Here is a 278,060-nt window from a genome sequence, read left to right as displayed (position 1 = left end):
CAGACTCTTTCCCGATGTTGATGTAAAATGTCTATGCTGAAAAAGATGTTGCTGTATTGACAGAGCTTTTTCAATGTTCTTGTTTAAGGTGACTTACTACACAGGATGTCTGATGGATTTTAAAAACATATCTGAATAGTCTTAGCATATTTACAAATGACTCTTGGTAAACCTTCCCCCTCACCTTTTTGCATTGCATGCACGAAACTGAGTAACAAGAACCTGAACCTTGTTTGTAGTTAATAGTGGAAGAAAACCCCTCAGGCAAAGCCTAATGAACCAAGAGCAATTCTGAGCTTTCCTCTGTAATATCTGGAGAGACTGTGCCTTTCTGAGGGCTGCCTGGACACATCGTGTGACCTTGCTGCTTTACATCATGAAAATTTCCCATTACTGGTATAGTGTTTGCATGGAGGTGCTATTGTGCAAATATTATGCTAGAGTCTCTCCCTTACGTGTGCAGAGTTTGCAGCTAATAGGAAATGTCTGTGCTTGAACGGTTTCCAGAGTGGGAAGGTGTGCAGCGGGAGGATTTAGCTCCGACTTTTATTTTGACAAAGCTATTATGATTTGCAGAGTGAGGTTAAGGTTTTCCTCCTATCTTCTCCTTTTATCTATGTGATATTTTCTCATCTCGCCTCTAAACCTCCTGTCAGCGATGACTGGTGAGGTTCTGGGGAGCAGCCTGTGCCGCAGAGCCTCACCACCATCTGAAGCTCTTTGGAGCCAGCCCACAGACTGCTGGCTGGGCAGCGCTCGGCCGCAGAGAGCCCGGCCCCGGGGCGCAGGGCAGGGGCAGCACTGCCAGTCCTCAGCCTGCGGGGCTGCCGCTGCTGGAAGCTGCTGCTGCTGCTTCCTTGGGAATCAGCGCCAGCACGCTCCAGCTGTACCTGCACGCTCCAGGTGCGGCGAGGCACACCTGCCGCAGCCAATGCACTGGCCCTCTCATCCCAGGCACTCTGCTTGGCCCAAGTGTTTGACAGAGCATTTTCTAACCCCGGTAAGACTGGTGTCTTGTCTTTGCTGCATTGTGCTGCCCTGAAGCTTTCTTCTTGTGGTCTGCTTTCACAGTCTGCAGGTCCCATCTGTTTTCTTTAGCTTGAGTCACATTATCTCAGCAGTGAGTCATGCTCAAGACAAGTAATTTCTCTTGGGTACAGGAGTAGGGGTTCGAAGGAGTGTTTAGTAAGTGGTAGCATGTGCTTGGGATACCCTGACCACTCAGAAGAGTTGTTTTCATGAGGGCTTCTGTTGAATTGCAGAATCAGGTGGCTCAGCTGAGTGTCTGGGATGTGGTGGGCGATTTTTGGGAGACAGCTCATAAAGTCTGGCCAGGAGGCTTGAGCTGAGTTTTATTTTCTTGCAAAAGCCACAGCCATAGAGGTGAGTGAAATGGGGCTCCGCACCATGTCTGCAACATGTTCATAAAACAGGTTTCTCTTGTAGTGTTTATAAATGCTGTGTATTTCTTTATCAGGATGCCATGGGGTCCTCAATATTGACAGGTATGCTTCAATTGTCCCTAGAGCAAACCACGAATGCATTGGCACCTACTTCAAAAGCCACAGCCTTCACCCTTGTTTTTTTCTGCATGTTTGTGGTCTCCAGTGAATCAGCCCGACTTTACAGGCGTTCCCATGAACTGCAAGGAAGATGTAGCCATGTGTATCAAATCTTCCATTTTCCTCATATTTGCATCTCAAATGTTTCCTTGGAGAAGAGCTGGGGAATTTGTTTCCTCGGGAAATCTCAAGATAGATTGATAAGAATTTTCCTGAAGGTTTTCCAGTGAAGTTCCTGCTTGTTATTCAGTTTCTCAGCACAAGGTTACAGAATGACTTGCCTGCAGTCACATAGTTGGTCAGTGGAGCAGACAAGAGTTCACAGCTGCTTCAGTGGAGATACCGTTGTGTGCGTCAGAAGTGTCTTACGGCATCAGTAAAGGTATGAAAAACAGCTGGTATATGGAGGCCTTTTTCGTTGACATTCTTCACCTAGCCACTTAGCAACTGAGTTGATTTTTGTGTCAATGATCTTCCAGCAGAAATCATTCTGGCTTGGAGCTTGGCAGTAACATTACTGTAGCCACCAGGACCTTGGCATGAGCAGTTATATTTTTAAGGTCTTTGCTGATGGTGAAGGGGAAATGAGCCAGCATTCCAGTGTAAAATATAAAGATTTCATAACCCCAAATTTCCTGAGTTCTGTGCCCCAGGTAGACTGACTGATGTGTGATGACCACCTCAAAAAAGTTATGCATTCCTTTCTGATTTGCATCAGTTTGCTGCTGACTGCTTTTTCCAAACTTTTATGTAAAAGATGAAAAAAACCCTAGGTTTTGCTGGAGGAGAAAAAAAAAGGCCAAGAATTTTTCTCTGTTCAAACCCTAAAGCTTCTGCTCTGATTTGGGAGCCTACTGCTGGACACGTTCCCCAGTCTTCCTGAGCGACAAACATCTCCTGTCCCCATCAAGCTGCAAAAGCCTGCAGAAGAAGAACTACAAAATGAGACATCTAAATTTCTGCAAATCTGTGAATGAGATGTCTTCTGTAATCATGGCATCCAGGCTTGAAACAGCCTGTGTAATCCTTCTGAAATACAGTAGGAAATGCTAGAAGCCAATGAGCTGGATGTTGTACTGGAACTTGCTCTCCAGGTGAGAAGCCCAGATCTTTGTCCCTGTGCTGTAGTTTCCAGTGCTGAACACTAGCTTTGTGCTTGCAGTAACAGTTAAGGTTGCCTGCATTCCCTGAGCTTGCAGAAAAGGTAGACAAAGATATTGCAAATAATACCTGTGATCTTACTGTCTCATAGCATCCTGCTTAGGGAGAGCTGCAGTTGTGTGTCTCATCCTGTAGCTGCTCTTTGCAGTCTGAAAGCTCTCATGGAAGAAGAATCCTCAGCAATCCTGAATAAACTGTCCTGAGCATTTTAAAATGGCATCTTTAATTAGAGGGGACATTTCTGAGTTTGTGATGCTGTCACACTAGTGACATCATCTGCACGTCTGCTGTAGCACAAACCAGGCTTACTCTGGCTCACACACTCACTGAGCTGTCAGAAGAGACACTCTTTGCTCTGCACTTAGGCATTTGATTTAGCTCAGACACACAAGTTGTTGCAAAAGTCAAGGTTAGGGGAGTATCAACTGTTTGCCTTCCCGTAAGAAGAGAGTTCCTGCCCTCTTTCGCTGTGACTTAGCTGTTCGGAGCATGCGACATTTCGGCAATTGCCTCAGCTGTACCTACGTAGAAAGCAAGTTCTTCCTGCATGGCTACAGGGCGACAGAAAAGCAGGGCTACAAGGAGCACGTGAGGAGCTACCTATCCATCCTTATACCCTCAAGTGTGGTATTCCTGACAGGTGTGGTGTATAATCTAGTCTTGAAGGCTTCTGAGGATAGAGACCTCACAGACTTGCAGCCCAAGACAATGAATTCCAGTTCAAACTATCCTTTCCTCTAAAAAGCTTTTCTTAATCTCTCACCTAATGTAATTTAAGACCATTACTATTTGTGCTTTCTCTCACTGGCATGGGGAAAGGATTATATTCTTGCTGTTTGCAGGAGTCGTGTTTTTATTTGTTTGAAGAGATGATTCTTTCAGTTGTTCTTTCTTCAAGCTAAATCATTTGAACTCCTTCACTCCTCCCTTAGAGGTCATGTTTCCAGATCTTGGTTCGTTCACACTGTTCACCTCTGGGATTTATCCAGCTGCTCCACTAATCCTTTGAAGTGCAGTTCCCCAAATTGGACACCGTGCTTCAGCTGAGGATCAAGCGTGTGGATGACTTCACATGTCTTGCAGGCATGCATCCTGTTCATGCATCCAATATAACATTTTCCATTTTCACAACAGTGCAATATCATTGGCTTGCATTCGTATGGATCCACAGTAGTACTTAGCCCCATCTCGATAAGCTCCTACCTAGCTACTACTCTGTATATGCGGCAGTGATTCCTGCCCATGTAGACCTTGCACTCATCTCTACTGAATTTCACTTTATTCTTCCAGCTCATTTCTCCAGTTTATGAGGTTTTAAATCCCATCTTCCAATAATCTTGCAGTTCCACCTAGATCTGTCATTTGCAAGTGTAACTAACATTCTCTATTCCATCACCTACACCATTAATAATCCCCAGCTCAAAAAAAGAGCAAGCCCTTCAAAAGCTTTAGGTACATCCTTCCATTTTGACAATGAATCATTGATAACTACTCATGTGATGGGGCTCCTCAACAAGTTTTGTACCTAAGTTACCTTTGTACCTTATCTAATAGTAGTTTTATCTAGATCATGTTTCTTTAGCTTGCTTAAAAGAAGACTATGTGAGACAGCATCAGAAACTTTTATAAGGTCAAGATATATGACATCTATTGTATCTCTTCTATCTACAACCTTTTACCATTTTGTGGAAGGAACTTAGATAGATTAGAGAAGATTTGTTCTTGACAAATCCATGTTGGTTGTTACCCCTCTCCTTGTTATCTTTCAGGCGCTTACAAATTGTTTAATTACTGGTTTTCCAGAAATTGGAGCTAAACTGACCTATCTATAATTCTCTGACTTCTTTTTCCTCTACCCCCTTTTTATAGACAGGCACTATGTTTGCCGTTTGTCAGTCTTCCAGTAGTTCATGAGGTCTTAAGTGCTCTTAAACTGCTTCAGTCAATTCTTTACATACCCGACACTGGGATTCCATAGACCCAGATATGTTGAAAAGATCTAACATAACTGCACGCCATACCTGTTTGAGTCTGAAATCCTGCCTCTTTGTCCTTGGTATTAACTGTGATAGCCATCTTTTTGCTGTTGACCTTTTAGACAAGACTGGAATAAGATGCTATGAAAGACTGGTCTTCTTAGCATCATATGTCAATAATTGTACCGTTCTGTGGAGGAGCAAGCCAACTCTTTTCTTAGTCTTTCCAGTAAATGCGTACTTGCCACTTTTGATTTCCCTTGTTGGTTGCACCTCATGTTGTGTCTTCCTATTTTTTCCCTCTACTTCTGCTTTCATACTTGTCCCTAGAAATCTGATTGTTTCCTGTTTGTGTTTGTATTCACTGTGGAGCTCATGGTTTAGCTGAGTTCATTTCACACTACACTCGAAGCACTTCCTTTGCACAGTGCCTTGAACTGGTGCAGTTAACAGCATTCTTCTGTCCCCTGGTATGTTACTATTTCAGTCACATGAGGCATTATACCAAGTCTTCGTTAATCCCATTCAATTGTATTATTTAGCATGAATTAAGAATTAGAATCAGAAAATCACAGAATACTAGAGGTTGGAAAGGACTTCAGGAGGTCTGCAGTCCAACCTCCTGCTCAAAGCAGGACTAACCTCAAAGTTAGATAAGGTTTCTCAGGGTCTTGTTCAGTTGAGTTTTCATCATGAAACCTCCTTAAAGGACTCGCAGATAGTGAGTCAAGTGCAGGAGGAGTGCTTGCTGGAGACCACAGCACAGTCCCAGGAGCAGTACCTCCATGTCAGACAGTTACTGTCCTGACTTGCTGTGTTCCTCTTTGTACACAGCCTGTCTTTCATCTTCTTTTTCTGGGCTTCCCCTCACTTACATGAGAGTGCACGCGCACGTCAATGAAGAGTGTAGTTATTTTACAGCTTCTGCTTCCCCTTCCTCAGCATCCAGGGTTTTGTAAACCCAACTGATGCATATGGGAGCTGCAGAGATCCATCACTTCTGAAAACCAGACCCTGTGCCTGTCACTTCAGCGTGTGCCCAATAACCTGTATTTCATGTGTCATCACCTGATATGCTGGTTGGAGATGAGGGATGCTGCAGTAAGAGGAGATGAGTGGTGGGAGGAACATGTCTGCACCCTTCATAGAGTGAGTCAGGATGCAGGAACGTTGGGCAGGGAAGATTTATATATTCTGAGCTGCCTACTTGTAGATTTCTTGTTTCATCACAAAACCTTGAATTTTCCAGAGGAGGGAATTCAGAGATGTGCCAGAGGGATTGCGTCTTGGTGGTATTCAGCCGTTGCCTTATGATCCTTTTTCCGCTCCTTTTCACACACGCAGCGTCTCCCCAGCGGTTCCCTTTCTAGCACTTCACACCAAGCAGGGCTGTCTGATTATTCCTCGTGACGGGTGTAAAAATGCCGGGATCCATGGCAGCCCTACTGCAGAAAATCTCTTGTGAAGAGTGAGCTCTTGTTTCAGATAACAAGCCAGATTTCTGTGGAAATCTGTACCGGACCGACTTGTCAGCAGGCCGACATGCCGAGGGGCGAGCCATGGGCCAGTCGGCACACGGACGCTGGTGCCTGTGCTGCTCTTGCAGCTGTACCTGGGGATGGGAGTTTATCCCCTGTCTTTCCCTATCTCTCAATTCAATCTACTGCAGACACTTTTGAAAATCTAATTGCACAACATTTAATACTATGAATTGCTAATTTGTGGGAGAGAGGTCTACAAAGAGCTTGGTAAGTAACAGCAGAATGAAGTGCACTGTTTCTTCCTGCTCGTAATTCCTGTGCTCTGCTTCCTCCCGCGTTTTCATGTACATCTCAGAGTCGCTTTGCTGAAGCTGGTTCCTGCTGGTACTGCCCTCCACAACCCTCTCCTCTCATCACTGTGCAATGCCTCCTGCACAAGGGAGAGACTTTTGCTGTTCCAGGCAGTGCTAATGCTTTTGTTGGGTCTTTCCTTCTGAAGCTCTGTCGAAGCTGTCAACTCTCCCAAGCCAGTCCAGGAGAAGAGTGTTACAGGAGCAGGATTACTAGGTGGAGGTAACAAGGGGTAGAATGACAGGTTTTGTGACAGGACAACGCAGTCACGGATCCCTCTGGGACAGGAGCCAGCCATTGTATGAGGCTATGCCGAGTCCCAATGTGGCTTTGCATGAGTCACTGAAACCTTTCTGGGCCTCAGTTTCCCCATTTGAGAGAACAGTGGTAGTACATGTGTGCCCCACTGGGCTGGCAGGACTGCACAGGGCTCAGGCACTGCTCCTCACTGAGACCAGGCGACAGCAGCGTCGGGACCAGCCAGATGATCCAGCCCCATCTGGGAGTGAAGATATGGCAGCAACCGGCTCTGTTACAGATCCTAGATAGGCCGCGGATTCCACAGCAGGACTCTCTTCTTATGACAGATACCCAAAGGCAGATTTTCTTTTAATTAAATATGAAAATCTATAATGCAGTCAGCATGATGCCTCTTGGTATGTTTATTTTTATACCCCATTTATTTGCTTTTGTTCTCAACATATGCTTTCGTTATGAGGGAGATTTTTATACTGACCATCTGTGCATTACGAATGAATTTCGGATAGGACTGAAGGACTTGGTAAGCAGGATAGAGGTCAGTTGAGTTTTTTAATATCTGAGTGGAAATGGGTGCCGTTTACAGTTGTGGAATAAACACACTAGCTAGTCTTTTTCTTAAAATAATATTGAAATTGCGAAGTTGACATTTTTAAGCTGTTGTCTTTAGGTTTCAGGATTACCAGGCTTTTGAGATTAGTGAAGTATTTCATACCTCATACAGTTAACATTTCACTTTCTGTCTCTACACTCAGAAAAAAATATTTATTGTTTCAATAATATTCTGCCTACATTTTAATATTTTTCTCTGCAGCCAAAGGGCAAAAAGCATTTAATTTCCCCAGCACCTAAGGTGATGGCATTTATCTGTGTGTTTGTGTGATTGTAACTGTAGTTCTGTACCCAGTCCAGTTTCAAGTCTTGGGGAATGGGTTAGACATCCCCAGGCAGAGCCCTGTGGATGTCATGAAAACAAGAAGGGAGCATGCCAAACCCTGGCTGGCATAGTATCTAGATCTGTCCTTGTCTGCAAAGAAAAGGACTGCTGCTCTCTCCAGTATTCTCTCTGCTCTACCTGGCCTCTTGGCATCGTTTAAAATGATGAAACATCCTGCATGTGCATCTCCCTGCTGAGCACTCGCTGCTGGTGTGAGCCCCACAGCCTCCGTTTGTAGCACACGATCATGGAAGACCTCAGTGCCTCTGTATCCTTGCACAGAAACGGAAAGCACGGCTATCCAGCTCTCCCCCCTCTCTGCCAAGGAGCAGATTTAGGGGCATCGTGGAAACCCAGTCCTCTCGCGCGGTGGAGCAGCACCAGCAGCATGAGCAGGCACAGTGGGGAGCCACAGGTCTTGCCGTGAGTCCAAGCTCTGCAGAGGGAGCCGTTTGGCAGGACTGCTGGAGGAGTCTCTTCCCATGTGTAGTGACTCCTTCAAGCTTTTAATTCCTCTGTGTCTCTCGGCTTTTACCCCTTCTTCCTCTTTGCTTTGTTATTTTTCCTTTTGACCACTCTTCTATGCCCTCAGGTCAAGGGTTTGCCCTATGGAAAGAAAAAGCTTAGCTGAAAATTAGGAGGTTTAATCAAAGCTTCTCCAGACAGCATGAACAATCACCAAACATTGAACTGGACAAAATGAAAGGCCATTCAAATGGAAACAGAGGGTTACGTAGATCTCCCTTAGCAAAGAATTTGTTGCCATTTCCACCACTCCACATGCCGCACTCATTACTGCAGAGACTGTGGGTGAAGCCTGGGGGGGCCGAGCAGCAGTGTGGCAAGGGCACCATCATGTAGCATTTCTTCCCTCCAAACCCTACAGCTGATGCCAGCACTGTCAGCAACGTGTCCAGAGGCTGCAGGAGTTTGCAGGGAAAGCTCTCCTCTGTCCTGTACCCCACGCTCAGGACATGCTCACATGCTTCAGGCTGTGGGCATGCCCTGAGTGTGTCATTCTTACCCCCTCACCAAAGCACGAGTGTGATGAAAGCAGCAGCAGGAGTGGGGGGAGCTTTCCCGATCCCACAGGCTCGCTGGCGTAGCTCTGCCTTGAGGCACTGGAGAAGAAACATCCATTCCTGGTGGATATGAAACCCCATGTCCCCCCACGCTGCAGGTGCATTCCCAAAGCCTGAAGCGCCAAGTTGAGCTGAAGGACAGAGCCATCTCGAGCACTGCTCTGCTGGACAGTTGTCCTTGGAGCTCAGCGGTGGGGTGCAGACTGGGGCAGATGTGCTCTGCTTACTGCAGAGATGTGCAGTCCTTTCACAAGAACTGCACTAGATTCCTCTCTAACAAAGAGTGTGTGCCTTTCCTATCCTTTCCTATGCCATTTGCCAGCGTGGCATCATGTGCCCCATACTAAACATGTGAATGCTTGGGCACATAGGCACTACCAATAGCGAGAGAGTTCTCCCCCGTTTCCCACCCAAAGAAGCAGCAGGTTTCCCATCTCATGAGGCCAATGCCAGAGTGATTACCTGCTCAGACTGGATGACCTCCTCTCCCTTCAGCTGCTGGCTCAGCACCCACAGCTCTCACGGCAGTCCCTTTGCTGTGATTGCAGAGGTATGATCAGAATTTGCCCCTCCAAGCTCTGCATGGTGCCTTGTAAGGAAATGTGTGCTGTGAGAGGCTGTTCTGCCTGCTGCCCCTCCAGACAGGTGGGCCTGGTTTTAGTTTGGATGTCTGAACGCAGCACTGAGACTGGCTGCAGCAGCTTGTGCTTAGCTCAGGGCATCAGTTGTTTGCATGCGGGAGACCCAGGAGAGCGTAGCGAGTGCCTGTGCTCTGCAAAATGTGTATTGTGATTGTCTGCAGTGCCCCGCATAGGTGGCCATGAACAGAATGTAATGTACCCAGGCAGGGACCTGTTGGACTTGGGCCACTTTTGGGCAGCAATTGGCTTCTGCCTCTTCAGTCACAGCACCCTTTCTCCCGGGGCAGGCGCCGCACTCCTGCCTACACGCTGGTGCAGGAGAGGGTTGTGCGAGCTTTGTGCTCCCACTGTTGGGTTCCTGTCCTGGTGCTGGTATTTTGCAGCTGAAGCCGAGTGAGGCAGAGACAATGTGCTTGAGCATTCTGTCTGAGGGGAGTTTGGGGAGGGGGAGAGGGAAAAAGGCTGTTAGATCTATCGCTGGCAATTTAGATTCAGAGACATTTCATCTGCAGTTCCCTCAAGTGTTGAATTGAATAAAACCAGCAGCAGCAGCGGAAAAGGAGGTGGGGGAAGGGCTCTGAGCACTCTCAGCTAAACAAAAAGAGACAGGCAGCTCATAAAAAAGAATTGCATCCTTGGGCTGAAAATACAGATTCACAAGGAAGGGAGGAGAACGCGTGGCAGAGCCCACCTGGCGGGCAGGGAGGGCCCTGGGCAGGCGCTGCTGAAGGCTCCCAGTGTTCCTGCAGCCTGAGCAGATCACAGGATTTACTTCTGGGTTTCATGACTTTCTGTGGGTTTTTTGAAGCTCCAGTTGTAGAAACAAGCAGGAAGAACAGAGTCCCAGGCTTTCTTTGCGGTTTAGAAAAAAATTACTTCATTTTCCAGTGCTTCAGGAGAAAAGTGCAAATGTTAAACCCTCAAGGGTCAAAAATTCAGAAGAAAAAATAACTTAGCACTTACAATTTTGTAAACACTTGCTGTTTGGGGCCTGACTCGTGGTTCTCAAATGCAGTCATGGGATGGCAGAACTGTCCTCATCATTAGGTGTTTCCATTCATCTGCCTTTGAGAGGGAATTGCTGCTGTTTTTTTGTTCTGGCCGTGCATTGCAGCATTTGTTTTTCTCCAGGTCTGTCTTTCATTCCCCAGGCATCAGGTGAGGACAGCTTTCACAGAGAGCCACTCAGCCCAGCCGAGTCTGAAAGGAGAGTGGCAGCCATTTGAGAGAATTTGATTACAGCAGAAAATAAATTCTTGGGGTCTCTTGTTGCCTTGTGTGGGTGTGGTGCCACCACTTCCACAGCAGTGCTTTCAGTGGCTTTTTAAGTCACAGAGAAGCATCGGGTGTCTCGAGGCTGACTGTGCCCTTCCCTCGGGATACCCGTTGTGACACCGTGATGCTGTCTGCTTTGCGGGCAGCACAGGTCACTGCTGGCGGCACCTCTCTGCTGCAGGTTTCCTGGGCATTTTCCACCTGCGGGGACCAGGCCTCGCACTCGGGCTCCTTTGGGGTGGCACCCTGCAGGTCCCACTCCGAGATGCAGCCCTTGCACCCGCTGCAGGCCTCCGGCTGCCCAGCACCCTGCCGTGACGGCGGCGCCTGCCCCCTGCCCAGCCCACAGGAGGGAAGGGCCTTGGGAGAGGGGCTGCTCTGCAGCAGGAGAGGGCAGGCCTTCCTCCTCCAGACTGCCCAGTCTCCATCTCAGCTTGCGCTCCTCCGCAGCCAGGTCTCTTCCCCTCCTACAGAAAAGACAGTTGCTTTTCATCCTACTCAAGCAGTTTGTTCCCTCCAAGCAGCCTGACAGGCTCCCCAAAGCCCCTGGCTCTCCTGTTGTCCTCCAGCAAGCATCATGGTGGCTGAGTGGGGAGCAGGACTTCTCTTAAGGCGCTTACTGTTTCACCAGGTGCTGCCGCGATTTAATCCAATATAGCTGCACAGAAAACCTCCTTATGGCCAGGCCAGCACAGCACTTCTACAAACGCTTTACACAGCAGCAGCACAGCTGTCGGCACCTATTCAGGCACAAGGCAGAGTTCTAACATGTGTTTACTAACATGTGCTTACTGACATGTCCTAATCCTCTCCTGTTCCCTAGAGTGGACACAGCATGTGGGCACGATTTGTATGTGATCACAGTCCAGAACGCCCTCGCGTGTGCATGATCTGGGCTGCCAGAAGGGCTACGTGACCCAAACCTCTGCTAGCCTTATCTCGCACATCTCAGGCATAAGGCAGTTGGTGGGGTGCATGGCTTCTTACCTGGGGAATATCTAGGCCTGCCTTGAGTCCCACTAGGTAACAGTACAATGTCAGGAACTGGTCTGCACCAGCATTTCTAGCAATAGTGGGGGATAAACAAGAAGCCTGCTGGTGCATAATCCCAGAGCAGGTACCGGGTGCTCGGGCAGGACCTGTTTACACTGCTCAGGTCCCACACCTCTTGGCTTAGATACAGGGTGAAGGGGCTGGCTGACGCTACTTGGGAGTTATTTCTTCCAAAAATATGTTCCTGCCTCAGGTGGAAAGGTAGGTCTTTTGTTTGTTCCCCCATCTTCTTTATTGACCCCCTTGCCCCCTTATAACACCTTAGTGACAGATCTTACGTCTTACATTTTGCACAGCCCTGCTTCAGACCACGGGCAGACGTGCATGCAGAGAGCACGTGCACATGGCCAGCACACCGCGTCAGCCAGAGCGCGCTCCCAGCACAGCATGCCCACACGGGGAGACTGTGCCAGCGTAGCACCAACGTGCAAACAAATGCTGGTATGCAGCCTTGGGGAGAAACGGGTGTAGGAAGGCAGGTAGGATGGCATACGTGGAGGCACCTGGCTTGACCCAGCTCTTCATGCTTCACCGAGAGAAGCCATTTGAATGAACAGCATGTGAAGTCGGTTCCCCACAGCTGAAGTGTGGCCAGCACCGAGTTACCCAGTGCCACCAGCAGTGGGGCTGGACAGCTTAGGCTGGTTTCTGAAACCGTGCCAATTGTGACTTGGCCGAGTGCTGTGCTTACATTAAAATGTCCCCTGCCTTTGCTGGTACTCATGCGGAAGTGCATGCGAAATACAAAGGCAAGAACAGGGTGAGGAGTCAGGACTTCTCAGGGCAGGCACCAATACCTTTCTTTCAAGTCATTTCAGCTGTAAAACAGGGGTCACGATTCTGATCTACGTCACAAGGATTTGGTAGCCTGATTAGCTACAGCTTGTAAAAGACTGAAGAAGTCTTACTGTGAATCTAGGACCAAAGAGTAGAGAATGAGAGAGGCTGTCTTATGGGCATGTATTATGCTGCCCTGATTTTCTCCCTGCGTTATTGATCCAGCGGCTTGCTAAGATACAGCCCTGCCTGCTGTAGTGGTTTAATTCATTTTTAAGCATCATTATTTTTCATGTTGTGGTCTTCCCCTGCTTGGGGTGCTTCTCACTGCCCATCCCCAAAAATGTCCATTCCTGTCTGTGTTTCATGGCGTGCACTGCTCCCACATGTGTGTGCGTGTGCACACCAGGGAGATGGAGAGGCAGCTTCTGCTACACTGAGCAATTAAACTCCGGTAGCTCAGGGATGAGCAGGAGGCCGTGATTTTCTTTTCCTTTGCAGTAATTGCCTCTGCAATCAGCTTTGATCACCCGAGAGCAGAGGAGATGAGTGCTGCAAGTTGACATCAGTGGTTTTAATATATCCATTTACATATACAGGAGCAGTGCAGCATACAGCTTTCCATAGCGCCTCTGACCTGAAACCATCGCCGCTCCATAGACACCTCATTTAATTTAATACTTCACCGCCACTGCGGAAGCCACAGGATGGGGATGGGAGGGGGGATAATCAAGCCCTCACTCTCTTGCTCTCTGTGAATGTCTGTAGAAATGACATGAAAGTAATTGCTTTTGAAAAGCAAAGCAGAAATGGCACAATTGATTCCACTTAAATGAGAAGAGAAGGGGTGGGGGTGGGGGATGTTCACCCTAAACATGCCACCTTCTTTCCTGCTGCAAGCAAATAGCTTCATGGGTCTGTGTGGGGACGAAGGAAAGGTAGGCTTGTCTCTGAACGGCACGCAAGGGAAGGAGGCAAGCTCAGACAGGCAGTGCTGCTTTGAGCAAGGTACATCCTCTCAGCTAACTCGGACCCAAAGACAGACGCTGCTTCATGAAGCCGTATGACATCCCCTATTGTCACAGGCATTCTGTTGCTGGGGAGCTGATAGGGAGCCTCATTGCACTGATCATAGAATTATTCTGCCTCCAAAACGCACTCATCTGCCTTGCAGCTGGGGAAGGGGGGGGTTTATCCTGCATGCTGAGGAGACATCAGTTCTTCTCTGTCTCTCATCCATCTCAGATTAGCCCTGTGGATAAAGCTTTGGGAGCCCAAGGCTTTGGAAGCTATCCAGCCTGGTGCCTGCTGGTGGATGCCCATCCTTCTGCCAAGGGTCCCGTGCCTTTTCTGTGAGCTGCCCGGCGCACACCTCTGTCTCCCCAGTTAGTGGGAGCTGGGACCCGGCCATGCTGAGGTGCAGCCCTCCCGGCTGCTGTGCCTGCTCTGCGCACCCCTCGCAGCCCCTGAGGTGTGGGCGCTGCAGTTGGTGGTGATGGGAGGCTCTGCTGCCCCTCTGCAGCCCTGTGCTGCTGGGCGGGCGCTGGGGTCGTGGTGCTGCTGGGAGGGAAGGGTGTTCTGCGCCTGTCAGCCCTCTCTGCTGTGGACCTGTGCTGCTTGTGCGGTTTGCCTGGTCAAGCGGCCGGCTATCTCGGGTTTGCTGTGTCCTTGACAGAGTGCTGTCAGGCGGCAGGGGCTTCCTGGGGCCAGCTGTGCAGAGAGAAGTCTTTGCATGGATTTTAAATATGTTGCTGCTCCTTGGGAGAACAAGCACCCCCCTAGATGCTTCACTACTTTGTTATCTCTTTGTTCTTCATCTTTGCATGGCAGCCAGTTGGTCTGTGCCCCAGGCTTCAGCCACAGCCAACGTCTGGCTTTGCCCTTTTCCCAGCTGCCAGGAATTACCCTGGCTGTTCATCCAGCCTCTACGAGTGGGCAGAGGCGGTTGAGGACTGCTGTGGAAATGTTGAGCCTGGGGTTGTGAGAGGGACGTGGCACCTCAGTCCAAGAGCTATGGCTCGAGGCTCGCAGGCAGCGGTGCAGTTTGTCAGACCCACAGCGCAGCAGCCTTACACAGCAGAGAGGGAGGGGAAAGAAAGTGTTTTGTCTGTGCCAGGCTGAATGAGGTGGCGCGTGAAAAGTCCTCCATGCCCTAGTGCTTGTTCTGTTCTCTGGCAAATACAGGAAGAAACCACCACACGAGAGCCTTGAGGAATCTTCCTAGATTGGGAAGACTCAGATATGTTTGTACCAAGGCAAAGCCAAGAATTTGCAGAACATCTCTAGTACTCGGTTTGGCCTGTGGTCACGTTGCGATGGAAGCTGGCTGTCATTGCTGGCAGAGTCAGAGTGACCCTAGAGTCTGGCAGTCCTCTGCCCAACACCGGAGCATGTCATTTGCTCTTCAGAGCACGCGGTGTTCAATGCTGGTTCCTGTATTCAGCACAAAGATGGTGTCTACTATTGCAATGTACAGGCATGCAAGCACATGTGCACACACTCAGAGCCACTCAGAATTTAAATGTTTTTTTTCTTTTGGTGGGCATTTTGCTGGACAGCTGTAACCTTTTTCACTGTGCATTTGAATGGGTTACGTGCATACAGAATACGGCTTGGAGGAATGCAGGCTACTGTGCTAATAACAATGTCTCCAATACATCTTTAATGTAGACATTAACGTCATTTTATGTTAATTACATGCAAATTGATTATTAATGTATTTATTGAATGTTGACAGCTGGGTGACAGTCTTCAGTAAATATGTTTTACTAATCAGTTAGCATTTAATTAATATCGAAATTCTCTCTAGGTTTAGTAAGACAGTCAGTGAACATTAATTAGGCCCCTCACTTGCTGTGTATGTTGCAGGACGTCCATAGTGCTGCCGACAGGGCTCAGCCATGCTCAGCAGCTCTGTGGGGCGCAGGCAGGCAGGTTGGCCCAGAAGGGGCTGGGGGCAGCAGCACTGCCAGCAGGACAGGTGGACATGTGCCTGGAAGTCTCTGGGAGGTGTTGCTCTTGGGAGAGCCCCACACGCAGCATAGCGCTGCCTGAGGGCAGGCAGGCAGCCGGTGGGAGCGGAGCTGGTGGTGGCCAGGCAGGTCCCACGTTTGTGCACGACACTGCAGTTGTGGGAGGGCTGAGGCCACACCTGCTCGGTGCAGTATCATGGGCCCTGCAGCGCTGGCCAGGCCGGCCACAAGAGCTTGGGACGCTCCTCCCCTCCCAGCATTTGGCCCATTGTGTCCTTCAAGACCAGTGAGCCGTGGCTGTGCCCCGCAGCAGGGCTGCTTGCGCTTGCAGGGGCGAGTCGCAGGACGGAGCAGGGCAACAGGTCTGGGCAAGAAGTGCGGGCACAAGAGACCTGGGCAGTTCAGTGCCTGTGGGCTCTCGGGACCGCTGCTTTTCCTGTTTCTAGGAAGAGACGCATAACCTATATGGGACCTATTGATAGGGGAGAAGAATACACTAGATCTCTGCTAGAAATCTGTTCTTTGCATCTTCTGCCTTGTCCCTGCACCTCTGCGGAGCAGCACAGGCACTGCTCTCATCCAGTCTCGGTGAGATGTCTGCGGTGTCTGTCCCCTGTGCATTACCTCGTCAGTGTTATCAGGAAGCTCTGGAGAGCCCCTTTCCCCATGAAACAAGGCTGCTTCCAGTCCCTCCTGAGCAGTTAAAGCAGCATGCTGTTCTCATCTGCAGCAATCACTTTGCTGCACGTAGGACCCTTGGTTATGGCAAGGCATGGCACAGCCCCTGGCCAGCAGCAGAGAGGATTTCTTAATGCTGAATTTAAAACAACAAGCAGGTCAATTCTTGGGCTGTATGGCCAGCGTTTTCTCTTGCCTCCCTGTCATGAGCGGGGGCAGGAGCCATGCAGAGCCTTTGCCCCAGCCCCACGCGTTTGCACCCACTGGCCGTGGCTCCTCTCGCCCGTTGGAAGAAGGCGAGCAGCATCCCTGAGATGCCCATTGCAAAGGCATTGGGGTCAGTGGCTGGGGAGCCGCTCCACTGCAGGGCTGCTGCAGCACTGTTAGCTCTAACAGATCAATACTTTAGTCCTGTCATGCTAATTGCTCCTTGGTTGACATTCATGATCCTTTCCTGCTCCCTCCCTGTGTAAACTCTTTACAGCTGGGATGCCAAGAAGTGAAAATGCCGAGCCCTCAAAGCCCACTCCTGCTCAGGCAGGACAAGAGGGGTGGATGACCGAGCTGCGGGGTACCAGAGCTCCCCTTCTCCTTCACTCCATGGACGGCGGGCGCGGGGGAAATCCCTGAAGGGGTCCTTAGTGCAGGGTAGTGAAGCACAGAGCCCCAACACGCAGCCGGATCAGGCTGGTTATTTCGTTATTAGTAAGAATAACTTTGTTTTTTCTCAGTTGGTCTTTGCTTCCCTCACCCAGACTGTCTGACACCCCCTCCGTGAGCAGAGGAGGCAGGTACCCTGGTGCAGCAGAGTCTCTGCCTTCCCCGAGTTGGACATATCACTGCTGCCGTGGGCGTGCGTGTCAGATCACACCTACCATATTGGCTTCCTGTCCCCAGAACATCAGGTTTTTGCAGCTAATGTGTGCGGGGGGTGTCTCCTCCCGACAATCCCCACCCCCCAGCAGCATCAGGCCTGTGCTGTTCGGGGTTTTGTTAAGCCGTTTAGTATTAATTGATTTTTTTTTTCCATTTTTTCTTTCTTTCCCTGGGCGGGTCAATAGCTGGATGCTCAAGAGCAGAGGATCTATCAACTGCAGACCAAGCAGAGGGAGAGGCAGGCAGAACTGGAGCAGAAATGCAGCCGGATCCAGCAGCTCAGCCAGGACCTGGAGGCCAGCCACCAGCTGCAGGAGGAAGCTCAGAAGCAGGTAGGAGAAGATGCCAGTCCACTCTAGCTTGGCAGCCCAGGCTGGGAAGGGAACTTTTTTTAATGCATTCACAGCAATAGTGATAATCTACTGTTCTCCTTTACATAGCAGCATAAGGAAGAGCTAAAGATGTGAAAGTAGAGTCTGTCCACTCCCAGTGAGGAGGGGAAAGTCCAGGGAACCGGGGACACAGCTACAGCTCTGCTGACTGTAAATAGGTGCTGGGATTGCACTTGATTTGAGGGTGTGACTGCTGTAATGCACAGATGACCTGGATGTTGCTCCTGCTGCTGACTTCCTCAGAGAGAAGGGAACAGGGTGGCCGGCAGAGACGATGCCTCCCAGGACAGCACTGTCCTAGCTGGTGCTAACAGTGACATGTAGTGAGCCAGGAGACAAGGCTTGTTCAGATCTGTTCAGCTATGTTGCTGTGAATGAAATCCTCTATTTGCTCCAGGACATGCAGACAATTAGGGTGGGAGTACCCTCCTCACCCTGCGGACCTGACAGGAGGCCTGCTGGGCAGTGCTTGTGCCAGTCCTCTCTGTTTGCCCCTGCCCTGCTACAGCTACTCTCCTCCTGTATTTCAGAAGCTGCCAGGAGTCAGACCGTTTGCTCAGACAGTGTATTCCTTCTGCATGTGAATCTGGCTTGGGAGACCGTGCCGCTCCCCCGTCTCCTCAGCCATAAGGTTGTCTGCCTGATGTCCACTTGGGCACCTGTAGTCGTGAGCGGATTTTGACCACAAGCTGTCATTCAGATCCATACGGCAAACAGAGGTGAACAGAGCTGATCCTGAAAATCTGTGCAGCTACTGCTGCTGCACGCTGCAGGATTACTTGCTTAACCTGCATCTGTCCTCCATGGTACCCACTTCTAATCTCTTTCAGTACCCCATAAGCCAAAAAAAAAACCCACCTGTTTTTAACAACTTGATAATTAAATATTCTCAGTGTTCTGGAAGACTAAACCAGGTACTCTTGATAGTGGAGTATCGGGTACCAGCATGCTGGATAGCAGGAATGAGCTCAGCACAGCTGGTTTGTCTGAGCAGCAGCTCAGAGGGCAGGATTTTAAAATCGGGGGGTGTCCCCTCATTACTCAAAATGGAAACATTCTGTTTCACTTAATTTGGTGATGATTAATATGTTCATATGAATATGAATATATATGAACAATACATACATTGTATCATATATGAATATAATGCAATGATTATGTTCATTGCATTTGAAGGAAAATAACGAGATATTGTTCCATTTACTGCCAAGTCATCCATTGTTCTCTCTGTGTGTGTGTGTGTGTGTGTGTGTGTGTGTGAAGAGACAGCACAGTATGTAGGCTGAACTGCATGTTGTAAGCCTGTTTTCCGATTGCACACTAGCGAAGGCTGGGTGCGGGAAGTTTGTGTGCCTTTGTCTGTGTGCATGAATGGTGGAGGACAAATGAATCTGTGAGTGTGTCAGTGCGTGCCTGCGTTTTGTTCTGCATATGTATACGGGTGACCGTGTATTGATTTGTGCAAGGGCAGCATGGCAGGGCAGGAATCACACTTCTGTTTCTTCTTATAGTTACTCTGTCTTACTCCCTTCTCATCCCATCCCTCCATCCATTGATACTGAGTTCAGCTGAGCCTAGCTGCTTGGTTTTGGTGTGAAAGTGGCAGATAAAACAGCCCAGCTCTAAACTTTCTCTTACAAAACTCCCAATTAAAGTGCTGAACATCAAGCCCTGTTACATAAAAATATAACACTATTCTGTGTCAGCACAGTGTTCCACCTAGCTCTGTGTCTGGCAGCAGCTTATGCCCATGCCTGGGAAAGAGCTCTTTTCTCCTGGGAAAAGCAGAGGACGCTTGTGATATTGCCCCAAGATGCTCACCCACCTTCTGTGGTGAAGGGGCTTCCTGAGCCCAAGCGGGAGTCTTTGTGTTTAACAGCCCTTGAGGAATTTTTATCCATCACTTGTCAAACTACTTTTGTAACTCAGATATTATCTGGCTTCTGCAATGCCTTGTAGCAGCAAGTTCCACTGCTTAACCACGCGTGGGATGCAGAGCCACCTCCTCTTGTTTATTTTGAACCTGTCCCCTGACAATTTCTGTTGTTTTATTGGAAGAGACCATGAACAGTCATTCCTTAGTCACCTTTCCTGTGACACTTCTGATTTTATAGACCTCTGTCGTGTTTCCTTTCCATCATCCTTCTTCCAGACAGAAGGGCCCCAATCTTTTTTTGTTTTTTTGAGCCAGACACGGTTGCTGATGAATCTCCTGGTTTGGGGGCTTCAGGATCCCATGGCTGGCAGTCCCAGGATGTCTGTAGAAGGCTGCACATATCAGAAGCCCTCTGCAAGGAGTGTCAGGTGTAATTTAGCACTGGGAGCATGAGTTATGGTCCTGCCCTTTAAGGAAAGGCTAGCAGTACAGCCCTGCCTGTCAGCTGAGTCCCCCACCTGATCATGAGCTCTCCTGGTGAATGAATCAGGATTTGGCATATCATTGTTTAATACAGCCCCCATGCTAATGTCTTTTTGAAATGAAACTGAAAAAGCTGTTAACCTCAGTTAGCCAGCTGTCCTCACCGTGACCTGGATAAATCATAATAGCAGGAGCTCCGAAGAACACCACTCTCACTGCTTTGGAAAATGGAGCTGGAAGGGAAGGACTGTGCTTCCAGCTCATGCCAGGAAGGCTTCTCTGCACCAGGGCTGTGCAGCAAAAGGACTGGTGTGTTCTCATGCCAGGGACCCTGCTGGTGCTCCAGGCTGGGTGTCAGGTCCTGGAGACTTGCAAAGGCTGGAGGGTCCACTGGCATGTTCCCTCCTCTGACAGCCGCCAGAGGAGTCATGGCATTACACTGCAGGTGGGAGAAAGGCAATGTGTTGTATCTGGGAGAGGAGAGGGTGGATTTCCACAGTGACCCCAGGGATCGGCTGCTTCTGCCACTAAGCCACCGGGCATGTCTCACCATCCAGCCCCTGCTCATGACCACATGGTCTTCCATGTTGGTTCCCTTCAGCTGGAAACTGGACTTTCTCCAGGGACGTCTCCTTCATCACACCTGAAGGCAGCTAGCCTTGAGCTGCCTGCCTCTGTGGTGGGAAAGGATATAAAGAGGACAATTTGGTGGCTACCACAAGGAGATCTAGATCTACTGAAGCAGGGCATTTCTCTCCACAAAGCTGTTTTGACTCTGGGAGCTGTTGTCTTTATAAAGGCCTCATTACTTTGTTCTCACAGGGCACTCATAGCTGCTCTCTCTTTGTGTGGCAGTGAGTTCCACCAGACAGGTTTTCTTTTGTTGTTTCTGATCTGGCTGTTTTGTTGGGTTTTTTTTTCTCCTGCATGACTGAGGAAAATCACAACACCAGCTGCATGTAAGAAACTCCTGGAAAGAGGAACAAAGCCATCTGTTCTCCATGTCCATGAAGGCACAAGCAAGAACTAATGGGCACAGCCTGCATCAAGAAAGATTCAGGTTAGGAACAGTTTTCTAATGGGGAGGAGAACAAAGCACATGAACAGACTGCCAGGGGCATGAGGATTCTGCATCACAGGAGATCTTTAAGGACAGATAAACAAAAGACAGGGCACTTGAAGGTTCCCCTGTCTTAGAACTGGAAGATGTGCTATCAGTCTCTTGAGGTTCATGCCAGCCTTGCTCATTTACTAAATCTATCCTTGCTCATACCTTGAAACCCAGCTCTGCTTTCTTCAGAGCCCCACCATCGTCTCCTTCAATGTTCATGTGATATCAACATATCATTTCCCAGGCTGATTCCCCTTTCTGGCCAGTGCACTTGAGTCTTGGATGTGTGCTCACATCCTACTGTGGTTCACCTGGTCTCCACAAGACTTAGTCCCAGCTTTGTGCTTCAGGTGATGTCACGTCTCCAGCAGTGCTGGCCACATTCCCATGCTGGGTAGCAGTGTTGGTTTGTGGGAGCATTCTTCCACCTCACTGTTATGCTCCTGCAGGCTTGTTCACAGGAGGGACTTGCTGGGGAGTACACACTAGCATTTTCCCATGTAAATTCATCCTTATGTGTCTTCCTCATTAGTGATGTTCCTTCAGTTCTCTTCTCAGGGAACAGGGTTCTCTGTTCTGAGTGCTGTGGGCTGGAGGTCTCCGTATGCACAGCGACTCTCCCCTTCCAGCCCTCTGGAAGGACAAGTAAGTGGACCTGCCTAATCTCTCATACTGGAGCCTTAGCGCTCACCTGAACATACTGGGCTGATGACTTGGAGCTCCTTCACATGTTCCAGAGGAGCCTGCTGCCTGGGATGCTCCTGGATAAAGATGTCCTCCATAGGGTGAGCAGAGGCTTTGGTGCAGCTGGCTGAGAACTGGTGCCAGTGCCCTGACTGAAGCAGACAAGGATCAGGCAACAGTGCTGCAGCGAGGGATAGAGCTGTATAGCTGACAGCCTCTGAGCTGCTCCCTTTAGTGATACATCCAGCAATCTGCACTGCTTCAGCTGGAACTGGTAGGTGCCTTGTTTGCTGAGCTGCACCCAGAAACTGGCATGTGAAAAGAAAGCTGGATTTTGCCCTGTTTACTACCTACTTATCTGGTCACAGGTTACCCAGTAGCCAGAACGTGTGCTTTAACATATGCTGAGAAGAGCAAGCAGAGCCTGGAAGATGTCCGTGGATGATGAAGGTTCTGATACCACCATCTGTATGACATGTGCTGCTGTGCCTCAGGCTTTGGCCTGAGCACTGCAGTTCCACCCTTGGTGGTAAACATAAGAGTAGATGAGGCAGAGATGGGAGCGTAGATTTGCTATCAGAACTTTTGGATTCAATTTCCATTCTCAGTAGAATAGCGATGTGCAGTTTCTTACATGTGCTGCTTTGCAAATGAATTGTGCAGGACACGGCTATCAGTCAGAGACCACCTGAAGAGTAAGGTCGGCTTGATGCCACGTAGTCTTGCTGTGCAGTGGCTGGCCCAGGGTCTGCCTGATGGAAAGGTCTCGCCTCTGCTCCTTGATGGCTGTAGGAATCTACTGCCCTTTGCCTACTTCCTACTGTTTGAGCGCAGTCATGGAACTGCATCTGGAGAGGCAGAATTGCCTGGATATCAGTGGTTGTTCTATCTGCTTTCTTCTCAGTAACCAACGGGGGTGCAGAAGATGTGTGTTGTCTATAGCCATAGAGCCTCACGGCCATCTGCCAAGTAGCAGCCATGTTAGTACTAAGCAGCACCCACTTGGATTATGGGTCCTCAGTGGGAGGGTGGAATGTGCACAGGCATATACCATATACCAGGACACAGAGCAGCTCACACAGACATCCCAGCACCGTCAGTAGATAGGGCAAGAAACACATACAGCCACAACAGCCAGTGGGAGTGAAGGTGAACTCTGTTATTTGTGTAGACTGGTGAGGAACCCCACAGGGTACCTGGGTCTGAGAGCCAGTTCTACAACACAGACGTTAAAGAGGGAATAAAGAAAATAACAGAGCATTGACTAAAATGGTCTGCAAGGCTGATTTCTCTCCATGCAGCCTCTGAAGGAGCAGTCTTTGGGGCTGTGGAGAAATAGGCAGCCTCCAGGCTGTGAGGCTCATGCAGAGCCACGGCTGTTTGTATAGCTGCAGCGCCTTTAAGAGAGACTTGGGAAAACTAGCTTGGATTCCAATGAATATTTACAATTACACTGCTCCAAAGCTGAATCCAATCTGCAGTATGCAGGCTTTGTGCATCAAAAGAAAATGAGAGGAAAGCAGGAAAGATGGAGTTGCCTTTGGAGAGACTTATAAACACAGATCTCTCTGCTTGTGGCAGAACTAAAATGCTTTATTTCTGATAGGAGCAATTTATTCTTCAGGCATTTTGCTTGATATTAGAAAGTGCCTGGCTGTTTTTTGAAGTGAGAGTCTTCAGTAGATGGTCTTTAATTCAGAATGAAAGAAAGGAATGGAAAGTGTTGCAGTCCATAATTTTGATATTGTATTAACAAACTCCAGAAATAGGGGAGCATTTCCAAACTAGAGCTGGGGCCCCTTTCACTCACTGCGTTCTTGGTTACCATGTGGAAGCAGGCTGGGCGGAGCTACCCTTGTTAAAACCATGCTTCTAATATGATATTTGGCTGATTACCGTGCTCTGCCACTAAACAGGATGATCTAACAGAGAAAGGAAAGGGAAATGCTGGCTGAACATTCATTGCAGCTCAGTATTGGCCTCTTCTTTTTCGCGGTGGAAGTTACACAAAAATAATGGTGTAGGAGAATCACTGCATGATAAAAAGATGGAGGATTTGTGACTCCTAGATCGCTGCAGAGAGCTACATGCAGCAGAATAGGAAGTGTGTGACAAAGCAGAGGCACTTCTTGAAATGACAACAGGAACAGCACCAAGCAGCTCACCTCCAGGAGCTGCTCTGGTGGCCTGCCCATATTGCCCACTGAGCAACTCTTCTACACGGTGCCAAGGGAAATCATCTTGGATTCTCTGATTTGTATTCCTTGTGTTGGTAGTTGGGAGAGCTGTAGGAAGGGGCTTGGCTAAAGGGGCACCCATCTGGGTGCTTTAAGAAGACCTACAATGTGTCCCATCAGTTCCGTATATTGGGAGCTTTTATGGAACTGACACACTGGCGCAGTTGTGGCAGAAGGTAGGTGTGAGAAGGGACAACAGCACAGGGCAGGCTGGGAACAATATGGATCACATAACCAGCAATTATGCTTCTTAGTCTGACACTGCATGCACAGGACATCAGTCACCAGTGCTGCCAAAGCATGGCTGCAGCACTGAATGCTACCTGCTGCTCTAACATACAGGGGCTGTGAATAATCTGTGGCCTTGGTATGGTCCTACAGCACCAAAACACCACAGCTCTTAATTAATTACAAATATTTAAGGTATATCCTTGCATTCCACCATGCAGACATTCCCTAGCACCATGGCAGCAGGAAAGCAGATGCTCTGAGAGAAGTCAGGTTAGGATTTACACTGCAAGAATGTGCAATTACTTTGACACGGTGCGCACTTACAAGCACACCTGACCTGGGAAAGCGACATGAAGGCTAGCCTCCTCCATCCCCAAGGCCCCAGCAGGCAGCACATCTCCACCTCTGAACAGAGGGCAGCATGTTGCTGTTTTCAGGCTGTGCTAATCCCTTTGTGTGTTTTGAAGATGATGCTGTTTCCTGGTGCATTTCACCTTGTGGCTGCACAGATCCCTTCTGCTGGATGGCAATCTTAAAGGATGCTGATGGGAAATCCCAGGAAGCTGGTCTCTGATCTGAGTCACACTGCTGGTGCAAGGAAACACTCTGTCACATGCAGGCATGGCACAGGGTGTTCCCTGCAGCTTGGCACATACTGAAGTCGATAGCCCTCAGCAGGAACTTGCATTCAGTATTATGCTGTCTAAGAGGCTTAAAATCAACTGTGAAGTTTCAGTATAGCTACCAAAAAACCTGTTGTCAGTTTCTCCACTGGTAGCTTGCTCCAGAAGGAGACAGTGCAATTTGGTGATTGATTCTTGGAATCTGGCTAGTGCATCTGCACTGGAATATTTGGAATCATGTTGTGTAATATGAAAAACAGTCATTCATTTCATTCATTTGAAGTTGTCTTGCGGGCATGGCAGCTGCCCAGACAAATTCCACATGAAGATGAGAAATGTGACAGAGAGCCCAGTACTGTGCGCAGCAGAAATAACTGCAGTTTTGCACCCACCAGGAAGCCACTGTGATCCATCTTGCTCTCCGCAGCTTATTGTAGGTTCTTATACCAGCTCCTGACAGACACCGGTTGCTGTGGCCAAAACCAGCACTCCAGTTGACCAAAAGAGGAGTAGCATGCTTGCACAAATCCGGTAAACCCACAGCCTGCTGGAAAACTACCAAACGGTTGCTAGTGTTAGAAGCAGATTAAACCTCAAAGCAGCAAATGCTGTTGGAGCAGGGCTTGGCATAAGAGTCTACAGGAGCCACTGGCCCAGGAGCTGGAGTGGCTGCAAGGGTCTCCTTTTGTCCACACTGTGTATCTCTTCTTCAAGTTGGCTGGAATGTAAATGAAAGCTTCCTGAGCTCAGTGGGGCTAGAGGGCAGACTCAGAGCAACAAGCATGACAATAAAGACAACTGGACTCATGGCTGAGCCAACCCTCACCCTGCTGATGGCAGGTAAAGCTCCGCAGTTATCTCGAAACTCCCAACTGAGCAATCCAGGTGTGTGCAGGGGGCCTACATCAGTGTGTGACTATACAGCTCTGCCCATGTCTTCCAGCACTCCATCTCCTCACTACTAGCCTCACATGCTGTGTGTGATATGGCCGAGTACTCTTCAGGACAGGTCCCATGTTTCCTCTTTCTAAGCCCTACACTGGGCTCCCGTATTTCCATAGTGGGAACAGTGTAGTAAGACTCGCACTGGCTGGGACAGTTGAGCAGGCCCTGCCCTACTCCTTCATCTGACCACGTAGCCCTGACAAGGTAAGAGCCATAGCTAGTGTGGAGAGGTATAGGAGAATGGGGAAAGGGCTGACAGTGACCCCTGCTACCTGTAGAGCCCAGAAGGGAGGAGCGACAGCAGTGCTCCTCCAGATGGAGGAAGAGCTGCTCCGACTGTCAGAGCAATCTCTGCAGGGCTGGGGGATCCTGGGCTGTGATTAGTGCAGTGTCAGAAGGCAGTGCTTGGATGGGTGCCTCTCCCACACATACCATGACAAGCACTTGTAATTCTGTGACAGCAAAAGTTGGATACAATTAGAGATGGCTGTAAACTGGTTTATGTACTCTGAAAAAAAAAAAGAAAAAACGTCTCGCCAAACATTAATGGTCAAACACTTCCCAGAAAACTGCCCATATGCCACCCGCTCTAACTGACAACAGTGCATGTGTAAACAGAGCTGTTGCGGCAAACAGCCCTGGGAGCTACTGCAGTTTCTCTGCTGGTGTCTCTTTACACTCCATCCCTCCTCTCTGTTGCTTAAGCATCATGCCTTGCTCTCTGACCTGCTCCAGAGCACAGAACACAGAAGCGTGCTGGCTGAGACACCCCTCATTCAGTGCAGGTGAGTGCATACCTCACAGCTCCATTGCCTGTGTCAAACCAAGGTTCCTCTGGGACCCCCACATTCCCCATGGGGCGCAGCAGCAGGCCAGCATTGTCTCTCCTGCTTTATGTCCTCTGAAGGCATGCAGCACAATGTGAGGCTGCCTCGGACAGGACCCCATGTTCCAGACCCAACGGGCCAAGCAGACCAAGCAGATTCAACGGGCTGAGCAGGCTGAGCAGGAGCCTGTGTATCACAGATGTGGGCACAGCTGACTGCCCAGCTGGAGGCTGCAGTGCCTTGCTTCTCTGAGACGCCCCTGGCGTGGCTGAGTCCCCTTAGGAGGTCACTGGGCAGCCCCTAATGCCCCAGGGAGCCTTAGCACTCTGTAAGCTACACCCGGGCGCCGGTTCCCTGGGCATGCACCACCACTTGCGCTGAGGGCAGAGGTGCTCCCTGACTTGCAGGAGTACAAGTGCCATCGACCCAGCTCAAGGGCTCCTCATGAGAACTGACCGCAGGTTTTCGCACTGAAGTTGGCCAGCTGACACGACAGCAAAGTGTTCGCTAGACATCCTGGCAGCTCATCATAGAGAAGGACTGGGACATAGAGGCTTCTGCTGTTGTTACCGCCAGCTCTGCCACTGCTAAGAGCAAGTGTTGTTTAAAAGTGGACTGGTCTATGAAGGCTCATCTGTATCCTGACATGGCAGGGCAGAGGTAGGGTTACTAGCCCACCACTGCAAATTTTTAAGTTAGGCTTTTTGGATACAGCTCCTTAAAAAAGACGAACGGACTGATATTGAGACAGGGCAGGCAGGATGTATCAGGATCAGTCCTTGCAAAGGAGCCTGGAGCAGTGAAGGAAAGAGAACTAACTGCAATCAGCTGAAAGTCTGTCTAGCTCACTGTCTCATCTCTGCCACTCTCTCATCTCTGACAGTAGCTAAGAACTGCTCTCTTGATCAGTCTAAGAAGAGGGCATAGGTATCGTGGTACTGCCCAGAGTACTCTGCCAGCCTCCAGTGATCCACAGCTCAGAGGCTTCAGAAGCAAAAGTGGGGTCTTGCATTTAATCAATGTAAGTGCATTTTTTTCTCCCATTAAAATGTTTAATTTCTTTTTGAATGCATATAAACTTTGGGAGCCCACCATATCCTGTGCGAAGCAGTCGGACACAACATATGACATTAAGAAAAAGAACTGTTTTTTGTTTTGTAGTTGTTACCTGCTAATTTATGGGGTGCTGCCAGTTCTTATATTGAAGGGACAATGAGAAATCATACTGCAGACAACCTCTATATGCCAAACTTGATTTTATAATCCTCTTCAGTCATTTCTTTTCCAGGCTAAAGAGACTGTCTACTTTTTCCTCATATGGAAAATATTCTTTGTATTTGATCACCCTTGTTGCTCTTCTCTGAAACCCTTCCAGCTGTATTTTTCTTGAGAGGCAGACCAGAACTGCATATGGTAATCACAATGCAGTCTCCACTATAGATCTATTCAGTGGCATAACTGTGATCTGCTCTCCATTATTTTCCTAATAATTCTTAACAGTCAGTTTGCCTTTTGGGCTGCTCCTGGGCACTGAGCAAACGTTTCCATAGAACCATCTCTCCATCTATATCTGGTTTTAGCTAGTACAGCCCCAAGCCCTCATTCCTGAGAAGGGAATGGAGCTACAGCAGCTGGGACTGCAAGTGAAATCTTTTAAGAAAGAAAGTGCAAATGCCTCAGAATTTTAGCAGGGTTAAGACCACCTGGCTGTGTCTCGTACCTTCAAGATCGGGGGTAGCTGCTAAACATCTGAAAAACAAGAAATGATGAGTTAAGATCAGCCTCACAACACTTTAGCCCTGTCCTCTTCCAGGCACGTCTACCCTCGAGTACCAGGCCCTCCTGAGAGGCTGCATAACACTGTGGAACGAGCTCAGGAGCCTGCTCTTCGCTGAAGCAAAACTCGGGGTCAGGTGAGGCAGAACCGCTAGGAACAGCCCACGTTTGCCCCACACTTGGACACAGAGCCTCCTTAAACAAAACACCCACGGCTGTTGAACGTGGTCACGCTTTCACCCCTGTTGCAAGGATTCCTTCTGAGATCCCACCTTCACTTACCTTACCAAGCACAAAGGCCATTGTTATACAGGCCATGGGACTGCTGACGGCCAGCGCGGCACAGGGACAGGCCCACACACTTCAGCTGACGCAGCCTGCACGGTTCAGTGCTGAAGAGCGGCTGGCTTCATCGCTCAAGAGTTCTGCCAGGTGGCTCCCACTAACTTTTCACCATTCAGCACAAGCACACCTAACCAGTGAATGCAGCTGGAGCCCCTGCAGACAAACGCTGATGTTAAGTCACTATCAAAGAACACAAATAATGGCATGTTCTCTTAGTCCTTCTTCGCGTTTTCTTTCTGTAGACTCACAGAGTGAGCAGGAAGGGATCATGCAGTCTGACCTTCTGTACCTGCAGTCAAGAAAATTTTGCCATGTTACTGCTGAATTCAATACCTTGTTCGACAAAGGCAGCTTCAGAAGGGCATTCAGCTGGACTTGAAGACATCAAGAGATGGCAAATGCAGTACTTCCTCCCTTGGCAGTGAATCCCTCTGCATCACTCCTACCGACTTCTTTTTCTCTGATTATTGCTGTGCCAATGGGGCTAATGAAGCTTTCTATGCAGCAGCAGTATGGTCTCAACTTCGTTTCTCCTGTTTTTTATGCTGTACTTTTTCTGCATCTTACAATACTCATTTCTTTTTTGGCCAGAGACTTAAGGTTTAACCATAAGGAAAGGAAGGGCATGAGGATCCTCTTTTTCTGCCTCTATTTCTGCATTCCCATGCCCTGTGGAGGTTCTCCCTGTGGTCCCCAGCACAAAAGTCTTTTTCCACTTACCCGGCTCCCTCTGGTTTCTGTCTCCCCTCAACCTCCGTGTTTTCCCCTTACCTTTTCCCACCTGCTGTTGCCATCGCTGCTGGTTCGGGAGGAGGCCCCCAGAGCGATACTGATGTAGCTGTCCAGGTGCGCCATCCACCTCCCAGCAGCTTAGTGGCTGTAACTGCAAGAACCACAGAGGCGTCGTGTTCTGTGACCAGACCTGAGCAGCGCTGCTTTTCCTTCGCTCGCTCCTCCCTTCTTCCAGCAGGATCTCTGCTTCCTGCTGATTTCTAGCTCATGGTTCCTTATAGAAGCATGTGGCAGCTCCTACAGCTTATGTACGTCTTTAACCCACAGACACAAGAAACCAAGACGCAGCTTGCAGTAGCAGCGATGGAAATGGTTGCCGTGATGGAGTAAACAGAAGACAGCACTGAGAGAGGCGCTGCCAGCACATGGGCACTGGGCAGGAGGCAGCCCTGGCGGGCTGGTGCACACTTTCAGGTTTGCAGAGTCGCTCCCACGCCTGCCTGTGCCTTCCTCTTATCCTGGGCTGGAGGTGTTTAAAACCTGACTACACACAGCCCTGGGCAGCCTGCTCCAGCTGACCCTTCCTGGGCAGGGGGGCTGGACTAGATGATCTCAAGAGGCCCCTGCTCTGTGCTTCTGTGACACTGGGCCTGCCCCCCCTGCCCTGCTGGAAAGGCACAGGAGGCAGCAGCCTTTGCACTCTCAGCAAAGCCCCCAGCATCTGCGGCATTGTGCCAGGGACGAGTCAAGATACCTGGTGCGTTCAAGCAATGGGAATGTCAAGGGTTGGCTTCCTTGTGACCAGGCTGGGTGGGTACCCCACATGCAACACCAATTGCCTCAACATCCCCCTTCCCGCCCTCCAAGATTTCAAGGGAACAAGTGGAGAGCTGGAGGGACAAAGGAGGCACAGAGCACTTCTGTCTGCTCCAGAATTTGGCTTGGGCTCTCCGCTTGTGCTGGAAATGCAGTAGGGCAGGTTCCTAGTTATTTTTGCCACTGTAGCTGTTTCTTCCTACTCTATTTTTACACATCCAGTTCTTTCTTTCTCCCTTCTCTGAAGGGGACCCTCTCCCAAGAGCTGCAATGTTTTTTTAATAAGTATTTTTCAAGTAGCTGGCTGAGATCCTGGAAAAGATAACGAGATCATTTTCATTGTAGAACGCAAAGCCATGCAAGACTTTCCTGTTTGTTATTTCTCCCCTGTAGACTCTGACGATGCTACTGATAATTTATGTTTGTTGATATTCCTCAGCAGCCAAACATGCAGTGTGCCCTAGACAGTACCCAAATGTGATTAGACCAGAGGTGCCGGTTTCCTATGAACACGGAGAATTGGAAATTATCACCAGAACTGCAGAGAAATAACCTTTAAGGCTCATTAAAATTCCGCGAACGCGAACTCTGTTCCCGTTTTCCCTTTCATGAATCCAGCCGGCTGCTGCTCTGCGAGCGGGCGGGCCGGGACCCACCTCCCCCTTTCATCTGCCCCTCGGGCTCGGGCACCGCTGCAGCGGGCGGCACCTGCGCACCCTGCCCCGGGCAGCCCTTCCCCGGGCAGCCCCGCCGGCCTCCGCGCCCAGCGCCGACTGTGACCGAAGGGCAAAACGGCACGTCCCCGGGGGGGGGGGGGGGGGGGGACGACGGACCCTGGGCAGGCGGTGGGACCGAGGCGGGGGGGGGGTAAGGCGCCCGCAGCCCCGGGCAGGCCGGGGCCGTCGCCCAGGTGCCCGCAGGCGGGCGCGGGGCCCCGGCGTGCTCGGCGGGCGGGGTGGTGTCTACGGCACCCGGGTCCTCGTCGCCCGCTCGAGCCGTCTGGCGGCGCCAGCTCGGGGCCGCCTTGGATCCGCGCCGCGCTCCCTCGGGGCGACGCGCCCGGCGCTGGGCAGCGCCCCAGCCCGAGGAACGGCAGGACGGGGCCGGAACCCGCCACCCGGGGCCGCCCCGGCCCGGCGAGGCGGCGGCGTGGGGGCTCCGGGAGAACAAAGGTGCCTGGAACCGCCCCGCGGCCCCGGCGGCCGCTGGGAGGAGCCGCCGCCGTCCCGAGCGCGGGGGGCGCCGCCGCCATCTCGGCGAGCATCGCAGCGCGGGCCGAGGGCGACCCCTGCCGGGCGGCGCCGGCAACGCGGGGAGGCGGGGCGGGGCGGGGCCGGGACGTGGCGGGATCCGCCCGCGCCTCCTGCGCTGAGCCTCCGCCCGCGCCGGCCCCAGCCTCCGCCGGCCTCCGCCGGCCCCGGCCTCCCGGCTCCCCGAGCCTCCCACCCTTGGCTGGGCCTTCCGCTCTCCTCGGCCTCTCTGGTCCCAGGCCTCCCACTTCCTCCCGCCCTTGGGCCTCCCGCCCCCCGCCGCCTCTCCCAGCGCACGCCTCCCCCGGCCCTCTTGGCCTACCGCTCCCCTTGGACCTCTCCCTCCTCTCCGACCTCCCACTCCCTTTCAGCTGCCCCCTGCCCTTCCGGCCTCCAGCTCACTTCCAGGAGTACCACATCCCTTCCAGCCTCCCCGCTCCCCTCCAGAGCTCTCCCTCCCTTTTCAGCCTCCCCGTGCTTTTTGGACGACTCCTCTCACTTTCTTCCCGGCTCCAGGTCCCCTTCTGTCTCCCTTGAGCTGCCTTTCCCCCCCCGACTGCTTTCCAGTCTCCCCCATCCCCTTTGGGCCTCCCCTGCCTTTTTAGCCTCCATATCCCCTCCAGCCACCCCTTCCCCGTTGCTATCCCCCTCACGCTCTTTTTCAGGCCTCGCTCATTTTTCAGTCTGCTATCTGGCCTCAAACTCTTTTTATGGACTGCTGCTTCCATTTGCCCCCCCTCTTTTACCCTCTGCCCCTTTTTAAGCCTCCCTCTGGCCTTGCCCCCCCCCCCCCCTTTTCTAGCCTCCTGCACACTGATGTCCACTCTTTTTAAGCCTCCCCTTGCCCCCTTTTTTTGGCCTCGCCATCCTTTCTCGGCCTCACTTACCTATTGTGGCCCACTCTGCCACACACCCCTTTGGATCTCCTTCTTTTTTGACTCCATACACTCTCTGGCCCCACCCTCTTCTCAACCTCCCACTGCCCTCTGGGCCCCCCCCCTGCTTTCTGGCCACCCTGTACCTACCAGCCCCCTTGCCTCTGGCCTCCCCCTTGCCTCTGGCCTCCTGCTTTTTTTCAGTCTCTGCTTTTTTTTTCCCCCTCCAATTCTTTTTCAGCCTCTGCCTGCCCTCCGTCCTCCCACTCACTTTTCAGCCACCCCTTTCCTCAACGTCCTCCTTTTTCCCCACCGGCTTCCCCTGCCCTCTGGCCTCCACTTTATTTTTCACCCTCCACTTTCTTTTCAGCCTCCAGCTGCCCCCTGTCCTCCCACACTCTTTCGGCCTCCACTCACTCTTTTTCAGCATCTGCCTTTCCTCCAGCCTTCCCCACCTTCAACATTTACCTGTCCTCCAGCCTCGGGTGGGAGGCCAAATAGGGGTAGGAGGACAAAAAAGAGTGGGATGCCAACAAGAAAGTAGAGGACGAAAAGAGGTGATAGACCAAAAAAGAGTAGGAGGATGAAGAGGGGTGAGATGACAAGAAGAAAGTAGAGGACAAAAAGGGGTGGGAGGCTAAACATGGGTAGGAGGATGGAAATGGATGGGAGGCTAAAATAGGGTGGGAGGCTGAAAAGAAAGTAGAGGCCAAAAAGGGGTAGGAGGCTGAAAGGAGGTGAGAGGCCGACATGAAAGTCGAGGCCGAAAATGGGTGGGAGCCCAAACAAGGGTGAGAGGCCAAAAAGGGGTGGGAGGCTGACAAGAACATAGAGGCCGAAAAGGGGTGGGAGGCCAAACGTGGGTAGGAGGTCGAAAAGGGGTAGGAGACCAAAAAAGGGCAGGAGACCAAGAAGAAAGTGGAGGCCAAGAAGAAAGCGGAGGCCAAAAAGCGGTGGGAGGCCTAAATGGGGTAGGAGGCCAAAAAGAGGTGGGAGGCCGAAAAGGGGTGGAAGGTTGACAAGAAAATAGGGTCCAAAAAGGGGTGAGAGGCTGAAGAGGGATGGGAGGCCGAGGATAAAGTAGAGGCTGGAAATGGGTGGGAGGCCAAACAAGTGTGGGAGGCCAAAAAGGGGTGGGAGGCCCATAACAAAGTAGTGTCGAAAAGGAGGGATAGGCTGAACAAGGGTGGGAGGCCGAAATGGGGTGGGAGATCAACCAGAAATTAGAGGCTAAAAAGGGGTGGGAGGCTGAGCAAGCGTGGGAGGCCAACAAGAAAAGTAGACGTTGAAAAGGGGTGGGAGGCCAAACATGGGTGAGAGACCAAAAAGGGATGGGAGACCAACAAGAAAGTGGAGGCCGAAAAGCGGTGGGAGGCCTAAATGGGGTAGGAGGCCAAAAAGGAGTGGGAGGCCGAACAAGAAAGTAAAGGCCGAAAAGGGGTGGAAGTCCAAAAAGTGGCAGGAGGCCGAAGTGGGGTGGAAGGCCAACAATAAAGTAGAGGCCAGAAAGGGGTAGGAGGCCACCAAGAAAGTAGAGGCCAAAAAGGGGTGGGAGGCTGAACAAAGGTGGGAGACCAAACATGGGTGGGAGGCCAACAACAACATAGAGGACAAAAACGGGCTGGGAGGCAAAAAACAGGTGCGAGGTCAACAAGAAAGTAGAGTCCAAAAAGGAGTGGGAGGCTGAACAAAGGTGGGGCACCAACAAGAAAGTAGAGGCCAAAAAGGCATGGGAGGCCAAACAAGGGTGGGAGCCTCTCAACCTCCCACTTCCTTTTTGTTCTCCCACTCTTTCTGCGCCTTTTCTTTCATTTTAACGTCTTGCCCCTTTTTGGGCCTCCCACCTTTTGTCATCCTCCACCTCTTTTTGGCCTTTAATTTCTTGTCAGCTTCCCAGCCTTTTTTCTGCCTCCCACCCCTTTTCGGCTTCTTCTTTCTTCTCATCCTCTGTCATCCCCGTTTTGGCAATTGCCTATCTGGCTCGCTCAAAATTCCCGCTTGGGCTATCAGGAATCGTTCAGCTGGGAGCTGGCACACTGCGGCATGATGCAACAGCGCTCCATGCAGCGAGCCCTGCAAGGCTGCTACGTGTCGCCTTTGTTAAATTTGTCACTAAAATCAATAAGCAATCCTCAAGTGGTGCAGCTCCCTGTGGCTCTTCAGGGAGCTCTGAACTAACACTTCCCCAAATAAATTCTGGGGCACTTGTTTTTTTGGACTTTGCGCAGACAGTCCCGCTGTCGGGGAGCCAGCGTCAATGGACGGCCATGGAGACGTTTGTACTTCGCCTGGCTGTGGTTTCTCGCATTGTTTCTGTCCCTTGAGGTGGAAGAGCTCCCTAGCTCTAGGTGCAAGTTGGTTGTCTCCTATTTTTGGATCAGACAATGAACGCATTCCCCATTAAGTCCTGCTGGAGAAATCCAGCTGTTCCCCAGTGGCCCCTTTTTCCTTCTCCCTTGCCTCCAGTCATGCTCGGTCTGAGTGCTGAAACCACAAATAACCCGGGAAACCTTCCCGCGTGAGTCATCTTCTCCACATGGACCACCGCCGGCACAGACCCGCAGCACGGCAGTCCCCGCTATGGCCCCTCTGCAGCGGTCCACCCACCCTGGTCCCAGCAGCTCAGGATGCATCTGCTGGGGCGGCCGAGGCGGGTGGGTGGGTGCTCTGGCTGCCCCCGCTGCGTGCTGAGACAAAGCTTGTGTTCTTCTGCGCCGCATGTCTAATGGGTGGGAGGGCACGTGCGTCCCAGGCAGAGGTATCTTTCCTACTGTCTCTGGTCTCAGTAAACAAGCATACACACAGAGTACAGCTAAAAAATTGCAGAACAATAAAAAAGCATAAAGCCTCTAAATTGTGGGATGTCAGGTGTTACTACTGCTGTAATTTTCTCCTTTATCAGGTCTTAGGCATGTGCTTGAGTTCTGTGGTGCATGTAAGGGCGGGGTGTCTGTTTATTTTAAGATTTCTTTTTCAGTTCTGTTGTACAAATGACGTCCACAGATCAATCCATGGTCAGGTTGAGGAAGACAGTGGGATTAGACTGGGGTTCCCTTAGTTTTTACTCTTTCCCCCCCCCCCCTTTCTCCCCCCCCCAATAGGCTTAGCATATACCATCTGAGCATGCTCAAAAGTATTTTTGTTGTATTTGCAAGCGTTTGTTTCTCGGGAAGGAGTTAGGCTACATGAGGGTGAAGTCTGGTTAAGCTAAAAAAATGTAGCTATTTTTCCTGTGGTTAGAATTATTTTTAACACTAGTAATTTTTTACATGCAAGTATTTTTCCACTCATTCCATAACTCAGAAATAGTTGAAAGGAGGTCAGTCAAACATTTGAATTAAATGCATCTTCACGCAAAGGCTCAGCATGGAAAATTTTAGCTGCAAAACAGAAGTGTTTCAGAAGGCATTCAGCCCGAGCATGACATGATCATGCCCATGGTTCCATCAGCCTGCAAACACTGATGTGCACGTAACCTCAGCTCACCAGCTAAACAGGAATAGCCCTTCTGAGCAGGACTAAAAACCTGAATAAAGCTTTCAGCCCAAGCTCTCTTTCAGTAGTTCTGCAATAGCTTACCGAAAGCCTGGATCACCCCTTCAAGCACAAGCGCAGCAATACGTCCCCAGACAAGCCCAGGGATGGGGGTGTCTGGCTCAGGGCACCAAAGGGGGCAGTGAAGAACCAGCACAGTGTCTCCCACCCCATCACAGGACCACCAGAATTAATGTCTGCTTTGGAATCAGTAACTGGGTGAACAGAGATGGAAACAAGCTGTCCAAATTTAAATGTCCCCTGATGGCACATCTCCTGCAGCATTCAGTTTACTCTGCCAAGAGTTAACTATTAAAGCATATGCTTTATTTCCAGTTTAAGTTTGGCTTGTTTCACCTTACAGTCATCAGACTGAGATGTACTTTCGCCTGCTAGATCTAAGAGCCTTCTGTTACTGACTCTGTTCTCCACAAAACCACTTGCATACAGATGTGTGAGCAAATTACCCCTTACTCTCCTCTCCACTAAACCCTGCACGCAGCATCACTTGGGTCTTTCAGGCTGAGGCAGTGCCTGTGGCTCCTCTTGGAGCCCTTCCCAGAGCTCCAACATCCCCCTGCACCGTGAGCACCAGCAGCACGTGAGCTCCTGCCATCACCAAGAGACCAACAGCTCCTTGTTTTGAGATGTGCCTGTTGCTAACTCAGCGACCGTGTTGACTTGTTAGCCCACAGCTTCCACTGAGCACCCACAAGCCGCTGATTAATCTCGCCACGCTTTCCACCAAGCCCATGCTCCCAGGACAGGTCTCTGCACTGCTGGAGCAGTGTCTGTGCTTTGCTCCTGAAAGCAGGGGTTTACATTTTGCAGTGACCTGATGTCATCTGTCTGCACCTGGCACACCACAGCATCCAGAGTCTCCGTAGTGGTGGGACGCCTCCTTTGCTGTCCCCCCATCCCTGTGTGCATGAATTTGTCGTTAATGATGTAATCAGTCATTTCTTTGTTTTCTTCAATTTGTTAGGTAAAAATACTACTATCTGCTCTCACATAGGCGCCTCACAGTTGCTGGAGGAGTTCACCATCCTCTGTGCTTCTTTGCATGCCTCAAGATCTTGCTCATATTAAAGTGATACCATCTGGGGTTTACTCTAAACTGATTTTTCCTTTCCATTTGCTCAACTGCAGTATGTTGGGCACTGGTACAGAGACCATGCAGTCCAGGAACCCACGTGGAGAGAGGGAGACAATGTTTGGGGTGGGGTGGGGGAAAGCATGTGCACAAATGTGCAGACTCACATTTGGTGGGAAGGCAGAAGTTCCTTATGTTAAAAGGTGCTTCCAGTAGAAATACTGCACTGGCAAAAAAACCCCAAACAAACCATTCCATCAGTGGGCTTGACCCACACTGGTGCCAGTAGATGTATCTGGTCAAAAGCAGACAGGATTCCGGGGGGGGGGGGGGTGTATATTACTAGTATACACATTAAATACTTAAATTTAACTGAACTGACATATAGTGGCTGCACAAAGGCAGCATTCCCTCAGTTCTGTGGAGGGGACAGTAAAGAAGGGGCTGTCAGAAAGGCAGGCTAAAATGCAGGAGGAGACTTCTAAGCTATTAAACAGTTTACATACTTGGAGAGTTCTCCTTTTAAAATACCACCCAAAACCATCGGGTGTATTATGGAGTTGGACCTCAGGACATGAGCATCGGACATGTCTAGACAACGTGAGATAAGAAAGCAAAGGAAATAAGGATTTAAAGTCTGTCCTGTCCAGGGGATTTTCCTGTTTCCCACGTGCAAAAGTATGATCATTGTTTTCTAAAAAAACGGCCATTTAGGATGGCTGCTAGGAAATAATATCCAGCCACGGAGCAGGCCAGCATCAGTTCACTCTGAGAAGCAGAACATCTGACAGCACCGCGCACAAGCCCCTCAGCCAGCAGAAAGCTGCCTGTCAGCTCCCGGAGCGTTGGGTCCATGAGAGAGGGAAGAGGTGGCATTTGCCGGGTCACTCACTGTTCCTGTTAGGCAGCTGATCACAGGCAGGACGCTTTGACCTGCATTTTTGTTAGCTGTCTGTGTGGATGTTTGCAAAGTGCCCCCTCACGTGCACCATAGCTGATTCTGCCGCAGTCATGGCTGGACATTTGGCTGCACAAATAGCCATTGGTGTGTCCAACACACTACTGGTATGTGCAAATACAAGGTCTGCTGCTGCACAAGCTATTTATGCATTCACATAGTTACAAGCAAGACCTTAACTTATCTCTGCTTCAGCTTCCCTGTGCAAAATGGGGATAATAACACTTGCTCATTTTGCAAAAGGGCTCTGCAGCTCAGTTCATTAATATAAAGTAGTTTGAGATCCTCTGATGGAAGGTGTTAGAGATGGACAAAGGGGTACTAATGGCACAGAGCTGACTTAAGTCCCAAGCACTGGTCTCACCAAGTTGTACTGTGTTTGCTAATCCAAGTGTGTAATCAGCGTATACATAGGCGACATGTTGGTTCAGGCTGTGTAATACACAGCAACTTCAAAGCACGCTCTCAATATGAGCTCATGCTTCCCGAAAGGGGCAGGAGGTATCTGTGCACACAGCCACAAAGGACTGGCGATGCGCAGATGAAAATGGAGAGCTGTCTGGTAGTGGGAGCGTGAGATTGGTGTGTATCTAAATACAGACATGGTGCCGCTCCTTGAAACAGAAAACATCTAAATCTCTCTCCTTCCCCACCTCTGCCTGTCAGCTCCTCCGAATGAAGTCCCAGCTTTGTTTTCCCGATTTCCATTTTGTATCCTAAAATATTCACTCCAAGTTCCGCTTGACAGACATCCCTAATCTAATCTCCATGTCTGCTTTCTAATTTTCACAGTCAGGATAAAACAAATTGGCTGGCGTTAATTGCCTGTGCAGCGGCCTGGAGCTTTGAGCCGTGATTTACGAGCTCAGAGCAGGCGCTCTGCAACACATTTTTCTTAATTTATTTTTAATGAGTCTCTCAATTAATTTTCTTGGAAACATCTTAATGATGTTGGAGGCGGGTGTTAATGAGGTTTGTACCAGCACCTCATTTTGCATATTTTAAAGTACTGAATGGCATCACAAGCAAGCTCCTAGTCCTAAAACAGAAGAAAGCTTAAGACTGGAGAGAGATACCTTCCTCAGCTAATACTGCTGTCTCAGCTTAGGCTTTCAGGCTGTATGGGACAGCGGTTGACTTTCAACGTGGGGCGGCTGAAGCTGGCTAAGCCGGCAGGGATGGGATGACCCTGGTGGCGCAGGAGGGCCGAGGGGCAGCGCTGGGGCACAGCTGGTGGCCGGACGCTTCTTAACAGATGGGATCAAAGCCTCGACTCAGCGCCTGGGCAGGCCACAGTTCTCCCTGACACCCCTGTGCCAGCATCCCCCGCAACATAGGTGCCCCGTCCCCCCCCACATCCCCCCGGACAGATCCTTTGGGTGGGAGCGCCCTGGGGCATGGGGGCCAGGCTGCCTGGGGCTGGCGGCTGTGGAGTACTCCAGGGTGTCTCCACCGGCTCGCCAGGTCCCCAGTAATTGCTGGTGCATGTGCCGGCGAGAGGCAGCAGCTTGATCGTCTTTGTTTTTTCTCAGCATGTCAGTCTTCATTAAACCGGAGGGGAATGAAAAAGGATTCACTTTTGTCCCAGCCAGAACGTGGCAGCTGTTTAATTTCAATTAACGTGGCACTGAAAAGAATAACATTACGGCAGTAATTAAAGTGAGACAACTCCCACCCCCAGCACTGCACAGTGCCGGCTCACTCAGCAGAGGGTCCGGTTTGGCCCTGCCCATCCTCCCAGCACCAGGTGAGCACGAGCAGGCAGCTGTGGGTCAGGGCTGTGGGGCCGCCCCACAGGCTCACAAGGAGCTGGAGCAGGGTTGAGCCCTGCCAAGGTAGGTGCTGCCCGCAGCCCCGCGGCAGCCAGCCCCGCAGCAGCAGGATCAGCAGCACATCAGCTGGAGGCGAGGTACCGCAGTGGGTCAGATGTGCCCAGGCACAGGCAGCCAACGGTCACCTCTGGAAACACCGGCCCAACACAGAGCCCCACCACAGCTCCCCTGCTCCAGGAGGACATGGCGGGGTCCATGCAGCACAGCACAGCTCAGTACAGTCTGGCATGCATGGCACAATGCAGCACAGCATTGCATATTGCACAATGCAACATGGCACGGCACGGCACAGCTCAGCACGCATGGCACGATGCAGTGCAGCATGGCATGGCACAGCTCAGCACAGTGCAGCACGTGTGGCACGGCAGCACAGACCATCACAGCACATGCAATAACCAGCTTGGCAGTGGGCGTAGCCTGGCGGCATAGCCAGGGCTGCTGCATGCAGTAATGAGGGCAAACGAGATGACAAAGGCCCACGTAAGCAGTGGCTGCAAGTGGGCCACGGCACTGCAGGCTGCAGATCTGGGTGTGTACTGCTGCGGGACAGCAGAGCAATGCCAAGCCGTGCCGAGCTGTGCCACGCAGAGTGGTGCAGGCTGCTCTGGGCTCAGTCCCAGCATGTGTGCTATGTGCAGGGTGCTGCAGGGGAGAGCAACCAGCTTTAATTAAAGCAGCAATAAGGCCGTGATGGAGCACCAGGCAGAGGGTGGCAGCCGTGGAGGCTCTGTGCCCTGGCTGCCACTGCCTGAACAAGACTGAAATCTGCAGGGAAATTTTGTTCACTTGCACTGGCAGAAATTAGGACTAAATTCAATTGCATTCTGCACAGTGGGGGTTAAGTGGTCCTGCTCACAGGACTGTTGGTGCTGGCCTGTGGCTTCGACCTGCTGGTGGAGCAGGTCGTCATGGCAACCGATGATTTCTATTATGGTACATCTGCGTTCACCTTCTGGGCCCAGCTTGGCCTTGGAAATTTCCAGTTAAAATACTTACCTGTGAAACTGCACTGAGCGTCTGCGAGGGGTGACAGCACAGGGAGCCCTGTGGCAGAGGCAGCCAGGGCCAGCGGCAGGTGTGTGCCCGGGGCATCGCTGTGCAGTCATGCTCAAGGCAGTGCTGGCACCCAGTGACCCGCTCTGCTACCCTGGGCACCCGGGCTGCTGCAGTGCGGCCCCAGGCAGGGAGCACAGACCAGCCACACACTGCCCAGAGCTGCTGAGCCATGATGGGGCAGCCCCATCCACCCCCCCCACTTCAGCAAGCACCCTGGCCTGGGGTGCAAGGCTCACCCAGTGCCCCCCCAACTCAGGCACCGCAGACCCCATTTCACCAGCCAGCAATCCCATCCGCACCAGCGTTTTGCCTCTAGGGACTGGTTTTCATACATCTGCACTGCTGCACGCTTATCTACACTGAACTAGCACTGCCTCTCTGTCTGGTCACCGTCTTACACAGTCCTTTGGCAGCTTGGCAAATTGCGCCCATGCCTCCAACCCACTACAGGGTGACCTGTGGCCCCACGGGATGGGGCAGGTCTCCTGTGCCCCAGGAACTGGCTGGAGGTCTCTCCCTGCCAAGACCTGACACTGATTCCTCCCGCCAGCCCCAGCCCATCCCCTGTGCACTGACTGACCATTTTCCTAAAAGCCCTGGCTGAAGGTTTCCTGCAGGGTTGCACAGCAGGATTTCCCTTTGCAAAAGCTGCTTGCCCTTTCCCCAGCAGACCAGTGTTGCACATGTGCCTGCTGATTTGGGTTTCTATCAACTCCCCCAGCAGCAGCCAGGCTGACAGCCAGGCTCATCTTCATCCTCAGAGCCTCTCCTTGCCCATGGACACTGCACTTGCCCCAAGAAGCTTCTGGGGCACACTCAGCCTCCCCTGGGGCCCGTGGCCTGCAGCCCTGCCAGGATGCGCCCCTGTGGTGGGTCCCGCCACCTGGGCCCCATGCGTGGTGTGCAGAGCAGAGGGGCCACACTGCACAGCCGCCCACCTCCCCAGCCACTGCCATCACATCACTTGGGCGGCTCCGGGCCCGATTTGTTCACATTTACTATAGCGTGCACACACAGACAGAGGGTTTGTTTTGCGTTCAGGTTTGGCTTTTTTTCTGCTATTGATCTGGTGCTTTAAGAGGGGAAAAAAAATCTCCTTGGCTGTCTAAACACTATTGATCTGTGCTGGGAAGCTGCATGGACAGGGAAGGACGTGGAGAAATTGAAATTTCATTTCCGACAACTTGTTCCTGTTATTTTTACCCTTTTGGACAGGGAGAAACACAGAGCAGCGGCCTCAGTCAATGTGGTCAATAGCTCCTCTGAGAGCTCGGCGCAGCTCTGGGGGGCATCTTGGGGAGCCGTAGGGCCAGCACAGTGGGAGGCAGCTGTGCTTGGGTGTCCCGGGGGCACGGCACCAAGTGTGGCACCGCTGCCGGCCCCACTGGCACCCGCCTCTGGCTGCCAGGCCTGCAGCATGTCCTGGGGCCAGCAACGGGACCAGAGCATGGCACAAGGACAGTGTAAGGGGGTTAGCACAGAGAGAGGGGGGGTGCAAGGACAGTGTGAGGCTGGTGAGCAAAGCTTACCGCATAAGCCACTGCTGGATATGCCAGCGGGGCGAGACAGGGCTTGCCAGATGCACCAGCACCAGGAGGAGTTCCCTGGTGCATGGGGTCACCAGGTTCTGGTTCCGGGTATTGTCCCCAGAACCAGCCCAGGGCACAGGCTGCAGGCAGGGCAGAGTGTCATGACGTGCCAGGGACAGAGTGCAGTCGAGGAGGAGAATGCCACATGAAGGCTGCGGTGAGGGCTGCAGGCAGCTGTGGGGGCCGTGCTCCACAGAGAGGGGGCAGGTGCTGCTGGAGGGGAGGGCCATGGGCCCCCACGCAGCTCTGCCATGCTTTTGCAGGAGCCCCAGGCTCGGCATCTCCCGCTGGCACCGGCTGCTCCTGCGATGGAGAGTTGCAATGCCAATGCCACGGGATGGCGAGGCTGCCCCAGGCAGGGCTGGGTGACATCCCTGGCTGCCCCCTCCCTGGGACCGAGGGTTGTCTGGGGCCAGCAGGAAAGGCCTGTTCCATGTTGTGGTCCCTCCAACAGCGAGAGAGTGGCCAAAATGTGGCACGTCCAGGGAGGTTCCTGCACCTCTGGGCCAGCCTGAGGGTCCCTCTGGAGGGCTGCCAGGAGCGGAGGAGGCAACATCAGAGCTGAGTCACTCCATCCAGCAGCTTCAGCAGGAGACAGAGACCTGGCAGCCCCAGGTGAGCAGTGCCAACCCAACTCCCACCCCAGGCGCTGGTCATGTAGCTGCAGGCTGGTGGCCAGGTGGTATAGGAGGCCCTGGCCAGCCCTCACCTGTGCCACCAGACAGCTCGTCCCCCAGGGCTGGGGAAAGCACAAGGGCTCAGGGGTGTCCAGTCCTGCTGCAGCTGCACTGGTCCCACTGCACCATTTCCCACAGCAGCCACAACTCATGCTGGCATCACTGCAGTGCCAAGTGCCAGCAGTGTCAGGGGCTTGGCTGTTCATGAGCCCAGGGGGACTGTCAGAACACATACACAGGGTGGTGCTGCCTGGGGTCGGGGGAGAGGTCTGCACCCACCAGTCAACACACTCCATTGCTGCTCTCTGACCAAAACCTGGACTGCCAGCATTGTCTTCCAGCCCCAGTGCCTGGCAGGAGCTGTAAGATGGGCTGGCCACAGCAGTGAGCCAGACAGATGCTGCTCATACTATGTCCTAGGGCCAAAGGCAAGCATTGGTGCTGGAGCCACGGCAAGGGGAGCCCCAAGCATGCCAGGACACACAGCAGCAGGAGCCAGCACAGGTGCTGGCCTCAATACAGGCACTGCAGCTGGACCTGGACTTCTGCAGGGGCACGAACCATGAGCGGCTGGTCCAGCTGCAGCAGCAGGAATGTGCAGTGGAGCAGAAGCACCAGGACTTGGTCTTTCTGATGCAGCAGTACCAGGCAGTGATGGGCAAGGTACTGCTGCCAGGCACAATGGCCACAGGCCAGGCTCCGTGAGTCCACCGCCCTTGTCTATGTGGCCCCCAAGCCATCTGATCACAGGCTAGGCACCATGCCTGCCCAACAGCCCCACCTGTGCAAACAGCTGGTGACCAGCCCCCTCAGGGGAGGGCAGGGGATGTCCTGCCAGCCACATGTGGGACAAGGATTGAGCACTGCACCCTGTATGGAGCAGCCCAGACAGCCCAGACACAGGGGAGGCATGGCTGGCATAGCCCAGTCCACCCAGCTGAGCAGAGCTGGAAGATTGCAGCCGCCAGTAGCCCCACTGACACCCTGGGCACCATCCCGGGGTTGGTGGCACTGCTGCAGCCCACAGCCTCACCAGTGAGCTGGGCTCACTGCTCTCCTCACGTGCTAGTGCCCTGTCACAGGTCAGGGACCATGTGGATGCCTTTGCAGGGCTGCTGGGTATCCAGCAGACACTGCCACAACGGGGAGGGCACTGTGGGGGCTGCACAGGGGTAAGAGGACCAGGAGCCAGCAGCTGTCCTGCCTCCCACCTGGTGCAGGCCACGTCCCTCTGCCACAGGCCCTCTCCAACAGCCCATTGTCCGCAGGTTGTCCCTAACTAGCTACTTCTCCAGCCTCAGCCTCTCCACAGCAGGGGCACAGGGTGATCCAGGGGGTCCAGCACCCTGCAGGGTACCCACAAACCAGCGATGCACCTCTCCACAGGACCAGAAGGATGAGGCGGTGCAGACAGAAGTCACCTTCTACGTGGCCACCTGCAGCCATTCTGACACCACCTACAATACCCTGAAGGAGCACACAGAGCTGCTGGAGCAGGTCAGTGCCGGCAGCCCAGCAGCCACAGCACTGGGACCAGGCAGGAGCCGGCAGACAGCACACGGCTGTGCTGCTCACACAGGTGGTGGTAGACGCAGAGATGATGCAGGGCAGCCAAAAATGGGCAGCTGAGGAACACCGGTACAGGGCACAGGACACGCAGCTGGGGAGGGCGGCTGAGCAAAGCAGTGCTGAGGGGGGTGGGGTGGGCGAAGAGGGGGGCATCTAGGGCCACAGGGCTGGGATGTTTGAGGGCTAGAGCCTGCAGCCAGCACCCTGGGGTTCCACGCTCTTGGTGGCTCCAGTGGGGAGCCCAGGACCAGCCAGAGCTGGAACCCATGGCTTGCCCTGATGGCAGAGAGCAGCAGCAAGGAGGCATCTGGCACCCATAATGTGCACACACAGCTGGAGGATGAGACAGGAAAACACGCCAGGAGGCAGCAGGCAGTGCCTCCCCATCAGTTACTGCACATCCACATGCTACAGCAGCACTCCATCCATCCTGGTGCAACAGTGGGGAAATGGCAAGACCCTCTGAGCACCGCAGGCTCCCTGTGCTTTTGGGGCATCACTAGTTGCAGTTACAGGGCAGATAGTGTTTCCGTGTGCAGTTCTGGGAGGGTGGAGACTCAGCTCCCTGAGCCTGGGGGGAAGCAGCCAGGGAGGCATAGGAGCCATGAGAGCAAGTGTCCCAAAAACACGCTGCAGGGCTGAGCTCTGCTCCACTTCCCACAGAAGCCCTGGGACAGGGTAGGGGGAGGCAATGCCAGCCTGCCCCCACTGTCTCAAGCAGCCCAGGCACCAGCACAGCAGCTGCCAGTCCCGAGCATCCTGCAGCGCACAGAGGAGCAGCCATGCCTGTGCTCGGGGAAGGGCGTGCAGCACGAGGCCAACGGCAAGGTGGGAGGTGGAGCTGCAAGCACTGCAGAAACAAGCAGCCAGCAGCAAGGCTGAGCAGGCACAGAGCAGGTAGGCAGGCCCTGAGGCTGGCTGTCCCTGGCACAGCCAGAGCCTGACCAGGGTGCTGCCTGCACACACTCTATCAAGGGAGGGCAGCCTGGGGCTACCACAGCTCAGACTGTGCCCTTGCCCCTAGGGAGCTGGCAGCACTGCTCCAGGCAGAGCTGAGCCAGTGGCAGTGGAAACAGCAGGTGACCCTCGAGCAGGCGCTGCAACACATGCACGCTGCAGCCCATGCTGAAGAGAAGCTGCAGAGAAGCCAGGAACAGCTCCAAGCCCTGAGGAAGCAGGTAGGTAGCGGGCAAGACCTGCTGTGGGGTCCCTCTGTCAGCCTGGCCCAAGTCTCCCCTGCCCCAAGGATGACCCAGGGCCTGCCCAGTGCCAGAAGCAGGCTGCCACACGATGGGAGCTGCAAGGGGAGCTGTGCTGTCAACAGGACAGGAAGGAAAAGCTCTAGCAAGAGCTGCAACAGGCAAAGGAGTGGATGAGCACCATCAAGAGATAATAAAGCCCTGCAGCAAAGCCTGTGCTGCAGGAGTGGGCAGTGAGCTGGGATCAGCAGCAGGAGAGAGGGCAGACCTCGCTCTGACAGGAAGCGGCACTAGCACAGCAATGCAGCACCCACTAATGCATTGCCTTCTCTGCAGCTGGGGGCACAGGAGGAGCAGAGCCAGGGCCTGTGGCACAGCCTGGCTCAGTTGCAGGAGGAGCTGGGAGCCACCCAGGCCCGGGAGCAGCAAAGTCTGCAGCAGCTTAGCGGAGCCAAGGAGACCATCCAAGACCTGCAGCAAGAAGTGGCCTCCAACAGAAAGCACCTGGCAGAGCTGCTGCAACAGGTGAGGGCAGGGACAGGACAGGCCCAAGATGCAACCAGCCACCATGCAGCCCTCAGTGCCAGAGCAGCAAAGTGCTGCAGAGAGCCCTTTCCTGCTTCTGGGCAGCACTAGCCCCTGGGGGGAGCCCCAGCCTGCCCACGGCTTGGCCCACCACCCTCCCTGCCCCACCATTTTGCATGCAGGTGCAGGACATGGCCACCCTGCAGGCAGAGCTGGCCCAAGCTCAGCAAGAGAAAGCCAGGCAGAAGGAGAAGATTGCAGTCTACGAGGAACAGAGGCAGCAGCTCCACTGGGAGCTGAGGAAGCTGCAGGTGTCCCAGGAGCAGAGCAAGCAGGAGGTAAGCATGTCCCAAGCCTTCCCACAGGGCACTGGGAGTCTGTGCTCAGCCTGTCTTTCTCTCACTGCCTCTCAGTGCCACCAGCAGGCCCACTCCTTCCAGGAGAGGCTGCAGGAGCTGAGCAGCCGAGCCCAACACTGGCAGCAGCTACAAGAAGACAGCGAGCGAGCTCTGGCTATGCGAGAAGAGGAGCTGGTTCTTTGCAAGGTGGAGCTGGCTTTCCTCAAGGAAGAGCTCAGCAAGGCCATGGAGCAGGTGCAGGATAGAAACAGGCAGCACCACAGCCCAAGGGCAGGAGCATAGGCTGGACCCCTAGCACTGGAGAATGACAGATCCTGGCCCACAGGCAGGGCAGAGGTGGAAGGGACAGGACAGGGGACAGCATACTGCAGATATGCCAGGCCACCAAGGGAGGAGGCTGTGGGTCTGGCAGCAGCAGCAGGGCTGAACATCTTGTTCTCCTTAAACTAGCCCTCTTTGCTCCACTGCTAGAAAGAAGTCCCTCAGCATGAAACTACCATGTTGTGACAGAAAGTTCACAGCCAGTAGTGCTGAGGTAACGGTTCTTCTCCGGAGCAGCTCTCCTGAGACACTAGCATCTCCAGACCCTCTGCTCAGCCCCAAAGGCTGCGGCCCCAGTACAGCCTGGTTTCTCCAACTGCCTTCAGCCCTGGGCACATAGCGGCTGGGAAGAGCAGTCACATGCTGGTTCACACACTGCACCGGGGGTCATTCTTTCCAGGTAGAAACCCTGCGCTCTTCACACGCCCTGGCATGCTCTGACAGCAGCAGGCCACACAAGGAGAGGGAGCTGGTGCTGGTCAACATCAGCCAGTGTGTGAAGGAGCAGATGTGAGTGAGAAGCCTTACTGGAGTAGAGAGGGGCAGGTGGCTGCCTTCTCCTCACACCAACTCACGCCTTGCTTTCAGGCAGTCAAGTGAGAAACTAGGGCACAAGATCCAGCGGCAAATCAAGCAGACCACAGAGCCGACAGGCGAAAAGGAGTAAGTGGTGAACATGAGTAGGGCTGTCTCTGCACACCACTGATGGCAGGGATGTATGGGACAGATGGACAACTGCTGGACTACCAAGCTCCTGCAAGGCCAGCAGATCAGGATTGTCTCTGCACCACTCCATCACCTCATGTCCCCTGCCTTTCCTCCAGGCATCTTCAAGACACAGTGGGCAAGATGCAGGAGGAAAACACGTACCTCACGGTCAGAACACATGAGCAGCACCACAAGTGTGAGCAGCTGAAGGTGAGCAGAATCCCTGGCACAGCCTGGCCTGAAACAGGGCTGGACCTATGGTCTTGTGTGTACAGGGACAGCTGGGCACTGGCTGCCTGCCCAGGGCATGGGTTGTGGGAGAACTGCCTTTGCAGTAGTATGGGCCAGGGCTGGGACAGGGACAGGTTGTCTTTGCCCTCTAGGTCAGTGTAATTCTATGCCTTGTCCCAGGCTCTACAGGGCAACAGCTTGACAGTACCAGCCCTGCACGATTCTGCAGGGCTGCCTCCACCCAGCACTCGCCTCCAGGACAAGAAGCAGCGCAAAACAAAGCAAGGATTAGACTGACAACCTTTGAACAAATAAAATTCTTTCTGTTCTGTAGCAAAATTAGTGCCAAGCACCAAAGCCTTCCTGGGCCACAAGCTGTAGAGAGCCTCACAGAGTACAGTGATCAGAAGAGCTGGGCACTCTCCTAAGACTCAGCTGCTCCTGGAAGTCTTTAAGCCTCAAAGCAACGGGCACTGCCGCCTTAGAGGCCAAAGCGGGCTGGGGTGCGTCGTGGCGTCAGGGGCTCCCCCTGCTCCTTCCGCCCAGGGGTGTAGATTTTAGTGGATCTGCCAGGAGAGGACAAGGGTGATTAGTGGAAGATGCAACCTTTCCCTGCACTTTCCACCCATGGGGCAGTTGGGATCCTCCACGCAGCTCACTACTCCTGCTCTTAAGCAGGCAACCCGTGGCCAGGTAGGGCCAGCACCTACCTTGCACTGCCCAGTGGGTTACGGCGCTCCTGTTCTTCCCGGCGGGCACGCAGCTGTTCCTCAGCCAAAGCCATCTCTTCCTCCATGGCAGACACTTCTTCCTTGGCACGGCGGCGGTTCTCCTGGAGCAAGGCAGCAGCAGGTCAGGGACAGGCAGAGGGCTGGCCAGCAGCAGTCTCTCTGCAGGCCCATAGGCCTGCTCCCTCCATGTCAAAACACACACACTGCACTAGAACAGGCATGCAGTGGGCCTGCTGTCTGCCAGCTTGTCTTGGACACGAGACTCACCTGGCGTGACTTGCCAGCATGTTTGATACTGTAGAACATGGGGCCCAGCTCTGCCAGCCACTCTCCATCCACAGCAGTGACACACTGCATGTATTCCTGCAGGGACAGAAGGAAAGACGAGGGAAGCAGGATGGCACTCTCAGGGCCTGGGCACCATTTCGAGAGCCATGGAAGCTCCCTCTCTCCCCCACTTGCTGATGGCACTTCTCAGGCTGGGACTGTACCCCTTCCAGACAATTCCTCCTGGTCTCAGAAGCTGCTATGGGCTGGACTTGGTGAGACCGCAAAGAGGTTCAAATATGTCTCACATAGGCCAGGAAAAAAACATTGGGAAAGGGACAAACAGGACACTGCAGATGACACAGACGTGCCTAGTTGGCATAGATGAGAAAGGCTGAGAACTGCCCTTCCGATAGATCCTAGTATCACAGCAAAGCCCTCCCATCTCCCTCAGAGCACTCCTCACCCTTCTTCCGAGCCCTCAGCTCAAGCTCACCTTGGTGGTCATGACCAACTCATGATACACAATGTAGTCTGGTGTGTAGCCCATGCCAAACAGAGAGCTCGTGGGGTGCAGGTGGCAGGGCATGCCTGTGCGGATGTTCACATACTCCCCAATGCCCTGCAAAGAGAAGTGTAGTTAGCCCACCTGTTCCCAGACAGGGCCTCTCAGCCCCCAGACTAGCACAGACAACTCTCACCTTCAGCTTTGCAGCTTGATGGAAATACGCAGCACAGATGCACTTCCTGACAACGTCCCAGTCAGTACCACAGGATGCTAGGCTCATTCGCTGCTGCACCATAATGTCCTTGAGCTGGGCACGCACCTCCCGCACCTGCAAAGGGGTGTGGCAGTCAGATCCCTCTACTGTGTAAGGCTCCCTCCCCCAACCTCGTTGCCCAACCCTAACCCTCACCTTCCGCATGGCCTTGGCATGGATGAAGTGCTGGTTGCACCACAGTGTAGAATAGCTATTGTTCTTCCACTGCAGGTAAACATTCAGGTAAGTCAAGTGATCACTCTCTGGAACAGCAAATTTCTCCCGCACTTGGTCACTCTCCTCCTCTCGGCCCTGAAGGGTGAGCAAAGAACACAGGTTAGTCAAAGGGCAGGGGAAGGCCCCAAACTGCTGAAAGAGCAAACAGGTACCTTAGGCCGATAAAAGATGGCAGGCACAGACAACATGGAGACAATGAGCAAGATCTCAGAGCTGCAACCCATGTCGCAGGAGACAATGAGCATTTTGGAGAGTGCAGGATCCAGTGGGAACTCCACCATGAGACGTCCTGTTGAGGTCAGACCACCTGTAGGAACAGCATAGGGATCAGCAGCTGGGCAGGTCCTAGTCCCATGGGCTGACAGTTTGCCCCAGCAGCCAATACCTGTATTATCCAGGGCACCCAGAATCCAGAGCTGGTACATGGAGTTCAGCATGTTGTCCTCAGGGGGCGGATCCATGAAGTGGAACTGCAGCAGGTCCTGCACACCCAGGGACTTGAGCAAAAGCACTACATTGGCAAGGTTGGTGCGCTGGATCTCGGGCACCGTGGTTGTCAGCAGCTCGTTCTTGTAGGCACTCTGGGTGTAGAGCCTGGGGAACAGATGCCAAGAGCATGCTCCTCCTGTTCAGGCCACTGTGTTCCTTACTGAGTCACCAGCTGTTGCCCAACCCAGCCAGGCATGGCACAGGGCAGCAGCTCTGCACTCAGCCAGGCTAGCCAGCAGGACCCCAGGGAGGAACCTCTACCCTGGCCAAAGTGTGGCCTCCCCAGCACATAAGGGTGCCTGGGCTGCAGTACAGTGTACACCCCTCTCAAGCACAGTCCTTCCCTGGGCACAGATCAGTCTCAAAGCAAAGCCTTGAGAAAGCTGCCTTTGGCTTGGCTGCTTTCCTGACAGCATCAAGGGTGGAACAGCCACAAGTGAAGATGGACAAGGGAAGAAACTGGAGCATATCCTTTCCTCTGCAGAGGCACTGGGTCCAAAAAAGAAGGCCTCAAGGCCTGCCTACTGCCTTCATCCCCCCAGAAGTTCAAGATAATGAACAGCTCCAGTGAGAAAAAAAAACATATATAACCTCATGCCAAGCTGCAGATAAGACAGGAACAGGGACATCAGTGACATGCCTACCTGAAGCAGTGGCCTGGGCCTGTTCGGCCAGCTCGGCCTGCCCTCTGATTGGCATTGGCTTGACTGATGGGGTAAATCTGCAGCGCATCCATGCCTATACGGGGGTTGAAAACCTGCAGGGCACAAGAACAGACTGAAGTAAGAGGAAGGCTGGGTCACTACCACAAGACTCCCTCAACCCAACCCCAGAGATCACAGACATAAACAGTACAGGAAATCTTGACTTACCTTCAACTTGCAGTAGCCAGAGTCAATCACAAACATGATGCCATCCACTGTCAGTGAGGTCTCTGCAATGTTAGTGGCAACAATGCACTTCCTGACCCCATCCGGAGCCTGCAAGCATACCGCACATCAGTCAAATCCCTGGGCAAGGGCCTCTGCACCACTGAGGAAGAGTGCAGAGCAGCAATACAGAACCCAGAAGGACAGGGGTGACTCTTGGAAGTTAAGGGGGGGCACATGCTTTCTCTCGCTCTCCACATCCAATACAAAAGGCATGTCTGCACCTCTCACTCATACTCAGTAGTCTTCTCTGCACTAGTTTCCCCTGTCCCCACTCCTATCACAGAGCACACATCAGCACCTTCTGGAAGATCTTGGCCTGCAAGTCCGACGGTAGCTGAGAATAGATAGGCAGTACAGCAAGAGCAGGCGCCTTCTCCAGCTCCTCAAGGTGCTCTACAATTTGCTCTGAGGTCACCTAGACACAAAGAGGGGTGTAAACATAAGATTAAAACAACAAGGTGGTAGGACAGCACCTGCCCTTCCAGCTCACCTCTATGTCCTCCTGGCCAGGCATGAAGACGAGGATGTCGCCAGGAGCACCAGACAAATGGACCTGCAGGGCTTGTTTCACTGCAGCCTCCACATAATCCTCTTGTGGGGTCTGAAAAGCACAGCCCAGGTTATAGATGCCAATAATCTCACCTGCCCCGTCCTGTGTGCAAGACTGCATCATAACATGGCTACTCCTCCTCTATCCTTTCTGTCCACCACAGAGTACAGTATACCCAAGTCATAACCCCCTCCTGTTACAACAGAACTTCCCTCTGCAATGTTGACCATACCTTGCTGAAAAGAATATCAACAGGGAAAGTGCGCCCAGGAATGTGGAAAATAGGAACGTTCCCAAAGAAGGAGGCAAACTTATCTGCATCCATGGTGGCCGAGGTGACAACAAGCTTCAGATCTGAGCGTCGGGCCACCACCTAGAAAGCAGATGAAAGGAACAGTAAGGAAGGGGCATTTGTGCATGGCTGCAGGCTGCTTCCATTATTACTGAGACAACAGCACAGGACAGAGCTTCTGCTGTACTCTAGAGGCACTGGCCACCAATGCCAGGGAACACAGATGCTGTATGATCTGTGCAGTTAAAAAGACCCGCCAACCTTGGTCCAGGAAGCCTTAAGCCAGCAAAGATCTCTGTACCTAGAGTTTCTGACAGTTAGCCAGCAAGCCTCTGGCAGCACTTAGGCACTAGGGAGATTTAACCCCCCAGAACCAGGGACCAGGGCGTTGAAGCAGCAAGTGCAGACAGAGATGTGGCAGCTCTGCTTCCTTCTCCCAGGCCTGATAGAGAAGGGCTGTCCCTGCCAATACTCTGCTTTAAGACCAGCTCATGTGCCCTATGCTGCCGTCCTCTAGTCCAGGCTCACACACACCTCCCGAAGCAGGCCAAAGAGCACGTCAGTATTGAGTGAGCGCTCATGTGCCTCATCCATGATGATAGCACTGTAGTTGTCCAGGTCAGCCTCTCGCAGTGACTCACGAAGAAGGATCCCATCTGTCATGTATTTGATCACTGTGTTCTCAGATGTGCAGTCCTCAAAGCGGATGGCATAGCCCACCTGGGAGGGCAGAGACACCAGCAAGTCTTCCAACAGCCCCATGCACTCACTGTCATCAGGCTGCACCCCTGCACCCACTGCCAGACTCACCTCCTCTCCCAGACGCACCCCCATCTCTTCACTGACCCGCTTGGCAACTGACATGGCTGCCACTCTGCGGGGCTGGGTGCAGCCAATCATGCCATAGTCTGTGTAGCCATCCTCATGGAGGTACTGTGTCAGCTGAGTCGTCTTCCCACTCCCCGTCTCCCCCACCACAATCACAATGCTGTTGTCTCTGAAGAAAGGGAAAAAGTATTTCTTCATATACCACAAAGAGGGGCTTTTGCATTCACAGCCCTGGCTGGCCACCCAAGCATCATCCTACTCGGGCAGCAGAGCTGCCACCAACCACACAAAGCAATGGGCTTTGTTTCCTGAGGGTACAGCTTGCAAACGGACCATGTATCTAGGAGAATTTCTCCCTTGGGTTCCTGAGATGTAGGCCAATGCCCTGGGGATGCTCTGTGACCAGCTCAGCCATACCTGAGGATGGAGAGCAGCTCCTGCTGCACAGCGAAGATGGGCAGATATTGTCTCTGCTCCAGGATTGACTTCTTCTTGGCAAACTCACTGCTGGCTTCACTTTTTTCTTTCATGTGTTCGGCAAACTTCTGCTCAGTCCTAAGGAAACACCAGAAATCCTGAAACTGCCTCTCCACACACTTTGCTATGCCTACAGCCCCCATCACCGGCTGAGCAGGAGTAATTCAAAGCAAGCTCCTACCTGTAATCCACTTTGCCATCTTCTGTCACCATCTCGTCCTTCTCCTCCTCTTTCTTGATCCCCATAATGTCTCCCAGTTTTGTGCCTGCCAGCTCCCAGTGCTTATGCTGAGCCTGGAAGGACAGAGAGCAGCATAACTTTGTCACAGCAAGCACTGACAAATCATTCTTCTCCAATCCTACTCATACAACTAGGAAAGCATATTAGCCCCACAATTCCCCAATGCTACAAGGCAGAACCCACACCCCATTCCTACATCAAGTCCCCCTCTTCCAAGTGAACTGGAGCAGAGCTTTTAGACACTGGTCTGGATACAGAGACTTCAGGCACAGGATGACCAACAACCTCCTAAGAAAGTGGTTCCAGCTGCTGACCCTTCCATTAAATTTGAACTTAAACCTACACAAATCTGAACTAGAGATAACCTTCCGGCTCTTGACAGGTGCTTACAGGCCTGTCTCCCACCTTCCTGTTTGTTCTCACCTCTGATATCAGTTTAGCTTCTACCTCCATTTCACTCGTAGTATACGTAGCTCAAATCCAGCTCAGTTTCAATTTACAAAGAACACATCTGTGCTTTCCCTACAGCTATCACATAAGCTTTAGAGAAAGTCCCTAGAAGACACCCCCAAAAACTAATATGCCACCTTACTGCATACTCCTTCTCGCAACTCTTCTGCTGAGACATGACAAGATATATCCTGCCGCCATACTGACTGCTGACTGTCCCTAAGCTACCTGGCATTCTTCCACCTGCTCTCTTCTCCCATGATCCAAATGTCCTTTGGATCAGACTCCTCTGCACAAGCGCACAGTGATTCATGTCCCAAGCAGTGCCCGAGGAAATCACATCACAGCAGCTGCTTATGAGACAATGCAATGAGCTGGGCTGCCAGGATATCCCAGGTCATAAAAATATGAACTCCTTATCATCATCGCCACCAAAGCCTGTATTCTGCAAAGTCCAAACAAAGGCTGTGAGGCACTACATAACGTGTACAGCAGGGTAGTAAGCCAAAAGGTCACAGCATACCCTCTTACGCTCCTTTTGCTCCCTGTGCTTGCGCACCAATTGGCTGCCTTTCCGGGCTATGATGGCCAAATCTGAGGTGGCATCCTTGACAGGGATGACTGGCTCTGGCTAGAGGAAAGAGGTATTGCTTTAGTACAGAGAGCTCACACTTGCGGGGCTCCCTGCCATCAGTGCCTTCAGCCACAATCTCTACCTGCTTGGTGAAAACAATCCTTCCATCTAGGAAAGGGGGCACTAGGTTGTGCACCAACAGATGCACTTTAGCAGAGTTATCCTCCTCAAAATCTTCATCCACTTCAATCCGATGAACCACACCACTGGTCAGCATGCGATTCGTCTCCCAGCGCTCATTATCCTGCAGGAAACAACATGTCAGAAAATACACAGAAGCCCCGCAGAAAGCACTGAGCTCAGGTCTGGGCCCCACACTGACAATAGGATGAAACTGATGGTTCCAGCCTAGGGAGCCTGAAAGTAAGCACTAGGGAAGCAACAGCAACTGGAAGCAGCAGGGTACAGGAAACACAGACTGGCCATATGAAGCACATGGTCAACAGGACCGTCTCCAAGGAAATGGAGGACAGACACTGTCCACAAGGCCCTGCCATACTCAGAATATGTCAGGAAGCCTGGACATAATCCCACTCATGTGCTAAGGGCAGCAGCCCCCAGGGTACACTGGGCCAACAATAGACAACCCTAGTAATGTAACTCGCATCCCAGAATAGCAGGAGCATAGCCCTCTGCATTCCTGCTGCTCTGGACACTGCGATCCATGGTAGTCACTCTGATTGCGAATTCTGCTCCACGCAGGAGATGCAGGGCTGCACTTTCCAGGGGAACTTAACAAGTTTCCCTGTGAGCCAGGACACAGACTGTCCTTCTCCACCCGAGAGCAAGGGCTCAGCCTTCGCTGCCAGCAAGCGGGTCTCTCCAGGGGCAGCAAAACAAGCAGTTGCCCACACGCTCAGAGCAGCCAACCCAGCATCTCGCCCCTACCTCATTGATCTGCCGCCGCTGTGCCGAGATGCGCTTCTGCCTCTGCTTGTGCAAGTGCTGCTCCCGCTTCTTCACGTACTCCTCAGAGGAGTAGGCCAAGGGGTTGTGAAATTCATCATAGCCTTCATCCATCATGTACCAGTCCCGGTCAGCTTGCTGGGAGGGGAGAGGTGCGGCCCTGAGCTCCGCCACCCCCCCCCCCCCCCCGCAGCACACGCCCGCGGAGACGCTCGTCGGGTCGGGTCGGGTCGGGCCGGGCCGGGCCGGGCCCTCCCGCCGCTCCCCGCCTGGCCGCCGGGGGGAGCCCGCCCGCCGCCCCCCGCCCCCCGTCTGGCCGCCGGGGGGAGCCCACCCGCCGCCCCACTGCTCCCGCTGGCCAGCGGCAGCCCCGCGGTCTGGCCAGCTCCCAGCCCGCTGTCCGCCCTGCTCCTCGCCCGCCTTCGGGCTCTCACCCGCTGGTCGTCCTCCCACTGCTGCCGCTCCTCCTCCGTCTCAAAGGCAATGCCCTCCTCCCCATCGGCACGCCGCCCTGGCAGGATTGAGCTGGTCAGTCCGGGCACCGGCCCTGCTGCCGCTCCAGAGGAAATACCACAGAGCCAGACCTTGGGCTGCGCAGGGGAAGGGGATTCCACTGCTGCCCAGCCTAGGCAGCTCAGCCCAGGCTCCTCACCTCTTCCTCTGGACAGCCGCGGCGTGGCCCCCAGGTGTCTCCGGTCGTCAGCCCACTCGTTGTATTTGTACGACGGGGTGGGCAATGGCGTCTTATCCGAGTACCTGCTCCTCACAGACCTGAAAAAACAGCACGATGGAGGAACCGGTGCCCACGGCCAGGCACTACTCTTACACACACTCTCCCCTTTCTGCAGCTCGACAGCTCATAGCCGCAGCCCCAGGCAGTGATACCTGTCCCGGTCTCTCCGGTCTGTGTCCCGCAGCGATGATGCCCGGTGGCTGCGCTCTGAGTCTCGACAGGAAGGCATGGGTGAGGGAGATTCCCACTGTGAGCGGTGAGCGTTGCTGTAGCCACTATCATCTTCCTCCCAGCTGGAGCGAGATGGCGTGGCTGCATCTAGCAGAGGAGATGGGGTTTGACACCTGATGTTCAAACAGTGACCCCAGACACTTGGAGCCACCTTACACCTTCTAGCAAGGAGCACGGAGAGAGGGTACCCATTTGTCCTCCCTCTAAGAGAAGGGGCTGACCCAGTGATTCCAAGGAAAACTGCCAAAGGACCACATTTCTATCACATAGACCCAGAACAGACCCCACTGCGCAGAGATCAGCCAGACTTTCACACACACAGCTGGCAGATTGCTCCCAGACCCAGGTCAAGCTAGGAGTTTTATGCTTGCCCTAACCACAAATGTTAGAACATACAGGCTTTTCTACACACGCTTGTCCTGACAAAAACAGCAGGAAACAAAAACAAACAAACAAACAAAAAAAGAACAAGCCCCTTCCTGTTAGGTCTCACACAAGAACTCTACTGAGTCCCAGTCCTACCTTTGGGCCGATGTCTGGGACTCTCCGGTTCACTCCTCCTGCTGCTCCGCTCTGATGAGCCATCCCTCTCTGATCTGCTGCTGTAACGACTTCTGTCCCGCTCCTCTGCAAAAAGAAAGTAAGATCAGGTGCCCAGTGCACAAACGGGCTTCCCAAGTCTGCTGCAGAAAACACCACAAACATTAGCTAAAGACTACAAACAGGCTGAGGGACAAGCCCAAACCCTAAGCAGGAAGAGTCACAAAGGTCTCTGAGCAGTTACCACGGTCCCGTTTACGATCATGGTCCCGATCCCTACTGCGTTCCTTCTTTCGTTCCTTCTCCTCCTTGGAGGAGGCAAAGACACCATGTTCCCGACGCTCCCTTTCCCGCTGCCGGCTGCGTTCCCAAAACTCCTCACTGACACCCCCTGTGTAGGAAGGTGTTTCCACATGGACAGAACGGTAATGCCTAGAAAGGCAGAGCAGAGAGAAGAAAAGCTCAACAGTGCTGAGGAATAGCTGGCCTTTGACTTGCCTCATACAACTCTAGTTCTAACCTCTGCTATAGCAGAAGCTTATGGTTAAAAGTGCCCTCTCCATCCTTTGCTAACAGCCCACCAAGTCTGCTGATGCTCTCAGACACGTGCACGTCTGAGCAGGCCACTGCCTCCAGGCATCTGGAAGCAGACAGTCTCACGACTAGGATGACTGGTGTTTGCAGGCCTGACAGCATCTGAAAGCACTCTGCCCATAAAGCCTCAGGGAGGGCACCAGTGAAAGAGCTTTTCCCAGACCTCCTCAGATCTGAGAGGTGCCCCACAGTCCTCCCCCGAGGAGATCTCCAGACCTCCCCACCACACAAGAGGTTACAGCCCCGCCTGTGTCAGGGCACAGCCCCCACAGACACTGACAGTGCTCACACCCCACGCTCACGGTCGTTCCCTCCGGCAGGGATCCAACGACTGTAAAGCGCCCGGTGCCACCGCTAGCACCAGGAAGCCCCACACAGACCCCACCTGTCCTTGCGAGCGCTCCGGCTGCTCCGGTTGGTCTCTTCCTCCTCCTCCTCGTCCTCCTCGGGGCTGCCCACCTCATCACGGCCCTCTTCCCAGTCCTTGTAGGAGGAGACCCGGGACCGCTTTCCACCGGCCGCCTCTTCCTCCCGCTCCCGCCGCTTCTGGGCCGCCAACACGTCCAGGCCCAGCAAGGAGGCCCGTGGTGCCGGCGCCTTGAAGACGTGCTGCTCGGCGGCGGCGCTCCGCCTCCGCAGGACCAGCCCGCCGGCTTCGGCGTCCGCGCTCGTCCCCGCCAGCCGGTGCAGCGATTCCTCGCTCGCCTCGGCCATCGCCGCCGACCGCTACCACGCCGCGCGGGGCCGGGCAGCCAGGCCGCGGCGGGCACCCATGGAGCCTGCGGGGCACAGGTCAGCGGGAGGGTCGGTGCCGGAGCGCTGCCGCTGCCCCGGCCCCGGGCCCGGCCCGGCCCCGCCGCCCACCGCCCCGCTCCCGCACCCCCCCCACCTGCTTGCAGTTGCCTCAGCGACCGTACAGCAGCTCTCTGAGCGCCGCCATAGCCGCCCCACAGTGCTCCACGAGAAGAGCCGCTCTAGCCCACTTGCACCATAGATGTAGCGGCCAGAGCCTATAGGAGTGGCAACCACCACAGAGTCCAATCACCGCTAGACAAGACGTGCTACCGGGCCTTGGCGGACTTCCGGCGTAGGGAAACGGTGTGGGGTCACGTGGCCGCGGGAGGACTTCCGGCCGTGGAGGGCGCGGCCAGAAGAGAGCGGCGGGGGAGGGGGGGCGGACAGGACACGCAGGGACACCCCCACTCACGGCGGGGGGGGGGGGGGAAGAACCCCACTGGCACCCACACACACGGGGGGGGGGAACCCCACAGACACCCACACACACGGGGGGGGGAAGAACCCCACTGGCACCCACACACACGGGGGGGGGGGAAGAACCCCACTGGCACCCACACACACGGGGGGGGGGGAACCCCACAGGCACCCACACACACGGGGGGGAAGAACCCCACAGGCACCCACACACACGGGGGAGGCGTGGGGGAAAGAGCCCCACAGACACCCCCACACAGGGGAGAGGGGAGAACTCCACAGAGCCCCAGGCACCCCCTGCGGACGAGGGCCCCCTAGCCACCCCCCCAGGGACTCCACACGGGCCCCCAGGCACCACCCCACCGAGGGGCAGGCGCGTGCGCACGCTCACCCCCCTGCACGGACACACACGTGCACGCCCCCGCAGTGCTGCACACAGACAGACGGACAAACGGAGCCTGCAGCCAGGTGTGAGGCAGTTTTATTCCCCCATGGCTCCACCTCAGCCAGCCGCCACCGTCTCCTTGACCCAGCCCAGGACATGCTGCACATCCACGTATACGCCATACTTAGAGGATGTGCAGGTCTTGTCGTAGCTGAGGATGCCGGCCACGTACCAGGTGTTGTCATCAGGGTCCTGCACAGCAAAGGCGCCGCCGGCATCCCCATAGCACGTATCCTCCCGCAGCTCGCTCATGCCCACACAGAAGGTGTCATTGCTGAGGATGGGCTGGACCCAGTAGGACGCATTCCGTGCCTCATAGTACTGCCTGCACTTCTCGCTCTCTGCCACCGGCAGCATCACGTACTTCAGCATGTTGGGAAAGGCAAATGTGGCGCCACGGCCCCAGCCCGAGACGTAACCCACCCGCCCCGGGTGCACATAGTCCTTCTGGGGCAGGCAGATGGGCATCACCTCTTCTCCGAGGAGCACCTTCTGCTTGAGCTTCAGCAGGGCCAGATCCACAGCCTCCGGGTAGCTGGGGTGCAGCACCACGCGCTCAATGCCCAAGGCAGGCTGCTCCCGGCTGCCCAGGAAGAGCTGCAGTGTAGGGGCAATCTCCTCTGGCTTGGTGTTCTCACTGTGGTTCAGGTAGACGTTCCTGCCCGTGGTCAGCAGCCACTGGTCACCAATGAGCGTGGCCCCCACGGTGAGGTTGTGGCGGGTCACCAGCCGGCCCTGCCAAGGGAAGCTGCCCTTCCCAGCCAGCAGGCCCCCAATGATGCGCTGCAACTGCCTGGGGGGGTTCTTTGGCTTCCCGCACACTGCATAGGGCAGAGCAGGGCCCTGGTGAGCCTTCTGAGGCCGGCAGGCACTGGATGCCTCCTGGCCCACAGCAGCCCCAGGGAGCAGCCCCTGCAGCCCTTCGGCTGCCCAGACGGACCATTCACAACCGCCCACCCACTCTGCCCCTCGCAGCCCCAGCCCCTGCTGCTCTGCTCTCACCTGGCTCGCAGACAGGCACCTCCTTGCCAGCTTCAGAGCTCACCCACACGTGATCCTCGTCACACTTGTATGTGCCTTTGGAGGGAAACCAGAGTCAGCACCCCTGCCCTGCAAGGCAGCGAGGTGCGGAGTTACTTGTGCCTCCCCAGGGCTCGCACCCCCCAGGAAGGGCGGGCAGGGGGAGGGGGCTGCATCATCCGGCATTGGGGCAGCCCCATGCATCCCCTGGAGCCGGGGACAAGCCCCGTCCCTGATTGCTGTGCCCATGCCATGTTCCTCACCATCACCAGAGCCACGCAGCTGGTAGTACGGGTTGCAGCGGTACTTGATCAGGTGCTCCACGTAGCCATGTTCAATCTCCGCAGGCTTTGCACAGCTCCACTCTGCAGGCAGAGGATGCTCAGCTGGCCCAGAGGACCCAGCCCAGGACATAACCCCCACCTCTGGCAGGTCCCTCCCCAATTCCATCTTCCCTGCCAAGCTGCCCCTGCCTTCATCCGAGCCCCAGTGCTCCCACCCTTGCCCTGGAAGGTACCCGTGGCAGTTGCAGTCTCCAGCACAGTCCAGGCCAGGCCAGCAATCAGCAGCACTGCAGGTCTGTAGGGAAGAGAGGGCACACTCAGCAGAGGGCTCCTACCCCCCTGCTCCCAGTCTGTGGACTCCACCAGGACCAATGCCCTGTCCCGAGGGCTCCCTCCCCAGGAGGGCAGAGGGCTGACCCCGCACCCCTGGGACTGCCCATCAGACACAGCCTGGAGAAGTCACGTGGGCCAGACCTGGACCCTGCTGCTGTAGAGGACGAGGCTGCAGTGTTGGGACTCAGAGCGCTTCCAGGCCCAACGTGGGTCCTGCCACAGCCCACAGCAGGGCCAGGTCCTCAGCCAGGCAAGCAGGACAGACACAGCACCAAGCATGCGCAGGGACACATCAACGTTGCTCACCCCATGCCCACAGCTCCCTCTCCTCACAGCAGCCTCCTTCTGCAGGTCAATGCTGTTCAGGGCTCCCTCCTCATGTCTTTTATTGCCACCTCCCTCGCCCTGGTGCAGCCCCATGTGGTCCAGACCTCCTGACCCCACTGCATGCAGCCAGCACCTTTCCCAGCAGGAGAAGCACAAAAAGCCCCACCCGGCTCACAGCTGGCCTGGCAGAGGCTCCCAGGAAGCCTGCCAAGTCCCCATGGGAAGCCAGTGTGCCAAGAGTTTCCGGGATTTTGCAGCTACAAATATGCAGGGAGGGACCTGGCTGCAGATACTGGTGCTCTGACGCTGTGACACCAGCTGAGGTTCACAGAAAGCAGAGCCAGCCCCTGCCCCCTGAAAAACTGCCCTGTGCCACCACCTAGAGCAGTCTTTGTGGGGGCACCCGGCAGCCCCACAGGGTGCAGGCAACCGCCCCAGTGCTGGCGGGTGAAGCCGGGGCACAGGAGCCGAGTGCCATCCCATCCTGTGCCTGGCTCTGCCTACAGCCAGGGTGCACCCTGCCAGCCACCCCGCAAAGCTGGGGTGCAGCGGGGCTCGGTGCCGCTAGTGCCCTGGGCAGCACCAGCCTGGCTGGTCGAGGGGTGCAGCACGTCCCATGCCTGCAGCGAGCAGGGACTGCGGCCAAGCCAACCTCTTCCCACAAGCACCCACCCCTTCCCGCCCAGTGTGCTCCAGCCCCACGTCCTGGCAGCCCCTGGCCCCTCGGGTGCAGGTTGTTTGTCAGCAGAGGCAAGGGCCTGGCCCAGCCTTACGGGAACTCGTAGCAGCAATCGCTGGCCAGTGCCCAGCTGGATGTGGTCAGCCAGCAGCAAAGGCACAGGGCAGAGCACATCAGCCTGCTCCAACGAGCAGAGTCTGCTTCCAGCAGGAGCACAACCAAGGGGCAGCACAGAGGGGAGGGGACAGGCACCCACCATCTTACCTATGCCAGGGTGCCACTGTTGCAGTGAGGCCACCCCAAAACCATCTGGAGCATGTGGGGCCAGCCCCAGCCCTGAGCTATTGAAGCCTCGCCTGCTGGGGGTCTCACCAGCGCCCCTCCTGCCCCTCGGACGCTCCAGTCCTTCAGGCTCACGAGGGACATCTGTGTCTGGTCCCAGACACTCCAGAAGAGGGCTTTCCCATCCTGTGCAAGCTTCTTCCCATCTCATGGGGCGCCTGTCCCCCTAAATAATGCAGGGCTTGAGATCTCTGGCCCAGCACCAGTCATACTCATGCAACCACACTTGAAACACAGAAGGCTAGAGTCCAGCACAGGACACATCAGGGCTTGACAGCTTGATCCATGAACATCGAACAGATGTGATCCATGAACAGATCCACGCTCACAAGTCTATGGGGCTGGATGGGATCCACCTGAGAGTGCTGAGGGAGCTGGCGGAGGTGCTCGCCAAGCCACTCTCCATCATTTATCAGCAGTCCTGGTTAACGGGGGAGGTCCCGGACGACTGGAGGCTTGCCAATGTGACGCCCATCTACAAGAAGGGCCGGAAGGAGGATCCGGGGAACTACAGGCCTGTCAGCCTGACCTTGGTGCCGGGGAAGATTATGGAGCGGTTCATCTTGAGGGCGCTCACAAGGTATGAGCGGGACAACCAGGGGATCAGGCCCAGCCAGCATGGATGCATGAGAGGCAGGTCCTGCTTGACCAACCTGATCTCCTTCTATGACCAGGTGACCTGCCCAGTGGATGAGGGAAAGGCTGTGGATGTGGTCTACCTGGACTTCAGTAAGGCCTTTGGCACTGTCTCCCACAGCATTCTCCTAGAGAAGCTGGCGGCTTACGGCTTAGACAGATGTACTCTGCGCTGGGTCAAAAACTGGCTGGACGGCCGGGCCCAGAGAGTTGTGGTGAATGGAGTTCAATCCAGTTGGCGGCCGGTCACGAGCGGTGTTCCCCAGGGCTCAGTTTTGGGGCCGGTCTTGTTCAGTATCTTTATCGATGATCTGGATGAGGGGATCGAGTGCACCCTCAGTCAGTTTGCAGACGACACCAAGTTGGGCGGGAGTGTTGATCTGCTCGAGGGTAGGAAGGCTCTGCAGAGGGACCTGGACAGGCTGGATCGATGGGCCGAGGCCAACTGGATGAGGCTCAACAAGGCCAAGTGCCGGGTCCTGCACTTCGGCCACAACAACCCCATGCAGCGCTACAGGCTTGGGGAGGAGTGGCTGGAAAGCTGCCTGTCGGAAAAGGACCTGGGGGTGTTGGTTGACAGCCAGCTGAACATGAGCCGGCAGTGTGCCCAGGCGGCCAAGAAGGCCAATGGCATCCTGGCCTGTATCAGAAATAGTGTGGCCAGCAGGACTAGGGAAATGATCGTCCCCCTGTACTCGGCACTGGTGAGGCCGCACCTCGAATACTGTGTTCAGTTTCGGGCCCCTCACTACAAGAAGGACGTCGAGGTGCTGGAGCGTGTCCAGAGAAGGGCAACGAAGCTGGTGAAGGGTCTGGAGAACAAGTCTGATGAGGAGCGGCTGAGGGAACTGGGGTTGTTTAGTCTGGAGAAAAGGAGGCTGAGGGGAGACCTCATCGCTCTCTACAACCACCTGAAAGGAGGCTGTAGCGAAGTGGGGGTCGGTCTCTTCTCCCAAGTAACAAGCGATAGGACGAGGGGAAATGGCCTCAAGTTGTGCCAGGGGAGGTTTTGACTGGACACGAGGAAAAATTTCTTTACTGAAAGAGTGGTTAAACATTGGAACAGGCTGCCCAGGGAAGTGGTTGAGTCCCCATCCCTGGAGGTATTTAAAAGACGTGTAGATGAGGCGCGTAGGGACATGGTTTAGTGGGCATGGTGGTGTTGGGTTGATGGTTGGACTCGATGATCTCAGAGGTCTTTTCCAACCTTAATGATTCTATGAACCACACCAGCACTTAGAAAGGTGCTGTGGCGTTTGATGATAGCAGGCTTAGATAGCACTGTCCCACTGCAGCAGGCTTGTCCCTCCGCAGGAGACTGCCATACCCTGGCAGGGGGAAAAAAGCAACACGCGACTGTGCCTTGGTGCCCACTCAGCAGCCTCAAGGTTAGCTCGGACAAAGGGACTGCCTGCAGGAAGGTGGGGGAAGCTGTCCCAGCCTGCCCGTGGAGCACAGACCACAGCCCATGCACCGGGCTACAGCAGCGCAGGGCCATGCTCGAGGCCAACGCCACCAGTGACTGCTGTGGCAGTGCAAGGCACTGAGTGTCTCCAAGCCACAGTCACAAACCAGCTGCAGAGCACAGACAAGAGTGCCATGGGACAAGGTGAAACTCAAGCTCACACTCCCACAGGTATGACAGCCACCTTCAGACTGGGAGAGCAAGCACCTCCCAGGTCCTCTCCAGACAAGGCACATCAAAACCTTGGCCAATGGACCGGGTCACATCCTTGTTAGAGCAGCAATAAGCACCACCTGTCCGAAGCAGAGAATCTAGGAAAAACAGAGGCTGGTGCAGAGGGCTGCGGAAGCAGGAGAGCAGGCGGGTGACAGCCCTGATGTGAGCCAAGGGCCACTGAGAGCGGGGTCAGCAGTCCCGCTCCTCCTATAAACACGTTTGATGAAGTGCTGTGATGCAATCCTGCTCTGCAGGGTGAACTGTGAGAGGTTGCAGAGGGAACACTGTGTCCAGGTCAAGCCGTATTGCTCAAGAAAGGCCTGAGACAACCGCAGGGAGTCTGGGGTAAAGCAGCAGTCAACGCCGGAGGCCCCAAAGACAAAACTGACAGCCTCCAGAAGCATGAATGAACAGGGCTTTTCCGTAACAAGTGACAGGGCATAACCGCAGCTGTCTCCAAACATCGACATAGCAGCAGCAGAAGGAAGAAATGGTGCCCAGCAGCTCCCAAGGGCCCAGCCTCAGGCAGAGGTCCCTGCGAGGGGAGCCCTGGTGAGCTTTGCGTGGATCCATCCCAGAGCCCAGCTACCCTGCAGTTTCTACCACAAGGAGAAGATGCACTGACCAGGAACAACACAAAGAGAGCTGATCCCACTCAGCTGAGGAGAGCCGGGCTGTATCCCTCTGACCCAAGGGGTGTCCCCAGAGCAGCACACAGGACCAGGTGAGCCAAACATTTATTGACAGTCAGGCAGGACCCAAGGCCTGCAGATTTGTTACAGGACCGCATGCCGAGGGGAGGAGGGCAGGGACTGCCTCCTGCAGAGGCTGCAGTCCAGGAGGACCAAGCACCAGCCTGAGCAGGTAGCACGGGCTGCGGGGTCCCTGGCAGAAGGGACACCCAATACACTGCTTGGCCTGTGGCTCTGGGCAGTAACACCAGGGAAGGTGTGCCCTCCACGGGGAAGCACTGCAGCAGGAGCCAGGGCACAGGACTGCCTACAGCCCGCAGGGCTATCCCCTCAGGGGCCTTCCTCACCACCCAGCAGAGCCCTACTCAGCGCTGGTTTCTGCTGGGGAGCCCAACCCACAGGAAAGCCAGTGTGGAGACCCCCTCCCCTGCTCCCCACCAGCGCAGCCCCAGCTTCACCCATCACTGACCCTTCTCAGGGGCTAGGACCAGGACCTCAGCTCAGTCCCAGCCTGCCCAGCACTGGAAGTGTCAGACCTGTCCCTGCTTGCCCACGGCTCATCCTGGCTAGGCCTTGGTTCTGCAGCGTGTCAGCACTGGTGATCTGCTCCAACTGCCTCCATGACGTTCTTGAACCCCTGCTCCCTAACCAGGGAGTGTGTGTGATGGCTAGGCCGGCCTGGCACTGAGGCTCGGCCCCACGGTACCACTGCTCACGCATCAGCACGCGGCTGCCCAGAGCCACCCTGGGCCCAGGGGCTCCCTGGGGAGGTGCCTGGCCTCTCACTCACCTCAGCAGCTCCTCCAGTTCCCGCTTCACTGCCCCCACCACTGGTGGCCCGTGGTACACGAGCGCCGTGTACATCTGCACAAGCGAGGCTCCAGCACGGATCTTCTCCAGGGCATCACGCCCACTGCTCACCCCACCCACCCCGATGATGGGCACCTGGCCTGTGGGCAGGTGCAGGGTCAGGACAGCACGGGCGACACCAGCACGCACCCCAAGGTCTGCTCTGTCCCTACCTCGGGTGAGGGAGTACATCTCCCTGATGGTCTGCGTGGAGAGCTCCCGCAGGGGCTTCCCACTGAGGCCCCCAGGCTCTGTGTGCTGCCCGCTCCGGAGGCTGCTGGGGCGGCTCACGGTGGTGTTGCTGACAATCAGCCCATCCACACCTAGCTGAGGAGGGGCAGCAGCATGAGGACACAGCTGCCATGAGCAGCCCCCCACTCTCATCCCCAGACTGCCAGGCCAGGACCCCCCCCCGACAAGTGCCCCAGCAATGCGCCTGGGGACAAAGCAGCTGCCCCTCACTGCCTGGACTGTCCCCACGGTCTGGGTGACACACACAGGCCCTCGCAGACTCAGAGCTACCGAGGACACTGCCCCTATGGCAGCAAGAGAGCTGCAGGTCCGCCTGTCCCTTCAGAGAGGTGACTTGCCAGGAGCACCACAGCCCTGTCCCCATGCTGTGCGAGGTGAGGCAGGAGGCACACCAGCCCAGCTCCTTGCCAGCCTCCTCTTCCCGCCTCCTCACCTCGCAGATGACGCTAGCGATGTCCTGCTTGTCCTGCATGGTGAGGTCAGGGGCAATCTTCACCAGCACAGCAGGCTTGCGCTCGCAGGGCAGCAAGTCCCTCTCCGCCAGCACCTGCAGGGGGACACGCGAGGGCACAGAGCAGTATGTGGTGGGGGAACACTTCCTGCCCTAGACCGGGGAGACGCGTGCACCCACCGCCACAGGCAGCACAGGGACAGGCCCTGCTCTCCCTACATGGTGCTGCCGATGGGACGGGCACCCAATGGCACAGGGCCTGGGGCACACAGCCCGCACAGGACCACAGCGACTCCTGATGCTGTGGCATGGGTGGCTCACTGCCCCTTTGCAGGAGCAAAGCGGAGGGCAATGCCTTACTGCTCACATGCCCTTTGCTGGAGTACAACACCCCGGTGAACCCTGCACCAGCAGCTGATCAGGGGACATCTCAGTGGCTCTGCACACCACTCTGGGGAGCCACCATGCTCCTCCCTGCGCTGGGGCAAACCCACTGGATGGAGCAGAGCAGGCACTGCCAGGGGACGGGATGCATCCAGTGCTGCAGCTGTGGTCTGGGCTGGCTGTGAGGGTCACCCACCTTGGTCAGCAGGTCCCGCAGCTCAGCCTTGCCCTGCAGGTCCCTCAGCCCTGGGGTGTTCGGGCTGGACACATTCACAACCAGGTAGTCAGCCAAAGGGCCCAGTGTCCGGACCCCAGCCACGTAGTCAGCTGCAGCATCAGTAGAGCTCTTGTTCTTGCCCAGGTTGATTCCAAGGGGCATCCCCGCTGGAACACATACACGGCTGAACCAGGGCAGCAGGACCAACCACCACCCAAGGGGCCAGAGTGCCCAACAATGGAGGCCCCAGGACCAGCTAAAATCAAGACGGGGATATGCAGCCCATGTGTTTCACTGGGATGGGCCTGGGATTGTCCTGCAGCCACAGCAGCATCACCACAGCTGCCCCGGTCAGCACCTCCCAGCACTGCAGCCTCCAGCCTGGCCACCCGGTGGAGGCTGCCCTCGGAAAATGCCCAGCTCGGGCCCTATCGGCTTTGGCTAGTCTCAGCAGACACGTCCTGCTCAAAGTAGCAAGCAGAGCCTCTATCGCAGGGAAAATGATGGGAAAAAGGCACCTGGTCACAGTCCCAAGGGGGAGAGGCTACAGCCCCAAGTGGGTTCCTGCTGTCTGAATGTACCTCGCTCTGGCTAGGGCCCTCCTGTGCCTGGACACTGGCATTACACACCTTTCCTGGTCTACAGCTTCCTGGAAGACCCCCAAACGCGCCCTGCAGACCCCAAGAACAAGGACTTATAAGCTTGTCTCACCACCAGTGAGCCTAAGCTGCGTCTCCTGGCGGGCCCGCAGCCTGCGCTCCACTGCAGCGTGGCCGTGGCTGTTGAATCCATACCTGCACCAGAACAGATAAGGTTCAGGGCTGGGCTGGTGTCCACAAGCCCTGAGCAGGACACAGGAGAAACACGAGGGAGACATACGGTCTCTGCAGCTCTGCTCAGCACATCCAACTGGAGAGCCACCAGAGTACAGACCGCAGAACCGGGACCACTCAAATAAATGCCCTCCCTCTGGGCGGGCAGTCTGTGGGATACCACAGAGCAGCCACCCTCAGATCCCACCTGTTAATGACCGCCTCGTCCTCCGCCAGCCGGAAGACCCTGGGTCTGGGGTTCCCCTCCTGGGGCTTAGGCGTTACAGTCCCTACTTCCACAAAGCCAAAACCCATCTTGTACAGCCCGTCCACAGCCTCGCCCTGCTTGTCGAAGCCAGCCGCCAGGCCCACCGGGTTGCGGAACCGCTGCCTGAGGACTCGCACCTCCTGTGGGGCAGGGGCTGGGTCACACACTGGCAGCCAGGAGCCAGGAAGGCCAGAGCCCACCGACACCAGAAGCCACAGCCAGGGCCTCACTCCAGCCCCTGCAGGAGCAGCCCCAGCCCCCTCCCTTCCTCTCCCTCTGCCCTGTAGGGTGTCTTCATCAGGTGCCCGTCCTGGAGGACTCACGGCTCCTGCCGGGGCCATCTCCTGGATCCCGAGCCGCCCCAGGAGCCCTGCTGGGCACCTCTGCTGGCTGGCAGAGCTCATCACCCCCCATGGACCGCAACAGGTCCGGGGTCACCCTGGGACCCGGCCGCCTGCCCACCCCCCCGGGCCCTGCGATCCCCCCGCTACCCCCCACGCCCTGGTTGCCCCCCGGCCATCACCCTCCACCCTGGCCCCTGAATCCCCCGTCGGCCACCCCACCCCCGGTCTCCCCCGCCACAGATCCGCACCAGCGCGGGGCCGTCGGGACGAGCAGGTGGCAGCAGCCCGAAGGCGGCGGCGCGCAGGGCCAGGCCGTGGGCGGCCTCGGGGGGGAGAGCGCGGAGCGCAGGCATCACCGCCGCCGCGTAGAACCGCTCGTCGCCCGCCGCCAGCGCCGAGCCCAGCAGCAGCCCGCAGCCTCCCAGCGCCGCCGCCAGCGCCCGCAGCCGCCCCTGCGCGAGGTGGTCAGCAGCTCGCCCGCACCCCGTACCGGCACCGGCACCCCGCCCCGCCCGCACCCCATACCGGCACCCCGCCCGCACCCCGTACCGGCACCGGCACCCCGCCCGCACCCCATACCGGCACCGGCACCCCGCCCGCACCCCATCCCCTTCCCCGTCCCGGCACTGCCTGCTCCAGCCCCAGCCGCCCCCAGCCATGCCCGACTCTTCTCGGTGCCCCGCGAGCACGCCCCGCCTGGCCGAGCCCCGGCTGCCCCCGGCACCCGCCGCCCACGGGGCCCCCCCCGCCGCCCACGGGGCCCGCCGGCCGCTCACGCCCAGCGGCGCCGCCATCTGCTCAGCCCGACGCGTGGACGGCCGCTTCCGGGAGCCCGCCCCGATAATTGGCGGAGGCCAGACCCCGCCAGCCAATAGAGGCGCAGCAGGACTCGGAGCGGGCGGGCGGATCGCGAGACGAACGGCGGGGGCGAGACCCGCGGGGGCAGGACCCCCCGACCCCGCCTACGAGCGGGGAGGGTCCCAAGCGGGACCCCGGCCCCGCTCCGGCTCACAGCGAGTCACCCCCCCAGGGCTCCGCGGCCTGGAGGAGCACGACCCGGGGGGAGGCAGGGCCCACCGAAAAGCAGAACCGCGGGGGCAGCGCTACCGCACTGCCCGCTCCCCACGTGGGGGACGGCCACAGCCACGCCCCTGCAGCAAAGAGGGTCCCGTCGCCGTGCGCCCCCGGATAAAAGCACCCCCCGGCCCCCTGGACACCGCTGCTCACAAGGCTAGGCTTTATTAGGAACCAACCTGTAAGATACAAACCAACCGAGAACGTCAAGGAAGAGTTGTGTGAAAGCATTACACACAGACACGCTACGCAGAAGGGAGCACACCGCGCTCAGCAGCCCACCCTGCACCCAGGCCGAGGGGAACAGCCACCCCAGCCCCAGAGATCTCCCACCCCCTTGCTCAGGGGCAAGCACAGTTACTGCCACGTCTCCCATCAGAGTCCCCTTGACCTCAGCTCTCCGTACACGTTCAATACCCAGTGAGAAAGGAGCTGGTGCAGGCTATGGCGCAGCCAGCACACACCACATCGCTCTGCTCGCCCGCAGCCTGGCCAGCTCGCCCTCCCGGCGGGACATGCTGCTGAACAGGAAAGCACACAGCGCTGCCCTCCTGCAAACAGATCCCCCACCGAGAACGCAGCGGCGGCCACAAAGGGCTCCCCGAGACTCCAGTGGGAGCAAAAGAGGACATCAGGCAAACCGCAACCAGATACAGCTGGAGCCAGGGAGATGGCAGAAGTGCCAGCGTGCTGCACAGCCTCAAGGGCAATGCTGCGTCCCCTCATGACCGTATTCCCTGCCTCCCCCCCTATTAGTTAGAAGCCTGACCAAAGGGACTTAATCACCCTTACCATACAGGCCATCGAGCAGAGAGGGGCAGCTTGTGGATGCTGCTGCTGCCCTTGAGACCACCAGGGGAAAGGAGAAAGCCCTGTCACGTTTCAGCCTTCACCTCCCTTCTCTGTGGGAGGGAGCACAGAGCAGAGCCGCTGTGGAGGCAGCCAGGAATGGCACCCAGAATGTCACACATGGCTTTCCTGTACAGCTACCCAGACTGACAGAGGCTGTTCCCTGCTCCAGTCTTACAAGATTCCCCACAGTTCACCTCCTGGAGTAACAAAGATTGGGAAAGCGGCAGCATTTGGTTTAAGTACAGCAGGAAGAGAGCTCAAAAAGAAGAGCGCGTTCATTTGAGGTTAATACAGGAAACCAATTTCAAGGGGAGTCTGTTTCAGAGAGAAGCAGCTGTCACAGCTCCTGCCCCTCACACTGGAGTTACAGCCCAGTCAATTTTATGTTTTCTTCTTTAGCTCCTCAAATCTCCGAGAAAGATCATCAAAGTCAATGTCTTCAGAGGCAGAAGAGTTGGCGCCGGCAGATGCTGTTGGCAGCGTATCTGGCACAGATGGTAATTCAGGCAGCACAAAGTTATCACAGGTATTAAGAGCTCCAGCTCCTGGTTTAGGAGGAGCTTCTGACTTGGGCCCGGGCCCTATTTAGAATAAGAGAAATATCATTTCACCTCACCATCATCACACTCTCACGAGGCAAAACAGAGCCACACAAAAGAAAGATCGTTCTACGGAAGAGGCAGTACCGATGTATTTTTCTGAACAGGACCAGTGGTCACGCACCTCCAACTGCGCTCAACGGGGAAAAGCACAAGGTTTCAGGTTTATATGGCTGCAAGAGGCTGCAGCCATGACAGATCTAGGTGGGTGACCCTATCCTATGGCTGCACCAGACAGTAGGAGATCCCCCTCCACTGCCCATAGCCAGCTGCATGTGGGCTGAAGCTCCCACACCCCTATACTGGCTGGACTGCATCATGGGGACTCAAAGTCCCAGTTCTCTCCATTCCAACACCTCCTCAAGACACATGCAGGTATCACATGCTGTCACTCAGCTGTCAAACTGAAGCACACAGCCAGATCCAGTGCACCCATAGGCCTATCTTCTTCAGCACGCATCATCAACACTGCCCAGAGGACTCTATTAGATCGTCAGAAATCCTTGCTGGAGCTGTCGAAGGTCTACTTACTCTAAAAACCCTCTCTGTCCTTATCAAGTGCTAGAGAGAACAAGTGCTTTCAAAACACACAGAGCAGAATCACACTGTACAAGGCAGGAGAATTTTGTTATGATCCAATCACGATGCATGAAGCACCTCGTAAGCCTTTAGGCAGATGGACAAAGGCATAACAGCTATTTCTACTAGTCCCGCTCTGCTGCAGGAATCTCAACACTGACATTAATACCAACCTATCTACCTTCTTAGTGCTTACTTCTCTCATTCTATTGCTGCAGAACAGTATTATTCACGCCGTGTAAAAATATATCATCACTTAGAGCTGTTCCTTTCTCGTTTTATCCTGCAACGCCCTATACTTGGTCTAATGAGACAGCTTAAGCTGGAGACCCAGTACTGACTCCGAAGTCAAACTCTAGTTCTTGAGTTTCCCAGCGGAAGTCTGGATCCTCCCTGTTTTGAGAGGATACCCTCCATTTCCGTCAGAATCCTCTCCAAACTCAAATCCTGCTCTTAAGATGAGTAGAGTTCTACACATTGTTCCCTATATGGAAAGCTTCCTCCCAGGAACACTGGGATCCCAAGCTAACCACAGCCCCTAACCACCCTAGGTTTCCCATACCTCTTGACATACTCACCAGCCACCGGCGCAGAAGCATCCTTGTCAGCATTAGGCTCATCAATCTGGAAAAGACTCTCAGTTACTACAGCTCTCTCTCCTACCAGGCACAGGATCACATAGGTGTGCAGGAACTGCTCACGGGCAACAGCAGCCACACCCACGCAGAGCAATGCATACCCCACCCCTCCCCAAAAAGGCAGACAGCCCTGGCTTCCAGCACACTCAGAAGAATCTGCCTCTCTTCCCACGAAAAGGAGGCAGTGCTTCGACTTTCCTCTCTGTCCTGGTTTCGGCAGGGATAGAGTTAATTTCCTTCTTAGTAGCTGGTACAGTGCTGTGTTTTGGATTTAGGAGAAGAACAAAACTGATAACACACTGATGTTTTAGTTGTTGCTAGGTAGTGCTTGCACTGGTCAAGGATTTTTCAGTTTCCCATGCTCTACCAACTGAGAAGGCTGCAGGTGCACAAGAAGCTGGGAGGGGGCACAGCCAAACTGGCCAAAAAAACATTCCATACCATGTGACATCATGCTCAGTACATAAACTGGGGAAAGCTGGCCGGGGGGACCGCTGCTCAGGGACTGGCTGGGCATCGGTCAGCAGTTGCACTGTGCATCACTTGCTTTGTGTATTATTATTACATTATTATTTTATTTCAATTATTAAACTGTTTTTATCTCAACCCACGAGTTTTTCTCACTTCTACTCTTCCAATTCTCTCCCCCATCCCACTGGGGGGGGGGGGGAGGAGTGAGTGGCTGGCTGTGTGGAACTCAGTTGCCAACTGAGGTTAAACCACAACACTCTGCCTCCCTGTCAATCAAAGCAGCTTCACTGGCCATATTCTGGAACTGGATAAACAGAGCATATCTCCACTAGCAGGTCTAAAAATATTTATCAAGGACCTCAGTGGGAGAAGACCGCCCTCTTCATCCACATTAATCACAGCTACTGCTTCCTTTCTTTCATAAACAGTAGATAGGTCCTTGTAACCAGTAGCAAGGTACAAAATGACCCCATATCAGGTCTTGGTCCGGTTGGGACAAAGGCCCACGGCATGGTCAGTTGTGCTGGTATAACTCCTCATTCCCTGTGGGCTGCAGTCAATGCCATCTATCTCTACCCAGCTAACAACTGCTGCATTTATGCCTGCATCTCCTGGACTCAAAGGGTGCTGTGCAGCTACTACAAGGTGTTAGCACACACAGGTACTTGGCTATGCTCATCCCTACTCAGGATACTGTAAAAACAAGAAGCATGTCACAGAAAGCAAAGTGAGAGGCATGATCATGAACTGCAGCAACAAAACATAGACAAGCGTAGAAAGAGAAGACTCCAGCCTCTCCTTTGTTGTCCCAAAGGACTGAGAAAAGTCTGGGAAAGGAAGAGTGTTTAAACAGACATCATCTCGGTCAGCCAAAATTTTCATCCGGGCTAACTATGAATTAGTTCAAAAGCCGTAATTTAATAGACCGAAGGTGATAAACCCTTCACGTTGAAAAAAAAAAAACAACCACGGAATTTGTGGACTCTACTTGTTAACTGCTTACTACCATTTTAACAAAGCCATAAAATATATCTTGGCTTTCCTTTGCAGCCAAAGCAGAGCTGAATGAGGAACTTCTCACAAGTCATTCTCCCATCACATGCACTCAGTGATTCACTGCACCCATAAGCAATGCCAAGCACCACCCCAAAAGCTCCAAAGGTTGACAGGAATGTGCTTAATGAACATTTTCCTTTTCCCTGGCTACCACTGCACTCTCTTTGAGGTTCCCGCTGCTGCCTACAATGGTGATTCAGCTCAGGCACTTACAGAGTCGTATGTTGGTGGGCTTGCCGGAATTGGTGGTGGATGGATGTTACTAAAAGGCTGGTAGGTCCCCACAGGTAGGCCGTTGAAGTTCTCCTGTACAGAAAGATTAGAGTCATGCACCAGACTACTCACCTGGGAGAATGACCATGGGACACAATACACCTACAGCTGCTATGGGAGTCAGAGAAAGTAGTAGTCTTAAGATAAATGCAGGCAAGTATCCAACCTGATATAGTTTATACTTACTAGGAAAAGATTCTTAAGTATTAAGTCAGATGTAGTCACATGGAGCAACCAGACCCACCTAACAGGACTGTGGGTTATTCTAAAGAAGCAGCACAACTAAACACTACATCTTTCAAGGCACTAGAAGTACCAGGACAAAAAGGGTAATACCCTACCTTAAGCACACTTGAGCCATTTCTCCCGAGTGCAGTATCACAAAACAGGAAGGAAGTCTCTGGCTCACTCGAGACTTTGAGGCACTGTTGTGTTACAAGTAAGGATAATACAAAGACCTAGACTTGGCACAAGTCCTCAGCACATTTATGCCTGGGCCTTCAGCCAGCTGATGATACTTGGCCCAGATTTTCCACAAAAAAACACTGCAGCATTGCTGGGACCATGTTAAGACTCCAAGCCATCCCACTGTTCTGCCACTCTCTGGTCTACACAGATATCCTGTAAATGACTGAATTCAGAGAACAGTGCTCTTTTCAGCTCCCACCTTCCACCCTCACAACAAACCATCTCCAAGAGCCATTGGCTTTGTCCCCTCCCCTTGCAGGTCTGAAGGCAGGGCACTTCCGCATTTTTCTGTGCTGTTCTCACCCCACAAAACTCACCTGATTTCCTTGACTGAATCTTGGCACACTACCAGCCTACCAACTTCAAAATGCAGCTCCAACCCCTGGTCAAAAGCCTGACAGTCAGAAGACTGCCTCAGGAGTTAAGTCTGGACTCCTCTGTTCCCTGAAGGCAAAGAGGGCTGGCTGGAGAACAGGGGTAGGAACCTCCACAGTCAAGAAGCAACATGAAGCTTCAGCTGCACTGCCAACAATTTCCATCCCATGCAGTCTCACAGCAACACAATGGCCTTCTGACACATCAAGCTATCAGGTACAGACAATTCCCAATCAGCAGGCACAGGGCTAAGCACCACAATCAGAGTCTTCCACAGAAAAAGGGAATTCTCAAAGCAAAGGCACTTACCGGTCCCTTTGGAGGTGGATAGGAGAAGGGTGGATTTGGTGTTGGCATGGGCATAGGCATCATCACTGGCATGGGTACTATTCCATCATGACCAACCAGCGGGGCTGTAAATCCACCACCTCCTCCCCCTCCATGGCCACCCTTCTTCACATCATCTGTGAATCCCACATCAATCAGATCTGCCTCTCCGCCTGCAGGGGCTTCAGCCTGGAGAGGGTGGAAGAATTCTGCTCGCCAACGCATCTCTATTCTGATCACAGCCCTCTGAACAGCATTAGATGCAGCATTTGTCACTGGACAAGATGGGACAACACAACAAGGACAGAACAGGCAGTAGCTACACAGTGATATTAATGGGAATCAGAAAGGGAACCAGACTATAGCATGACTAACTACAGCCACATGCCGTAGGGCTGTGGGAAGGAGCAGGGATTGTGCTATGCTAGGGCTGTCTAGAAGATACCAAAGCACAATTACCACCGAGTTTGCTGCAATGCCACAGCCCTGTCCTCTGAAAGCCCGCACAGCACTAACAGGACATTTCAGCCACTGGAACACAGAAGGGAGCTCCAGACTTGCAGGTGCCTCACTCACCATCACCACAGAGTCAGGCTCATAGGGCACATTGTAGTTCTTGGCAATCTCGATGAGGTATCTCTCCACCAGAATCTTGGGCGGCGCCTCCACGCTCAGCTTGTGCATCAGCTGGAACACAAGGGTGCAGAGACACTCAGCGGGACTGGGGCAGTGCAGCGCAGCAGAGCTCTATCCCAGCCAGGGCCACCTGCTGCAGGGAGCACAGTGCAGCCTTGGGGAGGCCTTTCCTCCCAGTGCAGCACTGCTGCAGAGGAGGCTGCGGGCAACCACAGGCCAGCGCTCCACGTGCTCTGCTCCTCTCCATCCACAGCCAGCACAGCAGGGCCCCACCTGCCAGGGACCTCAGCACTACGCTCCCACGCAGGCAGCACAACTGGCCCCCCCTACTATGCAGTGAGCCACAGGCATCAGCCACTGGCCACAGGAAAAAGGGGCAGAGAGCCACAGCAGGCATGTCTGTTCTGCGAGCTCCAGCTGGCTACAGCGGTTCCACCAGGTCATTACCCTGTCATTGACTGTTCCAATCTGGTTTGTCCGGCACAGCTTCCCATACTCCTTGCTGTACTTGGCACACAGCTGGTCAGCAACCTGCAGCAGGAGAGAAACTCTGGGAACATGTACACCCTTGCTTTCCCCCACCACACACTGCACATCTGCTGTGGCCCCTACAGCTGCCTGCCCCCTCCCGCCCCCCGATCGCCCTCATTTCTGCCACTGAGTGCCCCAGCTGAGCAGCCTTAGCCATCCCTGATGTTCCAGGGACGCCTATGCTGGGGTCTCCATCTGCAGAGCCCATAAAAACATGTCCTCTGCCTTGATGACACAGAGTCCCAGACAAAGGCTTCCACCAGCTTCTGGCAGCGTCACACCCACCCTCCATGTGTAACACCCCTCAAACAACCCTACTCACAATCTTCAACTCAGCCACTTCTGACTGGAGTCGTGGTGCAGCCCAAATCAGTGTAGATACTGCTTCTGCCAGGCCAGAGTCCAGCTCCCTAAGGACAACAGAAGACAATCCTATCTCCGCACCAAGCAGCTAGTCTTTGCTGCCCTCAATCTGCTTAGCCTGAAAGTCCCCATCCTCCATGCTGGGCTCCAGAGTCTTCCCTGCCTGGGGAAGAAAAGTTCTCTGGAGGCCCTAGGACACTGAGACAAACAAGCACCCTTCTGTATCCCAGGCCTGCCCCCAGCAGTACCCCTCCCTGAGCCCAGGGGGCCTGGACCCTCTCCCACAGCATACCCTCTAGGCCAGAGCTTACTTCATGGACTGAATCAAGCCAAAGCGGGCTAGCAGCAGATCGCAGTACAGCTCCAGGATCTCCATGGCCTCCACAAGGTAATCTTCACGGATGATGTGCTCCACACGAATCCTGGCACGCTCATCTTTTCCGGATGCCAGATAATCTGCAATCTCCTTCCTTGCCTTCTGGGCCAACTCAGCTACAGCACATATCCCCAAGGCCAGTCACTGTGCTGGCAGGGGCTGCTGCCTTTGCACCTGCCCGCAGTCCCCACCACACACAAAGCCATCATGAGCTTCTCTCTCTCCTTCATCGAATCTCTGCAGTGCAAGACACTGAGCCATGCTTTGGTGGAGCCCTTGTGTCTAGGTCCTAGCACACTAACTCATGGGAGAAAGGAGTGGGCTTTTAGCTGCTAGAAATGCTCCTACACCTTCAACTTCCCTGCAGAGTCAATCAGAACCATGGATCTTACCTGTGTCTGGGCAGGACAGCACAGGTGGGGGAGAGCCTCCCACAGCACCCAGGAAGTTCCCCACTATGCTGTGGGCACAGAAAGCCCAGGAAAAGCCCCCCAGGGCAAACTGGCATGTCCCTCCACACATGGCCCACAGTTACCACCCCATAAACTGCACTCTGACACCTGCCAGGAAGGTGGACAGAGGCCACGTTGTGGCCAGCCTGCTCCTCTGGGTGCTTGCATACCGGGGCAGACAGCAAGGCCTGGGTCCAGCAAGGAAAAGCAAAAGGCTACTCCATACTCAGCCCATGAAAGTACCCTGACTCCAGAAAAATCTTCTCCTCAAGTCTCCTGAGCCCCAAAAGCATCCTGGGTCACACCTGCCCCCTCAAATACTCACTCTTCTTTTTCTCCAGTAGTTTGAGGCGATTGATGACAAGGCGCAGGTTGACTCGCAAGCGCTCAGCCTTGAATCCAGAGCCCAACATGATAAACTCTTTCTGTGGGAGAAGAGGGGAAGGTCATTGGAACCAGGAACTGTTGGTCAGCCAGAAGGGCACCAGTCACTGTTTTACATGGGGGAAAAAAAAAAAACAAATTTCTCCAAACAAACAGGTACAGGCCTGCTATTCTTGAATCTGGTTATTTACAAATGACTGGACCTACAGCACTCATCATTCCCTTTCCCACTCTACAACCCTGCACCTAACCAAGGCCAACAGGGAATAGAAACTTCCTGGATATTCCCATTCTGACAGACTGAAACTCAACCCCAGAAACAGATGTAAGATGATCAAAAACCGGGACTACTCCGTAAATAGGAATAGGGTTAGAAAACATACCCTAAAACAAGAAGTTAAAGCCCTGGGTCTATTTAATTGAGACAAGTGACACTAGCCACCGATGTGAATACCAGAGTACAGTAAAGTTTTAAGAATGTTAGACAAACATCTACCAGCAGTTGTCTAGGAAAATATGATTGTGCCTCAGTTCAGTAAGCTCAGCTTACTGAGATGGTATTTTGAGGTTCCATTCAGCCCTAGATTTCTAAGAAGCCCAAGTGGAAAAAAACCTCAGATTTCACAATAAACAACATAGCTGCTAGAAGATATGCTTTCATTCCCTTACTTGGAAAGGTGAGGGAAATAAACCAATGCCTCAAGATGCCATCTGTGACAATTATCACAGTCAAATACTCTGTGTTACTTCATTGACAAAACCATATTTTTAAAGAAACATGAAAGTCAGCTGCAAGAACCAAGCCAACCTCTGTCCTATTAATACGCAAGTTGTAAACCAGCTGTATGATTAACCCAAGGACTGTACAAACTAAGGTTGTAACAGTCCTGTCATCAGAAGGAAAAAGTTGCCATTCCGTATTCCCCACACTCTTCCTGTGTACTGAACACGTGCTCTGGCACTTCTCCAGTCTCTCATGAGCCAGTTCAACTCATTAGTCCTACAAAAAACTAACTCAGAAGATGCTTTATTATGGCATTTTGTTATGCCAAGAACTGTTCATCAAAAAAAAAATCCTTCCTTAAGAGCTATCACATAGAAAGACCTTGGCTTGTACCTGAAGGACATATTGGAGCAGACTTTTGGATGGTGATAGCATTTTGTATATAACTAGTAGTTTACATAACATTTCTTACTATCTAGTGTATATCGAGTTTATTTAGCTGATCTATTCACACATCAATACAGTTATTTCAATGATGCACAGAACCAACCAAGCTCAAAAAACATTGCTACAGAAATACATATTCATTATATAAGTCTGATGCCATAAAAACCAAGTTTTGCCCTTCTGTAACTGGAACGTACTCCTACAACATTAGAATAACTTTATAGTGCTGCAAGCAGCAGTCTCAACACGAGTTGCAATGTCTCTGTAAAAGCACCTATCAAATAACTATTCTGATTAACAACAACCTGTTTTAACAGATTAGTTCAAAACACAGCCATTAAGTAGCAGCCAGCTCACCAGCCATTCTTTCGCAACCACCCTGCTGTCATTCTAAAAAGTTTTGTTGCCCCCACTCCCCCGCATGAGGCTCTCAGCCACGCTGCTGCAAAAAGGCTGATCCAATTCTTCCTTCTCTGTACCTTGCCTTCCCATCCCTTCCATTAAACGGGCTGCTACCCTGGCCAGACCGAAATTAACCTTTACTCGTACAGCAATTAGCCTGTTGCTAGGGCGGTTTCCAGGTGCATTAGTCAGCTGGCGAGACTCGCCGCGGAGCTGCCCAATGCCCAGAGCTAGTTCAGAGAAGCGCGCAAGCACGGCAGGAGACGCTGGATTAGCTTTACCGGCATAGCTGCACCCTGACAGGGCTGAGGGGGAGAGATCCCTCTGCCTCCCCGCTGCCGTCCCCAGCGAGGTGCCGCCGAGGGAACGTCCCACAGCGCGGGCGGGGCAGGCCCCGGGCCTGCCCTCAGCCCAGCCAGGGGGCACTTAGGGCAAGGCATCCCCCTCACTACCAGCATCTTCTCGGCCACCAAGCGCGCCCCATCGCCCCGAGCTCGGCCGCCACAGCCCCAGCCCCAGCCCCACTCACCGGCCGTCCCTCTGTGCAAGCTTCAGGCACCCAAAATGGCGGGCCCCCGGCCGCACCACCTCACCGCGTGCGGAGGGATCCACGGACCCGGCACTCCCTACTCCTTACCCGGGCACGACCGAGCTGGTGCGGCAGCTGCGGCGGCGAGGCCGCAAGAAGTGTCTGCCACACCGACGCGGTGCCGTCCCGGGAAAGAAGCGGCAGCGGCACAAGCGAGGAGAGCGGCGCTGAGGGACTAAATGACCCAGCGGAGGGATCCCTTTTGCGTGAGTGTCTAAGTGGTATCCCCGACAGGCGCCCGTCGGTACCCGCCCCCCGGCGCGGAGGTTCCGTAGGCACAGTGTTCCGCCTGCGGCTCCCCCTGCCCCTTGCCGTGAGCCCCGCCTCTACGGGGGACGGGAGCCGCTCGGCTGAAGACACCGCGCGGGTCGCGGGCGGGCGGAGGGGTCTCCGGTTCTCTGAGGGCCAGGCGGCGGTGGCGCCTCCGTGAGGGAGGGTCGGGCCACGGCTTAACCCGGTCCCGGTGCCGGGGTCCCGCCGCCGCGCTTCTTCGGGGCGGCGCAGCCCCGAGGGTAAGCTGGCCCGGCGCCAGTGCCAGGCGGTGCCCGCAGGCCCCTGCGGAGGCGGCTGCTCTGGGGCGGCCGGCGGGGGGAGGCAGCCCAGAGGCCCCCGCTCTGCGGTGTGGAGCAGTTAATTTCTAAACGGATGCATGAGTTCATTACGCACGTGGCGGCTTTTAAATTAATAGTAAAATCGTGATTTTTGACTTTGCAGGGTAAGCGAGATTCCGGTGAGCTCGGGTAGCAGAGGGGCAGCCGCTTCCCGACGCGGGCGTGGGGAGAGGGAGCTGCCAGCGGAGCGGGCCGGGGCTCGGCGCCGCTTCCCGGGCTGCCCGCCGGGGTAGGCGAGACCTGCAGCTGGCACGAATGAACTCCTTCGGGCGGCCGGGCGCTGCGGGCTGGGACGGATCCATGAAAAACAGGTGAGATGCTTCAGATAATGAAAAACTGGCCCCCGGGGTCTGCAGGCGAGGTCTCTGACAGCCAGCAGGGCACTGCCGCCGCCGGGCCGGGGGCTTCCCGTGGCGGGGCCGTGCCGTGCCGGGGGCTTCCCGGGGCCGTGCCTGTGCCTGTGCCCGCGCCTGTGCCCGCGCCGCGCGCTCTGGTGGCGCCGCCATCTTGCCCGTCTGTCTGTCCGGCGGCCCTTTGTCTGTCTGCGGCTCCCCGGCACCTGCAGCGGGACCGGGTAAGGCGGGCCGGGCCGCGGGCCGGGGCCGTCCGCCCGCGAGGGGCGGGCCGGATCCCGCCGTCCGCCTGAGGGGCGGCAGCGTCGGTCCCTCTGCCTGCGGGGGGCCGGGCTGGTCTGTCTGTCCGGGCTGTCGGGCTGGGTCCCTCGGTCGCCCGTCGGCATCCTCGGGGGCCCGGGCTGGGTTCCTCCGTCCGTCCCTCTGCCAGGGGAGCGGGGTCCGTTTGTGTGTCTGTCCGCTTGCGGGCTGGATCCCTCCTTCTGCCGCCTCCCGTGTGCTGGGACTGTCGGCTGGATCCCTCTGTCGGTGGGAGGCTGACGGGATCCCAGTGTCTGTCTGTCTGTCTGAAGAGGGTGATGGGATCCCCCTGTCCGTCTGTCGGTGGGAGGTTGAGGGGATCCCTGTGTCTGTCTGCCTGGGGGTAAATGGGTTTAGTTTCTCCTTTTGTCTGCGGGGACTGTTGGGATTGATTTCTTCCTCTGTCGGTTTGAGGATGAGGAGTCGATGTTTCCCCACCTTGTGAAGCTTGAGGGGGTTGCTATGTCCCCACTTGTGAGGGACAAGGGGGGTGCATCCCTCCCCATGTGAGGGCAGGCAGTGCATCCCCACCCACCTGGCCCTAGTCCTGCCTGCCCAAGGAGGTCCTGGCAGCAGGGAGGGCACAGCAGCCCCGCTGTTTCCCTCTCCCTGTGCCTGTCTGCGAGGGCGGTGAGGTCAGTCCCCTTGCGGGGTGTCTGTCTGGGCCGAGACCTGTCCCTGGGCTGGCCACACCGTCCCGTCAGCTGCTGCCACCGTGTCTGGAGTTGTGACTGTAGGGCGGCCGGTTCCCTTGCCTACCTGGGCTGGGTTATCCGGTGCCCGACGCCAGCCTTCTGGGCGTAGTGGGGCCTTGTGTCCCCTCAGTCTCTCTCTGGGCGGGGGGCCAGAGATAGGACAGGGTCTGCAGGTTTGATTAGGCTCTTGCCCTATCGGCTGTGGGAATGGACAGGAGGGACAAGGGAGTTTAGACTGAGATTGCGGTCACTCTTTAAGTGGGACACTCTTAGCTTTTTGTATGCTGGGGACAGGATTGCTTATAACTTTGCTTAAGAACTGGGTGGGACTGCCCATACATGGTGGTTTGTGAAATGCTTGTGGATCGTGTTGGATGTTGGCACTGAATATGGCTGTGGTGATGCAGAATGAGCCCTGTAGGCAGAAGGGTGGGGAATGACCCTGAGACAGTCAGCTGCGTTTGGCCAGAGGCTCAGGAGGTTCCAGTGGTGTGTGTGACAGGCTCTTCTCTTCTCAGGTGAGCCCTCTGCTGAGGGAACGAACACTCTGTGCTCCCAGGTCAGGGAAACATGTCCCGTCGGAAACAGACCACTCCTAACAAAGTTCACTGTGAGTATTATATTACATAGCATTGTGGGATCCTTGCCCCTAGCTGGACTGTTGTGGAGTGAGACGGGGAGGAGGGGAATGATGAAAAGGTACAGTTTGTGGGGGAATGGTGGTTACTCACGTTTCATCTTAGGGACTGTAAGAAGAGAAACTGAGCTCTGTGCATCAGGGGAGCTGGCTGTGTCCTGGCATGGCAGGACAGGGATAGGCTTGAACAAACAACTAATGCTGTAAAGGTAGGTGTGTATGTGCAGGGCCTGTAGCTGTGCTTTGCATTTACACTGTCACGGGTGCAAGTTAGTATGCTAAGAAATGTGACTTCGGGGCTCTGGCCCATCTTGGGTAGCGAAGGAAGTTCTAGGCAAGGTGGTTTGAGTGTGTGGCTGAAAGGCAGGAAGTCCTGCGTTCTGATCTTTGCCCTACCACAGACTCAACTGACTGGCCTTGGACATGTTACTTAAGCTCACTGTACCTCAATTTCCTACGAGATAATGTAAGTAAAGCCATTTGCTCTTTCCTTGTAGGGAATGGGCAGTGGCTAAGTAATTTACTGGACAGATAAATGCTGTCTGTCAGATCATTCTTGAGCTGAGCTGATAGGACAGATCTCTGTTTCTCCAGCATTGTCAAGACCCTGGCATTTGTTTGATAGTGAAAGGGCTGAAGATGCTGTACATCACCACTTCTTGTGGGCAGGCTACAGCGAGATGTTAGTGGAGCTGGGAGACACGTATGGATGTTTGGCTGCAAAAGGGAAACTGCACATATACAGCTTCCGTTTGATTGCAGTGGAGAGAAGTTGGCGGGACTGAAGCTGTACCCTTGTACATACCCAGCTTTGTGGCTGGAGACACGTTTAGAATTTGGGCTGGAATGAGAAAAACAAATTTCCACTTCTGTAGACATGTGAAAGCAAGGCTGATGAGAAGGCCCTAGGCATTGCTAAGCTGTAGTAGCTGTCAGGAGTATGGGACAGAGAGCTGAATGCTGCAGCCCTAACACTGCCTCACTTTGCTGATGCTGCTGGCTTGCATGTCCCTCTGTGTTTCTCTGTGCTGCCTTTTTGTGTGGGTACGGCAACAGGAATCTATGCATGCTGTTCTCTGTACTAGGGGAAAATACATTGTGATAGAGCCTAACACTTTGCACGCTCATTGAGTGTGCTGGGGAGAATTACCTCTTTCTGGGACTTGAAAGCCCCATCAGCTGCTAGAGCTAGGCATGGGAGAGCTGACAAAGCTTTCCTTGGTGGCCAGTGTAAGAGTCTTGGGCGTGCCTTTTGGCATCTGCACTGACTTACGCTCTCCAATTCCTGCTTCTGGGCCCTGGGTTCAACAGTGGGCAGAGTATAGCTTTGATTTGCCTGATAGTACATTAATGACTCTGGAATTGTCTTCCTTAGAGAAATTTGGTATGTCCTGTGTTTTGTCCTATGAAGCCAGTAACACATCTTGTGTCCGCACACTTTTGCTTCTGACAGTGCCCAGATATTACTGCTGCCGTTTAGATCAGACTTATGTAAGGCATGCACTTACGCTATCTCCCCTGTCATGGTCTTTCATGTATGGAAACCAAGGGGTACAACAGCTCTAATAGTGCAGATAGGGTTTCCATGGTGTTTAGGTGGGCTGTTTTCTGCACTCCACTGCGTAAGGGTTATGTTCTTCAGAAGCGTGTACTATTATATACAAAACTATACATATTATGGAGTTCAGTTTTGCACTATTTTCACAGTGAACATTGTTTTTTTATCTGCAATACAAGTGATTGTATCTCCAGTTTTGGTCTCAGGGGGAGCTATCTGACAAACATGCTACCAGCGGGCATGAGGTTGAGGTTATGGCATCTGGTGTGCCATAGAGAGGAATTCTGGGACCTGTTCACCTCCTTTACATGCGGTACGTTGCTACAGAGCAGCTATTCAACAGGAGCCATCAGGAGCAGCAAGTAGGACCACAAGAAAATAAAGGGACTGAAAGATACAAGAAACATGTCAATGGTGATGTCTCCACCTTGGGATGGAAAATCTTGTCTCTCTTATGATGAACACCACCAAATCGTTGGGACTTCTCTGTCTACCTAGCCTGCTGTGTATCTGGAGGGCCCAGAAATGCCATGCAGTGCACTGACGAGGATAATCGGAGAGAGCATCAGCTCCAAGAACTGGGTGAGCCAGCAGAATGAGGAGTCAGGCTGAGACATAGCAGACACGTTACTGAGACTTCTTCACAGGGACTGAAGTGGTTGGGAGGAGAGGAATAAAAGGGACAGCAGGTATGCAGCTTTTTACGCAGTTGTCTGCAGCTGGGGTCTGATTTGGCAGGCTGCGGGGCTGGGGAAGTGCTTTTTGGATTTGCATAAATACCACTGTGAGTATCTAACTGGACAAATTTGTGGGAGGACAGTGCCTACTTCTTCCTTGCATGGCCACTCCGTGTTATCTTCCTTCTTGGATTCACTAGGGCAAGCGACAGCTGCAGATCTCCTCTCCTGGCTTGCTTGGTGCCACCTCTTTCCAGGGTTACTTTCCAGGCTTGGTATGGCCCTCATTTAACCTTGCTCTCACAACAACATGGTTTGCTGTCCTCACTTAGCACAGAATCACTTTGCTTGGCATGCAGAGCGATCGGCTGGGAAGTTGTGTGGTTACAAGTCAAAACAGTTTTAAATGGAAGTTGATGTGTAAGGAAATTCAAAATAATACAGAGACAATGATAAAAATTACTATTATCACAAAAGTCTCATTGTGCATGATGGCCAGTCCTTCTACAATTTTAACTGTAGTCATTTCACCTTTAGCAGGGCTGCAGCACATAATTGGCTCTTAATAATTTAATTTTGTTTTGCCACATGGTGCATGAAAAACACATCTGACAAAGTGGTAACAAATAAAACTGTAATACTGGAATATACTTACTGCATTGCCCATTCCACATTGAATTGAAAAATACAATGCAGTTACGTTGTTCCTGTGGAGATACCTTACTTGGTTCAATTTCGTCTTTATTTTCTCCCAGACTCTAAAGTATAAAAGTATAAAATCTCTCTAAGCAATTCATCTGATCTTGCATTCAAGCCCATCCATTGCTGCACTGTCACTCCATCAGTTATGGGCTACTCACTGTTCTTGTGCTTGCCAAAAATTTGCTGCAGGTGTTAGCGTGCACTTTTATTTTCTCTCCCTGCTGTCCCATGAGCTGCTTTTCTTTCTGTTGCTTGTACCCTTTGCAAGTGATGCTTATTTTAGAACTCGAGAACAGCTTTTGATAGTCAAATTAATTCCCACTTCCTAGCTCTGTTTATCATGGCCTCAATATCCCATCAATCCTCTATTTCCTTCCCTCTCCCTCTGACACACACACATTCTGTGCTCTTCAGTGTTCCTTGAATTCTGCTGCCTATAATATTCCCAGTTTGAAGAGAAAGTATCTTGCAGGAAATAGCACCCAGCATTCAAAACCGAGCTGAACTGTTACTTGCATCGAAATCCTTGGTTCTTGAAGGGCTCTGTGGGCTGCCGTTGTTAACTCTTTCAATTGTGTTGTTTTTCATTTCAGTAACCACTACAGCAGTGTGGACAACCCAGAATAGCGATGGGGCAGGTGGACTAGATCCACAGTGGTGGAAACACTTGCAAATTTCAGGTCCAGGAAAGGAACACAGAGAAGACCTACATGAACAGGGACTTTAAATTGATGTACAAGGAGGGAATAAAGTGGCTCATGTCTGAGACACCTTTCTGTTTAGGAAGGAAGACAGGGGAATAATGCAGTTTCTTTTGATTTTGTTTTGTGGATTTTGGGGTGGGGGTTGTTTGTTTGTGTGTTTATTTTCCAGAACACCTGGGAGTTATCCTGCATTCATACAGTTCAAGAAGGGAAGGGCTCAGGAAAAAAATCCTTTCTGGCTACCAAGTTGATACACCACCAGATCCTAGCAGTCATAACTGCCCCTGTTGCACAGTACCGCAGGGCTGCCCCCTACCTCCACAGCTGCTCACCTGGCATCCCACTCATTTACAAGATTATGGAGAGAACTGGAATGCAAAGCAGAGGCATTTGATCTTTCACTGTCCTACGTCTCTAGCTGTTTGTAAAACAAATACAGTGACTTGTTTTTGTGTTGTGGTCAGCCTGCAGCCCTTTTTGTATTTAATAAAGAAACTTCTGGAGAAGAGTCTGTGAATTCAATATTGAGCATAACATCCTTTACTGATAGCAGTGATCCTAAAGCTATTGCCTGTCTTACTCCTTTCCAAATGAATGTAAGTGTATTCAGAGTGGGGTGGAGGTGGGGGTGTAAGTGTCTGTATGTGAGTATGTGTGTGCAGAAACAATAAAAGTATAAACCTGTACCTATCAAACATTAACGCTCTAAAGCTTCATCAAAGTAAGACTTAGACCATCAGTAGATGAACAGGACACTCTTCCCTAAGTTCTTTTGGAGACAATATTAGTTTAATACATAAGAAATTCTGTATAAGCTAAAAATAGCATTTTTAAAAGTTTGTCTTTCCCAGTCCCATGATGCCTTTTAGATACAGGCTAACGGAGAATGCACAAGATGTCGTCGGCTAACAGCACTGGTTTGGTTAACGGTTTGCATTTCTGGCTGTAAGCTGATAGTTCTCTGCACTGCGCTGAGTCGATGCTAACTCGGTTCTGGGTATGTTGTACAGAAAGGCCACTGGCAGACATGATTGCTGTCTTAGTTATTGTGATTGATGCTAGTGTTACTGATAGGAGGAGTTCCCTCCTCAGTCACCTCATATAGAGATCACAGCTTTTGAAATCCGGCAGACTGTCTGCATAGCCTGCAGACAGGCTATGCAGGAACCTACCTGCCGTTAGACTCCAGGCTGCTGCTCAGTGGAAATGTAAGCCATCTGGAAGGGGAAAGGGGGAAGAAAACAAACACGTAACTGCTTCCACTAGCAGTTTGGGAATCCTGTTTTGTAACTGTCACAGGTAGCACGTCTCCCACCATTGTTTTACATCTGTCCTGTGTTCTGCAGGTTTCCTCATTTCTCTTTGTCTTGCAATGCTTTTTTGGTCTCTGGGCTTTTATCCTGGTGGTTTGTGGATATCTGCTTCTTGGAGAGGCACTGTGATTCTGTAGTGTCTGCTGTTCATACAGTCTGTACCTCAGTCCCACCAATGTGAGGTTGTGGTCCAGACATAAAAGCAGTACTCCAGGTTATGAAAACCATTCAGTGCTGGAATGACTTCTAATGGGGGTACATGTGTCACAGCAATCACAATAGTACCTGCTGCTTTCAGCGACAGATTTAGAGTGCTCCTCAGCCCTCTCTTCAGCCCGCATGGATTGTGTTCTCAAGTCTTCTCTACAAAACCCTTTCTCACATTTCTGAAACAGAATGATAAATGCCTTCAAATGCTTTTGGAAACCTCCATGGGGATGTTGGGAACTAAAACTCTTCTCCCACACTCTCCGTGAAACTTCTGAAGGTCTTTGAAATCTTCCATAAATTACTGCTTTTTAAAGCACTGCCGGAAATGGAGAGGTAAGCACCAGAAAGGCAGTGTGAGTGTGAATATGGGGCAAAGCTGCCTGAAACAGTTTAGCATGTGGGAACGTACCTGTCCTTGTAACAGGACTGGTGCTCTCTCAGTGGGTCAAAAATTCAATTCCCTGGTTATACTGATGCCAGTTGTGGCCCTATGCTAAAAGGTACCGTTTTGTTCCGAAAGCTTTTGTTTTATGTGAAAAATGCACTGTGTCTTCCGTATCATTTTCACATTTATGCTTTGAGTGGTTCTTGAGAACTTATGAATCAGTTGATAAATTTAACCCAAAAGCTAGCCCGCTAGGAACTTCAGCACCTTGTCCCAAGCACTCCCAGCTCATCCACCAAGAGAGGCAAATCACAGCTACACCTGAAACAAAGTAATTTGTTTGATTTAATATGAAAATTAATGGTTGCCTTTTATCGTTATTCTTTGGAAGCAAAAGTTCTCCTTAGCAGGGATTGCTGTAAGAAGTTTTCTTTCCAAGAAGCACAAATAGTTGCCTTCTTTCAATGCGTTTGCCATCTCCTATTGAGTCAAGGTAGTAGTGATCAGTGTCTTTCAACAAAAGAGACTGTAAGCTATGCTAAACAAGCATCACAGCTTTCTGGGTTCATTCCCTTAGTTTTCTGTTTTGAGCATATGAAGTGTAACTGAGATTTATTTTAGCCAGGGCCACTCCTGGGCAAGGCCAGGTAGTGAAGCAAGTTATCTATCATGTAAGCAGGAGAACACCAGCTCCGAGCAGAAACACCTTCTTGATGGGCAGCTTGTCCTCAGTCCTCCTGGGACAGAAGGTAGTGACAGAGCATGCCAAGGACAACCTCTGGTTTTAGTATCACTGTGGAGAGAAGATGAGGTGCCAGGCACTCAGGGAGATACTGTTTTTGTGCAAGTTGCCTGTTACAGCAGGGAATAGGATTTAATGATTTAGAAGAGCCATATAGCACTATGCCTGATTTGGGATACTGTCATAGTCCCCGAGTGGCTTCCCCTCTGCCTAGAGCTGTGCTGTAGCTCTATCAGCAGATAGCTTGGTAGCAGAGAAAGCCCCCTGGCTACATATGGCAGATATATGGGATCTCACTTTTTTTTTGTGTGCGTGGCTGGAGCGGCATATAAAGAGTATGCAGAGAGCAGTCTGATGCTGGACATTTCCACTAATGAGACTGTTCTAGACACAGGGACTGGACTCACATCAGCAGGTACGAGAGGCTGGTGTTGCAGGGTAGGCAAGCAGAGAGGTTACTTAAATGCTTTCCGAGAGGTTCTTCAGAGGTTCTGCACCGTGCAGATGAGCAGCCCCACACCTGTTGTGTTTTTGGCAAGCCTGGTGGTGAAAGAAGCATGACCAGCAGGCTGAGGGAGGTGATTCTTCCCCCTCTACTCTGCTCTCATGAGACCCCATCTGGAGTACTGCATCCAGCTCTGGGGCCCCCAACATAAGAAGGGCATGGACCTGTTGGAGCGAGTCCAGAGGAGGGCCACAAAGATGATCAGAGGGCTGGAACACCTCTCCCATGAGGAAAGGCTGGGAGAGTTGGGGTTGTTCAGCCTGGAGAAGGGAAGGCTCTGGGGAGACCTTATAGCAGCCTTCCAGTACCTGAAGGGGGCCCACCAGAAAGCCGGAGAGGGACTTTTTACAAGGGGATGTAGCAATAGGACAAGGGGTAACGGCTTTAAACTGAAAGAGGGTAGACTTAGATTAGATATAAGGAAGAAATTCTTCACTGTGGGGGTGGTGAGGCACTGGAACAGGTTGCCCAGAAAAGCTGTGGATGCCCCATCCCTGGGAGTGTTCAAGGCCAGGTTGGATGGGGCTTTGAGCAACCTGGTCTAGCGGAAGGTGCCCCTGCCCATGGCAGGGGGGTAGGACTAGATGATCCTTAGAGGTCCCTTCCAACCCAAACCATTCTATGATTCTATGAAAGCAATGCAACAGCACCAGTCTGACTCTTTGTCCTTATGGCTGCCAGGGGAGCAAGTCTTTGCAGGGCTGGAGGAGCAAGCCCGCCAAGCCATGATGAAAAACAACTTTCCTGGAGCTCTTGGGGACCAAAGGCCAGCCATTCATCCACTGCAAGACCCCGACTCCAGCAGCAGTGAGTTCTACCCCTTCCAATAATGGCAAGGTAGTGGACTGGGGAGACTCTGACAAGGGGTGAGGTGCTGCACAGCTTATTGGGGTCCTCTGAGGACCATCTTGCCCATCTCCTCCTCTGGGTTAGCCCTTGGCTCCTGTGCAGGACATCACGTCAGCAAACAGCAAGAGCAGGGCTGCTCCCTAAGGGAAGGCAAGCCCAGAGCCAAGGACCACCACGACACATACTGGGCAATGACCTCACCACCAGGATGCAGTCCCAACTTACCAGAGCAGGGTGGTAACAGCAGAGGGTCCAGCTGATGGTCCAGTAATTGTCAAGCAAGGCAGGGTAACAGGCCACATCCAGGGACTCTACAGAGCACTTCAGGGACTGAAGCGCCCCAGCCTGAGTTTAAATGGAACCCCTGGGTGTGGGTAGAGGCCCTAGGTGATGCTGGTCAGGACAATTAAGGCCTATGGTGCCCTCAGGGTCCTGACACTTGGAATAACTGCTCTTCATGTTCCAGGTGGCAGTGATGATGAGGAAACCACCCAGGATGAAGTTTCTTCCCATACATCTGAGGAGGATGGCTCAATGGTGAAAGTGAAGAAAGAATTAGAGAATGCAGAACAACCTGTGGCTGGAACCCCACTGATGAGAGAAAATGAGGCAAGTGTGTACTGGCTCTGCACTCACCTTAGCCTCCCAGGGAGAGAAAAGGGTACTGTCTAAACACCTCGCTCCCCACTATGGTTTCTTATCTTTTTCTCCCTCCCACCTCCTCCAAACAACATCTCGTGGCTGGAGGACAGGGTATGAAGAGCTCTTGGGCTGCCAGGAACAGGAGGTAGCAGGCACAAACTGCTGTTCTCCTGGCTGGCCAAGATGATTGTGCAGGGTGTGCCCCCTTCCTTCAGTTCTGGTGCCTTTCTCTGACTGACTTCCCCTTCCCTTCTGCTACAGAGCAGGCCTTGCCTACCAGAGCTACTGCCCTGGCAAGAGCCTGGGTGTGAGTGGAGGCCACGAGGCCTCTGCCTGTTCCCCCCAAGACAGCGTGAGTTTTGCTCAGAGGCTACATAAAGCAAGTTTCAGACTGCAAGAACACAAACCAGCCCCGGTGGGACTGGGCACACAGCACTTGATCTGGTCAAGGCCTGCGTGCAGTGTTGACTAGATACTAAGGGAGGGTGGGGTGGCTGGGTGGGGGGGATCTGTGTGCCTTACACAAAGTGGCTTTTCCTCCCTGTAGGTGCCTGAGAGTTTGAATGCTGACCCTATGCTGGGACTGTCACAGTGCCCCCTCTGCCAGCTGGAGTGTGGAAGCAGAGAGCAGCTCATTGCTCACGTATACCAGGTAGGGGATGGTTCCAAACTGTGGGATATCTCTGGCCTTAAGCCCCTCAAGCCCCCTTAAGTCCCAAATCCAGAAACAACCCAAAGCACAGGGTGGCTTTGTTCTGGTCTTTGCAGTCACAGAACTGAGCTGCTAGCTAGGATGTGGTTGAAGTTTACAGCAGTAAACTGTGTTCAGAGGGTGTCCTGGGGAAAAAATCAGTGAGGCACCGGTCTGCGGATCTGGAAAACACAACTCTCTCCCAAGGCAGTCTCTGCAAGCAGTTGCAGGCTAAGACCAGGCAGTTCCTTCAGATTAAACGTGGAAGCAATTTTTACATTATTCAGCGAGATAAGAAACCCTCCTCCTAATCACTCAGTTCCTTATTTTGTACCTTTACACATGTTCCTATCCATGAAAACAGCTGTTCTTCCTCTGAAATGATTCCAGTATTGCAGGAAATCTGTGCTGGAATCTCACAGGTTTTGTTGTCAGTACTGTCTTCACAGCACATCAAAGTCTGTAAAAGAAGGAATGAAGCAGAACTGAACTGGCCACTTACCTGCACCAGCTGACTGTCTCCATCTAAGTGCTTGCTCACCAGCATCCTGCCTACTGTTAGTCCAGTCATGCTTTGTCCAGCAACAGCAGCTCCTCAGAGGCATTTCTGAAAACAAGGGTCAGGTCTTACAATCAAAGTGTTTTGGCCTTAATTGTTTCTCTTGCACTGGAGTGGAGTTGTAGAAAGGTTTCCTCCTTGCTGTTTGACCTGTGACACCCCAGATGTCTTGAGCCTGGTCTAGGAGCTGTCAGACAGAGGTTTAGCGGTGAAGTGTTCCCATTACAAGAGGCCGAACTGAATGGTTTGCTGTGTCTGTTGACCATGCCTCAGACTGGGCAGGGAGCTGGGCAATTTGTAACTAACAACCTAGTGGCTGTTTTGCAGCACACTGCAGCTGTGGTGAGCGCCAAGAGCTACATGTGTCCTGTATGTGGCAGAGCCCTCAGCTCACCAGGATCCCTTGGGCGACATCTCCTGATCCACTCAGAGGACCAGCTGTCAAACTGTGCGGTGTGTGGAGCACGCTTCACCAGCCACGCCACATTCAACAGGTCAGGGTCACCCCGGCTGGTGAGCGGGTCTAGGGTACCCACATTAAAGATTAGGTGGGTAGCCTTAAGTGACACAGAAGTCATGGCTCTGGACCCACTAAGGCCTGTAGGAGAGTTGTGAACACCCCCAGTGGGTGAGATTCCTCGATCCCTTCCTGCCTGCAGCTCTGCATCACCTGCTAAGACGTCCACGGGCTGTGCTGCTAAAAGGGTGTTCCTTAGCTTTGTGAAGAACTAGAACTGTGCGGAAAGCACTGGGGTCTCCAGTCACTGGAGAACAATCAACTGCTTCCCTTGCCCAGCAGTCCCTCAGAGTAGGTCTGTACTGCACAGATGGGTTCATCATTTCTAGAGCAGGACTACAGGTAGAAACCAAAATGTTCCTTGTTTGTGTCCTGCCTGATGGAAGATTATCCACTGACTAGTGGAATAGGGCTGAAAGGAGAAATCCAGAGATGATGGGGAGGAGCAGCTTGCTGGCTAATTCCTGCTCTTGTGCTCTTCCAACCCAGATACTGCTCTGCGCTAACCCACTTCCTACCCCTGGATATGATGTTGCTTCATTTTAGATATTCAGACATGTCTGTGGGCAGGAATGGTTTAGCAGAGGCCTCTGTCATGGGCTGTAGTAGGGGCACTGTTCATTGCAGCCCCCTGGGCAGTCTGAGATGGGGACTCTTCTGTCAGCACCAAGTCTCTGACTCTCTGCTCTTTCTGCTTTCCAGTGAGAAGCTGCCAGAGGTGCTCAGTGCAGATCGCCTGCCGGCACCACAGAGCGAGGGCCCCTCCAGTGTTGAGGGGAAAGACATTGCCTTTCACACCCCTGTGTATCCTGCAGGCATCCTCCTAGTGTGCAACAACTGTGCTGCTTATCGTAAGCTGCTGGAGGCACAGACACCTGGCATGCGAAAGTGGGCACTTCGTCGGCAGAACGAGCCCTTGGAAGTGCGGTTGCAGCGTCTGGAGCGGGAGCGCACAGCCAAGAAGAGCCGGCGGGACAACGAGACACCTGAAGAACGGGAAGTGAGGCGTATGCGGGATCGAGAAGCTAAGCGCCTGCAGCGCATGCAAGAGACAGATGAACAGCGGGCGCGGCGGCTGCAGAGAGACCGGGAAGCCATGCGACTGAAACGCGCAAATGAGACCCCAGAGAAACGACAGGCCCGGCTCATCCGGGAGCGTGAGGCCAAGAGGCTTAAGCGGCGCCTGGAGAAAATGGACATGATGCTCCGGGCACAGTTTGGCCAGGACCCCTCTGCCATGGCCGCTTTGGCAGCTGAAATGAACTTTTTCCAGCTGCCAGTGAGCAATGTGGAGCTGGAGAGCCAGCTGCTGGGCAAAATGACCTTTGAGGAGCAGAGCAACAGTGCGCTGCATTAAGCTACAGCCAAGGACCGTGCCACCTCTGCTGCACCTGCCACAGGTGCACTAGCAGGCTTCTGCATTCAGGAGGCTGCTGTGGGTCCCTGGCTGTCTCTTCCTGACAGATGGTTCTGGTTTTCTCCTGAACATAGGAGGAGAACAGAGCTGAGAGGTGTCTGCCAAAGTAGCCCTGGTGGGAGCAGATTCTGAGGATACAGTCTGCGTTGGGGGCCAAGTCACAGCCTGTGAACAGAGGGAAAATAAATTAATGTTCACATTTATTTAGTACCCTTCTTTACCTTTTGTGCTTCATCTTGTTCTTGGACCCTTGCCCCATAGATGGGTTTTGGCTGCTGCAGCTCTGCTGTAGGTGAAGGCCCACCTCACTAAAAAGGGATGTTCTTTACTGCAGCATGAATTATGGAGCTGAGGACTTTGATAGTCCACAACTCCTCCAGGAGTAAATCCCTTGCAGTTTGTGCCCATAAAAAGGAAGCAAAGGAGGATGTTGTCTCCCTGGAAATGGCTGTGCACACCCTTTCTCTTAACACTATCATTATGTGCTTATTTGCAGTAGCATCCATGGAAAAACTAAGAGGAAACTGAGTTCCTGTTCTAAGGTACCCCATATAAACGCTAACAGAAAGGCTGACTGAGGTAAGCAAACAGCAAAGAAGTTTGCTGGTTTACTCACAAGTTAATTTTCACTTAAACAGCATTTCAGGTTTGCAAATGAGAGAGTTGATTGAACAGTAAACAATAAGGGTAGGTCCGCTCTCTAGTACTGTATGGATTTGCTTTCCCCTTTATTCAGCACTGGTGAGGCCACATCTGGAGTGCTGTGTCCAGTTCTGGGCTCCCCAGTGCAAGGGAGGCACAGACATACTGGAGAGCATCTAGCAAAGGGCCACTAAGATAGCAAAGGGACTGGAGCATCTCTCCTATGAGGAAAGGCTGGGAGAGCTGAGACTGTTCAGCCTAGAGAAGAAAAGGCTTGAGGGGGGAGAGGTGGATCTTATCAATGTTTATAAATATCTGAAGGGAGAGTGTAAAGAAAATGGAGCCAGGCTGTTTTCAGTGGTGCCCAGTGACGGGACAAGAGGCAGTGGGCACAAACAGAAACACAGGGGGTTCCCTCTGAACATCAGGAAACATTTTTTCACTGTGAGGGTGACCGAGCACTGGCAGAGGTTGCCCAGGGAAGTTGTGGAGTCTCCCACCTTGGAGATATTCGAAAGACACCATCCTGGGCAGCTGGCTGTAGGTGGCCCTGCTTGAGCAGGGGAAGTTAGACCAGATGACCTCCGGAGGTCCCTTCCCACCTCAACTGTTCTGTGACTTCATGGTAAACTGAGCTTGTTCAACCATTTTAATAGAGCCAAATGCAACACTGCTCATCTAGGACCACGGATCACACTCAAGTTATTCATTCTCATAGTCAATTCCTCTGTGACCAACAGTGACTTTCAGTGGTCACTGCTGATAACACTGTGGGGCAAGGGGGGGACCATTAGTAAACAGAACCACACAGGTACAAAAGAAAGTTGCTTTTGCTTCCACACTTGGCAACAAAACCAATGAGAGGAAAAGGGGTGAGCTGGGGAGGAGCTGGGGAAAGCTACAATAACTGAGTCTGGAAAAACCTGCCAGAGGGTAGGGAATTTAAGCATTCTTTAGTTTATTCAAGAGGTAGCCAAGGCGAAATGTGATCATAGGCTGTACCTATATGAAAAGGTTCCCATTGCTAATAGAAATCATTATGAAACTATGCAACTGTGGAAATTAAATCTAGGCATGTTTAAACTGGAAAGGCAAAACGTTAGCACGGAAGGACTCATGGTGGGGGCAAAGGGGTGGTACACTCTCCATTATTTGGTTTCTTTAAGAATGAGCATGTAAAAATGCATGCTGTGGCTTTGTGGTTTCCAAACGTCAGCCCATCAAACACTGTTGTGCCACACACCTACGTTTTGTAGCCTGAGGACCCTTACTGCTTTCATAGCATTTCCAGTTAAGGTCTGCAGTACAGCTACATGGTGATCCAAATACACTGGGAGCTACTGTCTTCTCTCCGATTGCTGTTTCTCTGCATTAAGTCAGAAATAGTGACCACAAGACTCCTACTTGAGATCAGAAGAGTAAAGTTAAAACACGAAGCAAAACCTTTCAGCCAGACTACTTAGGAACCTGATTTTCCCCTCTTTTTTCAGTTTGAAAAACTTTTTATTGAAGTCCCTTGAAGCCCTAGTTAATGCTTACAATAGTTGCCTTCAAAGTGCATAATGTTGCATTTTTTTCATGATAATGAACTAACGTTACAGACAGTCTTGTGGACGCTTGCTACAAAAAGCATTTAATCTTTTCAGTACTACAATTTCCTCCACATTCCACTGTAACATCTTGTTTCCTCACCTTACAGAAGCTGTTTTAGCATATTGTTCATCACATAGAACTGACATCCAGGAGCCATCCTTCTCACTATGGGAAATGGCACCAGATCTGGAAAGGGTCTATTCAGTTCCATGTTACCTTGTTCGTATCCTCCTTTGTTCTCTGAACTGATCTCTCACTTTTATTCTTACCTCTGCCCATTTTCATACTCAAACCGACAAGTTTGCTTCTCACAGTATTTGCTATTGCTCTATCTTGTGTGTTTTGCTTGGCCAGCAGAGATGTAGCTTCACTCTGCAAACTGTAGCTGAAACTTTCCCTGCAGTGTCACTGGCACCTGATCATTATTCCAAGCGGTTCAAGAAGGAGACCACATAAAAGCAGAAGTATTTGAACACAGAATTATGGCCTATAATCCATCTGTCAGACAGCCTTTACCTTGCCCTTATCACAAGTCTCCAGGTCACTCTGTATAAGACCAGAGAAGCCACATCCTAATGATCGCTGATGCTGCAGACGAGCAAAAAGTCTCAAACACCAAAGTAAAAGCTATTGGTTTATATATAGATATATATATATAGATATATACTGTGTTTACAGAGTCAACAAGTTAAATGCAATATTCATAAGAGCATTAACAATAAAAATACAATCTGTGTGTAGCCAAGTACAGACTTAAAATGGTAAAACAGGAAAAAGGATCTCACCAAAAGTACAAATATACAGTACAAATTGATTTATTTAAAACAGTTACAAAAAAAGCACAACAAAATAGAGATTATCCTTAGAATTATTAATGCTTTGTTAAAGATCAGGTAGGAGGAAAGGGGCAGGAACAAGGTTGGAGGGGAGCACCTGACTAGTTCTAAGGCTTTAGATACAATGCGGTCGGTTACATGTTAATACAGCCATTACATAACTGGGATTATAGTTGAGGGATCAGCACTTATCTACAAAGACCTCCTTGCCTCAGGGTAGCCCAGCTGGTTCCCCCAGTGCCACATGTCTGTTTCTCTGCTTTGCATGGGCAGACCCTCCCCTGGCGCTAAGGTGCCATGAAAGCGGAAAACAACTAGAATGTGCACGGGTGCATTTGCAGGGTGGGGTGGCAGCAGCCTAGAAGGATGTTAGGGGCAAGTCCTGTCCTCCATGGACAAATGTGAAGACCGTGGAAGGGCCTTGATCATCAGCATTTTAAGCCATACATGGAACACACCCTGGGCCAAACTCTGTACAGAATGTGCATTCGTAGCCATCTTAGCAGCTTCTGCAAAGTTTCAGGCCCTAGGACAGCCTGAAAGACAAAGAGCAGTTGTGAGTGACGCTAGGGAAAGGCACATGTACTGCTGTGGGCAGGAACTAGCATTTGGGCTACTCAAGCTGCTGTAGTTTCTTTTACAATATTTTCTGAGTAACAAGGATTGTTAGTTCTCTATGGGGGAAAGTGACTTCAAGTGTGGGGTGGGGATGGCGGGGGGGTGGGGACACTTAATGTGAAAAGTGCATTATACTCGCGCACCTGCTGGAAAGGGGAGGCAGAGGGGCCTCTGCAGCTTTCCTTCTTTCCAGACAGAGCTTCCTCTGCATAGTCTGGTAGTGATGAGCGCTTGTCGCTTGGAACAAGTCTCATGTTCCTGGAGCAACAGTGTACGCATAGCCTAGAAACAGGCCTGGCCTCTGCTGGGCAGCTGACCCAAGGAATGTTTCATGAGATGGGACAGATGGCTACAGACACCCATCATTGCATCCTACAGACTCTTGCCACAGAGTGTGAGCTGGGTAAGACCAAGGCTAGGAGGCCTCCTCCTCCAGGGAGGACAGACCACAGCTCTCTTCCCCTTCACAATAGCAGCAGGAAAACAGTACATTTCTCTGAGAAGCCTGTCACATCTCTGCCAGCAGAAAAGCCTGGATAACTATCTCATTCCACAATGTCTTCCTGGCTTTATCTCCTCCTTTCCCTGTAAACCTAAGAAATAAAAGCCTCCTCCATGGGCTCATTCATAGCCTTTCTGCCTACAGCAGAGCCTGTCTCACACACTCCCTATCTCAGGAGAGCCTCAACGCCCAACACAACAACCACCACAGGTGCTGAGCGACACAGCCCAACCCAGTAAGGACAGATTCCAGTGATTACGAGTACTGCTAAGCTGGGCTAGAGGGCTGCCAGTGGCCCCCTCCTGCCCACCACCTTTGGGGCAAGCAGCCAGATGCCCAGATTCTTCATCTCAATGCCCCACCATGAGATGTGCCCCAAACCGTTGCTTCCATAGGAGAGCTGGCAGCTGAAACATGCACAACAGTGGGACTGACAGGGAGTCTGGGTAGAAGCACCAAGGTCAAATTCACCCTGACCTGTTCCACAGAGCTCAGAACCACACTCAACAGATGGGCAGCTAGCCAAAGTCCAGGCCAGCGGCCAGGTAAACACCAGGGTGAGCACCTTCACAGCCCTTCAGCTGCCTACAGTACAAAGCTATTTTAGCCACACAGCATCTTGCCTCATACATCAGTGTCTGCCCTTTCAGACCACTGTTCAGTGTGGCCGAGATCTAGGAGTAGTAGTTACAGTAAGACACATGAGATAAGGCAGGCTCTCCAAACCCTCTCTCTAAATGACAGAGACTTCTATGTTCAAAGATGCACATGAGGGGCTCTGCACCCTTCAGCTTCTCAGACATTCCCTCTATGCGTGCAACCAGCCCATCTACATTCACACGCCATACGTATGCAGGATGTCTTTCTTAGCTGCCTGCCACAGCTCTGAATTCTTCTGCATGCACCATGCAAAGAACAGGAAAGAGAACCTGGGCTCATCTGCCTTCTGCCTTTGGCCACAGACACCCTGGATATCCTGAGCGTTAAGTACTAACCAACATTAATCGAGGTCTTTGCGTAGGAGAGTCCAATGAATAGCAACTGTGAAACACACAAGGTGATGAGGCCAGGCACCTGGGCCCAGACAGTATGTTTTACTGACAAATGATGCCATGAAAACAGCATCTGTTCCCACAGCTGCTGCGTCCAAGGAGGCAGAATCTTCACATGACAGCATCACAATGACTTCATATATTTCAAATGCAGCTGATGAGATCGGAAGCAGTGTGTCATTTGGGGGAAGCTACATGTGATACAGGCAGCATCCTCACTCTGGAGAAACCTCTGTGAGGCACAAACACTGAAGGCATGAGTAGCGCATATGTCACCTAAGGCCTGAAGAGAAACTGTCCTCCTGGTGCAGGCGTTTCAAAGGCAACAGAAATGGCTAGCAACGTGCTAGGAAAACAGGACTGACAGCCTGGATGGAAGGGACATTTTGGAGACTCTCTAATTTGCCTAATACCCAGGCAGAGCACCCCTCCATCACACAGTCAACTGAAGCCAACCAATTACAGGACACATTCCTGGAGAGTGTGCAGAACAGCCCTGAGACACCACCACTGCAAGCTGACCGAGGGACGGCTACGCCGAGGAGAGATGTGGACACACAAGCCATTTGGGGAAAGAGAGAAGTAGTGCCCTAGCAGTCAGGCATGCCTGACAGAAAACTTCAAGAAGATGAGAGAAGGGAGACGGAAAATGGTACGCTGAACATCAGGAGCAGCATCAGGACTCTAGCGGGGACCTGCACACTGAAAAGAAACCCTCTCAAAAGCCTGGTCCTAGCACAGAGATGGGCACCTTAATACAAGGAATACTTAACCCAAGTTAAATCAGTGAAGACTCTTATCCTCAACATAATAGTGACTATTTTTTATTCTAGCTAAGCAGTTAGAGCTGGTGTCATAACACACCAACAGAGAGGGCAAATTAGTGTAACTACAGGAGCCTTCACTTGAATGGAGTGTTATTACCATAATGAGGTATTAATATACATTTGTATTAAATCTCACCGTGAAAAAGACTACTCTTGATCTTACCATGTTGTTCTACAGAGGAACTCCAAAGTGAAGCAGCAGAAAAACTAACACAAAAACACCCCAAAATGCCCTATGATGCTGTGATATTTTTAGAGTCCCTGCATTAATCATAGAACTGTACTTAGCAGAAACTTTGTACCTTGCCTGCACATGCATGAACACCCGTCTCTTGTCTAGAGCTTATTTAGGAAACTGCCTGCAGGGAAGAATTAGCCATCTGGAAAGTTTTCTTCTGATTTAATTACAAAATAGTCTCGGTCTTCTCACAGAAAAAGGATGTGTTTCCATCCTTCGCTAGACAATGCTGAATATATTTTACTCCAGCTTTAAAAAAAACAAACACCAAAAACCAAAATTCAACCAATCAAAAAACCCCAACCCCATTCATCCATAGGCTAAGCCTCTGCAAAAGCTATAAGCCCAAGAGATTTTTTTTTTAAAGTTATTAACATGGGAAGAAAGATTTGATTTGGTGGCAAATGTCTTTTATAGCAGGAAACTGACATCTCCCATCCCAACTCGTGTCCCATCCCAAGTGCTCAAGTTCCCTATTCACCTACACCCAAACCCATCCTTTTGGTCCTTCCTCTTGAATTTCTGTGATTCATTCAAATCTGTACATTCTTTGCAAGAAGAAAGAGCAGTTGGATTCAGTGGAAGAGACATTAAACAGAACCACCAGAGAAGCATCTCCATCCTGCCCTCAAGAGCTCCATTGGTGAACGGTCCTTTTAAAGTGCATGTGTGAAGAAAAGGGATACTGGGAGTAGAGCCCCCTAAACTCCAGTGGGGACCCATCTCTCCCCATCATGAGAAAGGAGGAATAAAATCTTCAGCAATTTTATCTGCTACCTTAAGCCGTGTCTGCCCTCCTCATCTCCCCACCTATCCTGAATGCTTAGACCCTGCCCTGCAGGGAATCAGTTATTCAGGGAGGTGTGAGAAAGCCCCAGCCTCCAACCTCTGGAATGGTCTCATCGCAAGCTCATGAGCACATCCCTGTTCTCTACCCCAGCTAGCCTGTTGCTGCTCCCTGAGGCACTGGAGCCCCCTTGATTCCCCAAGAGGAACTGGTCAGCCACTGAACTGGAATAAATCCAGTCCTGCAGGGCAGAAAGCAGCCTTGCTGGTGAACCTGTCACAAAGTCTGTGCAATTTCTCCACCTGATGGTGAGGCTCACCTACAGGGGATGCCCTAGCTCACAGCCTCAAAGGGATCATTTCCCTGCATTAGAACGCCCTTCGATAGACAGCTTGACCTCCTGGGGAATGAAAGAGGGACGGAGCAGAGAGGGCCGAGGCTCCTCTGCCTGCACACTGTATCTTTGGAAGCCTGGGGCTGTCCAGCTGTGCTGACTGCCAGTCTCAGGCTGAGAGGGTTCTGCATGAGAGCTCTGGGCTGCGCTGTCCCTATCTGTGTGGCTCTTCCTTTCAGCAGCTCTGTCAGATGGTTCTCTGGACCCCTGAGCTGTTCTTTCAGATCTCTCCCTAGTAGGTATCAGCTGATCTGTGAGAGGGTAGTTAGCCTGAGAAGCAGAGTTGCCATTCATGCTCTGTAAACTGATTGATATGCAGACATCACCCACTTGCAGCCTGTGACAGGGCAAAGCAAAGAGCTGAGCAGTCCGCCCAGGGCTACAGGAGGACCAACCCTGGCCATACACAAAGAAGGGGTGCTCTGGGGGCACGTCAATGCTCACTTTACTTTGTTGCTCCCCAACCACAAAATGCAGCGTGACAAGCCCAGGCCACTGGCTTTCCTGAATATCCACCACGGTGCTGGAGTCGATCTTCAGGCCCCCGCTCACCTCCGCACTGCGAACAAAGTCTTGAGTCTGCAGGTCCTCTACCCGCTTCAGCTCTCCTGTAGCCAGCTGGATGATGGCTCCTTTCATGAAGTGAGAGGGCAAGTGTGAGGAGCTGGGTGGCTGCAGCTGGGCCAGGTCCTTTTCAAGCACGCTTCCTCGAGCCTGTGCATCTGGGCTCCGCCTCACCAGGGTTTCCAAAGTGGAAGACCTGATGGGCTCAGATCCAACGGGAACCAGGACTGGCTTGCCGTTGGCTATCACCATTCCTTTGGTTAACTGTCTTTGTCTAACCGGCTCTTCAGGGGACATTACATACGGACTCCTGGACTGGCTTTTCTCAGCAGCAGCCCTTTCCACTGTGTTCCTTAGCACATCCTTTGACTCCCCCTGCTGATCAGGGATATTATGGCAAAGGTTTAAAGGGCTCGAGTCATCTTTCCTCTGGGCTGCCAGAATATGATAATCCTGAGATGCCAACACCCCCACCACCCTCTGAACCTCCAGATCAGTGTCTGGGGTGCTTCTGTGAGCTGGCACAGAGACCTCCGTTCCCAACGTCTGGTAACCTGAAAGGAACTGTCCATCGACCACACATCCTGCTGCAGCCCCTGGCAGACAGTCTTCAGCTTTACTGCTGGCAGAGTCTGCAGCCTCGCTGGTCCTCCTCACCACATTATGCTCCAGATGTCTCTGTCCACCATTGGCAGCAGCTACCTCTGAACTCAGCTGACTGTCTTGCTGAGGAGACTCTGGGCTTCCACCTGCTGTAGGTGTCTCATATGCTGAATACCCCGGTGGGAGGCGGGACATCTGATAATAAACAGGAATTCTACCTGGTGCGATATCTAACGGCTGGGTCCCAGCATGGTGCTGCATCTGGCCAGAAGGAGAGATTGCAGAAGCAGATTTGTTGAAGGTGTGGGTAGGAGAGGTAGTCTGGGGGGAAGGAGCGGCTTCTTCCGTGAAGAGAGAGGCATATGGCACAAAGTGGGGGACATGAGAGGCGGTGAGGTTGGTGGAAGGAGACAGGAGAGGACTAGGCAGGAAGCCAGGAGGGACAGCATAGGGCACCGTGTAATGCGAGCCGATGAACTGTAGGGATGTTGGAGGGATCTGCGCGTAGTGGATGGGAGGGTAGGGCACCCCTGGGTGCTGAATTATTGGCGAGGTCACATTGAAGGCAGGGGGCAGGGGGCTCACATTCACCACGGGGTGCAGACCCGTGGGGGAGAAGGTGGCGGGTGGCACTGCCACTTTGTAGAGCATCCCATACTGGTCCACCGTCAGCCCCGACACTGCTTCTGCGGCCTCGCCAGGGCCATAGCGCAGGGCCGCAGGACCCGGCCCAGCTGTCCGGGCCCACTCGGGGCCCTCGCCCGAGGCCTGGGCACCCCCCGCCCGTCCCGCCTCGGTGCCGGTGCTGGCGGCGGGAAGTTCCCGCTTCTTTGGCGGAAGGCACTCCTGGCTCCGCTCGTGGCCCGCTCTCATGGTGCCCCGTGGTGTCCCGGCAGCCCCGGCCGCGATGCTCGTTCATGGGGGCACCCGCAGGGGCTGCCACACGCTGGCTCCCAGATCCCCGCTGCCGGCCGCCGCCTCACCTGCGCCAGGAACAGAGGGAGCCGTAAGTCCCGGCCCTGCTACCGAGCCGCTGAGGGCCCCGGGAGCGGAGAGAGCGCCCAAGCCGCGGGGACAGAGAGAGTCCCGAGCCCCGGCCCTGAGAACAAGCGAGGCGACGACCCCTAGCCCTAGTCCGGGTCTCCGGCCCCGGAGACGGAGGGCGCCCGAGCCCGGTCACCGGCCCCGGCCCCACCCCCGGCCCCAGAGCCCCGGCCGCGCCGCGCCCCGCCCCGCCGAGCCCGAGGCGCCGCAGACACGCCCAGCCTCCGCGGGCCCGCCCGGTGCCCACCGCAACCCGCGGCTCACCCGCCATCGCCCGGCTCCTCCTCCGCGACCCCCATCAGCCCCGGCGCCGCCCGCGGCCGCCTCCGACCCGACCCCTCCCCGCGCCGCGGCGCGCGGCGATGACGCGCCGCTCCGCGCGGCGGAAGCGCCTCACCCGTCGGCAGGGGGCGTGGCGGCGCCGTGCCCGCGCTGACGTCACGGGGCGCCCGCAGCGCCGGTTGTCGTGGCAACCAGCCACGCCCGGCCGGGCCCGACGGCGCCGCGCCCGCCGCCCGCCCTGCGGGGCCGCCCCCAGGGCGCCGGGCGGAGCCTCCCGGGCTGGTCCCGGCCCGCGCTCTCGGCGGCGGCGCCGGGCGGCCTGCGGGGCCGGGGTTCGCGCAGGGGCCCTCCTGGCGGAGGGCCGGCCGGGGAGGCCGGGGCGCGGAGCGGCGGGACGTGCTCCCCGGGGGACAGGGCGTGCTGCCGGGCCGGCCGGCGGAGGAAGGCGCCGCCGGGAGGACGGACCTGCGCCGAGCCCTCGGCTCGGCCAGGCGGGTCGGCCGCAGGGGGCACGGCGCAGGAGGGGCGACGTCCTGCCGCTGGAGGCCGCGCCCGGTCCCCGGTCGCAAAGAGCGCGTCGTCCGAAAGCAGCGCGGTCCGCGTCGTGAGGCGTTTGTCGTCTCGCGCGCCTCAGACGGACTTTCCCGGGCGGCCAGCCGGGACACGGGGGTCACGGCACCCCGCCCGGTTTTAACTGCGGGGAGCCGGTGGTGCCGCTCCCGGAAGGATGCCTCCCCACGCTTCCTCCGCGCAACCCCTCGCCTTTAGTCTGAACGCGCCCCTTATCCTGTCTCGCACCTACGCTCCGGGCGGTCTCTTGCTTGTCTCGGTGCCGCCAGCGACTCCCCGCGAGCGTGCGATTTCTTGGCATTCCTCGATTTTTAAGGTGACAAAAGATCCTGGGAAGCGCAGGGAGAAAAGCTGCCCGGAGCGGGGGCCGGCTCTGGATCCCCTTCTGGAGATCCCTCTTTCGTTGTCGCACGCCAAGCCTCTCCCGCCCCGAAGTCCAGAGCCCAGCTCCGCGCAGCAGCGGCCGCACACCCGAGCGGCACCCGCTCCCCGCGCCCCTTCGGGGCGGTTTGGGTTCCCCTCCCTGCTGGGAACGCAAGCCGGAGTCGTTCCTTGGGTGCTGCCGCTAGTGCACGGCCTTGCCCGCCACGGGCCTGGTCTCAGAATAATTTCCCCGCACGTTGTCTACGTCAGATGCCCTGCTCTGTGCCCGCTGACCGCTGCCACGTTACAGGCGCAGAGCTGAGCCGCCGGTGTCAGGGAAGCGTGACGCTGTCCCCGGAGTCACCAGCGAACGCTTAAAAGGAGGAGCACAAGAAACCGGCAGGTTCGGAGCGCTCTCCCTGCGGCGAGCGCCGCCGGCCGCCACCCAGCAGCTGAGACTTCCTCCCGGGCGGCGGGGCGGGCAGCCCGAGCGCTCCCGCGGCCGCGGCGGGATCCGTGCGGCCCCGGCCGACCAGGCCCCGGTGCCGTCGCTCCGCGCCGCGGAACCCTGGTTGCGGGCGGCGCGACCCGCCCGGCCTCACCACGGGACAGCGCTCGCCGAGGGTACCGCCCTGCGCGTGACGTCATCAGTGACTGCCACGGCGCAAACGCGTCGCTCCTCGCAAGGCAGGCATCCGGGTGCTTCCGCCGAGAAAAGTAGTGCGAGCGGCCTTTTCCGCCTCGCCGCCGCTGGTGCTGCCCCGTCTCCCTGCTGTCCCCGCTGAGGCCGCCGCGGCCGCGCCCTCCGCCCGCGGCCGGTAGAGGCCGGGAGGCCGAGGGGAGCGTGCCGGCGCGCGGATCCCTCCGCCTGCGGTATCGGTGCTGCGGCCTCGCCGCCGCCATTTTGAATGCCTGGCTCCTGCCGCTGCCGCTTCCTCCGCTGCAGGGACCGGCCTGGTGAGTGGGGCCGTGGCGCCCGCCGCCCCAGCCCGCCTCCGCGCCGGGCGTTCGCCGCTCGCCCGCCCCTCTCCCTGTCCCGCCGGTCAGGCCGGGTCTCTGCTGCCGCGGCCCGCGAGGTCCCGACCGCCCCGGGCCCGCGCGTACCTTCGCCGCCTTTGCCCGCCGCCGAGCTACGCGGCCGGGCTGCGGCCCTGCGATAGCGCCGCGGGCTTTTCTGCCGGTGGAGGCCGCCCGGTGCACTCTCGCGGCCTCTGCCGGCGCGACTTCCCGCGGGCCGCCTGCCCGCGCCGGCCGCCTTCGGCCCTCGGCCGCAGCCTGGGCCCCCTGCCTCCGCCCGGCAGCCCGAGCCCGTCCCGGACTCTGCCCCACGCTTCTGGGTTGGCCTGCTGCCTCCCAAGGCACAGGGGAGGGCTTTTTACGTGCTTCGGCTTTTACCCGCTGGAAAGGCGTTGCTGGCAGGGTTCTCTCTGCTCCCCTCAGCCCCTGTTACTGGGACTCGGGTGATCTTGTATAGCGTTTTTTGAAGTGGAGAGTGTAGACCTGCAGAAGTTCTGTCAGTACGAGATGTCGTGTGACTCTGTCCGTGCTGGAGGCCCTGGGCGTCTAAGAAGTAGCTTGGATGTTTGCGTCCATCTGTCCTTTGGTATTTTATTGCTGGTGCCACACAGCTGCTCAGAGTGTTACAGTTAGCGTCTCTCTAATACTTACAGTGTCTGTGTGTTGTCTTACAGTTGCATGGATTTTAATGGAAGCAAAAACCGATGATTTCTGGCCAAAGGTATTTGCAATAAGCTGCAAGTATGGGTTTGTGTTAGTGGTAGACTACCATTTGAGAATCAATCTGTAAAGACAGTTTCAAGTCCCTTCTTCAAGGTTGGTTAAGTTCTATCTCTTCTCTCACAAGCTAGAAGACACATTACAAGGTTTTTTTATAATAAGCATTGGTTTTAAAGTTTGCAGATAGAGCAGTTGTGTGTTTTATTACATTGTAAATGAGGCTTAAAAGTGCTTAGTGATGTATTTTAGTTTCTGATGCTTGAAATGTTAATGGAACAGTATGGAATCCCAGTGAAACACCTTTGGAAGGGTAACATTGCACCTGCATGACCTGAAGGTGTATTTGGCCCATACTGGTTTAACCAAAGTAAAATGTATGTGTATTTTCCCCTGCGTAGTACCCCCAGCATCTTACACTTAAAATGGCAGAGATTTTTGTGTTGTTAAGTCTTCTTTTTCTCTTTTTCCTGTTCTGCTTCTATGTGATAGTGTACAGCTGCTTTTTTTTGGTATGCCTGTCCCCTCACCCCCTAAACTGCACTTGTTATTTCTTCCTTTGTTTATTTGCATGTCCCATTCTATTGCCAAATTCTTCCTTTTGCCTACTCATGCGCGCTCTGGTATTTGGCACAGGATTTGAAAACTTTACTTGGGTACCTGAGAGCTCAACGAAGGCAAGAGATTTTGTGTTTTTTCTGAGGGGTTCAGTGTGAACCCCTTGATTCTTCTGTGGTGGGAGAAGGAGGGAAGGTATTTAAATTCCTGTGAGTTGAGAAGGGGAAAGTAACTCTGGGGTAACTGTTTTGTGAAGGGATCCAGCTTTTCTGTCTCCAGTGTGTGAGAGAACTTTCAGATTTCCTCCTTTTTTGATTAAAAAAAGCAATCTCTTTTTTTTTTCTTGTTTTGTTCCTGTGACTGCTGATCTGATTTTTTGCCTTAAAGGTGGTATGATAGGAATGGAGGGGTCCGCAGTACCTTTGTTGCAGTGTCCTGGCGAGAGAGTAAGGGATACAAAAATGTTCTGATTCTTGATAGCTCCTTTGCATACAGAGTTTTGCATTGGCTTCATCGTAAACTAAAATGAGATCAGTAAGTTTGTCAGGCAATAGTGTAAAAGGGTTGTGAACAGCAGCAAAGGAACTGAAGTTGTCTGTTCTTAGGCATGCAGACAGACCGCACTGGTTAATGCAGTTCAGAATTGGAAAGTCGCCTTTCAAAGTGCAAGGGCTCATAAAAATCTTAACTGCTTTTAAAGTTGATGGCACTCACTCAGTAAAGCTTCTTGTGCCTCTTTAGTATGAATATTTGTTTTTATTTTTGAGTTGGCAATGTATATAACTTCAGGAGATGGGTTCTTTGATTTCTTTGTATTTTTTAATAACAGGGCAAGCTCTTCTGACTGAAAGTGCTAATTTGTTCTAGATGATACTCAGCTGTTCTCTGAGGAAAAGGGTCTGGTCTGCCTTGGCAGCAGGATTACTTCATTGAATGAGAGTTTTGGAGTTAATAAGTGAATATATGATGAAGCTGTAACTCAAAAAACAGAGTTACAGTAACGTGAGTAAAAGTGAATCTGCTAATATCACAAGTGGTAGTATTAGCCTTTATCTGCTGTTTGGCAGAGATGTTATAGGTAAAATCTAAGATTAGAACTTCCTAGGGCATAGCTGAAGTTACCTGGTATATTGTAAAGTTTATATTAATGAATGTCAAAATGCAGCGTCTCGTCTTTCATCTGGTATTAACCAAGGTAAAGAAAGGTGTGGGGTTTTGTTGTTTGGGGTTTTTTTGTTTTTTCTTTTTTTAACAAAGTAGTAGCTAAATTTAAAAAAAAAAATTAGCTCTGCAGGAAAGTGAACAGGCAGTAAAATAACCAAATTACCTTACAGATTGAAATAGTTAGGAAACTAGAAGCAGGTGTGAGATGCAAAGGTAATGTAGGTCAGTGGTGATTGAAATATAGAAACAGAAGCCAGGAAATCTGGAATTCTGATCTAATCTGTCACGCTGATCAGCTATGTAGATGTGCTAACTCTTCTTTGAACGCTTCATTTGTTAGCTTCTTAAAAAAAGGGAAATATTTTCTTCTTTGGCAGGTGTTGAGGTTAGTATTTGTAATGGTTGAAAGCTCAGTGCATCTTTTGAAACCAGTTCAGGAGTTGTTTGGTGTGTATGTATTGTTGTGCTGGAATGGGAACCTCATCGAAAGTGCTTACCTAGTCTCACTAAATTCTGTTGTTGGACTGTAGCCACAGGAAGCAAAGAAAAGAGAGGTGGGGCAGCCTTCAGTTTGGCTGGCTTGTAGGATCTGTTCAAACTGAAGGTCTTTAAGAACAGTGTAACATCTGCTGTCGCTCTCCTGTCTCTCATCTTCCTCTTAGCTTCTGAATGGCATGGTGGCTTGTCTCTTGAATACTCTTGTGCTACATTTCTTGTCTTTTGCATATAACTGGAAATGGGACCATCACTTCTTCTGAGACTTTGTTTTTGGGCGTTTTTTTCCTTATGTGACTTTTTTTTTTCCTTCCCCATGCTGTCTTTGTATGATGCAAAGTGTAACACTGATGCCTTTTATTATCATACTGTATTTTGAAGCCCCCTGCTGCCTTAATTTCTTTTTGATTTTCTGATGTTACTTACTTTCTAGTTCTCTGTTGTATTAAATAGCTTTTTCTCAAGAGAGATTATTTTTCCAGTTGGAATGTTGTATGGTTGGTTGCTTTTTCTCGCAACTCTTTTGTGTTGCCTTTGCCCTTGTTTGCCCTTCTTGATGAGGATGGTGCTCCTTGGTTAGGTGTTCACTGTTTTCTGTATAAATATTGATAATACTAGACTATACACCAATGTCTCTGCTTTTGTTCACAGCTTCATCTCACTGTTTCAACAGAAACAGTGTGTATTTCTGTTTTTACTGCCAATGTGTCCTTTTTTTTTTAAGTATCTGATAGAAGTGTGAAGCCCACTGATAGTAGTATGGAGTTGAGGCCATCAGTATTTTGTAATTAACCATTGCAGTTATTCCTTTCACGTAGTCTAGACGTATTTTCTGCCTTTGTGTACAGGAGGCTTGATTCAGTTTTACTGAAGTGAGCTGGGGAGTTCTGCTACCGATTTCAGTTGGGAGTTGGGTCAGGCTTTAATTATGTAACTTCCCAAAAGCTGTTTTTGCTTGAGGAATGTGATTACTTATGCATGCGTTGGGGTGGAGCAACTTAAGTTGTGTATTTTAGATGTGTTTGAAAATGTATGCTTCTTCAGTCTTGGGTTGCTTTCTAGGATGAGCCAAGTTCAGAAATACTGTTTACAGGAAAAGCTATAACTGGGTATGTATCTTACTTGAATTGAAAATTCAGAAAATTTCCCCAAACAGTAAAGCCCTTCTGTGAATAATTCCATGAGCTTTGATGGGTTTTGTGTCTTAATGTTTCCAGAATTCAAGGCTAAATAATAATGGAATTTTAAAACATGTCTGGTAATTTGATAATTTGTCCTAAACAAGCTGTTAAGCAACTTTTTTTTTATTTCATTAATATATTGAAGGAGTGGTTTTAATTTTTTTTTTTAAGACATAAGCTAACATTTCTGAATAGTTTCCAGAGGGAAGGATCTCAACTCAATTACACATTTAAAGATAGTAAGTCCTTTTGTCTTTACGCTGCAATTCCTGATAGGGGAATATAGCTTGGCTGAAGCACTTGAGCATTTTACATGTAGCTTTTGGTAATATTAGGTGCTTCTTGTAAATATAAAAGGTTATTTGGTGAACAGTCATATTTGAATATTGATTGTATTCTAAGAGAGACTTTTAGCAAGGTTCTATACTTAAATATTTTTGGCATAATGGCATGTTGAATAAAATCTTTAACTTTGAGACATGACAAACTTAACTAGTAAAAGACTGTAGAAGGGGAGAAAATAGCGATTTAGAAGCATAATTTAGATAAAAATGAAATGGTTTTAATACATTATGATTTTTTTCTTGATTAATTTTTTTCACTTTTAAGTAGTTTACTAGGAATGAGTTGCATAAAGAAAGAATGCCTTTTTTTATCAGTTCAGGGGAAGAATTCATGAATAGCAGAGGGAGGAGAATCACTGAGCTAACACCTTTCATGCAATCCAGAGACTAGGAAAAAAGCTGGAATTCTGTTTTTAAAGGAACTTAGACACCAGCCACCATTGGAACTAATCTGAGTTAGGTATTTAACTCTTTCAGAAGCTTTGATTTTGATAGTAGGTTACTCTAACGAGCGAGGCCTTCAAACTGAGAAGGGAGAAGCAGACTTGATGAGGTGGAAGAATTCTGTGTTCAATCCTACCAGATATGGTAAACATTAACTGGTAGGCTCTTTTCAGGTGTTTGGGGATCATCCCTGATTTCTAGAGCTTGTAGTTAGTAAAGAAATGGCAGAGGAAAACTGCTGCTGTAAACAGAATGAGAAAAGAGGTAACTACTTTTAAAAATTGCCTTGTCATTTATGTTAATGTGCAAAGAATAAAAACATGCCTGTACTGGTGAAAAATGTTAACTAATCCTGAAGAACAAGACCTGCTATTTTGAAGGAAGTTCTAAGCTGCATTTAGCCAGCTAAAGTTAAACTTCAGGTCTGCTATTACTAGATGATATGGTTGTCCTCTCCGTTAGTCATCTTGTGCAATAAAATGCATTTCTGTAATATAGAGAAGTCTGCAAAATTTAATTTTTCATGGCAGTTTGCTATGAACAGCTTTGTAGTTGTCACCTGAAGCTGACTTTTCTTAATCTTTAACATGGTTCATAGGGTGAATTTCAAGATTCTGTCTCATTTCAAGACAAACTATATAGTCAAAATTAGGTGATCGCTTAAGTGTTGTAATTCTCCTGAGCTCTAAATTGTTTAATCCTGTTTATATTTTGCTTTTGTAATTCTTTAGTTTTCTTTTTGTTTTACCTCTCATTATTAATCTGTTTATTGATGTATAGCCTTAATTCCCTCCTTCAGTGCAGTCTGTATGGTCATGTATCAAGTCCCAGTAAGACTTTGATACCATAACTGTTTGACTGCCTTGGCAGAGCCATGCTATGATTATGCTGTGTGTTGTCCATACTTTGTTTACATGATCAGGAAAATCATAAATACTTGTCAATAAATCATCTTTTAGGGCTTGCTGAAGCCCTTTTCCATTCTTTGTGCCTTTTACTATGCTGCAGCTTCCTAGAGTGCCAGCTCTGTCTCCATGGAGGGTGTGAGACCTTGTGCTTGTCTTACTATTACAGCTTGTCGTGGTCAGTGAGCCTAGTCTGCAGTCATGGATTGCTTGTGTATGTGGAAAAATTTGTTGCCTATTGTTCTGTGATGTATCAGAATCCTAGAAAATTGATGCACAAGTAATGCTGAGAGTTGATTTGACTAAGGGGAGGGAAGGGCATGGCACTTCTTATGTGTGTTTCTTCTAGAAAGGAACAAGAAAAGTGGAGCCTCTCAGTTAGTAGTGTGTTTTTTTTTTTTTCTTTAGCTATACATCTGCAAGTGCATACTGGTTTGAACTATACCATGTGAAGTGGTTGCTATCCTGTGTGAATTAATGTTTTCCATCCTGTACAAATATCCATGTAATCTCATTGCCTCCATTCTACCTCTTCTGCCTGTTTTTCCACCAAGTCTGCAAAATGCATGCTTCTGGCCTGCAATCATGCTACTTCAAGTCATAGCATCGTGGGCTTAATAGTTAAGTTACAGCCTGTCCCTGGACAGTAGTTATCCAGATGAACATGGGATTGGCCAGGAAGTGGTGTGGATGATTTGTTGGGTTGCCTTCTGAGTAGGAAAATATATGGACCTCAAAAAGCAAAAGGAATTTTCTTGGGGGCGTGGGAGTGAAACTGAGATTCTGAATGACTTTATCAAGTTTTTTGATACCTGCACAAAACCTGGTTTGTTTGCTCACATGGCTTGGATTTAGGATGATTAGCTTTCCTGACCCCTACAAACTATGGATCTTTGCTTGATGACCAAGGGGCATATGCCTGCTAATCTTAGAGCTCTGGGAGAAATTAGCAGGCAAGACATGAAAAATAAATGCTCAGGCATCCCCAGCTTCTTTGTTCAGATGTTTGAGCTGCACATGCAGCAGTATTTTTTTAGTTAAGTGGTAGTATCTGCCCCAGCAGTCCCTGCTGACTTGGCTTCTCCCAGTTTTGTAGTTATTTACTCAGTAGACCTTGTGTCAATACTATTTTGACATTTGTCACCTGATGTAGTGGGTGATCTAAGAGCTCCAGTCAAAGTTTTTGTGGGCAACACATGGCTCTTCAGGTGTATGTATCCTGCAGATGCCTCTAGTAGGAGTAGTAGGAAGCTGTTCTGTGGGTTGTAGCAAAACTGACCATATTTGTTTCACCTTGCTGTGCTTGGGATAATGCTGCAGTAACAGAGGCATTTAAGCTATTATGCCTGCAGAATCCCAGGGCAGTCAGTAATTATCTGTGCTGTATAAGTGGGAACTGAGACAATGAGGTGGTCTAGGAGAATTAATTTGCTGGTGGTTATGTAGAAGCCATGTCTGACTATGTCTTTCAAATGGGACAAAGTGAGAGATCCAGTAAAAAGGAAGAACTGCTTAATATTTGTTTGAAGTTTTTTTTTGTGTTATGTTCCTAAGCAAACTTGTTGATCTGTTTTCCTGTCCTTATTCTTCTTCTCAATTGGTGTTCAAAATTCATTTTCTCAGTACCTCAGCATGAATGAGATGCTTTTTTTCTAACATGTTCCATTGACACCTAAAGACCATGTGCTTGGATAGGACTCTGTTTTGTTGCCCAGTATAGGAATATGATATGTAGCAGAGACTTATGCTAGAAGCCAGACTGATAAGCAATGTGTAAAGAAAACAAATTCATAGAAAAAAAAAAAATCCATGTTATTTACATCAATGCTTTATATGGAAAAACTTACTGGGATTCTCATGTTGAAATCTGTGAGAAATACTCTCAAACTGAAATGTCATGAGAGGAGCTCTTGGAACAAATAGGTAAAATCAGTGATAAATTACCAATAGAAAGTAAAGTTCACCAGTATCTCTGAAGGAACTCAAAATTGTTCAACTTGTAAATCTGTTGCTATCTTAATCAACACTTTATTTACAACAAGAGTAGGTGGTAGTTTGTGTGATGCCAGTTTTTTAAAAGGGCTCCAGGAGAGGACCCAGGAACTGCATGGTTCTTGACAGGTTCTTAGTAAATGGGTAAAGGTCTTCTGGATTATAAAATTGTTGGATTTTTCTGAAATCTTGACACAGCTTCTAACCAAAGGTTTTTATTGCGTTATAGCACAGTTTTTCAAGGGAGATCTTATTGTGAATTAATAACTAGCTAAGGAAGAAACAAGTGACCAGACAATGATAGAAAATCTATCTGCTTTTGTAATAGGAAGAGGTTATTCAGAGGCGCTCTGCAAAACTGTGCCATTAAGCATGTTCATAAAGCTATCTGGAGAAGAGGAGTGAATAATGAGGTGATGGTTTCATCCTAAAGCTGTGGAACGATTTTGTGATACTAAGGAAGTGTGCAATAAGATGGTAAAATGAATTCATTGTCAATAAATGCAAAGCAATGCCTACACTGAAAAGAAATTACTATAAAGATAAATACACAGTGAAGGCTCTAAGTTGTCACTTAAGCCGGAGGTCTTAGAGCTATCTGTAGGATCTTTATTAAAAATGTCAGCTCAACAGTAGCCAAACAGGCAAAGTGAGTCAAAACATTTTTAACTTTCTAAGTGCAAAGAAAAAAAATCTTCTATGTAAACTCACGGTGCACCCATTGCTTGAATACTTTTTATAGGTCTACTCTTTGTTTAAAAAAAAAAGGTGGAATTCTGAGAGGTAGGGAGCGATATGAAGGAATTGTGCGATGGCTCCCCATACAGGAATAGGTTAGAGTAGGACTTTATTGCCTAGAAAGGGAGGTGGCTGAGGGGTAGATACAATTAAAGGCCATAAAATCATAGATGACATAAAATCAATTAATAGGTGATGAGTACTTACTTTCTCATGGTGTAAGAATTTCATTTAGTATCCCTTACTTGGCCAGACAGCAGGTTTAAAGCAGAAGATAATTCTTCATGGTATTTATAGTTAAACTGTGCAAATTATTACCATGGATATGAATGAGAAAAAGGTTGGATGCTTTCAAAAAGTGATTAGATAAATCCATAGATCTATAGAGAGGTGCTATGCAGAAAGATACTGTTTGTGGTTCAGGAAGTCCCCCTAAGTTGCAGCAAATCCTGGAAGCAGGAAGGTATCGAGGAGATGTACTTTCTCTGTTACTTCCTCTATACACCTGCTACTTCCCGTTCTGCGACAGGGTACTGGGTTAGATCAGTTTTATGTCTTACCTGGTATGGCTGCTGCTGTTCTCTGCAATTTCCCCTTTATGCCCTGTAGTGCATCAATACAGGGCAACAGATATTTGATCGTGCAGTATGTTAGAAAGCTCTCACCATACTATTTAAATTGTTTGGGTATATGCATATTGTGTCATGCGAACAGTCATGCTTAACAGAAAATCAGCAGGAATTACCCAAGGTATATCACAGTAAAGGTCTGTCGGCATTATAATAGGCTTTGGAATAGTTGATAGTAGGTAAGTGTTAATCTGTTCTGGAATGTTTCTGAATAAGTGTTCTCATGTCCAAAGCTTCTTCACACCTGCAGTATCTACCGCTTACACTTACTTGAAATGTCTGAAACTTAAAAATGAGATGAGACTTCCATGCAAAAGAATCTTAAAGTCGCTGAAGGCAGAAATCAAATACCTGATGTAAGAATTTCTTGGTAGTAAGAGAACATTTTCTTGTGGAGGGGAAGAAAAGCCAATCTGGTACGTTGCATGGGAATTACTATGCATTGAAATGTTAGATGAGTGTGTGCACAAGAAAGGAGCTCAAGCCCCAAGGAATAAGCATGTGAAGTGATTTTTGAGGGGGAGACACTATTTTATATGGAAGGGTGTGAAACTCTTCTTATGGGAAGAATTCAAAGGTATATATATTTTTTTTAAAAGCTGAATGATTTAATATTGATTTAAAAAAAAAAAAAAGACCAAGTATGGAGTTGTAGCACAAGGATGGAAGTTCTGAATGTTGGAAAATAAATCATAGCTTTGTCTTTTGCCCTTCGTGTTGTCCTCCATCAGATCAGTTCTGAATTGCTTCCTGCCTGATAAGGACAGAACGTGTGTGAGATACAGTTGCTCTTAGGAAGTAGTTCAGATTGGACTGTGTCTGTAGTGACTGCCTGTTAGTGTGTTACACAGAAGAAAACAGGAGGTAGCCTTGTAACTTGGCTATAATCTGGTTATGAGTCTTATTCTTTAGTTTTTTGCTTTCTGAAATGCTGGTTTCTGCTTGCTTTCCTGTGGTTGTGATGTGAGGAGGAAAAATAATTGCTGATTGCTGATTGTTTATTTATGCAAGGGCATTTGTAAATACAGACTATTCCTTTTGTTCAGTGGCTGGATGATGTTAGGGTGAAATCATATTAGATCTTCAGTGTTTGTTTTCATTTTACCTGCCTTCTCAGTGAGGTAGGAAGTCCTGCCTAAACACTGGTGAAGGATGCAACATAAATGTTCATAAAAAGCTGCATTTAGAATATATGTTAACTTCGCTCAGTGCTGTTTTCTCATTGACTAAAACTATTTAGGCAGTTTGTCCTTTTACTTTCTGTTGTCCAGGGCCAAACTTAACATGCTGAAGCCCTCTATGGGCATACCTACAGAATGTTTTGATCCCATGGCAAGGAAAGCAGCGTGATTGTGCAAGTCACAGGCTGAAGATATCAGTGTTCAGCAGTTTATAAACCCTTCAAATACAGAGTGGGAGCAAAAGGACAAAGCAAGCTGCTGCCAAACTTCAGTTTGTTTGCAGACTATGTATTAGTGTTTCAAAAAGTTTCCATAGAATTCTTTCTTTAAAATAAAAAAGTCAGTCGTGGTTTTAACTTGTAAGAGCCACTGCCTAGCTTCTCAGGAACATTAAAGTTTTAGATCAACTTAGGCTATGGTTCTGCATCCTAGTTAAGTGTGGTTTACTGCTGGAGGGAACACTTTACCTCTTTCCCACTCCATCTTGGATCTCCCAAAGTTGTATGTTCTCGCTGCTGCCTTTGTGTCTGCACAAGCCAAACTGATGTGTCTGAAGACTACTCCTCTTGGGAGGAAAGTAGCAAGCTGGTTTTCAGATGTACAGGTTGCCTCGTGTAGTGCACTGTCCCAGGAATGCCAGTGTCAGCACAATGGAAGGACTGGAACCACCTCTTTCAGCATGAGCCTGCGCATGGGTCATCTTAGTGATTATGAAATTATTGCCTATAGACTGCAGAGGAATATTCCTGCAGTAGTGATTTTATTTTTTTAACTTCTTCCCAATTTTCCAACAAGAGCATGGCTTATCAAAATCAGTTTAGAACCATGTGATATATGTAAGTGTAGGAGGTGAGTCCAGACTTAAAAATTAGGGACTTTAAGCAGACTGTTGCCATCCAGGAAAGAGTTTTTTGGGTTTATGATACTGTTATGTGAAAAACACAAGCTGAGCACTTTGTAGCAATCAGAACCCCAGACTGAGTGTTACTAATTATTAGGAAAATAATAGGGAGCAAAATGGAAGACATTTTATACAAATAAATCAATGGCACATCTACCTCTTAAATGCTGCGTGCAGCATTTTGCTTCTCCTCTCCCCCTTCAGAAAGGATGCAGGAGAATTGTAGAACGCGCAGGCAAGGCAACAAAGGTAATGTCATGGAAGGGCTTGGATGTGAGGCTGCATTTTTCAGACTGGGGAAGATGAAGGAGGGATAACAATGGAAGCATGTAGAATAATTGGGAGCACCTGTGGAAACAAGCAGTTGGAAATGCAGAACAAAAGAAGTAGCTGGGTCGCCATATGTCATGCAGTGAAGCTGTGGAACTGAAGTTGTGTCCTGCAGAATACTGTTGATTCTAGAAGTTTACCTGGATTCCAGATAAAAGCAGTGTGTTTTTTACTTCTGGCTTTGGAAGTTCTTGGGCCACAAATTGTTGAAGACTGCAAGAGAATTCTGAGGAAGTATTGCTACATGCTTCTCCTGTTCTTACACTCTTCCCTAGGCATCTGCCATTGTCAGAGGCAGGGTACTGAACAGGATGGAGCTTTGATCAGACCTGGTATGGCCATTTCTGATCTGCTTTCTGCCTTCTTTGACTGCCCATTTAGGACAGTGAAGGGTTGGCAGATCATGTTCTTCATGTAAATTAGTAGGTTAAGTTGAAGACTACTACAGAAATGAAGGGGTCAACTTGAATTAATTAAGAATAGCTTTTGTAGGAGATTGAGACCACTTCCAGTATGACAGATTCAGAATAGAAACATGAACTTAAGCAGATGTTGTTCATAAGTAATGTGAATCCTTATTCATAGAATTTGGGAGGGCGTTGTATCCTACCTTATTGCAGAATAATTTCATAGAATCATAGAATCATTAAGGTTGGGAAAAAACCTCTAAGATCATAGAGTCCAACCATCAACCCAACACCACCATGCCCACTAAACCATGTCCCTAAGCGCCTCATCTACACGTCTTTTAAATACTTCCAGGGATGGTGACTCCACCACTTCCCTGGGCAGCCTGTTCCAATGTTTCACCACTCTTTCAGTAAAGAAATTTTTCCTCACGTCCAATCTAAACCTCCCCTGGCACAACTTGAGGCCGTTTCCTCTCGTCCTACCTTCCTAGGTAGACAAGCCTTGTGCCTTAAGTTTTATTCAGTTTCAGCTCTGAAGGAAGGCTCTAAGGATAGGCTTATGCAAACAGGTTTTGGGGATATGTAGTAGTGTGTAATTAGCAACAAGTTAACAAGTCTCCAGTGACAGCACGCAGTTAATCTGTGTTTGTCCCTTTTCACTAAGAGTAAATTACCACAGAGTAAAGCAACACAACCAGACAACAGCTAGGAAACAACTAGTACATGCTATATTGGAACTATGGCTTGCAATAATTAACTCTTGCCCAGTTACTTTAATTTTACATGCCATTTAAATCCATGTTTTTAGTTGTTTTCCTTTTTTTTTTTAATAGTTCCAAGTTGCTCATTCTGAAATTTCCCAAGCAAGCTATTCATCAGAGGCTTTTTGCAGGATTTTAGAAAAGTATTTTGCTCTCTTAGGGTAGGAAAAGTATTTTATTATGTGTGGGTAGGGGGGATGCGGCAGGAAATGGATAGAATTAAGCTACCTTTTATTTGAAAAGCTTTGAAACTTTCATGCTTCTGGCTGACTTCCTGTATGAGTGCTGAGGAGTTGTCCTTTTAATTTGAGGATGTGTATTTTGTTGCACTGGTGAAAATAGTCTTCCAATTTGGCCAAAAAATATTTGCAAAAATGATTTGTACGTGCTCCTTTGCACTTCAGCATCTGAAATCTCCAGAGACTCTGTGCAATACGTGTGTCTCAATGTACTGCTCCTAATGCTCTGCAGGGTTTTCACGTTCTGTTTGTTGTGATCCTACAGTCTTAACTTGCTGCTGAAAGATCACAGTTCTACCACTATCACTTGTACTGTTAGCTGAAGAGCAGAGGTCTGTGTTAAGGGTTTAAAGACTCCATCTAACTAAAGGATTCCTATATGCATGTAGATAGGATGCTGCGTGAGGAAGATCCTTTCAGTGTAGGAACATTACAAGCTGTATTGAAAGGACATGACTGCCACATTCAAAGGCCTTATTTATTGCATGTTCAAATACTGTTCTGGAGACGGATTTCTTACTTCCCCTTGACCATTTCTGTGATGCTTGTTAGTGCAGCATCTGAATGCATAGTAAGCGTTAATTTATTCATATCACAGTAATGTAAGGAAGTGTTATAAATTCACATGGAGAGGCAAGGCAAGACTAAGGATTAACGTGTCCAATAATCTTGATCCTACATGTGTCAGCATTTTGGGGCAGAGTTTCCTTATGCAGAAAGAACATCTCTGCTCTTCCATTTTCAAAATTGAATGCTTTGTCTCTGTAAATTCAAAGTTTCTAGGTATGAAGATGGGGAACTGGAACTTGAGGGGTCTACATGGTTTGACTGAAGAGACTTAGTGTTATGTGTGAATTCTGTAGGAGACCAGATTTATAATCCAGACCTATAGAGCTGCATTCAGCTGTCTTACTGTGAGACCATCTTTACTCATTGTACGTGCATCTCTCTCTGCTTTTCTGCAGCAAACAAGTCCCCTGCTAACTCTGTATGCTTCCCAGCCTGTCTGTTCTGTGGTGTCGTGCAAGGCAGTTAGTGCAGCATCTGAATGCACATCTTCTGCTGATATGGCAGTGCTTAAAATGTATGCCACACCGTTTTGGGAGGATGGTGACCCAGACAAAATCTGTAATGGACTGCCACGGCAACTTTTTACAAGTTGGTGTGACATTAACTGTTATCAGAATAGTCATATTCGCAGTCTAGCGTGGATGAAAGAAGACTGTAGAGATGCTTGCATAGTCTTATCTCCCAGAAAGTCAAAAGTCTGCTTTGGTGAGCATGAACTAAAAAGTTCAACTGTTGAACATAATTCTAAAGTTTGGCTTTTGTTTGAGAGCCATTTTCCTCTTGAGGGATACTCAGAAGACTAAATTGCTTTCTAGGTCAGATGGCTGCATCAGTATTCCATCTGGTGAAGTGAAACTTCTTGGAGTTCATGTAGAATACACTTTTCTTGCACACTCTTTTCATACCAGTGCCACCAGACAGTAATGTGACAGGATCATAGAATCACAGAATGGTTTGGATTGGAAGGGACCTCAAAGATCATCTAGTTCCAACCCCCCTGCCATGGGCAGGGGCACCTTCCGCTAGACCAGGTTGCTCAAAGCCCCATCCAACCTGGCCTTGAACACTCCCAGGGATGGGGCATCCACAGCTTTTCTGGGCAACCTGTTCCAGTGCCTCACCACCCCCACAGTGAAGAATTTCTTCCTTATATCTAATCTAAGTCTACCCTCTTTCAGTTTAAAGCCGTTACCCCTTGTCCTATTGCTACATCCCCTTGTAAAAAGTCCCTCTCCGGCTTTCTGGTGGGCCCCCTTCAGGTACTGGAAGGCTGCTATAAGGTCTTCCCAGAGCCTTCCCTTCTCCAGGCTGAACAACCCCAACTCTCCCAGCCTTTCCTCATGGGAGAGGTGTTCCAGCCCTCTGATCATCTTTGTGGCCCTCCTCTGGACTCGCTCCAACAGGTCCATGCCCTTCTTATGTTGGGGGCCCCAGAGCTGGATGCAGTACTCCAGATGGGGTCTCGTGAGAGCAGAGTAGAGGGGGAGAATCACCTCCCTCAGCCTGCTGGTCATGCTTCTTTTGATGCAGCCCAGGATACAGTTGGCTTTCTGGGCTGCAAGCACACATTGCCAGGTCATGTTGAGTTTCTCATCAACCAGCACCCCCAAGTCCTTCTCCTCCGGGCTGCTCTCAATCCATTCTCCACCAGCCTTTATTTGTGCTTGGGATCACCCCGACCTATGTGCACTTGGCCTTGTTGAACTTCATGAGGTTCACATGGGCCCATTTCTCAATCCTGTCAAGGTCCCTCTGGGTGGCATCCCTCCCTCCAGCGTGATGACTGCACCACACAGCTTGGTGTCATCGGCAGACTTGCTGAGTGTGCACTCAATCCCACTGTCCATGTCACTGACAAAGATGTTAAACAGTACCAGTCCCACTACCGACCCCTGAGGAACACCGCTCGTCACTGGTCTCCAGTTGGACATCGAGCCGTTGACCGCGACTCTTCGAGAGCGACCATCCAGCCAATTCCTTATCCACTGAGTGGTCCATCCGTCAAATCCATGTCTCTCCAATTTAGAGACAAGGATGTCTTGTGGGACAGTGTCAAATGCTTTGCACAAGTCCAGGTAGTTGACATCTTCCCTTATCCATCAATGCTGTAACCCCATTGTAGAAGGCCACCAAATTTGTCAGGCACAATTTGCCCTTAGTGAAGCCATGTTGGCTGTCACCAATCACCTCCTTATTTTCCATGTGCCTTAGCATAGTTTCCAGGAGGATCTGCTCCACGATCTTGCCGGGCACAGAGGTGAGACTGACTGGCCTGTAGTTCCCTGGGTATTCCTTTTTTCCCTTTTTAAAAATGGGGGTTATGTTTCCCCTTTTCCAGTCAGTGGGAACTTCACCAGACTGCCACGACTTCTCAAATATGATGGATAGTGGTTTAGCAACTTCATCCGCCAGTTCCCTCAGGACCTGCGGATGCATCTTGTCAGGTCCCATGGACTTGTGCACCTTCAGGTGCCTTAGATGGTCTCAAACCTGATCTTCTACAGTGGGTGGTTCTTCATTCTCCCAGTCCCTGCCTTTGCCATCTGCGGCTTGGGCAGTGAGGCTCGAGCACTTGTCAGTGAAGATCGAGGCAAAAAAGTTGTTGAGTACCTCTGCCTTCTCCATATCCCGGGTAACCAGGTCTTCCGTTTCCAGCCCATATTTTCCCTAGTCTTCCTTTTATCACCGACATACCTATAGAAGCTTTTCTTGTTGCCCTTGACATCCCTGGCCAGATTTAATTCTGTCAGGGCTTTAGCTTTCCTAACCTGATCCCTGGCTGCTTGGACAGCTTCTTTGCATTCCTCCCAGGTTACCTGTCCTTGCTTCCACCTACTGTAGACTTCCTTTTAGTGTTTGAGTTTGTTCAGGAGCTCCTTGTTCATCCACGCAGGCCTCCTGGTGTTTTTGCCCGAGTTCCTCTTTGTTGGGATGCATCACTCCTGAGCTTGGAGGAGGTGATCCTTGAATATTACCCAGCTTTCTTGGGTCCCTCTTCCCTCCAGGGTCTTGTCCCATGGCACTCTGCCAAGCAGATCCCTGAAGAGGCCAAAGTCTGCTCTCCTGAAGCCCAGGGTAGTGAGCTTTCTGTGCACTCTCCTTGGTGCCCTAAGGATCTTGAACTCCACCGTTTTGTGGTCACTGCAGCCCAGGCTGCCCTTGAGCTTCACATTTCCCACCAGCCCCTCCTTGCTGGTGAGAACAAGGTCCACCATAGCACCTCTCCTCGTTGGCTTCTCTATCACTTGGAGAAGGCAGTTATCATCAACGCATTCCAGGAACCTCCCACATTGCTTATGCCCTGCCGTGTTGTCCCTCCAACAGGTATCAGGGTGGTTGAAGTCCTCCATGAGGACCAGGGCTTTTGAGCATGAGGCTGCTCCTATCTGTCTATAGAGGGCCTCATCCACTCGGTCTTCCTGGTTGGGTGGCCTGTAGCAGACCCCCACTATAATGTCACCCGTACCTGTACTGCCTTTAATCCTGACCCAAAAGCTCTTGGTCGGCTCCTCATCCATCCCCAGGCAGAGCTCCATGCATTCCAGCTGGTCATTGACATAGAGGGTGACACCCCCTCCTTGTCTCTCCTGCCTGTCCTTCCTCAATAGCCTGTATCCTTCCATTCCAACACTCCCGCCATGTCTCCTTGATGCCAGTAAGATCATAGCCCTGCAGGCATGCGCACCTCTCTAACTCCTCTTGTTTATTCCCCATGCTACGTGCATTTGCATAGAGGCATTTAAGTCAGGCCCCCAGATGAAGCTGACTTACTGGCTGGAGTGGCTGGAATTCTTTCGTGCTGCTCTTCAGGTGCTCTCCTGCTGACCTGTGATCCTTCTCCAGGTTCTGGGCATTTATTGCTGGCACTGGCATTAAACTGGTAGGAGTGGGATGGATTGAGGTTCCCCTCCCCCAGCAGCTTTAGTTTAGGGTTTTGTTTTGGAAAGGATTGTTCTGTTTGGTGTGTAATAAAGGGATGGTGTCAACTTGATTTATTTATTTTTAAAAGAAGATTCTCTGAAATATCCACACAACTAGGATTGCTCTTCCATCTGCTTTTTCTGCTGACTTCGAAGCCTCTTAGAAGGAAGTCTGGCACACGTTTGCAGGATTTTTGAAGCATGGCTATCTGAAACACTTGTATGAAATTTTGTGCAAATTATTAAACAGCACTGCTTTTTGTAGAGGATTTCTGTCCCAAGCTGTCATGATTTTGGGATCAACTCTCCTTGGAGCCTGACTTTTCTGGAGAGGCAGATGATGTGAATATGAGAGCATACCTTGCAGAGTGCCATTTCTGCCTGTTTCAGGTGGGGAGTCATGTTGTGTTCACCTGACAGCTAGCTCAAAGCATAGCGATTCCTGTTTCTAATGTTCTGGAAAAGCAAATGTGAGGTTCAGTGAATTCCTCTGGTTTTCAAGTTTACTTTTAACCATGCTACTGAAGCAGTCTGCATTTTCTTAATTCTTCTACCTATATAATTGTAGGGTGAGAAAGAAGAAAAAAAAAGTGAAAGTATGAGACCATTATGAAGCCTTTAGGTACAGTACAAGGTTTACAGATCTCTTTCTTCTCCCAGAGGATGCCAGCCCCCATCAGACTGCGGGAGTTGATCCGGACCATCCGGACAGCAAGAACCCAGGCAGAAGAGCGTGAGATGATCCAAAAGGAATGTGCTGCTATCCGGTCATCCTTCCGAGAGGAAGATAACACATACCGATGCAGAAATGTGGCAAAGCTGCTGTATATGCACATGCTGGGATACCCTGCACATTTTGGACAGGTACGTCAGAGTTCAGTGCTTGCTGTGCTATATGCATATGCCAGTCTGCTTTGTGTGTTTTGGGCACGTTGACTTGTTCAGAGCATTCCTAGCTGCACTTTTGCTGTCTGCTCTTTGGGATGTTTTGCGGTCCATCTTCACATATGTTCTGAACCTACATTAGTTAGTTTTGACTTTGTTAGTGACATCTGCTGTTAGGAGACTTACGTATTTTGTTATGAAACTTTGGGTTAGTCTGCTTCTGCCAGACTGTCTGCTCCTCGCCACCCATGTTTCTGCAGAGCAGTAGTTCTTAAACCATAGTCCAGTACATATGGATATTTCTAGATGGGTTCAAAACAGCACTTTAGAGTTCTGTGTCTGATGGAAAGTAACCAATGCTTCAAAGGAGGTTCTATACCCTTTTCCTTCTAAAGCAATCTATTCTGGGCAGATAAGAGCTGGTCTGTTCCCAGCAATAAGAAATTAGTGTTCCTTATCCCCATCTTAGTGAGGTGACTTGGAGAATGCTTGTATGAGTTTTCCATCTCTTGGCTTCTTTTTGACACGCTTTTTTTGACACAGGTAGATTGTGGAAAAGGGAGACGGGAAGATGGGAGTTCTTGATCTACAAGATGTCCTTCAAGTTGAACTTTGCTTAGTCTTTGGGGCATAGTCTGTTTTGCTTAGAAGTCAGTAAGTGTCCTGTTAGTAGTAATCTAATCTAGGCCTTCCATAAAGCTAAATAAAAAGTCAAATTGTTGTATCCCTTAAAGTAGCTTCATCTCTTGGTAAATCCAATCATGAATGGATAGACACCCAATCCTGACATGTTTCACTGAAACAGTAAACTCAAACCACTGAAATCAAATTCCAAATTGTCTTAGCGTTAGGGAGTGAGTCTGGGCTGTGCTATTGCATATGAAGTGTATCATCTTACTTCTACATCGTTGGATTCTTCTCACAGAATAACGAGTTGTTGCATAAGAGCAAGTGAATTTGTGTATTATCCTGTTCTTAACACTTCACATAGCCAGGCTCCCTGGTCCAAGAGAAACTTCCTGTCACAAAAATTAAGGCTAAGTATCGAAGAGCTGCAAGAAGAATGAAAAGTGTTACAGATAAGTGTCATCTAGAATTTCTACATTTGACCTATGTTAGGAACATGTTTAAATTTTATTGGGATTATTTTATTTTGTTACTCAAGTATTCCATATATGGAAGATTAGACCAGATATCTAATAATTTTTCAGTTTCTGCTTTGGTCAGTAATAGTAAATTACCTCTTCACTCTCAGTGGAAGAAGGATAAAACAGATTATTCAATATCTATTATTGCCAGGGTTGCTACATCTCAAACAGAAGCGTCTGTGCTGACTGTTTTGGGAACAGAGTACTTCATTTGATGGCGTTGGTTCTCATGTAGTTTATCAGCTACACTTTCAGGAAGGTATAGGGCCCAAGGCTGAGAAGGGATTTTAACAAGTATTCTCCAAGTGAGTAAGTTGCAGACCTTTGCATGTCCTCAATGCTTGTAACTGGAAGGAATCCTTCAAAGTGCTAATGTTGTGTAGGTGGAGTATAGTTTGTGTGAGTTGGGGACCTGTTGAAGACACATGCTGTTCCAGCAGTGGAGTCTTGTAGATAGACAGTCCAACATTGTAGACAGGAAGTTTCTGAGAGTGACAGGGCAGGAAATAGGTATTGGTGAAAAACAGAAGAGCGCCATAGGCTGTGTTAGACAGTCTCTCTTAAAGATGTAAGCAGACATCTGACTTCAGCTAACAGTGTGGATGGGGTAACCAGTAATAAAAGATAATTTAGAGAAGATGTTAGAAGTAGTGGATGGTTGATCTACTTCTTTTCAAGCCAGGGATCCTCAACTTTGACCCAGGATATCTTGTACAGAAATATGAGCATGAGTACCATATTTAGCCAGTGCATGCTGAGATGCACTGGATGGCAAGCTGTCTCTTGAGCATGTGCAAAGGCCATTTGTGCAGCCTGGGCAAATGGTCAAATAACATTATTATTATTATTATTATTATTATTATTATTATTATTATTATTATTATTGTCGTTATTATTGTCATTATTTCTACTTGCAAAAAAAAATCCAGTTGGAAGAGTGACTATGTCAGTAAAAACTTGGGTAAGTTGTAGTCTGGCTATATGCCTGTATCATATCCAGCTTTACTGATGTATCTGTTACAGTACTGATGTAGCAGATTTTATTTGTTCCTTTGAATGAAATGGATATAATGGTATAAAGATCTCTTCCACTAATTAGACCTAATAAGAGCTTCAGCTGATCATGTTTCTCAGTATTGCTGTGTATGAAGCTAGTTTGCATGTATTTGTATACAAGTGAAACAAGAACTCATCAGCTTTTCACGGGGTAAATTTCAATAATATCTTTCAAATTCAGAAGTACTAAAATATATCTTACAGTATCTGTTGCAGTCATTAGTTTTCTTCTGCTTTTTCTTAGTTGTTTGTCTTCTGCCTTTGTTGGCTCTTACAGTGTAGCTTAGATGTCATCAATTCTACATTGCATTTTTGCAGAGGGTTGTATAAGAAAGCATCTTGTAAACATGTGGAAAAAAGTTGGTTCAGAGGTGCCTTATTCTCTTACAGAAAGCACTGGGAAGATAAGAGGTCAATATCTAGTGTTCTGTACCTTATCCCTGGTTGATCTTGCCCATTTGTGCAAGTTCAGTTATCCTTGTGGATGACTGATCTCATTGTTCAGAGGTGTTTCTTTATTCTAGATTTTCAGCCCCTTTAAACCTAGCAAACTGGATTAGCTTTCTTTCAAGCTTTTTCTTATCAGTTTGTCACCCTGCACTAGCTGGGTGTTCATATGTGACAACTTCTTGCATAGCTGAGTTGTATGTTCTGATGCCATGCAGTTGTGAAAACTTGTCAGTGGCTAGGCCATAGCACTTATTTTCTCTGGCACATCAACTTTAATTTTCTTATCAGTATCCTGTACATCTTCACCCTCCTGATGTGTGTGTGCTTCTTGCATCTCACCTGTGTCTGTTGCCCTGTTCAAGCTTCCCTATAGCTAGGGACCATGAAAAACTTTTCATGATGCCCTGTATTTTTGCCTGTGCATGCCCCCTTTACTTCCTTTAAAATGGATCTGTTGAAAGCTTTGTCTGATCCCTCCTTAAACCCATTGTGTATGCTTACTTGCTGCCCTGGCTAATTTGTAAAGACTTACAGGATGTGTTTGTGAGGGATAGGTCTCTTGCCTGTTTTGAGAAGCCATTTCTGCTACTTCCTGTCTGGAAAATAGAGATTGATTATACTTGATTAATTATCTGTTAGAGAAAAATATTTTAGTGCGTAGTAATGTCAGAATATCTCTGTGGTTGATGTCTCTCTTCACAGTAAGAAAGTGTTAAGTTTAAAAATGGGTTAGCAATTAAATTCTTAATCAGCTGAGTGCCGGTGGCAGCGATGCATGTTACCTTCAGGATCTCCTTTATGCTATTGAACACAGTTGACCTTTCTACATGGTGAAAGGGAAGCTTGTAGTGGCTACAATGCATATGATTTTAGTCAAACTTCAGGTGTTCAAATAGAGATTACAGAGCAGCACAAAAACTTAACTGTCTCTGACTGTATCTAAGGTTTACCTAGCTAGCAAGTTAGTTACAGATCATAAAAAAATGGTTTTGACAACTTAACTTACAGAGCATTGATCCTCTCTCTGGTAGGTAGATGAACCCACTTAAGCCTGGTCCAGAAGTTTCCAGTGCATATCAAATATGACACGTGATCTAAATTTCCAGACCTTTACTGTTTTGTTTTTAATCATGGATCTCTTGTCTCTATAAATATGTTATCTTTTACTTTTGTGATCTGACATAAACACACGTCTGGTATATTTGAGGTCATGGAAGGCCAACAGTGTCTGGCTACTTCAAGATGCAGGAGCTGCTAATGACTTTTCTGCTGGCTTGCTGGGAGCTTTGGGCAGGTCACTTAACCTTTCTTTGTTTTCCACATCACCAAAATGGGAATAAAATATACTTTTAAAAATGCATTCTGAGAGACCTAAATGAGTAAACATCAAAATTCAAACTGTTTCTCTTCTAGCTAAGAAGTAGTTTAAGCTAATTGTCTTTTTTTTTCTTCTTTTTTCCTTTTTTTTTTTCCTCCAGTTGGAGTGCCTCAAGCTCATTGCCTCTCAGAAATTCACAGACAAGCGCATTGGGTATTTAGGTGCCATGTTGCTGCTGGATGAGAGACAGGATGTCCATCTTCTTATGACCAATTGCATCAAGAAGTAAGGGTACCACCTCTCTCTCCATCAACACATGCTTTGAGGTTTCAGGATCTGAAAGTACACTCCTAACAGTGATATTTTGAGTACTTTAGTTTTTTTCCCTTGTGTTAGAAAACTGGTATCTTCAATTTGTTGTATGCTGTCGACCGTACAAGACTGTTCTAGTATTGTACTGTATTGGATGATCCTGTCTAGCTTTCTTAGAGGGAAGAGAATATAAAATTATATTGGTCCTGAAGAGGTGTATGTGGCAAACAGCACTTCATGTAACTACCGTTACAGAATGGTAGTATGTGTTTCTGGAGGTCATGTTAAGATAAATAAAATCAGGAAGATGAAATGACCACAGTAAGCTGCTCAGCCAGTTCAGAAGACCTTTAATTGTTGTAAAGAACACTCTTTCATTTCTGTAAATTAGTTATCTTTCAGCTTGCAGTGGGAAGGAGCCAGGTGAGCAGTAATGCAGCATCAATAAAGGTCCATGCACCTTTTAAATATGATTGAATCAGGATGTTTTTATAATACTGTTAAAACTTTGTAGGCTTTACTGGCTGTCATATGTCACAAAGTCATATCTGTTGCTGCAGCCATGTTGTCCTATGTTTGTTTACTTCTGCTGACGAGCTCTGAAGAGTTGTCTGACTTCAAGGATCAAGGCTGTGTATCCTGCGTTCTTTTTAAGGTTGGCCTAATGGTCCTGATGAATGGTTTTCCTTGGAAGCAAGGCAGCAACTTGGGATGTGCTGTCTGCTTGGCATCTTGCTGAAATCAGACAAGAGGGGATGGAAAATAATCTTTTTATTTTTACTTTTTTTTTCCTCTCAGCAAAATGCTATTAAACTGGGACTGTTTTACATTATCGTTTAGTAGATGATTAGTGCATTTCCAATAACACTCCTTTTCAAGATGGATGGGAGCAGGAGTGGAACAACTGGGGTCTAGTTGATTTATCCAAATGCCTGCTTGGTTGTGTGTGGTGTGTCTGTTTTTATTATTATTTACTTTTGGAACATAAGCCTCCCAGATATTAGCAAGTAAAGTATTGATCTTCAGTTAGACTGTGGCCTCAAAGTACTTGGAAAGAAACTTGGCAAAACTGCAGGCCTGAGGATCTGCTAACTTTGGACCTAGTGTCCAGGAGAGAAGAGACATTTGGCTAAAGATTTTTCATTGAAATGTTATACCTGTGAGGCTCCTCCGTTAGAACCAGGCTGCTAGGTTAACACCTCTTTTGATTGTTTATGCTAAAATGAATTTGTGTGGTAAGGGTGTAGTGAGTTTGAACTGAAAATGGGTCAGACTGAAGCTGAACAAAACTGGTGGACGGCTTCCCATCACCTCAGTGGGTTGTTTATTGCTTTCTGCTTTGGCTTCTGTATCTACCACTTTGTCTTACTTTTATCTAGACATTAAGGTATTTGATTTATGGCATTGTCTTTCATTATTTTATAGCAAGACCTAGATCTTTGATACAAAAAAAGTGAGCACCCTTGTGAAGCACATACTTGCTATACACACAGCTTTATATAGCTGCCAAAAATTTGTTAAAGGAAGGAAACAAAAAAACAACCCATTTAGTGGCATGTGCTGTCTGTTCCTTCATCTGCATGTTGCCATAGCTGCTTGATGTTACAACCAGAACACTGTCTCTTGCTTTTCTGTATGTTGTGCACATTTGGTTACGTACCACTAGTTTCCCCTGCTCTCCCATCATGCAATCCCCAGCTCCCCTGGCTTCCCAAACCAGGAACCGTATTTTTTACTTTCTTCAGCATTGAATCCTGGATACTGTGGCGACATGAGTAACAAATAGTCTGATGGAAAAGTAGTGTGGAAATCCATTTTAAAGGCTGATGGGATTGCCACGTGAAAGCTATGTCATTGTCTTGTACTTAGTGTGACATTGGTAGCTGGCCTCATGAATAGCATCTACTGTTAGGTGGTTTAACTTCTTGACCGCTTTTTGCAACTTCCTGGGGCATATGAATAGTTAGGATTGCTAAACAAAATTCCTGTATGGATTATTTTCAAGGTGTGTGAGTGGTGGGGTTTGTGGTTTTCACTCAGGATAGAAGATATTTTTACATTGATTTTTATATACTGTTTGGTTTGTAAATGCAGAAGCTAAAGCCTATCCTAGAACATGTTTAAACTGGGACAACCTAGAGTCACTGCAGGACTGTACTTCATATTAGGTTCTTTTCTGCATGCAAGTTACAAAATACAATGTTTTGTGTTTACTTTAGAAGTTTAATGGAATTCTGTGTGGTCTTCCTTCTTCTCAGCTCAATCCCTGGATACCCACCTGATAGTTTTAACCAAGTGTTTTATCTTCATAATTGAGGATTCTAAGTAGAAGTAGTAGCAAACCCTGTGGTACATGCACTCAAAGCTGCTATTGCTCCTAAGTCGTGCTCCCAAATAGCTGAGAATCTGCAGAGTTCTTCTGGGCCACATGTGCAGCTGGTTAGATGACTGTAGATATAGATGCCTTTTCTTGTGTGTTCAGGTTCTCTGTGTGCATGCTGATTGGCTTTTTTTTGTTCTCCTTTACAGTGACCTTAATCACAGCACGCAATATGTGCAGGGGCTGGCACTCTGCACTCTTGGCTGCATGGGCTCCTCAGAAATGTGCAGAGACCTTGCAGGAGAGGTGGAAAAGCTCCTCAAAACTTCCAACTCCTATCTTAGGAAGAAGGTACTTCAGGGAACTTTTGAATACTTTGTTATGGATTAAAACTCAAGGTTGATCGGATACCTTGCTAATATCTGGAATACTAGATGGCTTGGATCACACTGGCTGAGTATTTTCCCAGTGTGCAAGACAGGTCAAAACTCTGTCTATCTATAGCAGGAATGTGTGTAAGCCTCTAAAAGACAAGCCTCCAACAGGTGAGGCAGTTGTTTCTATTTTGATACTCTCTACCTTAAGGTTATTGATGGTAATGTGAACACCTGCCTGTTCACAGACATTAACCCCAAACTTCTAGTCATCAGGTTTATTTCTATATCTTCTCAGATAAGTCCAGAGAAACTTTGATCATTAACAGTGCAGGCTGATATCTGAAGATTTGAATGTATTTGATCTCTTCTGTTGATGATGATGACAGTAGAATGTGAGATAGAAAAGTTAAGGGCTTGAAATGGGCAAACAATTATAAATTGTCTTGTTTACATAGCAGGTGTGTCGTAGCATCTGCAAAGTGTAATCACCCTTGTTCTTTTAAATTTATTTCATTGTTAAGTCTTGGGGAGGGTGGGAAGCAGTAAGATTTAGGAAGAGATGCATTGTTACTTCTTTGTCTAGCGTGGGATCTAGAGAGAGACTGGGGAGAAAGCAATGCTAAGAGGTATTGCTGTGTTCTGGGAAGAGGCCCTCAGTGTGCTTGATGCTCAAGCAGCTGCAAAGAATAGTGTCTCCTGTTGCTTCTGCAACCTAGAAGAAGTAGGCAATTTTTTTGCAGTATACTTCTGTTTTTCATAGGATCCATCAGCTGCAGGAGGAAGTTATTTTGTGGGGAAGGAGATGATATTCAAGGGAAAGAAAATGAGCCATAAATTTGACAAAAATTTCATTATTTGCTTCCAATGCATTATTCCCTCCCTTGCAACAGGAAGACAGACTGAAGTAGCCCTGTTAAAGGCAGAGCTGCTTTGCAGTTAATATCGTTTCTGAAGTGAATAATGTAAAAATGAACCATTGCTAGTGGAAGTATTACTTTGTAGCTCAGTGCCTTTTTTCCCCTCCTCACTCATAGTTTTATTAAACTCTTCTCTGTGATGCTGTCTAGTATCACTTGTAATAGAGAGATGGAAAAATGTGCTACAAACTTTCCAGGCCTTTGTATATAATGAAATTTGTGATAGTTCCCACTGTGCTAGATGTTCTCGAAGCATATATTGTTGTCATTACAGTATGTACTAACAGAGCTGTTTTTCCTATACAGGCAGCATTGTGTGCTGTTCATGTCATTAGAAAGGTGCCTGAACTCATGGAGATGTTCCTGCCAGCCACCAAAAACTTGCTGAATGAGAAGAACCATGGTAATATCCGAGACTCTAGTTAGCAAGGCTATGCCATCCTTTACAGGATGGTGCACTTGCTACCTAAGCCTTTTGTTTGGAAGGAACTCTAGAGGTGTATTTGTATGATTTGTTTCTTCCCATTTCTATGCAGTCAAAGCAGATGTCATTGAGAAGGAAGGGATGTGTATGACTGCTAGTCAGCAGGACTTTTACATGGCATAGGTGACAAAAGGAACACTTTCACTATTTTTTGATAGACTTCAGAGTGGGTAGAATGGGAAAGTGTGTGATTTTTATCCAATACACTGCCTAAAAGGGACTGTAGAGGGCATTTTTTTAGGGTTTTTTTGTCTTCTGTTAGCATAGCAGTATAGGATTCTCTGACATCATTTTAGCAGGCATTCCCAGGACTGGGATACCTACATCCCTGTCAGAAAAGAATCTTTCTTCAGTGCTGTTTTTCCATCAGAACTACATCATAAAACAGATTCTCACTTTAACAGTCTTTTGCGAGATTATTCTGTTTTAATGCTTTTTCTTGCACAACTGCTTCTAGAAAACTATTTAAAGAGAAATACTAATATTAACACCTTGACTAATTTGTATCAAGCCTAGTGCTCACTTCCCAAAGTCTTAGTCCTGTGGCACATCTGCAATGAGCATGTGCCTTAAGAAAATAGGTGGGTGTACTAGGATTTCTACAGTAGATGTTTGCAGTGCTGAAAACCCATTACAGGGAGAAGTTCTGTCTCAAGACAGGGTAGTTGTGAGTGCCAACAGTACTAACGGGCCATAGTAGCTTCCTGAGAAGCTATTGTTTCTTTTTTTTTTTTTGCTGCATGTGTTGTAAACCTTTGAGGTACAGGACAGATTGCATGTGGAATGTAGTTCGTGTGCATGCAGCTAGTTTACCTTGATTTAAAATGTGATGATCAGAACATTTAGACCAGGCATTGCTTCAAATAGGCAATGGTCTGTAAGACTCTTCGTCAGTAAGTGATGCCTACATGGTCCAGCTTGGTAGCGTGAGATACTCTGTCTTTATCTTATGCAACCCTGAAAAGATGAGAGCTGTTCTGTTCCCTCTTTAAAGGTGGGAACACTCCTCTTCAAGCCTTGGCCAAGCAGAGAATTGAGTCTAGGTTCACCTGAATTCAAGAACTGGATCATCCTTTCTGCTTTCCTCATCCTTAAAAATCATCATCTCCTTTCCCAGCAGTCTTAGCCATGGGCTTTGCGTTGAGCTCTCTCTGAAGCAGAATATATATGAAACCCTTTTAGCAGCCTCTTGGGAGGTCTCAGTGATAAGTAAGCAGTGTCAGTGTTAAGAAAGCTGTGACACAAGCTTTATAGATAGATATTTATGTACTTCAAAACAGATTTTTAGATAGAACCTGCAATAGGTCAGAAAGCTGCATAGCTTGTGGAATATAAATGTCATCTTCTCTGTAGAAAATGCCTATTAAGCAGGTTTCTAGTCTCTTTCTGAGTCAGGAGCTCTCCAGTGCAGACTTAACAGCTACAGAAAATGAACAGCTGAAAAAGTTAGCATCTGAGAAGGATTGCTCTGTTACAGCTGGATGCGGATGTAAAATAATGCTCATTGTTGAAGTTTCATGCTTAACCTGTTAGTGAGATATAACCTTGTAATCTAGCATTGACATCTAGTTAAATGGTTTGTAACTGACATGCCTTTTCTAACTATTTTCAGAGACGCTTTGACTGGGTTTTGTTAAGGCAGGACACGCAGCAGCTGGTTGCCAATGCGCAGACACTGGCTTGACCAAGCAGTCTACTATAATCTTTCACTAGACTGAGTTCTGAGACCGTCTGAGGAAGGCCCAATTCAGGTCACAGAAAGTTGGCTAGGGTACCCAAATCAGAAGAGAAAATCAGGAAGCATGAGGAGCCCAACACCTACAATGCAATTAATGCATACTGTCCTTCTACAGTCTTATGTTTGTATAGAATCACAGAATGGGTTGGGTTGGAAGGGACCTTAAAGATCATCTAGTCCAACTATGTCTGTTACCATCTGACTGTGTTTAGTATGCAAGGTTCTGCAGACAAAGTCTAATTTCTCTCCTCCTTTGGCCTTTAGTTGCAGCTTTAAGACATGAGCACATTGGTGTCTGCTTTCCCTTGGGCACAGCTACAAGTGCAAATATATTTTGGGGTAGATATGTTGAATTCAAGATGAATTTTTTTTTTTAATGATCTCCTGTTGTTTCCTTATGATCTTTGTCACATGTCTGGAGCCAATGAAATTATGTTAAATGTAGATACTTTTTTCTTTTTCCCCCCCTCACCTTTAGGTGTTCTTCACACATCAGTTGTCCTCCTCACAGAGATGTGTGAGAGAAGCCCAGACATGCTTGCACACTTTAGAAAGGTAAGTGTGAACTGATAATATTGCAGAGTTAATATTCATGGTTTTGTTTGTGATGGGTTGGGGTTTTTTTGTGGGTTTTTTTTTTTTTTTACCGATGTGTCCTCTTAGTCTCCCTAGTGAAAGCAGTGTGCATGTCTTTTAATAAAATCCTTACAACTATTTGGGTGAAGAATTTAATGATGTTTGTTATCAAAATTTTTTAAAAAAATCATTGTTTAGGAATTTTGTGTGTATCTAGCCCTAATCCCCTTCCATAAGTGGGTAACATCAGTCTTAAGACTGTACAGTATGAAACTCATCCTAAACTTAGATTTAAAGTGTCCTCTTCGATGTTCCCTTAGGGTTTTTTTTTCCACTCTTTGTAGCTAATTGCATAGTGACATCGGAATCACGAATGTATTAAACAAAGAGGCAAAGATGAAAAACTGAGGCTTATACCAACATGCCTCAACCACAGCCACACAATTTTATAAACTCAGGTCAAAAATACCCATTATATCATTTTCCATTTTAACTTAAGGGTTTGAGAGTCAATGTCACTCTTCCTCTTCTGGTTAGGAATGTTTGCTGCTTCTTTCCCCGTTCCCCACCCCCCCAAGCACAAACTTCCTTATGCTGTTTGCTGTGATTTGCTGTGTGGTATTATTGCCATATGAAAGACTACCAATAGAAGGGTAGCTGAAAATTGCATTGATTATGTCATTCTGACTTCTTGGTCAAAGAAGGAGAAATTGAACAAACCTGGTAGAACAGAACTGGCCATTTGCTCCCCTGAAAAATCTTAAAGGTGCTTATTTATCGGCATGCCCAGTTTACTGTTCTTCCTTGGCTTGTCCATATCATTAGGGATTTCAAGCAGTACATCCTCTGATGCATCTTAGTGTTTTGGCATGCATTTTCCTTTGCCCTGATTGTATATGTCAAAGCAGGAATGAAAGTGGGACTAGGGTCATCTTGAAGGAAGCCATCCCTGCTACTAATTGCTAAGTTAAGATGATAGTTGTGGGAAAAGATGATAGTTGTGGGAAAAGAGGGAAGAGCTAAGTCCACAAAATTTAGGTACTAGGTACATTCTTTTCTAGCTATCTCTTGTAGTTGTTTATGCTGTGAATGGTATAACATTGATCTGTCCTTAATGCCTGCTTCGTCTGTTTTGTCCCTTTTGTCTGTTTGGAATCCTGCTGTGTGTTAGAATGAAAAGGTAAGAGTTAATTCTCCTTTGAAATGCCTGCATTGAATCTGTAGATGTTTGTCTCTTGTGAGGCAGTGCCTCTTAATGCCACATTTGTGATTGATGCCACATGCTTAGATCAACTGTACTTGTCTAATGCTTTTTGTGTGTTGGTCTTGTCACTAAACTTCTATACCCATGGCAGCCCTGAATCTCAGTTGTGGCCTTCTCCAAACACGAGCCTGCTTCCCTCAAGCTCCCTCTCATTTGAGGAATGCTTTAGGGAACTTTTTTGTGCCTATGCATACTGTAGCCCTGGGCTTTCTTCTTACCACAAATTGGGCTTTGTGTTTTGCCTGAATCATGGGGCAACTTTGGGTGCTTCCCAAAAGGGACCAGGAGAGGCAGTTACCTAGCTGCCTGTAAGCGGGCTTACCGTGCTGCAAAGAGCTACTGAGTACAGCTGCATTGCTGATATTTTTCGTGGGTGTAATTTGACTACAGAAGATTGGGGGGGTGGCCCCCAACCAATCTCCATGGCTGCAATGTTTCCCTTTGTTTGTCCTGTCCTAAGTCCTGATAACTCTTGCATGTTAGAAGGCAAAGAAAATGTTAATCAGGGTTCCAGGAATGCTCCAGCAGGTCACTCCACTTGTCTGTTACTCTGTCTTGAGGGAAGATGTTGCAGCATTCTTCAGTTTCCTCTTTAAGGCAGATAATAGGAAATTCATGGTTCCTTTTGTTTGTGTATTTTATGAAATGCACGTTTTCAGAGGAGTACGTAATTCCTGAAGAGCGAAGGTAGGAATAAAAAGAGACGATGGGGAAACTCAGCTGATTTTCTTCTTGTACTGTACCACAAATGTACAGGACTTTAGTCCAGAAAACATTGCCCATTTAGTATGTCCACATGCAGATGTTGTGCTCTGTAAGTCACGCTGTGCTTTTGGCACCTTCTGCTACTATCTGTCCTGAATCTGAAGTACCATCTTGATTTGATGTTGTCAGAAGTGGCAGCTTTATTATAAGCAATCTCTGATCTGGTAAAAATTTAGTGTGAATGCAATCCCCGACTCATAGTAGGCATAAATGAATGCAGGAGCAGCCCATCTCAAGGACGGGAAAATTTAAGTCTTAAGGGTGAATCATTGGGAAGGGTTTTGTAGAGAACATTTTGATAAACTGTAATTGTCATGCATGGAGTTGAGAGAAAGAATGATGCTGTCCTGGTGCTAGCCATGCTTCAGGAGTGAAAAATCCACTTAGTGCAGCCACCGTAACACCTCTGTCTAGTTTGTCACCTCATCTCCAGCCAGTGTCTGAATTATTTTAATAATACCAGTACTGACAGGGATAGAAGAAACTTTCTATGGAAGGAATAAAGGTTGTAGAGATCTACATCTCTACATCATCCACCAGGAGTGTTTTTTCTCTTACAGTTCAATGAAAATTAGTCCAGTTTCTGTCTTTCAACCTTAAGATTTTTCATAGGATGTGTTGGAAATGAGCTTCCATTTCATCCCTGAAGACTATTTTGTTACTTATAGCTGCTATGAAGGTTTTTGGAGATAAATAGTAGGTTTGTTATAGCTTGTCTGCTTTAATGATTGGCTTATTTGCCATGTTCTGTCCTAAACTGATTACTTGCTCGGCATGTGTGAGATACTATGGAGAAATTCTATTACGGTTCCTCAGAGCTGCCCTGACAGATGAAGTGCATCGCTAGAGATGCCTAAGATGGAGGGAGTTGAACCAAACTTTTGCAAATAGGTAGCACTTCTTCAAAGCTGTGTACAAGTCTTGAAAGATAACTTATTCCTATGGGTAGATGTCTACTGGGAGACCAGTGCCACCAACATCTGAGGAATCTGAACTGCTTCTGAAAGTTTTTTAGCCCACACAGTTGGAAAGAAACTTTAAAATATGAAGTGTAAGTTGATATGATTTTGTGCTCCTGAATCTGGCATAGTAGCAGTGCTTCCATCAGTTTCTCTGCTATTATGCAGAACCCTTCTGACAGCAGTGAAGCAAAGAGTTTGGTCAGTTTAGTGTTGCTGCTCTTGCCGAGAAGTTTGGGATGAAGAGGAGGAGAATAGACCCTGGAGCAGGGAAGAAGTAGTCTAACCATAGAGCCCTGGGGGAAGGCTGGAGGGAAACTCATTCTCTGCCCTATTTGGAAAGTCTTGGAGGGGAAGCAGATCACAAAGCTTTTCTTTCTAGAAGCTAAGTTGGATGGAGTGTCAAACTTGAAGGAATTGTTAATAATTTACTCTGATCATAGCAGTATAGTACTTGAAAAGATGAAAATGCTTGGCTATGCCTGATGCTTCCGTGGAGATGTATGCTAAAAATGAGTCAGGAGCTAATGTAAAGCTCCCAAGCGAAGTCCTGGAATTAACCATTTTAATAGTCCCAGCACATCCCCTTTTCACGAAGAGAGGAATTTAAGTTGGCATTTCCTCTCAGGTCTCAACTGCCAAGCTCTGGTAGATTTAGTACTTTAAAGATACAATATGGTGCTCAGGTCCCAGCTTAACTGTTTCTAGTTGTGCCCTAGCTAAGCTGTAGGTATTCATATAACATTAGCTGTAGATGTGCCGGTTGAACTTTGTGGAAGAATCCATGGACTGACTTGCTTTCAAATACAAGATTTATTCTTGGAGCTGTACTTCAAAGCTGGGGGTGGAGGTGGGGGGGTGGGGGGGGCAAAGGAACAACACCCTAATGGGACAACTCTCTTCTTCACAGCTTGTTCCCCAATTAGTTCGTATTCTGAAGAACCTTATCATGTCTGGGTATTCACCAGAGCATGATGTGTCTGGGATCAGTGACCCCTTTTTGCAGGTAAGAACTGATGCAAACAATGATTGATAGCTTTAATTCTAGTACTGTGTTTTGAGAGTTAGGTATGATGAGGTGGTTACGTCAGGGCAGCTGTGTTGATTTTAAGATTTTGTGTCTTTGTTAGAGCTGAGTGTGAAAATGCTCTTTATCTACCTTAGTGAAAGACACCTGCTTTAGTTTAAACAGCAGTTGTAGTACTTTGTCATATTATGTGAAGTTGTGACAAAAGGGAGAAGCAGCAACATGTGTTGGTCTTGCAAGGCTGTGCCTAGTGGGTAATGGGGGTATTCTTAACAGTTCTGGCTAGTGGGAAGAAAATGAGCACAGCATAAGCCTGTTCTTGTTGGTAAAGGTCTTATTAAGGATAAGTATTTTGCTTAAGAATGGAAATCAGCAGCTTGTTTTGCTGCTTTGCCACTCCTAAGGAAATGTACTGGGCATTTCATGGCCTCCATGTGAAACACTGCCATCCAATGAGATTTTCTTTGCTTTATTTTGTCAAATAGGTACGAATCCTGCGGTTACTAAGAATTTTAGGGCGAAATGATGATGATTCTAGTGAAGCAATGAATGATATACTTGCACAGGTGAGGTCTGCAAGGTTGATGACAGCTTAAACTTTCTCTTTTGGTTTCTTAATAATTTGGATTCAGCAGCACTGGTGAGGATGCAGCTGGTTGCTATTCTGGGTTGAATTTTGCTGCAAGAGACACGTGTTCATAGGTGTGATGCTTGTTTGCTAGGGATTGGTTAGTTTCGCTGCCTGTTCTGCAGAGCAGCACAAAGGGGATCTGTTTTGGATGCATTGGAGTCGCTTATTTTGTTTCGTTTCTGCAGGTTGCCACTAATACAGAAACAAGTAAAAACGTGGGAAATGCCATTCTCTATGAAACTGTGCTGACTATTATGGACATAAAATCTGAGAGTGGACTGCGAGTAAGTTGCCTCTGCTATGGCCTTTTTTTTTCCCTAGGCCTGTATTAGAGTAATTTGTGTAGAGGACATGAAGAAAAGTTGTTTCACCCAAACATAGCTCTGCTGGCTCTGGGTAAGACTGTAGCATCTTCAGTAGCTGGTGTTTTAAAAAATAAAAAAGCAAAACTTCCTGTTGACTGTGTTCCCTTGAGTGCAGGAGAGAGCCTGTGCAGTGTTTCTCTTAGCTTTTCCTCTGCTTAGTCAGCTTCTAGAGTTCTTTATGTTATGCTTTTGGCCAAGAACCGGAATGGTAGCTTTGACATGTTGCCATTAAAATCATCTTGAAACAATGAAGATGACCAGCAGCCTTTTTTGATCACTGACCTTCCCTAACTTTTTCTGCAGGTGTTAGCCATTAACATCCTAGGCCGTTTCTTATTAAACAACGACAAAAATATTAGGTAAGTTATATGAAGTGTGTTTTGGCAACATCCAGTTTAAAATGTGTGAGAAGCAATTACACAAAGATTATGCTGAGGTAGAGCTTTCCAGGAGACCATATTGGGAAGTATTGTTATTGGAGTTAGTATGACTGTCTAGCTTTCTTCTTTCTTGGTGCATTCTTTTCTGTGTGAAAATCTTAACTGTGGCCCTGCCCTTCTTAGTTGATGAGTCTGGGTATATGATCTAATTTTTAACATGTGATTTCTTAATCTAGTCAAGTGTTTTTTCTGATAACCTGTGAATCTCCTGTCTTGTCCCAACTGGTCTGTGGACATTCAAATCAGAGTTGGCATTGGAGATCTGACAAATTAGGCAAAGATTGTGGTTTTTCAGTCTAAACTTCTTCCTCTGTTTCCTCTCATTACTTCAGTTATGTTCCTTTTACTCATGACAGTAACTGTGTGCTGTTGGCAACACGGAAGTTGTGCTTTGGTCACTATGAATCTGAACATGGAATTGCTGCAACTGCTAAAATTAAGTCCCATCTCTAGGTATTTTGATTGCAAATCATGATATAGGTAGAAGACTCCAGCCTTGGGAATTGCAACTCACACTAGTTTGAGTGTATGATCTCCGGAGGTCTAATCTTTAATTGTTTTGTCTTTTCAAAATCCTTGTGAAGACTGGACAACTGACATGAGCCCATGAATTGGGACGGGTGCTTGTTCGGGCAGCAGGATGTTGTTAGGCATGGTACAGTTTAATATGGTAACTCACCTTTGAAGATAGGCCAGGCAGTCCCCTGGAAGATTTCCATTTGTTACTGAGTACAAGGAACAGCAACTGTTCTGTTGCAAAATAAGTCTAAGGTGGTTTTTTTTTGGGGGGGGTGGGTGAGTGTCTGTGCATTAAATGCCTACTGTCAGCTATTTGTTACCATATGTCCTTATCCCAGATACGTAGCTTTGACGTCATTGTTGAAAACTGTGCAGACAGACCATAATGCAGTACAGCGGCATAGAAGCACGATTGTGGACTGCCTGAAGGATCTGGATGTCTCCATTAAAAGGTAATTGAAATATCAGTGAAATAGACTATCAAGGTTGACAGCCTATGGAAAGTGACAGGGCATAGGGGAGAATGACAATAATCTTGGGGAACTGTAAGTGAGAGTAGTATTAATGCATTGTATGGTTCATACTTCAAAGAAGGTAATGAATATGTGCAGCCACCTTCTTTGGGAAGCTGCTTTTACATTTTATGCATCTTGGGTTGGAAAAAAATATTTTTGTTTGCCTGAATTTTTCCAAAATGGAGTGAACGGAGATCAGATGGTGTGCTCACAACAAGATGGAAAGCCTCCATAAAGTATGATCCTAATCAAAGCTACTCTGACATGCTCTATTGCTTTTCTTTCCCAGATGAACAGGTAGTGCCATGTTGTCTTGAAGCAGTGTTAAGCCATTCAAATAATGTATTCTAGATTAAATTTGATTAGGCAGTGGTAGAATTCAGACTTACTTGATTGTTCAAATAATTTGCTTACAAACCAGGTCCTGTTATGCATTCTTTGGTGTTCATTTGTCATTTAAATAGCGGTATGTTGCTACTTCTCTGGGCAATGGGAGAGCTTGCAACCTTATTTCTCACTACAGGAAGACTTTTTTCTGATACTCAGTCTAAACTTCTTCCTCTGTTTCTTCTCATTACTTATGTTCCTTTTACTCATAGTAACTTTCTCCTGTTTCTGTCAGACACTCATAGATACTCTTGAATTGTTTGATCTCACTTTTGCCCAACCTATATGGAATACTGCTCTTCTAAATTGAGTCTTTCAGCCTGTCAATTGCTTGCTCTTTCTTTCAGAACTCTCTTCCTCATCGTTATTCTTTCTGTAACCGGTGGTTGGAGCTCAGTGCAGCATACAACATGTCAGTGATAGGCACAGTTGCATCCCTGTTGCTTCTTGTGGAATCCGTCTGCTGCAGGCAAAAATTTCACAGAGCTCTCGTCACATTATGAATATACTTTCAAAATTGCTCAACCTCTTTTTTCCATGTTGTCAAACTGATTAGGTACATCTTAGATACTCATTCTGATAGGCATTCTCCAAATTTATGCCCATCTTTGAATCAGATCTAGATTTTTAACAGCACTGCTCAATTTAATATGTACAGAATAGGAAAGAAATTGGATCTGTCTCACTTCTGAAACTTAGTTTTAACTGTTATATAATGGGTATCATGTAATCTATTTTTATAGTTGCAATCTATCCCAAGACATAAATTTGTATCTTATATGCTGAGCAAGTCAGGCTGCTGTTGCAGTTTGTTGCCAGAGCCAGCATGAGGCTAGGTTGTGGAATAGCAAAGCCCCATCTAGGTTTTGGATAGGAGGCAACAAAAGCATTTTATTGGTGCCTGCTAGGAAAACATAGGTATGGTACAAATGACAGAGCTTCATGTCTGAGTGCTGTTGGAGGATGAAGCCTTTGAGTGATCCATCAGCAGAGCATGATGTTGCCATGCTGACACTCGTGCTGCTGACAATGCACTGTCTTCATTGAAGCAATATATTGACTGGATGTCAGAGTCCCCAGGTAGCAGGTTTCAAGCACTGGGACTTGAGGGAAAGACATGATACCTCGTGTTGCTTATCTGAAACATGGCCTGTTCTCATCATCTTTTAACCATTGCAGCGCATCTTTGGTCCGTGTAGTATTATTCAGAATGGCTTTGCCATTTAATTCAAGTCTTTTTGTCTGTCTGCTTGACATAATTAAACTACATGATTAGGAACTTTGTGACAGAAATGAGCCAAGTAATATGATTGAAGGTAAGCAATATGTGTTGAGATAAATGCCTGGTATTAAGATTGCAGAGTACCTCTGTGTACCTGCAGTATTGATATATCTGCTATAATGTGACTGAAAAGTTAAACATAAACATGGAAAACTTGTAACCCAGTAGGGTTAGGTGTAAGGAGTTGGGAACTAATTGGAGGGATGAAAACAATCCTAATAATGGCATAGGTCTTCAACCAGCCACAGATCTAGATGATAAAAGGTAACAATTTATTATGTATTTCCACTCTAATTCTGAACACCTCTGTGTTTTCTAGGTCCCTGGGTATTAGTTGGGTAAAAAGCAAAATAGCACATTTACAGTTCACAATTCTGTAGAAATCCTTCTTATTACAATAATAACTAGGGAGATGTTGAGAAGCAGTGCTGCCTAGATGTTTTCAGGTTCTTGAGAACAAATAGCTTGTGCCCAATACCATTGGGTTGGGTAATGTGCCTGGTCTAAGTTGTTTCATGAATATTGGGAAAATACTAAGTGATCAGAAAAAATAACTGTGTCCATGTAGTGGTAGGTTAGCAGGCTTGACACTGGAGCAAGATATTATCAGTGGGACTGCTCATGGGTTTGTTGCCAGTAAATACATGAAAGGATGACAGCATAACTCATGCATCTCAATGTTATGATTTTAATGAAAATTGCTGGAGTTAAAGACACATTGAAGTCTGATCAATTTGAAGAAAGTATATATTATAAAATAGACTTTAGGCCTTCTGGCATAATTTTGGACATAATCTGTTGCACAGCAAGCAGTACAAAATCACTATACACTTGAAGTAGTTCAGCAACTATCCAGATTATTTCAAAAGATAACTGAAATGGAGGAGGAAGTTTGTTATGTGCTATGAGGATCTTTCTTGTCTTCTAGTAGGCTATCTCAGTGACAGGCAGAGAATAAAGTTCCTGATAGTATGAAGAGGACACAACTTGGAGGTTTGGGTTCTGGATTACACCAAATGCTCAATTTTAAAGAATAGTCAAGGTGGTTTAGTGAGGCTGTTTTAATGCATTGTTTTAATGCATTTTAACATTACTAATTGCCAACGTTGTACAGAAGTCAGTTGCATTTGAAGATAGTAGTCTTCATTCAAAAAATGTCAGAAGAATGGGAGAGCTGTGCTAGAATCAACTGCAGAAGCTTCAAGCAGAAGGGCTAAGGACTAGCCTCTGACCTGTCAATGTACTCTGTCTAGTTGTGGTGTCAACTTGTCGGGGGGGAGGAGTGGGTTCTGAAAACAGCACCAGGGTAATTTTGTGTTCTAGAAATCTTACGTAGTCTATCTGACAGGATACGATAAAGATTATCAGTTAATATTTTAAATCTCTGCTGTATTTGAATCTCTAATATATGGAGATTGAAGTAGGTCTCTTCTGGATCCCTGAAGCTGGAGAAAGCGTGTTGTAGCATGGATTACTTATTGCAGTTGTGTGTCAGAAATGACGAGCATGCGATTACAAATACTTGGACAGTCAGACCTTAATGCTGATGGACTCTGGTTGCTGAAAGATATTTCTAGCCTTTAGGACATCTGGATAAGTGTTTCTAGAACACCCTCACTCCCCCTTAGTTTTTTTGGTGGTGGGTATTTACTGTCTGCCCATTAACAGGAAAATACTGGTACATTTAATGTGGAACGCTGTTCTCGCAGGATTAATAAATATTGCTCTCTTCTTAACTAAAAGGTAAGTGCATTTGAGTAGCTGGACTTGGGTTTTGCTTTGGGGTTGGTGGTGTGGTGGTTTGTGGTTTTGTGGGTTTTTTTGTTGGGTTGGGTTTTTTTTTTTACTTTACTAGGAGAAGATACTTTATTGGTTTTCTGTCTCTTGCCCTAGGCGTGCAATGGAACTGAGTTTTGCTCTTGTTAATGGGAACAATGTCCGTGGAATGATGAAGGAGTTGCTGTATTTCTTAGATTCCTGTGAACCAGAGTTCAAGGCAGACTGTGCATCTGGAATATTTCTTGCAGCTGAAAAGTACGGGGTCAATTTACTTTTTTTTTTGTACATCCTCAGAATTACGAGCATTTTGCGTGTTGTTCCTCATCCCCCAAGAGAGAATATGTTGATCATCTCTTTTCCATTTGCTGGTCTGTGTGTGGTTTGTCAGTTTTAACCCACTCTGAGGAACAGGACACACTAGTGCCTTGGGACACACTAGTGTGTCCCATATGGATAGTCTTCATACCACTAAACCTATATATTGATTTCTGCTGCACTTTGGAACAGGTATTGTGCTGACATCCTGGCCCTGGACCCCCTCCACACACACAAATTCTCTCTGGTTAGTTGTACAAGTGAGATGATCTCATTACTGTTGAGCCATTATAATCAGCAGCCTGACTTTGAAGTATTGTATATGCAAGGTATGGCTGTGCTATATTATACAGACTTGTATATTCATTCAGCTTGCTGATATCAGCATTAATACAAAAAAGTCAAAGAATGCGAAGTGTGTGGTGTTTTGTTTTGTGGGTTTTTTTGTGTGTGTTTTGTTGGTGTCCTCCCCTCAGGAAACAGTGAGGCAAGAAGTAAGTGAATGGGGAGGTTCTGATGATGATGGATTTCTTGCTGGTGTCGAAGGCTAGCAGTTACTGCTCTAATTTGTTTTCTTAATTTTGTCAGATATGCTCCTTCCAAACGCTGGCACATAGACACAATTATGAGAGTCTTAACAACGGTAAGTGAGGTTGCCTCTCTTGTATGTGACTGCATAAAAATTTTTTAATTCTGTAGGAAGTTACTCATCATCAAGTTGGAGATGGCTATAAAGGCTGGCAGCTAACAAATGCTACAATACACAGAGGAAGTGTACTTACATGGTAGTGACCCAAGGCAGCCAATCAGAAATATGTAAACTCAGTAAATATGACTGAATGGATTTTAGAAGAAATTTATGGTTTCAGAAATGCACAAGAATACAGTGTGTAGCAGAGGTTTTTTTCTACTGCAGTAATCACATTAGCTTCTAAGTTAGGACAGCTCTTGTGCTGTCTGTGATTCCAATATATAGTGCTTTCACAGGAGGGTGAACACAGCCTTAAGTGACTTGCAAAGAGAAAGGGGGTGAAACAATTTCTTGGAATTATCCCAAGTTGGGTTTATCAAAGCTTTTTTAATGAAACTGTATCAACAGCTTTCTAGTTCTTCTTCTTTGGGTTTAATTATTACTCTTTTCCTACGTGAATTTATTTATAAACATCACAGCTGAAGTGGAACTGGAGTAGTGTTTTGGCAAACAAGAGGGAAGAGATCTTTAACTTGGGTAGGCAGTGTGTTCCCTGAGGCAAAGGAGCGGGAAGAGATTTATTTTATCAGTATGAGTGTTCAAACTTGAGAAGTTCATCAAGAAGCGAGTCTGGCTTGTGTACTATTTTGCCACCCTGGAACAGAGAAAAGTAGATTCCTCTGAACTGAGAATTGATTTCCATTAGAAGGTTGGCTGTGAGAATTGCTCTCAGATTACTTCCTTCAATAAAGTAACTTTCTTCTCTTGGCTGCTGGAGAAACCGTTTATAAAGCTGTATTCATGAGACTACCTACTGCAGACTCTTACAGATAAACATCCTTTTCAGTTTAGCAGACTTATGAGAATTAACACAGAAAGATGGCATCAGCCATCTTTTGGCTAGGTGGGTTCTCACTAGTTGACCTAATTGGGCTCCTTCTTTTTGCATGCTCTGCTGTCAGTGCCAGAGGAGTGCCTAAACAGAACAGGTTTTGAACAGTATACATCTTCCCCTCAGTGCCAAAGCTGTGTGATTGTGTGTTGCCCCCCATACTTTCCTGGCCATAAGGTGGGCTTTTCCCTCTGAGCTCTGTGTTCCTATCCTCTAACCAAAGAGTGATATGCAGGCAAGTTCCTGGGTCCTGTGCTTATTTGGCATAGCGTCTGGCTTTGAGCAAGTGATTGAATTAACTGTGTTCTGCCCCCAGGGTGTCTTTTGACTTAAAGCCTTCCATTTAACAGAGCAGTTTTCTGTGTTGCTGTTTGTTCCTTCTGTAGCACAGGCTTCTTATGTCCACACTCTATCCTCTTGACAATTTCAGGATATCTATAGTATGGATTTCTCTGGGTATAGTTGAGTTCATTGGGAAAATGTGCTGTCCTGAAATTCTACCCATCTGAGCCTGCTCAAAATCAACCATAAAGCGCTTGGGGATGAGGAGGTTGATTTTTATTTTCATGCACATCAGGTGGCTTTGTGAAGGATATCAGCAGATGCTGGGTGTTACTGAGAAGTCAGATAGTAAAACCTAACAGCTTTTATTTGTCTCTCGAATACACAATTGTTCTTGCAGGCAGGAAGTTACGTTCGTGATGATGCTGTTCCCAATCTGATTCAGCTAATAACTAATAGTGTGGAGATGCATGCCTACACTGTGCAGAGACTCTACAAAGCCATCCTTGGTGATTACTCCCAGGTAATACCAAATGTGACCAGCCACCTTCAGTTTCCTTGTTGTACTGCAATAAGCATGTTTACTAAGCGTCTCAAGGTAAACCAACATCACACTGCCTAGCTCCAAGGGACAGATCATGTCTTCTATAAGTTCATGTTCTTTTTATTTTCTCTAATTCTCTTATGGAATTCTTGATTGAATCAAATATTCCTGTTTCTTCTGCTGTGGAGAACTTCCTTGGCTGGAAGGAGGGCTAAACTTGCTCTGGGAAATGGTGATGGTTTAATTTGTCATACAGGCATCCATTTATCTCTGAGGCATCTGATTTTTCTTATTCTAACAGCAGCCCCTGGTGCAAGTGGCCTCTTGGTGCATAGGAGAGTACGGAGATCTTCTGGTGTCTGGTCAGTGTGAAGAGGAGGAACCAATACAGGTATAGCTTGGGAAAGAACAACAACTGTGTACCTGGCTGAGGCTGGAGCTGCTTGATGCTGGCTATGTGAGGGCAATGTTTGCAATGGTTACTTAGCACTGGTGTCCATGATGGTGATGGACCCTGGACAGGAATCTTCTCCCCATGCTACAGGCACGGGCACCATAAACACCCACTGTGAGGACTGCAGCTACAATTGGCAGAGCTGTGTGGTTTCAGTGCTAACCTAGCTTGCAGGGTATCTGCTAGGGCCTTAGCTGTGTATTTTGGTGATAAACCTGCTCTTCAATGTGTGGAACAGGAACTGTATTTTAAAACTAGTATCATAAGATCTTCACCTAGATGCATCTGTCTTATAGACTCTGAAGATATGCTACAGGCTCACAAAGTTGCGGAGGAAGTACAACATGGCCATTAAGCAAGAGACAGGTTTTTACAGTATGCCCTGGAAGGCTTGCTGCAAAGCTTCTCTCTGCCTCAGCCTAACCTTTCTGTACCTTTTCAGGTAACAGAGGATGAAGTTCTTGATATTTTAGAAAGCGTCCTGATATCTAATATGTCTGCATCTGTTACACGAGGCTATGCTCTCACTGCCATCATGAAGCTTTCCACAAGGTTCACCTGCACTGTCAAGTGAGTTCTCATTGATGTTGTACTGCACAGGGCTTTGTTGCAAATAAGCTGGCATCAGTTGTCTTCAGTAGAAGTATTCCTTGGACATGTTCTGCTTCCATGGTTTACAAGAGTTGCATTGTTATTTGTTGGCTTTTACAGTCCTCCTTTGCTTGCAGGGTGGAAGACTTCCACTAATTTGTACTGTTTTCCCTGTGGATGTCCTCTACTGTGTAGGGACTTAATCCATGGTGCTGTTGCTTGAAAACTCCTTTATGGGAAAGATAAGTCCTTACTTTCAGTGGGCTGTTCTTTCCAGTTCCTTTTTCGGATCATGGAGAGAAAAATAGTCTTGTTTTCTACTGATGGCTTTTTCGTGTGGGTAGTTGAGCTTTCATATGATATACCTCGTGGTGGTATATTAATCACCTGCTGATGCTGTTGTAAAGGGACAGTTCAAAAATGGATGTTGCATAGATACTCCAGGAAAACAGCAGTGATTACTGTTTTAAATGAATTACACAGGACACCTGTTGAGCAGAGGCCAGATAGTGTCTTCTGGATGACACATGCTAATCCCTTGCTTATTGCTGTTAATTCCATGGTGTGTGAGTTTGGTTGTTTTGTTTTTTGTTTCTCCCCTGCCCACACAGTCGCATTAAGAAGGTAGTTTCCATTTATGGCAGCAGCATTGATGTGGAGCTACAGCAGAGGGCAGTGGAATATAATGCACTTTTCAAGAAATATGATCATATGAGGTAAGTGCTGATGAGTTTTGGTGTTTGAAAAGTATCATTATAATCTATTCTGATCTCCTCTGTACCACACTTTGTGCTTTGAGAGCTTTGTCTGGTGATTTTGGTAGGATTACAGAGGAACTAGAATCCCTTCCTCATTTGTAGGGTTAGTGAGTGTTTTAAGAACTCATCGTATCCTGGGAGATTGTTCTGTGATCAGAGACTTTCTCTGCCAAAAAATTTGCCCTGCTTTGAGCTTGAACTTGACTAATTTTTACTTCTAGGTGTTGAATCTTAAATTTGCTAGCTGAGTAAGTGTCTGCAGGTAGCTTTTACCATGCTAGCATTACCACAGTCATTAGGTTCAAACTGATCTTAAAATGTCTTTGGAATAAACATGCAGAGATCTATTGACCTGTCCTCCTAAGCTGTGCTCTGAACTTGAGGTAATTCTTCCAACTGTTACACTTTTCAGTTTTTCAGAACATCTTTTTAATTTACTATATCTTCTCGTAGAATCTGTTTAAAATCTCAAATTCTGCATGCAAAGACATACTATTTCACTGCACCACTTGGCATCCCTGTTTTACAATTCATGAGCATGTTAACCTCCTTACATCTTATCATTGAGAGGTCCCCATTCATCATTGCTTTGCTCAAGTGATTGTTTCTTTATGAGAAAGTTAAAACCCTGCATTGTTGCAGTAAATAAAGCTGTAATTCTTTGCAGAGTAGTCATTAATCTGCTATGTACATTAGTTAATTGTTGATACATAGGAGCACCACAGATTCTGTTCAGTGAGGATCGTAGGATTTGGAGGAGATCTTCTGGGGATTAACTTCATCCACCCTTGAAAACTTTCCGTAAGATTCCATTGAATGGAGGAGCATCCATTTTAGAGTCTAGATGAGAGGACAGAGTCCAGGGTGCCACTGGACTAAATATGGCCTGTGTTTGTAGGGGCCTCTAAACCTTGTTTCAAAGGCTCTTACAATCAATTTTTTCCATAGGTACCATCCTATTAGCTATTTGTAGGACATAACATCTTTGTAATTTCCTCTTTTCTTTCCTCACGTGGGATCCATGCAGCAACTCAAAATTGGTCTTGGAAAAGTCGCTAGAGTATGTGAGCTGCCTAGGGTTTCACATGAAGCCTTACGAATGAGTTGAGAAAAATCTAGCATGAGAGGCTTTTGATCTGAGTTGACCACTGCAGACAGCAGTGTCTGGCGATTAGCTGGCTTTTGATCAGATGGCAGTGTATGCTATTCATAGTTTTGGGAAGCATTGCACTTCAGAAAAACATATGTGAACTTCATTCAGTTTTACAAGAGAGCATCTGTATTTTCTGTCCCTCCGTCCCCCCCGTCATGTCCCCCCGTATATTCTGGTGTTCATTACAGTGTAAAGGTCAACATTTTAATAGTTTCTGCTCATTAAGACTTTGTTCATGGTCAAAAATGTGGCCCGTTGTTGGGTTTATTGGCACTGGAACACTTTTTCAGCCCAAAAGATGTGTAGACAGTGTGGCTTGCCCCTATTACATGCAGCACTTTATGGCTTGATCTGCAAGGGTAATGGCCTTTCTTGTATTACAGACTAGTTCTCTCTATACAGGTTTTCCTAGTTTTTTGTTTTGATGTCACAGGATTCTGGATCCCATGCCTCTTCTTCAGTCTCTGTATCATTTCAGGAGGGTACTCTCAAGGGCTGAACTTAATCTCTTTGGAAACTTAATTAGGCTAAATGAGGGCATGGTGATTTGCTTTTCCAACTTTGTCACCTGTTCTAAGATGTTAACCCTTCTGCAAAGAGAAGTCAAATGAGCTGACTCTCTGGCTCAGCTGCATGTGGAACAGAGCAGTCAAGTGTCCCATGTCTGCAGTTAATCCACCATTGCTCAATTATTTAGTCTTTGTCTCAGGTTTGTTATCTTAGCCCTGCAGTGGAAACTGTCAAGTACTAGGGGAAAACAGGAGGCAGGAGGGCTTGTTTGGCCTTCAGCTGTCAACTAATGTATTTACACTGGCACAGAATGCCAGGGATTGCTTTTGACTACCTCAAGCTGTCATGCAGTATTACAGTTCCCCTGCATTGGAGCTAAAAGGAAAAGGCAGATTGCCCTGTGTATAGCACCTCCTGAATGTCTGAGTATTTGGATTGGGATCCAGGAAGATGGCACAGTGTAACTATGTCAGCTTCTTTCAGGCCAGCCCTGCTTGAGAGAATGCCAGTAATGGAGAAAATCACTACAAATGGCCCTACTGAGATTGTACAGACCAACGGAGAGACAGAGCCAGCGGTACTGGAAACCAAACCTCCACCCTCTGGATTGCAGCCTGCTAGCCAGGTAATGAAAACTGATCTAGGATAAGTTTCCACTGCCTGTCAGACCACACTACTAGCCACTGCCAACAGTAAGCTGAGACCATCTTCCTCCCCCTCTCTGCCTCTTTGCTAGTTCTGGCCTGGTGATGATTGCATCATCTCTCTACTCTGATGGCTCTAGTGTCAAGAACAGGTGTGTGGAAGAGGTCATTGTGGGGAGTGCAAGAGCAGGGTGGGGTAAAGCCATATATCCCCCAACCTGTCTCAGTGTGCACGAACTCCATCCTTCTCTATCTCTGTGCTCCCAAGAGCATGGAAACTAGATCTCTCATGGGGCGTGGGACCATAGCCAAACCAAGAACCTCTCTGACTGGCCAGCAGCTCTGTTGGTCTTCAATCTGAGAGCAAGTAGAATCTATTACATTTGCAAGGGAAAGTAGCAGGAAGTTGAATACTTAACTACTACATCCACTCTCTCATTAGGCAAATGATTTGTTGGACTTGTTGGGGGGAAGTGATATAACACCTGTAATCCCCACTGCACCTACAAGCAAGCCAGCCTCTGCTGGTGGGGAGCTCCTTGACCTCCTGGGAGACCTCAACCTAACAGGTGAGCAGGCTGCATCTCTTTAAAAGTCTACATTCTCAGTCCCTGGGGTGGGATGAGGGCTGGCTAGTTCTTCATTTTCTATCAAATCCTAGTCTTCACGCTTACTCTTACCAAGATCCATATTAGCACACAGATGGGAGTCAGGGAATGAAGTCACAGGTTGACTCTGCATGATTAGCTGGTGAGACTGGAGCATTTTCATGCTCCAGGCTGGGAATGCTGTGAGCCGTTCCAGAGAGGATTGGGAGATATGAGGAATTCATTCCATTTGAATGCCTGCCAGCTCAGGAGGAGCCAGTCCTTGTTAGTGAAAGCAGAGAAGGGGAGAATGACAACACAGATGATTTGTAGAGCTTCATGTAAAGAAATATGATACACAGCAGTTGATCTTTGAAGAAGGAGTAATTACTCTTCATGTCATCACAGCTAAGTAATAATCCTTCAACATTTCTTGTAGGTTCTCCAGTATCTGCCCCTGCGCCCCAGATAGCACAGCCTCCGTTCCTGCTTGATGGACTTTCATCACAGCCTCTCTTCAATGATATTGCTGCAGGTTAGGGACATGTAAATCCTTAGCCTAAGGTGCCACAGCACCCAACTAGAAGAGGAAACAAGGAGTAGTAAAAAAAGGGGGGATTTGGGAGTGAAGTGTGGCACAGACACTGGAGCAGGAGGGGGTGTGTTTAATCTTCAGAAGAGTTCATGTCTGGGGTAAGGTAAATGTGTTCTATGATGTTGAGAATGATCTCCAGATTCTGTAGGTCTGCTGCTTTTTGTTTTCTGCAGGAATCCCCTCAATTACTGCATACAACAAGAATGGGCTGAAGATTGACTTTACGTTTGAGAGGTCAAACACCAACCCTAGCGTCACTGTAATCACGATACAGGCCTCCAACAGCACAGAGCTGGATATGACAGATTTTGTTTTCCAAGCTGCAGTGCCAAAGGTAGAGCCACTTAGGGCAACTACAGCGATAGGTTGAGGGCCAGCTGCAAATACTTCCTGATTGGTGCTTTCATGTAGACAGAAACTTGCAGCATGGTAAACAAGGCTAAGAGCTGTTAATAGGTTCTCTTACTGCTCAGTTTGGTCATCTCTTTCTAGTCTGAAAGTAAATGTTATAAATACAATAGAACACCGGTTCCTATCAGATTGGACTACTGCTTGGATAAAATCTTGTTTTAAAATCACTGCTTTCTGGGAAGGTTGCTAAACCACACGCAGAAAAATGTTGGGTAAAAAAAAAGTGAAGACACTAATCTTTCCCTTTATTCTTAGTTTTGAAGAAATATATCATGCTCTTTGCAGCTATGAATACATGAAAAAAATCTTTTAAAGCTATTAGCTGCTTATAAAAGTTTAAATGAGTCCCCACGTGGTGATTAGTGACGGTCCTCCTTTAAGCAGTGAATTGTCTCCCCTTGCACTTAGCTGCAGCACAAAATATGGGAGACAGATATTGCCCAGTTTATAGTAGAGCAGATCATTTAAGCAGGATGTGATTGGAATGTTCTTCAAGTTTGGGAAAATACATTCACTTCTGGAAGTTTCACTTCTAGGGATTACTAATGCTCTAACTTTAATTCAGATAGGTTTCATACCTGCAGTAGGAAGGAATTAGGGGAAGAATGGGCCTCCTGAAGTTACAGGTGTGCTGAGCAGTCTTGACTGTTCCTCTGCGTGTGACACTTGAAACAATGCATCGCTGCTGATCTTGATACACTGCAGTAAGCCCTCACCCCCTAGTATTTGTGCTACCTGGATCTTACTTGTGTAGAAAGCAGGTGGGCCAGTGAATACTTTGTTCTTTACAGATAGGGAATTGAAGAACTGATTATTTGACTTTATTGTGGCTGTACATATACTGTCAGGGCCAGGAACTGAACTCTTAATTTTCCTTGCTTTCTCTCAGTGCAAACAAATCACTTTCTGTTCTTACTTGATTAAGCATCAAATTGTTTTCTCTTTGTGCTTTCTTCAGACATTCCAGCTGCAGCTCCTGTCTCCCAGCAGCAGTGTCATCCCTGCATTTAACTCGGGGACCATCACACAGGTCATTAAAGTCCTGAATCCACAAAAGGTGAGTAATTCCAAGAACAGGTTATTAAAGATACTGTCTTGGAATCGTGCATTTAGTGGCAGTCAGTTAGGGATGCATCTCTGATGAGAGATAGGGAGTGATGGTAGTGAATGATGTGTTTTTAATGACAGTCACTTTGATTAGGGTTAGGAAAAAGTTATGAAAAAGACAGGAGGTCTTGGGCACAGGTTTGGCCCTCTATTTGGTTATACTGCTAAAACAGATTCACAGCTTTGCTATCTTCTTGAATTCATTAATGTCTTTTGCATCAGAATGGTTGTTAAACAAGTTTTTAGATGGCCTTTCTAGAGGAGCTCAAGCTGGTGTTAGTATGTTTTGTAAAAGTGATGTCTGAAAGGCAAGCATCTTGTCATATATTTAACATTCATTCTTGCTATCTGCAGCGGTGTTACTTGAAATACTTGTTACACAAAAAATGGCTTGATCCATAATCTTAAAAAAAATCATCTGTTTTCTCAAGTGGTGTCACTTGTTTTTTAATGTGATGAGCGTAGTTTTAAACAGTTAATGGAAAGAATCTTTAGGTGTGATTTAATAATAATTCCTTTTTTTTTTACAACCTTCAGAGACAGGCTTCAAGACTGGGATACAACAGACTTGAGGGGAAGGAGGGGTGTGGCCCACATGTCCTCCTTAAGAGGCTTTGCAAGTATTCAGATGGCATCAGAAACTAAAATAAAATTGAGATCGTGTATTTCTTCCTTTGTGGGACACCCTTAAGATCTTAAACATCTTTAAGAACTTAAACCATCTTAAGGTTTTTCATAGGTTAACACTTATGTACTGCTCTAGATGTTAAGTGTTGCTGCCAGGCTCATCTGCAAATTAGAAAAATTCTCAAATCTCAGCCCAAGATCTCACTGAAATGGGTGTCTTCTAGTGCATAGTTTTTGTGGTTTCCATGCATCTCCCCTTATCTCCGTGTAGTGTGCTCCCCTCTGCCTGTATTAAGGCAGAAGACTAATTATTCTCTTTTTGTCTTGTATACATCTGATATTAATTTCTCTGTGGTGCTAGAGCACCTTTCAAAGATCACCTTGAAAGTTATTTTCTGAACTTGGGAGGGTTTAGGAGTTTTCCTGTAAGGTGCCAGAAGTTGTAATATATCCACCTCAGATGGGCCCCACAAAGTGAAATACACCTAGATAGTGGGATGCTTTCTTGTTGGACCAGAACTCCTATGAACACTTCAGAATACAGAGGTGCAAAATAGTATTTTACTACCCTCTTCTCTTGCCCACTGTTTTCTAACTCTTCCACCTCAGGCATTTGTGTATCTCTTACTGTCCTTTCAATTGCTACTGCCTGAAAGTACAGCTTTGCAAGAACCCTGTCCATGAGATAGTGTAGTTACCTGGAATGCTCTGAGGGAGGCAACTTTGGAACAGCCTTGCTATTTAGGAGGTAGCTGTTTGTCTTGTCAGTGTTGTAAAAAAAAAAAGTCTGTTCACCTGGACATGGACTGTCATTATGCTGGATTGAAACTGATGGCCAGTTTCCCAAAACAACACCAAATATAGCAAAAACTGATGCTGATTATATTGATCTACTAGTGATAAAGCATCACTTCTTTATCCTGAGGCTGGTTGGAGCAGTCATTGTCTTCCTTTTCTTCCTCTGCTATCCATTTTGCATATTTTGCTGTAGGTACGGGCAAAAGAGCCAGAAATAGTCAACTTTTTGCTTTTTCCTTTTAGGATTTTTGGGAAGCAAGTTTTTTTTGAGAGTGAGGAGAATAGGGAACCTGGCTGGAACATGCTGTGCTCTAGCTATTATTAAGGGCCACCTAGTATCTGGATGACAGCCAAATGACAGAGTATAAAACAACTGAACTATTCCATCATTTACTCATAGCAGGAGGAAATGTTCTTAGAGAATCTGTTTCCAGTCTTTCTTAAGCTATTTCCTTCATAGTGCTACTGAGCTATGCAATACTTGAAGTTTCCAGACCGCTGCTTTGAGTGCACAGCTAGATGGGAAATGACACCTCTCCCTGCGAGCCTAAGTGCAGAGCAGCAGAGTCCAGATCTGCCTCCTGCTTTCTTCCATTGTTAACTGGGATTTTAAGGCAGTTATTTTTGTATTTAAGGACTTCAGTGCTTGTGAGAGCAGGGCCAGTGCAGAGAGAGATGTGGGTAGAAGCTGTGCTATAGCTTTTCTGAGAGCTTGTACCTGGTCTGAGAACTACAGTGACCAATCAGTGTCCTACCAGATTAAGCATTTATCTGCAGTGTCATAGCTTACCCTGCACATCCTTCCAGCAAGCTCTTGTGGTGAGGAAAGGTCTGTGTTTTGTATTCATGGGGTAAGGGAGGGGAGCTGGACGTGGGGGGATTCGCTGACCTTTACTGAAGACCTGAATTTGTTTTGTGTTTGTTCCCCCCCACCTTTTCTCTTGTAGCAACAACTACGTATGCGGATCAAGTTGACATATAATCACAAGGGCTCAGCAATGCAGGATCTAGCAGAAGTCAACAACTTCCCCCCTCAGTCTTGGCAGTGAGGCTCTGGCACCATTCTTATTCTCACCCCACCCAATCAAAAGAACTCTGGGAAGAAGGTTGTGATCCTTGGCAATCCCCCAAACTGCACCATGGGCATGGGGAACAGATGAGACCTGCTGATGAGGAGGCATTTTCCTGAAGTGATTGCTGACTTTGAAGCATATCTGTTAAGACTAATCTCCTCTCCTCCGCTGATGAGGCTGGCAGCTTGTGCACTCCCTCACACATGTGTTCACAGCCGGAAGCAACATTCCCTTCTCCCCTCCCCTCCCCCTCCGCCCCCCCGCAAAGAAACACAGCCTGGTTGGAAGAGAAGTCTGGAATTTCTAGCAGGGAAACTTTCTTCTCTCTGCAGCAAGTGAACAGCTGCCCCTTCTTTCTGCTGTCTTTTTCCCCTGGTGTGGGCAAGGCGTGTTGTCATTCATTACAAGCTGGATTCCTTCAGGTACTTTCATATGGGGCTCAGACTGGGGACTTGGGGAATGTCAGGCTGCTCTGCCTCTTTCTTCTTGTATCCCCTATGTCTGAAGGGGCTGGAGGCTTCTTATGGCCTATTCAATGCATTATTGTATACACCCACCTCTTAGTTATGTGGTACATACCAAGAGCAAGTTAGGCCTTGGGAGTTCATCTGCAAACCTGGGACAGTGCAGGAAGAGAGGTGCTGGGTGAGAGTTGATAAAATTGCTTTGGTGCTGTACTTGGAAATGAAGACCTTACACTTGATTTTTCTTTCTTTCCGTCAATAGCTACAGCCATGCAGATTCACAGGCAGTCTTCTGTACCTTCCCCAGAAAGTGTGGTGATGTATGACAGATGTAGAGATCCAAGGAGCAGCTGGTTTTCTACCACAGACAGTTTCAAAGCCTTTTAACCCATTAGTTGCGGTTTATGGGTAGAAAAGACATATTCAATTTTGTAGATCAGTCTTTGAGGGCTCTGTTCCTGCTGGGAGACTCATCAGAGACTATGCTGCAAAGTTGCTCTTCCCAGTTATTCCAGACCTTCTCCCCAGTTTAATTTCCAGAGCCTGTTGTAGACCCCCTGGATTCCCTTTGAGTTACTTCTGACTGGGATATTTGTGTTGTATCTGTAATATTGGCACTGAAATAAAGACCATGCGGTTTAAAGAGACCTTTTCCCATTTTGTTACTTAATTGATCCTTGTAGTTTGCTCTTTGCTCCCCTTTCAGAGAAATGTGGTAGTTCAGGTTGTCTGAAAGTAACTAAACTGGTTTTTTTTGAATGGAAGCCAGTCATTTGAGTATTTGGATCCAAAGATGTGAGGTCCAGTACTCTTCAAAGCTTACAGAAAGCTGTGTTCAGTTATGCTTCCTAGTGTGAACTGTTGTCGAGGTAGTAGAGTTCCGTGAATTCTCATGGAGGCGATGTATAGGACATAAAGCACAGTGTGACAAAACTATTCAGATGTTCAGCACTCTTCAGGGAGGGAGAGGGGAGGATATCTCTTAGATCTTCATCCATGAATGTGCTGGTAAGGTGAAGGTACTCCAGCTTCCAACCCAGTGCTTTCTCAAAAGAAAGGGATGGCACATCTGCTTTATTTCTGTTATAGGGCTTTCCAGATAGCGATCATTCAGTGCTCTGATGGCAAGCTGAGACACAGCTTTTTTGCATCTGCAAAAGTACTAACACTAGGTCCAGTTCTTGCCAAAAACACTGCAAGAGTGGTGCAGTGTACTTGGGGAAAACTGAAGACCTATTCTGCCCTTGAGTCGGGAGCAGAAGGCCACTAAAGGTTGTTCAGTCTGCTTTGGTTTTAACTGTATTAAGTAATATAACGTAGGACTGACTGTCACTGACTTAAGTGCTGGTCTGTGTAGTGGAATAAATTAGCTTCTTTTGGAGGGCATTTTTGCTGCCTTATTGATTAAACAGGTTTGGGCCTTTGGATTAGCAAAGAGCTTTATTATTCTACTGGAACTGGCATCAGCATGGAGTTATAAAATCTAGAAGAATGATGTATGATTTCCTAAAAAGAAATTCTGGGTTCTGGCAGGGTCATGCCTTGGCTATCAGTGGTGAGATAGATACTGTGCTTCAGCTAGAAGCATCGTGAAGCAGGCAGTCTTGCAGAAAGTGGCTGAATCGAAGTCCATTTGTAGGTGCTGGGTATTTACCTTTGTTGCTTTCACTGCAGTTGTGACTATTCACCACCCCACTAGCTCAAGCTCCTTAGTGTTGAAGGCTGAGCATGTTAAATCTAGACTCCGGTAAGCTCTGAGGGCGTCCCAGATACAAAGCTAATGGAAAGTCTTTGCCTTAGTTCCTGAATGCCCCATAAGCTCTCCCATTCTCCTCACAGAATTGTACATGGTCACTTGTACTGAAAGCTGGCACACCTCAATCTCCATTTGTTTTTGCTGAGAAAGAGCACTGGTGCAGGAGATTAGATAGGGAGAAAGAAGTAAATGGTCTCTCACCTGGCCTGTTTGTTGCAGCGTAGTTGGGAACAGCTTATTTTGTCCCTCTTGTTGCACTTGTTTTCTGTCCCCTAGAGCAGCTGGGTTTTCTTGTTGGTCTCTGTCTGGTAAGCATGTAGGGTAAATTCCTACTATGTTCTTGGCTCCTTCAGCCACCCTTGCACAGAGTGTTTGTGGTTTGGAAAACAGGCGCTTTGTCATGTGTTTCCGAGTTGAGCTGAGGAGGTGGTGCATGTACCTGAAATGCATTTTGCTTGAAGTCATCCCTTGGCTATGAAGTACTCCTTTGTAGCAGCTGAAGTTGAGCTGTTGTCCTTGGAGCTCTTTCCCTTCCCCTTGCTAAGGGATGGGGTACTCGCATTATGCCGGAAGGGAGGCCAGGTTTCACATGTTCCCATATCTGCAATACTAGATAGCATTGCTTGCTCCTTGACCCCTAAGTACATCTCTTAAGCTCTGTGCTGCTGCTTTGTTTTCTCACTGGAGAGTACCCGCATGTCAACATCTGAGGCACTCTGAGGATAGGATGAGTCTTTTTTCCACCAGTTGAATGCAACAATTCTTACAGGTCTGGTCAACATTTTCCTGCTTCAGTGTAAGGGGAATATAAAAGGAGCAAGATACAGACTTCATGGCTTATCTTACTAATATCTGCATTGGAGACTTTGGAGCTGAGAGAGATCGAATGTCTTTTTTTTTTTTTTCAAGTGAATGTATTTTGAGTCAGAAAATGACAGAAGGAATAGTGGCCATAATGGGCCTGAAGGGGGAGAAGACATGGGAAGGTCCTAAGATTCGACTTTGTCCAGGTTTTGATGGGACAAAATATGGCCTTGAACAACCTTTTGAAGCAATAGCAGTGAGGGGACTGCCACCTATACAGTACCTTGGATATATAACTCGGAAGATGCTGAAACAGCTGGGAAAGGTGACTTAGTGCCTTCCCCAAGGCTGGTACTAGCTGCAAGATGGAGCAGCAAAGATGGCTTTTTTTAGATCTGCTGGTGCGCTTTCTATGTGTTCATTTTCTACTTGGGGGCTGTGAGGGAAGGAGCTACTGGACTGCTTCCCTCTGAACTTTCACTCTATTCCTGTATATTCCTTTTTCTTTCCTGATGTTGTAATTTACATTTTACATAGATCCCCATCCCACCTCTTTGACAGTATAGTAAAAAAAAAAAAAAAAAATCCCAAACCCAAAACAAAACCCCAACAAACCCAACCAAATTTAAAGTAAAACCATGCCATTTGAGCAGGGAGCCTGGTGGCATTCGAACTTCTGCAGACCTATTTTTGAGATGTGAAAAATTTAAATAAATGCTGAGTCTTAGGTGAGTGAGGAGCATAACGGATGTAAACATTTACATGGGATGCATTAGACTTCTGCTGTGTGTATTGTCTTTTGGTTGAAACAAATTATGAAGTGACTAATAAAATGAGTCAAATATTCAATGATTTAAAACTGTGCCTTGTTGCTTTTTGCAAGTACAGTGGGATAGGACTTACTGATTCTTAATGTTTAGCCATGACAAGGTCAGATGATGTGAAATAATCAATAAGGGCAGAATTTTGAAAAACCTTCCAGGAAATTTTGGAGAGCCAAAACAGAAGAGAGCAGACAATTACAAAAGGCTTAAACAGTTCATGTGAAATACCACCCTGAACTACCAGCGGCAATGCTTGTCCAGGTGCTAGAAAGGCATGATGAGATCTGAACACAAGGAATTTTTTTCCTTGGTGTCTGCAGCCCTGCCCTTGGAGCTGGTTGTGATTCCCTTGCTGATTAAAAAGCTCCCTTTCATACTCCATGCACCTCTGGGACAAGGATTGTTGTGATCTCATTGTCTGTTAAAGCAATACACGTGCCTGCTTAAGGTTCTTCCTTGCGTTTTCAAGTCACAGTAACACTTTATTAGATAACTTTTCATGTGTTTTCTGACACACAATTGCACTTCTCTCTGCAAAGTACAATCCCCTCAGTATTGCAATGTGTCCTTCCTTTATGGAAATTCTCTTGAGGCAAAGTAGTTACAGAACTACGAAGCTGTAGCTACAGATGCTGGGAAAACCCAATGAAAATTTGATTTATTTTTAAATAATCTGTTTGTGTGTATAGTCTGGAGGTGTTAAGAACTAGGTGGCCTTTCCTGTGGCTACCTTGGTTTAATGATGTGAATTAATACAAAGTGCCAGGGAGCACTTTTAACCATGTTGATAAGATGGGTTGTCTGTCAGCTCCTTGTTTTTAAATAGGAGAGCCCTCCAGATACCAGAGAATTCAGAAATGGCATCAGAAGCTGCCGGGTTGTGTGGCAGTGAACGGTCAGTCATCTTGGGCCTGGTTCTGGAGCGGGACAGACCACTGGGAATCTTTTCCTTGGAGTTTGTCCTGTGCGTGGGGCCTAAGCCCAGGGAGCGCTGTGTGGGCAAGTGCTGTGTACATCACGTGTGCCCAGGAGCAGATCCACAGTGCTGCGTAGCAAAATGCTCAGGTAGACCAGGAAGAAGGCAGGAAATGTTTAAAGGAAACACGTAATGGAATTGAAAGTCTTTGGTGCAGTAATAACACCAGCGGTGAGAATTTGGAAAGTGTGTCTGGACTTAACTCTGAAATAAGAGCGGGAATTAGTGTAGCAAGAGAGATGTGTGATGACAACAGGCTAAAGTGTGTTAAAGTTTGGAACTGTGGGTGATCATGGGGAAGGCGGGAGGCTTTTGTTGTTTTGTTTTTAATGTGCTTGATCCTGTTCAGGCATGAACAGTAGCTGTATTAAAGCGTTAATCAAATTCTGGTAAACTGCACAGTGATGATGATAATTATTAGCAGACAATAGTTAAGACTGCCTGAGCTAACATGATGGACCTGCACAGCACTGGGAGGACGGTGATACGCAGATGCTCTGCTGTGTAACTTCAGCCTTGGGAGGCCGATGGTAAGACGCTCTGGAGGTAAGTGAAGAAAATCATGTGGCAGGACAGTTTGAGAAGTATACAGGTAAGCTTTTCCGTCTTTCCTTGTCTGGCTAGCAAGTTGTTTATACCTTACACTTAAGAAGCAGCTGTATGACTTGCACTAATGACATTACATAAATACACTGCTTGGGGAGCTTCGTAGTCTGCTGATAGTGCTGTTGTCGTGTGCTGACTTCCTAAAACTCCCTAGAGCGTCTCCAGGGAGCAACTTGGCACTTGCTCTGAAATGCTCGCACGAGGTAAGGGGCAAGGTCTGAGGCAGGTGCAATAAGGCGGTTCAGCAGCTGCCGCGCACAGTCCGCGCTCACGGGAACATTCCCCTTTGGCCCTCCCCGTGGGGAGGCGAAAGAGCTGCTCCGCCGCTCCGGGCCGGAGAGGCCGGCGGGCCGGGAGCCGGGCGGCGGCACGGCCTCGGGCGGCGGAAGCCCGCGCGCTTCCGGGGCGGGGCCTGCGTGGAGTCGGGGCGGGGCTGCCGCTGCTGCCCGGGGTCTCGCCGTCCGGCCGGGGATGGGGGAGGCCGGGCCGGGGCCGGGGCCGCCGGGGCCCAGGGAGACGCCGGAGCCTGAGGAGGACGAGGCGGCCGCGCCGGGCGGCGCGCGGGGGGGCCGGGCCAGGCCCCGCGGCGGCATCCGGGTGCTGAAGGTGAGGAGGGGACCCGGGCCCGCGCCGCGTGGGCCCTTCGGGGGACCGACTCGGCCCGCCGGCCGCTGCCGGCAGCTCGGCAGGGTGGGGGCGAGTCGTCGCAGCGGGGCCGCCGTGGCAGCTCGGCGCTGCGCCTGGGGCGCTGCCCGCCTCGACCTTGGCGGGGTGGCCGGGCGGGGCCGGGGTCTTTTTGCGCCCGCGTCCGAGCGGGGTGGCCCGGCGCCCTGTCCGGCCCGGCGCCCGTGGGGCTCCCGCCGGCTCATTGTGAGCGGCCCCGAGGGGGCGCCAGCGGCGCGGGAGCCCCCCAGCCGAGCAGAGCGGCGGGGCTCTCTAGGCCCGGCCGCGCCAGCGGCCTGTGCAGAGGGGCTGCCTGCGGGCCCAGCGGCAGGGCCAGGTCGGACCGGTCAGCTGCGGCCTCGGAGGGAGGAGGGCAGCCAAACGCCGACTCGGAGGCAGCTGCTGACGCTCTGGTTTGGGCCGCCTTGCAGAGAAACGTGAAGCGCAACGGGAGCAGGAGCTGTTTGAACAGGAGTCGGTTTGGTTCCCGCGAGAGGGACTGGCTGAAAGAGGACATCGGACGAGGCTGCGTGTGTGTTTATGGAGGAGATTCTGCAGCTACTGCTTCTTCAGACTTGCGCTTGGTCCTCTGTACAGTGGACACCCTAGCGTCTGAGATATGCGATGGAGAAGGGAGGAAAAACCTCTTTTTGCAACTCCATGGAGACCTGGTCAGGTGAGGGCTGAGAAAGGATAAATCTGTTTGAGAAACATTTGCTTTAGTCTTGCAGGGCTCTGTTCATTGTGTGCCTACGTATGTTTATATTATATTGTCCTGGTTTTGGTAGGGATAGAGTTAATTTCCTTCCTAGTATCTGGTACAGTGCTGTGTTTTGGATTTAGGATGAGAATAATGTTGATAACACACAGGTGTTTTAGTTGTTGCTAGGTAGCGTTTACACTAGTCAAGGACTTTTCAGCTTCCCATGCTCTACCGACTGAGAAGGCTGGAGGTGCACAAGAAGCTGGGAGGGGGCACAGCCAGGACAGCTGACCCAAACTGGCCAAAGGGATATTCCATACCATGGGACGTCATGCTCAGCATATAAAGCTGGGGAAGAAGAAGGAAGGGGGGGACGTTCGGAGTGATGGTGTTTGTCTTCCCAAGTCACCGTTACGTGTGATGGAGCCCTGCTTTCCTGGAGATGGCTGAACACCTGCCTGCCCATGGGAAGTAGTGAATGAATTCCTTGTTTTGCTTTGCTTGCATGCGCGGCTTTTGCTTTACGTATTAAACTGTCTTTATCTCAACCCACAAGTTCTCTCACTTCTACTTTTCTGATTCTCTCCCCCATCCTACCAGGGGGGAGTGAGCGAGCAGCTGTGTGGTGCTTAGTTGCCAGCTGAGGTTAAACCACAACAGTATGTTAGTAGGGCTGATATGGAACAGACATACGTAGCAGTTAGACACAGCCCTGAGTAATGCAATTTATAAAAATGAAGTAGTGATGTGCCTTTTACACATCTCTTAGTTAAGTCATAGGTGTTTTAGCTGGGAGGGTTTGGCTGGTGCTCCAACAGGAGATATGTCCTCATTTTGTAGGTAGAGGCTACTGTTCATATACTCCTTTATTATGTTCTATGTTATGGATGTTTTAGCATCCAGAAAACTTAAGCTATTTAAGAGGCTGTAAACACTTATTCTGAATCAGTGAAACATGTAAGGTACTTTCACAGTTACGTAATATTTACGTGTCAGTAGTTTTTTTGCTAAGAGTTGCCAGGTAAATAGTTAAAAGTAGACGGAAAGATAGTGTAGTAAGGGTTATATAAAGAAGGCTTAAGCATCAGATTATACATTTTATGCCTGCAGTCGATTTAGGCTGAAAAAAGACAGCTCAGGGTTTAATGTGCATGAACTTTATGCTGTGGGTGTATTATGGACTCCTCTAGGTTTACAAGCTCCCATCAGGTTTGTTAGGATTTAGACTTTGTATTGATTCTTCTGGACTTAAGATTCAGTTATAAAGTTGCCACTCCTGTTCTCGGGGGGAAAAAATTGCTATGGTCTCCTTACTTGAAGGCTAAGCAGTAGAGACAACACACGCTGAACAGGAGTAGTAGCTGGTTTTTTGATTGTGAAACAAAAGTCATAAGTTGCGTGTGTCCAAATTTTAAAGACATAGCATGTGTTTGATCAGGTAGAGGGAGGGAGTGCTAGTGGCGAGAGATCCAGATAATAGGATGTAGTTAAAACTGACTGTTGAAAAAAGTTATTTAGACTTGTTTGCCTTGCCCAGCCTGGGTTATTGGAACGAGGGATAGGTTAGTTAGAAATACTGTATGAGGGTAGATGGACACTTGAATGTAGCCATCGAAGCGGCTGAAAATCTCCATTCATTGCTTGAAGAATTCATAATGAAATTGGCTTGTTTTGGACCCTAACAGCGTGCAGATTTTCTGGCATTTAGAAAGAAGAGTAGACCCTTTACTGCAGATCATGAAAAAGGCTAGGTAAAGCTTGTAGATGTGTTCAGAGAGGACTGTTTTGACTTTTTTTAGCTCTTGAAATGGCTTTTGTGTTTGAATTCTTTTAAATATCTGTCTCTCTTCTTGTGCTAGGTAGCCGTGCCTGTCTTTGATTTGTGGCAGGCTTTGCACTGGATTAGCAAATTGGTCCTGCTACCAGTGTTTTGGAAGCAAATACTGAGTTGTAAATGTTTACTTCCTACTCTTGTTGCCTCTTGGTGCGTCTAGCACTTTGTCAAGCTTTGTCTTAAGTTTCATGAAGAGTTCTTGATTACAGTGTGTCTGTTCCTTGTAATTCTCAGAATGTATTTGCCACAGAAGAGATCCCTGAATTACTTCCCACTGGGGGTGTTCTCAGTAGAGAAATGGGAGTTGCCAGTATTGCTTCAGTAACATCTGTGTTAGTAACAGGAAGCAGGCCTGAATGGTACCTGCTTGCATGTCCACAGGAAGATGACAGAATGCTCAAGATATCCCCATGCCCTGTTGAGATAATTCCTTCCTTGAACAAAGTTTGCTGATTACCTTAGTATATAATGTGTTTGCGAATACAAATTACTCTGGTAGGCATCTGATTGCGTCTTACCATAGATATGTTTGTCTCCCAAACAACTTCTGAATTCTTCACCCTTTTAATATCAGTAGGCGACTTTCATTCAGAAGCTCAGTATGGCAAAGATTGATTTGGCACCTGACTCAGAAGACTGAAACCTGGACAGTAAATGGAAGGATAACAGAAACCTTTTTTGTGTATTCACTTTAAATATTCAGTGGTGTCCTTGTGATCATTCTGTGTTTCCCTTTCAAGTCCATGTACAGGGGAGTAAGTTTCTGTCAGAACTTTCTTTTCTTCTCCACAGTGCACCTCAAGGATATTTAAAGTTCTCCTAGCTAGAATCTTTCCCTACGTTAGCATCCTTTCATATTCAGAAATTATATCTTCTTGCGGGGGGGGGATTAAACAAAAATAGCACAGATACCTTCTTTGGTCTGGACACCCCTCACAACAAAAACTTAAACTACAGAGATTTGAAAATTTGACTGGTGCTTATGAAGAAGAGCTACAGTTGCAGCAGGAGTTGTGGAACTGTCGCTACTTTTTGTTGGCTTTTCTGTTTCTTTACCCTTTGTGCCTTCCCTTAACAGAGCTGCTTCTCTGACTATTGCAAGTATCCAGTACCCGATATGTGATACTGACATGGATATAATGGGCTGTTTGTGTCAAATAGCAGCTGCTGTGACAGCCAGGGTGTTCACCATGTGTGCTGGCATTCAGTGTGTATTGCACTGGCTACAAGATGAATTTTTAAATTTCTAATGTGATTGTATGCCAGTTTGGGTTTCACACCACATTGTTTTCTCTCAAAGGGAAAGCATATTTTTCTACTTCAAGCTTTAACTATTGCCTCTGGAACCTGTCAGCCTTGATCATGTAGATCAAGGATGTAGATGATGTGCTGAGGATGTAGACGAAGGTCCATCCAGGGGGTTGCCTAGGGTGAGGCAGTCAGCCCCACGCATTATGACTGCCTCTGCTAAGAAAAAAAGGAGGGTAATTGTCATAGGCGATTCCCTTCTGAGGGGAACAGAGGGCCCAATATGCCGACCGGACCCATCCCACAGCGAAGTCTGCTGCCTCCCTGAGGCCCGGGTCAGAGATAGAAGTGGTTGAGTCCCCATCCCTGGAGGTATTTAAAAGATGAGTAGATGAGGCACTTAGGGACATGGTTTAGTGGGTGGTGGTGTTGGGTTGATGGTTGGACTCGATCTTAGAGGTCTTTTCCAACCTCAATGATTCTATGATTCTATTCTATGACGTTACTAGGAAACTCCCTGGTCTGGTATGGCCTTCTGATTACTACCCGCTATTGGTTATACGGGCTGGCAGCGATGAGGTTGCAGAGAGAAGTCCTGAAGCGATCAAAAGGGTCTTCAGGGCACTGGGGCGACTGGTTGAAGGATCAGGAGCACAGGTAGTGTTTTCCTCAATCCCTACAGTGGCAGGGAAGGATACTGAAAGGAGCAGGAAAACACACCTGATTAACATATGGCTCAGGGGCTGGTGCCATCGGAGGAATTTTGGCTTTTTTGATCATGGGGAGGTTTACATGGCACCGGGCCTGCTGGCGACAGATGGAGTTCAGCTGTCTCGCAGGAGGAAAAGGATTCTCGCTCATGAATTGGCGGGGCTCATCGAGAGGGCTTTAAACTAGGTTCAAAGGAATAAAACCAGGCTCACTAGAGATGAGCCTAGGGGTGGCGTGCCAATGCTGGGGGCGAAATCGATAGCCCAGCTCAAGTGCATCTACACCAATGCACACAGCATGGGCGGCAAACAGGAGGAGCTGGAAGCCATTATGCGGCGGGATAGATATGACTTAGTCGCCATCACAGAAACATGGTGGGGTGACTCTCACGATTGGAGTGCTGCAATGGATGGCTATAAACTCTTCAGAAGGGACAGGCGAGGAAGGAGAGGTGGTGGGGTGGCCCTGTATGTTAGGGAGTGTTTTGACTGTATAGAGCTCAATGATTATGATGATGGTACGGTTGAGTGTCTATGGGTAAGGATGAGGGGGAAGGCCAACGAGGCAGATATCCTGCTGGGAGTCTGTTATAGACCACCCAACCAGGATGAAGAGGCGGATGAAGCATTCTACAGGCAGCTGGCAGAAGTCTCACAATCGCTAGCTCTTGTTCTCATGGGGGACTTCAACTTCCCGGACGTCTGCTGGAAATACAACATGGCAGAGAGGAAGCAGTGTAGGAGGTTCCTGGAGTGTGTGGAAGACAACTTCCTGACGCAGCTGGTAAGTGAGCCTACCAGGGGAGGTGCCTTGCTTGACCTGCTGTTTACTAACAGAGAAGGACTGGTGGGAGATGTGGTGGTCGGAGGCCGTCTTGGACTTAGCGACCATGAAATGGTAGAATTCTCAATTCTCGGTGAAGTAAGGAGGGGGGCCAGCAAAACCACAACCATGGACTTCCGGAGGGCAGACTTTGGCCTGTTCAGGACACTGGTTGAGAGAGTGCCTTGGGAGACAGTCCTGAAGGGCAAAGGTGTCCAGGAAGGCTGGACGATCTTCAAGAAGGAAGTCTGAAAGGTGCAGGAGCAGGCTGTCCCCATATGCCGTAAGAAGAACGGGCGGGGAAGACGACCAGCCTGGCTGAACGGGGAGCTCTTGCTGGGACTCAAGAAAAAAAGGAGAGTCTACCACTTGTGGAAGAAGGGGCAGGCGACTCAAGAAGAGTACAGGGATCTCGTTAGGTCATGCAGAGAGGAAATTAGAAAGGCAAAAGCCCAGCTAGAACGCAACCTGGCTGCTGTCATTAGAGACAACAAAAAATGTTTTTACAAATATATTAATGACAAAAAGAGAGCCATGGAGAATCTCCATCCTTTATTGGATGCGGGGCAGGGGGAGGGAGAACATTGCCACCGAGGATGAGGAAAAGGCTGAGGTACTTATGCCTTCTTTGCCTCAGTCTTTAATAGTCAGACCAGTTATCCTCAGGATATTCAGCCCCCTGAGCTGGAAGACAGGCACGGCGAGCAGGATAAACCCCCCCATAATCCAAGAGGAAGCAGTTAACGACCTGCTACGCCACCTGGATGCTCACAAGTCTATGGGGCTGGATGGGATCCACCTGAGAGTGCTGAGGGAGCTGGCAGAGGAGCTTGCCAAGCCACTCTCCATCATTTATCAGCAGTTCTGGTTAATGGGGGAGGTCCCAGATGACTGGAGGCTTGCCAATGTGATGCTCATCTACAAGAAGGGCTGGAAGGAGGATCGGGGGAACTACAGGCCTGTCAGCCTGACCTCGGTGCCGGGGAAGATAATGGAGCGGTTCATCTTGAGGGCGCTCACAAGGCATGTGTGGGACAACCAGGGGATCAGGCCCAGCCAGCACGGGTTCATGAGAGGCAGGTCCTGCTTGACCAACCTGATCTCCTTCTATGACCAGGTGACCCGCCTAGTGGATGAGGGAAAGGCTGTGGATGTGGTCTACCTGGACTTCAGTAAGGCCTTTGACACCGTCTCCCACAGCACTCTCCTAGAGAAGCTGGCGGCTCACGGCTTAGACAGGTGTACTCTGCGCTGGGTCAAAAACTGGCTGGACGGCCGGGCCCAGAGAGTTGTGAATGGAGTTCAATCCAGTTGGCGGCCGGTCACGAGCGGTGTTCCCCAGGGCTCAGTACTGGGGCCGGTCTTGTTCAGTATCTTTATCGATGATCTGGATGAGGGGATCGAGTGCACCCTCAGTAAGTTTGCAGATGACACCAAGTTGGGCGGGAGTGTTGATCTGCTCGAGGGTAGGAAGGCTCTGCAGAGGGACCTGGACAGGCTGGATCGATGGGCCGAGGCCAATTGTATGAGGTTCAACAAGGCCAAGTGCCGGGTCCTGCACTTCGGCCACAACACTTCAGCCCATGCAGCACTACAGGCTTGGGGAGGAGTGGCTGGAAAGCTGCCTGTCGGAAAAGGACCTGGGGGTGCTGGTCGACAGCCAGCTGAACATGAGCCGGCAGTGTGCCCAGGTGGCCAAGAAGGCCAAAGGCATCCTGGCCTGTATCAGAAATAGTGTGGCCAGCAGGAGTAGGGAAGCGATCGTGCCCCTGTACTCGGCCCTGGTGAGGCTGCACCTCGAATACTGTGTTCAGTTTTGGGCCCCTCACTACAAGAAGGACGTCGAGGTGCTGGAGCGTGTCCAGAGAAGGGCAACGAAGCTGGTGAGGGGTCTGGAGAAGAAGTCTTATGAGGATCGGCTGAGGGAACTGGGGTTGTTTAGTCTGGAGAAGAGGAGGCTCAGGGGAGACCTGAGCCTCTACAACTCCCTGAAAGGAGGTTGTAGCGAGGGGGGTGTCAGTCTCTTCTCCCAAGTAACTAGCGATAGGACGAGGGGAAATGGCCTCAAGTTGTGCCAGGGGAGGTTTAAATTGGACACAAGGAAAAATTTCTTTACTGAAAGAGTGGTTAAACATTGGAACAGGCTGCCCAGGGAAGGGGTTGAGTCCCCATCCCTGGAGGTATTTAAAAGACGTGTAGATGAGGCGCGTAGGGACATGGTTTAGTGGGCATGGTGGTGTTGGGTTGATGGTTGGACTCGATGATCTCAGAGGTCTTTTCCAACCTTAATGATTCTATGTTAATAAAGAAATTCCGTATAGAAACTGCCATTCCAGATACTGGTTTTGGTTTTCCCTTTCCTGGCCTATCCTAGATTTTGTAAGTGAATCACATGGCTCTTGACAAGAACTTGGACCAGTGATCCATTCAGTCAGGTCTCCAGAATGTCTCTAAAGGCGTTCAATGAATTGCTCCTTTTCCTGGTTTGAATATGGTCCATAGGTAACGAGCTGGTTTGTTCATTGCTTTATTTACAAAGCCCTGTGCGGAACCTGTGAGTGTCATTAGCTAAACGCCTGGACTCTGGGCTGGTGTTTCCTGGGTCACAGACCCAGCTTACGGCTAGTGCCAGAAGAGTAGCTCGGCCACGGGCTGGGAGTCAAACACCCTTTCCACCAGGTCTTTGCATTTGAAATGTGTAACACCAAGCCATGCTTCATCTGCAGAGTGGTCAGTCATTGCTCCTGTGTACATGCAACTTTTTAGGTGTAGATTTTTCTGTAAACTCAAACTCTTTTGCCAGGTAGTGAACTTTGAACAACTTGTGGTGGTTTTTAGACAACTTGAAGAATTCAGAAGACTTAACTTTTTGGCAAGGCTTTTGTCTTCCAGCCAGTGGCAAGCAAACCTATATGGTGCAATAGTACAGGCTACTCTTGATTGGTTTTCAGATAGGAATGGTGCTATGGCAAGAGAGATACATTTGTTAGGGGATTAGGCTTGAATAGACATTACTGCCAATATTCCTTTTGTACATGGCTTTTTTAGAAAAGAAACAAACCCAAGGGCATTGCATTTGATATCTGCAAGAAGCATATCGGTTTGATTTATGTGGACAAGAAAGAAAATTAAGGGGTTTTCAAATTAGCATTTTGAAACCCTGCAGCAGTAATTCTTGCTGAAGTGAAAGATGAGAAGAATAAAAATAATGAAAAAATCAGATTTCATCTGCAGAAGGGGCAAGTGTGGTGGGATAGAGTATCCAGCTTTTTCAGGAGGGTAACCCACAGTACTGTACCTCAGAGTATTGAGCAACCTGTAGAACTGTGATTTAATTTGTGTCATGTGAAAAGCGCTTATCCCTTTACTGTATTAAGGTTCTTCCTGAATTCTGATGGGCAAGAAGTATATTGTTCAGTGCATAATTGCAAAAGCCTCAGTCCATTCAGCAACCAAATTGTAATGTTTGAGGGTTTTGGTTTTTTTTTTTTTCCCCTAGGAAATCTACATGCAGACTACTTGAAGTGTTCTTTTTGTGAGTGACATTCAAGCATTTATGGTTCCTGAGCCATGGGTCACATGCTGGAAAAGCTGTTTTCTGGCAAGCATAAGGCTTTAATAGCAGAAGAATTGGAATCTAGGGGTAGTCAAGGGAAACTTGGGCAAGGTATTTGGAGATCCAGTCAAATCTCATATTCTTCTTGGATTCTGCACCGAAGGGTATAGAATACATCAGGGTTTACTGTGTCGGAAGTCAGCATTGTTCGGTGTAATCTATTATTTATTCTGGTTTCTAGTAGCTTGCCTGTTATAGGAGATGGATACACAGGTTTGTCATTTCCAAGATTACCTCAGAAAGCTCTTTTGAAAGTTTGGTGTCGTGTTCACTGCTATCTGTAGCAAAAAAAATTAAGTGATAATATAAGCCTTAGTTACATATTTATAAAAGTGCTTGGCTCTAAGCTTCTAGATCTCAACAGAAGGTCCTCAAAAAGACTGAGAGCCTGCATTTGAACTGAAGAAGTCTCTGCAAAGAGAGAAGCATTGATGGCATTACACTCTTTTGAACCAATCTCTTGTCCCGTGTCCATCTCACAAAGCAGGGAAAGAAAAAGCAGTTCATAAATCAAAGATTGTGCAAAGAGCTCTATCTTAGCTGGACTAGGATCTTTTTCCAGGAGTTCCAAGAAGATGAGCAGAGTGTCAGAGTGACTGGTGACGGTGCAGGTGATAGCACTGTTTGAATTTCCGTTCTCAGCTGCTGTTTTCCTTTTTGGGGGGGATTGTTTGTTTTTTTGTTTTGGAAACTATTTCCCATTTTATTTTGGAAAGCATGGGATCTGGTCCTTGCTTATAGGCTTTCCAAATTATTTCAGAAGACTTCTCATCTCATTGAAGATATAAAGTGGATGGCATCATCAAGAGTGAAGTCATGCCAATTACAGAGGCAAGTTACACTTTTTGTGATACTGAGTCAAACTTGGATTCTGCTTCTAAGACACATGAAATGGTACCAGGTAACTTCCATGTGGTCTTGAGATTAAAATTTGATGCAATTAGAGCTAAACAACTAAACCTGGACAGGCAGAGAAGAACCTCATGAAGTTCAACAAAGTGAAAAGCCAAGTCTTGGGACTTGGGGAGGAACAACTGCAGGCATTAGTACACGCTGGGGGCTGGAAAGCAGCTTTGTGGAGAAGGACCTGGTCACCCTGGTGAGCAACAAGCTGACCATGAGCCAGCAATGTGCCCTTGTGGTAAAGAAGGCCAACAGCAACTTGCAGTAAAGGCCAGCAGCAACCTGGGCTGCATTAGGAGGAGTGTTGCCAGCAGGTCCAGGGAGGTGATCCTTCCCCTCTACTGGCACTGGTGAGACCACACCTGGAGTGCTGTGTCCAGTTCTGGGAATACAAGAGAGACAAGGACTCACTGGAATGAGTCTGGCAAAGAACCACTAAGATGATTAAGGGACTGGAGCATCTTTCATCTGAGAGAGCTGGGACTGTTTAGCCTGGAGAAGGCTCAGGAGAATCTTATCAATGTGTATAAATACCTGATGGAAAAAGATTAAGGTGATGGAGCCAGGCTGTTTTCAGTGGTGCCCAGTGACAGGACCAGAGGCAGTGGGCACAAACGGAAACACAGGAGGTTCCCTCTGAACATCAGGAAACACTTTTTCACTGTGAGGGTGATGGAGCACTGGCAGAGGTTGCCTAGGCAGGTTGTGGAGTCTCCTTCGAGATATTGAAAACCCAACTGGACGAGGTCCTGGACAACCGGCTGTAGGTGGCCCTACTTGAGCAGGGAGTTAGGCTAGATGATCACTCCAGAGGCTTGTTCCAACCACTTTGAGTTGGTGATAAAAAAGATTTAAAAAAAACCTCAGAAGTCTGATTTCCATTTTACTAGTGCTAATGGATGGACTGACTTTGGAAAAAGTGTGTATTTAAAGTCTTAAATATTTCCATTACTGTTTTGTATGATTTAATGCCGTACTTGCCATGGAGATTAAACTCACTTTCTAATCAGTGTAACAGGATAGAAATATCTGTACTGAGTTGTTGGCAAGTTGAACAGCAGTAATCATCTGAGCTCAGTGATTTGGCATTACGTACCTTAAACTCCTGTGGATTCTGAGCATTTGTTCAATTTGTTTTGGAAAGTTTAGGTGAATTTGGCTTTCACAAATTTTTTTTCTTCAAAAAAGGCATTACAAATCATTGGGAACATGGCAGAAACTGTGTCTTTGTCATACCTGTGTGTCATAGCATCTCATTTGGATACCAGAAGAGAATAGTTAGGCCTGGGGAGGGCAGGAAGGGGACGGATTGTGCTTTCTGCTGAAATTTATCTGAATTGGCATTAAGCTACACTGGCTAGCTCTTTATTTCCTTTTCTTTACTGGTTTAAAGAAAGGGCAGAAAGACAAGACAGTTTTCCAAATGTTTTTTCTATTTAAAAAAAGCACCACCGCAAAAAAACACAACAGACCAGCAGTAGCAGCAGCAATGGCATGTATTGCTGACAGTCACCTGATTACATCTTGAACTTTAAATTGATGCATGAATATTATTCTCGTGTATGAGTTTTGGAGTATGCTTACAGTACATATCAAATTGCTATCTCTGACATTGCTTTTAGTCACATTGGAAGCTTCACGAAATTAGGATAACTCCTGAAAATCAACTAAAAATTATGACGGCTGACAGATATTGGTATGAATAAACAGTGTTTTCTACTGGTTAAGGCAGCTGATACTTCATAAACTAAAATTTAAATCCTAGTCCAATCAAGGAAGGAATAAGAATAGATTTCCAAGTAAACCAGCTCTATCAGGGAGCAATCCTTTGGGTGGATTTGAAGATACATATCAAGGTTTTCTTCCTTTATCTGTTAAATACAGCCTATTTATGGGTTGAGATTTGCCAATAACTTTCTGATTATATTTAGGGCTGACTAGAGTCTGCAAGGCCTGACGTCAGTTTATTAGTCAGTAGAAGCTCCAAGAGACAATTTCTGAACTGAGAGGAAGGGGGTTATTTCATATACAGCCTTCTGGTTAGCAAGTTGATGTATTTCCTTGTAAAACAAAAGCGGGGGAAAGCAAAATTGCCCTAATCAGGCTTAGCAAACATGGAGCGGTAAGAACTGGTTTTCTGGGTCAGCTGTATATCAACTACATTGTCTTTTCAGGCTAGAAAGTTTGTTGTTTTGGACCATAACTTTGAGAGTAATCGTGTTTCTGATCCAGAGGTCCTATGTGTGAAGTGAAAGAGTTGCAATGTATGTGCTTGAAATACCTGAGGTCATTTTACTTCTTAAGGTGTGTGCTGTTGACTGCAAAGGAAGTCTGGATGACTAGATACTTGTAAATGGTGCATGTTTTATGAAATCAGTCCTGCCTTAATTATGAGATGGCATTTGTAAAGCTGTCAGTAATAGTGGAAATACTATAGTATAATCATTAAAAAGAATCAGAAATATTTTTGTTCTTCAGTTGAGAAGAAGCGGAAAAGTTTGGTACATACAGTAACAAAATATTTCACGTTAAGACATGCAGTATAAGTGATGTATGCAAGTCAACAAAGTTTAGTAGAAAACAGGTCTTACCGAACAAACTTGATCTTGATGCTTTGAAATTTCAAGCTTGGTTGCCAAAGGCATTAGTCATTTGTTGCAGTGTGTGATGTTGGATGGTGCTCTGAGCAACCTGATCTAGTTCATGTCCCTGCTCATTGCAGGAGAGTTGGACTAGATGGCCTTTAAAGGTCCCTTCCAACCCAAACCATTCTGTGATTCTATGTTCTGATGTCATTGGTAGAAAAGCAGTGCACAAACGAATAAAACTCGTTGGCTGCAAATTGGAAACTGTTATTCAGTGTAAGCATTTTTTTGGATGAGGGGTTAGTGTATGTCTGAATGAAGAAAGGTAAACTTGCACTGTTCAGTTGCTCTGTTAATAATCTGCGACTAAAAGAAAGGTAACAACTCAGGAAGGCATAGATGGAAGGAGTGATGAGTACTGAGAAGTCAGTGCAACAGGTTGATCTAGATGGTTTGGCATACAGTATTCTCTGGAAAACACTGCTTTTCAGTATCACTGGATGTATTTATGTAAAAGCCAAGTGTACTAAATACTAAAGAGGAGAGGAAGGAGGCTATAACTTGCAAAAAGTACAATTCAGGAGGACTCGTGGATTCAAGGGATATGAGTGAATGTGCCAAATAGTTGAGAGCAGGTTTGATCTAGGGATATAAATACTGTTGAGTAGAACCAAGAAGTCTCTGTATGGTTTTGCGTAGCCAGTGCATGCATACAGCGAACAGTCGTGGTGCTAGTGCTTACAGAATGTTGGTAAGCTAAAAAAAAATCCGTGGTAAAAATTATTTTGAGTCAAAGTAGACTGCAAGAAAATTCTAAAAGCACGTTGAGCCTCATCTTTGAAGTTTGAAATGGTTAGCCTTATGATTTATAAACACCTGTTTAAAGAATAGGTGACAAGTTGAAGTCCAGTGACCGTAATCTGAAGCTAGGCGCTTTTAGGTTAAAAATGAGGATTTTTAATGGTGGATAATCAGTGAACCACTGGAGCAATTTATTTTAACTCCTATCTTACATTTTCAGTGCTTAGTCTTTTACACGAAGATTTTTTTTCCCTGAAGTAAAACTTCTAAGTTAGCGAGAAACTCTGTTATTTTTATTGCAGAAAATAACAATTCAGCGTCTCTGGAAGAAGTGTGACAAGAGGATCAGAAAACATCTTTTCTGTTCTGAATATACTAAACCTGATATTTCAGGAGAACTTCCTCTTATTGCCATTTAGTCAAGTTAGCCACTGAATCCTTCCTATGATCTGTTGTAGTTCTAAAAACATTTTTTCTTTAAATGTATCGTTTGAGTTAATTTGCCAAAGCATGAGAATCTTGCACTGATGAGAGCTAAAGAGAATGGGAAATTTCTTTTTTCTTTCTTTTTAGAAGTCATTCTTCAGGAGGATGCTCATATGCTTTGCTCCCAGCTGCATTTGGAAGAGAAATTTAAGTAGAGTTCTTTTATATCTTTCAGTCATTATATGTAGGTTTTTTTAATTATTTGGTGTCTGCTTTTTGTGTAGTATTTCTGGTTTTGTTTGTTGTCATTGTTTCCTCCTGGTGCTCCTTAAATCATGGAATGGGAATTATCACCATGGATTGTATGGCTTATGCCTATTGCTTTTCCTCTCTGTTTCCCTTCTACAATGTAATTCTTCACGTGCTACAGTTCTTAAGTGCTAGTTGAGAAGCAGGAAGCACAAACCCTAAGGATGCGTGCTTGCCAGACCTTTTCAGAGGAGCAGAACAACCAGTATGTCAGTATTCCTTACACTTTAGCTGCAGTGAGACTTGTTTAATCTTTCTTGCGTTCTCAAACTACTTTCTTTTATGTTTTGACAGGAGGCTGGAGCCCACAGAAAAACCCCTTCAGATTGTGTATGACTACTTGGCTGGGTTGGGTTTTGATGATCCAGTCAGAATTCAGGAAGAGGCAGCAAACTCTGATCTCAGCTGTATGATTCGCTTTTACAGTGGTAAGAAATTGTGTGTGTGCACACTGTCGCTGTTCCTGTAGCTTTAACTATGAGGTGGAACTCAGCTGAAGCCCAAGTCAGTGACCTATTTGGTTTATAGATGGCTACATCAAACACTCAAAGTACCAGTAAGCATTTCTTAAAATAACGAGTTTTCAAGATTAATAGAAAAAAACACAGTTCTGTAGTTCTCTTGATCCTATCTATGGCTTGAGAAAAGACAGCTCCACAGGAAGACACAAGATTTCTCTGTTGTCTTTAGTTTCCAGCGTTACGACAAATGCCTTAGAGCTCCTAATGGGATCAGAAACATATGGCAGTTCAGTCTAGAGATGTCTGAAGATTGTCTTTCCAAAAGGTGTATGGATATGGGCAAGGAAGGTCCCGGTCAGATACCTTCACAGCCTGTAAATAGAGAGTGAAAGTGCCAGCTAGTTAATGATAATGCAGGCTGCCATTAGAAACCCAGTGCATTTCATTGCAGAAGCGAGACTTCTGAATGGCCTATTGTGTCAGTTTGAGCAGGATACCATGTGCATAAGGAGCAACAGAATTATAGTCATAAGCCCGTTGGCATATGGTGCTAGCAGTCAGAAAAGGAATTCACTGAAGTGGAGAGGAAATATAAAAGAAATAAGGGGGAGGAAAGCTGATAAGGAAATTATTTCATTACTTTTAAATACTTCACCTGTGTATTTTTTGCATTTCAGAAAAAAAATCTAAGTGCTTTTAATGAAAAATTGTTCTTGCATAGTGGAGCTGGGTAGCCTGACTAAGCTGCTACCCATCATTTGTTTATTCAGCGTCAAAAAATAGAATCATAAGAATTCAGCTTCTCCACCCCTTTACCTGAGACAAACCCCTTCTACACTGCTCTGCACACAGCTCCCAGACAGAAGTATAATGGAGATGGGAAGAAGTATGACATGCGTACAGTCTGGATTTATAGGGCAAGGACTAGGGAAGTTACTTCAGCAGAAGGGAAGTTACAAGAAGCAGAAGTTACTTCAGCTGGAAGGAGGAGAGGCGTCAAGCATAGGGCTGTAGAGAACTTTTGAGGAACAAATGAGCAATTCGGTTTGGGTAGGTCAAGCAGGAACTGCTGAAGATTCAGGAACAATGACTCAACTTCATGGAAGCAAGTAGGTAGAAAATGGAATTGCGTCATTTCAGTCAGCATGGGAGGGTAGTCCTGCTTAGAAAGAGGCTGTGAAGGAAGAAGTACGAGCACTGAAGAGTGTTGAGGAGACCTGTTTTAAGAAAGTAAAAGCAAATGCTGACAAAGTGGCTCTTAAAGGTAGGGGAGGAATTAGAGAGAATGCTATGGAGGATTATGTGATAATTTTGCAAAGCCTGCAGCTGAGAACATAAGGGATGAAGTAATGCATTTTAGCCAGAGAAACATTACTTAGAATCATAGAATCACAGAATGGTTTGGGTTGGAAGGGACCTCTAAGGATCATCTAGTCCTACCCCCCTGCCATGGACAGGGCCATCTTTCACTAGACCCGGTTGCTCAATGCCCCGCCCAACCTGGCCTTGAACACTTCCAGGGATGGGGCATCCACAGCTTCTCTGGGCAACCTGTTCCAGTGCCTCACCACCCTCATCGTAAAACATTTCTTCCTTATGTCCAATCTAAATCTACCCTCTTTCAGTTTAAAACCATTGCCCCTTGTCCTGTCGCTACAGGCCTTGGTAAAAAGTCTCTCTGCGCCTCTCTTAGAAGCCCCTTTATATATTGAAAGGCCGCAGGGAGGTCTTCCCGGAGCCTTCTCTTCTCCAGGCTGAACAACCCCAACTCTCTCAGCCTGTTTTCACAGGAGAAGTATTCCAGCCACCGGACCATTTCCGTGGCCCTCCTCTGGACCTGCTGGAGTGCTGAGAGCAGCCTTCATATTTCTTTCACTCCTTGGGGATGTCTCTTGGATTTCTCTGCTCTCTTCCCACATTTCTGTCTGCCTTTCTCATGTGATACATTGAAAGATACATAGCCCAGTAGAAGCCACTTATTTGATGGTTTCTGTGACTTTAGCTGACTCAACAAGAGTTTGAAATTGCTTTTCTATTGCATCTGAATAAAGGATGTTTGGCAAGTGTATAAGTCTGCTAAGGTCTGTAATTACCTGTAAATTAAAAACACGCTACGTGGCAACTGTTATAACGTTGTACTGAAAGGCACACAGTGGTTGCTTATCAGGCATTACTGCACTGACTGAGGAAGTTGCTTGTCCTCTGCTTGAGATTTTTTGTAAAGTACAACTTGTCTTGTCTTTACTTGTTCTTGACAATAACTAATTTTGCATGTTACAGCTGTGTTGCTGTTTGTACTCAGCTGAGAATGAAGAACAAATGGAAAGTAAATGCTAATGTCCCCTTTTTCTTCAGAAAAGCCATGTCAAGTGGAACAGTTAGATCGCATCCTGCTCTCTGGAGTCTATAATGTACGCAAAGGAAAGACCCAGTTGCACAAGTGGGCAGAGCGCCTGGTAATTCTCTGTGGTACGTGCCTCATTGTGTCCTCTGTGAAAGACAGCCACACAGGGAAGATGCACATCTTGCCTCTCGTTGGAGGGAAGGTAAGACTTTATTTGGTTAACTTCCTGTGGCTTAGAAAGGAAGAAGGGATTACAATGATGGGTATTATCCACAAGAGGTTAATCTAGGCTTTTGTAACAAATTACTGCATTAACATGTGCAGAGAGGTGTACAACCCCTTTCTACTTGCTCTGCTTAGGTAGTAGTCTTAAGGCTAATAAAACGAAGAGACACTAGTTCTGCTTTCACATTACTAGCCAATGTTGTGAACGGGCATTCTGGAAATTACTACTTCTTGGATCTACTTCAGCAGAAATATGTTAAGAAGGACTTGGCCTTTCAATACTTAAAGGGGGCTTATAAGAAAGATGGGGATGATTTTTTTTTAGTAGGGCCTGTTGCGATAGGACAAGGGGTAATGGTTTTAAACTAAAAGAGGGTAGATTTAGACTAGACAGAAGGAAGAAATTTTTTACGCTGAGGGTGGTGAAACACTGGCCCAGGTTGCCCAGAGAGGTGGTGGATGCCCCGTCCCTGGAAACATTCAAGGTCAGGTTGGACGGGGCTCTGAGCAACCTGACCTAGTTGAAGATGTCCCTGCTCATGGCAGGGGCGTTGGACTAGATGGCCTTTGAAAGTCCCTTCCAACCCAAACTATTCTATGATTCTATGATTTACTTCTGTGTTTCTCTCCAATAACTTTACAACTGTGTTTTCAGCAAAATGTAATGTTACTGGTAGTCGACAATACCTCACCCTAGACTTCAGATCCATTGTAATTGCTGGAGTTTAGGCAGACTTGTTTTGTTTTCAATTCTCCCTTTGCAGGTGGAAGAGATGAAACGTCGGCAGTACACACTTGCTTTCACATCTGCTGGAGCACAAGCTCAAACATACCATGTTTCCTTCGAAACGCTGGCAGAGTGCCAGCGGTGGCACCGACAGGCATCCACGGTGAGGCCCTGGAGACTGCGGTAGTTTGGGTGGTGGATACACAGGGGTAAGAAGGGTTTTCTGATGTAGGCTTGGTACGCAGGCAGGGATGAAGCTATGGTGCTGGAGAAAGTACCCAGGACACTTTCCAGCTTTCTTCATTTCTTACATGCTCAGGACTACAGAGACTTTCTTTTAGCCTTCTCTTCTCTCTCTGCCTGTGCAACAACGTAGAGTAGTAGGTTCTGCATTTTTCCACCCCTGCTGCACCTATTGGGAGTGGCTAATCACAAGTCACTAGAACAAACCCCAGGGACTGGCTGACTTTACAGCCGTAGAAACCTATAAATTGCACCTATTGCCATACTTTAATCTGCCTGAACTGTGGCCTGGGCTGGCATGGGGCTAGCCTGATTGGTTTGAGTTAACACAGAGATCATAGGTCAGCAAGGGAAGTGTAGTTTGTTCAGAGCTGCATCTTTATTCCACAGTAAAATACAATTAGATGGCAATAGCTTAATGCTGAGCCACGCTTTGACCTCATGTATATATATAATATTATGAAGTATGAAATGAGTTCAGGATAAAGCAGGTCATAAAATCTGGAAGGAAGCACCGAAGACCTTGAAACAAAGCATGCTTAATGAAAGGAGATCTGATATTTGCAAAGACTTTATGAAATGCTGCAAAACTGTAATTTATGAAGCCTTTTCATCATCACAGGTTATGTTTCCAATATTATACCCTGAACAAGCCAATAAAAGAAAGTGGGAAGAGGTAGCTAGTCCAAGCAGAGGTTCTGTAAACCTTAAAGGTCTGAACTGGAAAGTCAACTGCTTCCTGTTGCTGCTTGCATCTGTGGAAGGCACTCAGAGATCATGCTTTCTCAGCAGAGTTTCCTCAGCCAAAGATATGTTTTTCTCAATTAGGTTGGCTCTCTTACGGTCTAGCTTTTAGGCCGTGCCCATTGCACATATAGAGCAGGGCTTTCGGTGCATCCTAGTTGGTATCCAGATATGCATCCTTGTCAGGGGGCTTGCAGAAACAATAGTAGCAAATGGCATAAACTCATACTCCGTGGGCTGTTTCCTGTGTGGACTCTACCTGGTGGGTATAAGGGGGTTCTTTCATGTTCTTGCAGATTGTTTGCTACTTGCATTCTTTGGCCTTCCATTAGACTTTCAGAGAAAAATTGTTGCACAGCTGCAGCTCTTCCTCCTTCTTTTCAGGTTGTGTCTATGCGACTTAGCATGGTTGATCTTTCATGCTACAGCCTTGAGGAAGTACCTGAGCACCTCTTCTACAGTCAAGACATCATCTACCTCAACCTACGACACAATTTTATGAGATCAAGTGGAGCAGGGAGTCTTGACTCTCTTTGCAGGTCTGCAAAGAATTATTTTTCTTCTACATTTGGAGTTCTTGACATGTGCATCCAGGGATGAAGAGGAGGGGGAGTGTATTGCCCATTCTCGTGGGATGGTAAAAAGATTGATCTCCAGGAAGCTCTAACAAATGAGGGGGCTAGGAAGCAGAACTGAACAGTGCAGGCAGGCATAAGCTTCCAACCATTTACAGTATTCATTAACTCCCTTCCACAGATTCTTTGTGCTAAGTTTGATCAGAGATGAGCCTTGTGGAGCGATATGCCATTTGTATGGACAAGATGCAATAGTAATATAAGGCTGCTTGCTAAACAGAGAACATTCTGGGGTATAAAATAAAAGGTGAGGGAAAGCATAATGCTGCTGTTGTGGGTAAGTGTTTGTAGGAAGAAGTGCAGATCTGAAAAAGCCTGTTTTGGTAAGTTCTTAATGTACACTTGGAATTGGCAGAGGGCCTGTGAGACTCCAGCTTTGCTTTGGGAACTTGTAATGATCTGCTTTTAAGAGAGTAGCAGTTGTGTGATGGTATGGAAGCATGATGTAGTCATCTTAGGTAAGTGAAGGAGTCTTACAAAAATATTTTTAAATTAATTCCTGACAACCATAAAAATCTAGAGGAAGATTAGTCTGTTGATATCTACTCTAGCCATGCTAAAAAGAATTCAAGGAGTTGCTCTATGAATTTCGAAAGCCATTAGGAAGCCTGCAGTAATGTTGTCAAATGACTCTGTTTGGAACACGTTGTGCCTTAAGAAAAATGTATTTGGAGAAACTTTGCAAAACTGCAGGTTTTTGTTTTGTTTTGTTTTGTTTGTTGTGGTTTGGTTTTGTTTTGTTTATCTCTAGGGGCCTATTACCAGGTTATTTCATTTTTCTTCCTACAGAGTAATGAGATACCTAGGTATCCATGAGGGTATACAGGGAAAAAAAATTGCTCACCCATGGGAATTCTTTGCAGTTTCATCGAGAGCCAGAGTCTAGTCTGGTTTTGTTTTAATTCCAAACTTGTTTAAATGTTTTCTAACAGCTGAATTGTAATAGATTGTTATTGGAAAAGCTGCTTAAAATAATTCAAGATTTTGCTTTCTACTTCTCTCTTCAAATACATTGTGTGATGTTGAAAACCGTATCAGAACTTTATTTTCTAAAATGCGGTATCCTTGGTTCACAGGATCAGCAAAGGGGCTTGAAATTTCTTTTGACCTTGCATGTAGTCAACAAGAGATCTGACATGTCAGAAACTCGACTCTTTTCCTGGCAGTGACTATGTCTGATGAAGCTGAAATCCTCAAACAAACAAAAGCCATAAAAGAAGCCCTCACTTCACACAATCTTGAATAAACAGGTAGCATTAGGTAGCCCACATAAGGCTGCTCATTGCCTTTTGAAAAGATTTTCTTTCTGAGGTTTTTAGGATGTTTATCAGGTCGCAGCCCCAAATGAAGAAACTTGCTCACTTGCAGTAGGTGTTATCAGTGCCTAGAGATTGATAATTCTGAACAGCAGAATTTTTTGCAATGATCAGATCTCTTCCTCTGAGGAAATCTTTGAGGCTTTAGGAGTCTAATTAACTATAACTATAATAATGGAACAAAAATAATTAAAAGGGAAATGTTAAGCAAAGGAAATTAAATAACCCGACCTGTTTTGTTACGTCTCCTAGCTTATTTTTTATGTAACACAGACTTTCAAGTATCTCCCTTTTCTGGAAAACTTTATCAAGTCTGATCTTCATTGATAAGTGTGTGTGTGTGCGCACATGCATGTGTATACATATGCATGTCTATTATCACTATTCTAGCTAGTTGATACAGAGTTGTACTGGGATGCTTTGGCAGCAGAGCAGGATGTTGCGTTAAATTGGGAATATTTCAGGCCAGCACCAGTTTGGGCTGCTGAATGATCATCCCATTGAGGATTTGTTGCTGTGTTTCCACACCTCTTCACTGAAATCTCCATATGCCCTGTGATAGCACAGACCAAAACTTGAGGAGCCGTAACGATTTCAGGATCCTTATTCCCTATAATACATGGTTCATGTATACAACTTGAATGAGAGTTGGGTTTGCATTCCATTCCTACATCCCTACTGCTTGAGAATATTGGGGCAAAGGAGAAGGAACAGAAGGGGAACTCAAAAGGCTTTTTACTATTGTCCTCCCCATTGAATGTGACAGTCTGCTTGAGGAGTCTCAGACAAACCTGTATCATGTGCCAGTTTCCCTCCAGCTTTTGGAAACTTTTATGCCCCTTTTGTGTTTGCTTTGATGTTGTTGCAGAGGGATGAATTCTAAAAATTCGTTATGCTGTTGCGTTTAATGCCTTTCTTCTTGGGGCAGCTTCTCACCGCACTCTGCTAATGACAGAGAAAGAGCTGCTTGGTGTTAAGGACAGGTGCCATAGAAAAAGTCATTGTAGAACTCCAGAGAAAGCAGTTTCATTAAAGTGTTTTCTGATTCCAAAACCTGAGAAGTGTGATCTTTCCTAAATCTCTTGAGGTTGAACCAGTTAATGAGAAAGTTCAAATCTGTAGGTTTATCCTCATTGTTTCCTTCTTTTCCGTTATTGTTGTGAAATTCTGTGTGCAAGTTCTTGATTTTTGTATCATTGTTAGATCTTTGCATCATACAATACATTCCCTTTAGGAAGGCTATTACCAATAGAGCATCTTTCTCTTTGGCTTTCAGTTGCATTACAAGAGAGTCTGTTTGTGGCTGCAGCAAACATAAAATGCCTATGCCCTTATTTATATGACAGGGTGCTTTTTCAAAGCAAACAACCCATGTCCAAGTTTCAGATATGCTCCCTCTTTTTTAAAAAAAAAAAACAAACCTCCAAAGATTGTAAAGCAAAATGGAGAAATATAATGCATAGTTCCTACACAGATCATTCCAAGTATTCTGAATCTGAAAAAGGAGTCTCTATAAAGAAGAAAAAATTTCAAAACCTTTCAGTCTTATACTTCAAGACATCTCAAGCTAGCAGTAATATTCACCCTCAAGCTAATTAACCTTGGTTTTGTTACCTATATTAAAAAATTTGCTTCAAAGTAAGAGCTATTCACCATTGCCTAGCAAAAAGTATGGTAGGTGGAGCAGATGAATGAGCTATGTTTCCAGGCAGTACTTCTCTGGTACATTACATTAGATTTGCAATTGTCTGATAAAAGTATATTAATTTCCCCACTGAATTAATTTCTGATGGTTCCAGTTTGGGATGGGGAGTTATTACTTGGGGAAAAATACTTTTGTTTCCTGTAGAAAGAGGTAGGAACATTTTGAGAAGAACCTCTTGCATGTTACCCCAACCCATGCTCAATTTCTTCTCTCTGTTTGGACCTAGCACAGTGATAGAAGGAGCTGGAATAGGCAACCATCTGTTAAGCGCAGGTGGGACTGTAGTGACTGTGAGGGCTGTGTCAGTACTTGTGTGGCTGTACCTATGGTACAGTCTGCCAAGCAAGTGGCACTTTAGACGTGGAATCTCTTCCAAGGACCTATGGATGGAGGTCTTGGAGCTTCCCAGCATGAAGTCAGCGCTTTCCTGGTTTTCCCTTTTACAACTCTGCTAGGCCTTCTGTTGTGCCTAGCTTGAAAAGGGTGTTCCCCTCTTCTGTTTTATTCTCAGAATAGTTCCAGCTAATGTTTTCAGCTCCTGTTTTCCCAAGCTGCATAATTGTAGACTGTTACTCTAAATAATTCTTTGAAGGTAAATTTTTTGAACTGAGTATTTTTAGTCTCCTTAATCTTAGTAACAGTCACTAGGAGGAAGCCTGTCGGGAATCAGGGTAGAAGGTTGTTATCAGTTTCTGCAGTAAAACCATGGTATTTGATCACTTTCAGCATTACCACTGAGATACAAAATATCAGTGACAAAAATATTTGTGCAGAAACTCCCATAATGAGTTAGCTGACTGTATCTCCAGTGTACAAAGACTTAAAAATTCTTTGTCTGGTTTTGTATGTTTTTGCCTTGAGATCATGGAGGTTTGTGAATTAACTAGTGTTCTTGCCAATAGGTTTTCTCAGTTGAAGAGCCTGAATCTGTCTCATAATAGACTCGGAGAGTTTCCTGTATCACTGTGCGAGATCTCTACTCTGACAGAGCTTAATATTTCCTGTAATGGACTTCATTACTTGCCAAGCCAGATTGGCAAACTGTTGAAGTGAGTATATTCTTTTTATCTGTGGTTATAAACATCCTTGGTGCTTCAGTTGAGCACAGCTGACCTGAAGGTACTACTTATAAAAGTATGAGTGCTGGGACAGCCTGTTCTGCCTGCCCATGAAGACTAAATGATGGATTTGACTCCAGTAGAAGGTCGAGAACCAAGATGTCCAATAAGGTTTCTTTTTCCTTGAAAATGAAGATATCGCAGTATGTTTATACAGTTGCCATTTTAAGTCACTGGTATATAGCAAGTTATCATTCATCATTTGTGACTTCCTGCCTATTCTACTAGCTATGTAAAATATATTAGTGTAAATCAGTTTTCTAAGAGAGGAGATTAATGGATTTTGCCTATTTTGGAGTGGCCTAGGAAGACACTTAACAGTCAGTTATGATACCTTGAATCACAGGCGCCACCTTGCTGAACTAGAGTAAACGTGAAGGCTTCTAAGCCTATGAATATACTCTCACTTAAAGTTTAGAAAACTTGAAGCTTTTTATGTTCTCGGGGGTGGGGTGGGGGGTGTTTTGGGGGTTTGTTTTTACTTTGGGGTGACTTGTATGAGTTCTTGCGGGTTTATGTCCAATTTTTATGTAAATTTGAATGCATCTCGTTCTCTTTGCAACTGCTGCCATCTTGCATCCCTTGCCTGCTTTCTTGTAATTTCCTTCCTACGTTATCTTCTAAATTTTTTTTAAACTACTGTTATGGTGGTGCCTTGTCGGTTAAACATAAGTATTGTTATGTTTACGTAAAAACAGTTAAGAGTTTTTAAAGATCATGCTGTCAGGGACATTTCCAGAAGCTGTAGATTAGTACAGTGAAACATCTATGGAGATCAGCTAGGCTTTGTAGAACTAGGGGAAAATATATATGCCTCTCAAATTCTGAGGCCTAGCCTGTGGACCTTATTTATACAAGCAAGAGCATGCTGGTTATATTGCTGCAGTATTCATAAATGTCTTACACAAAAGGGACTGCAGATTTCTTAACTGTATGCAAGTTTTAAAGTATAAGGGTACCTTATAGAACCAAAGACAGTCTCAGGTGCAATTTCTTAATCGCTACTATTAAAACATTACAGCTGCTGATGTAGAAAAGATGAGGAAACATGATGCAGATGAAGCATTGTCTGAAGACAATTGTATTGTTTCTCAAATAAGTTAATGCGCATTTTTCTGCAGCTGCAGAGGTGTGTGACTTTCTGAATTTCTGTTTATTATTTGTATTTAATATTTTCAATACTGATGCAGTTTCTATTAAAGTTTTAATTTATTGTATAAAACTTTTCTGTGGTAACTTCTCACAGAGGTCTAGTGATTTTTGTCAGCATTAGTATGTTTTGATAGCTTTCTACTGAATTGGTTGCTTTTTGTGTTAGAAAGAGGATTTTAACATGGAAATACTTGGGCAATCTCCTCTGAAAATTTTGTCTTACAGTGTTTGCTGGAGTAAAAACCTTCTCCATTTTCCCCAGTGGCTACCCAGAATGCATAAAAGCTTAAGCTTAGGTAAATTTAATTGCAAGACTATTATTGCACGTTTAGATAAATGTTGGTATTGAGCTATTGGTTCATTGTGGCCTGCTCTTCCTCCAGCTTCTATCTTTAAAAAAGGAGTATCTGCAGCTACGCTGGATGTAAGCAAGTCATTTCCAGAGCGATCTTTTAGCCATATGCAAACTGTGAGGAAAAAGCTGTATGCAGGCTTACGGTTTTCAGAGGTTTACAACTTAATTATGGGTCCAGCCATCTTCATGACCCCCTTGAGCCCTTATTCATAAGAACTTTTTATGGCCCCAGATTGCATTTCTACCACCGCTAAACACTGTTCAGAAAGTTCTTTGTTGGAACATAATCATAATGAGGGAATTATATTTTGGGGATTTGAGTCTCAAAAGCCATGTAAACTTTAAAACAATTCATCTTGCAACAGAAAGCTACCCTATTCTTTTCTGAGTGTCTGAAAGGACAACTGGAATGTAAAAATCTGTTACCAGTGTGTTAGTGTGGTAGGAATTGTGATTAAACTGTGCCGTAAGTGCCACAGATGTGAATAAGTGCCATAATAGTGATATGAGATTCCAGCGATTGGATGATGAAGGTGCAGTTGATCTTTATTGTTTCTTATGAGACAGGTCTGTTACTGTTGTAATTTTTGGTTTTAGATTGTCATAGGTCTTTTAAAGATTGTCCAGCATGCTAAGTGAGGAGTTCTTAATTTGTAGAAAACCAAGTGATTAAGTAAATATCTTTCATTTACAACGTAAGTACTGATTTGTATTTTGCTCATGTTAACTTACAGTCTTTGGCACAACTGGAAGTTTACCTCCAAAATAATTTAGGAACTATTTGGTATTGCATACATGCAGTTCCAAGCCTATTACATGTGTAATAAAAGTACTCCAGTAATTTTATGTGTATAAGAATAAAATTAGCTGTTAGGTACCTTTAAAAAATAACCACACTGAGACCAGCTAGCTATACGAGGAAATTCACTGGAAATGTTAAATATGATGTTCACTACTCTTTGCTGAATTATTTTCTCTTTTTCACTGCTGCAGTCTCCAGACCTTCTGGCTTGATGGGAATTTCCTCACATCCTTACCAGAAGAACTGGGAAGTCTGCAACAGCTCAGCTGTCTTGGACTTTCCTTCAATAACTTCTGTGAACTGCCAGCAATTTGTGAGAAACTCATCATCTTAGACAAACTAGCCCTGGCAGGGAACTTGCTAGAGACCCTGGACCTTGCAGTGCTGAACCGAATGAGTCACATCAAAAGTGTGGACCTGAGGTAAGGGGGGGAAACTTGCATGTGTGTATAAAGCAGATTGCTACTTTACATTTACAGCAGAGGAGCTGTGTAACTTCTAGTACATTTTGCAGGGTTTTTTTCTCTTACTGATTCTTTAGCTTTTAGGGAGTTCTGTTTCTGAGGGTGTGCAGAATTCACTTAGAGAAACAAGGTTAACTGAGCAATGCCTTAAGCAACTGAATGTGACTCAGTCCTCTAGTTTCCTCTTTTGATATGCTGTTACTATGAGCTTCGGTAGCTCTTTGATCTCTCCTACGCTTTTTTGCGCACACACACCCCCTGCCCCCAAGATGTGATCCTGATTCTCCAGACTGCCAACTGCAGAGCTCTCAGAAAGGGACAAAGAACTTTTTGTCTGTGGCAAGGCAGTCTAGTATCTAGTCTCTGCATTAGCTTCCTGTGTCAGTGCAAAGTAGCTGTCCCGTGGCCTGGCTTCTAATTTCTAGACTGGTCTTCAGAATCTCTTAAACATTGGGGAATAAGTAAGATGATTTCACATAGCAGTGCAGAGGAAATGTTTTTCTTCATATTCACTGCCTGAAATCCACCATTGCTCCTCACACATTTCACTGTGCTCACCTTTGGCATTAGCCTTCACCAGAACTCTTCCTTTCCTTTTCTTTCTTTTCTTACTGATGTCCAGTGTTCGGTGTCCTATTTTCTGACTTTGTAACTTATCTCTGAGTGTTTAGGCTGAACAACCTGAAGAGAGCAGCAGCTGACACTCTGGAGGGGAACAAGTCTGTGACTTACATGGATTTACGAGACAATCAGATGACAGATCTGGATCTGAGCTCCTTGGGCAGCCTGGAGCAGCTGCACTGTGAGCGGAATAAGCTGAAAGAGTTGACACTGAGTGGCTTCTCCCTTCGGGCCCTTTATGCCAGCAGCAACTGTACGTCTCTTTGCCTTCTTCACCTGCCTTCTTCCTTCAAGCCCTGGGAACAAAGGAAAACAGCCCTTTGCCCTCACCCACACAAAAAAAATACTTACACTGATGTTACAGTAGTGAAACTGTATGTGATGGGTCTTCTGGGGTCAGCTCCTAGGGATCACATACGCATGTATGTGCACAGGCTGTGTAACAGGGGGAGGTTGTGGTGTTGAGTAACTGTCCAAGAAATTCATATTCCAGTGAGATCTGTTTGGGAGTCCACAAATAAAAGTACAGTTCTCCCTTGTTCTGGTGCACCACGTGGCAGATGGAGAGACAGGATAGTGAGAAGCTGTAGTGCCATATGGCAGATGTATGAAGTGTGAACTCTGTCTTGGGAAGGATGAGTAGAGACCTTGGGTATCCATAAAGTAAGACTATGAGTCTCGCTAGCTAGTCTGTCTGCTTCTCTGTGCTGTTTTCCCCCTGAAGCTCTGCAATCATAATTATTTGCTTTACTTAATCAGGTCTGACAGCTGTCAATGTTTATCCGGTTCCTGGTCAACTGACATATCTAGAACTCTCTCAGTAAGTGACTATACACCACAGAATATAAAGCAAGTATCTGGACACCTTTGCTGTTTTCTGCAGAAATTTTCTGGAGCTTTTAAGCTTTTGAAAGAGTTAAGAGCAATTGAGGAAAGGCACTCTATCTTCACTGGAAAGCCCAGCACTGAAGAATGATGAAAGTTTCCCAGACCAGAAGCCCCTCTGAACCAGTATGACCTGTCTAGGTGACTGGCTGTCCTTCAGCTGTAGGCTGTAATTGGCAAAAAAAGCCAAGCAGGGACCACTGAACTTGTGGCAGCTTACTGGGCTGAATGGTGGGAATCTGTGGAACAAACCTTTAGAGTAGCTGCCAGTGATCTCTGCTGTTGGCTTTGTTCCCTACGTCTGCCCTTGGAGCAGCGTTGAGAGACCTGTAAGATAGGTCCCAGAGGACCTGATTACCTTTTGCTTCAGTTCTGGGTTGAAGCATGATAGCAGGATAGCATAGGGTAGCCTGTTCTGCTGATGTCAGTGCTGTAAACAAAAAGCCTGTTCATCAGAGCCTTACATCAGTACTTTCTACCAATCGTGCACCAGCTCAGTTTGCATTACACAGCTAGCCGTGAGATAAATTCCACGTGACTAGCTCGGATACTGTTGTTCATTTTCTGCCTATTGTTTTTGGTTTGGCTGTCACTGATGTCATGCAGTATTCAAACAGGGTATGTTCCATATGGAGTGCTGGTGTCTAGCTTTTCCCCCCTTGCTTTTCTCAGCAATCAACTGCAGTGTGTCCCAGACTGGGCCTGTGAAGCAAAGAAACTGGAAGTTTTGGATGTGAGCTACAACCTCCTTGTGGAGCTTCCATCGAGGTCAGCAAACCTTCTTCTTATACAGAGCTGAGCTTTCTTCTATGGTGAGCTGACTGGGAACAGAGAAGCAGTGCTATTCCAGTTGCTTTATTTCTTGTTGTGCAGAGATATAATCCACTTACTTTCTCTGTGCAGCATCAAAAATACTCTGTATCCAAATGTTGGAAAGAATTGACTTCCAAATCAGCTTCTTGAATAACAGGGGCTAGGTAATTTCATCATAGAATCATAGAATCATTAAGGTTGGAAAAGACCTCCAAGATCGAGTCCAATCGTCAACCCAACACCACCACCCACTAAACCATGTCCCTACGCGCCTCATCTACACGTCTTTTAAATACCTCCAGGGATGGGGACTCAACCACTTCCCTGGGCAGCCTGTTCCAATGTTTAACCGCTCTTTCAGTAAAGAAATTTTTCCTCATGTCCAGTCAAAACCTCCCCTGGCACAACTTGAGGCCATTTCCTCTTGTCCTATCACTAGTTACTTGGGAGAAGAGACCGACCCCCACCTCGCTACAGCCTCCTTTCAGGGAGTTGTAGAGGCTCAGGTCTCCCCTGAGCCTCCTTTTCTCCAGGCTGAACAACCCCAGTTCCCTCAGCCGCTCCTCATAAGACTTGTTCTCCAGACCCTTCACCAGCTTCGTTGCCCTTCTCTGGACACGCTCCAGCACCTCAACGTCCTTCTTGTAGTGAGGGGCCCAAACTGAACACAGTATTCGAGGTGCAGCCTCACCAGTGCCGAGTACAGGGGCACGATCACTTCCCTACTCCTGCTGGCCACACTATTTCTGATACATCCTATGCTTCTGGCTTCTACTGCAGCTGGTTGCACCTGAAGTAGAACACACTGCTATGATTCATTTGTGTTACCACAGTGTCTGTGAACACGGGTTATAGGTGAGGCCCTAATATGCCTTGCATTGCCCTGCAGAGATTTCATCTGTTACCTTTCATAGGGAGATATCACAGAGATACGATATAGATGATCTCAAAGGTAGCTTTCACAACACATCATCAGCCAACTCCTTTCTCCCTGTTTCCCTTTCGGTTTGTGCAGAAATGTAGTAAAGGGGAGCCAAGAATTAATATAATTTTGCAGATATTTATAATGACTTCTCCAAGGTACACGGGATGTCATGGGAAGAAGCAAAGCACAAATGTTCTTAGCCTAACAAGTGTGTTTGGTGAGGGTGTGATTGTAATGAATGAGACACAGTGTCTAGGGTAAGCTATATTGAAATTGAACGCAAGGGTGGATTACAGTGATGCAGAAATGCAGAGAGCAGGTTGAACTATATCACATAAGGGGATATAGTTCATTGTGAAGTTGTCTTTTAGTTATCTGAAAACAGAATTGTGTCAGTGGTGCACAACAGTGTTGAGTGGAGAAACGCAAGCCAGCTATGGATGAGTCAGCTTAAATAAGGATATTGGTGTATCTACATTTGAATGGCTTTTTTTCCCAGTATAATTAGCTTTGAGAAGCCACAGCATACAGAAAGAAACTGAATTAATTGGCCCGCATGGAGCAGTGCACTAATGCAGCTTTAGCATTTCATGCTTCAAAGCTGTTCTGTACAGGTCTCTCAGAATATAGTCCCAAATTATCACCTCACCCAAATGGGCAGGGTGGTTCTAGGTTATCTGACCACATCTGGACATAGCCTTTCTCAAAATTCCTGCAAGCAATTCTCTGCAGGAATGGGGATAGAGGCCTTTTCCTTCAATAAGCACTCAATTCTGAAGAATGTGACAACAGCCTCAGAAGTAATACAGGAGTGCTAGGCAGCCTGTTAAAGCTCTGAATTTAAGTTGGCACAGATGAAGCACTTCTTTCTGCCTACAAGTGAAAACAGGCGTTTAAATCCATCCTTTGTGACTTCTCTTTTTTTGTCTGCCTGAGAGAATGCTAGGCATATGCACACAGACTCATATCACGAGTTACTGATCTGCAGTAGCATAGAGGGAAATGTAGATATGCTTCCAAGCATTCAGAGTGACTGAGGCACCTTACCATGTGTGTTTTTCTGCTTTGTCAGTGTTTACATTTTATGGATCAATGTATTTTGATTTTTCTCTGCTGTACAGTCAAATTATAATGGATTAAATGCTACCTTTTCTAACTCTATGGATTAAATGCTACCTTTTCTAACTCTGTGGATGTGAAGAGGAGTGAACCAAGCTGATATAGAAAACTCTGTGTCTTTCTAGGATCCTCAGAAGCTTGAGCCTTCGGAAGTTGATGGTGGGGCACAATCGTCTGCAGAGCCTTCCACCTCTTCCAGAACACATTCCACTGGAGGTGCTGGACCTTCAGCACAACCTGTTGACTAAACTCCCTGAGATGCTCTTTGTCAAGGCTCTGAAGTGAGTGGCAGTAGTGAGCATCTTTTGTCTGCATTAACCTTTGGAGCTGTAAAGGCTGATAGTGGCATCTGCGTGACTGTCCTTGCAAGGTGCCATTTGCATAAGAGATAATGAGGTGTGCACTTTATGAGGAGGTAATTCAGGTGCCATGAGGGAAGTCATCAAGCTGAGAGAATCAGTCCATGTTACTGTTTAATTACAGGAAAACAGAGGCTTGCCTAACCCAACAGCCAACCAAAGAATTAGCTTCAGTTGCAACTGTTTCTAAGATCATGTTACTGCCTGAAGAGCTTTGTCTTTAAAAGTAGTGCGTAAATTCAGGTGCAAAGGAAAGAAGCCATACAGATTTTCACATACTACAGCAGGAAGTACATCAGGTCATTGGAGAACAGCGAGAAGGACCCTTACAAATGAACAACCCTTCATAACTGTCTATTCAGACATGAGTCAACCCTTCCTTTAAAGACTCTGAGTAAGAGTTTATGTAGTCTGCTTCCACCAGTATTACCCACCCCCTCCACAGGCTCTTCAGTACCCACTGGTTACTGTAAAATGCTGTGTGCATCCACAGTGCTATATAGCTAATAAGTCATTAGTAGACTCAAATCTTAATGTGAGTAGGGATGTTACACTGTGTTGTCTGGCCTCTTGTCTAATGCTGTTGTTCTGTCTACCCTGGCATTTGTATACCTCCTTTTCCTGCTGTTAATGGAGTGGTTTAGATGATGTGAAGTCTGATTTTTGCACTTGCTATGGTTAGCCTCAGGTACCTGAATGCATCTGCAAACAGCCTGGAGTCCTTGCCCTCTGCGTGTACAAGGGAGGAGAGTCTGAGCATGCTGCAGCTGCTTTACTTGACCAATAATAACCTCACAGATCAATGCATCCCTGTCTTGGTGGAACACCCGAGCCTACGGATCCTGCATCTGGCAAACAACAACCTACAGACTTTCCCCGCAAGGTAAATAAGTAAGGCTGGTGGGCGAGATAGTGCTCACCAGGAGGATGTTGCCTGCCTTACTACTATTGTACATGAATCAGCGTCAAAGCAAGATGCTCTCCCTGTGGCTTGATGACAAAAGCCTGCCATTCCTACACACACACTGAGGAATGGCATGTTAAGGGAGATTGGCACAGGGTACTGTTGGCTGCAGTCGTTCCTGTCCTAGTTGTGGTGCATGTGGGGGGTGGGGGTGGGGGCAGTATTTATTCACAACTTCAATGCTACTGGCATGCAGCTTGCTGTGCTGCGTGTTTTCACTTTTCAGTCTTGCCAGAAGGCCCTCAGTCAGACTTGTCTGAACTCCTACCTAATGCAGGTCATATAATTTCATCCATTAATTCATGCACCAGGCTTACGATTTGGAGTTGAAATAGAGATAAATCTATGCTCAGTGTAGAAGCTCAAGAGGCTGGAGACTCCCATGTGTTCCTACTAAGTTATTCCAGTTGCTCTCAGTTATATAAGCCTGCATCTTATTTTTCAGTGAGAATTTTATTTATCTGCTTCTTTTTACCAGTATATCACGCTGTCTTTCTAGTATGAAAACTACATAGTATCAGGTATTTTTTTGTGGTGCAGTCAATCGGCTAGAGGGAAGGAATGTCCTCCAGAGGGACCTTGACAGGCTTGAGGAGTGGGTCCATGTGAACCTCATTAAGTTCAACAAGGCCAAGTGCAAGCTCCTGCACCTGGGTCAGGGCGATTCCCAATATCAGTACAGCCTGGGGAATGAATGGATTGAGAGCAGCCCTGCAGAGGACTTGGAGATACTGGTGCGTGAAAAATTGGATGTGAGCTGGCAATGTGCACTTGCAGCCCAGAAAGCCAGCTGTATCCTGGGCTGCATCAGAAGCGTGACCAGCAGGTGGAGGGAGGGGATTCCCCCCCTCTACTCCACTCTCATGAGACCCCACCTGGAGCACTGCATCTAGCTCTGGGGTCCCCAGTACAAGAAAGAGGTGGACCTGTTGGAGCGGGTCCAGAGGAGAGCCACAGAAATGGTCCAGTGTCTGGAACACCTCTCCTATGAAGACAGGCTGAGAGAGTTGGGGTTGTTCAGCCTGGAGAATGATCTCTGTGTTAACTCAAACCAATCAGGCTAGCCCCATGCCAGCCCAGGCCACAGTTCAGGCAGATTAAAGTATGGCAATAGGTGCAATTTATAGGTTTCTACGGCTGTAAAGTCAGCCAGTCCCTGGGGTTTGTTCTAGTGACTTGTGATTAGCCACTCCCAATAGGTGCAGCAGGGGTGGAAAAATGCAGAACCTACTACTCTACGTTGTTGCACAGGCAGAGAGAGAAGAGAAGGCTAAAAGAAAGTCTCTGTAGTCCTGAGCATGTAAGAAATGAAGAAAGCTGGAAAGTGTCCTGGGTACTTTCTCCAGCACCATAGCTTCATCCCTGCCTGCGTACCAAGCCTACATCAGAAAACCCTTCTTACCCCTGTGTATCCACCACCCAAACTACCGCAGTCTCCAGGGCCTCACCGTGGATGCCTGTCGGTGCCACCGCTGGCACTCTGCCAGCGTTTCGAAGGAAACATGGTATGTTTGAGCTTGTGCTCCAGCAGATGTGAAAGCAAGTGTGTACTGCCGACGTTTCATCTCTTCCACCTGCAAAGGGAGAATTGAAAACAAAACAAGTCTGCCTAAACTCCAGCAATTACAATGGATCTGAAGTCTAGGGTGAGGTATTGTCGACTACCAGTAACATTACATTTTGCTGAAAACACAGTTGTAAAGTTATTGGAGAGAAACACAGAAGTAAATCATAGAATCATAGAATAGTTTGGGTTGGAAGGGACTTTCAAAGGCCATCTAGTCCAACGCCCCTGCCATGAGCAGGGACATCTTCAACTAGGTCAGGTTGCTCAGAGCCCCGTCCAACCTGACCTTGAATGTTTCCAGGGACGGGGCATCCACCACCTCTCTGGGCAACCTGGGCCAGTGTTTCACCACCCTCAGCGTAAAAAATTTCTTCCTTCTGTCTAGTCTAAATCTACCCTCTTTTAGTTTAAAACCATTACCCCTTGTCCTATCGCAACAGGCCCTACTAAAAAAAATCATCCCCATCTTTCTTATTAGCCCCCTTTAAGTATTGAAAGGCCAAGTCCTTCTTAACATATTTCTGCTGAAGTAGATCCAAGAAGTAGTAATTTCCAGAATGCCCGTTCACAACATTGGCTAGTAACGTGAAAGCAGAACTAGTGTCTCTTCGTTTTATTAGCCTTAAGACTACTACCTAAGCAGAGCAAGTAGAAAGGGGTTGTACACCTCTCTGCACATGTTAATGCAGTAATTTGTTACAAAAGCCTAGATTAACCTCTTGTGGATAATACCCATCATTGTAATCCCTTCTTCCTTTCTAAGCCACAGGAAGTTAACCAAATAAAGTCTTACCTTCCCTCCAACGAGAGGCAAGATGTGCATCTTCCCTGTGTGGCTGTCTTTCACAGAGGACACAATGAGGCACGTACCACAGAGAATTACCAGGCGCTCTGCCCACTTGTGCAACTGGGTCTTTCCTTTGCGTACATTATAGACTCCAGAGAGCAGGATGCGATCTAACTGTTCCACTTGACATGGCTTTTCTGAAGAAAAAGGGGACATTAGCATTTACTTTCCATTTGTTCTTCATTCTCAGCTGAGTACAAACAGCAACACAGCTGTAACATGCAAAATTAGTTATTGTCAAGAACAAGTAAAGACAAGACAAGTTGTACTTTACAAAAAATCTCAAGCAGAGGACAAGCAACTTCCTCAGTCAGTGCAGTAATGCCTGATAAGCAACCACTGTGTGCCTTTCAGTACAACGTTATAACAGTTGCCACGTAGCGTGTTTTTAATTTACAGGTAATTACAGACCTTAGCAGACTTATACACTTGCCAAACATCCTTTATTCAGATGCAATAGAAAAGCAATTTCAAACTCTTGTTGAGTCAGCTAAAGTCACAGAAACCATCAAATAAGTGGCTTCTACTGGGCTATGTATCTTTCAATGTATCACATGAGAAAGGCAGACAGAAATGTGGGAAGAGAGCAGAGAAATCCAAGAGACATCCCCAAGGAGTGAAAGAAATATGAAGGCTGCTCTCAGCACTCCAGCAGGTCCAGAGGAGGGCCACGGAAATGGTCCGGTGGCTGGAATACTTCTCCTGTGAAGACAGGCTGAGAGAGTTGGGGTTGTTCAGCCTGGAGAAGAGAAGGCTCCGGGAAGACCTCCCTGCGGCCTTTCAATATATAAAGGGGCTTCTAAGAGAGGCGCAGAGAGACTTTTTACCAAGGCCTGTAGCGACAGGACAAGGGGCAATGGTTTTAAACTGAAAGAGGGTAGATTTAGATTGGACATAAGGAAGAAATGTTTTACGATGAGGGTGGTGAGGCACTGGAACAGGTTGCCCAGAGAAGCTGTGGATGCCCCATCCCTGGAAGTGTTCAAGGCCAGGTTGGGCGGGGCATTGAGCAACCGGGTCTAGTGAAAGATGGCCCTGTCCATGGCAGGGGGGTAGGACTAGATGATCCTTAGAGGTCCCTTCCAACCCAAACCATTCTGTGATTCTATGATTCTAAGTAATGTTTCTCTGGCTAAAATGCATTACTTCATCCCTTATGTTCTCAGCTGCAGGCTTTGCAAAATTATCACATAATCCTCCATAGCATTCTCTCTAATTCCTCCCCTACCTTTAAGAGCCACTTTGTCAGCATTTGCTTTTACTTTCTTAAAACAGGTCTCCTCAACACTCTTCAGTGCTCGTACTTCTTCCTTCACAGCCTCTTTCTAAGCAGGACTACCCTCCCATGCTGACTGAAATGACGCAATTCCATTTTCTACCTACTTGCTTCCATGAAGTTGAGTCATTGTTCCTGAATCTTCAGCAGTTCCTGCTTGACCTACCCAAACCGAATTGCTCATTTGTTCCTCAAAAGTTCTCTACAGCCCTATGCTTGACGCCTCTCCTCCTTCCAGCTGAAGTAACTTCTGCTTCTTGTAACTTCCCTTCTGCTGAAGTAACTTCCCTAGTCCTTGCCCTATAAATCCAGACTGTACGCATGTCATACTTCTTCCCATCTCCATTATACTTCTGTCTGGGAGCTGTGTGCAGAGCAGTGTAGAAGGGGTTTGTCTCAGGTAAAGGGGTGGAGAAGCTGAATTCTTATGATTCTATTTTTTGACGCTGAATAAACAAACGATGGCAAAATCATAAGCAGATAATGTTGGTTGTGAGCATCTACTTCAGTCCCCTTCTGGCGACGTCTTTATACACTGTTCTGTTCTGAGTACCTGTTCAGCTGACTCAAGCCTTTTTCAGAGTCACGTCTCTGAGGATTGTTTTCCTCTCTTGTACAAGTTCCTATGTGCATAACATTAGCTAATTTAAATCACGTGCTCTTAAGGTAAGTTCATGTTACCAAATAGTTCATATTACTATATGTTGAAACTGAGGTTCCACCATATTTTTTATCTGCGAATTTTACTAGGTATAATTTGGTGAGTGTGTATGTTTTTCTTATTTATCACTGATCTATTGACTGTCACTGAATCAAAAGTGCCTCCCCAAGAGCCCTACTAGAAGAACTTACACTGAATTCTTAATTCATTTACTTTTCAGTGTCTTCTGCAATCCAGTTTTGGGGTATCAAATATACTTTCTTTGGAATATAGTAGAGAGCTAGTGTTATACTGGTAGACTTCTATGTCAGCTTAATTTGTAGACTCACAAAACCCAGCAAATTCTGTTACATTAGCACAAAAATCTAAGGGGTTTTTTTTATTAATTATGTCAGCACAATTAATTCGGTATTGATTGCATCTGTGCAAGCTTTGCCATGATTCTTCCTGGTACTGGTCAGGCTAAACAACCACTTTCATGTAAATCTGTTTATTCTTACAAAGTACACTGACACAGCTTAGCTTTTTTTGCCAGTTTTAAAATGAAGACACTACAGTCTTCTGCTTTAGTGCTTTAGAAGTCAGGGGTGAAGGGATCTGTCTGTTGTATAAATCCAAGCCAAGCTTGGGGACCCTGAGCTCTTACTAGAGCATCTCTTAGGACTCTCGGTTGCCTATCAATAAATTAGAAATGTATCTCAAAGGGTAGTGTCTGTGGATACCTCATCTACAGATTCAGAAAGTCACAAGTTCTTGCCTATAAGATACAGTATTCTTTTGTTTCCCTTTCAGCAAACTCGGTAAGCTGGAGCACTTGGAAGAGCTGAATCTGAGTGGCAACAAACTGAAAACAATTCCCACAACAGTGGCAAACTGCAAGCTACTTCATACACTTATTGCACACTCTAATGAAATCAGCATCTTTCCAGAGATCCTGCATTTGCCCCGTATTCAGGTATTCTTATGGAGAAGGTAAAGAGCTATCAGGGGAAAGTTTGGGTTGGAGATTGAAGAGTAACTGCTAGGAGAGGAACTGGAGATCCCAGCATTTTGCTTGATCAACCCGAGAAGAGGGCACAGAATATGCATTCTAGATCTGTCACCTTTCAGAGTTGATCAAAGATGGCTCATCTCTCATTCCTCTTTACCATCTATCTCTGACTTGGTGTATTTCTGGTTTACCATTTGAGACAGTAGGGAGTGTTATATGGCTAGGTAGGTTTGTATATATAGGCCTTCTATTACCTTTAGCGTGACCTATTCCTTCAGTATTGGAGTCCTGGCTATTGCAGGTTTTAAGTATTTGCTGCTTATAAATTGTTCTTCTACTGATAGGTCAGACCCATTTTCATTACCTGTTTTTGGGATACAATCAGTAGTGGGGTCATATGATGTTTGGAAGGAGCACTGGAGGAACTGATCACATGAGAGAACAGCGAATATTTTCTTTGTCATTGTGCTTTTTTTGATACTGTAGTTTGTGGACTTGAGCTGCAATGAGTTAACTGAAATCCTAATCCCTGAGGCACTGCCAGGTGCCTTGCAGGAGTTGGACCTGAGTGGAAACACAAACCTGGTGCTAGAGCACAAGACACTGGACATCTTCAGGTGAGCCATGGAGATGCCAACCCAGTAGTGACCTGCACAGGGAAGGGTAACACTTCCCAGGAGGGGAAATGGGATAGTAAAATGTGTATCACAGCATTGCATAATGTTATAATGTTCTCTGCCTGAGGCAGCTGAAGCTTTCTGTCTTGTAGGAGGGGAAAAGTCTGGGTCCAAATCATCAGAACAAGCAGACAATTTTTCGGGTGGTATGACGTTCTCCCAGCTGTCTCTGGCATAAGCAGCCGGACATCTCCAGAAGGCCAAGACCTTAAACTCCTCTCCTTAGTGCAGTTCTTTCCACAGGCTACTGTCTAAAACTCTAGACTGAACGAGGTCCTTTGGCCACAAGCTGTTCAGCAGGGTCTAGGAGAGAATGACTTCTGTTCTTCTCTCTCTGTAGTCACATTACCACGCTGAAGATTGATGCTAAGCCCTCCCTCACGGCAGACTCAGCACTCACTTCTACCTTCTGGAGTCACGGAGTAGCTGAGATGGCAGGCCAAAGAAATAAGTGAGTATTGTGGTCTGCTGGACGCTGACACTTTGTCTTCTCAGGGTGCTAGGTGAAGTGCGCTGCTAAGCACCCAAGCAGACTTGTCTTGCTCAAGAGCTCATCCGTCCCTCTGTCTCTCCAGATCTCTTGCTAAGTCTTGGTAACTCAAGCCTCTGCATTGTCCCTTCCCTCAGTTTTCACACTTATCCTAGGACACTTGGACTTTGCTTCCCACCCTAGCAGAGATGCTTTTTCTTTCTCTTGCCGGCTGTGCCCATTGCCCTCTCTTGAGTGTGGTCAAGGAGGGTTCGGGAGTTCCAATAATAAACTGCAGCTGTACATCTCATGGGGCAGCAAATGTAGGGACAGTGGCTTTGCTGCCCTGTGAGAACAGCACTCACGGCAAGGTGCCTGAAGGCTGTGGTTTTGGGGACCATATAATCTTTTGAGACATACTAACTTTGCTTGTATGCTTTTCTAACAGGCTGTGTGTGTCATCCCTGGCACTGGGGAGCTTTGCAGAGGGGATGGAGGCTGTGTATGGCATGTTTGATGGTGACAAGAACGAGGAGCTGCCACGCTTGCTGCAGTGCACCATGGCCGATGTGCTCCTGGAGGAGGTACAGCAGTCAGACACCATGTTCATGTCCAACACCTTCTTGGTCTCCCACAGGTAGGACAGTGAGCAAGCTGGTCCTGGTGGGACCTGCATAGGTATATCACTTAATGTGTTAGGTGGGGTGAGGCAGCCCTCCAGAATGCCTGTCACCGGAGTCTGGAGCCTTCCTACACCTTCTCCTCCAACAGGAAGCTGGGCATGGCTGGGCAGAAGCTGGGTTCCTCTGCTGTCCTTTGCTATATTCGTCATGATGTGGCTGATCCAGCCAGCAACTTTTCTCTGATGGTGGCCAATGTGGGGACGTGCCAAGCCATTCTGTGCCGAAGTGGAAAACCACTGCCTCTCTGCAAAGTCTTTAGCCTTGAACAATGTTCAGAAGAAGCCAAGAGAGTCAAGGAGCAAAAAGCCATTATAACAGAGGTTGGTTTGGACCCTCTTCACTTCAGCTTCCACCCTCCCGTAAAAGCTAGGTACAAATACATGAGCTCTGCTGCCTGCACAATAGTACAGGGGAGAGGATGGCATGAAGGTGTTCAAGTGACTTATCTGTTGCTTCCTGCTCTGCTTCTCTTGCTGATTAGCTATTCAGAATGACATGTTCTTAAAACCATTATGGCCTGAGAACTACGGGTACAGGATACCATGGATAGCTTGGGGAGAGAGGAAGGAAAGAAAATAGGTGTGGAGCTAAAGGAGGGGAGGTCCATAATACTGTGCGTGACTTGAGTGAGTGTGGAGAGGAGCCACTGAAGAACAGAGCAGGGCCTGGGAAGTCATCTTGTCTCAAAACCCACAAAATATCTCTGGTGTTTCTTGAAAAGTATGACTCAAGTTACTTCTCTTTGGATTTCTTCCATGTTTTACTCAGTGAAGGTACAGGATTAGTGGCTCTTGAGACACGCAGAACATGGATATAAAGTATATTACGGGTAAAAATTTTAACACAAAAAAGACAGAAGTGTTCATTGGTTTTATGCGAAAGTGCTAAAATGATTTCTGGAGAACTCTCTAAAGGTTAACTTTCTAAAAACTTGGAAATAACAGGGAAGTTCCAAAGAACTGGAAAATATGTCGTCAGTGAAGATCTGAGAAATCAGTGCCAGTCATATTAGTTTTATGCTCAGTGGGTCTTTTATAAAGTATCAGGATGTTTGATAAAAGTGTTTGACAGGGATAATCTGTTAATATGTTATAGCTCTGCAAGGTGCTATATTCCATAGCACTCTGACTAAAAATAACTGTGGAATCAATGTAGCACAATAAATGGTTTAAAAACTGGCTGATGAATGGATTCTGAAAAATAAAAGTGAAATCATTGTCCAAGGAGACTTCCCTGCATGTGTCCTCTGCTGGTTTTTAATACTTAGCAGCAGCAGCAGCAATGTTTAACACCCAGAGGATACAGAAATTAAGAATACTGAAATTAAATTCAAAACACTGGGGAAGCTGTGTACTCTGTATGCACTGACTTGTGAAAGGGACTGAGGGCTGTGGGCAATTTTCTATCCAGGAGACTAGTGCCAGGCTGGCCAGGGGACTATCTGGTGGTTGAACCATGACACAGGAACAGGAAGGAGGTAATACCTCCAGGTTACAGCAGTAGTGCGAGATACCTACTTGTTCTTTTCTTCCTCAGGATGTAGTGTCCACACTTCAGAATGCAGTTATACATTAATAAAGAGGGAAATAGTTCAGAAAATACACAAATTATTTAATGTCTGGATAATCTGCCTTGCAATGTGAAAGTAAAAAGTCACTATCTCACTCATACTGAAAAAATAAGTTTCATGTAAGACTCATGAGTGAGATTCTCTGATCAATGTGCTGCAGGTAGTCTAGCTGCGCATTTCAGAATAGTTTGCCACAATTCTTCAAAATGTGACAAGAAGCTTTGTGGGATAAAAGTGTGTTATTGCCAGCATGGGTGATGGGTGATTACTGTACCTGATGATCAGGTACAGTGAATGGCTGTGCTGTGGTACCTGGACCTAGATCCCTTTCTCCTATACGGTAGCTGTGCACTGGCGTTTCTCAAGGTTCCAAACCAGTATATGGGCAGGGGAAAGACTGCTCTCTAAATGATCTAATAGCAGATCTAATGCTACTGCCTTGTTTCTCTTGTCTGCAGGACAATAAGGTCAATGGTGTGACTTGCTGTACTCGGATGCTGGGCTGCACATACTTGCATCCTTGGATCCTGCCCAAACCACATGTCAGTTCCATTCCACTGACTGTACAAGATGAGCTGCTACTTCTAGGCAACAAAGCTCTCTGGGAACATCTTTCTTATACAGAGGCTGTCTCAGCCGTGCGCCACCTACATGACCCACTAGCTGCTGCAAAGAAACTCTGCACTTTAGCCCAAAGCTATGGTTGCCAAGACAACGTAGGTGCAATGGTGGTATGTCTCAACATCAGCGAGGACAGCTGCACATGTGAGATGCATGGCCTCACTCTGCCAGGTCCTGGGGGATTTAGTTCCACCACCACCAAGCCAGCAACACCTTCATCTAGCAGTGGAATTGCTTCAGAGTTCAGCAGTGAACTGTCTGCTTCTGAGGTTAGCAGTGAGGTGGGCTCTACTGCTTCAGATGAACACAATGCTGTTGGTCTTGATGGCAGTTTGCTACCACGACAAGAGCGACGTTGCAGCTTACATCCTGTGCCCCCCTCAAGCATCTTTCAGCGCCAACCTTCCAGTGCCACCTTCTCTAGCAACCAGTCTGACAATGGTCTGGATAGCGATGATGAGCAGCCTGTGGAAGGTGTGATAACAAATGGCAGTAAAGTGGAGGTAGAGGTGGACATCCACTGCTGTAAAGGAAAGGGCCTGGAGTTTGAACTTCCTGCTGCAGAGTACAGCTCCTCTGCTCCAGGGCCAGAGGATGACTCTGGGCTTGTCCTCATCATTCGGAGACAGAACAGTGTAAACAGCAACACTGTGCAGAGAGGGGTCAAGGAAAAGTGTGAACTGCAAAAATCTCTTTCCACATGCTGTCTCTATGGAAAGAAGCTTTCCAATGGCTCCATAGTGCCCTTGGAGGAGAGCCTCAACCTCATCGAAGTAGCCACAGAGGCACCCAAGAAGAAGACAGGCTATTTTGCTGCTCCATCCCAGATGGAGCCAGAGGATCAATTTGTGGTGCCGCCTGATCTGGAGGAGGAAGTGAAGGAACAACTGAAGCAGCACCAGGAGGATGGAGCAGATCAGGACAAGAAAGAGGAACATGTAGCAGCTCTGCCAGAGGAGTTTGACACAGCTTTGTAACCCTACAAGTACTGCTCCCACATTGTCTGTCCCAGGAAGCTCTGTCCCATAAGGGCTGTCTTGCCCTCCAAGGGGAGCTGGGATCTGCAAGGAGTACAGGCATCTGCTGCTTCGTTAATGGAGTCGAGGAAGAATTGGGAGTGCTAAGGTCTGGGCTGTCCACTTTCCACTGTAGAGTTTCAGTTGTTCTATGAGCACTCAGACCAGCAGCTGAGCTCTTTGGTAGGGACTGTCTGGAAATTGTGCAAGCACTAGGAAGAAGGCAGGTGTTCCAACACCTGCCTGTAACTCCTTGAACCCTGAGGTTCTGCCAGCTCTGCAGGAAAGGGGCTGGCATATGTGTGCGTGGGGAGAGGAGGCTGCTGAGGGGGCAATGTTCAGTGTTTGGAGTCCTGTGAATATTTCTGATGCAGCCCCCCCCCCAGCACCTGACTTTGTTACTCCTTGAAAGAATACAGCCAGTTGCAATGAAGCTGACCCAAGAATGGTTTCCTACATTAATTGCAAGCACTTTTATTGATTGCACTTAAGCTGTTCTGCTCCCCTTCAGCCCAGCACTTTATTATTTAGGGTTAGGGGATAGAGCACTCCACAGCAGGTGTGGTGGGGGCTTTTCCCAATGGATATTGTTAGGGCAGTGGAAGTCTCAGGGTACCAGTGTTCTGATGAGCACTGGTGCAGGGTAGAGTGAGGGTTATGATTGGATCAGCCTATGCAGGATGAGAAAATACACAGCTGAGTGATAAGCAGGTGCCTACTGATGCATTTTAGATGGAGCATAGGAAAGATCAGCTCTGGACTTGTTGATTAAGGTAATGTGTAGAGCTAGTGCTTCTAGCTGCAGAGCACAGACCCAGCTCAGCAGCAACTTGGCCACCTCCATCATGGATGCTTTACAGTAGAGGCTTCCTGTGTCCAGGAGACATGAGATGAAACCCGGAGCTCACGCTTGTCTCAGTGAGGTACTCCATCTAAGAGGAAACCAAGTTGTAAGCAGTGGTATGCCGCTCTAAGGCTAGTGAGCAGTGGAGCTGCCCTTTGTATGCTGGGGAAGCGTTCAGTGCTCTGTTCCACCACCATAATAAACCTCTGCACTGTCAGCTACAGCATCTTTGCTTGCCTCTGAAAACAGGAGTCATATTCCAAATCCATAGCAACCTGCATTTCATGGTACATGCCCAATTTGGCCACAAACAAGGTGAAAGCATACTTGTTTCTGTTTAGCTTTCAATGCAAAAGGAAAAATAGAACTTTTCACCTTAGTAACATCTTTATCAGCACTGGAAAAGATGTTTAAAACACTCCCACTAGTTGTGAACTGGCCAGTCTGCACTCGGCAGATGCATTGTGTTTCCATTAGGATTTTTGGTGCAGGGTCTAAGTTGGCTGCCTATGTCGTCATCTTGTGTAAGGGTTGTGAAAAGACCACCGCCCCTGTAGCGTGCAGATCTGTCTTCCTTAGCTGACAGAGAGCTGGACAGCAGCTGCCCCGCTCAAGTCAGTGGTGCAATAATCCTGACTGTAATGTGGGCTAGTGCCTTTTCTTCTTTATTAATTATATTTATGAAGAAAACTTGAAAGTTTCTTCTCAAGAGCTCTGAGGGGCTTGAGCTGTATATTTTTGGATCAAATTCAGGCCTTGCTCAGAAAAAAATACTGTGCAGACTACTTGTGGGATTCTGTCAATATAGATCTTTTGATAAAATCTAGTGGAGTTTTACTGACATTTCAAAGCACCTTGAATTTCTTCTCACTAGGAAAAAAATCATAGAATCATAGAATAGTTTGGGTTGGAAGGGACCTCTAAAGGTCATCTAGTCCAACCCCCCTGCCGTGGGCAGGGACATCTTTCACTAGACCCGGTTGCTCAGAGCCCCGTCCAACCTGACCTTGAATGTTTCCAGGGATGGGGCATCCGCCACCTCTCCGGGCAACCTGTTCCAGTGTTTCACCACCCTCATCATAAAAAAATTATTCCATATATATAGTCTGAATCTCCCCTCTTTTAGTTTAAAGCCACTCCCCCTTGTCCTGTCGCAACAGGCCTTGCTAAAAAGTCTGCCGCCATCTTTTTTTATAAGCCCCCTTTAAGTACTGATAGGCTGCAATAAGGTCTCCCCGAAGCCTTCTCCTCTAGGCTGAACAACCCCAACTCTCCCAGCCTTTCTTCATAGGAGAGGTGTTCCATCCCCCTGATCATTTTCGTGGCCCTCTTCTGGACCCGCTCCAACAGGTCCGTGTCTGTCTTATGCTGAGGGCTCCAGAGCTGGACACAGTACTCCAGGTGGGGTCTTCCCAGAGCAGAGTAGAGGGGGAGAATCACCTCCCTCGACCTGCTGGCCACGCTTCTTTTGATGCAGCCAGGATACAGTTGGCTTTCTGGGCTGTGAGCGCACATTGCTGGCTCATGTCCAGCTTTTCATCCACCAGTACCCCCAAGTCCTTCTCGGCAGGGCTGCTCTCAATCCCTTCATCCCCCAGCCTGTATTGAGACCGTGGGTTGCCCCAACCCAGGTGCAGGACCTTGCACTTGGCCTTGTTGCACCTCATGAGGTTCACACAGGCCCACTTCTCGAGCTTGTCCAGGCCCCTCTGGATGGCATCTCGTCCCTCTGGCATGTCGACCGCACCACTCAGCCTGGTGTCAGCTGCAAACTTGCTGAGGGTGCACTCGATCCCACTGCCTGTGTCATTGATGAAGATATTAAGCAGTACTGGTCCTAATACGAACCCCTGCGGGACGCCACTCGTCACCAATCTCCACCCGGACATTGAGCCGTTGACCACTACCCTCTGGATGCGACCATCTAACCAATTCCTCACCCACCAGACAGTCCACCCATCAAATCCATACCTCTCCAGTTTGGAGAGAAGGGTGTTGTGGGGAACTGTGTCAAAGGCCTTACAGAGGTCCAGATAGACGACAGCTGTAGCCCTTCCCGTGTCCACTGATGTAGTCACTCTGTCATCAAAATATATTTTTATACATTAAATACATCAAAATGTATTTTTACCATGCATGAGAGCAACATTTTAGGATATACCTTGTGCTAGTTACAATGTAATCATGAAACAACCCAGCTTTTTCCAAAGTTTAAACTCTCATGAATTTTTGGCTGCTTAAATGCCTGTTTCATTTGGAAATGGAGAGAAAAGCCAATTCTTAGAATCACAGAAACAGCAGCATTTGAATCCCTTAGGCAGAGAAACAACAGCAGAAAAGATTCAAAAACTAAACCCCAAACCTCTTTCATGTTCTCTTCTTGGAAGTATGCAGAAAAGGCTCATCCCAATGTATTTGACTGTAACTTTTCATTCTTTCACTGGTGATAATTTTACCAAATATCTGTGCCCAGCCCAACACTTTCTAATACCTGACAGGGCTGCAAAGCAGCCTCTGTTCAGTATGGGACTGATGCAGAAATACGCTCTTCTTTCTGAATAAGACTGTGACAAACCCAAGCACTAGGAGAGTGGCAGATGTTAATGCAAATCAGGTCTCTGTTTCTTGCACTGATGTGGAAAATCCAGTGCGTCCTTGCCAGCCTGAACCAGCAGCATTGCATGGAGAGTTGGCATTGCCATAGGGAGTTAGTCATGAATGGCTCTACCTAGCTCAGTGGGGAAGGACTAAGTAAAATAAAGCTCTGCAATGGAGCATGCAGATTTCTGAGCTGCTCCTCTTCATGGTAGTGGCAGAATGGAACGCAAGGAATTTCTACTTAGCCTTTTTCTCCAGTGCTGTTTCTGGTTTTGAAGCAGAAAGGGAGTTTAATACAGCCAGCTCCTATTTTCTGTGTGTGTGAACTGTCATGGCAGAACATGGCTTCTTCTCTTACACTAGGTAGAGTCCACGGCTTTCTCTGCTTAGGCTGGTATTATGAGCTGTTTGTCTTACTCTGGGCAGCACAGCCTGAGTGCTTCCCTCCACCACCACCACTTTTTGTTCTGCCTCCCTAGAGGCAGCAAGCTTCTCCTTTGTCTTCCTCACCTTACTTATTAACACCACCTTAGATTTCAAGCTCCCTAGGAGCACTGCTGTAGGTGGAACAGGTATAAATGGGCAACTCTAGTGAAGGACTCAGCAGGGGATAGAAAGTGTTTTCCCAGTTCTCTTCCTGTTCTCCTCCAATCTCTTCCCTGATTTTTGTATGTGGTTCTTGCACAGATACATCATCTCCACAGAGCCATATCACTAACAATGTCCTATTCATTAACAGACTTGCTATTAGAGAGAGGTTCTCAGCTTGGGGTCATCAGGCTCTCTTGTCCCTGCTGAGCAATGCCAGACCTGCCATGCTCCATGCGGCCACAATCAAGTTAGGCTGGTGAGTCAGTTTGTCCATCTCTTCAGTAATTCTGGCTCTGCTGCTGAACATGCTCACCGAGAACAGGTACTCTAAAGGCACTGACCTGTCTGCCCTTTCCTGTCCTGAAAGGCTTCCCCAAAAGGAACCCATAAAGGTTATATTCAGTGATGAATAGTTGGGGCCCAAGTATTAAGGAAAAGGGCGAGCCTCCAAGTTGCTTCCAGCACCAGGAACAGGCCTGGTGGAGGCAGCACCACAGACTGCTGGGACCTGATCAGAATCCTCAACTAGATGGGAGGGTAAAATCCTGTTCCAAGAAGGAGCAAGTATTTCCCTTTCTCGGGAACAGGCCGCTGTGAAGCCTGAAATCCTTCTAGTACACAGGACATTCAGCCACACCTAAGGCCCTTGGACTTCAGGAGTTCAGGAGTTTCTGCGCTCCTGGATGGTGATGGCTTTCATGCCACTCGCCAAAGGCCGCCTTCAGGCAGTAGGTTCACCCCTTTGGTTTTGTGCAATCATTGTCTGCTGTTCCATTGCTGTCTGAAGACTCAAATGTATTTTTTCCTCTTTTTTCACATTTTAAAATGTTACCTTTTTTTTAACTTGACTCATATGACCCAGTGCATGTTAAAGAAATATTGCAGCGCATCAACTGTTTATTAAGTAATCTTTTTTCATGTTTTTTGTTTTAAAAAGAATATTTTCTGTATCCCACTCTAGCATGCACCTATAGCAATCCCCCTTTTTATCGTGTATGGGAGTAGGTTGTCCAGCGAATGCACTTTCAGCACTGTGGCCTATGTTTGTATTGCTTTGGAGAGGCAAATAACACAAGATTGCTGGAAAACACTATTCTGTTGATCCTTTATTCAGATGTATAGAGCAGTCCAGGAAGGAAGAATATTTTTGCATCAACTTTTCAGCTGACTTAGCAATAAAGATTTTTACTTTCATCTAACTACATATTCTGATTCTGTTACTGTGCTGGAGAGAATTTGTGCAATATCTCAGTCAAACATAGCTGTGGCTAGCAGTAGCTGTGCTGTAGGGTCTCCTTCACTGGGCTCTGTGTGCTACTTCACTCATCAGCCTTCCGTACAAAAGCTACTTGCAGAACACTGTGAGGGTAGAATTCATAGTACCAATTATTAGGCAGCTTTCTGTATCCTGCCAGAGGAATCCTGCCCTGTGAACTTGCTCTAAATAGTACTGTACAGCTCTCTAGAAGTAGCTGCAGCAAGCAGGAAATACAGAATCATTAAAAGAAATGGGACCACGGTGGACTGTCTACATAAATCCCTGCACTGAAACACTCAATGCATCTAGCTACTGAAAGGGAGCAGAAATCAAACAAACCCCAGAGCATCTGGTGTGTTCCTATTTAGTATTTGTTTTACTTTTGTATCTCTAGTTCCAACAATGTTCCATGGTTTTGGTAATTGTGAGGATTTAGTCACTGGTGCCAGTGAAACTGGAGATATATCCAAGACAAAGCATGTTTCTGGCATGTTTCGTTTGGTGTTCGGGTTTTGGTTTTTTTTTTTAATACGGGCAGAACTGGTCTGTGAGACCAGTGGTGGTTCCATCTTCAGATGGACAATGTACATAGTGGGCACTGCTCTGAAGTGACATTTCATTCTGAGGCACGATTTTGTGATTCTAGTGCTACTTTTCTTTTCCCTGTTACTTTTTTTTAGAACTTTTATAGGAAATTTAAATTTCACCTTTCTTTTAATAAATAATGCAAGAGCAGCAGCTCATTTCCCCAACTTGTACATTAAAAATATATTTTGAAAACAATATACTTCTATCTGAAACCACCTGTTTGAGCTCTTAAAGCTTTTGTCTGATTATCTCAACTCAGGGCATCTTTTTAAGCAAAACTGTTGTATACAAGTTATATAAAAGACCGTTCCATACAAAAATGTGCCCTCTCCAGGAGAGTTTGAAAAAGCATTGTGTCACAAATTAGGCTGAGTTGTATTCATCATTTTGCAAGTTTCTTTCAGGATTCTCTGATGGCTCTATAAATGCCACGTTCAAACTGCCCTGTTAGTTCCAGGAGACCTACAAGAAAGCAATAATCGGCTGCGACAACCACGGGCCTCGATCGCTCATTTTTAAGAGCTCTGTTCTCAGTGAACAGTCACGTGCCCTTTGTAAAGACAGTTTCAGCTACAGAAAGCTGTTCATCAGCAGAAGTATGTAGTAGCAGTACTTCTAGCAAGACTTCATTGGAGGAGAACAAGACACCCGACAGAAGGGATGGAAATGCTACCTGTGAAGCAGGCAGCTTGTCGTCAACTACACAAGGACAGTCATTCTCCAAGAGACAGCCACCACATGAAGACAATGCATCGGACTACCTTTGTGTCCACTAATAATTCAATAATGCAAATTCAGGTTAGGAATAGCTTGACTCTACCATATTTAGAGCTATACTCTCTCAGTGAGTGTTCTGCTGCAGCATTAAGGATGCACTGCCCAGAAGCAAGGAAAAGCATACTGTTTCGTCTCGGTAAGGAGGCTGGCAAAAATCATGACCACTACTGGAGCAGAGGAATCATTCTAAAGCTCATATAATTCTACTGGTTTCTGTTTCAGTTTGTGAACTGTTCTATACCCCCTGACAGATAGGCCTGCACTAAGCAGGTATGCCATGACAGCTATGCAGCCTGAGAGGCCAGCAGCAATCTCTGCCCCATGCAGGCTGCACCTAAAGCCCTGATAGCCTTTGCTTTGATAAAGCTGCTCTCTCTCCTTGCACACTGATGAATTATAAACCCCCAGCAGAAAATGGAAGAAATAGTACAGAGCAGGCACTATGCCAATTGCAATCACTATGTCCAGGATGCATTCAAGTAGCAGCCATGCTGGGAAATGCCATGGTAACCGTAGAACACCAACCAAAATAAGAACGCAAGGTAAGACCAGGAGACACCCTCCCACAGCCACTGCTGCCCTTGCAATTGGCAGCTTTAATAGGTAGAAACGATGGTCAAGCTGCTGCGCTTTTTCCCCATCTGCTCCACTCAAGCCACTGTAAGCCCCGCCGTACTGGTAGTAGTAGATGCCCCCCAGGCTGGGAAGGCCCGTGTAGCCTCCCGTCGACCCGTAGGACACGGAGCTGCAGATGAGGATCAGCACGGCGAGGAGCGCTTCCACCATCTGGCAGCAGGCTGGAAGGGGAAGGGCGAAGGCGGGTCTGCGGCCGAAGCGGAGGGCCGCCGAGCCCGAGCGCTCTGGCGGCCAGGAAGGAGCCTCTCCCCGGGACGGGCGAGGGGGCCCCGGAAGGGAAGCCGGGACGGGCAGTCTGCTCCAGCGGGACAAAGGAAGTGGCTCCCGCAGCCACCGCGGCGGTCCCGCGGGCCCCTCCCGCCCCGCTCACCCCTGCCCGTGCGCAGGTACCGGCAGCGACGGCATTCCAGCAGCCCCGGCGCAGCGGAGCAGCTTCCCGGCGGCCCCTCCGGTCCTGCTCCGGGCACGGCGCTGAGGAGAGACGGCGGCGGGGATAGCAGCGACCCGCCCGGGCCCCTCACGGCCGCCTGCCCGCCCCGCCAAGCCCCGTGCTGTCCCGTCCCCCGCCCAGGCCCCTCGCGGCCGCTTGCCCGCCCCAGCTCGTCCCCCGCCCAGGCCCCTCGCGGCCGCTTGCCCGCCCCAGCTCGTCCCCCCGCCCGGGCCTCTCACGGCCGCCTGCCCGCCCCAGCTCGTCCCCCCGCCCGGGCCTCTCACGGCCGCCTGCCCGCCCCAGCTCGTCCCCCCGCCCGGGCCTCTCACGGCCGCCTGCCCGCCCGCGCCCCTCACGGCCGCTTGCCCGCCCCAGCTCGTCCCCCCGCCCGGGCCTCTCACGGCCGCCTGCCCGCCCCAGCTCGTCCCCCCGCCCGGGCCTCTCACGGCCGCCTGCCCGCCCGCGCCCCTCACGGCCGCCTGCCCGCCCCAGCTCGTCCGCCGCCCGGGCCCCTCGCGGCCGCCTGCCCGCCGAGCCCCGTCCCGTCCGCCGCCCGGGCCCCTCACGGCCGCCTGCCTGCCCTCCCCCCCCCCCCTTACCGCCCGCCCGCCCCGGTGCGTCCCGTCCGCGGGGCGCGGGGGCTGCTCCGCTCCGCCATGGTTCGGCGTGGCCCCGCTCCGCCGGCGCTGGGGGCGGAGGGCCGGGCCGGGCCGCGGGGCGCCCGACTCGGGGCTAGTGCCGGTGCGGTGTGGGGTCGCGCCGCAGGCTGGCGTGACCTCCGTCCCCTCCGCCCGGGGCGCGCCTCAGCCCTGCCAGGGTCCTCCCAAGGGCGGTGAACAGCTCCGGCCGTGGCCGGGCCCTGCCCCGCCTGAGGGAGGTGTTAAGAGGGCACATCGGGGCCCGCTCCCTTCGGCACTTGTTTATGGACCTGTTGTCCACGAGTGTGCCCGCTCCCTTTCTGTTCACACGGACACTATCCCCACAACCCCTTGTGGCGACAAGGTCCTGAAGTACCCCACCTGCCATGTAACAAGTATTTGTACTTACTGAAAACTGAGCACCAACTAATTTTCATGAGTGCCACTTTTTCCTGTGCTGTGGGTTTTGGTGAAAGTGTTCTACATTCAGCTTGTCTGCCACCTCGTGCCTCTATAAACCGCAGTCCTGCCCCTCTGTTCCCTTCTCAAACCCAAGTCCCAGCCTTTTTAGTCTCTCCTCGCACAACAGTGGCACCATTCCCTTTGTTGTATCAGCTGCCCTTCTCTGGACCTTCCCTAACTCCCCTAAATCCATCTTGTGATGCAGTGCCTAGACCTCCATGCAGCACTCAAGACAGTGCACCAGGGTTTTGTATCACAGTAGAATGACTACCTCCGCTGTCCTGTGCTTCTCCTGGCAATGTACAGCATTTTGTTGCTTCTCCGGCTGCCCTGGCATGCAGAGCCCGTGCCTGCAGAGGACAGTCATCAACACCTTGGGATCCGTCCTGCAGTGCAACTGCCAGGTTCCAGTTCAGCACTCTGCAGGCCATGTTCAGGTAATTTTCTTTAGATGCATTACCTTATATTTATCCATACAGAACCAAATAGACCTCTTCTCTGTGTGTTTGCTGGAGGCCACTTCAGACAGCGTGATGTGACCTTTTTACTGGCTGCCCCATTTCCACGCACAATAATGTCCTGCTGCCCAGTGGGACTGGCTGCCATCCCGTCCTAGGAGGTTGCTGAGCACAGCCATCACCTTCCAGCAAAGGAGGCGATGAATTGCTCCTTTGTTTATTGGTGGCTGCTGGAGTGAAGGCAAGTGCCCAAGATGTCACCCATGCACAAATGTCAGCATTTCTCAGGGCTGGTAAGGGCAGAGCTGATTCAGGAAAGGCTGTGTGTCATGGGAAAAAAATAAACAGCGGGACAACTTGGAAACACAGAGGGAAGCATAGAAAACTCCACAGCCAGAGTGAATGCTTTTATCCAAGAGTTTGACCAAACGCTGCCTGGAAAACCTTTAGCATTGCAAAGAAATACTTTTGTTTAGGGAAACGGGATTACACCATGAGGTCTCAGACACAGTGTCTGAGTATGTGCCCCGAGAGGTCCAGATTTGTCACTAAGATGCAGAAATACATTTCCTCCTTCTGTAAGATTGGTGGCAACAGTGAGATCGCTTCACCCTTCTGTCCTTGCAGGAGCAACAGCAGCAACCCTATAGATCGATACCGTGAGAAGCCTATAAACTGCAGTACTTCTGCACCTCAGCACTAGGAAAACCCTCTCCTCAACATTTTGCCTGACTCCACAAAGGACAGGAGATCTGAAAACTTATCTTAAAATTTACTTAGTTTGGGGATAAGAGAGAAGCAAAACACAAGAACTCTTTGTTCAACCCCCAGGTCAGATAGAGGGAACAGGAGTTGTATGATGATGATAAGTTAGGAAATGGGGAGACCATAGGGAGCTTAGGACGAGGGCTCTGGAGGTAGTGCAGATGCTCAGCAGTGAGGCTGTTGCACACACCTTTTGGTGTGCATATGTTGTATCACTCATGTTCATGTGCTAGAATCCAGGCCTCCTTGCTGCCATGCATAGGATGAGCTTAAAAGCTTTAGCAACCCTTTGTATAATTTTAGGATCATGGGCAGTGCCATTTTGCTTAGTAGAGCCATGAGAGGGACATGAACAACTAAGCTGAATAATCATGACTCACAAGAAGGGATGAAATAAGTGTTTCTTATGCAGAGTGTTGCTGCTGGTCATCCAGCGACCTGAGCTGAAGCTTTCTTTGGAATTTGTGATGTGCTGGAATTACTTGTTCAAAGACAGAGCTGGGAAGCACTGCTCTGTTGATTTGGTGATGCATTCAGTGTTTTACTAGAGTGTTTGCTGCTAACAAGTGAGGTACAAACTTCAAGGTATTGTAGAATTCTTATTCCATTTCTGTTGCTATATTAAGAATTGTTAAAATAATGCTTTGCGTCACTTCACTCCTGCTCAAAGTACCACAGCTGAGCTTGGTCAGCATCGTCTTCTGGGTTCCTATTCTCACTGCAACAAGTAGCAGTCAACAGAAGAGAGCAACAGGAAGCTGAGGACACCAATATTAATCTTAACCTCTGCTTTGGGTTTTCTTTTTAATTTTTTTTAGTTTTGGCTCTTCTGTTTCTGGCTGCTCCTGATGTCATTGCTGCACTAAAGGGAGGGAAGGGCCTGGTCTGGCTTGCCATGGGCCAAGAGCTCTGACCTGGTTCAGTGCCCTCCCTGGGAACTTGGAGGGTGAAGCGGAAGGAGCAAGTCATGAACTGCCTCATATTTCTCCAGTGTGAGGCAGCTGGGAGCTGCAGCACAATCACTGCTGAACACCACAGCCAGATTTATTGACTGTCCCACATAAATAAATAATCACAGGAACAATGAGCGCAGCACGATGACGATGCAGCAGTGCTGCAGAAAAGAACTGGAGGTTATTGTGAATGACAAATTGAACTCAAGTCCACAATGTCATCCTGTTGCGAAAAAAACTAACATTGCTAGAGCATATAAACAGGAATGTCACATGTAGGACACATGAAGAAATTCTTCTGCCCCCCCTTTCAGCGCTGGTTAGGCCTCCAGTCTTGCATACTGTGTTTCCAGAAGCAAGTGGATCAGCTGGATCGGATCCAGAGGAAAGCAAAAGAAAGCTCTAGAAATACAACCGATGAGAAAAAGATTGATCCTAGCCCTCTCATTTGACAGAACAGGTGTCTGTTAACAACTTGCAAGCTTCTTAATAGGGACGTGTCTGAAGAAGTTGCAAACTTATAAAAAGCTGCTGTCAAGAGGAGGGGAATATTTTGTTCTCCCTCTCTGCTGTTGGCATGGTCAGGAAGCAGTGAGTTTAGCTTGAAGCAAAAGGGATGTGATTTAGGCACCCCCAAAAAAGACAATACTTCTCCCACACACACCAACTCCACCACTTCGTAAGGAGACGAGCAGTTGTTGCTGGAGCAGATTGGTTGGGCAGATGGTGGGTTTTCATTACTGGGGCTCAAATTCAGTTATAAGAGGGGCTGGCCTGCCTGTGCTCTGAGAGAAGGAGGTGCCTGGTGCTGCCCACCCCACTCACTGCAAGCTCATGGTGTCACCTTGCCACCATGTCATGCAAAGCCACCATGCCCCTTTCCCTCCCATCCCCATTGGCTGGTCAGTGTCCCTGTGGCTTCAAGGCCATCAAGGGGGCAGCTGCCACAACAAAGCATGCAACAGCTCAAGTGTCTGAAGTCGTAACTCAAACACAGGGTATGCACTTACGTAATGTTTACCTGGATGTAAGCAAAACACAAGGCTGGACAAGGTGTTTCTCTTCACTGTGCCTGTACCCAGGAGCCGCTAACGCTCACACTTTGTGGAGCATTCCTCTCAGCATCTGTAACAGGGCTTGCAAGGCTTTCACTGTGGCTGTTGGGCCTGTAGCTCACCAGTGCTTCCAACACTCCACGAACCTGGAGTGCACTCTGTGTCTCTCAGCATGCTTGCAAGGGACTTAGGGCCTAGGCTGAGCATGCAAGGACCCTCATAGCTGCTGGACTCCTTCCCTTCCCCAGTGCTGCAATGGTCCATGGCTGGGGAGAGCAATCTGGATTGCCCAGCACAGCCGGTATCAGGTTGCAGCACTGCATTTGCAGACACTGATATTGTGGGAGGCCCACAAGATGCCATGGTGATGAAAACATTTGGGTTTTACATTCCTTAGTTTTCTTGACAGAGGGAAATTGCAATTGTAGGAGATAGTGCTCATTAAGGCAAGTGTATAAATGCAGCAGCTTTCAGCCTGGCCCAGGGCCTGCAGAAGAGAGCTCTATCAGGAGCCTAGACAGTGTCACTGTCCCTATTGCAATGCCCTACGTTCGTGCGCGGTGTGAGCCACCTTGTTCCACTTTCAAAAGAAGTGCAGAGATCAGACAGGCCCCAGATGCCAGTGCTCCCCTTTCCAAAGCCCAGCTCACATAGGTGGCAAGAGCACCCTGCAAACCGCTTGCTGTACACAGGCTACTTTTCCAGAATGAGGCATCTCTAGCTAGACTGGACAATTTGCCTTTTAATGTCTTTCAGATTTTTATTTCTGAGATCAAATCAAAATTGATCCTAAGTACAGGCAGATAGATAAAATAGCTACTGTATATTTTTGAGTCGCTCGGTTACTGGCTTTGAGTCACTCTGTGTGTATTGTGCCATCTTTCTGGCTCTTAAACACAATGTTTGCACAGCTTTATAGAACCTAGCTGGGGTTTTTTGGAGCTGATTTTCTGCTCTGATTATGCAAAGAGATAACAGGTGCTATGCTCCATTTCAGGTGAATGCTGGGTAATTAAGATTGCTGGAGGCACAACGATCATCATGGTTTGATCAGAGACTCATGCATCTATATGTAGGTTTGGCACAGCAGTCCTGTCTGCACCGCAAGGCAGATTTAACTGTGAATATGTGCATTTTCAGAGTGCCCATGTGACCTGACCTGTAACAGACAAGGTTTGTCCCTTGCATTTCAGGAAACCTGCTGCAGTGTTATAAATACGCTGTGGGAATCGATAAACAGTCACAAAATTCATGAGAGCCAAGGAGGCTTCATGGCTGTTTGCTCATCTAAATGAGAGATTAACAATAAATTGATAGGAAAAAAAAGAAAAAGGAAAAAGCACATATTTGGTTATTAAAAGCTGATTCAACTGGAAATGCAGAGACCAGCCAGAGATTAGGCTACACGCATATTTGTGGATACCAGCCCTGAACTGGTTGGGGTTGTACCAGTGTCAGAAAGGAGCAGACAGAAATTGCTGAAAATAAAAGCAAAATGTGAGGAGGTAACTAGTAAAGTGATTTGTTATTGACCCTTGTGGATTTTTGTGCAGCATACCAGTTGAGTGTCTGTCCCTGGAGCAGTGCACCCTGAATGGGGATGCAGGGCTGTTGTGGTTTAACCTCAGCCAGCAACTAAGCACCACACAGCCGCTTGCTCACTCCCCCCCAGTGGGATGGGGGAGAGAATCGGAAGGGTAAAAGTGAGAAAACTCGTGGGTTGAGATAAAGACAGTTTAATACGTAAAGCAAAAGCTGCGCACGCAAGCAAAGCAAAACAAGGAATTCATTCACTACTTCCCATGGGCAGGCAGGTGTTCAGCCATCTCCAGGAAAGCAGGGCTCCATCACGTGTAATGGTTACTTGGGAAGACAAACACCATCACTCCGAACATCCCTCCCTCCCTTCTTCTTCCCCCAGCTTTATATGCTGATCATGTCATATGGTATGGAATATCCCTTTGGCCAGTTTGGGTCAGCTGTCCTGGCTGTGCCCCCTCCCAGCTTCTTGTGCACGCCCAGCCTTCTCAGTCGGTAGAGCACGGGAAGCTGAAAAGTCCTTGACTAGTGTAAGCACTACCTAGCAACAACTAAAACACCTGTGTGTTATCAACATTGTTCTCATCCTAAATCCAAAACACAGCACTGTACCAGCTACTAGGAAGGAAATTAACTCTATCCCTGCTGAAACCAGGACAAGGGCACATGGGCAAAACTCTGCTGGTGCATGTCCTACCTGCAGCCTGACAGAGACACAGGTTTGTCAGTGCAGTGATGCTTTAGCCTGTGCTCCACTCAAGCAGCCATTTGTCAGTCCTGCTTTGTAACTGTGGCTGGTCCTGGAAGAGGGAACTGCTTGGTCTTGCTGGCATGCCCTCTGCTCACAGAAACGGGACTCTGGGCAGTCCTGGTACCAGAGCAAGGCAGTACCAAAAAAAACATTGAAGCCATCACCAGTTTCTTCTTCCACTGGGAAGAGACAAATATCAACTGCTCAAGCTACACAAGGAAGAGGGAGCTAAGAGATATGCAGCAAGATACCTGTGGGAGAGAGCTGCTGAGACAGAGGAGCAAACTGCAGGGGGGGGAGGCTAGTCAGGGCTAGTGGGGTACAGAGGTCCTGACAGTCAAGACAGCCAGCTGCCTGGCTGGCAGAAATGCGTCCTGCAGGGTATGGCCACCTCTTTCACCGCACCATACAAGGGGTGGCTTGGCCATATTTGTAGAACATGAAGTGCTGAGCGGTGTGCTCATGCTTCAGCCCTGGGAGGCTCTGTGTACCACAAGGTGGTGGGGGGCTGCAGACTGCATGTGAGAGCATCCAGAGTAGGACTGGAGTCATGCAGAGAGAGGAGAAAGGCATGGTAATAGCAGGAGAAACCCACTGACCCTGTTGTACACCACTGTCCTCCCCCCACTTCTGGCCAGGTTCTCAGCCTTATGTAACTGGATCTACCTATGTCTCCAGAGCCACATTTTTTTTCCCCTCTTGGCAGCAGGCTTCCACCATGCCCTCCCCTGAACCCCGCTGCTGTGTGCAGTATTACAGGTAGAGCTCTGGTTGCGTCAGCTTCGGGGTTGTTGCTAGGCAGAACATGCAGCATCGTCCTTGAGGCTTCCCAATGCCACATTTAACCCTGGCAGGGCTGCAGCATGGCAAGAGATGGGGCCAGCTGGGGAAAGTGAGAAAATAACCCATAGGTGCTTCGAGAGGGCCTGCATGAACTTCTGAAGGTCGCTCATGTCAGGCTTCAGTAAAAAGAAGAGAGAAAATAGTCTGGAACTGTGCAGCTTTCAGCAGAAGAGAGTCCAAGCAACCTCAATACCAGATGTTTCTTTGTGAAGTGTTTTTGAAAGGTGCTAGTCCTTGTTCAAAGCACCCGGGGAGTGGCTGCTGTGGGAGGCCGGCTGGACACGTTGGCTGCACCCCACCACCTCCCAACCTGCCTCCAGCCCCTAGTCCCTGGCCCCCATTGTGGCCTCAGCAGTGCCCGTTGCAGCACTGTGGTCAACAGCAGGTCACAACTCCGCAGCAGCACCACCCCAGCCCAAACACTGAGGGAAGGGGCCGCTGCTTGACCTGGGGAGGTGCAGCCTTATTGCTGGTGGTGTAGTGAGCATGGGTTGAGCACAAGTGGTCCTTCGTCCCCCTATGCAGGAGCAGATGTAAACAGGCAAAAATCACCATGACCGCTGGCCTCTGCAATGAAGGCGTCAGCAGTCTGCAAGAAGATTAGCAGGACCCCTCTTGTCCCTGAGCAACTCTTTGATCTGCGCCCATTTGCTGCCAAGGCAGTAAGGGAAGACTTGGCGCAGCCCTTGGAAGACAGGGAGGGTGCAGATGCCTCTCTTATTTATCCCAGGCCTGTAGGAGTCAAGGGACAGGAAGGCATAGATTTCACATCACTTAGCATAAAAGGGCCTTCTGGGAATGGTGTCATCTGTCCTTTGTTTGCAGTACCATCAGAGAGGGAAGAATTGCATCATTTCTGTTAGCTGCCAAAATTATGAGTTTGCTTGGGTCTTGCAGCAACCAAAAAAAAAAAGAAAAAAGAAAAAAGAAAAAAACCCAAACCCATGGCAACCTGAGCTTCCTTTAACCCTTCGGGTCCTGGTGCCTCCAAGGCACCGGCTAGGAAAGTGCCTGCCTCCCTTCAGCCTATGGAGGAAGATGTCTCCTGATTATAATGATACCACAAACTGTCCTTTCTCAGCTGGTTCTTTGGGAGCCCAGAGCCTTTGAGGTCAAGACAGATTGATGCTTTCCGCAGGCTTTGGGGTCCATCAATCCACTCTTGGTGCATTACAAGGTACTAGGGCTGGAATACCTGGACTCTGTGCAGATTTTCCCCCCCACAGTCTTTGAGGACTGAGGGAAGTGTTGCAAAAGCATGGCAGTCCAGAGCCTCCAGGAATCCAAGCAGTGTCCCGGTGTAGTCTGCCCCCAGAAAGAGTTAATGTGCAGGCATGTTCCAGGTGTTTGAAATGAACACAGTTGCAATGGGGAGGAGAGGGCGTTTTTGGGTGGGGAGAGCAGCCCTCTCTGTGAGCCAATGGCTAAACGATTCAGTCCCAACGCCCAGTTTTGGGGCTTATTTCATGGGCAAGAATTTGCAGGAATTTCTTCTCAAGGGGATTTGTTCTGGATGAAAAGTAGGGACTGGACCCCCAAGCTTGTTGGTGTCTCCCTCTCTGTGCTGTAGAAGGTAAAGTACTATGCTCTGGTACCTTGCTTCTTTCAGGGGGAGAAGTGGGGAGATCTTCCCTGGATGCCTACATTGAAGGCAATCATTGTGCCTGTGTCTGCAGCTCCCCTTTGCATGAGAACCATGTTGCAGGGTGGTGTGAAGGCTCTGCTGGGATAGACTGTGCACTTGGGACTCAGCCCTGCTGTTGAACTGAGATATATGGCTCATTCCCTGCTCAGTTTTTATGCAGCCCTGCTGCTTGTTTCTTCAGCTGCCTTTCTTTTCATAGAAAGGAGACCCGGAAGGTATTAGCAGCAGAGAAGCTGAAGTCTTGCTTCATGACCCTGTTAGATCAGCCTGAGTTGCTATAAACAGGCTAATGAGGCACTGCTGACAGAGTAACTGCAGCAGCATGGGGCATCTCTAGGTGCAAACTTCACTAAAGCAGTGAGAAAGCTGTTCAGATGGTAAATCCTGCCTGAACCAGGCAATGTTACAACCCTTCCAGCTCAGTCTCTGCAGCAAGGAAGGGGTAACTGCGTTGTGAATATCTGTGAGCGCATGGGGCTGAATAACTACCATCAGGAAAGGGCCACTGTTCACTGAATTGCCTTTCAGTCGAGCCAAGAAATAGGGCAGTACAGAGAGTATAAGAAGTTTATGGCAGGATTATAAAATAGCGTGCCAGTATCGGCAAGAGTGGGCTTGGTGGTTCAAGAGGTCTCTGCGTGCCCCGTTCCTAACCTTTTGCAGGTGGAAAGCCCTGAGTCAGCAGCGGTTCATAAGTAAGGCTTTTGCTGGCTGGGTCTGGCTTGTGCTCTGGGTATACATGCTGGGGTGTGTAAGTCACTTTTGTGTGCATTTTGGGGCCTAGAAGGCAGCTGTTCCTCTGCTGTGCCTTGCTGGTTACCCAGCCTTGGGCAGGACTACAGGCCCTTTGCTTGGGGCAGTGCCACCTCCCTGATTTCCCTCTTGGCTGTACCGGTCTTGCTCCATTTTCTAAGCACTGGTCTAGGGGCTCTGGGCTGAGCTGTTGCTCCCTGTTGCTCTGCTGACAGAGGCAAGTGTCTGTAACCTATACCCCGCCACTGCCCAGTGCATCCTGATAACATTGGACCAGAACTACCTTTTTTTGGCATCTGAGACTTGATTCAAACAGTGCTGTGTTTCTGTCTGTAGACTGGAGGGACATTCTGGATGTGAACACACACAGTGGGCTGATCCTTGTGTTTGCAGCTTGAGGTGTCCAAGTTGATAGCTGGGGGGTGAAGGGGGGTGACCTGGCCCTTCTGTCAGTGGAACATTGAATCTGCAGTCAAGCAGTGACTACAACATGCTGCTAACTCTTGGCTGCTGGCTTTAGCAGGGCCTGCTCCTCCTTAGCACAGCAAGTCCATGCTAGGCAGTGGTGCAGCTAGCACAGTCAGGTGCCTTTATCTTTCCCACTGCATTGTGCTCTCACTTATGTGTGGGGTTTCACTCCATCCTGGCTCTGAATATAGCCCTACTTGTTGCTGCTGACTGAGTTGTCCATAGGCAGTAGGTAAGGTCTACAGCTTTCAGAAGTTTTACTTTTGGAGAGTCATGGGCTGTGTCCCCAAACGGGCAGATCCCTTGTTTGGCATGTGTTAACTAAGCCCAGGAAATCCACTTCACACCGACAGCTCTCAGGATGGACTCGTACCTGATCCAAGTGAACGGCCATGGAGATCATGCCCCTATGCTGGATGTTCATCTCAAGACCAATGGGAACAGCAAATCGTTGGGGAAGGTGAAGGACCGGAAGCCGAGATGGGCTGTCAGGGCTTCTGAAATGTCAAAGAAGACTTTCAATCCTGTCCGAGCCATCGTGGACAGCATGAAGGTGGAGCCCAACCCAAAGAAAGCTATGATCTCCTTGTCCTTAGGTGAGCATAGTGCTGCAGCTGAAGCCTCCGGGCAGTGGGGTTGACTGTGTGGCTGGCAGATTGCAGGGCTCTGAAGCACAAAGCTTGTGCGAACACCCAGGGATAGGCCAGACAACCACACAGCTCTATGCCTGTCACAGATCAGTGAGAACTTTACTATTTTTCAATCTTCGAAAAGGAGATCCGACGGTCTTTGGAAACCTTCCCACAAATGATGAGGTCACACGGGCTGTGAAGGAGGTTTTGGACTCAGGACGTTACAATGGTTATGCTCCATCTGTTGGTAAGTTGACAAAGCTCTTCCTGTGAGAATAGGATGAAGGCATGTGCCAGCTCCTACCCCACAGCAGGTATATGGAGCCCACAGAGATCTTTCCAGTAGCACCCTGCAGCTGCCCTCACCGATAGTCCCATGAGCACACAAGCATGTGTATCCCCCAGATACACCTGAGTGCCCTTCCCTGCATGATCTGTTTGAGGCCCAGAGCCCCCTGCAGAAGCTGTGTTTGCTCCCCCAGCCATTAGAGCAGGCAGGGTTTCAGGCACCCAGAAGGGCTCAGGACTGTGTCTCCCTGCTGTGGGTTGCAGCCAAGTTCCTTTCTCATCTGCCTTGACCAGGACTCCCCTTGGGCTCCCTGACTTCACAGGCAACGTGAGCCTTGTTTGCAGTTAGTGCAAAAAGCATGCACAGAGCATAGATCATGCCTGCCTCACAGGACGCTCCGTGTGGTGACAGGGAGGGCTGCCCCTGTGCCATCACTAAACAGTGAAAGCCATGTAATAGCACTTGACCTCCTGCTGGGTCAGAGCAGCTCCCTGGCTACCCTCCACCCTGCTCCTGTCAGTTCTGTGTCCAGGACATGCTGGGACCAGAGCCTGCCTCCCTGCCCAGGGTCTGTCCCTGCTCTTGGCCTGCCTGGCCCAGCCTCAGGGCTGCACGGTGCTTGGCCTGAGGCAGGACAGTCTCTGCCACCTTGGGACAGTGTCACTAACAAATGGGCTTCCCCCGGCTGGGCGGCAGCTGTGAGCCTTGTACTGGCAAGAAGAAGGAAACGGTCTGTAAAAACCTCCCTTCCATGTTTGGCTCCTCTTTCTCCAGGCTACCAGTCCTGCCGGGAAGCAGTGGCCACATACTACAACTGCCCAGAGGCACCACTGGAGGCCCAGGTACTGGTGCCCCGCTGAGGCACTCCCACGGTAGTGCAGGCAGGGTGCTGCTGCCCATGCCTAGACCACGCAGCATGGGGGTCCTGCCCCAGCTCTCTCCCTCCCCTGCCCAGCTGTGGGACTGAAGGCTAGCCCATGGCCTTGTCCCACAGCCGCCTCCTGCTGCTCTCATCCCCTGCCCTGAGCCCTTCTCCTCCACCCTCCTCAGGAGGAGGTGGAGCTCTCCAGCTGTTAGGGGTTTCCTGCTTTCAGTCAGGCTCTGGACTTGTCTTTCTGGCTGAGAAGCTCTCACCTAGCAGAGCCTGGGGATTATGCCACTCCCACATGGCTGGGGTACTTCAGAGTGGCTGTGCTTTCCACTGACTCCTGTGTGCTTTTTGCAGGACGTGATCTTAACAAGTGGCTGCAGCCAGGCCATAGAGCTTGCCTTGGCAGTGCTGGCCAACCCAGGCCAGAACATCCTGGTGCCACGGCCTGGCTTCTCCCTCTACAAGACTCTGGCATTGTCTATGGGGATTGAGGTCAAACTCTACAACCTCTTGGTAAGTGGTGGCAGGCCTGGAAGGGGCAGCCCTGACATTTCTGCCTCTCAGAAATACGCTGGCTCTGCCTGGGAAGTGCGTCAAGATGACCTGAGCAATGCTAGGCACCCTGTCACACCTCACCCTGTGTGGCAAGTCCAGTTCCTCAGCTGTTACTTCCCCTTCTCTTCACTTCACTAGCCAGAGAAGGCCTGGGAAATTGATTTGAAGCACTTGGAGTCTCTGGTGGATGAGAAGACAGCTTGCCTCATTGTGAACAATCCATCGAACCCCTGTGGCTCTGTGTTCAGCAAGAGCCACCTCCAGAAGATCCTGGCAGGTGAGCCTGCCTGTGTGTATCTGGGGCATGCTTGCAGTCTAGTGTCTGCCCACATTGCCCATGTCTCGATCACTGCAGCACCATGGCCCAGGGCTTTGCTTCTCTCCTGATGACTGACTCCAGCTCAGGAAGCAGGGCTTGGTCAGTGTGAAGGTGTTGCCTTATCTGGGCAAGAACATGCAAAGCATGTGTCTAACTCTTCCTCAAATGCTCTGTGTAGCTTGGACTGCTCATTTCTCCACTCTGGCTCCATAGAGTGAGAGTGTTCACAGGGAGCTCTACATTTCCTGAGCCCTGGCCTGTCAGTGGGAGGGCTGTGCTGCCTGCCCCCACAGGTGAGAGCAGAACTAGGCTCAGCCAGGGCAGGGATCTCCAATGCTTGGGCTCTCCGAATGAACAGTCTATAGGAGGAAGATAGGGCCCCTTTGTTCTGGGACAGAGCTTCCCTCAGAGCCCTGCCAGACCCTGCAGCAAAGGGCAAGTCTGCTCCCATGGAGGATGCAGGGTGGCTAGGCTGAATGCCCTCTCTCCCACAGTGGCATCAAGACAGTGCGTGCCCATCCTTGCTGATGAGATCTATGGAGACATGGTGAGTGTTAGTTGCAGTCCTTTGCACTCCCATGCTGCCTGTCCCTTCTGATGCACTTGCCCTTTGGCCATGGCAGCAAGGTCTCCAGAGGTGAGCGACAGCTCCACTCCCCTATACTGTGCCTGGGTCCATGTCTGGAGCTCCCAGTCCTCTGGCGTGCAGTCCTGGGGGTACCTCTCATGTCCAGCTCCTTTCTTCTTCCCAAATGGCTCACCTTCATGTGAGTGCACTCACTATGTTCATACCTTGAAGCTGGGAGCTTTCACCATCAATTTCCCATCACTTCCCTGCCTCCCTTCTTGTTGTGCCTCATGCACACCCCCATAGTTCTCACAGTAAGAGGCAGGGAGAGCTCTAACACAGCCTCCTGTCACAGGTGTTTGCTGACTGCAAATATGAACCCATTGCAACTCTCAGCACCAACGTGCCAATCTTGTCCTGTGGTGGCTTGGCAAAACGGTGGCTCGTCCCTGGCTGGCGGATGGGCTGGATCCTAATTCATGACAGGAGAGACATCTTTGGTAATGAGGTGAGAACTGCTGAGTGTTGCTGTCACGGCAACAGACCTGCAGTGTCTTCAGAGTGTGGATCACCAGGGCTTTAACTGATACTGAACAGAGCAACTGCTCTTTTGCTCTCACATGGGTGTCACCCAATTGCTTACATGCTTTTCTGCACCTCTAGGCTTTTTATGTCCCTTCCTTACTCCATCTGCTCCCATACATGGCTGCCTACCTGCATCTACGCTGTAACACGCTCCTTGTCTCTGCTGCTCCTTCATATATGCCTTGTCCTTTTTGTGTGCTTCTAATTCCTTCTTTGCTCAAATAGCTCCAGTGTGCACTGAAGGTATTGCATGGCTTACCCAGCATGTGGAGTCCATGTGTGGTCTCTATGTGCTCTTACATGGTTGCTCTTAAAAGTAAGTACAAAGCACCTTGCAGTGCTGCCAGTGCTTTATCTGGCTATTTGTTCAGCTGTGTTACAAGAACAACCATCTACTGCAGTGACCTTTCCACCTAGAGGGCTTTCTGCAGAGGAAGAGGGAGAAGAGAGGACCACCTGAGTGAGCAGAAGAGCTAATGTTGGTTGTCCCTACCTGGATTTGAAAGTGTGGATTGTGGGCCCAAACCTAAGGATGCGCAAAGTGGTATTTGGAACAGCTCTGGCTTTATTTGTGTTAGCTATATTCCATCCTGGTTTGAGTCAGATTGGGAAGCTCCAAAGGTTGTCCCTGTTGGCACTACAGTCTGCAACTGAGGAACAGATAATGACACTGTAAATAGTCTGCAAATACCTGGCATATAGTCAAGCAAATGTTCTTTAGTACTCTGTACAATCACTGAAGAGAAGGGTGTGAACAGCTGTAGAAATACAGAGAGTAGGCCTTGGAACTGTCCCTTTCCTTCAGGGAAGCACGGTCTGAGCTGCAAATATCACCATGTTTTTTCAGATCAGGGATGGCCTTCTAAGACTGAGTCAAAGGATCCTAGGACCCTGTACAATTGTCCAAGGAGCACTGGAACGTATCTTGCAACGAACACCTCCTGAGTTCTACCACAACACCCTCAGCATCCTCAAGGTAAACAGGCTGTAACAGGTCAGCACAGTTTGTTCATGGATTGTTTGGAGGGAGTCATCTCTCTCCAGCTCATCATCCCTCCCCACCCTGCTTCAAGGTGCAGTTCTGTCTGTGACTAGGAGAGCCCAACAAATCCAGTTCCAGCAGGAGACATGGTAACTGGGGCAGAAATACTGGCTGTGATAAGTTTCAGGCAGCCCAGCCCTGCAGCTGGAGCTGGTGACCCAGGGGATGGGACTTTTGGCACTGACTTGCTGAGCTCAGCTCAGTCACACCTGCTGTACTCAAGGCCATGATCACCCATGCTGTTTGCATTCCTTGTCCCTTTATTTGCAGTGGGCAAACCTGTTCATAGTCCTGGTTCAGAGCTTGGCTTCCATCTGCTGCGCTGCTTCCTGGAATTTCTCCTGTTTTGAAATTTCTGCTTTCTGCTTTTCAGTCCAATGCTGACCTTTGTTATGCTGCCTTATCAGCTATCCCTGGCCTCCAGCCTGTCCGGCCCGCCGGAGCCATGTATCTCATGGTAAGCGAGGAGAGTGACGTGCCATTTCCAGATCATCAACACTCACACTAGGTCTCATTGCCAGTGCTTGTCAATGGTTTCAGATTGGTGCTTGGCACCAGGTCTCTGTTACCATGCATTTTCACATTGCCCTGTGCGGTAGATGCATCCCTTAGTCACTTCAGAAGGCCAGAATATGTTGTTCACTTCTCACATAGCAAAGGCTGGTACATTTCAGCCACTTGCTCCTGCACAGAACTCAATGACTTGTACTTTGCAAGACAGTGTTGTTTTACCTGGATTTGAAGCCTGCTGGCAATGGGAAGCCCCTACACCATAAGTCAGATTATCATACCTCCTGTTGAAGATGTAGCCTTCTTCCTACTAACATGTCTGCTTTCTGCCTATGCTGTTGCATCTTTTTCTGCCTTCTTCCATACCTGTTTTTTTTTAACTTTTTATGATGTGGTGAAGTCTCCTTTTTCATCGCAACAAGCTCAATTGAGACATTTAAGTCTCTTAAGTTTAACACATTTTTAATCTTTTTTTTTTGACTCATCATGTCTCCAGTTTTTCATCAGCTTTTAAAAATGTGGACCCAGAGCTGGAGAATACTGCAATATCAGTCTCACTCATGTTCTATAGATAAGTCTTTATCAGTTGACCCTGTTTCCAATCTTTCCCAGAGCTACACAGGTCATTCTGCTTATGCTCTTTGCGTAGAGGCACAGCTCTCAAATTCTTTCACACCTATTGTATTTCTGCAGTATCTGAACATTTATTTCAAATTAAATCATCTGGTAAAATTTTTCTTCCACTGGCTCTTTCAGAACTTCTGCATGCAAATTATCTTTCACCTGGTTTGTTTAAGAATATTTTCATGAGATGTTTAAAATAATCTTTGGTTATAAACAAATGGCCAGGATATCATTGTCCTTATGTGATAAAGGGACAGCCTCTTTCTTTCCAGATACAGAACAGAAATATTTATTGAACATTTCAGCATTTCCATGTCATTTTACCAATTATATATTCCTGCAAGGATTTTTTTGTATTCGTGATATTCTACACCTTGCTATCTTTTTTTTAAACCAAAACATTAGTTTTTCTTTTTCTTACCATATGGATTTCTTGCATGACAGAATTATCAATGCATATTGACTAGAGTTCTCTCCCAAGCTCTTTTTCAAGATCTTATTTATTCCTTTTCACTTCTAATTGGTTACTGTATCTTTGCCTTTTTTTTTTTACTAAAGTTGTCCATAACTGAAATTCCAGCTTTAGGTAGTTAATGAATACTTCTTAAAGAAGCCCAAATTTTCATTTATATGTTTCTGTTTGTGTCTTACATTCCAGTCAGCCCAAATCATGAGCAAAAATTGAGGGCAGACAGCTGCACTTGACTGGGAAGTTGTTGGGCCATGTGGGTAAGCAGGGACACTGCAGATAGTTTTGGTGCCCTTGGTTGCCATGTTACATCCCTCTGCTGCAGGTTGAGATTGAGATGGAGCATTTCCCTGAGTTTGAAAATGATGTGGAGTTCACTGAGCGACTTATCTCGGAGCAGTCTGTGTTCTGCTTGCCAGCCACGGTGAGCCTAACACTGAGAGCCCCAGGGAGCTGTGGGGCCAAAGCATGGGGAGAGAAGCAACTGGTTTGCAGCCCTGAGCTCTGGGTACAGGTTGGGAGTTGTGTGTGCAGTGTCCATGGTCTGTAATGGTGTGTATGTGCTGGCTGTGAGCTCCAAGTGCAGTGTGTAGGGATGGGGACTGGCAGTCTCTGGCTCACTAACAGCCCTCAGTCAGGCTGCCAGGATCTTCCCAGCTCCAGGCTTGCTCTGTATTTCTCAAGTTGGCAGAGCTGTATCCCTGAACCCTATGTACGCCCACACCTCCTTGCTGAAGCCGCTCCCTTAGAGGCCCAGGACTGCTACCACCTATGTTCCTTTCTTTGCCCTGTTTCCAGTCCCCCGCCCCTGTAGGCACAGGGATGGATTACAGGCTGAGAACATCTGTGCCCTGTGCCCACCTCCTTCCAGCTCCACTTCCAGCATTGAATACGGATGGGCCCTTGGATACTCTCCAGCCCTCTCCTTCCCTAGTTCCTTCCAGCCCATTCCCTGGGTCCTGCGTAGTCCATACAGAGTCCTTTGGCCTGTCACCCTCACAGCATCATGTCTACACAGATGGAGATGGGAGATTTGCTTGGAGCAGAAAAAACAGTCTAAGGGAGCAAAAGCCTATCCCTGCTGTCCTCCAGTCTGTCCTGCACTGACCATTTTCACTTGCTGACACAGCGCGTGGCCCCAAGGCAGGGCTCTGAAACTACGGCACTATCCCAGGTAATCTGCCAGCTTCATCCTTTCTCATTTCAGTGCTTTGAGTACCCAAACTTCTTCCGCGTGGTGATCACCGTGCCTGAGGAGATGATCTTGGAGGCCTGCAGTCGCATTCAGGAGTTCTGTGAGATGCACTACCAGGGTGCTGAGGGGGCCCAGGATCTGGAGTGTGACAAGTAGCCACAGCTGGCCTCCTGCCTCTGCCAGGCTAGACCTTGTGTGAGGCAGCAGCCAGGCAGGCAGGGCTGCTTCCAGCCAGCCCCTCATAGCCCTGCCTGCAAGCAGCCGCTGTCCTGCTGCTTCACTTTTGTGCTCCACAGACCCCTCAGCACCATGAGAAGAAGCAGCTGCTTCTCTGTCCTCCACTGCAGCCTGCACACCCTCTGGCATCCAGTGCTTGTGGTCTCCATATACTCTTCATTTGTACCCTGTGTTGGTCTGTGCTGCCTGTGAACCAGCTGCAGGCAGGGGCACATGGCTGCTCCTGTGCCAGGCCCCATGGCCCAGGCCCCAAGTGGCCAGTAGCTCCTGTGCTGGCTGCACTTCCCCTTGGGGACAGAAGGCCATTGTCTCGGAGGACAAGAGAAAAGTACCCACCTCTCACTTACCTGTGTTACCTTAGGAGGCCAGAGCTCTTTATACCGAGCCCTTTGTGACACAAAGGGAGTAAGTTATTGTGACTTTTTTTATTAATAAACATTCTGACATGCCAGTCTCTGCACTGTGCTCCTGTTGCGCCAGGTCTGGCTTGGCCACTGTGTGTGTTACCCTTGCTTGGCCCATGGCACTGCAGTACCCCAAGCCTGCCTCTGCCTTGCAGCTGGCTGTCCAGGGCCTGCCCTGTCACCAGCAGGGGCATGGTGAGAGTGCCTCAGACCCTCAAAGGCACCCACTAGGCCCTGAGGGCAGGATGGGCCCTGCAAGCCTGGCACAGACCGGAGCCGGCCACTCCTGGCCCGCTGATGCCAGAGGCTCGCTGTGGCAGCCTGACCCCTCTCCACAGAACAGCCCTGTCTGCACCTGCCCATTGGCCCTCACAACCCTTCCTCCCCACCCCGTAGCCCCTGACAGAGCGGTGGGTGCTGGTGCCCCCAGCTGCAGGGAGTCGCTGCCCCCTGGACCGGGGCCAGCCATGCCAGGTGCTGGTGCCTAAGTCTTAAAGGGTGGGGCAGCCTGGCGTTTCCTGCTGCAGTGGTGAAGAAGGGGACGGCACCCCATGAAACGCTCGTACTGTACAGGGTGTTCGTGATGTGCCAGCAGTGCCAGGTTACTGATTGCTGAATATGTCAGCTCCATAAAGTAATAAGGAGTTGGTGGCCTGGTGTCTGTTCATTCCTGGAAATGGGAAGAGTGCCTATGCAGTCAAGAGGAGGTAACGCCCATCAGCCTACCTGTCCTGGTGAGCTGCTTAGGGGCTTGGGGAGCCATTTCTGCAACTGAGAGAGGGGCGACTTGCAGAGTACCTTGCATCATCACCTACAGCTCTGTTCACCTGTCCTCCTGCAGAATCGGGTTCCACAGGTCAACCCTGCTTCACCAGTGACAGGAAAAGTGAGCTAGCTCTAGATTACACACTGCCAGACCTCCTGCCAGGTTCTGTAGACATCTCATTGCCTCCCTTTTCCCTGCCCAGGACAAAGTGTGGGTACCAGTACTCCATTAGAGGGGAGGTATCGATATGAGAAAGAGAGCAGTCTATGAAAAGGTCATCGACACATCAGCTGAGTGTCCCTGTGACATCCTTTCCCTTCAAAGAAAGCAATCCTAGAACAAAAAGAGAGAGACGCTGTAGCTATGGGTGAATGGTAGATGGCTTCAGAGATTTCATGCCATTAGACCTCCAAATAGAGCCAAATAACCTGAGCTGCTTAAGACAAAACATTGACAAATAATAAGTAGGGTGGTGTGTGAGGGGTCTGTGGGGCCAGGAGACCTTTACAGCATTTTTTGCCTTAGTCTTCACTGGCAAGTGCTCGAGCCTCACTGCCCAAGCCGCAGATGGCAAATGCGGGGACTGGGAGAATGAAGAGCCACCCACTGTGGGAGAACATCAGGTTCAAGACCATCTAAGGTACCTGAAGGTGCACAAGTCCATGGGACCCGATGAGATCCATCCGTGGATCCTGAAGGAACTGGCAGATAAAGTTGCTAAGCCACTATCCATTGTATTTGAGAAGTCATGGCAGTCCGGTGAAGTTCCCACTGACTGGAAAAGGGGAAACATAACCCCCATTTTTTAAAAAGGAAAAAAGGAAGACCCGGGGAACTACAGGCCAGTCAGTCTCACCTCTGTGCCTGGGAAGATCATGGAACAGATCCTCCTGGAAGCTAGGCTCAGGCACATGGAGGACAGGGAGGTGATTTGAGACAGCCAGCATGACTTCACCAAGGGCAAGTCCTGCCTGACTAACCTAGTGGCCTTCTATGATGGAGTAACTACATCAGTGGACACGGGAAGGGCTACAGCTGTCGTCTATCTGGACCTCTGTAAGGCCTTTGACACGGTTCCCCACAACACCCTTCTCTCTAAACTGGAGAGGTATGGATTTGATGGGTGGACTGTCCGGTGGGTGAGGAATTGGTTAGATGGTCGCATCCAGAGGGTAGTGGTCAACGGCTCAATGTCCGGGTGGAGATTGGTGACGAGTGGCGTCCCGCAGGGGTTCGTATTAGGACCAGTACTGCTTAATATCTTCATCAATGACACAGGCAGTGGGATCGAGTGCACCCTCAGCAAGTTTGCAGCTGACACCAGGCTGAGTGGTGCGGTCGACATGCCAGAGGGACGAGATGCCATCCAGAGGGGCCTGGACAAGCTCGAGAAGTGGGCCTGTGTGAACCTCATGAGGTTTAACAAGGCCAAGTGCAAGGTCCTGCACCTGGGTTGGGGCAACCCCCGGTCTCAATACAGGCTGGGGGATGAAGGGATTGAGAGCAGCCCTGCCGAGAAGGACTTGGGGGTACTGGTGGATGAAAAGCTGGACATGAGCCAGCAATGTGCGCTCGCAGCCCAGAAAGCCAACTGTATCCTGGCTGCATCAAAAGAAGCGTGGCCAGCAGGTCGAGGGAGGTGATTCTGCCCCTCTACTCTGCTCTGGGAAGACCCCACCTGAAGCACTGCGTCCAGCTCTGGAGCCCTCAGCATAAGAAAGACACGGACCTGTTGGAGCGGGTCCAGAAGAGGGCCACGAAAATGATCAGGGGGATGGAACACCTCTCCTATGAAGAAAGGCTGGGAGAGTTGGGGTTGTTCAGCCTAGAGGAGAAGGCTTCGGGGAGACCTTATTGCAGCCTATCAGTACTTAAAGGGGGCTTATAAAAAAAAGATGGCGGCAGACTTTTTAGCAAGGCCTGTTGCGACAGGACAAGGGGGAGTGGCTTTAAACTAAAAGAGGGGAGATTCAGACTATATATATGGAATAATTTTTTTATGATGAGGGTGGTGAAACACTGGAACAGGTTGCCCGGAGAGGTGGCGGATGCCCCATCCCTGGAAACATTCAAGGTCAGGTTGGACGGGGCTCTGAGCAACCGGGTCTAGTGAAAGATGTCCCTGCCCACGGCAGGGGGGTTGGACTAGATGACCTTTAGAGGTCCCTTCCAACCCAAACTATTCTATGATGATTCTATGATTCTATGATTCTATGACATTGCTGCATTGTTATGCTGTCTTGCACCTACTACAGGTGTCAAGTTTCATCTGTCTCCTTGAACTCTTCTCCATGTATCTGTGGCTTTAATTCCCATTACTAATGAACAGTTCCTGTTTTTAGAGAAAGCTGCTCCTTTCAGACTGCTCCCCCTTCATGGACCCCCTTCCTTTCAGACTCCCTTCAGAGATGTCTGTTAACATGCAAATTTTCTGCAATGATTAACACCATTCTGTTTCTTCTTAGCCCAGCAGCATTTGGCCAGGGACGCTGAGAGAGCCAGTGACGTAGGCATATATATAGAGAGCTCATCAATCTCAAGGTATTTAGATTTCTCAAGGCCACATCCTCTGTTGCCACCTTTTGCAAACATAACACTGCCTTTTGACCACACCTAGGTTTTCCCTGCTGCAATAGCAAACTAGCATTAAACCACAAATATGCTAGTATCATTTTTCAGGTATTACAATCACAGATGCTTTGCATCACAGCGTGGGCGTAGCCTAGAGCACCCTGCCAGCCATACAAACTAGCCTAAGCTGGTGTTTGGAGGTGGTTTGTGCCAAAGAAAGCCCCTTCAGCACTGAGACCAGGGAAGAAGCCAAGACACAGGGCTGGAGCTGCTCTTCCTCGGATGCTCGGACAAGGTCTGCAGTGCTTTGGGAGAACTCCCTCAGTGCCTTTATGGCTGATCCACAGCCATCCTCCCTGTCTTAGCTGGGGAGCACCAACTGTATACCCTGGAGCAGGCTTGCAGTGTGCTTCTGCTCTTCTCTGCACAGTCTGGACTGGCCATGTTTAGGAGGAATGTGACCTACCCTAGACATGGGGACCTAGGCAGTGAGGCAACCTCGTGCCTAGTGCTTTCCTTGGGAAAGGAAGGAACTTCTCAGCTCATGGGCAAATGAAGGTGAAATGTACAAGTCCTCAGCCTCCAAAGGGGCTGGCAGCAGGGCCCAACCCAGCAGGGCAAACTGGCACTGCGGGTGGATTGGGCCAAATCACACCTGCCGGCAGTGAGGCCATCAGCTCCCCCAGGTGCCTCAGGAACCTAGATGCAGCCCAGCCCCTGGCCCTGGCCTCGCCCCCTCTCTCTTCCAGCAGCCCTGACTGCCCCCAATGGGGCTGCAGCCTGGAACAGTCCCCGAGTGTCTTTCTGCCATGGGGCCAGGGCCCTTGGCCATGAGAGGCTGTCTGAACCGGCCTGCTCTCCACCAGAATGTGGCCACTCTGTACACCTGCAGTGGGAAGATGTGGTCTGCCCTGAGCTGGACTCAGGACAGTTGCAGGGAGGCAGTCTGAGGATGATCGGGGAGGCCCTGGCGAACCAGGGTCCAGCCTGCCAGGGAGCTCAGGTGAGGTTTGAGCATTGCTTGGGAGTGGGAGGAGGACCCCAGGGGAAAGGGTCCATGCAAAGCTTCTTTGTACATGAGTGCTGGCACATAACCTCATTTTCCCAGGCTGTGCAGGCCTGTCAGAGGCTGGATGAGCTGACCTGCTCTGGTGGCATTACCCGTGAGGGCTGGAGGAAGGAAATACTTGGCACATGGCAAAGGGAGGCACAGGTAGGTTTCCACAAGGAGAAGTGGCCAGGGAGAGACTGTGGATTAAGAGGAGGCAGCAGCAGTGGGCTGGGAGACAATACCTTCTTGAGGTGACTGGGAGGGATTTTGCAAACCAGACTGTGAGAGGGTAGAGGAGCTCTGGAGGAGAAGGAAGGCTCAGAATGGGCAAAGTCTTGCTATTGACAGGACAGCCACGAAAGACACAGCCTCAGCAGGGTTCCAGTAGCTGGAAGGCACCTAAAAGCTGGCTAGCTAAGCTTAACAACTGGTCAGAACAAGGTTGGGGTTATGTCTTCTATATTGGCCTTCAGCCTGGGATCCCAGCACTGGGGAAGCCTTCTGAGGGGCAGAAGCCCTGATCTTCCTCGTGATTTGGCTGTCTGGCATGGGCTCTCTCGCAGTGCTGGGAGCCCAGCCCTATACCAGCCCTTTGCTTTGTCGTGTATTATCTTCCGCTAGCTTATTTGACTTGGGTCAGTGTTCTCTGAAGCTTTGCCAGAGCAAACAGGTGCTGTCAATAGGTCGTATTTCCTGGATGCCTGAAAGAAGTAGTTGGTGCTACCATAGGGTCTTCTGCACTCTAGTGCATTGCGTGGACTATGCATGCTTCAGCTCTGCTTATTGCTGTTGTTCCTCTCAACTCTAGACTAGCTGTTCTACTCCAAGCTTCAGTGTATGTGCTGATTTCTGGTTTTAGACTGCCTATGTACGTAAAGAAGGCAGAAGCTGACCAGTGAAATGAATTCAAAAGCTGAATAAATACTTTTTTTTTTCCTTACTATTTTTCTCTTTTCTATAATGTGTTGGTAAAGTATTATGTGACCTCATTCTTAGAGCCTTATTTACATAAGCGTCTTTCTCTCCTGTTTTCCCATTTTCCCATTCCCCCACCGCTTGAGATACTAGAGTGCTATAGTACAATGAAGCCAATAAATGAGTGTTGCCATTGCACTATTTTGTAAGACATGGGAACATGGTCCAGTAAGGTTCTTCCTGGGTTATGGATCCCTACTTCCTGCTATTGAACAGACAGCTCTAGGGTAGAGCTGTCTCACTTGTCCAGCCATGGTAGAATACCTTTTTATGTCATTCCATAAGAAAATGAAAAGGCAGAGAAACAAAAATAAAATCAATTAGTACACAGGTTGGTAGTAAGGAAATAGTAATATTAACTCAAGTAATGGAAAGGGAGGTGATATTGGAGACCAGCCAGGAAATGGATTAATGTCAGGCAGATATGGCCAAGATGTTTGTTTACTAATGCAAGGAATCAGCAGTAAAACAGAGGAACTACAACTCCTGATACTGGTCGTAGAGTGGGAGAAACTTACAGACTGCCATAGATTGGCAATGATGAAATGGAACATATGTATTCAAAGCCATGCATTGTTCATGAAGGGTAGAAACACCAGTAAAAGTCATGTGACAAGTAAGTAATGATGGGGGGGAAAACCACAATTGCTTGTCTGAAAATCTCTTTGTAGAGAACTTAAAAGAAAGCACGATGGAAGGGGTCTTATTGGCCCTGTGTGATCACATACACAGATCTCCATGGTATTAGAATAATAAATACAGTGAGGGACTGTGTGATTATGGAAGACTCTCAGCTTTTCAGGTAGAGACTGGAAAACAAACATTACTACTAATAATAAGAATCAGTTGTTCCTGATGTGATGGGTAAATTTGTTCACTGTATTAGTGAGCTAATAAGAAGTGACACTACTTTAAAATTGTTTTGGCAAGCACTCATCATCTTGTAGAAGAGTCATGGAAAATAACCTTCAATCATGTGAACACAAACCGGATCAGTTTAAGTTATGGAGAGAGAAACAAAGGTCAGGGGAAGTGAGGAGCACAAATACTAGTATGTGGATAAAGCTTGTAACTTTCCTAGACTGTAATGTATTTTCATGTTCAACTCTGTAGTCTGGAATGAGGGGAATCGTTGTTTGCACTCAGCAATGGTGATTTCATGGTACTTGCCAATGGCTTGTGATCTACCTAAATGTCTTCTGCTACATCCTCAATAGCAACATACATTGGTTCTATTTTCTTTCTTTTCTTTCTACAGAACTAGGACAAAATGGTTCAGTTAAAAACTATGCTCTGTTGCCTGGAGGTTGAGCATGTTTCATTATGACTTTCATGCTGCCTACCACATACCACTCTCTAGTTCCTGCTGGCTGTATTTATAGCTCATTTGTTTTCACTGCATACTGGAGTCCTCAAGTCTGCATACATGTTTTGTAGTGTTTTGTTCCTTTCCCAAACTGTTTAGCTGTCCTTCTCCTTGAATGCATCTGTCTAAGGCAAGATCCATTTCACTCAAGTCTTGCTGCTGCCATCTGAAATCACAAAATCATGGAGTAATTTTGGTTGAAAGGGACCTCTGGAGCCTTATGGTCCAACCCCCTATTTACAACAGGGTCGATTAGAGCAGGGGCCTTGTCCAGCTGGGTTTTAATATCTCCAAGAATGGAGATCCTACGGCCTGTCTGGTCTCCTGTTCCAGGGTTTGACACACACACACCCCCCCCCCATTGTGAAAAATTGTCGTCTTATGTTGAGTCTCTCATCCTGTGCCTGTGCACCTCTGAGAAGTGTCTGGATCCAGCCTCTCTGCGCCCTCCTGTTAGGTAGCATCAAACAGCAATAAGGCCTTCCTTTTGCCTTCTCTTCTCCCAGCTAAACGGATCCCACCTCCTCAGCCTCTCCTCGCATCTTGTGTGCCTACCTCTGACTAGTTTTGTGGCCTCTTCTGGGCTCACTCCACTGAACCAATGTCTGTCTTTTACTGGACCTAGTATTCCAGATGCAGTCTCCCCTAAGACAGGGGAAGGCAACCTTCTGTTGTCTGCAAACTTGTCAAGAGTGCACTCTGTCCTATTGCCCATGTCATTGATAAACACATTAAACAGTATGTCCACAAAGATCTCTTTAATTTGGAAAGCTGTACCATCTCCAGAGTGATATATAAATGCTGTCTTTAACAGAGGCATTAATTACCACTTCTGCTGCTTGTTTTTTTTGTGAAAACAATTACATTTTTATCTTTCTGCCACTTCATTTTGTGCAGGGACACTCAGGAAACAAACATTTTAATTTGCTTTGATATTCTAGGCTCCACTGTTTCTTCTTCTTTTTTTTTTTTTCTTCTCCTCCTTTCCCACAGTAAAAGTGGAAAAAATAATTTCTTCATCTGAAGAATATTTTAAACCTATTGCTATGCATAACCTCAGGTGTTGTTTCCATACATGTAAAGGTTTTCACATGGAAATTCAGTTACCCATTTTATCTATAACGTGTCTTGCAAATCTGCAGTTTCTAGCTATTGGCTTTATGTGTTAATCACACTCTCTTCTTTGCTGTTGGTCTTACCAATCTCTCTGCTCCAGTGTGTTTCATAAAGCATTTGCTGAATGACAAAAAAAAAGTTCCTTGCTTGTAAGGGTAACTTAGCTGTTTTGTAAAAGAACTGTTTACAGAGATAGTGCAACTGCAAGCATGGTGGGGGAGGGAGGGAGTCAGCCGCCATCCTTACTCTTGCCGACTGCAACTTTGGGTCCTCCTGTGCCAATTCAGGCAAGTTTGTTTATCTCAAACTGCTTCTAAATCAAAATATAACTTTAAAACTTATCTCAAACACAAGGGAAAGGCCATAGCAATGTGAGTTCAGGAGCACACCAGCCTGCCCTTGGAGAGATGTCTCATATAGGACATCATATCAGTCATTTGTCTCATCTTTCCTTGTTCTGGAGGCCACATGGGGCAAGATCTGCTCTGGCTTAGGAAGAACTTGCTCTGATTGGAATTTAGCATAGACATTGTACCTCTGCTCCTATGCATTCTGGTGCTTGCATGACTGCTGCATTTCCTTTCCATCCTCTATGAATGATGATTTCTAAAACAACCAGAGTGACTGTATACAGCATGCATGCCAAAAAAGCTCTTTCCGAAAGCCAGAGTTCTGCTCTGTTGCCTTCATCCCTATGAAAGTGATGAGCAATTGACATACAGACTTCTTTCTGAAGATTACTGTCAAGTTTCTTTTCTGCAAGGAGCAGGGTTTTCCCTGTGCATTTCAAAACACAACAACGCAGCAGTACTCAAAATCCAGTGATCAGTACAGGAGATCATGCACAGCCCTTGTGTGAGTAGCCCCATTGTCGCTTTCTGTCACACTCAATCTTGCAGAGCCTTAAACTTCCATCTTTCCTCTACAGTTTCAGTGGTGCCAGCTAGAAAACACCTAAACTCCCTCTGCTTTGAAAGGGAGATCTCTTTCTGTGGCAAGCATTCACCAGTGCATAGTCACTGCATTGACTCTTATGGCAGCTCCCCGATGTCACCTTTGGGATGCAGGAAATGTGAGCCATCCTGTCACACACCTCTTTCAGGTGTATTGCGACACCAGGAACTAACTGATTCCTCTAAATAAATATTAACAAATGCATGAGACTTGTAGTCTCCTAAATCTGCCTTTCTGCCAGGAAGGCAAGAAAAAGTGGCAACGTATCAGTCCTTGTGTTGAGAGTCTGAATGTTTTTCTAAGGTTGAAGTTGTGATCTGAGCCAGACAGGACATTGCAAGATAGTAAACTTCCCTTCACATTTTAGACGAGAATGCCCCTCTCATCTCTGCCTGGAATCCTGTCAGTGAATAAACATTGCTGTCTCCAAAGGAGAGTGCTCCCAAGGGCAGGGCTCATGAGACAGACGAGTTGTATTGAAGAAGAGGGGAGAACGATGCAGAACATACGAAGGCCTTTCATCAACCTGAGTCCCCTTGTATGTTGCACAGGGTTGTGATCTATCTTGCATGTGACAGATGGCTCCAGGGTTAATATTCCTCCTCTGACTTAGTTGTGCGGTCTCCCTTTGCAATCGGTGGAAAGAGATGGAGACTTCTGCAGCATGATTCCCATGAGCTGCTTTAGATACCAACCTGGTATAAGATGCGTTGTGTTCTACAGGGCATATAAGAGCAGATGTATAGCTGTATAGCTTAAAGACTGTGAATAGGGAGAAATTACTCATTGTCTTTCTTGATTAAAAAAAATGGTATTACCAAATACAGTTTTTATATGCCAGGTTCAAAACTGAGGGAAGTAGTTCTCACAACATGCAGCTGAACATATTCTCATTGCTAGGGAATACTGTTGATGCCAAAAGTATCTGAGTTCAAAACATGATTGGACAAGTGAATAGGAAAAAAAAAACTAGGTGCTGTGAAATGCAAAGACAAGCTTGATCTCAACTGATTTTAGACAGCTTCAGTGCAGATGTCTACTCACAAACATCACGCCCTGCTCTTGTCACAGCTAACAGAAAGAAACAAGAACTTCTAGGGCATCACTCACCACTCACTAGCTTATTTTGGATACCTACATTCAGAGAGGTGAATCATACACTCCAGAGCCCGCTGCAGGCCAGGAGAGCGCCTAGGGAGGAAACGTGCCTCTTGTTCTCTTCCCTGGGCAGATGCTCTTGATGATGGCAAAAGACAGGGTATGGGTTTGGTCAAACCTTTCAGCTGCACTGGTTCTACTGCTCTAGGTATGCCTGTTTCTCTCATCAGACTATCAAAGACATGCCCTCGGGGAAGGAGTCTTCTCCAGTGTCAGCACTGAGGAGTTACCTCTAGTCCATACCTCTGACATTACTCCTCAGCCTACTCCCGTTGCTGCTGCACCAGGTCGGTGTGCTCTGTGTATGTGTGCTGGGGAGCACAGCACACGTTGCTTGCTTCTTCAGGGTATAAGAAATGGAAAGTTTGGCTGCATGGGCAGTTCATAGGGCTCACTAGTCTCCAAGTCCCCAGAAAACACCTTTAACCATGAAAGGAGGGTAGAAAGCAGAAATGTGATCAGCCATCGTGTGAGGTGGAAGCAAGGTGTACAAGGCCAGGTGATATGGAGCCGACTGCCATTAAGAAAAGGCTGACTGCCATATGCTTCTGCTTTGCTTCATAAAGCTTATGAGTCAGACATACAGGGAGAATGATGTCTGTTATTCAGGAGCCAGAGGATTCCTCCTTCACTTTCCACAATGTACAGGTCTCAGGAAATACAGTGTGCCATAACAGTGTGCTCTCTCAAGCTTCATCTCCAAGGAAGAGTACATTCTCCTCTTCTGTGCAACTGCTCATGCCACAGAGGCTGCCTTCTGGAAAGCTCAGCCAAGTAGTTAGAACTTGGTATCTGTGCAACTGAAAAAATCCGCTTGGCCCTGTGACTAGAGGACTCTACAGCAGTGTTCAGTGCTGTCATAAAGCCTGAATATTGGTGCCAGAGAACCAGCATGTCTTGGGCAAACTACATACAGGTGAAACAGGAGTTTTCATACATCTCTATTCATGCAACTGTTGGTCAGGGAGGAATAAGGCTTCAGGAAGAGCTGCTCAAGTGATGTGACCTTTACAAACCAGCTTTGTAACACTTCATGACATACAAGTAAATCCTTCCTACAAATGGTGTCAGTGCAGGGCATAGGAACATGTAGCTGAAATCCAGGTTGCACAGAACACTGCATGGTTCTCTCTGCAGGGCTCTACCTGGACCTCTGCCAGCTTCTCACCTTCTTTCCCAGCCCAGGGTTACCAGGGCTTGACCATCTGTGTTTGCAATGCAGCAAGTGAAAGGGAACATGACCTTCCCCATTCAGGTTGTCCCTCCTGCTGGAAGGACCAGTGTTACGCAGATTTTTTGCTTCTGCTGCCTCCTATACTCCACTTGCCCTCAGAGTGGCTCAGTGAGATCGTTGGGGACAGGGGACACCATCAAGAGAAGGTCTACACCTCTCCAGGCAGCGTGACAGAAACAATGAGACCTGGAATAGGAATGACCCAAAGTGATTGTCTGTGCATGGTCACAGAATACCATGCATTTCTCTTGAGCCCAGCGCTGCCCTGCTTCACTACCTTACCTGGCACAGCCCCATTGCAGCTCCAGCACCCTTGTGAATCATTAACAGGCCAAGTCCAGCTGCTCCTTTCACAGATTCTCCTTTCACACAATTTTCTTTCCCAGGCCCCAAATGTTTAACTCAAGCAAGGCACAGACAGAAAAGAGTCAAAAAGACTTTACGTGAATCTGCATCTGCTGACAACATGGCAAGCAGCCAGAGCAATGGTAGGCAAATATGCCCTATCTCTACACTCCTGGTGGGCAAGCTGGTCCTCCTTGCAACAAGGGTTCCTGTTTGTCCTTTGCTCTGACACTCCACAGACATCCCTGTTCCTCCTTTTACGGAGAGCCATCTCTTTTGGGGCTTGCAATGGAACTTAACGTAAAAGCACCTCTCAGTCTCCATTAATTTCCTGGCCCTTCTTCTTTACTAGCAGTGTTTGGTCATTCGTGCCCCTGCAAGAAACTGCCATTCCCATGCTTTGCTGCTTAGTGCAGGGTGGAGTTTTCTAGTTTAAGGCTGGTCAAAGTAGGCGGGCACTGTAGAGTCTTAAAGCTGGGACATACACAAATGAAGGAGACAGGAGGGAGCAGGAAGAGGTATACGTAAGAGCTGAGTACATGTATATATGAGAGCCCGGCATGAAGGCGGAGTGCCAGTACATGAATGCACAGCTGTTCGTGTGGCTGCCTGGAGGAGTGTGTACCACAGCAGTATACGTGTGTGAGGGCAACTTTGCTTGAACCAGGTCTGGTGGTGCTTCAAGAGAACTTATTAAGGTGAGATTTTCCAACGATTTCTTGGTATCTGGTGTGGATGCTCTGGTGCCCAGAACTGTATTCACTGCTCATGCTCAGCAGCCTGAACTAGGAGATAATTTTTATAAAACACTGTAAACATATGGATGCCAGTAAATTGCTACATGATTCCTCCTGCAGACAGAAGCTGTTGGTCTGACTTAAGAGGGTAGTTCTTGCTTCTCCAGACTGTCTTCTCAGTGCCCCTTCTCAGCATTTCCCACTAGTGACAGTCATGCCATCTGTTCTCCTCTGAATGGGCAGATGCTACTTCTAATTCTGCAGAAGCTGATCAGGCCAAATTGAAGAAGGATTTGATAAAACTACGAGCAACCATCAGTGCCATTAAAGACCAGTGTCGGACTTCCCTGGCACCAGATCCTCTTTGCTACACTACTGCCGCTACAGCACTGAGGGATCTGCCCAGGTCTGGAGAGCTCCCCCAGACTTGCAGAGCACTCAGCCACAGTCTGCATAGCGTGAGGTATTTTGGGCTGCACTGTCACCTCCCCCTCAGACATGCACAGGTTCAACAACCCTGTACTCTGGGGACGTGCCACCCATGTTCAGAGTGTGTTTGGTGGGTATGTCTCCCTGGGGCTGCTTGCTGCTTTCTGTAATGCTCTTTCTTTGCCAGGATCAAGCTTTTCCAAGGCCACTGTGTGTTTCTGGAAAAGCTTAAAACTCTGTTCATTTTTTTGGAGACTCTAGCTGCTCAGGCAGGCAGATCCCAGTTCTTTACATTCTTGTACGTGTGCTGTGGGAGACTCTAACATGGTGACACTGTATTGTTGGATTGTTGTATTTTTCAGTAGTTTCTGTTCTTCATCCTTAGTGCCTTGAGATTCTTCCTGTTCTTTCTGCTCTCAGCCAAATCCTGGCTCATCTCTCTGCGAGCAGACAGTAACAGTGTGCCCCTTTTTGTTCTGCAGCTGAGATTGTCTTAATCATTCTGGGCTGATCTTTACTCTGCAGCTCTGCAAGGGCTTCATATTTCACTTTTGCAACATGAAATGAACTGAATCATTTGTGACTCTCAATGTTTGCTGTAGGGAAAATGTGGTTAAGCTTGAGACCTTAGTTTTGGAACATCCCAGCTGCCATGATCGAGAGATACAGTGGTGAAAAAGAAGGTTATGTAATTAGTATTTCTTTCATATTAGGAAATGCCTAATAGAACCTCTACCACTCTTTGCTGCTTCTCTGTTCCACTTTACCAGGCACACACAACTCATTTCAGTCCTTCTCCTCTCCCTGTGGGACAGACTGGTCAGGGCAACAATCATCACTACTGCTTGTATAACAGTGGAGAACCTGTTGAGGCTGTGGCCTCACATAAGGCCATTTCTCAGGCAAACACCAAGAGCAGTCACAGGGATGGTCTGCATACTCTCTGAAATGTCTAAAACATCCAGCTGTCCTGCCCTGGTTTGATTCAAGATAAAAGCACACCCTTGCTTCCCCAAAAAACTGAATTAATTCTCTTTTACTCAGACTATTCACACACTGGTTTCCAAAGAAATAATGATTTCTGTGGTTTTAAATCTGCCTGGGTATCTTAATGCCAATGTTCACATCTGCTCAACTCAATTAAGAGCTTCTGGCTATAGTCCAGGAATTCTGTCGGGAGTTAGAATAATGATATTAATGGTGCCAGACGGAAGTGATAACATCAAAGTTCATTTAGAAGCCAGGACTTTTGGTAAACACTGCTGTATTCATTTGCAAGGAGGAAGCTGATATATGACTTATTTTTACAACAGTCTTTGTTTGCAGCTCTTCCTAGGCTTGGTCCGAATGTTGACCTGAATCAGCTTCTTGTCAGACCTGAACGCTACAGTCTATTTGTATAACTGAAAAAATCAGCGGGCTTCTTGTCCAGGAGACCAGAAGCATGTGGACCCTCACTAAATGCACAGCCCCATCCTTGCAAGACACTACTAAACTAAAATTGATATTGTGGTAGCACTTACTGGCAACAACCAGGCTTACCCATTGGGCTGGGTATTGTCCTGGCTCTGAGAAATTGTAATTGCTGCCTTATAAACCCTAAGCTCAAAACGAATGCACAGCAGGTAGATTAGCTAAACCAACCAATTTATGCATATATGCTGGAGGGAAAGATGAGTAATGTTCCTAGTTGGTTAGCAGCAGTGACTGTACCTGGAAATCTAAACATCAGCGCTACAGGAACTGACATAGTGGGAGTAGTCACCTCCATGCAAATTAGTCTGAAAGTTTCGCTGCAGAGGGAAATTGAGGCAGGGCATAAGGAGGCAGGTTAGGGAAATTTTGACTGGGAACATCCACGCATCACCATGGACCCAGAAGATAACATGGTAAGCACATCGTGGGGAAGAAGTGTCTGCATTGAAGCCAGTTGGGGCACACTTTATACCTCTGCTGCTTTAGTAGGGAGGCAGCTGCTCTGCATGGGCATGGCTGCCTGAATTCAGTGCAATTGTGGGCTGCACAAAAGCAGTGTACAAAGCTGAGGACCTGGGCTCCAGTGCTGCTCTGTCCAGGAGAACTTCCAGCTTGCCCTGCAGCCCTGAAGGCCCTGCTCTCTCTATCCTGTCTGGCTGTGGAAGCACCTGGAAGGACTGACCATGACTGAGAACCAGTAAGGTTTTTTAAATTTTAGTTCATCTTGGGAAATGTAAAGCAGTTGCACTGGCCAGAGAGGCCTGCCTCCACTGCAGCACAGCTAAACTGCCAGCCTGGCACGTGGTGACAGGGGATCACATCATACTGTGTGGACTTCTGTGCTATCTGAGGAGCCTGTCCCCAGGGGCGGCCAGTGCTGCGTGCACCCGCCTATATTCAAGGCACAACCAGGCATGGTTCGGGGAGGGGAGGAGAGCGCACAAGAGAGAAGTTGGCAGAGCATGCTTTAATGTACTTTTTTAAAATTTAGTGACTCCTTTCTGCCTCAGATCCCATCCCTGATGGTGTACTTCCTGCAGATTCCTGTGCCAGCTAGTACTCAGGCTATGAATTGTCCCCAGGCAGCACAATGGACGTTTTCCAATAATGAAGTCATCCTCAACAGGCAGAATAGAAGTTTAGTGTGAGAAACAAGGAGCCAGCTTTGGGCAGACCTTTGAGTTGGACTAACACATTGTGTTGTACCTCTTCTCATAAAAGACCCACAGGATGAGTGGGGTTGGAGGCAGGGGTAGCAGGAAACAGTCTTTAAAAAGGAGTTAGGCTAAGAAAGGGATTAGTTGTAGGTGAGCCTGCCTACACAAAGATGGATGAGATAAACCCTTGTGGGCCTTTCTAGCAAAATTGCCTATGGTGCTCTGATTGTGAAGGAGATATTGTTGTGCTTGGATTTATTACAGTGCCAAATTACTTCCTTTGTGTGCTGGTTTTGGCTGGGGTAGAGTTAATTTTCTTCATAGTAGCTAGTACGGGGCTATGTTTTGGATTTGTGCTGAAAACAGTGTTGATAACACAGGGATGTTTTAGTTACTGCTGAGCAGTGCTTACACAGACTCAAGGACTTTTCTGCCTCTCACACCACCCCGCCAGCGAGCAGGCAGGGGGTGCACAAGAAGTTGGGAGGGGACACAGCCGGGACAGCTGACCCCAACTGACCAAAGGGATATCCCACACCATATGACATCATGCTCAGCATATATAAAGCTGGGGGAAGAAAAAGGAAGGGGGGGACGTTCAGAGTGATGGCGTTTGTCTTCCCAAGTCACCATTATGCATGATAGAGCCCTGCTTTCCTGGAGATGGCTGAACACCTGCCTGCCGGTAGGAAGTAGTGAATGAATTCCTTGTTTTGCTTTGCTTGTGCGCACGGCTTTTGCTTTACCTATTAAACTGCCTTTATCTCAACCCATGAGTTTTCTTACTTTTACCCTTCCGATTCTCTCCCTCATCCTGTTGGGGGGAGTGAGCAAGCAGCTGCGTGGTGCTTAGTTGCCGGCTGGGGTTAAACCATGACACTTTGGTATGTGAGTTTTTGCCTGTGATGACAATAAATGTTTCCTGAAATTCCAAAAAGAATATAAGCAAAAGAAATTGAAACCTACATTGTATTTTTACAGCATTCTGGCATAAAAATAATTGTAAACGGTCGTCAGAGCAGGAGCTTAAAAGTAACAATGTGGAACTGTTGAATTCTCCACAAAAACTGTTTGTTCCATCTTTCCTCCATAAAAATTGCCGGGATCATGTCTGCAGGGATTGTGTACACTAAGTACACATTTGTGTGTACTGACTTATTTCAATACACTGAACTAACTCTTAAACTTTGATAAAAGTGCAGACAAGCTTTTCGGTGATCTTCTAAGACTGCATTAGAATGGCTTACTGATAAACAGTGTTTTTGTTACAGAAAGCCTTCAGCCCTGCAGTATTTATGTCCTTTCCAAAGACACCTTGTGCTGTGGTTGTCACAGTATCACTGGTAGTGTGGCAGCTTTCCAAAACACTGAGCCTGCAGAGGGATTGGCAGGAGCCTGATGCACCACATCCTGCCTTCATGATCCTGTGATGCTGAACTTCCTCTGTCTCTGCAGGTCCCTTGCAACCATGACGACGTCTAGAAACGTGAAGATGCTCCTGATTCTGGCAGTTCTGTCCTTCCTTCTGATCCACTTCTACTTCCTACCCTGCAGCAACAATGCCTCCATGGAAGAAAAACCTTCTCCAGTCCACATCCTCATTCTCTCCTCCTGGCGGTCAGGATCTTCCTTCACTGGACAAATCTTCAGCCAGCACCCCAGCGTCTTCTACCTGATGGAGCCCGCATGGCACGTGTGGGTTACAATGTACCAGAACAGTGCCAAAGTCTTACACATGGCAGTGCGGGACCTAGTCAGGTCGGTCTTTCTGTGTGACATGTCTGTATTTGATGCTTACATGCCTAGCCAGAAGAAAAAGTCTGATTTATTTCAGTGGGAAACAAGCCGAGCCTTGTGCTCCCCCCCTGCCTGTGACTTGTTCAGTCGCAGTGACATAATCACTGCAGGCAATTGCAGAACAATCTGTGGCAAGTACCCATTCAGCAAGGTGGAGGAAGCTTGTAAAACCTACAGCCATGTTGCCATCAAGGAGGTTCGGTTCTTTGACCTGAAAGTTCTTTACCCCCTTCTCACTGATCCGTCCCTGAACCTCAAAATCATTCACTTGGTACGTGATCCTCGGGCTGTGTTCAGGTCCCGAGAGAATACCATGGCAGACCTGAAACGTGATAGTAACATTGTTGTGGGGTCCCAGAGGACAAAGGGAGAAATGGAGCCCTACAACACAATGCAAGTAATCTGCAAAAGCCACGTTGAGATTTACAATGCAGGCAGGCAGGCCATTCCCAGCTTCCTGAAAGACCGCTACCTTCTGGTTCGCTATGAAGACATTGTCAGAGACCCACTAGCAAGGGCTGCTCAGATGTACAGGTTTGCAGAACTCCATTTCACACCAGAACTTCAGAAGTGGTTGCACAACATCACCCATGGGAAGGGGCAAGGAGCACAGGCCTTCGATATTGGGTCCAGAGATGCGCTGAGAGTATCCCAGGCCTGGAGGAAGACCCTTCCCTTCCAGAAAATAGAAAAAGTGCAAAATGTGTGCAAGGATGCAATGGACTTGCTGGGCTACCGGCTTATTCAGTCCGAAGAAGAGCAAAAAAATATGTCGCTGGATCTTTTGTTTGCCCAGAACTCCTCTGAGTAACAAATTCTGAAGGCAGAAAAGCTGCTCTCTGCACCTACTCTCTGAAGGCTGCAGAGTGGAGAACTGTTTACTAGAGCAAAAGAGGACAGAGGTGCATGCATATGTGTGTAAGAGTGCATGCATGGATGTGCTATGCAAGGACAAGTAACACAGGAACCCCGACTGCACTCATGAGAGCTTTCTCAGCAGCACAGGGTCACTCTCCAAGGCCCCTGGAGGCTCAGCCACAATGCAGGCTGAAGTAATGCAAGCCCGTTTTCCAAATTAAGTCCATGGTTTACGTGAAAGAGGAAGTATGTGTAGGTTGGAGCAAACAGAATGCCAAAGGAGTGGGACCAGATAGCAGAGCTCAAACCCCTCACAGACCACAGCTACATACTAGTGAAACCGTATGGAGCAATTGCACTGCAAAGGAAGAGGAGATATAAATGGAAGCTGAATAAAGAGGACATTATTTGTCATGCTGCCACCCAGGGTATGTAATGCCAGAAGAGACACAAGGATGACCAGACACTGGTTTCTGGAAAGATCCTTTTTTCGGATTGGTTGAGTTTTAAAGCCCAGTTTTTCTTTTGCTCCATTCCTGTGCCTGGGCATCCAGCCTTGGCAGCAATGTTGGGGAAATGTTTGTGTTCACTTAGTATATAATGGGAAAAGGGAATAAACCAGCTATAGTTGAAAATAAAAACTCCTGGGTTTGCATATGGGTATCCATTTCTGGGACTATGTGAATCCATTTATTTTTTAGCTGAAATAATTCTGTCTTCTAGCTTTCAAAACCAAGAATAGTTGTTCCCCTGGGAGCTCTCACAGTCCACGTATGTGACTGAGAAGAATTCATGCTAAGGTTGAGACTGTAAAGACAAGGTAAGGACACAGATTCCATTGGTATAAATACTGGAACTGGGAAGATAGGTTTGTGGCAGTGGACTGAAGAAGCCGAGAGGAGAATGGGAAGTTATCCTACTGAATTATTTGGTGAGAGTATTTCCTGTCTTAGAGCACAACAAAATTATGTTTAATAGGCTATGCCATTCTCCACCATCTTCGATGCCATTCTCCCACCTCCAATGGGAATATGTAGCTCAAACCTGAACAACAGAATTATTTTTACCTGGTTTTAACAGTGTTCATAAGACAAGGAGAAAAGCTTGTTACCAGACTTAGGGAGTGAAATGCCTACAAATACCTCCTTCTAAACATCCTCTTTCATGTGTGAATTGCAGAGTCCCTTTAACATGCATCTATTTAACAGTGCATTCAGATATTGCTCCAGAGCTGGAATATTTCCACTCCCCGGAGACAGCAAGGCAGCTGTCCTAAGCAGGATCACAAGCATCAACAAGGGATGAGGCTCAATTCTGAGGATGTGCATCCTTGGGCAAAGGTGATCAGGGCAAGGCTGGGCATTGAAAGTGATCTGAGGAGGCTCCAGGCAAGATCAGAGTGTTCAGGGCCATGGGAAGCTGTGTCCCTCCACCACCACCCCCTCCCACACACACACACACACACATCCCCAGTTCACTGCTCCTCCTCCCGGTGGGCTCCTCTTCCCTATCTGCCCTGGCTGCAGCCCCTTGCCCCAAGGCCCTGTTCACTTTTTCGGTCAGCTGCCCTCCTCATGCCAGTGTAGCTCTAGTGAGGAGCGCTCATATTAAACTTGCCAGAAGGGCATTAGATGCCCACTATAGAAAAGTGACAACGTCTACCTGGAGGACTAGACCTCATTTGCATGTTATTAAAAAGTTGCAATATCTTCATAAAAAGAGAAACAAATACTGCTGAATTTTAAAATTAGGGGATATAGTGACTGTGTTCATATTTGAAGGTGTACAGGCAAGAAACAGTGTCCAGCCTCTACCTATTGTGTGTGTTTGAAGGGTGACAGAGAAGGACTCGCCCTAACTGAATGGCAGTCTCTAATAGTAGGAAGAAGGCTCTTCCGACAAATTCACAGCAGCTGGGTTGGTTGGGTTTTTTGTACTGGAGAATTAATGAGGGTTTTGTTATGTGCCGATTCTGCTGAGGAAAGTAGGGAAAGTAACCTTACAGACAGACACTGAGCAGTTATGTTGGTTAGCAAGAGAAAGTAGCTGCTAGCTAAAGAGTGGACCTGTGGAATGAACCAGTGAGCCACCCCCAGTTAACAGTCAGCTCTGAGACCACAAAGAGTAGCACCCTAGAGAAGTGGAAGAGCTTCCCAGCTCAGAAGCAGCTCTGTAGTCACCTTCACTGGGGTAGGTATCAGCATTCCAGATCCTGTGTGTCCCTTTGGGGTAAAAGACCATCCTGCAGCAGTTACAAAGAGAGTTGCAGGATGAATTGTGCAACAGCAAGGAGTGAGTAGGGGAGGTTAGCTGCCCAGCAAGGCAGCTCTAGATGCGTAATTGGTCAGCAGTGGGAAAGACCATATAGGCAGGAGGGAGGAGCCTTTCTTTCAATTTCTGTTACATTCAGTATTGTTGTTAATTATTTAGATTTCACAGGCTGGTGTTTTGTTGCAGCATTTCTCTTATCCATGAAATTCTATTTCTTCAAATGCCCCTGTGCACACTCATGCCGTCGAAGGGGTGGGTGGGCAGGGGCTGACCTCAGCGTGTCACCCTGTTAGCAGGGTTTTCCTGGTTTCTGGGTGCAGGACTAGATGAATGTCAGTGTTTCTGAAGGAGCCCTTTGAAATTGAATCCGGACATTCTCTTACCACTAAACAGGGCCTAGCACACTGAATTATTCAGATGCATTACTAAGTCTGTATACCATACAAGCTGAATTTCTCCTATAGCTGCTGGTGATTCCTTCAGCACAAAGTCAGTCACCATCCAAATTTCACTTTCAGTCATGCTTTTCTTTTGGATGAAGCAATCATCAGCCCTGATCACCAAGACTAAAAACATTTTAAAGCGCATGTGGATGATTACAGGATGTTTTTTCCTCAGGGACGTGGTTTCTTTCTGGAGATCACTAAGATAGGGTTCCTCTAAGTATAAACAATCCTGTTGTTTAAAACAAAGCTCTTACTCTTAGTGGTTGGAAAGACTTCAGGTGCTCTTTCTGCATCTTTCCAGAGTCTGAATTTCCATTTCATCATCTGTAAAACTGGAATAATGCTGACTCAATTCAGAAGAGGCAGATCTCAATCTTGTGTAGTGTAAATAAAAATTTGAAGTTAGATTCATAAAGGAGATAATCAGAAGTTGTATCCAACATTTAGGCTTTAGTGACACTTACAGATCACCTGCTACCATAGCACTGTGGATATCTATATTCTTAGAGCTAAATCCCTAATCCCTGCAAAGGGTGGGATGTTGTATTTTAGGGAAGTCATAGTCTTACTACTAGGGATCCTGTTGTTGAATGACAAAATCCATGCTGAGCAGGCAGCACTGGCATCCTAGTACTAAGTTCACTGAAGGCAAGGCATCTTCCTTTAAACAGTGTTTATGCAAACTCAGAGCAGGTAGGCTGGCATAGAGAAGTAGGATTCATACTGCACCAGAGGAGCGCACAGCCACTGTATTTCTTTTGAAGCCCGTTTAAAATGGACCTCAACTCAACATATTCAGCTAAAAGCGTGGAGGCTCAGAAGCCTGTTCTTACTGAAGTCATACTGAAGAGCTTCCTACTTTAAGTGCCAAGAAGCCTGTTTGTGAGCAAACATAGACTCTTTTCAGTACATTGCTAATTATATCTCTACATAAACCAATGTCAGCTTGAGTGGCCTAAGTTTTATTATGAATACTTGTTTTCAGTGGACTCAGTAATTCCGTGTATTAAATGTTTAGCTGGACCAAAGCCTTCATAGTGTTTCCAGTCAGCCAGTAAACAAATGATATAAAAATAACATATGATGCATTTTCTTAATGTACTGTTTTGAAAATTACTTTAACTTCTGCTTCCCAAGCTTAATCACAGAAAAAGCAGGATCACTGATTTCAGTGTATCTTTACTACACTCCTTTAGCTATGTTTCCTCAATACAACAGTTGGTAAGATTTTTTTTTTTTTTTCCTGGAAGCACCAAAGCCACACAGTGTGGTCACATGAAAATTTAAAGTTGTCTTAATGCAAGCAAAGATGACTTAAAATACTTTTTGGAGCAGGAAAAAACAACCAAAAAAACCCCGAAAATTTCAAGACAGTGAGCATGACGTTTAAAACTATGGCTACATCCTTTGGCACGTGCATAAAATAAAGATCATGGATGTCTGTTTAGAAACAAATGTCAAGTTTACATTGTGCAAGTTCAGAAGAGTAAACTCTGCTTTTATACCAATGAAGTGTAAGATGGAGAAGTCGCCAATCAAAGGGACATTTGAAAACTGACTCAGTATTCCTGTCTGTTGCTCTTCAGTCTGGTGCATGGTCAGTTCTTCACTAGAAACTTTAGTTATGAAAGGCCAGAATTCATCGATTTTGATGAATGCTGGCTAACTCTAAAAGGAAGCAAATGGGAAACACCCAAATTCCAGTTAATAGTTTGCAGAACCAGTATTTCTGCCTCTGGAATTGTCTTTAACTCAAAGTTCTGGCATGCGCATTGCCACTCTGCTCAACCTTACAGGTTTACAAATATTGCTACTCCAGGCAATAATACAAAGAAACTTGTATACGTCTTTAAACTCCAAAAAGAGCATTCCTGACACTCCCTGATAGTACAGGGACCTGATATGAACATGGAAAGCCAAACTGTCTCCAGCATATTGGAAGGAATGTAACTCTGTCTTTGGTAAGACAAAGCAGAGAAAACAAGGATTTTTATCGTGGAGAAGGCAGAGCCAGAATGCCCTGAAGCAGAACTGTATGATATAGTGACATCTCCAGGTCCTGTTAATGGGAAAGTGGACTGAAGAGACCTAGACCCAGTGCCAGGCACCCATGTGCCTGCACAAGCAAGAGTGTATCTGTGGATAAGCTGTGCCTTTCGGGAGTTCAGAACAGATGGAAAAGAGCAATCTTGAGTAAGCTGTGCTCTTTGTATCTTAGTTCCTACTCCTACCGAGCACACCAAGTGCGTATGGAAAGGTCCTCAGTGTTAGACAATGTGTTTGTATAGTTCTGCAAAGGTAAAAGCACTGTATGCACTCAGAAGTTTGCATTGCATGTCTAATCACCCTGAAAAAGACAAATTCACTCTTAAAATAAGTGTCACTTAGAGCTATAAAAAGATATAATAAGCATTACACCTGATCTTTTTATGCTGCAGCCATTTAATGTGTTCTCCTCTCACTTTGAATTCTAGAGCAGCTTTGGTTAAACAAGATGACCATTGAATTGCGATGTTATGGTGCTGCTGAGATGTGTACACCACCCAAGCTAGAATGGGAGGTTTTGGCTGCAGGAGGTGACGGGTCTTTTGTTCATGAACCTGGTCATCAGCAGTCCTTGGATTTCAAATCCAGCTGGTAAAGTTTCTAATTTTTAAAAAAATCTTACTACTTTATTTGCTATGTTGTCTTGCGCTCTCTTGTTAAGTGTTTGTCTGGTTTTCCACACAAGCCTCAAGTAACCAGTCTGAGCAGCATGAATGTGTCAAACCATTCTCACTTTTTCAGCAGGAATGACCTGTCCAGTGAAACACTACATAGTCTAAAACAGTTTTGGCATTTATTTGGTTGCACTGGTTAACTCCCCAAATAATCAGTTAGTGTTTCAGGACAGCGGTTTTCTAAAGTAGCAGTCTCATTATATCAAGTTATTGTTGACTTTCAATATAATTTGAATTTGGCTTAAAATTGACAATTTCCTAGTTCACCTTAATTTTTTTGAGTGCCACAGTGCAATAAGCAAAACCCCCAAAATAGAATTCTAAGGGGGGGGGGGGGGAAATCAATCTCTGCTTTTACGAGCCCATTTTATTTCACCAAAGAATGAATTCCAGATTTACAGGACTGACTTCAAATAATATTAACATAGTAACCAGAGCATGACTTCAGGCTGAAAGTACTGAGTTTTTCAGACTGTGACTGTATACTAGCAATGGTGTTTTCTCTCTCTCAAAGACAACTTAGGTGATAAATACCTAAATAAACTCCAAGCACTCCATCTTAACTTGTATTTCCTACTTGAACTGTTGCACGTGGCTCTGAAAGCTTGTCTGCTTTTTCCAACTAGACTGTATGGTCTGGTACAAGTGTTACTTTGCCTGGATTAAAGCAGCTGGGACTCTTCAATCTGTAGAGATGCAAGCTGAGGCAGAGCTATTCATTGTTTTTGAAATCATGAAGCAAGATGGTAAAGTTAATGTTGTTAGACAAACCCTGCAATATTAGCACTGGAGAACACATGCTGGAAGTGGTAATAAAAACTGAGATGACTGTCTACCGGCCTGAGGTTTTAACTGACAGATCTCTGTAACATGAGATTGAATATTATAATGGCACAGTGACCTTTTTTGGCCATTCCCAGTACACATGGCCAAATGCTGAGACATCTCAGCATTCATTTATGAGACCAACTGCCACCTCTTCTGGCATGAATGTTCTTGATCCTTCTTTTTGAACAGTTACATTTTCATTGTTATCGTCTCCAAATGTCTGCTGCTAATCAAGGTTCATTAAAAAAAAAAAAGGTAATGACAATAACTGACAGAGCAGGTTATTAAACAATCATCCGCAACAGCCTGAAGTAACAGACACATGACAGAGAGCAGGCTGCTATTGTGCACTAATAATGCATCACAAGTTAGAGTGCTTAACATGATTCTCTCAGGTTTTGGTGCCATCCGGACTCAAAATCCTTTGCATGCAGCAATGTACAGGTAGGACTGTCAGCTGGTTTATATAGTAGATACACACTTTAAAGCAAATTTTCAGTGAAAATTTGATACTGTATAGAACCTCTCTCTTCACCATTTTCTACTTTTAGATGTTTAGTATACTCAGTATTACAAATAAAAATCAAATACAAACTAGGCCTTTTATAAACTATTTTAAAGCATTTCTAAAACTTCAGAACGTTGCATCACATTTTCCATCACATTTGCACTACTAAAATGATTTTGTTTTTTTAAGTTCCTGCCACAGTGCCAGATCAGTCATTCCCGTCTGCTTTGCTATCTAACTTTTCCTAAATGCTACCCGCTTTGCTACATTTTCAGCTCCAAATTTTGCTATCAATTTATTTCTGACACATTCATCATCCTTTTGCAATTCCAAATCATCCTCTCTGCTCCATACAGGGTACCCATCCAAGCGCTGCCCTGTCTGCAGAAAGTATAAAGTAGTCTCCACTTCACCAGTATTTTTCAGAAAGGCCTGTGTAACAGTGAACAGGTCCATGCTGAACTTCTCCATGAAGTGCTGCATAGTTTTTACTACTTCTCCCACCACATCGGAAGAATAGCAAGTGCTTGTTGGTCTTTCTTCCTTTTGTAATTGAGTGTCAGGGAGAGCAGAGTCCTCCGGTCCGGTTTTCAAACCAGATGCTGCTTCTCCTGGGGACTTTCCCTCTCCATCTTGTATAGAAAGTTCTTCTGAAATGTCCGAAGTGTCACTTCCTGACTAAAAGTAAGAGAAGCAGTCATCAATTAGACATGGTATTTTCTGGCAGGCTTCCTTTATCACTGCTACCCAACCACCTTCCACTGTGATTCTACAGTATATAAAAAACTCAGAAATTACTAGGCATAGTAAAATTCAGTGACTGAAGTGAAGCCGTATGTGTTAATGAGGATATACAAGATCAGAGAAAAGCATGAAATATAAGGGAGAATTTGAACAAACTAAGTATAAAAGGCAACTGTTAATGCAACTGCAGGAACATTTTATGCCTAAGGCGAAAGGATGACTTCCATTTGCCAACACAGCTTTTAATGTGACAACACTGTCACGTTAATTTCCTCAAATTAACTTGGGCAGGGAGTCAAACTGAGAAAATATGCCGCTGCAAGGCACCATTCATCATAAGCCACACAGTTCACGGCTCACATGATGCTCCCATTTAGCCACAGCAGAAGGGATGTCATGGTACAAAGTCATTTAAGAAGTTAATTACGAGTTATTGTTCTACCATTTTGCGACAACCAGGAAGGACTACTCTGAGCAGCTTGCTCTCAGTGGCGCTGCGGTGTGCAAAAGCAGCTGCAGCAGCAATGCTACTCCCCGTGCCGGCCCTGGACGCTTACCTCCGTGCTTTCGAACTCCCGATTAGCCGCCTCGAAAAGACCCGTGCTTTGTGCGGGCTCCTCCGTCTGCTGGGGCTCTGCGGGAACACGCGGGCATCGACTGCCGGGCCGCGGCAGGGCCCAGGGCCACGGTCGCTCCCGCCCCCCCGACCATCAACCTCCTCTCACCCCTGCCGCCCCCCAGCCGCTCTGCCCCCCGCCGCCAAGCCCCGCCGGCTGCCCCCAGCTCACCCCCGAGTAGCGGCCGCAGGGGCCGCAGGTGCCGCAGGTAGCGGTCGCGCATGGTCTGCCAGCTGTGCCGCGTCAGGCCGGCCCGCTCCAGCTCCTTCCAGAGCGCCCGGCCGCTCGCCCGCGCCTCGCCCCGCCCGCGCACCGCCCGCAGCAGCGCTGCGTCCTCCGCCTCCGTGAAGGCGAGGCGACCGCGCGGCGAGGCGGCGGGCAGCCGGAAGGGCTCCAGCGGCAGCCGCCGGTTGCGCTCCACGCACTCCGTCACGTACTCGGTGGAGACAGCCCCGCCGGGCGCCGCCTCGCCAGGCTGCGCCAGGAGCACGGCTCCCGGCTCCTGCACGCGGCACAGCCGCCCGCCGCCCGCCAGTACCAGGGGGGCCAAACGCAGCTTGGCCAGTCCGGGCCGCACGTAGAACCGCATCGGGCTCCCATCGTCCCACAAGAACAGCGACCGCGAGCGCGCCACCACCTCGCCCCCGCGTTCCGCCATCGCCGCGCCGGGCGCGCAGGCGCGGGAGCACCGGAAGGGCCGGCTGGAGCTGGGAAGATGGCGGCTGCGGCAGAGCGCGTGTGTGAGGCGGCGGAGACCGAGTCGCGCCTCAGCAAAAAGTGAGGGCGGGCGGGCGTGTGTGTGGTGCCGTGCCGTGCCGTGCCGTGCAAGAGAGGCGAGGCGAATGCCTGGCTAACGCCCGGCTAACCCGGTGCGTGTCTCCTCCAGGGGATCCGTCGGAGCGCGCCATGCTGAGCCCCGCCGCTGCGCGGCTCCGCGGCTGGGCCTGGAGGGCCGCGCCCGCGCTCCGATGGCGCCAGGCACTTCATGACCAAAGCAGGTCGGTTCTTTGCGGCCTGGCTGGGCCCGCCTCTTTCCTTATGAAGCCCCGGCCGGCGGGTCGGGAGCTGCGGGAAGAGCCGCGGCGCCTGTGGGCCACGGGGGGCCGGTCCGGGCCGCGAAGGCGGCTTCGGGAACCCTGAGTAGCGCCTGACTTTTTTCCGTGGCGAGTTTGCCTTATTTCACTTACATGCTACTTGGGGTTGCTAGGCTCTTATGTATAAAATGGCCTGCGGAAGGCCCTTGGGCACACAGGCACACATCCTGAAGGTCTGTTTATGTAATGTTTAATTCAGTTTTAACTTTCTCTGAGTATTTGTATCTCATAGGAGGTGAACTAAAGGAGTTCAAACAAGAAAACGTTTAAACATGCTTGAGGGTTATTTTGATTTTTGGGCAGAGTAAGAGGAATGACAGGGTTATTTGTACAGTAAGCTTTTGGCAGAATCCTACCAAGTGTTTCCCTGTAGAAGTATCGGAGTACCTGCTGCATCTGGTTTCCTTCTCTTTTGCAGTGAGCTGAAGAGGCGTTTAAAGGCTGAGAGAAAAATAGCTGAAAAAGAGGCAAAGCAGAAAGAGCAAAGTGAAAAGCATTCAGATAAGCCTTCCTTGGCTTCTGACTCTGAGAATAACATTGGTGCTGATGAGGAAAGCTTGGATCCAAATGTGAGCATCTGGCTTCATGCTTATTACTGTTCCGAGAATAAATGTTATTGATTTTTTTTTTTTAATTCAAGGGGAACTAAATGGTTAAAAGGGGAGAGACCTACATATTCCTATGTAAGGGCAGCTGTGTTTTAATTTACAACCTGTAAAATATTTTCAGTTTCTAACAAAATCATTTGGTTGTGTTTGTTTCTGGTGACAGCAATACTACAAGATCCGTAGCCATGCAGTCCAGCAGCTGAAGGGCACCAGTGAAGATCCCTATCCCCACAAGTTCCATGTAGACTTATGTCTCTCAGATTTTATAGAGAAGTACAGTCACCTGCAGCCAGGAGATCACTTGGCAGACATTACAGTGAGAGTGGCAGGTAAAGGCTTATCTGGGATACAGAAAGATGGTCTGTTGCTTTGCTAAGCCAAGTCTTAGCTGCTTCTGGTGATGGGGTGGTCTCTTTTTGAATTTTGCCCATCGCCCATTACTCGGTCATGAAGTCTGTAGCAGTGTTAGACTATTCAGGACACGTCCTTTCAGACTGAGTGGACCTGTGCAACATCTACAAGATCAGGTTGTGATATGGGCTCCAGGACCCAAAGTTCATATGGTCTTTTGTGCACTGGTATTAATTTTGAGACTTAAGGTATTAATTTTGAGGCTTCTCTTTCACAGTTAGTGATCAGTTCAGAGCTGACGATCCTTTGTCCAAGTGATAATACTGTGGCTTTTGCTGCTATATCCTTTCTGCTAGTGACTCTTCCTGATGTCCTGCATACTTTGATATTTAGGTCGAATCCATGCAAAGCGTGCCTCTGGAGGGAAGCTGATTTTCTATGATCTTCGTGGCGAAGGAGTCAAGCTGCAGGTCATGGCAAATTCCAGGTAAGTAGAGGTATTCCCAGTAGCATTCTAAACTGAGCTGCGTTCTGGGGGCTAGAGGTCTGTATTTGGGCATTCTATTCCTTCATCTCCTTAGGCTATTCGTCTGTGGGTTGGCTTAGGCAGCCAGGTAATGTTTTGCTTAGGATGTTGTGGTTGGTTTCCCTGCTAGAAGAATCCTTTTTTTAAAGGATTTGGTCTGGGGAGAAACTTGCAGGACAGTTTGGAATGTTGAATTTTAAACAAAACTGCTTATATTGGTTTTGTAATTACAGGCTCTACAAATCTGAGGAAGAGTATTTCCGTATTAACAACAAGCTGCGTCGTGGGGACATAATTGGTGTAGAGGGGAATCCTGGGAAAACAAAGAAAGGGGAACTGAGTATTATTCCTTATGAAATAACTCTGTTGTCTCCATGCCTGCACATGTTGCCTCATCTTCACTTTGGCCTGAAAGATAAGGTACTTGTCATACCTGTCACTCTTGGGAGGCAATTTGACAGATAGGTCTGAACGGATGACCTTTTATATCTGCTGATGGTATCCGTCAACAAATGAACATTAGTTTTGTTTTGGTATTTTTTCCTTTGGCAGCATATTTTGTCTAGCTTGTTCTAAAGATATTTGTTCTTTTCAGGAAACTAGGTATCGTCAGAGATACTTGGATTTAATTCTTAATGATTATGTGAGGCAGAAATTTATAACCCGTGCAAAGATCATTACATATATTCGGAGCTTTCTAGATGAGTTGGGCTTCCTTGAGGTAAGGCTTCAGTGTTTATTTTTCTCTGCATACTGAATGTGTTTAGAGCTTCTCACCTTCAAGGATGCTTTATATTCAGGCTCATATGCAAAATATTTACAGAAGTGAGAATAATTACCTCAGCACGGTGTATTTTATAAGTTTAATGTAATGAGAACCATTCCTTTCCTCTCTTTTTAAAGTTAAGACTATTCCTCAGTTGGTGAGGTTATGACTCAGGAAACTTTTGTCAAGGTAGTACTTCAAACTACTGCTGCCCTTTCCTTATTTCAGTAAATTAAGGTGGAAATAACATCTCTGAAACCGTGTTTTGCCTGTGGAAGTAAATGCAGGTTTTACTTCCCGTAAGTACAATCAGTTTTATCTTAAGATCTATTGTGGAGTAGCATATGAGAAAATAATACTAGCTCTGGTCTCTGTTGCATCCAGATTCTTGGTTGTACTTTACAGTTAGCAAAAAGATTAGACCTTAATGTAGTTTATTTACTAGTATTTATCAACTGAATCTGCAAAAGCTGCCAGTGGGAGTTTGTTGAGAGCAGTGGGAATCCGAACCTGTGCTATGTCATCTCTGTCGTATGTATGATGGCTTTAATGTCTTTCTTTGATTTGTTTTTGTTTTTTTCCAAATAATTCTTAATCTAGTACTTACAGATTTTAGTGTTCTGATAACTTAATCAAAAAGGACCATAAAAGTCCTTCTCAATTTATATGAAGTTTTGACTTGTTGTTGGAATAATGGAGTAAGTTGCTTAGGCTTGGTGAGAATGTTGGGAATAAAATAAAAGGCAGAGAAGTCAGGGAATGGCCTACTATACAATAGAGTGCAATCTGGAGGTACATGAATCGCACAGTGCTCGATCATACCAGTACTCCATATGGCACTGTGTAGTGTCGTGTCATGGACAGACATTAGTTAATTTTGAGAAAAATTAGCCAAACTGTCATGGGTATTGTATCATGTTCTTCAGCTGATTGTCAGGGTTTGTTAGTTCAGTCATCATCAATTCAACTTTATTTCTGATTCCAGTACTGTCTGGGATGCTGACTGCTTTCTGTTTTCCGCAGCTCAGCTTGTTTTGTGGTATAGATCTATTTGGAGAATCCCATTAAATACTTGTTTAGGGAGCTATATTAATTCATAGCCGACAAAATTTTTTCTCTTTTTTAAGTCCTAGCTGCATCCTTGTTCGCTTTTTATCACACATTGACTTATCTTTTTTTGCCCTGACCTTTGTTCTTTCACAGGAGCCCTGAGTCTCATTCTGTTTCGTAGAAGCATTCCCTTTCTGTATGGCTATAGGTAGTTCTGTTGTGAATTGTGAAATTCTGTTGTGAAAATACCTGTTTTCATGCTTCTGGGTTAGTAATGGGGCATTAATTCTTGATGCTAAGATGTGAGAATATGGACAGGTATACTGAAGTTCTTTGTGTTAATGTGAAAGCCAAGCTGGTTTGTAAGCACAGCAGTTTAAACGTGGCATATCCCACAGAATCAATTCGAAAATTGTTTAGCTACTTCCACCAGTTCTCTGTGTAGGGGGCCAAGTTTTGAGTTGTAAATCATTCTGCTACTCCATTTCTCCATCATTTTCAGCTACTTCCTCTTTTCAATGTCAAGAGACATTGAACTGAAGTCTGTTTCTTACGTAGTCAATAATGTATACTACTTGAAGCATAACTGGTCACCTTTTAAACATCTAAGAAAATGCAGCTTCTGTGAAAGAAAATTTGTAATGATTTTAACTAAATCAATTCACTGAAGCCTGCAGCGGATTGATTTAATTCTTTTTTCTGCGTGAAATTGTGTATCTCTTCAGAAATTAATTCAGTTGGACTCCAGTATTCCCCATACATATGGAAGATCAGTAACAGCTTTTTATCTAAAGTGAATGTTTCCATGTATCCATATATTCCCAGCCATTCTCACCACCAAATAATTTTGAATATTCCAAATGTTAATAATTTTAGTTTTTCCCCAAAAAAGCAATATTATTAAAATTGTTTAGGTTTTGCAAAATTTGCAGTATCCATGGCATTTCATTTCTTTCAGAATCACTGCTTTACAGCTTTGCTACAGAGACTGTCCTAAAGAATTTACAGCATAAACAATGATTTGGAGAAGATACTGAGGAAGGCTGATACTTTTCATAAGTTTTATGAAACAGCTCGCTCTCTTACCAAGTGGATTTTATCGTAGAATCACAGAATGGTTTGGGTTGGAAGGGACCTCTAAGGATCATCTAGTCCTACCCCCCTGCCATGGACAGGGCCATCTTTCACTAGACCCGGTTGCTCAATGCCCCGCCCAACCTGGCCTTGAACACTTCCAGGGATGGGGCATCCACAGCTTCTCTGGGCAACCTGTTCCAGTGCCTCACCACCCTCATCGTAAAACATTTCTTCCTTATGTCCAATCTAAATCTACCCTCTTTCAGTTTAAAACCATTGCCCCTTGTCCTGTCGCTACAGGCCTTGGTAAAAAGTCTCTCTGCGCCTCTCTTAGAAGCCCCCTTTATATATTGAAAGGCCGCAGGGAGGTCTTCCCGGAGCCTTCTCTTCTCCAGGCTGAACAACCCCAACTCTCTCAGCCTGTCTTCACAGGAGAAGTATTCCAGCCACCGGACCATTTCCGTGGCCCTCCTCTGGACCCACTCCAACAGGTCCACCTCTTTCTTGTACTAGGGACCCCAGAGCTAGATGCAGTGCTCCAGGTGGGGCCTCAGAGTGGAGTAGAGGGGGGGAATCCCCTCCCTCCACCTGCTGGCCACGCTTCTTCTGATGTAGCCCAGGATACAGTTGGCTTTCTGGGCTGCAAGTGCACATTGCCAGCTCATGTCCAATTTTTCACGCACCAGTATCTCCAAGTCCTTCTCTGCAGGGCTGCTCTCAATCCATTCATTCCCCAGGCTGTACTGATATTGGGGATTGCCCTGAGCCAGGTGCAGGAGCTTGCACTTGGCCTTGTTGAACCTCATTTTCTGCAATGTAGAGAGGTGATTTTGTGACAATGCCACAGCCCAGTTCCTGGCTTTGACAACATGAACCTAGCAGGTTCACATTTATAGTAAATATGAATGATTCTTGATAGCAACAAATAGTTTAAGTAATTTGTCTTCACTGACTGCATGGGAGAAGTGCTCTTTAGTGCAGAATTGTTTTCGTATACTGGAATGTCAAACAATAAATGAAATACAGAGATTTTTCATCAAAGCTAGCTGTGGTTTGTTTGCTTGATCTACAGAGTTCTGCTTTGGAAACAGACTAGACGAAAGCAGGGCATTGAGGTAGGAGCCTGGAAATATTTATGCCACTGTTAAATCAAAATTTTTGTTATTATTTTACAGATTGAAACTCCTATGATGAATATAATTCCAGGTGGAGCTGTGGCAAAACCTTTTATCACGTACCACAATGAACTGGATATGAATTTGTATATGCGAATCGCTCCAGAGCTTTACCATAAGGTAAAAATACAAGTCCCTCATGGCTAAGCCTACATTCTCCAGACTGCTGTGACCTTATTCTAAAAAAGTAAATGTAGGTAAAACGAGGATTATTCTTGAAGAAAGGTGGACTCATTGGATTGGAGGAAACAAAATGTATCTTGCATGAGATCTATAAGGTCATGTTGCAGTTGTGTGCATTTGAGCTCTCTTTAGTTCCTTTGAAAAAGTTAGTGTGTTTACTAGAATTTCTGTTTGTTTAGATGGTGGTGGTTGGAGGCATGGACAGAGTATATGAAATTGGGCGTCAGTTCCGGAATGAAGGAATTGATTTGACTCACAACCCTGAGTTCACAACTTGTGAATTCTATATGGCTTATGCAGACTACCATGACTTGATGGAAATTACAGAGAAGTTGCTTTCAGGTGACGTATACAATATTAATTAAAAAAGAGTAAGAATCTCTAGAAGAATTGCATATTATGTGGCATACTCTTCTTCTAAACTTCAGGTTCCTTTTGTAGGAATGGTGAGACACATTACTGGAAGTTACAGGATCACTTACCATCCAGATGGTCAAGATGGACAGGCATATGAGATAGATTTTACCCCTCCCTTCCGGCGAATTAGCATGGTGTATGATCTGGAAAAGGTTCTAGGAGTGAAATTTCCACCAGCTGAATGTTTTGAAACTGAAGGTTAGATGCTGAGTGTGAATGTCCTATAATTCTTCTTTAACAGAAAGAGGGCAAAAGGTCTCGAGTTCTCAGCCTGCAGTCTGTCAGCTGCTTTTTTGAGGTAGTACTAACACATGGGATTGCTTTTCTCTGGTTTTGTCTGTTACCTAAGAGTCCAGAAAGAAGCCTTCACGCCTTGCAGTCTTTGGCAGGATCTGACTCTTTTGCCTCTTCCTTTGTTGAGTATGTGTGATGCTGTATACTCAAGAGGCATGATCTGGGGAGTTCTTGATCTGTTGAAGAGACCCAGGTTTTTATTTTTTATTTCTTCTGTCTTTTGTGCAGTTGATTCTCTGTGCCTGTGATCATAGGTTAGGAGTATGATTATTTTGGGCTTGCTTCAAAATGTGCGTATGTGCTATTTTATTCGTGGAATCCAGAGCCATAAGGAAATGAGTTCATACACTTTTCAGTGATTTCCCCCCCTCCCCCCCCCCCCAGTTTTCTTTTTTAACCAGCAGTTGTATGGGGTTGTGCTTAACTGTTGTCAAGTTTCTGAAATATAAAATAACTTATATTTTAGTGTAAACTGATTAAAAACAAACACTGTTTTTGTAGATTGACATTTAAGCTCATGTTTTCCATGGTGTATACCATTAAGACCTTATAAATCACTGTAAGACACGTTGAAGCATGCAGAAAGAAGAAAAAACGTGGTTGCCTGGGTGACTTTTCTAATTTTTGTCTACAACAATTTCAGAAACTCGCAGGTTCTTTGATGAGCTTTGTGCAGAGAGAAATGTTGAGTGTCCACCTCCCAGGACAACAGCCAGGCTTCTTGACAGAGTAAGTAAAGGTGTGGTTTTATAATCCTAATGTCTTTGAGGATCTATCTGTATCAACAGAAGTCTCTTCAGAGCAAAAGTTTAGCTGCATCTGGGCAAACACGCTGAAATGCGCTTCAGCTATTTCTGTATCACAGTGAGAAAACTTGCTGTGTCAGAATCTTTTCGTGTTGTCTACACCAAAATGTAGTTTACTGATGCCTGCTTAATGTGAGTGCTAGAGAATTTTGGTTTGATAACTGGTCTCTTGTGCTTAAAGCAGATCAGTTTTGTCTGTGCATTTGTATGTACCTTACCAAACTGGTAGGCTTACCATATAGTTCTTCTGTCAACTGTATTAAGTCTTTTCCTTTGTACCCAAAATAGGACCTGATAGCTGTTTTTCTGCTGCTTTTCCTATTGGCCTTTGCTGTAATGTCCAAATTGAATTACGTTGTTATTTTTTATACAGTTTTTGCCATGTCATTTTTCTTATCCAACTAGGACGTACGCTCTCCGTTAGTGAAGACATTACCATGATCAGGAATTATTAGTTGGGAAACTTTTCAGCTTTATGGTACCTTCTTCAGTAGTGAAGAGAAGGAAGTAGGATGTTTGGGGAAGGCAGTGCTGGGAAAGTGATACTGTACTCTACGTAATTGTTTTGCTTTTGTTTTTGCAGTTAGTTGGTGAATTCCTGGAAGTCACGTGTATCAACCCTACATTCATCTGTGATCACCCACAGATCATGAGTCCTCTAGCCAAATGGTAAGAGTATGAGACACAGTCAGTGTGTAACTCTTTTAAATGCTCTACTCCTACTTTATTAAAAAGAAAAAAAAAAAGGCAAGCAAAAAAAAGTCACGTATGTGAAAACAGATTTTGATGTTGTATACGAGTTTGTGAATTCTGACACCAACCAAGGCAGACATTGGTTCCTGAGCTGTGAAACCTGTCATCCGGGGAAGAGGTGTGCTTAATAGTTGTAGTTTTGACAGCTGTTACTGCTAAGTGTGGGCAATCCTCCTGAAGTAATGTATGTGCTCTTTGCTCCTCTAAGGATGTTTATTTTAAGGTATGGTTGTTTTGTCGTCTTCACATAGGCATCGCTCTCATCAGGGACTAACAGAACGCTTCGAACTCTTTGTAATGAAGAAGGAAGTGTGCAATGCGTACACAGAACTTAATGATCCTTTCCGTCAGCGGCAGCTTTTTGAGGATCAGGCCAAGGTATGGTGTCTTGCTCATAGTGAATCAATGATATAGGCATGTAAGCAATATTTCCCATGTCTATTCCAAATCTGTCATTACTCCCTACTGCTGAAAAGGGTTGTTACTACTCTGAGCAAGTGTTTCTCACTCAAGTGAAAGCCTGTCATTAAAAGTTAATTCCTTTTAAAGGAACCTTGCTCTCTAAGGTAAGCAAGTCCAAACACTGCTGTTGATTAGTTTTTTAGTAGTGCGACTTTGTTTTGGAATATCTTCCCTTTTATTCTACTTGAAGTACTAATCTGAAAAAGAGCAAACATGCAAAGAGTTTTCTCTGTCTTGCTGAGGTTGAAAGTTATTTTTCCCCCATGAAGCATTTATGTAGTCAGACAACATTATACTACTAGGTTCTTAAATTTTCGTGTCCGGTAAGAGTTTGAATGGTGTGTAAGAAATAGCCTGATTTCCTGAACTGAGTTATTACTATTTTAAATTGGCTCACAGAATAGAGCTGCAGACTGGAAATTACTAGGCCTGCAAATTTATAGTACTAGGTTTCTCTAGATAAGCCTCAGAAAGGAGTGACTGAAACTGATTTTGTTACTAATTAGGTATATACATCCATGAATGCATGCGTGCCCACAAGAGATTGTGGTCAGATGATGCGGTCTGCAGAAAGAGTTTCTGTTCTTCCTGCTCTTTCTAATGGCTTCACGCTGCCTGAGAGGATTAAACAATTGTCAAAACCAGGAAAATAGACTTATGTTAACTAACTTACTTGATAGTAAGTTTCAAAACGTTCAGTCAGAATGAATAATATTACAGATTTCTTTCACCTTTGATTTGTTGTATATATGTTTGCTGCAGTTGTCTCTCATGATTATAGCCAGACTTTGCAGACATATGATTATATATATTGAATGAAAATTTGCCTGAAAATTTAATGTTAGGGTGGAGATTGAGGTGAAGGATGGCAGTTCACATTTCAGGATTCCAGACTCGGGCGGAAAAGTTTGCTTTAACAGTCTTTTGCAAAGTCTTCCTTGAAACTGTGAGCAAAAATGTTTGTTGTTGTTGTTTCAACACTTACACTTGGCATTTTCTAAATTTGAGAGGGTTGGCTTGTCTGCGTTTTTATTATTACGACTTTTGGCACTTGGAGGCTGTCAGGGTCAGCTGCATTAGTTACCATCTCTGCATAGGGTTTTTTAATCTTTCTACTTGAGGGGAAAAAAGCAATCCCTAAACTTTGTTTCATGGAGCAACTACTGATAATTCAAACAATTTTGCTTCTTAGTTGTTTCTGCAAACATTAAAGGAGGGGTTGCAAGCAATAAAGAACCTGAGAAGCCTTTGAAAGCAATTTATTCCACTGTCATCTGCTGCCATATGGCCCTGGAGATAGCTTTTACTGAAGTGAGGGGCCTGGGCCTTTGTCTGGAAAGGAAACTACAGATCAGAAAGGAATTGAGCCTAGAGCTATTTTGGAAGCAGCTGTACAAGTGACCTCCACAGTTCTCCGGGTGCCAGGATTCCTTCATCTGTTACTCACGCAGCTGTACAGGGCTTTGGTTTCATCAGTTACATGATGGCTACAAATACCGATACCCCTCCTTTTTGGTAGGGGTTAGCAGAAGTGGTACTGTCTCACTCTGTACAGCCCACCTTTTACTACTGATTTTCTCATTTAGGCAAAAGCTGCAGGTGATGATGAAGCCATGTTTATTGATGAGAACTTCTGCACCGCACTGGAGTACGGCCTTCCTCCTACAGCTGGCTGGGGCATGGGAATTGATCGCTTCACCATGTTCCTTACAGATTCCAGTAACATCAAGGTAAATGTTAGGCATGGCAGTGCCTACTGCAAGCTTTGTCAGAGAACGGGGGATGAGGTTCTGCAAAGCAGGCCATCTCTCTAACAAAACGAGCAACAGGCAGCGTAGCCATTTGCGATTCCCTAAGACGAAGCATTCCACCTCAGAAAAGCTCTCCTTTCTTGCGCTTGCCTAGAAATCTTGACAGAGCGTGCAGCCGGGGTGCGCGGCGCGGTGGTGCGCCGCCGCGAGCCTCGGCCAGCGCGGCGCCGTGTGCAGCTAGCGCCGCCCCTGGGGCGCCGGGCCCAGGAGCGCTCTCGCGAGACTTGCCCGTGGGGTCTCGCTCCCCAGGCCGGGGGGGGGGGGGGCGGCGGCGGGGCGGCCCTGGCGCCCGCTGACGGTGTCCCTTTTCGCAGGAGGTGCTTCTCTTCCCTGCCATGAAACCGGAGGACAACAAGAAGGAGGCGCAGCCCGACCAGCCTGCCGAAGGCACCTCTGTGTGAAGCCCGGGGCGGCGCGGACCGTGAATAAACGCGGCGCTGCCTGCCGCCCGTCTCCGTGTCTCCGTGTCTTTGTGTGCGCCTGCGCAGGAGCTGCCGCTCCCGGCGGACGCCGCGCGAGGGGGAAGCAGCAGCGAGTGCGCGGGCGGGGTGTCGCTGAGCCGCCTGGCCCGGCGCGGCCCCGGGGTTTCGGCTGCCGCCGGCCGGCCCGGCGAGGAGTGGCGGCACCGTCGACCCGGAGGGTAGGGGCCCGCGCCGAGGCCGGCGTAATGTATGCTTGAGCACTACACCAGCTCGCTTGGGGCGCTGGCCGCCCTGGCTGTGGAGCTCTGTGCTCCCCGGTCGCCGGGCGGGGCGAAGGCCCGGAGGCCTCGGAATGAGCGCAGTGGTACCAGGTGCTCCGGGTGTGGTGCAGGGACCGCACGGGGACAGTGGTGTGATGAACACTTGACTGCTGCGTAGTGGGAACCCAGCAATCTCACCTGCTGCCAGACTAGAAGGGTTCTAGCATTGTTTTTTATTCCTAGTGATTTGGAAAAAAAGTTATTTATTCCATATGATACGTTTCTTATAAATAATCCTGAAAGGGGTGATGCAGTTAGGCCTTGGATATTGGAATCTGGTACAGGAAGGTGTCGTGCGGAACAAGGCAGTAGGATTTGAAGAGATGGGGGTTAATCAGTGTTGTGATGGAATCCAATTCTGTTTAGAACCTGCACTTGCACCAGGAGCCATGTGGTCAGCTGATGAAATTGCTGAGCTATGTTACCTACATTATAGGACCAGACTCCCTAAGCAGGGGAAACCAGATCGAAACAGGGAATGGACTTCACTGGCAGCTGTTGTCAAAGTGGAGTCTGCAACCCAAAGAGAGGTTCTTCCTAGTCCAGGGAATCTGCAGGGTAAGAATGAGTTACGGGGATTTGGGGGGGGTGGTGGGAGGGAAGGGGGTGAGGAGGTGGCAGTCCTTGATGCTTTTTATTTAGTTATTTATTTATTTTCAAGATACCTTCTAAAAAAAACCATACACCCCTTCCTGTTCCGTTTTAGTCTCCACCCAAATTCTTTACTCTTTGTGATTGTAAAAGCTTTTACAGCTTCTGTCTGGAAAGAGGTGGTTATAGTGAAAGGCTGTTTTTCCCCGCCTGTAACTAAGAAGATGAAAGCCTGCGTTTGGCTATTCAATAAGTGGCAAAAGTCTAGGCAGGACCTGAATTCCTAATGTGAACCCTTGCAAAAGTGTGTTTGGCTACTGTTTGAAAGAATCCTAGAAAGGTCTCAGTCCGCTCTCCTTTAACAGACTGTGTTATTACATTGTGTGTTTGTGTTAGTTCACCATCATCTTCCTTTCCCTTACTGGCACTTCCATGTTGTCATGCAGATTGTATCCCATGCTTCTCTCTTACATGTTTGAGGAATCCTATGCCAGTGTCCACTGTGTGTTGCCTTAGCATATGAAGCCTGTGTTAGCACTCCTGCTGTGGGATCACAGACTTTTCCTAGCACTGGTGGTTCTGCCTACTAGGTTCAGTTCTCCAGCTGATACTGTTTCCTTTCTGGAATGTCCAATGGCCTGCCTCCCTGTACCTTCTCTTCCACGCAAATGTTCTGTGTGTTGTCTTACCAGAATGACTGTACCAAAGCAATGCTTCTGGCGATAGTTTGTTCAGTTAATGTTGTTTCTTTTTTCAGTAACAAAGGAAGTTGTTGCTATGGGAACTGGAACAAAATGTATTGGCCAAAACAAAATGAGAAAAACTGGTAAGTATGATGTGAAATCCAAGAACAGACTACTTATGCTACCTTCTTTCTTGCTGGTGTCTTAGAATCAATGAAAATGTCCAAGGCATTGAGCTCAGACTTCTGGACTGAAGCCAGAAGTTTAAGGCAGACCTCACCTCGTCAAGGAGAGAGGGGCTTAGGCAGCCAGAATGGCTGCCCTAAAGTTTGCTGCACTTGCTGCCTTAAAGGTGAATAAACTTTTTTATATGTGGAAATGTGTAGTTTAGGCCCTGAGTCTGCATACCCAAAGACTTCATAACTAAAAGCAAAACAAAACATAAGCAAAATAATTGTGCTTCAGTCACCTGTTACAGTCTAGTTTTATTGTGGTCTGATGCAAAAGATAACTACTGCTGAGTTAGGGTAGGGGTGACACCGGAAAGGTACTAACAGGCTTTTTCTCCCTTACCATATATTCTGCAGCTAGATAGTTTTAAGTGTTTGTACAATAAATGTATGGGTAGATACATGACTTCCCACAGCTACCATTTCTTACCATTTATTGTAGGACTTTTCCTTGCTCTGCATGTCCATTTTTTAATTCGGAATGTATCTGTCCCCCCTCCTAGGAGAGGGGAGAAGCCATAGTAATTAATGCTGAAAAGTGACTAAGGAGGAAAAGTGTTTGTGACTATGAGGTACAGGGCTTTCTACCTTCTTTAGACTTCAGAGGAGGAGTAGAGCCAGATAGGAGAAATGGTTTTGCATGCATCACTTTCGGGCTATTTCATGTTCTGTATAATGTCCTTCATACTGAAATGAATTAGTGGAGCAAAAGAGAAGAAACTAAATTCTGTATCTTAGATTTTTGTTGATGTTTCTTGTGACTTAGCCATCAGAAGAGTATTAATACAGACATTTTTCTGATTGATTTAGGAAAATTGTGATTAAACTGTTGTACTACTTACAACCTAGGTACTAAGAGTCAAAGTAGAAATTTGACTAGAAAAAAGTAAAGCTAGTTCTTCTCTCTGTTGTTTGTCTTCAGTGATCTTAAGTTTAGAAAATATTTTTCTCTTATGATAACATTCATTTATTTTTAAATTAACTTGGGTGGTAGGTCATGTTAATGGTTGCCTGTTAGAGAACTTTGAAACTTTAAACTTTTAGAACTGTTAAAGAGTACTTTCATCGCCTGGCCTTTTATTGCTGAAGTAAAAGCTGATCTACAGATCCTGTTCCTTTAGATACCACAATAGGCAGATACTGCAGGAAGTGAGGTGTGTAAACCTGGTAAAATCAGAATTATTTACAAGAAAGTAATTTAAATTGTAGGGCAAAGTGCAACAAGAAACTTCAACCAAAAGCTTAACAAATACTTGAAATTTTCTGGATGTTACGCTTAATCTGAGAATATCAAGATTTACTATTAAGAACAAACATCAGGAAGGTTTTGAAGGAAGCCAGTGTTTTATTCAACTCAAAGGATTTCAGATTTCAGAAGAGTGCAAATTTGGTATTTAAACAAGTCTCTTGACTTGCTGCAGAGCGAAGACTTTTATCCTTCATTTGTGTAGGCTATTGACCTCCTTTTGTAGTGATTGGAAGTTTAAATATCTTGAAATAGCCTAATACCAATGTTAAACCTTCAAATGCTAACGAATCTGGAGAACTGTCATTTGTCAAATTCTGCTTGCTTTGTTCGTCTCCTTTTCAGTAATGATATGTATGGTCTCATTTGGTTGTTGCTTTAGGAGACATTCTGAATGACAGTCATGCTGAAATTGTGGCCAAGAGGAGCTTCCAGAGGTGAGGCATGAAGTTTGCATGCTGTTATTCAGTGCAACTTGAGGTTGTTGTGATACAAATGGTTTTGACCTATAGCTGAAATAGCCAGATTTTGCAGCTTCAGGGATGAGAATGTAATGAAAGAGACGGTATTACTTCTGTGTAGGCAACACTTTTTTTTCCCTTTGTTAGCAGGAGTTTAACCTAATTTTTACACTTCTAGGTGGTGTTAAGGCCCTTTCACAAAAGCTTGTTTCTTTCTCATTCTTGTAGAGCCTCTGTACAAAGAAATAGGATCTGATTTCATGTGACGTCAATGCTGGTCTGATGACTAGTTGTCAAGGGTAGCCTTGCTGTTTCCGACATACCAGTCGTCTTGTTCACATGGGATAAGCTGGTTCAAGGAACTGAGCCAGGAGAACAGTAATGCTACAGGAACGAGTGTATCTCGTGTGGTTTGATGCCACTAAACTGGCTCTCACAGAATTGGTTGGGTTGCAGTGCTGGTAAAAATACAGAGTGAGAGGAGGGGACCTTAGATACACGATTTGAGGAGATAGTTAACTCCACTGAAGCCAGCCCTTTGAGGTCTGTTATTAAGGGTCCAATGATGTGTTTGTGGAGTATGTTGGATCCCATCTATCTGTAGAAGCATAACTGATTGGCTCCTCATAGACTTCATCGGGAAAGAACAGGCACTAGTGGGCATCTAATTTTTGTTGTTTTCCCATGCATCAAAAATGAAGTAAATGTTTCATGAAAACTTTCTGCCTAACAGGTATCTTCTCTATCAGATGTGGCTGGCAGCTTCCCATCAGCAGTGCAGTATCTTTATTCCAGGAACTGAAACTGGGAAATGGAAACTCAAACCAAATATCATATTTGTTTTCTTCTCCAGTCATACCCCATGTGAGTATGCTGGAGTGAACCAATTTCATGGCTCCCACTTGTAGAATTTTTTCTGCCCCTTGCCTTTCTTTGGTCCTCTTTGGTTGGGAGTGAGAGTGAGGCAGTAGCTCATGTTATCTGTATGTGCCCTAAGATGTACTTGACTGGTCCTCCACAGATACATTTGGCATTTTATCTCACTGGATGTGATTCATGAGAACCCCGTAAATCTAATACTGCTCATTATATAGTGGAATGTTTCACGTTCTCTGTAAACAATAATGGCTACTATTTTCTTTTCCAGAAACTAACATACTTGTCAGGTCCTGTCATATTTCCTGGTTGCTTTTCTTTAAATGTTGTCTCCTTGGATTCAAATTTTAATAAAAAACATTGACATTTACCACAGTTCAAAAAACCCAAACAAACCCAACACAACAACAAAAAAACCCCACCAAAAACCCCAACCAAACAAAAACCAACCAAACAAAAAAACCAAAACAAAACAGGACATCCCCCCCCAAGAAAAATCCAACAAAACCAAACTCCCAAGAAACAACCAAAAAAGCCCCACCCACAAAACACCACCACCACCCCCCAACCCAAAACTTCTTATGGAATGGAATGCAACTTTTTGTTTTGTCATGGAAAATGCTCTTTGTGTGTTTTTAAAAAAAACAACACCACAAAGATGAGGATCTATTGGCAAAATGTAGGAAGGCGACCTCTTGGTCTACCAGCTTATCGGATGTCTCGATGTTACCACACTCTTACCAGCGTGTTCTTCAACCGCTAGTCTGTTACCAGAGCAAAGAAATCTAAGCACTCTCAAAATATGCCTCATCAGTACTTCACATAGTGAATTAGTTGCTCGTACATTTTCATGATTTTTATGGCATTGCTGGAATATGCTATGATGGTTTTCTTTGTTAATGCAATATGAGAATAGAATCTAAATCTTCAAATTTAATAGCAAAAATAATTTCCTGACTGCCTTTTTCTCACACGCCTGTCAGGCTTTGTTTGCTTTGAGCTGAGCTTCAGAATTTTGGTCTTGAGCTTGTTTTAGGAATACAGATTAAAATTTCCATCCTTATTTGATAGGATGGAATTTATTCTTTAATTATTCTTTATAGAATTTATTCTTTAATTATTCTTTAGAGGTTTGTATTGTTTAGTTAGATCAGACTAGTTTTCCTGTGAGTCTTCAGCACTGCTTGTAGTCTGTCAAATGCCTTTGACACCTTTTGCTTTATAATCTTTGTTTTAAATTTTGCATTTTTTATTATTTCTTAGGTAGAATGCAGAAGTTGAAATTAAACATGTTGGCTCAAATTTCAGCGAAGTCTGATTCATCATTGTACAGGGCAATGTTGTTTGAAAAGTGTGTTCTCATAATTAAATTTTCCTGAGTGCAAATCTGTGAAAGCTAGTAGTAGCCATAATATTACTGGCGTGATGTGTTCCAGTCATGAGAGAGGTGTTTTTGGCCAATTTTGATGTTAATTCTTTTGTTCTAGGTGGAGATGCTTCTATTATTCCAATTAGTGAACCAGAGAACCAGCTTTCTAAGCCAGTGACTGGAGATGATGCAGCTGGACAATCAGCAGAGTGTATAAGTAACCATGATCGTTTGGGTCCAGAAGATAAAAGGAAATCAGAGAAAATGGCAAGTAATCATATAATCAAGAGAATGAAAACTGACAATGATGATTATTCTTCTGTAATCACTGAAGACCTGGCTGTTCAGCAAGTATCTGTGAAACGAGATGGCGACACAAATCCAAAGAGCTGTGACTCTTCTGCAGAGATACAAACAGCTAATAAGGAGACTGGCTTAGGGAGACCGAAGGTAGTAGATGTTTATAGAACTGGAGCAAAATGCGTACCTGGAGAGCTGGGTGATGCCCGGATACCTGGGCTAGGGTATCACTGTGTGGGATTATTACGAGTGAAGCCAGGTCGTGGGGACAGAACATGCTCTATGTCCTGCAGTGATAAACTGGCTCGCTGGAATGTGTTAGGGTGTCAAGGAGCTCTTCTGATGCATTTCCTGCAGTATCCATTGTATCTGTCAGCAATTATAGTGGGGAAGTGTCCATATAGCCAAGAAGCTATGCGGAGAGCAATTATTGAAAGGTAAGTTCTCTCCTTTGGAAATCAGATAGTGTGTATGGAGGCAATGAGTTATGGAAGACAACATGTGTCACACAAATATCAGGACTTTGCACCAAAGTAATTTGCAGAAAATGTGAATTTCTGCAAATTCACATTTTCAAAAAGTAGCCCTGTGTAGTATGGAGAAAAGGTGACTACTGCTGATGGATCAGACTTGAAGATTCACAAAAGAATTTCCATTAGATTCAGGATCCCCTTGGTTGTCCCTTCATGGAACAGTGAGAAGCTGTTACCCACCTCAGTTTTTCTAGAAGCCTTTCAGCAGAAAAAGCAGCCAGAAGGACACAAACTCAGCGTAGTGAAGTTTTTTAGCATAGTGGAGTTGAACTTTCCTTGCCCTCTTCCTGAATTTATTTCCTCAAGCAGGGTCAAGAAAAGTTTTAATTTATTCAGTTATCCATACTCCACAAAGTCATTCTGAATATCTATAAGTTTCCTTTTATAGAATTGTGTTGGTGAGCAAAAGCAGCTTTTATTTCTTGCAGGACCATTCCTAAAATTAAATTAAAAAGCCCCCAAATCCATCCGTCCTAAAGGCAATCTGACTGAAATTACTCCAAATGAATGCATAGGTAGACTTTTGCACTGTGGAAAAGATGTCTTTCTGGTTGTCCTTACAAACCTTTTTATAATTTAGCCTTAAATGAACTGCTTATTTCTTCTGAAGCTTTTGCTGATTTTAGACCCTGCTTTTGGACTTACTTTCCAGCAAGTAAAAGATGCAGTATTTTAAACTTGCTTTAAAGGGAATTGTAGTAAAACCAGTTTACTTTCTGCTGTCTTCCTAAGCTTGGATCCAAACTGAAAATTGTCCAGGAGGTTAATACTTGGGTCATTGCATATGCATACAAGTCCATCCCATGTAAAATTTCAAAATCGTATTGTCAGTCTGCTCTCAGTAGAGGTTTTTGAAAACTGTATCATGTGCCTTCAGGTGTGCTGTGCAGCCCATGGAAACTGAGTTCTAGACCTAATGCAGAAATTGCTGTGGAGTGGTGGAGTATATTTAGGTTTAGAAAGATGAGTGCTGTTTGGCAACCAGATTGGAAAGTCATGATTTCCTGTCAACAGTTGTTTCTATTAGCGTTGATTGTCAGTTTGTTGCTTTTTGAGCAAAACTTCATTCTTCTGGGACA

At 47.9% G+C, this 278,060-nt stretch overlaps 14 protein-coding genes and 1 non-coding gene across 32 annotated transcripts; 8 read left to right on the top strand and 7 right to left on the bottom strand.

Moving 5' to 3' along the window:
- Nucleotides 1-48,236: 48,236 nt before the first annotated feature.
- DHX38 (DEAH-box helicase 38) lies at nt 48,237-58,799 on the bottom strand. Its single transcript, XM_076348860.1, has 27 exons — nt 58,717-58,799; nt 58,213-58,606; nt 57,478-57,665; nt 57,216-57,320; nt 56,615-56,780; nt 56,382-56,500; nt 56,164-56,240; nt 55,712-55,867; nt 54,906-55,067; nt 54,713-54,820; nt 53,680-53,792; nt 53,439-53,576; nt 53,004-53,190; nt 52,728-52,913; nt 52,134-52,274; nt 51,842-51,952; nt 51,650-51,766; nt 51,292-51,399; nt 51,064-51,176; nt 50,316-50,524; nt 50,083-50,237; nt 49,850-50,005; nt 49,634-49,768; nt 49,429-49,554; nt 48,933-49,028; nt 48,645-48,766; nt 48,237-48,500 (listed from the first exon to the last, which is right to left on the bottom strand). Exons 2-27 carry the CDS (start codon nt 58,539-58,541, stop codon nt 48,416-48,418), a joined length of 3,708 nt encoding a protein of 1,235 aa, XP_076204975.1. The 5' UTR covers nt 58,542-58,606; nt 58,717-58,799; the 3' UTR covers nt 48,237-48,415.
- A 704-nt stretch (nt 58,800-59,503) lies between these two features.
- Nucleotides 59,504-61,500, bottom strand: LOC143165434 (haptoglobin-like). Its single transcript, XM_076348876.1, has 5 exons — nt 61,428-61,500; nt 61,022-61,083; nt 60,768-60,869; nt 60,487-60,561; nt 59,504-60,305 (listed from the first exon to the last, which is right to left on the bottom strand). Exons 1-5 carry the CDS (start codon nt 61,430-61,432, stop codon nt 59,542-59,544), a joined length of 1,008 nt encoding a protein of 335 aa, XP_076204991.1. The 5' UTR covers nt 61,433-61,500; the 3' UTR covers nt 59,504-59,541.
- A 4,006-nt stretch (nt 61,501-65,506) lies between these two features.
- Nucleotides 65,507-69,859, bottom strand: DHODH (dihydroorotate dehydrogenase (quinone)). The gene is made up of 9 exons (XM_076348865.1): nt 69,832-69,859; nt 69,304-69,507; nt 68,652-68,851; nt 68,343-68,425; nt 67,611-67,798; nt 67,013-67,126; nt 66,501-66,654; nt 66,269-66,428; nt 65,507-66,122 (listed from the first exon to the last, which is right to left on the bottom strand). Exons 1-9 carry the CDS (start codon nt 69,847-69,849, stop codon nt 66,068-66,070), a joined length of 1,176 nt encoding a protein of 391 aa, XP_076204980.1. The 5' UTR covers nt 69,850-69,859; the 3' UTR covers nt 65,507-66,067.
- A 419-nt stretch (nt 69,860-70,278) lies between these two features.
- Nucleotides 70,279-80,782, bottom strand: IST1 (IST1 factor associated with ESCRT-III). Of its 2 annotated transcripts, XM_076348858.1 has the most exons (10): nt 80,612-80,782; nt 78,451-78,550; nt 77,609-77,789; nt 77,257-77,344; nt 76,851-76,934; nt 76,344-76,454; nt 75,750-75,956; nt 74,538-74,630; nt 72,738-72,783; nt 70,279-71,562 (listed from the first exon to the last, which is right to left on the bottom strand). In XM_076348858.1, the coding sequence occupies exons 2-10, from the start codon at nt 78,536-78,538 to the stop codon at nt 71,363-71,365; spliced, it is 1,098 nt and encodes a 365-aa protein (XP_076204973.1). In that variant the 5' UTR covers nt 78,539-78,550; nt 80,612-80,782; the 3' UTR covers nt 70,279-71,362. The 2 variants fall into 2 exon arrangements, with proteins under 2 accessions (XP_076204973.1, XP_076204974.1); XM_076348859.1 differs by lacking the exons at nt 77,609-77,789; nt 80,612-80,782 and having other exon boundaries at nt 78,451-78,510.
- A 232-nt stretch (nt 80,783-81,014) lies between these two features.
- On the top strand, nt 81,015-94,941 carry ZNF821 (zinc finger protein 821). Of its 8 annotated transcripts, none has more exons than XM_076348852.1 (8): nt 81,015-81,183; nt 81,386-81,593; nt 83,149-83,240; nt 90,745-90,870; nt 91,379-91,521; nt 92,102-92,206; nt 93,132-93,298; nt 94,024-94,941. In XM_076348852.1, exons 3-8 carry the CDS (start codon nt 83,201-83,203, stop codon nt 94,676-94,678), a joined length of 1,236 nt encoding a protein of 411 aa, XP_076204967.1. In that variant the 5' UTR covers nt 81,015-81,183; nt 81,386-81,593; nt 83,149-83,200; the 3' UTR covers nt 94,679-94,941. The 8 variants fall into 8 exon arrangements, 6 of the variants coding, with proteins under 6 accessions (XP_076204967.1, XP_076204968.1, XP_076204969.1 ...); XM_076348853.1 differs by lacking the exon at nt 81,015-81,183 and adding an exon at nt 81,234-81,290; XM_076348854.1 differs by lacking the exon at nt 81,015-81,183 and having other exon boundaries at nt 81,314-81,593.
- A 2,653-nt stretch (nt 94,942-97,594) lies between these two features.
- On the bottom strand, nt 97,595-104,757 carry ATXN1L (ataxin 1 like). Of its 2 annotated transcripts, XM_076348850.1 has the most exons (3): nt 104,703-104,757; nt 102,780-104,377; nt 97,595-98,345 (listed from the first exon to the last, which is right to left on the bottom strand). In XM_076348850.1, the coding sequence occupies exons 2-3, from the start codon at nt 104,265-104,267 to the stop codon at nt 98,238-98,240; spliced, it is 1,596 nt and encodes a 531-aa protein (XP_076204965.1). In that variant the 5' UTR covers nt 104,268-104,377; nt 104,703-104,757; the 3' UTR covers nt 97,595-98,237. The 2 variants fall into 2 exon arrangements, with proteins under 2 accessions (XP_076204965.1, XP_076204964.1); XM_076348849.1 differs by having other exon boundaries at nt 98,274-104,377.
- Nucleotides 104,758-105,585: 828 nt separating this feature from the next.
- AP1G1 (adaptor related protein complex 1 subunit gamma 1) lies at nt 105,586-161,578 on the top strand. Of its 3 annotated transcripts, XM_076348846.1 has the most exons (24): nt 106,517-106,610; nt 107,345-107,391; nt 124,810-125,013; nt 129,167-129,291; nt 131,848-131,989; nt 133,239-133,335; nt 135,633-135,709; nt 139,629-139,724; nt 140,231-140,311; nt 140,562-140,660; nt 141,045-141,100; nt 142,039-142,152; nt 145,778-145,918; nt 146,567-146,621; nt 148,244-148,366; nt 148,689-148,778; nt 149,284-149,411; nt 150,044-150,148; nt 152,337-152,478; nt 152,940-153,066; nt 153,524-153,619; nt 153,853-154,013; nt 155,049-155,147; nt 157,570-161,578. In XM_076348846.1, the coding sequence occupies exons 1-24, from the start codon at nt 106,562-106,564 to the stop codon at nt 157,669-157,671; spliced, it is 2,556 nt and encodes an 851-aa protein (XP_076204961.1). In that variant the 5' UTR covers nt 106,517-106,561; the 3' UTR covers nt 157,672-161,578. The 3 variants fall into 3 exon arrangements, with proteins under 3 accessions (XP_076204963.1, XP_076204961.1, XP_076204962.1); XM_076348848.1 differs by lacking the exons at nt 106,517-106,610; nt 107,345-107,391 and adding an exon at nt 105,586-105,606; XM_076348847.1 differs by lacking the exon at nt 107,345-107,391 and having other exon boundaries at nt 106,553-106,610.
- Nucleotides 143,552-143,638, top strand: LOC143165823 (small nucleolar RNA SNORD71). The gene has a single exon (XR_012996321.1). It is a non-coding gene; the product is annotated as a small nucleolar RNA SNORD71 (small nucleolar RNA).
- A 2,018-nt stretch (nt 161,579-163,596) lies between the features above and the next one.
- PHLPP2 (PH domain and leucine rich repeat protein phosphatase 2) lies at nt 163,597-207,166 on the top strand. The gene is made up of 19 exons (XM_076348843.1): nt 163,597-163,731; nt 164,220-164,464; nt 178,041-178,174; nt 180,563-180,753; nt 181,541-181,666; nt 182,875-183,029; nt 187,049-187,195; nt 189,765-189,995; nt 190,709-190,911; nt 191,418-191,478; nt 192,216-192,311; nt 194,526-194,681; nt 195,442-195,642; nt 200,867-201,029; nt 201,552-201,682; nt 202,083-202,193; nt 202,660-202,848; nt 202,983-203,214; nt 204,923-207,166. Exons 1-19 carry the CDS (start codon nt 163,597-163,599, stop codon nt 206,060-206,062), a joined length of 4,047 nt encoding a protein of 1,348 aa, XP_076204958.1. The 3' UTR covers nt 206,063-207,166.
- Nucleotides 207,167-211,227: 4,061 nt separating this feature from the next.
- On the bottom strand, nt 211,228-214,519 carry MARVELD3 (MARVEL domain containing 3). Its single transcript, XM_076348844.1, has 3 exons — nt 214,423-214,519; nt 213,764-213,864; nt 211,228-213,554 (listed from the first exon to the last, which is right to left on the bottom strand). The coding sequence occupies exons 1-3, from the start codon at nt 214,479-214,481 to the stop codon at nt 212,944-212,946; spliced, it is 771 nt and encodes a 256-aa protein (XP_076204959.1). The 5' UTR covers nt 214,482-214,519; the 3' UTR covers nt 211,228-212,943.
- Nucleotides 214,520-222,781: 8,262 nt separating this feature from the next.
- Nucleotides 222,782-232,500, top strand: TAT (tyrosine aminotransferase). 2 transcript variants are annotated; one of them, XM_076348839.1, is made up of 12 exons: nt 222,783-222,860; nt 224,507-224,749; nt 224,928-225,032; nt 225,849-225,916; nt 226,300-226,458; nt 226,639-226,777; nt 227,314-227,366; nt 227,743-227,895; nt 228,820-228,948; nt 229,388-229,471; nt 230,943-231,041; nt 231,825-232,500. In XM_076348839.1, the coding sequence occupies exons 2-12, from the start codon at nt 224,515-224,517 to the stop codon at nt 231,966-231,968; spliced, it is 1,368 nt and encodes a 455-aa protein (XP_076204954.1). In that variant the 5' UTR covers nt 222,783-222,860; nt 224,507-224,514; the 3' UTR covers nt 231,969-232,500. The 2 variants fall into 2 exon arrangements, with proteins under 2 accessions (XP_076204955.1, XP_076204954.1); XM_076348840.1 differs by lacking the exon at nt 229,388-229,471 and having other exon boundaries at nt 222,782-222,860.
- A 4,446-nt stretch (nt 232,501-236,946) lies between these two features.
- On the top strand, nt 236,947-251,093 carry CHST4 (carbohydrate sulfotransferase 4). 2 transcript variants are annotated; one of them, XM_076348822.1, is made up of 2 exons: nt 236,947-237,003; nt 249,244-251,093. In XM_076348822.1, the coding sequence occupies exon 2, from the start codon at nt 249,257-249,259 to the stop codon at nt 250,394-250,396; it is 1,140 nt and encodes a 379-aa protein (XP_076204937.1). In that variant the 5' UTR covers nt 236,947-237,003; nt 249,244-249,256; the 3' UTR covers nt 250,397-251,093. The 2 variants fall into 2 exon arrangements, with proteins under 2 accessions (XP_076204937.1, XP_076204936.1); XM_076348821.1 differs by lacking the exon at nt 236,947-237,003 and adding an exon at nt 244,575-244,687.
- Nucleotides 251,094-254,323: 3,230 nt separating this feature from the next.
- Nucleotides 254,324-259,264, bottom strand: LOC143165412 (telomeric repeat-binding factor 2-interacting protein 1-like). Its single transcript, XM_076348838.1, has 3 exons — nt 258,749-259,264; nt 258,518-258,594; nt 254,324-257,894 (listed from the first exon to the last, which is right to left on the bottom strand). Exons 1-3 carry the CDS (start codon nt 259,233-259,235, stop codon nt 257,451-257,453), a joined length of 1,008 nt encoding a protein of 335 aa, XP_076204953.1. The 5' UTR covers nt 259,236-259,264; the 3' UTR covers nt 254,324-257,450.
- LOC143165411 (lysine--tRNA ligase-like) lies at nt 259,254-270,403 on the top strand. Of its 2 annotated transcripts, none has more exons than XM_076348837.1 (14): nt 259,254-259,354; nt 260,090-260,240; nt 260,443-260,608; nt 261,024-261,117; nt 261,390-261,576; nt 261,752-261,877; nt 265,225-265,344; nt 265,587-265,749; nt 265,849-266,022; nt 266,762-266,847; nt 267,508-267,593; nt 267,929-268,055; nt 269,726-269,869; nt 270,265-270,403. In XM_076348837.1, exons 1-14 carry the CDS (start codon nt 259,293-259,295, stop codon nt 270,349-270,351), a joined length of 1,773 nt encoding a protein of 590 aa, XP_076204952.1. In that variant the 5' UTR covers nt 259,254-259,292; the 3' UTR covers nt 270,352-270,403. The 2 variants fall into 2 exon arrangements, with proteins under 2 accessions (XP_076204952.1, XP_076204951.1); XM_076348836.1 differs by lacking the exon at nt 259,254-259,354 and adding an exon at nt 259,370-259,575.
- A 110-nt stretch (nt 270,404-270,513) lies between these two features.
- LOC143165385 (tRNA-specific adenosine deaminase 1-like) lies at nt 270,514-277,372 on the top strand. Of its 4 annotated transcripts, none has more exons than XM_076348801.1 (6): nt 270,514-270,590; nt 271,129-271,250; nt 272,175-272,318; nt 273,825-273,879; nt 274,637-274,767; nt 276,267-277,372. In XM_076348801.1, exons 3-6 carry the CDS (start codon nt 272,180-272,182, stop codon nt 276,887-276,889), a joined length of 948 nt encoding a protein of 315 aa, XP_076204916.1. In that variant the 5' UTR covers nt 270,514-270,590; nt 271,129-271,250; nt 272,175-272,179; the 3' UTR covers nt 276,890-277,372. The 4 variants fall into 4 exon arrangements, with proteins under 4 accessions (XP_076204916.1, XP_076204915.1, XP_076204913.1 ...); XM_076348800.1 differs by having other exon boundaries at nt 271,059-271,250; XM_076348798.1 differs by lacking the exon at nt 270,514-270,590 and having other exon boundaries at nt 270,932-271,250.
- Nucleotides 277,373-278,060: the final 688 nt, after the last annotated feature.

Source organism: Aptenodytes patagonicus, chromosome 11, assembly GCF_965638725.1.
Source record: "Aptenodytes patagonicus chromosome 11, bAptPat1.pri.cur, whole genome shotgun sequence".
In the NCBI taxonomy this organism is placed as follows: Eukaryota; Metazoa; Chordata; class Aves; order Sphenisciformes; family Spheniscidae; genus Aptenodytes; species Aptenodytes patagonicus.
This window is presented reverse-complemented; position numbering and strand designations above follow the sequence as displayed.

Bases quoted from the DNA above. Each gene is read 5' to 3' on its own strand.
- IST1 (XM_076348858.1), bottom strand. From the start codon at position 78,538: ATGTTGGGCTCTGGATTCAAGGCTGAGCGCTTGCGAGTCAACCTGCGC. The intron at 76,935-77,256 runs GTGAGTAGGGTT...CTCCTGCTGCAG, and splicing joins AAGTGGCTGAGTTGAAGATT to GTTGCTGACCAGCTGTGTGC. The intron at 74,631-75,749 runs GTAAGTGCCTTT...CTTTCTGTACAG, and splicing joins ATCCACCTCCAAAGGGACCG to GAGAACTTCAACGGCCTACC.
- CHST4 (XM_076348821.1), top strand. From the start codon at position 244,575: ATGCACAGCTGTTCGTGTGGCTGCCTGGAGGAGTGTGTACCACAGCAG. The intron at 244,688-249,243 runs GTGAGATTTTCC...CTGTCTCTGCAG, and splicing joins CTTCAAGAGAACTTATTAAG to GTCCCTTGCAACCATGACGA.
- MARVELD3 (XM_076348844.1), bottom strand. From the start codon at position 214,481: ATGGCGGAGCGGAGCAGCCCCCGCGCCCCGCGGACGGGACGCACCGGG. The intron at 213,865-214,422 runs GTAAGGGGGGGG...GTCTCTCCTCAG, and splicing joins CGCACCGGGGCGGGCGGGCG to CGCCGTGCCCGGAGCAGGAC. The intron at 213,555-213,763 runs GTGAGCGGGGCG...TTCCCCTTCCAG, and splicing joins GTACCTGCGCACGGGCAGGG to CCTGCTGCCAGATGGTGGAA.
- LOC143165411 (XM_076348836.1), top strand. From the start codon at position 259,484: ATGCTGAGCCCCGCCGCTGCGCGGCTCCGCGGCTGGGCCTGGAGGGCC. The intron at 261,878-265,224 runs GTAAGGCTTCAG...ATTATTTTACAG, and splicing joins ATGAGTTGGGCTTCCTTGAG to ATTGAAACTCCTATGATGAA. The intron at 266,848-267,507 runs GTAAGTAAAGGT...TTGTTTTTGCAG, and splicing joins CAGCCAGGCTTCTTGACAGA to TTAGTTGGTGAATTCCTGGA.
- DHODH (XM_076348865.1), bottom strand. The intron at 68,426-68,651 runs GTGGGATCTGAG...GTTCTGGTGCAG, and splicing joins GACGAGGCGGTCATTAACAG to GTATGGATTCAACAGCCACG. The intron at 66,429-66,500 runs GTAGGGACAGAG...ACCTGCCCACAG, and splicing joins GATGTACTCCCTCACCCGAG to GCCAGGTGCCCATCATCGGG.
- ATXN1L (XM_076348849.1), bottom strand. From the start codon at position 104,267: ATGAGAGCGGGCCACGAGCGGAGCCAGGAGTGCCTTCCGCCAAAGAAG.
- LOC143165434 (XM_076348876.1), bottom strand. The intron at 60,870-61,021 runs GTACCTTCCAGG...CTCTGCCTGCAG, and splicing joins GGAGACTGCAACTGCCACGG to AGTGGAGCTGTGCAAAGCCT. The intron at 60,562-60,767 runs GTGAGGAACATG...TTCCCTCCAAAG, and splicing joins GCTGCGTGGCTCTGGTGATG to GCACATACAAGTGTGACGAG.
- LOC143165412 (XM_076348838.1), bottom strand. From the start codon at position 259,235: ATGGCGGAACGCGGGGGCGAGGTGGTGGCGCGCTCGCGGTCGCTGTTC. The intron at 258,595-258,748 runs GTGAGCTGGGGG...GTGTTCCCGCAG, and splicing joins CCTGCGGCCGCTACTCGGGG to AGCCCCAGCAGACGGAGGAG. The intron at 257,895-258,517 runs GTAAGCGTCCAG...TCTTACTTTTAG, and splicing joins GGGAGTTCGAAAGCACGGAG to TCAGGAAGTGACACTTCGGA.
- AP1G1 (XM_076348846.1), top strand. From the start codon at position 106,562: ATGCCTGGCTCCTGCCGCTGCCGCTTCCTCCGCTGCAGGGACCGGCCT. The intron at 146,622-148,243 runs GTAAGTGAGGTT...TTGTTCTTGCAG, and splicing joins TTATGAGAGTCTTAACAACG to GCAGGAAGTTACGTTCGTGA. The intron at 149,412-150,043 runs GTGAGTTCTCAT...CTGCCCACACAG, and splicing joins AGGTTCACCTGCACTGTCAA to TCGCATTAAGAAGGTAGTTT.
- LOC143165385 (XM_076348798.1), top strand. From the start codon at position 270,941: ATGCAGTTAGGCCTTGGATATTGGAATCTGGTACAGGAAGGTGTCGTG. The intron at 271,251-272,174 runs GTAAGAATGAGT...CTGGTGTCTTAG, and splicing joins TAGTCCAGGGAATCTGCAGG to AATCAATGAAAATGTCCAAG. The intron at 273,880-274,636 runs GTGAGGCATGAA...TCTGCCTAACAG, and splicing joins GCCAAGAGGAGCTTCCAGAG to GTATCTTCTCTATCAGATGT.
- DHX38 (XM_076348860.1), bottom strand. From the start codon at position 58,541: ATGGCCGAGGCGAGCGAGGAATCGCTGCACCGGCTGGCGGGGACGAGC. The intron at 50,525-51,063 runs GTAGGCATGTCA...TCTGTTCCCCAG, and splicing joins GGCCCAGGCCACTGCTTCAG to GCTCTACACCCAGAGTGCCT. The intron at 48,501-48,644 runs GTAGGTGCTGGC...CTCTCCTGGCAG, and splicing joins AACCCACTGGGCAGTGCAAG to ATCCACTAAAATCTACACCC.
- PHLPP2 (XM_076348843.1), top strand. From the start codon at position 163,597: ATGGGGGAGGCCGGGCCGGGGCCGGGGCCGCCGGGGCCCAGGGAGACG. The intron at 202,194-202,659 runs GTGAGTATTGTG...CTTTTCTAACAG, and splicing joins ATGGCAGGCCAAAGAAATAA to GCTGTGTGTGTCATCCCTGG. The intron at 202,849-202,982 runs GTAGGACAGTGA...CTCCTCCAACAG, and splicing joins ACCTTCTTGGTCTCCCACAG to GAAGCTGGGCATGGCTGGGC.
- ZNF821 (XM_076348851.1), top strand. From the start codon at position 90,648: ATGATCCTTAGAGGTCCCTTCCAACCCAAACCATTCTATGATTCTATG. The intron at 92,207-93,131 runs GTAGGGGATGGT...GCTGTTTTGCAG, and splicing joins TCATTGCTCACGTATACCAG to CACACTGCAGCTGTGGTGAG. The intron at 93,299-94,023 runs GTCAGGGTCACC...TCTGCTTTCCAG, and splicing joins AGCCACGCCACATTCAACAG to TGAGAAGCTGCCAGAGGTGC.
- TAT (XM_076348839.1), top strand. From the start codon at position 224,515: ATGGACTCGTACCTGATCCAAGTGAACGGCCATGGAGATCATGCCCCT. The intron at 225,033-225,848 runs GTAAGTTGACAA...CTCTTTCTCCAG, and splicing joins TGGTTATGCTCCATCTGTTG to GCTACCAGTCCTGCCGGGAA. The intron at 227,896-228,819 runs GTGAGAACTGCT...ATGTTTTTTCAG, and splicing joins GAGACATCTTTGGTAATGAG to ATCAGGGATGGCCTTCTAAG.